Here is a 247,268-nt window from a genome sequence, read left to right on the forward strand (position 1 = left end):
GAGAGGCGGGTAAGAGAATGCTTAACATCATAGACACAGCTGAAGTATATTATTATTTTTAACGGTCTATGTTTAAAAGTGTTATTTACTATAGTATATATAGTGTTCTTTTTATTTTACAGTTAGGTAAGAAAACTATTAGTATTAAATACTTTAGTAAACTATAGTAAGCTGTCCTTAATTACTAAAGTTAGCTAACTTTATAATTTATAATAAGTTATAAATAAATAAATATATATCTCTTTTATAAAAGGCATTAAGTAGAGTATACTTTATATTCTTAACCTAGTTTAATATATTAGCTATAGGTTTTTTAAATTTATTAATAAGTTTTTAATAAATTATATTAACTATTACTATTTATAAAAGGGCTTTATTTATATTAAATAGGTATTATATATATTAAATAAGTGCACTGCTATAAAAATATATAGTTTATATTTTATAAACTATTACTTTACCTTATATAAATATAAGGTATTTAAGCCTATTAGTAAAGGAGTATATATATATATAAACTATATCTTTATTAAAGATAATTTTAATACTAGTTAAGTTAATTATATTTAGGTTAAAGTACTTAATATTTTATAAGTAAAAAGGCTAAGAGGTTATTATAAGCAGTATTACTAATTATTAATATTAAAGGCTTTATATTATATAAGCTTAAAGTATAGTAATATTTACTATTATTATAAATGCATTTAAGTTAATTCCTAGTAGGTTTTAGTTATTAAAGTTTTATTTCTTTTAGCCTAGTTTATTAACTATATTATTATTATTAATACTATTTATAAACTTAAGTTTATATAGCTAATTATTAAGGATATATATTAAGGTATTAAGGATAAAAGGGGAGCTGCTTTATAAAGGGGATAGTTAAAGAAGGGTAAAGTTTAATATTAAGGGGATAGTTAGGTTTTATATAGTATTTAAGATTAGTATTATATTAATTATAACTGCCTTTTTATTTTATTAAAAAACTTTTATAAATATTAAAGTATTATTTAAGGTAGGAGTGTTTTATAAATTAGTATTTTTAATAAAAGGGTTAGCTATATTAGCATTTTTAATAAAAGGGTTAGCTATATTAAATATATTTAGTAAGCATATAAGTATATTAATAATATATATATTAAAAAAATAAAGAATTAATAATATAAAGTTATTATTTATAGTATTTATTTTTATATTAAATATATATTTAGTATTTTTTATATATTTTAATAAAATAAAGTTAGGTATTAATTAAAAAATGCAGATATACTATTAATATATAAAGGTATTAAAGCTATAAGTGTTTTTTAGCTATATAAAAGGGTAGTTATAAATATTTATTATATTAAAGTAAAATTAGTAATAAAATTTATTAAGCATAAGCCTATTAGCTTAAAAGAGGATAGTGTTATTTAAATAGCTAGTAGTAATAAAGTTTTATAGTTAATTTATTAAGATTTAAAGCCTATTTAAGGTAATAAAGGCTATAGTATTATTATATTACTATTAGCTATTATTTATTATATAAGATTAATTTTAAAATAATTATTATCCTAGTGCCTGTTATATATATACTAATACTAGTAATTAAAAATTTATTTTATAGCTATTTAATTAGATATCTAATTGCTACTAGTTATAGCATTAGTCTAGTAATAAAGCTTGCTTCTATTACTATCTGCTGTCCCCTGTAGGACTCTATATATAGATGTGTCATGTGACACATGCTATAAGAACCGCCTAAGTCGCGATTCACGCTCGCTTAATCGTTGTTCTGCTTTGCCTTATCAACCAATGCCAATCAACAAGTCCATTTCTGTCCAGTCACTAGGCTGTCTGCTAAGAAACAGGTGACTATGACTGAGACGAATTCGCAAGCCTCGACCCTTTTCGAGCTTGTTTCTCGGGCAGATCTGGTCAGTCTTGAAGAGGTTCTAAGCCGAAAGCAAGTCGAGGTCGATGCTCGAGACACTGCTGGTCGAACGGCCCTCCATCTAGCCGTGCTTGCAGGAACAGCAGATATATGTCAGCTCCTGATCGAGCATAACGCGAGTTTGGACGCATGGACTGGGCAAGGCGAAGCGGTAGTCCATCTGGCTGCCAAGAGGGGCGATATTGATGTTTTGCGTGCAGTTATGGATGCTGTCGAGTTGAACCAACGAGCAAGCGAGGACAAAGGCAAAGCCGTTGAAAGGACGGCAGCTAGCGATAATGCCGATTCGACCATTCATGTGGATTCTCTGACTCACAAGTTTAAGCTGTCACCACTCTATATTGCAGTTGCTTTGGGTAAGATTACCTTGGAATGCTCAGGTGTGCAGGAGTTTCGCTGATGAGTACATTTAGCACATGTTGAAGTGGCAGAGATGCTATTGACGAGGTATCACGCAAACCCCAACATTGTTGTCGGCCGTGCGGACATTCACAAAGGAACACGGACTGTCCATGTGCTTGAGGCGGCGCTTCAGCATCCGCGGGTCGTCTGTCGTTCTCTTCTGAAGCTGCTGCTCGGACACGGCGCAAGTGTACTTGACACCTCATCACACACAGTAACAGAGTCTCTGTTTTTCATGATCATGAAGCGGGATGAGGACGCACTGGATATCTTCGCGGAGCTCGACGCTGAGAACTTCAAAAGTGCAATTACTAAAGGTCTTTGGATTGATTCCATGAGATGTCAGTGTGCGTTGACAGGCGTGATCAATCTCGGACTGGAAGACACTGCCTTTAAGCTGCTATTATATGGAGCACCGCCACATCTGGATTTTAAGTCTCCTCTTGAGATTCAGGCAGATTCCAGCCCATTTAGAAAGAAAAGCCTTGAGATAGCCCAGGCTGACTATTGGCAGCCAATCCTGAGCGCCGCTCTGTTCGAGATGCCACGGCTGGTGATGGAACTGCTTGATCGTGGGGTCGATCCAAATACTCAGCTGACGGAACACCAAGCTCGCTACATGTTGCATCAACGTGAATGCCGCACAGTCTTGGATATTGTCAAGTCAAAACTCATCGAGCTTCGTAGCTGGAATATCGATGATGAGAGCGTCTACTACGAGATAAGAGGGACACCAGAAGAGGCTGAGCAGCGCGTTGGGAAGCAGAATGCAGTAGCAGAGCTTATAAAGGCGTACCAAGAAGCTGAGGCGAACCTGATATCCTTGGGGGCTCAAACATCTGCTGGACTAAACTTGCAAGAACCTCTAGGACCGATCTCTCAAAAATTCCCCGAGAGAATCCAATTACATCCGCCACCTATTGAGACGAACACTCAGCCGCTACTTTCTTCGCAGGATATCGACCCAACGAAAATCCGTTCGGTGGAAAGTGGTCGCCAAGCACTGTAAGTTGTATCTCTACAGTCCGTTCGTATCGGAACGCCTGAGTTGACATGGCGCTCTTCAGGTTGGCAGCTTGCCGTGATGGCAACATTGCGTTGGTAAAAGACCTGACCTTAAGCTCATGGGGTTTTGACCAAGAGTTGTCTCCTATTGCGATATCGGACGTATCTGGGTATTCACAGGGCCCCTTTCTCCTTGCAGTCGAGAACAAACACTACGATCTAGCCCGCACTATCGTTCAAATTGCCACAATTCAGCACATCGACTTTCCGAATAATCAGCCATCTGATCTCTTCAATGAACTGGCCGACGATAACCATTCTGCGGACAGCATCAAGAAGGCCTCGTCTCAAGTCAATTCCACGGTGACCGCGAAAAGAATTGTTGCGGACAGTCACAGCTGTTTTGCTGGGGAGAAACGTAAAGACATGGATATGCTGAGGTTTTCCATCGAAATGGAATCTTCATTTCCCCGTGAGCAAAGCGACATTGAACGCCAGACACGGCATGCGTGGGCCCTTGTTGAACATGGCGACTGGCCTGAAGCCTTTGAAGAATACATCAAGGCAACTGGTGCACCGTTTCGCCATGTGGTGAGTCAAGGTAGGCTGAAGGGGAAAAGCCACCTGGACAGACTCCACCAGCTATCGCCTCTGCTTCAGTCAGCGTGGTCCGGGAACATGGACATGGTGCGCTTCTTTTTAAATCCAGATAGAGCAATGGCGGCATACAAGCGCTTTGCAGAGACAGCCGATTTCTCGAGCCGTAAAGCCGGCCCTGACGCTTCCCGAGCAGAGTTTTTGGATGCGGTAGAGAAGTGGATGGACAAGCGAAGTAAGTCCTGCTCAGGCTCTATCTCCAATGATGTATTCATCAGTGACCATTCTGTGTTAGAGAACCTTGTTCTGCATTGCGCAATACTTTCGCGAAACATTAATCTCGTCAACTTCCTAGTATCGACTCATCCGGATCTCCTCGAAGTCCAGTCGATCGATGGGTGGACGCCCCTGTTAACGGCAGCTCTACACCAAAGAATTGATGTTCTTCATCTTCTTCTAGAAGCGGGAGTTAGCCCATTTGCCACCGACTCATTCGGGCGCAATATGCTTCATCTTCTATTGCTTAGCCCAGGCCAAGGCTATATTCAGGAGCCCGAAAAGCTCTCGTCTTTCCTCCAGTCCGTGGATAGATCTGTGCTGCACCAGCTTCTGGAGCAGCGCTGTGACGAGAGCCCCGGGGGCCTGACGCCTCTCGCACGTTGGATTCATACTAGACCTGCAGCGAACGGGCTGTTCACAACTCTGCTGAATGTTTCTAATTTAGCGGTGTTGGAACGGTTAGACGGTAGAGGTCATACGCTTCTTCACGTTGTACGTCTTTTTCTCCTTGTCCACGCCACTCTTATCGTCATCTTTGCGCAGCTGGCTCATGAGGCACTCTCACCCAGGTATCATCTTCATCGATGGATCAGCTCATTCGTCCCGTTATCGAAAGGGCCCCTCATGTTATGTTCTACGAAGACATCCATGGGAAAACGCCCTTTGACCATCTAGTCGAGAAGCAGCTTCACGGATTTATAGAGCATCTGATGCCGAGCTACACCCGGAATCGCAAATGGCAAGCATCTTCCCCACTTGTTCACTGGCCTTTATTTGCCTTTGCTCCGGATTATGCTGGGCCAACGTACCCGAGAGACCCATATCAAGCATGGGAAATAAGCCGAGAGCTGGCCGAGTCCTGGGAGCCTCACCGATTCACAAGAAAGCTCGTGACAAACCAGCAGCGTGACGAAATCGCAGTGATGTATGTACAAGAGCAAGCAATATCCACGGAAACGTTGTTACTGACTCTAGAGCAGGTTGAAGAATAAAAAGATACAGAAGAATCCTAAAGGCGACCAGCATGATGTTATATCTTTGTCCGTGTATAAGCCCGGAAACTTGTGTTGGTAAGACACAAGAGTTGCTTATGGAGATTGACATATCTTGGTTATGACTTCTTTGTCTCAAAGTTCTATCATGAAGACTACCACTGTTACTCTATATGAGAATAATGGCAAGCCGAGACGTAACATGACGCCAACGCCTGCCAGTAAGTGACGCCATTGAGCTTCATACTGCAATGGAGTCAAGTCAAAGCAAAGGCACTTCCAAGCAGCCAGAGGAGACTCTGTCCATTGGCTGCCTTACAGATGAGGCTAATATACTCCAACATCATACGTGACTCAGTTGAGCATAACTAGGCTCAGCAGTCATCAAAGTCTAAAACTGGCTTCATAAGATATGCCGTGAACGACTGGGAACAATGTACTGGTGCCTTTGCTCTCACATTGTGTGAACACATTCGGAAATTGCCGTGCGCCACCCTAGATTGTGTGCTTGTTTCTATCATGTATATATAAAATGTCGCACCACTTATCTCGAAATCGTGAGGTTGTCTTGTAGCAATCACTTGGGAATGCGCAAAGTAATGATCGCCTTTTCCTCATATCAAGGTTCGTAATCTCGACCTAGCATCTCCGTTGATTGGCAGGTGATGAAGCAGTTCGCCAAAAAGGTGGTTTCACGTATCTCCAGCTCATGGCATCCGGAAGAGCTGCCCAGCCTTTGGCTGCGGAAGAGGACGGGTTCATGATCAATGACCCCAGCGCCATTCCCTTTGAGGGAGGCGCAACCCCGGAGGAGATGACGGCGGAGGACATCAAGAGCACGATCGAAGATTACGTTCGGGCTGCTCAGAATGCCATGCGAGCTGATTTCGATGGCATTGAGCTCTACGCTGCCAATGGCTACCTTCTCGACCAATTCATTTAGGATGTGAGTAACAAGCGAACCGATGAGTATGGCGGAAGTATCGAGAACAGACATCGCCTTGTCGTAGAGATTGCACAGGCCGTCTCCGATGCCGTTTGCGCAGAATGTGTTGGTATAAAGCCCAGCCCCTGGTCCGATTTTCAGGGCATGCGGATGGAAATCCCATTCCCCAGTTTACCGACCTCATCAAGCGTGTCAACGACATTGGCATCGGGCATCTGAACCTCATTGGGTCTCGCGTTTCAGGCGTTGATTACACGGATGGCACCGAGACACTGGACTGGGCGTGGGCTGTCTGGGAAAAGGCCGTTATCGCGACAGGAGGCTACCTGCCGGCGACGGCGCTTGAGCTGGTTGAAAGAAACTCGGCCAGAGATATTGTAGTCGCCTTTGGTAGGCGATATGTCCCGAACCCCGACCTGCCGTTTCGCATTACGAGAGGCCTTAAGTTGAACCCCTACGATCGGAGCACATTTTGTAAGGTGGGTGCTCCTGAGGGACTGATCGACTACCCGTTCAGCAAAGAGTATCTGGCTTTGGGCAACTGATGGAGATGAAGGGCCTCTATGAGGTAGGTAGTACCTGGATACTGGTAGCCATTGCACCTCATAAACGAGTATATAAAAGAGCCATTATCTGGTGAGATTGCCCGTGAAGAATGGCCGCTAAAAAGGGTTCGCAAGGCGAGCCAGCTGGATATACAGGTGTATAGAAACGAGCAAGTGGTATCATATGGTAGAATCAGCAAACAACAACAGTATGCAGGACATCTCGAGCCCATCAACATGCGGGCTAATCATCAAATGCGCCGAGGTATCATCCCACCTAAGCCAGAAAAAATAACAAAACGCCGTGCTCCATGCAATGCTCATATCGATCGACATGAGAATCCAACCTCACAAGCCATCCGAGACTTCGTCGCTGCACCCGGCCCTGCCAGGATAACGACCATGTCTCTGGAACTAGCTGCATCAGGAGAACCTCGACCGCAACCAAACATGACTTCGCCGCTGCCTCTGACCCTGTCAGATTAACGACCATGCCAAAGGATGATGCTGCCGCCGTCCATCAAGATGCGCTACCAGTTTGTCACACTGGTGGACTGCCCGCTGCCCCCAGCCCTGCCGGGTTAACGGGTATGTCCTCCAGCCAACTGGTGCTTGGACATTGAGTTCCCTCTGCACTTATCACCGTCTGCTGCTCTGAATATCGCATGCCCTGCCCTTTTCGTCTAGGCACCACAGCTGGCCTGCGGGGGCTCGTCGGGAGGACCGTTTGGACTGTAGAAACTTCTCCATAGCCGGTGAAGGTGTCTCCTTTTGTCGCTGGCGCCGGTTGTTTTTCTTGTCCTTGCGCCCTTGCTGCTGAGGCTCTTCCTCGCAAGATGGAAGTGAGCTGCACTTTTCGGTTCGCCGATAGGGGGTTACGCTTCTCCTTCGGCGCGGAGACGCTTTAGGAAGTGTAGGAGACGGCGTTGCGCGTGGTTTTAGTGTAGAACGTCGGGCCGGAGGGATGATCTCGTCGGCGATCGTGTGTCTAAACGCTTCGCGTTCGCCCGCATCGCCATCTGACGGCTCTGGACTGGGCATTGTGCCTTGGAGAAGCATGTCGATATACTCGTACTCGCATACGTATCCCGCCATGGCCGATTCACCCGCTATCTGGAAGGCCAGGACCTCCTGATCCATTTCCTCCGATGGCTTTGGCTCGTACGGGATGCTTGGCCATCGATCGAAAGATGACTCGCGGGAAGCTGCTGTTTCTTCGCTTGTAAAGGTCGGGACCTCTTCTTCCTCTGACACGTCTTCGATGCTCGGCCATGGCTCTGTGGATATATCAAGTGATATTGTTGTGGCATCGCTTGAACCTGCGCTCGTCCTAGGTCGTTTTGATTTCGGCCCTTCGTGGGGATTCGTCGACAGAGGTTCGCTCCTCTTGCGTTTCTCTCGTCGTGCATCTTTCGTCAGCGAGGGCTTGGAGTCGAGCATATCGTGAGGCTGGGTTAATCTGGCCCTTTTGGGCGGTGGGAGCGGGTCGCTCAATTTCCTCTTGGACATGGTGGCGCTGAGGTGATGGGCGCTGCAGTATATCTAGGTATGTGAAAAAGACAACGACAACGTGGCCGATGAGGTTTCGCGTTTGCTGGCGCCTTGAAGACGACAATTTGGAAGGCAGATGCAAGCTCTTTGTTGTGTTTTGGCGGAGGGTGGCACGGCACACCGCAGCCAATCTGGCGATCGTGCCACGTGACCTCGTGAGAGGCATCGAACATCCCTGTGCTGTCGCGCCGGAGTTGAGCACAGCATACAATCGTGGTGCAAAGCGCAATCATCCGGGCTTGCTCTGGGATCCTCGCCTCGTCGCCTCATCGAATTTCTATGAAGCAGACACTTCGCTGCCCCCCCTTTCCATCTCTCAAGCTCGACTGCCGCCCGCCTCTTGAAGCCTCTGGACGTGTCTCTAAGTGACGAATTACCGCCATCTCTACGCCAGCCTCTCCACCAGCCTCTCTCGGCTTCGTTACGAGTCAAAGACCGTGGCCGTTCTCTTCGTCCTTGTCGCGCAGACCTGCTCATGACGGATTCCACGGCCGCTTCCGATAGTGCGCCGGCCAATGCCGCCAGCAGTGTTGAGTTCGCCGTGTTTTCTGCTGTCAACGAGGCCGCCGTTCACCTGCTCGAGACCATCCAGTGCAGATCATCCCCCCCAACCCTCAAGAGCGACGAGAACGAGATTGGGTATCGGTTATCGATCAAACTTCCATGCGATGAGGCCAGACCCGAGGAGTTCAGATGGAGCATTGGAGCCGGTCCATCTCCGGCCATGATCGAAAAGCGCTTGTGCCGCCACCGTCAACCAGATATTCTACTGTGTCCGCCGGGGAGGACGCCCAGCTCTGCAGCAGTCCGCAGGTTCATCAAGGACATGCACGCCATGGTCCATTTCCATCCTCAATCCGGCGTCTTGCTGCTCAGGTCGATTTCTGGTCGACCCATCATCTACGAACAGGGTGACGTTGGTGACGAGGATCTGATACTGGATGTGATGGCGCATCAAAGCACGTGCGTCCTTAGAAGGAAGCGAAATCTTCTTCGTTTCGGCGAATACCGCTTTGCTTTGGAATTTGTCACCACAGAAGAAGACCGCGATCAAATTATAGCGCAGCTGGACAAGAATCTCTATTGCTGCTATAATGGTTCCCCACCCTCTCAACTGCTCAACTTCATGCCCACATCCCACCCTGAGACCTCCTGGAACGTTTGGCTACACCAAAGGATTCCAAATACGTCGGTAATGGCAGGCGTCCATATCATCACGGGGCAGCCAGTTGCAGTGAAGGAGCTACAAGTGAACTCTCGGACAAGAGAGCATATCCTTGATCGCCTCCAGGTCGTCTCTCAGTATTCCGGCAAATCGGAGCAGGGCGTCCTCGGCATCATCGACACTTGGTGCGGCCATGATACATCGCCCCCATGTCATTTCAGCGAAAACGAGACATCCGATCACTGCCATCAACTATTTTATTCCATGCCCCTAGCCAAATACACCTTTCTTAATATGCCTTGGGCTGAAGTTCAACCCAAAACTCGTCTCCTTTTCTTCTACCAGACTCTTGTTGGGCTCGCCGAGCTTCATCGACAGGGTATTATACATGGAAACATTCGACCGGACTCGCTGTTTGTACTGCCGAGTATCCAACCCTCACCGACGGCAGATCGCTCCGTGCCTAAAAAGGCGGTTATTTCACTTTGCATGAAACAGACGGCTACGCCAAATCCGAGCATATGTGTTGCCCCGGAGATCTGGTGCCAAGTGTCTGAGGACAGAGCAAAAGCTGACATCTGGGCGCTTGCTGCCTCTTGGCTTTCCGCTTACTTTCAGCTCCCCAGTGGCGTCAAGGTGACCAGGGAGTCTTACCATAGCCTACAAAAGAACATTGATGCTCAGACCAAGAAGCGCAATTTCAAGGGGCCATTCGCCACATTACTGCGGAAAATGCTCGCCTGGGAGCCTGCTGACCGACCAGGCGCCGAAGCATTGCTTGCAGATGTGATCTGGCAACCTGTGCTTGCGCGAGCTCAAGCAATCGAGTCGAGTAGGAAGCGAAAGCGAATGGAGAGGATACATCAGTCCTTCACGCGGCCTAGGAGAGTAAGGCTGCTATCTCCCGATCATACCTAATCACCTCTCAAACGAACCGCACCAAACTTTGCGAGACTGTACATGGCACTTTGCAACCGATATCAGCCATGCTCGACCCTTCTCACGACTGCCTTCTAGCAATTAAGCCCTCAAGGTGTCTGTAGTCCGAGTTTACTTGTCTTATGGGTTAGCGTTGCTTCTCCATTGCTTTTGGAAATAAGTTATAGCGGTCTGTAGATAAACTGTCGTTTTGCTGTTCAGCCCATACTCCCCGTCCGAGAATCGGTAGTGGCACAATGCAGCTCTGAGTTCACGCCACTGCAAGCAGGCCTTGCCCAGATTGCAGCCACGCAGATATTGCTTCTCGTGATGGCGCTGCCCGCCTGTTCAAGCCGCTCATCGGGGAGATCCCACCGGGCAGTCATTTATCGCCGGGACCACCTGTGCCATTTCTGCGTACAACATCTTTGAACAAAAGGCTTGCCTGAACTGGGCCTCACGGCTTTATCCGAAGCTGGTCCAGATGACAATTGTGGCTAGTCTGAAGGACAGCGGCACCCTCCCACCGGAATTTGAGGCGACAGTTACGCTGGTAACAGGGGCACAGGATTCGATGGCAGGTCAATAGAACGGTGTTTCCGGGAGACTATGAAACTACTTACTGAGATATATGAATCATAACATAAGAGAAACAGAGGGAAGCATCACCTCTGAGTAGGTAGATTAAGAGTACAGATTAATACCCCATCTCTCATGTGGTGTTCTTGCTACGCTCAGCCCCTGTCAATGATGATTGGAGCGACGGTCTGGCGGGGAGCCTACGCGAGCAACCTCTGGTCGTTGGTCGGGTGTGGTCTGGGCATTGTTCGATTAGGCTGGCCTCATCGTAGGTGATGGGTCTATCCATTTGGGACGGTAACTTTGATCATCAGCAAGGGGACTCGTTCTCCTTTTCCACAAGGAGCAAGCTTGTCAGATCCTGCATGCCAGGAGCCTCTCGCCGAAAACGGTCACATTATTAGATTCAAGAGATTTCAAGGACAGGTACAAGTCAGAACTTCATAATTAAGACACCTCTGCGCTACCTAATTAATATACTGTGTTGGAGAGTTCAACTCACACCAAGAGCCTCAATGTTGATGAAACGATGGGAACCCGCCAGCAGACAGCAAATTGCAATCAGCTACTTTGCAGCCAAGGTGTCGCAAGTGCCCAGAAGATGATATCAACATGCAGCTCATTAACCGCAAAATCCACAAACTCGTCCTTCGTGAAAGGCTGCCCAGTCTCTTGGTTGATCTCCTCCAAGTCCTTCTCTTGAACCGCTACAACCGCTATGGGGACTGTGCCGTGAAACTTTGGAATATAGACATACGAGTTCGCCTCCTGTCCTGGCTTGTTTGGGATCAAGTCAGGCCCACCGACTCCGACTCCGTGCTTCGCGTAATAGTTGAACGAGTCCTCGAAGCGGTTGTTGGTATTGTTCCAGCCATCAGGCCAGAAGTTGACGTACTGCACGGCATAGCTCCTTTTGAAGACCCTGGCCGCGTGCCCAGCGTTTTCCAGCTCTCCCAAAAAGTAGCCCTCGTTGGTGTAATTGTTCGCGTCTTCATCCACCGCAATCGACGTCTCTGCCAGATTGAGACCAGTAATTTTGCCATCAAAGTCCTTGGCCAATGCACTCAGAAGAGCTTGATAGCGCTGGCGGACTCTCAGGTTCCATTGCTGCGCTACCCATCCAGTAACCTCGAAGTCGGTGTCACAAGAGTCACCGTCGCAGGAAGGTGCACTTCCGTTGTTGTAGTAAGGAGTGTGCATATACTTTGGGACAGGATCGTTACCCGCGCTGAAGGTTCTATCTTGGAGCTGTATCCAAAATTTCTTGCCTTTGGCCATTACTTTGTCGTAATCATTTTTGATGACGGTAAAGTTGTAGTGACTCTCAGCTGGCTCAAGAGACCTCCAGCTATATAGGGCTTGGATTCCAACAATGTCAGGTCGATCCAGTAGGTCTAGGGACTGTTCGTCGACTTGACTACTGTATAGCCAATGTTGCAGAGTTGGAGTGTTCCATTTGGGTGGCGCAGCCAGGGCTCGGGACACAAGGGCTGTCGTAGCGAGGTAGGAAAAGTGCATCCTGACAACCTTCAGTATGTGAGGTAGCGACGGAATAAGAGGTTTTCAGTCGAGAGTGATGGCCTGGGACAGACTATTGCAGTCACAAGAGATGCTGAGGAGGTGCAATTTATAGACACGGGAATGTCGCTCCACTATCCTAATTCCTCCGCGTTCAGCTACTCATCTTCTGTAATACGAAGTTGCCGTTCGGTGAGTCCTTTAGCGCTTACCAGAGAAGGATTTTTTTCCTCTTTCCTACAGCTTCAGACCGAGGCCAAAGAGGGCTCAGCTGGCCGGTCTCGGTCCATGCTTGAATGAACATACCACATTGGGGGAAACTGTGGGGTTTCTGCAGAGGATACGAGCATCGATTTGTATCTTTAGCTCTTTATGAACTAATATTGGGGAACTTGTATCCTAAAAGGAGTGAAGAAGAGGACATGAGCACCCGAGTACGACAATCTCTGTGGTGACCAGCCATCTGAGCACAGATTTGCTGAGGGGGTTCTCGGAGACGGCACGACCTCTCGCTTTGGTGGAGTTTACCATTGGAAGTATCGGCTGATTCTTACAGCACCATTCAGTTTCCATGATGAAGCCGAGCCAATGTCACCAGTAGGTTACTAAAGGAATGAAATCAAGAAAAGAGAAGAGCGGTGGTAGTACAGTTGGTATTCTTGACCAGCATGGCGAAAAGACCAACTCGTGTTGCTGGTGGCATCCTGGTCTAGTTCCATGTCCATTGAAACTTATGCCGCCAAGGGTGGTAAGAAGACTTCTGGTTCCGAACGCCCAGGAGACGTGACGGGTCTCATGGCAGGACCTTCGAAGCTTGGCATAATAAAAACACTCCGTAGCGGCAGCTACGCATCATATTGGCTACACTACTACCAGTCTAAAACGAACGTCGATATCGATGCTGGACATATACCCATAGAGTGGAAAATTCGGCCAGCAATGGTAAAACAACAATCTCAGGACGGATAAGAATCCATCTCCCAATTGACATCTGAACACATAGCCGTTCAGGTGCGGTTGTGGGTGTCAGGACAGCATAGCTTACCGAGATAATGATTAAACAGCATTTCAGACCTTTCACTACAAATGGGCGTGGAACGTGTCATGTCCATGTCAAGCAAAAGGATTGACTATACGGCTTTTGACATATACATCAACCACTCAATCACTAACCTATCTAATACAACCACTCAACTATAGGCTAGAGTAATACACCAAGTGTGCCAGCAAGCCTGTATTGCCGTTATACTCTGTCAAACGCATCCTTGCCATGGTTGTTGCTCGACAAAGACGGTTTGTATCAACTCGAAAACCCTCAGGTGCATAACAAGGAAAGCGACTCGCAACACGGCTGGATGACCAGCAAGGCTAAGTACCTAGGTAGAGAAGGTGGTTAACATCGTCCTGAAGTAGGTACCGAGCAACAGCCAGAAAGCGCAGGGGAGACGAATCGCCCAAATCGCGTTGAAAGGCTCGAATCGAATGTCGTATTGGCTCCTAGATATAACATAATATGATTTCAGACGTCTCCTAGTTTAATCGGCACGAACGAGTCCTCCCCCCATCTACCCAAATTTCCACAACGCGAGTGTGTGTAAGTAGGTACCTAGAATTGCGATGCCATAGAGGTATCCGAGAAAGCACTAGGTCTCTAGACATCTCGAAGTCTACGATGCCGCCCCATACACGCATTTCACTACCTGCACCAGTTCGTGGGTACGAAGTGCATGCCACCACTACCTTAGGTACCCCAATGCTACCTGACCTTACTTGATATATCCTTATTGCTACTGATAAGATAGGTAGGTACGCTGTGAATCTCATACCTACTAGTTAGTACTGCCCAAATATGACTTACCTAGGTAGGTAGGTATGCTGCCTATCGGCGACTTCGTCTCCTCCAACGCGTATTCACCGTTGCCCAGCCAACACTGGGTTCCTTTCAGGAGAGTTACGCTTGCGCCTTTCCTGGGATTGCGGGGTGCTTCCTTTCAATACATCTTGACCTGAACGACCGCTTTGCGACGACCTGCCTAAGGTGTCTATTGTCAAGCGCATCGCCATGGGCTACTTCTCCGCTGTTCGCATAGCTGCCAAGGCCCAGCTTCGGAGGCAACTGGTGGTCGGACGCCATTTGTACTCCACGTCATCAGCGCCCAGGCCATCACCATCGCAATCGGGCACAAGGGTGGTCTGGGGAGTGGGCACCGTAATTGCAGCTGGAGGGGGGGTCTACTGGCTCAGCAGCAAGTTGGCCGGCGACACAAGGCTTCAAGTTCCCATCGTCAAAGCAGTTGCTTCAGAGGAAGATATCTCCGTAACGTCTCCAGTCAAAGCGCTAGATCTGGACTCTGCAAACGCAAAATTGCGGGAGCAGGCTCAGTCGTTTGTCTTTGACAGTGCAGATGGGAAGCAAGGCCGTCTTGACATCGTCCGAGTTGCCAGTAACGACCCCGTGGAAGATGAATGGTCCATGGCTGTTGGGGGCGGAATTCAAGGCGAGAGGACCTTGTATGCTGGTATCATGGATGGCCATGCGTAGGCAAGTCCCCGGGCCCGGTGAGGGATTCGATGCTGACACACGTTTGCAGTGGCTGGGCAACATCAAAGGTCCTAAAAGAAGCGCTGATTCCGTACGTGTCCACTTCGCTCGGAAAGGTATCGTCCACGAGCTCGGAGGATGTGGTCAACGCCGCGATCAAGAGGGCTTTTACAAGTCTTGATGATCGCATCATGGCAAACGCTCGAAACGCAGCAGAAGCAAGCCATGAACCGGGCTCTGCTGAGGCTATTGCTGCTTTAGCTCCGGCCTTCGCAGGTTCCTGCGCGTTGCTTACGATATACGAGCCGAAGTCATCTGTCTTGAGGACAGCTGTTACAGGCGATTCGCGAGCTGTCTTGGGATCTTGGTCTGCGGCTACTGAAGCATTCACGGCGGAAGCACTCAGCAAAGATCAGACCGGGTTTAATGAAGATGAGGTGAAGAGACTGATTGCTGAGCACCCGGGGGAGAGCAATGATATCCTCGATGCCAAGACCGGGAGACTCATGGGAATTGCTGTGACACGAGGATTTGGAGATCATCGATGGAAGTGGACCAATGAGTTCATCAAGTATCTGCAGTCCAATTTCTACGGGAGCGCCCCTCGTCCAAAGTCCAAGACACCTCCTTATATGACTGCTTCACCAGAGACAACAGTCCGGAGGGTCGAGTCTTCAGACTTTGTTATTCTCGCCTCCGATGGCTTATGGGACGTCATGTCTAACGAAGATGCGGTAACTTGCGTCTCACGCTGGCTTGCAGCTCGCCGGAAAGGAAGGCCAGAAGAGGTGGATAACACCAGACTGACTGGGCATACGCTGGATGATGAAGGATTCCTGAGCTACAAGGCTACTCCTGAGTATTTTGCTATTGAAGATCTCGACAATGCGGCTGTGTGCTTGGTCAAGAACGCTCTTGGGGGGAGGAGGAGAGGGCTCTTTTGCGGCGCAATGACCGTGACTACGCCAATGAGCCGTTATATGAGAGACGATATCACAGTGCAAGTGATATTTTTCGAAGATCCCTGAAAGTACTGTTCAGGTCGTCGCCTCAAAGATTTGATTTTACCGAGAGACACGGCAGAAAGAGCTCGTGAGCCGCAGTGACTACGAGAACAGGTCCAGGTACAGAATACGAAGCGCGTATTGATGCTGCAAAGGCTGTTGGGCGGTGTGCAACCGAGTCTTTGCTGTGTCCATGAGACTAAGCTGTGTTTATGGGGCACTACTATTTGACCATGCCCTGTCCTGAGGTAGTCTTTGTGTCTATTGCGAGAGAGTTCTATACTGTATCTGAGTGTTCGCGAGCCTCGTGCTCCATCTGATGGCTCAAGTATTCGTACTCAATAACGGCTCTTTATATAAAAGCTTGATCACAGCCGAGACGAAGTAAGGCGGTTAAATGTCTTCAATAACCAGGGAAACACGTTGGATAAGCAATAGACTGAAATAAAGGAACAATGAGTTCAGCAATTGCTCATGAACTTGAATCTAGAACAGTCAGTCTCGGCACATATCGCCTACTAAACCTTGGTCCAGACTTTGCCTTTCGCTATGTACAGTTTGGAGGCACCATAAAAGGCACTTCCAATGGCAACCATGATTCCAGTAAAGACCTGCAGTTTCCAATATCCTCCTCCGGCGGCAGTGATAAGAGCACCTCCGATCGGGCTCCCCGCCAGAGCGGCTACAGACATAGTTCCGTACATGGCACCCGATCTGAGGCCAATCTCCCGTATATCCGATATTTGTGCCACGAGTGCCGGGCTTATAGCCGTATAGGTCCCCGTGCTGAGGCCAAACATGGCCGCAAAGACCATGGCCGTCTCATGGGAATGTCCAGGTAGCCATACGCCAAAGACCAAGATGGTTGACAACAAAGACGCACAGAAAGACACGTTGTAATTTCCCACTTTGTCCGCTATATATCCCGGCAGGATGCGGCCGATGCCGCTGAAAATGAGTTAGGATCTGTTAGCTTCAACCAAAGGACACTTTATCGATCGTCCACTGTTCAATACTGGACGTTATGGTAAAAAGGTACATACCTTGCGGCATTAAACATGGCAACTAAATACCGAGACAGCTCCGTTGACATGCCTCTACTTCTCCCATATGTCACCATAAAGGTTATTGGTATGAACATCCCCATGAAGTAGAAGAATGCAGCTAGAGCCAGCAGGAGAAAGGGAGGATCTCTGAAGGTTGTGAAGAAGGCGGCGATTCCAAAGTTTTTAGGCTGCGGCCGAAGGCGTGATCGAACGGTCAAGTTAGTTATGATGAGAAGGCCGAGCATCAGAAATGCACATGCTCGCATTGTCCAGCCAAAGCCAATGGTAGGTATCAGTTGGTTCACCATAATGGGCATTACGACTCCGCCCAGGCTAGATCCACTGGCGGCGATGCCCATTGCGAGGGCACGTTTCCTTTGGAACCATGTCGTGATACAGCCGAACGAAGGATATAGGACCATAGCCGCGCCGATTGGGCTGCAAATAGATTGAGAGAGCAGAAAGTGGTAGTACTTGGATGAGATGGACGCCATCATGAGGCCAAGAACATGCACGATGCTGCCGAGTAGCAGGAGAGTTCGAGGACCATCATGATCAAATAACTGGCCAACAAAGGGTCCCTATGGCCAGGTGAGAGAGACGTAGACTTAGCAGACTGCTTCTCAAGGTCAATCTTTGCGTCCCGACATACCGCAAGGAAAATGGTGAACATGGAGACCGCTGGAATCCAAGATACCGTACTTGGTGAGAATGAGGCGAGCTGGTGTGTTTCGTAATATTCTTGGAACACGCCGACACCTTTGAGAGGTTTCTCATGTCATCATTAGCTGCAACTTGCATTGCTCGTCTAAACCTGGTGAATGACGGGGAGGCGACGTACAATTTGTCCACCCAAAGCTGACGAAGAGTCCGAAAAAGGCGCCTAAAACGACGGACCACGCCCGCAAGCCTCCGTCTGGGAACGGCTGAGAGTCACCGGGTTTCTCATCAGGATTGGGCGGCTCTGGGCGCACCTCCGTAGTAGACTCTGACATTTGATGCTTGCCATCCATTCCGCTGCTTTACCTGCTCACTTTTGGGATGTTCAAGAATGAAGGGAATATACATGGTGCAGCACGATCGGTCGCTGAGCGTTGAGTCACCTTCGACAAATGGGGGTGCTGCCTGACATTCGCGCCCTTTGAGAATACGGGAGGTCCAAATTGGTCGACCACGGCTCGTTCGTCTCCGCGGAGTTGTGCCCTGCATAAATGCGAGGGTTGCCCGGTAAATAGCTGCTCAGCTTTCTCATCCTCTCGGCGACAATTACAGGCTTTGGACCGCCCACACACCGCAGAGGATCTCCCTGCGTAGAGAGCCTCGCTATGAGCCACGCTTAATAAGTCAAGTTCATTGATCTGCTCCTCGACAAGACTCGACCGAGTAGCGGCGCACAGATACGTCTGTTTCTTTGTCTCTTACTCTTTCTTCCCTTTTTAGGGCCGAAAAGCTATTTCGAACTAGAGACGCTCTGGCGCATCGTGCAAGATGAGTGATATTCCTGAGAGGGGACGCATCATTCTATTCGCCACAATAACCGTGTTCGTCACTGCCAACCAAGCGGCCAGCCGCATTTCTGTTTCGTGACAACATCTTTCCGTCCGTTTCGGATAAGTCAAAACAAGGATTGAGATACCATGGCTATCCTCGTCTACTGAGCTCTCATGACATGCTGCAAAGATGCCTTGCCTAGTGTCGATCAGAAAGCATCATCGCAGTCTGAGTAGGAGTGGCATCTCATCGCAGCTGATCGTTTAAGCGATATATGGCTATGGAGCTGTATAGCCGCCATCTACGATGAAGTCAGCCCCAGTCGCGTAGGAAGAAGCATCGGAGGCCAAGTAGAGGTAGATGCCCTGCATCTCGACCGTCTCCGCAAAGCGCCTAACACAGTTGGATCAGCTTCTCATCTTGACAAAGGTACATACTTCGTCCCAGTTACTTACCCCATTGGAATCTTATCTTTGATCGAATTCATCGTCTCTTCAGCTACCGCCCCCGACAGGCCGGTGTTGACAAAGAGTAATCCTATTTGAACCGTAGCATATTCCTATTTGAACCGTAGTGGTCTGTGCAACAGCTAGAGAGACACCCCCAAGTGATAAGGTCCACGCCCGCACAGCAAAATACAGTATAGCACACTGGCGGTCATTACCGTTAAGGAGATATCACCAGAAGGGACAGCAGCGGCATTAGCTTTTAACTATCGCCGGCTTGCTCCTGATCTCTGCGTAGGTAGGTAGCTGGCTGCAACTTGGAACCTACAGATAACTGTAAGGAGGCCCTGCTGCTGCTACCTCTGCTGCTATTGCCTCTGCTGCTGCCTCTGCTGGTGCTGCTGGTGCTGCTGGTGCTGCTGGTGCTGCTGGTGCTGCTGGTGCTGCTGGTGCTGCTGGTGCTGCTGGTGCTGCTGGTGCTGCTGGTGCTGGTGCTGCTGCTGCTGGTGCTGCTGCTGGTGCTGCTGCTGGTGCTGGTGCTGCTGCTGCTGGTGCTGCTGCTGCTGCAGTTATTGCTTTAGCCCTAGGGTGATGACGGTTATGATAATAAAGGCAAAGGGTCTACGTATTAGAGATCGCGATACTGTCGTTTATGGTGTTGTTATGCGGGCTACAGGATATACCAGCAGCTTACACTATAAGTGGGTGTGCAGCTCTAGGACTGGTGGTGTAAGCGTAATGATTTTAGTATGGACACGGACCACTACGGTTCAAATAGGAATATGCTACGGTTCAAATAGGATTACTTTTGACAAATCCAGGGGAGACGCTGTTCACACGGGCAAACCCGAGCCATTCAATAGCAAGGGATTTGCCTGAGTTGGGTGCCAGGTTAGCACAAGAACAAACATGACTTGGACGGGAACAAGCACACTTACACAGCTGGATAACATGCGCCTTGGAGGCATTGTACGCCGCCTGGCGCCGGGGAATATTCACGATATGTCCAGACATACTTGCGGTTGCAATAAAGCTGCCGCTTGTGAAATTGGTCAACTTCGCTCCGTCGGACGTTGTGCCTTGCAGCTTCTGTCGGCGAAAGTGTCTTCCAGCGGCGCGCGCGCAGTAAACGACACCATCGGTGTTGATCTTCATTAGATTATGATATCTGCCGATATCTGCATCGATGAAAGCCTCATCTCCCCAGGAGGTGCCCGAATTGGCGACGAAGATGTCAAGGCGACCATTGAATTCGCCAATGACTTTGTCTACCGCTGCGTCGACTTCCTCATGAGATGTGACATCGACTTTGTACGCTCTACCTGTTCCATTCCGCATTAGTTCACGAAGTCTATAGCTATCATTTCTTCGATAAAGGACCACGCAAAGACTTGAGGCCGCATCACATTACATTTGACGTTGTATAGTCTCTCAATAGTTGCCGCCTTCTCGATAGCCTCGCTGTTTCTGTTGTACCAAATGGCGACATTGGCCCCGGCTTCAGCAAAGGCTCTTGCCGCCGCCAGGCCAATGCCTCCCCCCGCACCTGAGATGATTGCCGTCTTGCCGATCAGGGAGAAGAGAGACATGACTCCATTGTTCGCTGGGGGCAGTGTGTTGTTGCGTCGGAACACGCCGTGCTCAATGCCTTCGGCCATATCGAGTAGCTCCTCAATAGGTGTTGAAGTTGATTCCCTCTTGGTGGCAATGCGTCAAAGTCAACAAAGCCCGGGTGAGCTATGTCATGTTCAGCCCTTGATATAGTGTGGAGAACCACCTCATGAGCCTACTGCTCCGCTGATGATGCCGACTTCGCCTTGATGCGCGCGGTTGTCGCAGCTGCTAGCACTGAATGGTGAAGAAGCTGCCTGTTCTTCCGAGTAGCCCCCAATTAGTCCGCGCCACCCCCAAATGTTCGGCAACGTTACATAATGCTGTGCTTCAGGCAATACAATATCATTTTAACGAGAATCGGCAGGATAAAAAGAGACGTCTGAAAGAGGCCACTGTTGGCATCGAAAGGAATGTGTTAGCTCAAGTGGATGAATGAGAGATATTTCCTCGATGCGGGTATTTCATTCTGGTATAAGAATATTTAGCAAGCAATTGTCACAGTTGCGTACCTTACCTAGGCAAATATGATTCTATTCAGGGTCAAGAATTACTTGCACCTGAGATTTTGCGTCACAACTGGCAAGTTAATTCTACAAATGCTTCGACTTCGTCAAATAAAGTAACACACACAAGACAAAGCTGCCCCATCAGACCATATCAGCGTGACAAGGAATTTGCACCAAGTCCTCCATCAATATGCTACCGTAGGTATTAATATATCGGTACTCGCACGGTCATTGGGATCGTGGTCAGCCAAACCTATTACCTATATAAAGTCAAAATGATCCATAACCTCCTTCCTCCGCCATTGTCAAGGCGTATTCCTCCAATATCTCTTCCGAGCAGTAGCTGGCGGAGTGCTGCGATGCGCCGTTGTTTGAAACTATGTAAATAAATCCATCCATTGATCTACGGTTCTGGCGATAATCTCCTGTATATCCACTTCTTCGTGCGGCTCCTCAGATTGACATCCAGTGTCGTTGACCCATGATAGCTCCCAAATCAATAGTTGCTGTTCGAATTCCGTTTGGTTGTACTTGTCCGGCTCTGTCACAGTGAGATATTCGACAAACATCTGCCACCGTTTTAGATGGTATGTCTTCATCAGCCCAGACCATGCTTTCGAAGCGTAATCAATGAGTTGGCCTGAAGGCCCCCATAGAGTAATCTGATTGCGTGCTTCATACTCAAAGGAGTCCACATATGCTGGACTGGGAGCAGAAGAACGCGCTGCCGACAACCAAGTGGAAAGGCGAAAGTTTCTGTTCGAGGAGAGAACAAGGTCGAGCGAGAGGAGTAGTTTGGTCACTTGCTGGCCTTGAGCCTTCAATCGCTGGATCCGGCTTCCGGCCGTTTGATTCGAATTGTAATAGATATCGACAATGTTCTTGTAGATGGGGATAAATGCATTAGCCAGTACCTGACGCGTCCAATCAACAAGATCGTACTGGTATGCCGAGTTGTTGAAGAGCGACGTGTCTTGCAACCCAGCATGATAGAGCTGTTTCCACGCGCTTACCATAACAGCTGGATCATACGGAAGCTTAGTACCCAGAATTCCAGTAATGTCAGCCATATTGCTCGTCCTTGGGACAAGCTCAATGATGGACTTTGGCACTGATGGCATCAGAGTAAGATTGGTATTGTCGTATACGGTAGTACGAACAGTCTCCCATGCATCATGGATGAACCCCGGTCGCTGATCGCTCGAATATCGCGCAGAAGCCCAGTTGTGGAAATAGGCCTCCGTGTCGAGAGGCTCACTGCTCCAGGCCTGAGCGAGGAGAAGATCATAAACGATCTCGTTGTTCTGTTGACCCTCCATGGAGAGGCCAAATCCAGAAAGAGATGTTGACTCTTGCAGAGCCAAAATAGGGCTGTTGGTCACGTTCTGTATCTGGCCATATAAATTGATCGTGGCCCCGTAGTTCTGCAACTCGCACCATATCCAAGGTTTGCCATAATACGATTGCGCGCGCTGCCACTGTGGCATTGATTCTGACCAAATGTCCAAGATGAGCATATCGCTATCGGCGGTGACGCCGCCGAGATAGGCTTCAATACGCTCGTTCGTCCAGAAAGTTGTGTTTTGCGCAAATAGCCAAGCTTGGAAAACCCATATAGCATTGGGGTCTGCCGACTTGAGTGCTTTCCATGTGTTTGAGCTCACATTCCGGAGGTAAGCCACATCGCCTGACGGGGGTATCATCTCGTTGAACTGGTCAAGTGTGTAAAAGTTGGTAACATTCCCATATGCCTGTTTCTGCTTGGTGATGAAGCTCCGCTGCATTTGTGCAAAAAGAGGATCGACAGGGTCAAGGAAAGTGTCTTCAGTGAAGATTTCTGGAAAGCCAGCCCATTGGATACTGTGAAGTAGCCGAGCATCAGGCAGCACGCGAGGTGCTGCTCGAGGAACGAAGCCTGGAAATGCTGGCAGGATAGGTGTTATACCTAGCTCAACCATGCGTTTGACAATCTTTTTCTGCAGAGCAAATTGGTCATCAACCCATTCGAACGGCAGACTGCTGGACCACGACCCTTGTAGATTTCCAAAGTGGTTCCAAGCAAGAAAAGCAGGGCCAGTGAAAAAGTCAGCAATGTCGTCATCTGAGAAACCGGCCTCTTGAAAGACCTCGATGAGGATCTTCTCAATCCCAATCCAAGCTGGTGCCATATTGATTCCACGCAGAGCCATCCAATCCAGTTGTAGTTCCCAATCTTTCCAGGTCCAGAACGCGGCTGTATAAGAGGTAGTGACTAGAACAACCAGGAGTTATAAAAGGGCCCAACTTGATACCATTTGTGGCCCGTTCCTACCTGTGTTGAAGTCGTAACGATAAGGTACGACGCTTGATCCATTCAAGGGTAAGAACAGCTTTGGCAGAACCAGGGGTGCATCTTCGAGCTGGCTGCCGGCGTACCACCAGATGTCGACATGAACAACGTCGAAGAGGTAGGAATGAAGGCTTGTCGTGGCACACGTCAACAGTCGGCCAATTGAACACAGCGGCTTTGACAGGACAAAAGTGGTCTCACCCGTATAAAATGGAACTCAGCGATGTACCCTCTACTCGGAATTTGCCATCATGTGTAGTAGTGACAGCGTAGCTCTCCAAACCCGACTCTTTGTTTGCAGATAAGGAGAAAGTAAATGAATGTTCGTGCTGCGGTAGTCGTCTCCTTACAAGAGCTTCTATGCCGGCAGTTGAACATGTTGCAGAGGCTATAGACGCAGAAGTCGTTATAGCTGCTGCCGAGATAGTCACCAGGCCGGCAAAGGCGTTGGTGTTGAATAGCCTCATGGCTCCTAAGAGTGAACTAATGATGCTCCTAACAACGGGCTGCCATGGTAAGTTTGGTATGGGGGCTCGTTGGGTTATATGGCAGTCGTTCGTCTGGGGGTCGATGTCTTTTAAGAAAGCGAGAGTCAATCTTGAAGGAATGCAATCGTTGAGGGGTATGGTTGCATTAACGAATCCCATCTCCATACTTTCTCGCCCCCGCCGATCATCGATCTCCATGTGGTGATAAGTCATCAGAAAGCAGAATGTGCTTCGTTTCAAAATCTCCGCATAGAAAGCCCATCACCCATTGCTCGTATTTCTTAAAACTTGAATTTAACACAAGATAGCCGTGCGGGAGATTGTTTGTTAGACCCCTTGCGCACGACCTAGTCTTTGTTCAAAGTCTTTTCAAGAATATGGCACGCGATAACGCTTCAAAATGTCCTCCACTTTGCATAATCGATATATCAACTTTCCGTGGACGACGGCGCAAACAGGTTCCGAACACACCGCTGACACTGACATTGAGCGGAACTCGGTCTCGCTTCGCGCCGAGTGTTGCAGTGCCTCTCAGAACCGATCGCCTACCTACCTAAGGTACCTAGGTATTCCGCAAAGGTAAGGTACCTTACTTCCATGTGGAAGCTCCTAAAATACCCTAGAGGTATTGAGCTCCGCAATTGTTCTATGCGAAGCTTCAATCGGGCAAGAGAATCAAAGCTTGGCCGGAACGGAATACGTTTTCTGGTCAGACAGAGTTACTCACGTTGCTGGGAGACATGCCCGCCGTTAGGAATCTACAGTGGACGAACATGGACGCCGGAACCGCTATGTTTAGAGGCCCACTCACATGTACTCACGCACAATGAGCTTAACAAGGCTTCAAGTGCATACGATACAGATGCAGAACGACATATATAGCCTTCAAGGCAAAGAGATTGAAACACATCGATGAAGCGTTACTAAGCTAGTTCGACTATCCAGCTCTGTAGAAGTTCCCGAATCATGATGCTGTAAACGTGGACAAAAAATCGTGAACAGAGGAGGAGCTCAACTACCTTAGGCAGAACTGGCTAGTCCGTGTCCTTTGGCGCGTTTTGCCGTTTTGCGGAGCGGATCTCTTCTCCAGGCAGCACGAATATCACATTCTAACTCCTCCCAAACTCATCAAGACCGGCCATAACCATGGACACTATTCCATTCGTGCCAACAGACCAACAGGTCGAGGCATTTAAGGACTGGGTACAGTCGCAAGACAGAAAACCCCGTGTCTGGGATGCTCAGCGATGGTTCCAGAGCTCACAGGAAGTCGAGGGCGTCTCAGAAGCTTCCCTGAACGCAGCCCTTGAACCGCTCATTGATGAAGCAATCGAAGATGCTACCAGGGCCGTCGAAGAACGGAGCAAGGTACTCCCCATCTTTCCATACTAGCATTATTTGTATCGTTCACAGGCGAAACTTCCACATAGACCCTTGTTGTTGCTAATTGGGACATCAAATCGATCCCTACCTTATAGACACTGTCAAGCCTTCGAGTTCCTGGCTTTGGTCTCCCACTGGGCTATATGCCCCCTGAAGAAGAGCGATTCCCCGTGCTGATCGGCGTTCATGGATATGACTGGAAAGCTGCAACGCTTCTTATACGGGAAGTATGCATGCTAAAATTCATGGAGGAGCTGACCAACAAGCCACTCTGGTGGGAGAAAGTCTGGATGCCCGACACTGCCGAAAAATGGAAGCAAGAGGCTCTCCAGATGAATTGGGAAGAGTATCGCACGTTTGCGGACTTCACACCTGCCATGGCAGATGCAGTAAGTCCGATTTGCTTTTGAATAGAAGCTGCTTCACTGACAGATCAAATAATTAGTGCATACATGAGCTGCGTAAGAAGGCAGACCTCGTGAAGAAAACCGGTCTTGTCCCAATTTTTGACTATTCTTCTTGTGTCATCAAATCCGACAGTCTGATTTCGGAGAGTTTACGAGACTCGCTTCGCTCAGCAGCTGCGGTATTGGAAAACGTTCCAGATGAAGAAAAGGATTGGCATCCCGGTAGTACGCACAAAGTGCTCGATCTCGTCCACCCGTCGCTATGGCCCTTTATCTACGGTCGCACCCCCGTTCTTCTCGATACGAGAATCAATCTTGCGAATGCGCTGAGCCACTGCGGTGTCGGCACGATTCTCCCAGCACCAAAGCCCATTGAGATTGCTGGCCCCGGGAGCCACTGGTCAAGGCCGTTGGAGGACCCGGTCCCTTCTCTCTCATACAAGTTCCAGTGGTTGCCATGCGAGGTCGTTTTGGATGGTAAATCTGCCAAGATCGACAGCTACATAAACAACCTACATCCAGTTGATCACGCGAATCTATACCCGATCATTGAACAATTCATCGAGAAGTCACTGCCTGCTTGGGACCTGATCTACCGATGGCCGAAGGAGTTTGAGATCCAGCGTCTTAAAACCCGAGAAGCGCGAGCGAAATGCACAACAGAGGAGATGTGCCGACTAGCCTATGGGTGCAAGCCATGGAACCGTCCGATTGACGAAGGGGAGCCAATACGCGATGAGAATGAACCTTACACGGTGGAATATCGTAGCTCTGATCGATACAAGCGTGATATGGCGTGGCTGGTTAAGACTCACAAGCTGAACCTACCGGAGCCTGCGTTCGAAGAGGATGGCTATTATCGACTCAAATCATCGGATGTCAAATCGAGCGGCTTCTTCAATGGCGCGCCTCGTATTCAAGTCATTGTCAAGCTTGCCAACGTCCATCTGACCCCCGAAGATCCTGACTTTAAATTTGAAGCCTCGCAGGAGCTTGCTGAATGGTATACCGCTGCCGACCACAATGCCATGGGGCCCGATCCTGACCTGGATGGGTCTTCTTACCAACCAGGTACATCAGAGGCCTCTTCTTCGGAATCCGAAACCTCATCAAGCGCGGGCCGAGCCTTATCTCTGGATCTTTCCGACTATCACAGTATATATGTCGATAACGATACCACCGAATTCGAAGGCGGATCGTGGCATACGGAGGGAATGCTCAATGAGCGTATATGTGCCACGGCGCTCTTCTACTATGACTCGGAAAATATTACAGACTGCCATCTGGATTTCCGCACGCCGGCTGACCGTGAAGAGCTGGTCGTCAACCTCAACTACGAGCAGAGCGAGCATGTCTCGATCGAACGCACATTTGCTATTCCCAACGCTAATCGCGACACTCTTCAATACCTTGGAGGCGTTCTCACTACCAACAGCCCCTCCACGGGAGACGCTGATACCCGCGCCGTGTTCTTCCCAAACCTCCTTCAGCATCGGGTCTCACCCTTTCGCCTCAAGGACCCGACAAAGCCAGGCCACCGCAAAATTCTCGCCCTTTTCCTGGTCGATCCCGCGATTCCCGTCCTCTCTACAGCTAATGTAGCACCGCAGCAGCATCATTGGTGGGATCGGGAAACAGGTATTAAGCAGACCCTTGCTGCTCGTCTGCCTAATGAGCTGACGCAGCTCGTTTTGGACCATGCAAGAAACGGCCTCCCCATTGACTTGGAGGAAGCCAAGAAGATTCGGCTTGAACTCATGGATGAAAGATCCGTGAAGCAGGATAGTACGGAAGAGGAGCTATACAGGACAGACTGGAATTTCTGCGAGCACTGAGATATAACAAGCGGCTTTTACGCCCACAATTTTGTGCTGGGTCGATGCAGTTAAAAGCAATGGTAGATGCTGGCCGTCAGTTTGTATCTTCGAAGTTTTCGTCCTGGCGATTTTCCACTTCATACGAACCTTTCGGTGGCAGAAGGTATGCGATTCGGCATGAACATCTCTGTTCAGGACCATGTAGTCTTCTTTGTTAGAGCAAGGTAACTTTCATTGGCCAAGACAACATTATAACGTCTTTGGGAGCGTTTAAATTCACAAACAGGCATTGGGTCGCATTCTCTATCCATCCTATGGGCTCTTCATTGCATTTGATTATCTCAGGGATCTGCCTCACCAGGAACCCATTAAGTCACGTATCTCCCTGGTATTCGGATATGAGCAGTAGCTGAGAATGGCATGGGAAGTATCTCGGGTATATTTTGAGTACTCTAGTCATAAAGCGTCAATTAATGTAGTTCCCAGTATTCGGGCACATAGCTAGGGCATCTTTGGAAGCACCATGCGAATCCACATCAAGTGTTATTGTCTTGTTCTTTGGCCACATCCTTTACAGCAAGTGCTCGAGAAATAGCTCAAAACATGTGAACAATGTCGCTAACACTGATAACAGATAGTTTGCACTGCTTGCTCCGTGCAAAAACCGACGGCTGGCCTCGTCTACTCAGCCACAGGGCAAAAGTCGTAGTAACCGTCAACATGGTTACCCCACCACGAGGGGAAGGGAGTGGCAGGGCCACCAGCTCCAAAGACTGCAAAAGAAAGAATAAAGAGCACCGTTAGACTGGCTCCATCAAAAGCGCCGGTGACTAGGTACGAATAGTCCTTGAAGATGCGAGGGCGGTAGTTTCGGAGGTAGTACTGGGTGAAGAAACCAGAAGCAAGCTGGCTCCAGATGACGCAGGTCTGGGACTGGTTATATGGGATGTAGCCGGCGTACTGGATGAACTGGGGCAGGTTGATGTCGCGAAGGTCAAAACTTCGAATTTTGGGGACAAACTAAACGAATTGTCAGTAGGCTTGAGTAACAAGGCCATTTGGTGAACACTCACGTAAACCAAGGCGCGGTGAAGAACAACAAGTCCAGCACCAATAGCCAGTCCAATAGGCACCATTTCGTAATCAGCGCCAGACTTGTAAAGATACTTTGCCAGGGCCCAAGAAGCGGCGTTGGTGTTGTACGACTGGATCGTTGCGCCACTCCATGAAGCGTTGCCGTTGCTGTTGACAAGGAGATCACGGTTGCCATTGACGATGGAAATCATGACACCATAGTTGACAAATCCGCCGAGAACTGTGCCATAGATCTGAGTGAGGAACATGACACGGGGAGGAATCTTGACTGTGGCAATGTGTCAGTAATAAGGCTCTCTATCAGTAATCACGGACGCTGAAACACACGGTATTCTCCCATCTTGAGGTCATTGCACAAGCTGACGCAGTTGGAAATAACGTTGTGAGACCAGGCGGCAAAGTACATGTTGCCAACAGGGCGGCCAGGAAGCATCAACCCCGCCAACATCTTGGACAGATTGTTGGTGGCAATGCCGTTGCCATATCGAGAGTAGAGAATGGTACTCTATAATTCATGTCAGACCACGGGGTCGGGGCAAACATTTTCACTGAGTGGCATATTTACCAGAGGAGCAATGAAAATTCCGACAAGTAGAGCGACGACGTAAGCCCATGCGGGGAGGGTAATGTTCTCCTTGATGACAACAACGAGGCCGAGAACAAAGCTGAAGACAAGAACCGCAATGTACCACCACCAGGGGGCCTCTTTGTAGTGCTTGGCCATATGCTCATGATGGCGGTCGTCGTATCGCCCGTTCCTCGCACTCTTGTAAGACTCCTTGACATCGCCGCCCCAGAAGAGGAAACAGTGAGCAACCAGGGCACCGATCTAAGCATGTGTTAGCCGTCATTACTCATGGGAAGTGTAGGAATACGTACAGCAGCGTTGGCCATGAACATGGCATACGCGAAGCTTCCAGTCAGCTTAGGAACACCGTACTTCTGCAGAGCATTCTCGTCGAGAACGCCACCGACAAATACTTCCGACACGGGATACTTTGTACCATTTTCGGCACGGAGCTGTGTCGACATGAATGGCTGGGACTTGGAGTTCCATGAATTCGTGTAGTAGATGGCCAGCATGATAACATAGCAGGCGAGAAAGCCGGCAGCAGCATGGGCTTGCAAAGTGAGAGGGAGAGATGTATTGAAGGAGGTGATGTATTGCCAGTCAAAGGAGAAGTTGAAGAGCCCCAGCCCTTCGTTGTTGGTAGCACCGCCGAAGAGGTTGGTGAGAATGGCAGCCTTTGACCCCGTCGCATGCATGGCGGCCAAGCACGGGATGGAGATGGAGTTCAGAAAAGGGAAGATGTAGGCAGGGAAGAACTCGTAGAAGAACATGCCGACAAAGCTGTACCAGAAGAAGCGGAGGGGTTTGGAGCCCTTGATGTTCTGCCAGTGAAGCCCCTGGAGAGTTTTGACAGTGGGCAGAGTGCTCCAGTAGACCGCCTCAACGTGCCAAACGCAGATGGGGCGCAGGACACCACAAATACCGTACCCAAAGAGACCAATGGAGATGACGCTTAAGACAACGGTTGACGCACTTAAGGGCAAGTTGTAGAAGAGGTCCTGGGCAGTGAAGACTGTGATACTGGCCGTGGCGTTTGAGGCAGAGGTGGCTGTGATGGCACAGACGGCGTGCTCCTTGAGGTTCCAGGGTCCAGGGTTGATGAATGTGGCGATGGTAATCCACAGAGGTGGCTTTCCTTGGCCTCCCCTGGCTTGCCATCGAGCCTTCAGCTTGTCACCGCGAGGGAGGAATGCCGCCCAGGCGTTGCCGATGAAGTAGGCGATGAGGACGATGAAGGTTCCAGATATCGTAGCAGCAGTTGGTTTGAACTAAGAAGGCAAATACTGGTCAGCCTATGGGTTGCTTGATATACGCGTACAATGCCTCTTTGTTGAGACAGACCTGGTAGATCTGGCTCATGACGGCCTGGAAGGCAGATAGACATGTAGCCAGAAACATGCTTCGGAACGTCAAGGAAGGCTCGCCGTCATCCCGCAGCGGCAGCAAGTGTGCTGCGGCATCGGCACCCGTGATGATAATCACATCGTCGCTACCATTGTCCTTCTCATCGTAGTCGTCGTGGTCAAGGGGAGGGGCAATGCTGATCTCAGTGTCCAAGCCGCCCTTCTTCTCGGGGTCGACAGCGCTGTCAACTTGGACTTTCTCATCCGAGATCTCATGATTAGGGGTCGAGCCCTCGACTACAACCACGTCGTCCGCTGGTGAGGCCGTCATGTTGACCAAGAGCTACCTTGAGCTGATAGCAATCCACTCGGTGGGTGGTGATGAGATGCCGCGTCGAGACACACGAACACGCGCCCTCTCCCCCAGGCATCTGGCAGCGTCCGCCTCCATACTTGTATGACTTTCCATGTCCTCGCCTTGTCCTTCACCAGAGGCGATATCAAGGGTCCGTGAAGCAAGCAATGATACCGTTTTCCCGGAGTGCGATGGGGTCCTGGCCGGTGGTGTAATCCGGGTAACAGTTTATGCAATCAACAGGCTAAGTGATCTAGAATGGCACCCAAGCACCAGCCATCCATGTTTGGCCGGTACTTTTGAAGTCCACCACGAAAAGAGTACGGACTTTCCGCATGAGGCTAGTAACCATGCCAGATGCTGGAAAAGGTCCCGAGGCTAGCTCGTAGATAAGGTTGTTGCACGTTCTGTTGGACCACCAAGATCACGTTCGAGGACGCTTAGATAACGCAGTGTGACCACCGGAGTGGTGCTTTCGCCCCCAGGAAGGCGTTGTTCGAGTATCTCTAGGAATGTCCAAGAACACCACTTGCGGATATTTGCCCGCATCATCTGATTCAAACGTGCCGCTGGTCAGAAAGTAGGGCGGGAGGGCCATTCTGGGGATGCTTCCCAAAGACCTGTCGTTGGACAAACAGGTGAGCGAGCCGCTAAATCGGCATTCATGGCTTGGATACTTATTGATATTATCCTGTACGACGTATGACATCCTTTACTTTGCCAAGATCATCAATAATGTCTCGCGTGTCAGATTGGACCGGGTTCTACATGCTATCATCATTCACAATTTCACTCCAGAGAACATGCCAGTGCTCATGATGTGCCCTTGACCATTAGAACAGTGAAGTAGCTGCGTTACACTGGATATTCGTCCTCCCATTTCAGGTTCCACGGTGATACTCTGGATCGTGTCTTTGCACATGAGGACGCCAAGCTAACAGCGCAGCATTCCCGCCATTGGGTTGCATCTCTCCGCAATTGCCACACGGGCCTGGGTCTGACCCTTGCCACCTTGCCACGCCCTGCAAGAAGAGAGTCAGGCTTGTCAGGATACGATCTGACCAGCATGGCCAAGCAGTGATCTTGTCCGTGGAACTCTTGCTTCCATCTGGTATCACGACATTGGTGGGCGCTAGGGATAGTTGTCATCCCGTTCGTTGGTGCTATCGGGCCGCGGAGGACTTTTGATATCTGTTCATTCGCTCATCAAAAGATCCCGACCTTCGGGTTACTGTTGAGACGAGGCAAATCATGTGTTGAGGACCCAGGTTGATTCCAGAGGCGTTGGTTCGGATCATGGCTGCATATTTATAGAATTCGATAAGCTGCATGAAAGGTTGAGCTAGGCATGATGCTTATTGGAGTGAATGAAACACCTTATCGGACTTTGTGGACTGTTTGCAGGAAACCGCGGAAGATCTGGAAGTAGCGCCAACATAAGCATCGTCAACACATTCAGACCACATCGGGGTGGGGAGGCCGGCTCGGAAGACATACTACTTTTGGTAGGGCAGTACTCCGTCCATGTATGTACAAAGTGAAAGAAAGCTTCAGAAGGGTAATGTTCGGTTTGTAACTACTTCACGATGTCACAAGCCCCTGGGAGTTGCAACTAGTAACGGCTGTCAGCCACATCATGTGTTGGTTGAGGCACGGTCTGATGTTGACATGTGAGGACAATCTTGTTGGTTTCAAGCAAGGGGCCCAACTTCGAATTCTACCTTCTCTACATACAATAATTTCCTCTTCCAAGCAACAAGTCCAAGATCAATCGACTGTTCACGTCGCTATCGCAGCGTTGGTCTACAGTTCTTCACCAGCTTGGTAGGAGGACAGCTGACGACCTTATGGAATATACTTGCCAATTTTTGCCTACACCCTTGCAACCCGAAGGCTCACTGCTAACGTCGAATGCTGCTGTCCAGGGGTGGCAGATCCTACACTAATCCAGGTGATCCTATGGTGATTTCATTCATTTCGATTGGCTGCGGTGTCTTCATACCGCAATCGCTTGGCCTTATCGTGTAATTCCTTGGCGTACAATACTCAGATATCTGAGCTATAGGAACGGTCATAGTCTGAGACGGCCTTTGTGATGGTGTTGCCATGTCGCCTCCCCACACACAACGAGCAGGAGTTACATGTACGCCGTTCGCTAACAATAGTCATATCCAACAGTATTTCATCCTGGTTTCCTTCGATACCAGAGCAAATCGGCTACTTATGGGAGATAAGCATGATAATGAGAGGTGAGGGTCGTGCTCTGTGGCTTCATGGGCAGCAGAAGATCCCGCATACATCACGAACACTGAGCATGGGAAGCTGAACATGACCTGTATCAATCTCTACTTACCTATACTATGATGCAAATGGGGAAAGGGAAAATGGTATGCATAATGAGATTGTGAAGTAAGGATAAACATGCAAACAGAAGCGTACAGCCATTTGCTTTTTATTGAAGGGACTAATGAACTGTCGTGAGGGTTTGTATGTAATTACAAGCTAGCCTTTGATGTCAAGAGTATGGCACAAGTTCGTAGAGATCGGTTCCTGTCTCAATAGACATTTTCTGACGTGAGCAATGTCTGGTGTCAAGTTTCGCTTGGACGGGGAAATCTCCAATGGAGATATGCGTCGATAGCAAAGCGAATACCGACTTCATTGCCTTGGACTGCTTTGAGTGGCCGCGTACATGTTTCTGCATTTTGCCTTCAACACCTGGCATGTTCCTTCAACGTGGCCAATATCATCCCATGGCCAAATATCTGACCATCGTCTTTCGATTGATGCCCTAGTGATTATTTGCAACTTTGGAAGCTATCTCATGGGCATGGGCATTTGAGGGGCGAAAGTGGGAGGACGACGCCTCAACTTAGCTCTTTACAGTAACGAGCCCATGAAGGGCATGCTTGAAGCACGGTCTCAAACCTGGGGTTGCTTCGAGGTATAAATGGTACCATACAAAAAGGGGTGGCTGCATGGCGTAGATTCTGGCATTGCGTCCTTAACCAATTCTTGGCAGATCTCCTGTGTCGATGAAGGCCATAGGAGCATGAAAAGCACACATCTCTATTGTAATCTTAGATATAGATACAGAAGCTGTATATGACGCATATGTTGCTAATTGTGTTACCGGCCCAGTACCAGAATCTCTCCAGCCGGTCATGCTCAGTTCGGAGTGTTCGGCCGAACCGTCTGGTCAAGACGATCAGCGACTAGAGCCTTGAGCCTCTCTTCGGTGATGACCTCGACGCCAAGCAGTGAGTTGTCGTTGGTGTCATATGCGCTGCTGTATGCTTCACCGAAAACAGTGGCCAACAGTATGTTTCCATAAGCCTGCAAGCCGTCGCCACCAGAGGCTATTGCATCAAGCCCAGCTTTCAAGATGTCGGCTGACTTGATGTCTCTGATTGTCCACTGAATCTCGGGGTTGACATTTCTCGCAAGCTCTAGTAGCTGTCTCTGACTTAGGATTGCCTCAGAAACATAGACCACACGATTCTCAGTTTCATCTGAGTGGTCAAAGACTGCAGCAACCGCTCGAGCGAAAGTTGCTAACGATGTGACGCTGACCCTGGTATTGCCCCCATCGATGAAGGCGACGGAGTGGTTCTTGAAGTCAATGGCGGCGGGGAATGCCAAGAGGTACTCCATGAAGCAGCCTGGTGCGACAATAGAATAGGTCAAAGCGCTCGAAGCTGCCTTCTCAATGAGATAATTGCGAACGGTGGCCAAGGTAGAGTAGAATGGAAGATCCGCAACCTTTGGACTGGTAGTGCATGAACCAAACTCCGAAGGAACGAATCGATAGACCCCGGCAGTTACGGCTGCATCAATGAGAAGCCTCTGCTTTTCCGATCCTGATTTCCCAATAGTCGAAATCACCGCATCCTGGTTTTCCAGAGCTGCGGTCAGAGAATTGACCGAGTTGAAGTCAGCCTCAACAACCTTCACTTTAGCCCCATAGTCCTTGGACGCCTGAGAGCGAGTAAGAACGGTAACGTTGAAGTTGGCTTCAAGAAGCGCCTTCAGGACATGCGGTCCAATGTTACCAGAAGCCTATACAATGGGTGTGAGTGTACGCGATCGGCGGAGGGGGCTTAGATCCTGAGTTCTCACACCAGCGATAGCGACGTTCTTGATGACAGCCATGGGAATAACTGATGTTCTTGTTGAGTCCAGCTTGTATGATGTGATGAGGCAGTGATGGTTGGAAAGAGTCTGGTAGAACTCGCGACATAGGGTGACCTTTAAAATAATTCTCTTCATCCCGCTCGACCCCTATATGGGCGTTCATTCTCTTTTACAGCCTTATCCATCGTTAAGCGTGTTGATGCGCCGTAGAGCCCATCCCGCTCATCGCGCAGCCTTTTTCGATACAGGTCCGACAATAAATGGGGGAAATGTCCGCATGTGTCGGCATTTGCCCGCAGCCGTTCATTACTAATGCCTACGCATCCAAGGCAATATATTTCTTCGCGTTCGCATCTTCCGCTCAAGGTATCGTACTGTTCACTCTTGACTCGCGACACATTTGCGCACTCAGTATTACAAAATTGACTATCTCTCGCCTCATTACTGCGAATTCTTCGATGCGGTTGGGAGACACGCGGCAGAAGCCCGCATATTCCAGGAAGGCTTGTCTTCGGTGCCGTCGGTCAAAAAGGAAATGTGACAGAGTGCTTCCAAAGTGTCTCCTTTGCACCCGGTTAGTTTCCTTTCTGGAAAATGCTTCTCTAATGATAGGTAGTCATACGTTTGCGTATCCTAAGTATTGACATAATTTGACCACTCTAGCCGAAAGGATGAATGCCAGTACGAGACTATCACCCTTACGTCTTCGTCTGCCGGCCCATCAGTAGGCATCAAGCCAATCTCCCCCCTGAACGATGGTCTATCTTGTGATCATATCAGAGCCGCAGTGGTGGAACGGCTGTCGGGACTCAAGCCCAGCGATGTTGAGACGGCCTATTCCCGCAACATCCGACCGTGGTTCCCCATCATTGCAGAATCAAAACTGGTTACCCAATTGCCTAACAGCTGGGATGACAAGGCTCTCGACTTTACCTTGCTGTCTCTAAGCATTGTGCTCTTCTCTACTGCTCCAAATCCCAAAGGTTGTGGTGACGCCAACAAGTTTGGAATCATGGATCTTTACCTCTCAGTTAAGAGCTGGATTGCGTTGGTCGAGGGCCTCGGGATGAATTCCATGGAACTTGTACAAGCCAGGCTAGTCATCGTAGCCTTCGAAGTCTTTCATGGCTTCTACCCAGCAGCTTATATATCAATAGGTGCAGTTGTCAGAGCGGCAGAGACATTGAAGACAGGCAGGGACCTGGAAGCCCCCTCATACAAGCCACGCACAGAGCAAGAACGAGTAGAGGAATTGACTACGTGGGCAGCAATCAAGATTCTAGACAGGTGTGTGGCCATCAAGATATCACAGCCATCCGTGACAATTGAGGAGAAAACCATGGGCAGTTGGCTACTTCATCTAACATTGGTTTAGGTACATTGCTGCTGAGTGCGGCGAAACTCCTCCGGTCACAAGGCGCATTTACAACAAGGACCCTGATCTACCATACTCCGAACTACCATTCGCCGTCTGCCCAGTTCTTTTGTCTGCCCCCCTCTCTCCTCAACGGCAGTTCCTCAGGCTCTACGAGGCGACAAACCTGCTGGATAAAGTTCACTTGGCTTTCTATGAACCGACCCCCCGAATGTCCTTCAATCTCGAAGAGGGGGCTCTTCTGGTGAGAACCCTGTCATCACTGAAAACCGTCATACTGGAAGAAGCACAGGATGGTTCCAGGATATATTCCAGTGGCCTCCATGTCTGCAATATGTGAGTAGGATTCGGACTTGGAGACCGTGGTAGGGGTTGACGTTTCGGCAGTGGTCTTCTTCTCATCCATGGCACATGCGATAAAGCAAAGGCTTTAAATTATAACATCAAGGAGGAATGGATGACAGCAGCTCTCCCAATGACGACCGTGATTGAAGATATATACGACATGGTACATTCATTCGTTGTTGATGAGGACGACCTGGACAGGATCCCGCCGTTCGTCAATTTCTTGCTGTACAAGGCCGCAAGTATTGTGACGGTTCGACTGAGGGACCAGCTCAATTTCGAAAAGAATACTCAGATGCTGAAGTCCCTCCGGGTGTTCTTAGATCGGTTGAACACGAGATGGTTGACTGCAGGTAAGCAAATAACAGGGGCCTTCCGGTAAATTGCGCATAATTGAAAGTACTGTCTAGGTCGTTTTATAGCCCTCCTTGACGAAGATACAACTCCCCGAATTTTCAAGGCATTGGAGAGGGTATGAGTGGGAAATGTCGAAAAACGACGTTGAGAACATAGCACTTTGGTCGCATACCTCCAATGAGTCCAAGCGTCAGGGGATACTTAGATATTAGGCAAATTGGTGTGGCTGGCGAGACATTGATTCACTTCGTGAGCGGACAGCTGAGCAGCCAGTTAATGGGTGTCGTTTTGGGATCATAAGTCACGCCTTTCTGCACAGTGACCTCACATCAATGTTGCTTCATGAGTAAAAGACATTCATATCGCCGAATTCTAGGCCAAGTATCTCTGGTCTGCATTCCAAAACCATTGCAACACGTGCATTCATTTCCCAGAACGAAACATGGCGGGAAGGCATCCTTTGTTTCCATAAGCTTCTGAATAATCTTGGGGGTTCCTTAATGACCGAAACTGCGAGTTACCTATCCAGATGCCGGGCCCTCGGTTTAAAGTCCTTCTTTTAGGCAGCCGAATCGGTGTAATGATCAAGCGACACCGCCGCTTCCTTGGCATGATCGAGAAGATCATCCAAGAACTTGACGTCTTTAAAATGACTGTCAGAGTCCGTTCTCTTCACGCCGTCGGCTAATCCGTTGTTCGCCGAAAACGGGAACGTCATCGTGAGGGGCGTCATAGAAAAGCAGCTCCTGGCCGACTCAGTTGCCTTTTCTACATCGAGCTGCGACTTCAAAATTTGCTGTTCACATGCGAAATGGACGGCAACATTCGCAAGCCCGGTGCTGACCATGGAAGATGTCACCTCGAAATACCTCGATGCAATGATTGCAACGAAGAATTCCAAGAACGTGGCACTAAAAGCAGACAGACTGTGACGGTGTTGCCTCAGACCCGAGCCAACGATTACATCCAAGAACTACAAGGCGCTCTAGGTTGGCATAGGACAAGGACATTTGAAGGGATTTGAGTCTTCAATTCAGCCGCCAAGGAGCCTCGCCATTGTGTTTTCTGCACGAAGCCACCACTTGCAGGCCTCGTAAAACTGGAGATTACTTATAATAAACTTCACAGATTTGTCGTCTAGCCTATAAGTTGTCATATTACGCAGACATCGGCAATAACGAGGTGTTGTCTCATCAGTGACCGTACAATAAAACGAAGCAAGGCTAATACATGTACTTGGCAGACACGAGCTTCAGCTGTTGACTCAATGGGGGCTAGTAACCCGGAGCGATGACCAAACGGTAGCAGTGCAGTACCTAGCATCTGCTTTTCTAGTCGTTCGACCATGGTCGAAGGATGTGACGACTTGATGTTTACTCGTCTGAAACAATGTGGATCTAACAATTGCCGCCGAGCCTTGCCATGCACTGCTCCCCAACCTGTCGTTTCAGGTATAGAGGAAAGATGACAAAGATTGCTACATGATTGAAAGAAGCTTGTATTGGTGCCGTCAATGGCGATAGAGTATAAGGAAGGTGGCACTTTGGCTTGATGCTTGCTTACAGGGTGAGGCAGGATTGGGCGTCTCGAGATCCTGTCAGTTTTGCCCTACGGCTTGGACTCACAGATTGACCCACAACCTCATACCGTCCGGCTACCTGTATTTTATCTGATCAAAGTTTCCTGATTACTTGTGTCAAATAGTGACTGGTTCTCTGAGAGCACAAAAGACGCAAAGCTTGGAAATGCTCACCGCTGAACGAGTCCTGCGTGAATTGCCAATTGGAGCGGGGTGACAACCACAGAATAAGACGAAGTGTGACAAATTTGACGTGTCGGTGGGTACATCTGCAGCAAGATAAACCGATCGATTGGCCATGAAGTGCTGCGAGAGACTGGGGGGGCGAGCTTATGAGGCTGAGCTTATGCCCCCTGTCAAGCATACAGGAGGAACTGGTATTCGCAGTCTTCGTTTTGTTTGACAAGTCTTTCATCTTGACTCCTCCCTTCCACCTCGGGTCGAGGCGAGGAGCCGATGAGCGAAGGAAGAGTGAAAGATCTGCCCGCAAAACTCTCCCGTTGAACCATGGCTGACACGGATTACACCGAGCTAATTCTTGCTATTGTAGCATTGATCATTTCAATTCTAGCCTTTGTTATAGCCATCCTCCAAGCCCTCCAACAGTATTTCGCGTCAGCTACAGGATACTCTTCTTGCAGGGAGGCTGTCATAGGAAAGTGGGCGCAGTTCTCTCACAGGCGACTTCTCTGGAAAGAGTTCCGCATCGAGGTACAATTCGAAACACCCGTGTTATTCGTGGCAAAGCCAGAAAACACCAGAGGACCCCTAGGAAACGATGAAGACTTTCCCGATGAAGACAGGAAGATTATCCGCCTAGACGGCAGCCCTGCGAACCTCAAGTATACCTCGAGTACCGAAGAGTTTGACGAGCAGCAGAAGAAGAACAAGCAGCAGGCAGTGCATACGGCAGACAATGAAAACGCGTCGTGGTGCCATCTCTTGATGACCATCTATCAGATGGAGAAAGACTCGCGCGCATGGCAGAAAGAATCGCTGGGCTATCATCCTCCCTTTGACCCATCCCCCCCTCACTCCTTGGTTGTCTGCATGCAGAGGAAGAAACGCGTCTGGGACAGCATGCCTCAGGGCTTGACCAAGCCGTATGCCACAACGACTATCTCGCATCTGGTCGAAATTGCTGCCATGCTTGGAATTCACTGGAAGAATTTTGATTTGAACAACGACCGCTATCGAGCTCAGGGCAATGGCTACGTCCTATATGGCTCGTATGTCGACAACCTAGGCATCGGCTTTACCTTCCAAAAACAAGGACCCACGGTATTCCGCCAAGACCGTGTGATTCCAACCCACGATATCAAGAAGTTGTGCTTCGGACTGGTACCAACGATACTCTACCGGGAGAAACTTGTCGACGTTGATGACCACAAAGATTATGCGACTTTGCAACTCGGCGGCTACGCAGAGATTGCAGATACACTGGCGGAGTTTGGCTGCGATAACAACACGATCAACCACTTTCGGAAGACCCCCGACAGTTCCCGACATAGTCATCTATTCCCAGGTGTGTATATCCTAATAGTACAATCTTCTTTGTACAATATTGACCAGACAGCAGTTGCTTTCGAAATTCTGGGAATGGTTGGTGAGATCTTCCACATCAAAGACACGGGTTTTCGAATGCTTCCAAATCCCACCCCGTATTACTGGGAATCCAATACCTTCTCTCTTTCTACCCTGACCAGCAACATTGCCTCTCGACTGAAGGAGGCTGAAGAGGCACATAGTCTCACCAGCGAGGGCGATCATGTCTCACATCTGCTGAACTTTTACGACCAAAGTACGGAAAAGACCGAAAGGCCGCCCAACGGGTCCATCAATACTCAGACCAGCGCTACAACTCCCGCACACAGAATCGCGCACTTGCGTGCTGGTGTCGAGCTTTGTGACCGCTACTTGGATGACGTTGATATAGGAATGGTCTTTCAAGTCATCCGAGTGCATATCCAAGAAGTACTGGCAATGCTCAACGAGAAAACAAGCTCAGACGACCTTGCTGGTCCTGGACTTGCCAATGAGGGTCGGAGGTGCACCATCAGCATAAGCGATGTTGATTCGGCATCTGTTGACGAGAAGCACCGTCTTCTGACACAAATTTACTGCGAATCGATACGGAACAACGTGATACAGACTGTTTACAAGCAGCGGTCCCAATACAGTCAGAAAACAAGTGCGGAAATGGCAGACTCCGAACCCAACGTGAAGCGAGACATCAACATGATATGGTGTACCCTCATTTTTCGAATGCTGTACTGGCTACAGCTGCACAACTTTCACAAGAAGGACATTCAGATTGACAAGGGTGATGCCTACGACAGCCGAATACCTGTGTACATTCTCTGAAAACATTGCCAAAGGTTGATGGATGATGAGGATTAGGGAAGCTGTGCCGTCTAATAGGGTATACTCTGACAGACGAGGAAAGCAGCTAGTTTAGCTATAATACGCCAATTGGATTCCTTCACTTTATTCGAAAGCCATCCTCGTGTAAAATCTGGTCAAAGATGAGCACAGGTGCATGATACCGCGAGTTGGGAAGCCACTCGGCGTACCTATACAACTCAGTAATTGTACTCGTTTGGCTCCACGGTCCGCTTAATGATGATGCCCCATTGAGCAATCAACAACAAAGAGACAAAGCCGACTATTGCCAACAATAGGAGGATAATCTTGATGGAAAGAAGAAGCAGATTCTTCCAGCTTGCCCAGGTGAAAGTAAAGAACGCGTCAGACATCGTGGAATAACCTCGGCCGCCCACGGTGTAGGGCACTACTTTGCCATTAAAGGATCTGTCGAAGGGGATAATGGTGCGATCTTCAACCGGAAGAAGGGACGCTTGAATGCGCATCAGAACGACTTGGCTGGGTACAACGAGGCAGATGGAGCCGATGACGGTAACCAAGATAACGAGAGCGTATTTCGAGTACAGTGAGATGTCTCCAGTTGCTGTTTGGATATTGAAAGCGTAAATGTTGTCGGGCATGAGGAGATTGAATCGCGGCCAGTCAATGCCCAGATAAGTAGCCAGCCAATAGGGCAGCCATCGAGTCACTTCCACAGAAGCCCAGTGAACGACGACGGCTCTCCATGTTGCCTCGTAGGTGCGTCTAAACGGGGGCAAGCGTCTCCAGAATGATCGCTTACTGGGTTGAGCGATGATGAGATGCAGCCATAAAGTACTGAACTGAACCATTGCCAGCGCAGGAGGGAGTCGCACAAAGAAGCTGCCTCCCCAGCGCCAATAACGGTTGACTATGGCGACCGGAAACGCAGTCACGACTCCTTGAAGGATAGCGCAGGTGAGGCCACGGAAATTGGCCAGAAAGCCATCGGTATCGACCAACAGTCGATAGATGGCGGCTGGAGACGACGAATCGATTCGACTGGGGTTGGCAACGGAAGTGTGACGCGACTCTCGCCCATTGGTTACATGATGATCAATAATGGCATCGTGTTCCCCTCGTTTCTCGTCTTGTATGATGGCAAAGACTGGATAGACGCGAGGCAAGGTGTAGTTGAACTGTCGCACCAACTCGTTAGCTGCACGGTTTGGAAGTCATGAGTGGCGTGATGGAACAGTCAGTTACACACAATGAGGAATAGGGGAAGAAGTATGGCAAAGTCGACGAGCAGCACCACACGTGACCACCAAGGTGCCTCATAAACAAAGTGAACCTCGTCGTCGTGGTAGAGAGGCCATTGTAAAGGACTCGTATGTGCCGAGGAAGCCATGATAGTAGCTTCCTTGAATTGGCCAAGAATTAGAGAGTTTGAACAGACTACAAACGATTAATGCCTTGTCAAATCCAACGGAAAACGATTGTGGAAGAGGGACGATGGTTTTGTGGACAATGGCCTTTAAGTCGGAAACTTTGGGAGCCTTTGGGTGGGGACTTGCCGGCCATTTCCGCTTTCGAAGAGTCGATTTAGAGCCTAAATTCCACATTTGGAGAGGCGCAGCCTGTATCAAGTAAGAAACGAGTTGACGGAATACGAAGAGTCAAGGCAAGGTCATGCCATTACGTGGCCTCCACGTTCCGTGCGTCTGTCGAACGGTTGTGAACACTTGTTCTAACTGTAATGACAGCATGCAAGTGTAGCAAATGAAAGAATTAAAGGGTTTTGTCAGCATCCAAGGTACTGTCAACAAGCAAAGAGCGTCTCCTTATCGCTTGGTTCTAACTTGGTACGAAATTCCAGGGATGACCAGCTACTTTTACCTACCCACACAGAGGACAGTGATGTGATATATGTTGGCCTAGATGAGGGTACCCCCCCGTGGCCTTGACGCGCGTCTTCATGGAAGTTGATATCACATAGTGGTTCACTCGTATCCATGCATAAGCAGGCCACGTTCAGCCCCTTGAACATTTTTCAGAGAAGCACGTAGCAGCTGATACGGAGGGCTAGATATAGATTGATCTCCAAATTCGGAGTGTTAAGCTTAAATTTTGGGTTTGTGATTTCGCAATTGTGCTTGCCTTGTCGCTGTTCACAGATACTCTTCATCGCCTCCTTCGGGCATCTTTTGACATTTTCTAGGCATGATTTCATTCGACTTCGCGAGACCCAGGAATTGCAGCCATGCGTTGCGGAGGATTGGTCACAAGAAACTGAAGCAGCGGCAAGGTCGGGTACCTGATCCGTTGATGTGAGTGTACAGTACTACTACTCGTATATGTAAGCGATCAGGGGATGATAACCTTGCTGGTCGCTATGATTGGTGCAGCACATGCCAATGTTTTGCGATTGTTATCTCAAGAACATCAGCCTTGTAGTACCATGGCCAAATGCACCTCTACAGTTGTCAGCCAAGCAGGCTTGTTGGCTCCTGTTGCTGCTCCTGGAACAGAATAAATTCTTGTTCTTACGGTTCTCACATCAAGTTTGAGCACCTTGCGTCCAACCAATTACCTAGGTAGCTTGGCATAGCTTTTACTGTGTTGAGGTATTAGGAACCCGTTAGATGTAGGCTACTGATTTGCGACGTGTGAGCAAGATCAAGTACCTAGATCAAGAGTAATTACTGACGAAAGCAGATGATTGGGGAGGACACTGCGGCGGCAAATCCAATCGTTGATGCAAGTAATGTTTTTGTGCTAACTGATTCTGGATGTACGGTAGCCCTAGGTAGGCATTAGCCGCCCCGGCAATGGTTTGGCTCATATTCGTATTCCCGCAAACAGTGCCGTGTTAACATTAGGTAGTGATGAGAACACCACCATCGACTTGTGTCGCCGAAGGTACATCGGACTCAGTTCGCAGACAACACCCCGCGGGACACCATCGGTCTCAGCTCCCTGCTTGCCTCTTTGCACTATGAACGTTCCACGATATCTATGTAATGCGTTGAGTCATGGTTGATCAAAAGGCCGAACATCCACAGAGCCGCTCTTCCTCGGAGCGACAGTGCCGATGTCGCCGTTTTGCCGCTTGGAGAACATCATGATTGAACGTAATTCGCAGGGATCGGCAACCACATTCCGGACTTAGGAGTGTCCATACCACAAGGGAGAGGTGACCAAACGCTCGACGAGCTCCCTGGTCCATGTCTTAGACCCAACCCCGCAAAACCCCAAATCTCATAAAATCCGGGGTTTCGTGGAGACTTCGCGACACAATATCCTACTCTAAACACTGTTGGACGCGATGAGGCTCTTCAAGTCGAACACAGAGGCTACGCAAGAACCAGACTTAGATCTGGCTGCGGAAACAGGCCATGTCGAGAAGAATCCGCTGCCCGTTCACAATGAGGGCACTGCTCAGCCGCTCTCCATCGATCATCATCTGGAGCGGCAAGTCGTCCGTAAACTGGACATTAATCTCGTTCCGCTGGTGATGGCCCTATGTGTGTTATTCCATTTGCTACCTTACCTAGGTATTGCCACTTGCAGCTAGGTACTGACACGTTAGGCAGACCTTTTGGCCTTCCTTGATCGGTCAAATATTGGGTATGGAACACATCTAGTCATCAGGATTGCGAACACAATTTAAATTGTATAGGAACGCTCGTATTGCTGGAATGAGCGACGATCTCAACCTCATTGGAGACCGCTACGACTGGCTACTCACGATATTTTACATCCCGTACATCGTGTTCGAGTTTCTCGGCATAATGTGGAAGGTCGTGCCGCCTCACATCTGGGCTACCTTTGTCGTCTTCCTTTGGTATGAACATTACTCTTACGAAGCTGCCGTGGTCAAGATGCTGAAAGTCATGGCCTTAGGGGGCTCGTGTCCTCTCTACAGGCAGTAGTTCAATCCTGGGGAGGCGAAATGGCCCTCAGATTTATCATGGGAGCCGCCGAAGCAGCGTACGGGCCAGGAATCCCATATCTTCTCTCGTTCTTCTATCTCCGCCACGAATTGGGATTTCGATGCGGGGTCTTTCTCTCTGCTGCTCCCCTGGCAAACACCTTTGCAGGAGCTCTTGCATACGGCATAACTTCAGGACATCCCTCAATCGCAAAATGGAGAGTCTTGTTTCTCGTGGAAGGACTGCCGACCATCATCATGGCAGCCGTTGCCTTCTTCTACCTCCCGGATTCTCCAGAAAAGGCCAAGTTCTTGGATGAGGATGAGAAGAGGGGAGCAATGGCGCGAAGCGTTCGACAAGCCGGCACTTCAAGGAGGATAGGCGGAGTCGACTGGAAGGACTTCGGCAGAGGACTGATTGATATCAAGGCCTGGTTCACGGGTGTATGACGGCGACCTTCTCATCCCACCACAACGATTTCCGATATTGACTTATCGCTCTTTCGCAGCTCATGTATTTCAGCTGTAACGTCAGCTTCGCTTCTCTTCCAGTTTTTCTGCCGACGATTCTCTCAGAGATGGGCTTCTCTGATGTGGCTGCCCAGGGTTTGACAGCCCCTCCATTCTTTCTCTCTTTCCTCGTTACTCTCGTCACGCCGTACATTGCCGATCGGACTCAGCAACGCGGGCTGATGCTCATCGTGTTGACGATAATTGGTGGCGTTGGCTATGTCATCTTGGCAACGGCCGAGTCCGTCGGAGCTCGCTATTTCGGCGTCTTCATGGCAGCGGGCGGTATTTTCCCTTCCATTGCCAACATTCTTCCCTGGGTGCTGAGTAAGTTTCACACGAGGCCTCGCGTTCTCAAAAGCTTGCCGTTGCTCACCATGTTCTCTGCAGATAACCAAGGAAGCGACACTCGCCGAGGGGCGGGGATCGTTCTTCTGAATGTCATCGGGCAGTGCGGTCCTTTGCTGGGCACCCGGCTATATCCGGCGCGCGAGGGACCATTCTATGTGAAAGGTCAGTCGATCTGCGCTGCTTTCATGTTCTTCACAACTCTGCTGGTAATCGGTCTGCGAACCTTGTTGGTTTGGGAGAACAAGCAGCTGGATAAAAAGTACGGAACCATCGAGGAGCAGAAGGCGAGGCTTTCAGAGGCGGAAAGGAGAGGCGAAGAAGCCGATCCAGTTCTGGCTGTCGAGAATTACGGGCCAATGTTCAGATATGTGCTATAGATGGTATCTTCCCTGGTCACATGGGAAGAGGAGTCACACTCTACTGTGTAGCCGTATCGCTCGTGGCGGAGCCATCTCTGTGTGCTGCTCTATGGTTTGCTACATAATAGGGATTATAAAGTGTATTGCTTCGCTAAACTCTAGAAACCTCTATACGTCTTCGTGTTCACTAGTGAGTCCTTTTCAGGCGCAGAAGCTGGGACTCGCCCTCGGTGAGCCAGGCAGAGTAGGACCCAGTCACTCTGCTGGACTTGCCGGACCATATGTCGGTAAAAGTCCAGGCGGAGCCAGAGATACCAAGATCCTTCAACGACACTGTCACTTTCTGCTTTCCATACAGCTTGGTTGAAAAGCCACCATTCCCCAAGTCTGGCCCGTAGTTGACAATGAGCACATAAGCCTCGTGGTCATCCGAAGGGCCACCGATCCAGGCCTGGAGCTGCTTGGCGGCGTTGCTTCCGGTTCCGGGGTTACGAGGCTGCATGGGATACTTTGCAAAAAAGTCTGCCGCATCAATCGATTGCTTGCTGGTAGTCAGCTTGAGCCCCAGAGCATCGACCTGCTCCATATCGCCACCAATGATGAGGTTGGCGCCAGCTCCAAGCCAGTGGTTCTGAACCGTATAGCGAATAGTGTCGTTTACACCGGCGAGATGCTCGGGGTTGACCGTGAAAAGAGCATCCATATCAGGATAGATCGTGAGGGGGACATTTCTCTGCGCTTGCAAACCGATGTACTGCCTGTAGTTCTCAATCGCGCGCTGGCCGACCTGCCATGCCATCAAAGTGTTGGTGCCGTAGTTGTCGAGATCCTGATCAGTGCGCATTGACTCAGCAAGGTCGCTCCAGATAGGTAGCCAGGTTTCGTTGCGGCAAAGCTTCCACGAGATGTCGAGGCGAATTTTTCGTCCTGACTTCTTGATTGCCTTCTGGTATGCTCGAACAGCATCTGAACTGTCACACGCGAGGTTTGCGCCATTGGAAGGGGAGCCAGGCGTCAGAAAGTCCAGTTTGAGCATGTCCACGCCCCAGGAAGCCCATTGTGCGACGACGGAATCGTGCCACTGCTGGACACCATCTTTGCGGAAGTCAAAGTCACAGTTGATCTGATCGTTGTTCCCATTCAAGACATCCTTGATCTTGATGTTGGTGCCGAGGATGGTTTGGTTGTGAGCCAGACATGGCACGCCAGGGGTAATGTATACGCCGAGCTTCAAATCCCTCTTGTGTAGCCATGAAGCAAGCTCGGGGAGGTTGAATCGCGTGGTGTTGTAGATGATTCGACCATGCTGATCAACGGCGGTAGTAGCCTGCCAACCCGAATCAAGGCTGCAGAGATCGTACCCAGCCTTCTTGAACTCGGGTCGGGCAAGAACTCCACACTGAGTCTCGACGAACTTCTGGGTGTAGAACAGACCCGACTGTCCAGCAAAGGACGGCACGACCTGGGAACCGTTGACCAGAGCTTGGACGCCGTAGGTATTCCAGCCTCGGGCTGAGGACTTGAACCCGTTTCGCGTCTTGGCCGTCTTGATGACCTTGAGTGGGCCGCCGGGAGGGGTGGCATCCGGCTGTGGGTAGCACTCAGGCAGTGAAGAGTCGCGGTTCTGGATGCAAAACGGCGCCGGGTGAGTCTTGACAACGTCGGTCCTCGTGGGATCGTTTGTGTAGCAGGCATCTTCGGCAGCCGCCCAATACCACTGGTTGTCGCTATATCCCCACGTTGCAGTTGTTGAACCGCTGAGCAGACAGAGATCGCGAATGTCCTGAAAGGCAATGATGGCGTCGTTGTTCTGGCTTCCTGGCGAGGCCCCCAAGTTGGCCTGTTGTTGCATGAACAGGTTTCCCTTGCCGTCGTTGCAGTCGACTTGGCTTGCGTTGGCCTCAAACTGAGCGACGCAGTCCTGAAACGCATTGTAGCACTCCAGAGTGAAGTTGAGCGTCCCCGGAGTGTACAGATTGCCGCCGCATTGCGTTTGACCGACCACAGGACGAAGCAGAACTGCCGCTGCGAGGGGAATGAGAACTGCAGCACTGGGCGACATTGTGCTGCGATGTAACTGAACGCTTTGCGCCTTTGGCTTGTCTGCTGCTCGAATGAAGGTTCACTGCCAGTCTCACGGCACCAAAGGCCGCCTTCTTATACGCAGCCATCTGCACAGTCGAAGCCCGCCTCAGCTGATGCTCAACGTTCGACGTCAATCGGCACCTCGGCAGAGCTCAACGCTGTCGCGGCGAATTTCCCGGGGCCGGGGATCCCAACCTTGAAGCGATACACCACATGTAATATTGTACAGTCGAGGGACGGAAATTGGATATTACCCGAGGGCTATTTCGCGTCATAGTCGATTTCCTCATCCGATGGATACATCCATTATGCCGTTCTGGCCTTTTCTAACGTGGGACTGCCGTCGTTTCGAGGATCGAGCATTGCGTGTGGAGTAAGTTTCTCCGCACAAGTCATCGACATGCCTGGTCCGAAAATCTGGGGAAATCATGAGGCTGTGAACAGGTGCCGCGGACGATTGCTCGGCATGTATTTCGGTGCGCCCGTGTTGCCCATTGACTGTACCTCCCCGCATTATCTCAATAGCCCGAACCAACTCGAGGTATTGGCATGGAACGGAAAGCACCATAGTAGTCTGGCAGAAGATACCTTAGCTGTTTATATCATTGCATTGAGATGACCCTCTCGAAGAATGAAACGCAATCGGCTGTGGATGACAAGCTTGCTTACACAGTCCGATCGTTGTTTGGAGGTGCAAACGAACACATACAGCCCCTACTAGCTATGTAGGGTGTAAATAACTAGTCAAGCTCGCGCTGCAGAAGACCAGTTTCAACCCTTTGTCTGGCGACACATTTTGCGGCCCCTCATCGTGCATCAACTGATAACATTGTGATTGTTTCCCTACTGAAGCCCAGAATGGGTTACCGCTTCTTGTCAACTCCAGAAGATATTGAACGCGATTTTCATCCGTCGTGTTCCGACTCAACAGGCTGCAATTGCCGTTATACCTAATTGTGTCTCAACTAGATAGTACCTTAGGCTCGTGGTAGGACTGGTCACAAGCAGAAAATGTTCTTACGTGCACTGCATTCTGCTGGAGAAGACAGACGATTCGATACCCTACATTACTCCAAAGACAACGACAGCCTGGGTGATCACGTTGGGACCTTGAGGTGAGGTGAATGTCTCAGTTCGTCAAATTGTTCTAGCTAGCTCAGGGAGGAGGTTAATGTGCATACAGTGGGAAACATGCTGAGCTGGTAACTTCTTGAACCGCGTATACCATATGATCCTTGGCTGTTATATATGCTACCTAGAGGTGGGAAACCCAGAAGACTTTGAAATGTGTCATCCCGAGATCAACAGTATCATTGATCTAGAGGGAGATTGTTCCTCAATTGACACGGTGGGGAAAAAGTCTGGCTTCTTTCTGGTGTCATTTGATGCGCTTGCACTAAAGTTCTTTCATAAGTGCGCCGTTTCGATATGGCGCGATTCTTCCAGGAGAGCATTGTTGAATCGACTTGCGACACTCTTGCAACTGTCTTTAAAGGTGGCAGTTCAGAAGGCAGCACAACACTCTACAGATCTGGAACAATCTCGGAATCTTTCAATATTCTTTTCCGAAAAAAGCCTGAAGGACTTGATGCAGCTCTCGGAATGCAAAGCCACGCAATGAAAAAAGCTGAGGGGATTTGCTTTGACCATGTGGTTGACAATACCATCAATTCCAAGACTCTAGTGATAACAAAATGCGAAGATGTCAAGATAAAGTTGTGACGCGTATGGAAGAGACTGCATTCATGAACACTTTGACGGGCTAGGCGAGTCTTTATACTACCTTAGGCACGCGTACGCGGCGATTGGCGCGATGGTGTCATGGCGAGCACTGGCTGGGATCAGAGCCTCGCTGTATCGTGACCAAGAGACTCCAGTTGCCCCCTTTTCAAGCGATGATATTAATGAGGAAACTTCTCCAAAGAGACGATTCGGGAAAAGTAGGCATCGCAATCGGCTTAATGTCGTTGTCAAGAGACTGTCTTGGAATGTGATGAAATATTCTCGCTAGGCAGCTGACTTGCATGACTCACGACGCTACGGCCTAGCTAGAAGGTCCGAAGTGCGAAATGGAAAACTCGCAATACGATAAACGACACACTAGGAATAAAGCAGATAGCCTCGCACCGGATTTTCTCAGAAATGCCGACTGACCTTGTAGCAAGGCTGTCTATTCCGGGACCTGCCTTTACCGAAACGTCTCACCCACGTCGCTTGGATCTTGTGGCTTTGTGGCATTTGCTGTCGGTGAAGTGAAGCTGGATGATTACCCTGACACAGTCATCTACCCAGTGAATTGTTGAAGATGATGTGTTAGCCTCATGCTGCCGCATGCTGTTCCTCGTAGAAACCGGATGTGTAATGTCTAATTGCTGTGTGATATATGAAGCTTTATAGCACTAAGTGTTTGCGTGGTGCGTAGTCATATGAAGTCAGACTTTAACCATCGAGCATAGAATTGACCTTGACGTCAGTGCGGAATCAATGTAAACCTGGACGATAGGAAATGTAGTGAGGTGTTTGCTCATGAAACCGACTGGATCCAAAATAGGAGGTGGTTTGGTAGATGAGATATCACGGTACGAAAAAGTCTCGGGTCCAAAATTAGACGAGTTCTTCTCGGCACTCGATCGAACCCATATAAAAAGGAGCTCACAATTCCTTCTTAGAAACACAAACCAATCCATTCATCAACCAGCTCTTTCCAAAACCACTTATCAATCGTACAGCAACCTCATTCTTTCCATCTACCATGTCTTCTTCCAAGCCCACCCTCGTCTTTGTCCCTGGCGCTTGGCACAGTGCTGATACATGGAACAAAGTCACTGCTGAGTTGGAGCCTCGGGGCTACAAAACAGTCTGTATCACACTTCCCTCGACTCAAAATGACCCGACCAAGGGTCTGTTTGAGGATATCGATGCAGTCAGAAAGTCCATCCTCGCCGAGACCACCCAAGGCCGAGATGTCGTCGTCGTAGTCCACTCGTACGGCGGTATGCTTGGTCCCAGTGCTATCAAGGGACTGACTGAAGCGACGAGTGAGCGACCTGGACGCGTCATTGGCATTGCATTAATGGCGACTGGCTACTGTTTTACGGATCTTGGCTTCCTCGAGGGACTTGGTGCCCCGCCTCCTTTTTGGAAGGCTGACACAGAGACAGGATTTGCCACGCTTCTAGTGGATACGAGGGAGCTCTTCTACCACGATCTCCCAGAAGAAGAAGGCAAATACTGGCAGAGTCGACTGTTGCCACAGGCCTTGAAGCCACTCACAGACAAAGGAAAAGATCTAGTCTACGCCGGCTGGAAAGATGTCCCAACCAGGTACTTGATCACGACGGACGATAGGACTTTCCCCATCGAGGTGCAACTGGCCATTGCCCAGGGTGCCAAAGACCAAGGAGCGGATATTGTTGTCGAGGAGATTAAGTCGAGTCATTCTCCAATGCTCAGCAAGCCGAAGGAGACTGCCGACTTTATCGAGAGAGCTGCGGAATCTTTTGTGGGCAAGATGAAGGGGGCCTAGAGGAGGAAATCTGAGCACCGATGGATCACTGTTACTCCTTCAGAGAATACTGTATATGGACACTCTCCGCTCTTTCTGAAGCTCGAACTGAATACAAGATGGATGAGCAAGTATTCCCTCGTGCATGGAAAAAAAATCTTCGAGACCGGCCTTTGGACAGCTATGTTGAATGTAACAGCTCCTGGGGACTGAACCATTCTAATTCCGGTCTTCAATGTTCTCACATCTGTATCCCTTCTTTATCATCGCCGCTTCGCAGGCTTTATGCTCAACGTTGGCCGGCATGTCTTCTGTTGGCTGTGTAATCTATTGTTTTCTATTCAAAACATTGGATTGACGACAGTAGCTGTTCGACGGCAGTCACACTAGCGTTTACCGACTGAGGACCATGAAGGAGTCAAGTACATCTAGATATGCCTAATGAATCAACAGACGGAATCATATCCCCGGTAGCATACCTAGCTGCAATGAGAACTTGAGTACATTTGCGTAGCTACAAAACGTATCGGCTGGGAAAGTCAGTGACCAGATCCAATCTTTAGAGAGCCCGATATAGACTCACAACTTCAGATTCTCTCTGTCTGTTAGATCAAGTTGGTTATTATCAACCATACGAGTCATTGTTGTTCCGTCCCCATTTGTGGTTTCGACAATGCCGTTGTCGGCCACGAGGCTTTCAGCTTCAAGTTTGTCGCGCCGCTTATTCTCACGATGAAGGTATAGGCGAAGGGTGATTATGATAATAGATGGCAGGATAGCAGCGACCTGGAGATGATTAGCTGACATAGAACACCGGTAAATAGCGCACATACAATGAGGAGAATTATCCAGGTCGGCTTGTATCGAGGTTTCCAGCGCGGCTGAAACAGCTGAGGAGATATAATATTTCCCAGTCCGTATCCGATATGGTAGAGGGCGATGACTGCAGTCTTCTTAGTGTGTCCGGCGGAGGCATTTGCTGCCCAAACCATGACAACGGCGTATGGGACGCCAGTTGTGTACCTGAGCCATACGCCAACAATTAGACCCCAACGGTTCGACCACGGGAGCGCTATATCAAGCCTGTTAGTACTAGGTGCTTGAAAAGGAATAGGTGGTGCATAAGAGCATCGCGTAGCGGGCATCTCAAGACTGATGGGACGCATTTTGGTGATAAACTCACTTAAAAGTAGTATGCTGGATATGACAGCTGGTATATAGGCAACTAAAGATATCCACGCTCGAGACTTCTGGGGGCTTGATGAGCATCTCTTTTTTTTTCTTCCACCAACACCTGCTTGATGGGTATTGGAGACCTACCTTAGTCCAGTGTAAAGCGATGGCCGCTGCAGAGAGTGTGAAAAATGCTATGACTCCGCTTACAGTACTGAGCAATGTGGTCTGAAACACCGTGAAGCCAAATGAGTTGATAATTAGCGACGTCTGGTTGTTGATGCCATTGCCCATTTCTTGAGACCAAGCATGTAAGGCAAAAAGCCATGTTTTGGGGTCTTTGATGGCTTCAGTGAACCTGTACTGGCGTGTTAGATGACCGGAAATGGGCACAAAATGACCTTCTTACTGGTGCTTTTTGAACTGCTTCTGTTCGATGCCGGAATTATTGCCCTTGATTCGCAGAACGGCTTGCGCTCGTTCCTCAGGAGTCAAGAACTTGGCATGAAGGGGGCTGTCAGGATAGAAGAAGAATACTAAAAGGCCAAAGATGATCGTGATGACGCCGGTAATGACTGTGAACTGTGTCAGCGGCTAAGGTATATAACACAACCTGAAAGCGAGTGTATTACCCATAAGCCACTTCCACGGGTGAAATGGCCCCGTCTCGATCCATAGGACACCGTATGACAAGAAGCCAGATGTAATGGGGCTTGAGTTGCCGATAGACCACATAACAGACATCATAACGGCTTGTTCTTGATAGGTGAAAAACATGGACATGGACAGCAGAAATGCCGGTACTATGCAGGCTTCACTGAGTCCAAGAAGAAACCGAACAACGAACAAAGACGCAAAATTATTGCACGGTATGTGCAGCAGCGTAATACCACCCCTGCCAATATTGCTGAAGATTAGCCAATCGGGTCATTCATTACCACTGGAGCTGAGCCCTTGATATGGTCAATCTAGCTCTACACACCAGACGATGAGATTTCCAGCCAGCCATTTGCCAACAGGAAATCTTTGAAGAGCCCAGTTCTGCGGCAATTCTGCCACCATATAACCGAAGTAGAATATGGATGACAGCCAATTGTATTGGTTGGCGTCCAAATGTGCATCTTCCAATATTCCAAGGATTGCTGAACTACCGAGCTAGATAACAAGCATCTCGCCCGTTAAACGCTGTAGTTATATTTGGAGAGATCGTGAAAAGCTCAACGTACAGTTTGTTTATCGACATACATCAGATGGTATCCGACGCAAAGGAAAGGTAAAACCCTCCAAAGCAGCTTGTTGCGGATTCGACGAGCTTCTTCTGGCGTCGGATCGGCTACCTGGACCTTGGAGAACAGCTTGTAGCTCTCGTCGGCCGAGCGATCTGACAGCCTGGGAACATTCCATGGAGGAATATCCTCCTCCTGGGACTCGGGTCGCGAGATTGATCTTGCATTGTAGATGACTTTGGTTGCCATGGCTGCCACCTGGAAGTGATATTTTGGCGATGGTTAACCCACCATGCTTCACTTGGCACTTGCTCCTCTTCAAATTTTATTCCAGAACTGGGCGTTCCAACAAAGACATCCGATATGGCGCCATTGGCCAGACATCAATCGCCATCCCTGATAATCATGCTTCTACATTCCCCCACAAAGCAAAGATAGGCAACAGCTCGTGTCATTCGTCCGGAGTCGGTTTACTATTGGGTATTTCGTAGATGGGAAATCGTTGTTCGCAGGTTTGAGATTGATAGGAGGGATGAAGAAAGTATTTCCGGGTTGTGATATCCGGCGGAGGGGTTTTGCGTCATGGCCTTGGAGTTGACGTGCTTTGATGTGGCCTATCACAACTCTTGATATCCATTGCCATATAATCACCTAAGCCAGTTAAAGTCACACATGTTTCTGCCACTGCATTGGTAGATTAAGCCGGAAGTCAATCTCTCTCAGGCTGTCTTCATTCGCAATCATCAATGCCTAGCTAGTTACCTAGAGCATCGTGAGGTGAATCAGCCAAGCACTCATATCGGATACAGAATAACACCACAGTGGCTCTTGCACCGTCAATGAGCTATTCGACCTTTTGGGGAGGGGGGCAAGGCAACCAGGAAGCTTCAGAGATGGCTAGCAGCAAAAGGCCACTTCGAGTCTTAATTGCCGGCGCGGGCATTGCAGGCTTGGCGACGGCGATTTCACTTACACGGATCTCTGGCATACCAGACCTTGATATCCAGCTTTTTGAGCAAAGCCCCGAGCTGCGGGAAATTGGAGCCAGTATTGCGCTGAGCCCCAACGTAAGCTCTGTGAAACAGAATAAAGTCGCTTGAGGAGGGCCTCCTACCTTCATTTGCTGATGCGGGCTACAGGGTTTACGAACGCTTGAGAGGCTTGGAGTCGACTCTGCCCTAAGCGACGAGGTCGGGTTCAGAGGACCAAGCGGCATACCACACATCTACAGGTAGGGTGGGCATGATGAGATTGGAAATTATATGAACACAGTATTATATAACTAATTGATGCAACAAGACACTGGAAGACAAACCAGGTAGTCTCGGTTGACACCTTCTCTCACGTCTCCGATCGTCGCCATCAAACGACGAGATTCCATCGAGGTCACCTTCATGCTGCGTTATTAGAGCACGTCCCAAAGACTTGGATACATCTGAACAAGAAGATATCCCGCGCTGAAGCCAATGATGATGGCGTTGCTCTCTATTTTGAAGATGGGACCAGCGCTGATGGTGATGTCTTGTTTGGAGCAGATGGAATTCGATCAGTGAGCTACAGCCTTCACATAAACCCGTTTCCATTGTGCTGAGCTGACATGGTCTGCAGCAAGTCAGAGGCTCTTTCTACCCCGATTATAAGTTAAGATTCAGCGGGAAGGTGTTCGTGCGATCTACGTTTGACGCCTCTCTGGTTGAGGGCAAAGTTCCCGACTTGCCCGCCGACGCTGCTCACTGGGTAATATGCAACTTACTTCCTCACACGTGAGCTTTACTGACCATCTTCCAGTGGGGAACTAAAGATACGTTTTTCGCGTCAAGGCTTGGTAATGCTCTCTGTTCATCGTGTCACAATAGATGGCTGACTCTTGTCAGGCAAGGGTCTATACACTGTCGTCGGTGCCTACGATGATGGCCGTAGTGTCGAAGAATTGGAAAAGTCTATAACATGGGACCAAGCAGGCAATGTCCAATTCTTGAAAGAGAAATATAAGGTATGATCTTCCATGGAGCAGCGATTTCTATAGCACGTGAGAACTTATTGATTCAACAGGATTGGCATCCCGTTATTAAGAGGCTGACCGAACTGACGCCACACGCCCGCCTTTATCCCAATTACGCCGGAGATGCTCTTCCTTCGTGGGTTCCAGCTCCCCGCGTGACTCTTGTAGGTGATGCCGCGCACACACACGGAGGCAGTTTCGCCGCAGGTGGGTCGCTGGCCCTCGACGACTCTCTCGCCCTTGGACTGGCTTTTAGGCACATCTTTTCATCTGGTGCGGCCCCTGTACCATTTTCTCAGGAAAACATCAAAGCCGCATTGGGCCTGTACGATGAAACCAGAAGGCCGCATACCGCTCGCTTGTTGAGCATCGTCCATGGCCTGATCAACCGCAAATTGCCGACATTTGCCACTCCTAAAGAAGAAGATGAAGCTCTTAGGGCTAGAATGAGAAACCGACCAGATCTCCAGTGGCTATCTGAGCACGATGTGGAGGAAGCCTTTGCGCAGGTGACTGCGAAATACGAGCAGCAGAGGTCGAGCTCGTCAGAAGCGCCGAAGACACCGAGATCAGGTCATCTACCCGAAACCGCCTTGCGAGCAGCTGAAAGCAAGCTATAGAGACAACCTTGGTGAGCTCTTATTGGATCGTTATAAGTGAGAGAGTCATGACTAGGATTTATGTATCATTCATGTAAAAACTACCAGGTTGATGATAGCGCGTGGGGTAGACTACTGTCCGGTAGAGTCCTATGCAGACAATGATATGCTACATGTATGTTTTCGCTCTGCCTCTCATGCACTACGCGCTTTGATCTCCCTCCAGGCTTGCAAATTCCAACATACTGCTTCCGACCATAGGAAACAGTGCGCCACTATCGTACGCATCGAACCACAGTGTCCTCGGGGACAAGAAGCTTCCGATATCGCCGAGATCCTGAAGCGACGGGTTGCCACCATCATCTTGCTGCATCATCGTGCCTCTGTTCTGCTCTTCGTGATAATGTGCTTCATCAATCCCCCCAAAGTTCGTCTTGTTATGGACCATACCGCCGCTTGCTGTCGGCAATGGTGTTGGTTGGTTGGCAGCTGCAGACTCAGAAGCCCAGAATCCCTGCCACTGTGCCATGTGATTTCGAGAGGAGTCGTGGGTTGGATCGGCATCTCTCGCTGGCGGCTCTGCATCAACCCGACCAAAGAGCCTCGAGATCAAGTCGTTATTGTACTCCATCCTCTTCCGCTGTTGCAGCTCCAGGAACGTGTCGCATGCGCCGATCATCTTCTCCACGATACCTAAGTAACGCTTCGTGACCAGGTCGTGCACACTGAACTTTTCCAATATCTTGCACGCTTCTCCAAGTCGCTTCCTCCTGACGGGCATAGACCCTTCCAAATCACTAAAGAGACAAAGTCCAAGTATAAGCGAAGCCGCGAATGCTGAATTCACGATGAAGGGCAGCCTTTTTGGTGTCAGGTTGCTCGTTAGAAGCGGCTCTATAAGCTCAATTGTTCGTACCGCAGAGTCAACACATGCTTGAGCGAGTATATTTCGTGATGGTGACGGTGTGGACGCATGACGGGATGAAGTGGGAGGTGCGTCCATCTCTGGTGGCGATACTGAAGAAACGTAGTCGATGAGAAATGGCCGAGATAGCAGCATGATCGTCCAATAGTATGCCTCTTTGAGGTGGATTTGTCCAATATTTGGTGCCATCTCTTGATTTCTCGGTGTCCCTTTATGAGCATGTATGTCAATGCCCTCCACGCTCTGGCCACTACTGAATCTGGCGGCCCAGCTGCGATGAAGCTCGCTGATCTTCGTCAAACACTCTGTTGTGATCTTCCGTTTGGCATACACCTCGGTCAAGATGTTCTCAAATATGAAGGACAAGTCGTTCATAGCTGAATAGTGCTCTTTCGATGAAGTGTCCCGAGTCTCCAGGGTCGCCGGAGGCCTACCGAGTGAAGCACTCATAAAGAGATCCAGAGTCCTGATACCTTTCCACAAACGTTCTCGGGTCGTGTATTCGGCCGTATCATACAGCGCAGAAACATCTTCTCTGTGTAGACCCAGTGCATAAGCGCCACGCACGGCTATCCCTAAGTACATGAAGGCAGCGTTTCTGCGTGACTGGGCCAGGAGATACATGGCTATGAGAACATGGCATTGAGTGGTGGCAATGCTGGGGTCGTCCATGAGAGTAGCCAGCGTCACATATCGGCCGTAGTTGAAGTGCTTCTCCGCTGTTTCGTCGTAGTCTTCAGGACACGCCTGAGCACCAATGGCGAGTATCAAGGAATATGTGGCACTCAGCGCGTCAACAGGCTGCTGAGGAAGACGCAACCAGTTGAGGATGTTGTCGCATATAGTGGCATCGTCAAACAGCTCGAGGATGGAATGCGTAGCTTGTCGATACCACAGAACCAAAGTCCTTGCTTCATCCTCGGTTGGTTTTGGTGGCGGTGCCGTACCATTGTCGAGTATCATATTGTGGCCTTTGCTTGGACATGCCTCAACCATGTGATGGCGTAGCGGATCATTGACGAAGATGCAATCACCCACGTGCCTGCGAACAATCCGGCGGACGTTCTGAAGGAAGCTGTGGTTGGCAGAGTCGCCAATGAACATGAAGGTGCCTCTGTCATCCTTTATCAGCCTCGAGAAATGAGGGAACCGCAGTGCCATCTCATGCTGAAGGCCATGAGCTGGTCCATCGGCATCGTTTGACAGCGAACCATTCGTAGACTCGATGGTTGTAGATCGAGGGTCTGAACACTCGGACAACGGACTTGGTGGCAGAGCGGAAGCCACAGAGAAAGAGCGCCGAGGGGGCCTCAGACTGCATTCTGAGACGGCCCCCCTCTCTATGCAGCGCCGACAAGGTTGTCTTCCGTCGCAGCGCTCCTTGCGTCGTTTGCAGTTTGTGCACGCCCTGGCGCATCGCCGCCGCTCACTGTCCTTCACCTTTTTCGTAGGCATGCTGTCTCACGTGTAATGGGGTGCTGTCGGATATGGACTGGTATGAAGCCGACGCTTGGAGGTTGTCAATGGACAATTCCCGATGTCAATTTTTACAGGCGGGAACCGGGAGAGATATCCGCATAACATCAGGGTGCAGTTGTGCCCCGACGCAGATTCACCTTGATCAAGTCTCTTTTGTTTAGCGAAGTGAGCGTGACCTTGGTCTCTTGGCTGCCTTGAGACTCACCTCTAGACCTCATAGGATCATTCGGGAGTCCGCTGGGATACCGCGCGGATATCACGACAATGTCGATTACGAAGTGTCCAGTGCTAGGATGCCCTCGATGCTTACACTAAGCTGACGATGGCATTGCCACGCCAACTTGCCGATTTCCAGAAGAGACGCAGTTGTTCCAGCCATCGGGTACCGGGTCACAGTAAACAGCCCGTTACCCGATACCACGATCCTGCGACAGCTTCTCATTCGCTGCGCTAGACGAATAGAGAGAAGACTAGCGGAGCCGTTGCGGGGAATAACGCGGGGGCGCTTTACGGCAGTCTATGCGGCTATCGAAGTTGATACTGCGACAAGGGGCAAACAGCTAGGTATGTAGAGTCCTAGCGTGGGAGAGATGGTGGCGAGGATGAGAGTTTGGGGAAATTGGCCGAAGACGTTGCCTGGACGAGCCATGTGAGTTGGTAGACTATGGGAACTGGTAGATTCGTGGGAGTTGATTCGACGGATGCCCCCGAGACGTAGCCGTTACGTCGTCAATGATACACGTTTGGGGTTATCATGGGAAGTCTGTCATTACAGGTTTTTGGGGCTGTTGACTGTGCCAGACGTGCTGAGGGAGCTATTGAACACTGGTGAAGTGCATAATTCGAGAGGGGCATTACATGTCTGATCATGATCCAGATAAAATTCGGTGTACTGTAAGGAAAGTGTAAAGCCTATTCTGATGGATGTCGAATCCTTGCACTTCCTCCAAGCAAGTACATGACAATAGCAGTAGCCAGAATCGAGGTCATATGCTTTTGGTTGCCAAGCTTGCGTCGTCTCATGATAATGTGATTGCAGAGATCGCCCTACTTCTTCGTCTGGGATTGATTGCCAGAGTTGTCGCCATAGCCACCTCCAGATGCACTGCCTCGAGAGGCATTCTCATTATGAGCTGCCGCCGACTGTGCACGAGCAGAGAACCCGCTGGATGACATGTCTTTGCCTCCCTTGGCCTAACGGACGTAAATCAGTACAGGAGATAGGGAGTACGGGGGTCTCTTGCGTCGTTCATACCTGCGTGCTCTGAATGTGCGAGGCAGCACTCTTGGTCATTTCGTTCTTCGTCATCTTGGCGTTTTGGGCTACGTATGTGTTGAAACAATATGTATCTTGAAACAATATGTATCTGTGTGAGATGTGAGACTGAACGCAATCTGAGGGTATGTCTCGAGACTGACAAAGAAGGAAACAAATCAAGGGGGATCTGGACGAACTTATAGCAACTAAACAAATACATGAACGGACATTTACAGTACATTGTGCAAAAGGGTGCTACGCCATGAATCAGGGTTGGGTACACGATTTATATCAAGTTAATAAAAAAAAGAGCGGGCACCAATCGCCCAGTCCTGTGGCGGCTCACTCTCTCCTTTGTGAAACGTACGGATACGATGTTTTTTTGAGTCGTTGACAAGTAGCGAGGAGTTTGTCACCCCGAATCAGTGATACAGTCGCAAACCGAACTCCTCCTCAAGAACGATGATGAACATCATTGGGCGTTTTTAAGCTTTAAACCTGTCTGTACCCGGGATGGTTGCTGTTGAAGCGTCATAAAACCTCCGAAGAAGCGGCTTACTGCAGCAGTATCGTCCATTGGACCAACATAAGACACGTACTGATCTGGTCGAACAATAACAATGCATCCGCTATGCGGAATGCCCAAGGCCCCGTAAATATTTCCGAAGCCTTCGTGGTACGAAACGTCGTCCACAAATATCTTGTTGTAGTCCCAGCCATCAATCTCGTCAAAGTGGCGGAATACCTCTGGGAAGTCGAAGATGGTAACACTGGTTCGAGGAGCATTGTGAATGAGAAGAAGCTCAAATACTTCGTCATGCTTAGCACTCGCGGGGGTAGAGGCGCGTAAGAATGCATTCTGGTTGCCGAAATCTTGGGCCAGCCCTTCCAGCTTGCCTCGTTGCTCACTGTTGTTGACGTTTCCAGCAAAAACAATAACACGCCAACGGCCGTTGCTGGGAAGGAGTTCTTGAAGGTGCCAGGGTCGAGCATCGGCTTGGTTGAGGACTTTGTGACTTTGAATTCTCATGCCAACAGTTATGTCACCGCATAGGGACTCATCAGAGGTGACCTTGTCTGGAGAGTTCGCGACGGATACCTGTCTGCCATCCCCCTGCGCCTCGTTGCTGCCTTTCTTTGCAACAAGCAGACTGGCTCCGTAGTTTACAGCTGCGAGATATGTCAAGTCAGTACTACGGCACCTTGAGGATGGGGGGGGGGGGTCTTTCCTACCAATGCCACTGGCGAACATATGACCCTTCAAGAATGCTGCTTTGAACTCCTCCATGCTTATACCCTCTGCATCCATGACGTCTTTGGCGGGCCGGCCCGAAAAGAGCCTGGAGAATTTGTGGTCAAACGCAATGAGCTCCTGCGCAATGCCACGCCTCTCTGACTGGTATGTCTTGAGAATAGATCGCTTGGCATGGCCCTTGACAACACTGGCAACCTTCCAGCCAAGATTGAATGCTGATGTGTGTGTTAGCACCCCATGCCCTGTTCGCGGATACATAGTCTTTCAATCACTTACTATCCTGCATGCTCACATTCATTCCCTGGCCTGCTTTGGGACTGCAAACGAGTTATCAGCTCTATTCTCGTCTTCATGTTTGCAGGTACCTTACCTATGAGTGTGCACTGCATCGCCTGCGAGAAACACACGCTCATGCACTGAAAAGGACGTACCGACACGCTGGCCTATCTGGTACGCCGTCCACCAGTCCAGCTTCCGGTAGGTGATGTTGTACGGCGCCATTATCCTCTGCGCAGACTCTAGAATGACTTGGGGATTGATCTTAGATCTGTCCGCTCTCGACGAACCGTCTCCCGTCTTTTCCGTTGTCGTCAGCTGGATGTAAAGTCGAACGAGCTTATTCTCCCTCGGTATAACCATGACGCTTCCGTTGTTAGCAGAGTGAATAGCGCATCTCATTCTGATGTCTGGAAAGTCGGTAATTGGTACAATATCCAGCACGCCCCAGATATAGTCAGTCGAATCCCCCTCGAGCTTTAGGCCAAGCTGATTGCGCGTCCACGAGTGTGCTCCATCTGCACCGATGAGATACTTTGCGTGAACAACTTCCTCGCTATTCGCCTTGTCATGAAGCTTTGACAACTCAAGCAGATCTTGTGTGTCGTTGGCAAGGTTGCTGCGAAAGAGCCCATCCTGGACCATTTGGCCGTTTACAGACGTCGAAGTCTGCCTTGGAGTGGCTTCTTCTTCAGTGAGGTGTCTTAGAGTAACAGTGATTGGATATGAATCGTCATCTTCAACAAGAGATTCGTCTATCTCGAGCTTCGACGGCATCACTCCCCTCTCAACGCGAATTCCACTCGCCTCTGTGATCGCGTCGAGGAAGAATCTCTCGATTCGACCCTGGTGCAAGACAACCTGCTGGAAGCGGCTGATGCCCGGTATAGTGTCAGGGATTCGGTCGCTTCGTCTGATGACTCCATTTACGTCGGGGTTCCAAAGGCAAATCTCCAGCATGTGGTTTGCTTCGCGCCATGCTCTATGTCCAATGCCGAAGGAGTCGAGGATCTCCAGGGTACGGCATTGGAGGCCATCCGCCTGTCCGTTGAATATCTTCGTTCCTCGCTTGTCAATTATTCGGGCGTGGATGCCACATTTGGCCATCCAGGTTGCCATCATCAGCCCAGCTGGCCCACTTCCAACGATGAGAACGTCCACATTGCTTTCTGGAATGGTTGCCATTGCATTCAGGGCGTTGCTCGGTGGCTACGCAGAAAGGAGAAATGAGAATGTTGATGATGATCAGTCAATTGGAAGGGCTATGCCTTGTGTTTACAGTGATCAACCCCAGATCCTGCGCCTCCCTCCCAACCCCTCCATAATCTGTCCTTCAGCCCAACTCTCAGCCATAGCCCAGTGTTGCAGTCCACCCGATGTTCTGACATATGCTTTCAAATACTGTTGTAAGCAATATCAAGGGTTGGACAACCCAGCTTTAGACAAGAAGGCCGACATAGACCATCATTGACATCCAAACTCGTCGGACCTTGCAATAGCCATGGGAATCAGATCTGGGATTCTACCCCGCATTACCCCGCATCCGACGGTACAGATGTTTTGCCTTCGTCTTCATGGATCGTGATGATCTGGCTATGAAGTCTTGGAATCTCTTATGCTTAAAAACCATGAAATCTCTAGACATCTAGACTCTTCTCTCTAGACTCCTAAAGTGGCGAGGCAACATGGTTTGGGGGGACCCGTGGATCGTCAAATCCTTTAGCTGCAATGGCAACCCGGTTGCCGACCCCCTAGGAACGAGATTTAGCTACCCCAGGGAGACAAGGAGACAAAGAGTCACCGGGTCAAGACTTACTGTGTAATTCTGGCGCTTAAACGTACAGGGATAATTACTGCATACGACACTTACGCATAGAGCGAGCCTCAATAACGGCAAAACTATTCCGAGCGCACAGCCAAATTCACCATTCAAGCTCTGTTAGTAACATTTGACGAAGCGGTCACTTACCTGTTAGTCCGTAATCATTATCTAACCGTTGACATTAGGAAGCTTCTTGAGTCACTGCTGACGAAGTCCCTGAGAGATTCACTCACCGAAGCCAACCTCTTGATACAAATCTTCACCCAGCTAAAATGGCGGTAGAAAAGTCGGGACTTGTTCCATTACATTTCGGGGGAACAAACCCCAGAACAGGACCCTATCCAACATGAAGCATGAACCTTAGAGAAAACGAAGCGGTAAGATTCTGCGCTAACGACGACAGAACCTGGGGGCGGATCAACATGATGCTTGGAGGACTTGGAAAGACGCGTAACCGTTGGCTCATGGGACTATCTGCGGAGTAGGGGCGAAACAAGGGACGGAGAACTCCAAATGGAGCTTAGATGCCCTGTTGCCGATTGGCGACATGGCAAATATGATGCAAATGTCGAAAAATATGGCAGTGGTGTGGAAGACGGGCTCTTGGGACTTCGCGTGTTAGCTTCGAGGATAGCAAGCACACAATTGGATAAGTCAAGACTTGCATGACACGGTTGATAATCATGTTTCGGCGCCATGCTCATTGGCTGGTTCTCGACGGAAGGGTGGTATTTCTGGAAGGGATGTGACCTTGCTCTTCCTTGATGCTATAAAGAACTCCTCAGATCCGAACTATCTGCCATCCATGTCGAATCCCTCTACTCTCCTTCACACCTGATTCGCATGGTCTTCTGAGCTTGCCCATCATGGTTGAGATAACACGGGAGCGCACTCTCCAGGACATCGAAAATGAGCTCGACATCACCATTTACCCGGGCACAGAGGTGATGGTAGACGTCGGAACGCATCACTTCATCAAGTCCGGCAGTGGCGATGGAGAGGCGCGCGTTCTTGTCCCTCAACCTTCTGATGATCCTTTAGATCCCCTAAACTGGACGTACTTCTGGAAGCTCACTACTATCATTTGCGCCAGCTTTGTCTCAATTAGTCAAAACCTCGGCCCTCTCGCTAACGCTCCTCTATTCGGTTCGTCTCTCGGACGCCAATAACACCTGTCGTTTCCTTTCAAGCTAATGTCTTCAGGGCTGTACGTGGAGGAATGGAACATAAGTCTCGCAGACGCTGTGCAAACGACAGGTGAGCCTCCGACCACGATGAACGATTGGGTCAACATACGCGATCCTAATGATGAACCTCAGCCGTCACGATCCTGATCCTCGGCTTCAGTAATTTAGTTTGGATCCCAATCTCGACGTGCTTCGGTCGGAGACCCGCTCTCATCTTCAGCACACTGGTGTGCACAATCTCTTCCATCTGGAGAGTACGCGCAACAAGCTATAAGTCCTTTCTTGGGGCAGCAGCGTAAGACTTGACCACTCACGGTCCAACGTAACAATGAGCTCAACCTAACTGGACATACCTAGTCTGAATGGATTCGGTGCGGGCCCTTGCGAAAGTCTCATGCCTCAGATAATAGCCGATGTTATCTTCCTTCACGATCGCGGAAAATACCAGACATTATACTTTGCCATCTATTTTGGGTCCCTCTCGGTCAGTGATCCACGCGAACCTTGATTCAAGACACTTGCTGACAGAAACGTCAAGATTGGTCCTGTAATAGCGGGCAGCATGGCAGAGCGATTCGGATGGAGATCCTTCTGGTGGTTCAACACTGGACTACTCATCCTCACCCTCGTCCTCAACATCGCGCTACTACCGGAGACACGATTTGCCCGAAAAACACAGCCCAGGCCAACGTCTGCATCTTCTCCTTCCGTCGAGGAACCCGAGACCAAGAGCAGCTCTGTTGTCGATCACTCCGAGAATGCGTCTCAGCAGCCACAGGACCCATGGCTGTCGCGTGGACACCCTTCCGTAAAGCAATTCCGTCCATGGGGGTCATACCAGGGGAGTCTCTTGCAAGAATTATGGCTTCCGTGGTATCTTCATGCCTTTCCCATTGTCGAGTTTGCTGCCTTCGTTGTCTCCTTCTCGGCTTCTGGCTTCCTAGTAGCCAACTTGACTCAGCAGCAATACTTTGGCGCACCTCCTTACAACTTTACGACCCAAGAAGTAGGATTTACTAATTTCGCCATTTTTGCGGGCAGCATGATTGGACTGTTGACATCCGGACCATTGTCTGACTGGATTGCGAATTACTTCACCAAGCGAAACAGGGGCATTCGGGAGCCAGAGATGAGGCTAATCACCATGCTCCCTTATACCTTGGCCATGATCATTGGGCTTGTTGTGGTTGCCGTGGGCTATACCCGGCTGTGGCCTTGGAAAGTTATTGTCATCATTGGTTACACCTTGCTGGGCATGCAAGTGACGAGCCTGCCGAGTATTGCGTCGACATACGCGGTTGACAGCTACAAACCAGCCACGGGGGCCATTTTTATTGCAATCACAATGTGAGTAGACCCTCTTTTCGCTCCGAATACATTACTTTTGTGTGGCTGACCGGCAACAAAGCAACAAGAACCTATGGGGCTATGGCGTTGGCAAGTTCATCACGCCGTGGACGTTGGAGGCAGGGTATCTCGTGCCGATCATGACACTCATGGCACTGATCACATTCTTTTGCAGTTTTGGTATTCTGTTCTGGTACTGTGGAAAGTACTTTAGGGGCCTTACGAGGAATTCATTCCTGCATCAACTGGATAGCTGAGAGATACGGATAGGTCGCATGGCGAATATCAGAGCCGCAAAGAATTAATTTCATTTATGAGAACTGGCAAGCTTTGCACCCATAATTATAAACTCGCTAGGACGTTGTTTGATCTAAACATTCTCTACGAATTCTCAATGATTTGAGAAACCATTGTGAGTATCCTACCATCAACGCATCCCCTGCCGCTGAGCGCGTAGACGGTTAGAGTAAAATTGCCCCCCTGGTGCAAAGAAACTCAAAGTCAAACCTCGCAGTACCAGTGACAATTCCCATGGTGTTCTTCATCTTCGGATTATGATATGTCTCCAGAGTCTGCATGTCCTCCCGATTACAGAGCTTCAGCTGCGCTAATATTTCAGCAACCGCGGCATACAGTATACCTAGATTGCCGTCTTCAATCTTGACGGCGATCCCAACTGCGCCCTCTGCTCCAATTCCCTTCGTCTGTTCAGACTCGCGCATTCCAACGGCGTAGCAGCCATCTGCACCGACCTTGCCGATGGTAGAGCCACCAAGAGCACTCATTAAGATAGTACAGAAGCGACCCTCGCCGCCAACCATCTCGGGCATTTGAGCCATGGCATTGAAGATCTTTCCCATCAGCTGCACCCTGGGCGTGACTGGACTGCCACTGGCTACTGCGTCTGATGCCTGGGCAAATGAAGCATATACCTTGGCCAAGTGAGAAAGGGGAAATGCAGGCGCCGGCATATTGCAGCCGTCAAGCCCCCACTGAACCTCTTCCTCGCTTAACCCAGCTACTTCTTCCACGACTCTCTTGACGCTGGCCTGGATTGGATGCGTCAGGAGATGGTAATTGTCTGCGGAGGCACCAATAGCTTTGGCCCCAGCCAGCATACCCGCATGTTTGCCGGAACAATTGTTATAGACTGCCGTCGGTTCGAAGTCCCGCTTGATCCATTCGTTGTTGATCGCCGGATTTATTGAAGGATGGCCACCACACCGCAATTGGTCCTCCGTATGCTGCGACTTAGCGAGCATTCGTCGAGCCCGCTCGATATGCCGGTCCTCGCTACTATGCGAGGCACACATAAGAGCCAGATCACCATCGTCAAAAGCAAAATGCTCGAGGGCGCCAGTCTCCGCAACCGCTAGTGCTTGAACTGGTTTGGCTGCAGATCGGAGGAGTGTCACTCGCGATGGATCGCCGAGAGAGAAGAGAACCTTTCCGGCTGAGTCGACTATCGCGGCGTGGACCAGGTGTCTATTTTCGATGATGCCGTTTCTGTCAATGATAACATGGCTCTTATTCTGGGCGGGTACAGTCATATTGAGTCTCTATGCAATCAAAGTGAAGCTGTCATGACTTTTTAGACGGAGGTATGTAAGAGACATGGGCAATTTTGTAGGGAGAGTCAGGCAGCAAGTTTGGGTGAGGGACCCCACATGTTGAAAGGCGTGGCACTGACATCCAAGGGAGTGATTGACGCAATGCGTTAGATTTTTTCAGATCCCAGTCCACGCGACCTACCAACTGATTTCGAGCGGATGTAGCCTTGGCTGGGTGTGATACAGCACAATAATTGACCGCGTCCCATGTTCTCCCCAGTCTCCAACATCCTCCCTGTTTCAGGCAAAACAGCAAACGACCAGTTGGCCTTTATTCAGTGAAAGAACAATGCGAAACCACGGTAAACATTCTTTTGTCGCTAAATTGGGCCTGATACAGTTGGCGTTCGACGCAGGACTCGAGGTTCTGGTTGGCCGCCTTCCCACTTCGGTATCTAATTCCCGTCGCCTCCAGTACCATATACGCAGGCCTCACTCAGACTTGGAGAAAAGAGGGCATCAGGTCACAAAAAGGGTGTCAAATCGAACGAATCTTTTGCTCTACTTATGATGAGAGCGCAAGCTCGCAGAAGCGAGCGCTTCATTACACCACGGTTAGTTTTGCGCGGTATTGGGAAGGCGTCGAAAAGGCCCTGCATATTTGCTCTGGAAGGCCAACCCCGTTCATACATGGTGGCCATAGTTGAGGCTCTCCGTGTAGGCACACATATGCAGAGACTGTACCAGCGCGGTTGCTCGTCAGTAATATAGCTCGCATAGGTGAATTGCGCGGTTGAAACGTGATGTATCACGGCGAGCATGCGATGCCACGCCCTTTAGAGAACCAGTCTGCTTTATAGCTCTACGCTCATCCCTGATATTGTCTTCTACGCAGATCAAGTATGTTCCTCCCTCTCAACAGTACAGCACAAAATCTGAGTCAACGAGCGGCAAGTCACAGCATTCCAAGTAGCAATGACAATAGAATCGTGTCTGACAATTTTCACCACTGGGTACAGCATTGTTAGAATGAAATCATTCATTGTTACGACGCGACATTGCGCCTACAATTTTCTATACTAGGTAAATTCCCTTTGATAAACACATCGCTAAAATCCATTGTAAGTACATAGCAACCATGACATGTTAGGTATGCAGGATATCGATCATTTTAAAAGCACAATTCTATAAGGCTCCACCTTTCCGTCTGTGAACCCTTTGATCCCCCAGTATCTATCTTGAAAATTTTGGGGGGTTAAGATTCTTAAGCAGAACCGGTAGTGGAAGCAAAATGGGGAGCGTTAAGGAAGAGACCCATGAGGACACCGCCGAGGGTGCCAGCTATAGGGATGGTCATGATCCAGGAGAAGAGCAAGAGTCCGACTCGCTGGAAGTTGACTGCCTTGAGGGTGCCATTGCAGAGGCCGACGCCGACGGTGGCACCAGTGATGCACATAGAGGTAGAAACGGGCAGGGAGTACTGGGAGAAGACGAGGACAGTGATGGCGGCACCCATCTCCATAGAGCAACCACGGGAAGGAGAGTGGTAGGTAATCTTGTTACCCATGACTATAAATGGAATCAGTAATCCGAACAGATCATAGAGCTTGAGAATGTTCTTACCCTTCATGATGTTGTATCCATAGGTGCAAAGGCCGATGGAGATCATACCGGAGAGAACAGCCAGCTGCCAGACGGGCACAGGAGCCTTGGCGGCCGCAGCATTGCCAGTCTTCCAGGCAGAGTAGATAACGGCCCAGGGGCCGACAGAGTTGCCGATATCGTTGGCACCATGAGCGAATGAGGCAGTGCAGGCAGTCAGAACCTGGATAAAGGAGTAGGTGTGCTCGACCTCGTTGGGGAACTTCTCCGCGTGGGCGTAGACCCGCTTCATGCGGTCACCGTCGGGAGTGCCCTCCGTACCGGTCTGTGCAGCGTGAATGTCGTAATAGAGGCCGTAGAGGAGGCCAGCGACGATCATGGCGGGAATACGGATAGCAAGGATCTTGATGTTCTTCCACTCATAGATCTCACCAGGGCCCATGGGGTTGTCACGGAGTGTGCGCATGGCCCAGCCAATAGGGCCCCGTCTGGCGTACAGCCTGGCGTTGAACCTGTTCTGCGTCTCGGCCATGAGCTCGGAGTAGGTGGGCTTGTTGGCTTCAACAGCGGCCAGGCTCTTCTCAGCAGGAGTAGTGGTGATATCGGCATCGCCCTTCTTGAGGCCCTCGCCACTCTCGAGAGACCCATCGACTGAGTGACCGGAGGAGTGTTCGTCCCTGTGCTCTTGGACGACAGCGTAGTCGGGCACAGCGGCAGACTCAGCATCGGCGGGCGCAGGGCGATTCCACAGAAGAGGCCCGAGGAGGAACATCCACCACTTAACGGTGTAGTCCTTCTTCAGGATTTTGGCACGGGCAAATGGGACAAAGAAGATGGCGGACAGCAGGCAAACACCACCGCCAGTGCCCATTGTGACGGCTGCAATGTACCAACCGGGCTTCTTGGCCAGGCCAAGAGAAGGAGAGCCCTTGTAGACAATGGACAGCGTGCAGATGGTGCCGGCGATGAGGAAGAAGAAGGGCGAGGTGTAGACGGCCCAAGGCGCAGGGTTCTTCCGGACGTGGACGACGAAGCGGATGAGCAGGAAGATGCTGGCCGCGAACCCAGCAGCAATGGCGGGCGCCATACCCAGACCAGCGAAGATGGCGCCAAGACCCTTGCCATTGTTCCATCCCCATTGAACCTGCGAGGCTCCCACAGTAGCAACACCGACACCAGCGACAGCTGAGATGAGGGAGTATGTCGATGAAACGTGAGCGGAGTGACGGGTGCACCACATGACCCAAGAGGAAGCGGCGGCGAGGGCGCAGGTGAAGGCGAGCATCTGGACGCCGGCGTTGCCATTGAAGGCAGAGTTGGGGATGATGCCGTTCTTGATTGTTTCAGCAGTTCGTGCACCGACCGTAATGGCGCCCAGCATCTCGAATATGGTGCCGAAGATCATGGCTTGTCGGTAGGAGATGGATCTGGAGGAGACACTGGTGGCCCAGGAGTTGGCAACATCGTCTAGACGAGTCTCAGTCAGCTGTCTGATATGCAGAAGCTGGAATGCATCAAAGACTTACTGGCTCCGTTGTTGTAGGCATCCAGCATGGCAAACAGAGTGCCAATGGCAAAGATGTAGTCATATTCGTGCAGCACCATGTTGACGGATGTGCTTGCAGCAACCCCAAGCTGTAGGAAAAAGGAGATCCTGCAGATAGGGAGAAGGGAGCGGTTGAGAGAACAGCCTGGGAAGAAAGTCGACAGGTGAGTTGCACGGGGTCCTTCTTAAATACCGTTCCAGGTATGTTGGTTTTATTCCTACACCTCACAGTCCAGGTGTACAAGTATCTCACATACACGTGCGTGTGAATGGACCCTCAGGTCAAGGCCGCAAGATTCAGAGAGAACGCCAACACAGAAGCCCACTGTGCCAGAAAGTGTCCTCTTCCCAAGCCCCATCCTTATCCGCCATGGCGTGGTCGTTCCCCCGTCGTATGGTGCAGACGAAGCTGGGATATCGAGAGGCAACTAGTATGGAGCAAAAGTAATATCGTCCTTTCCCCCTTGGGACACCGACGTCGTTAATACACACCATTGGGCAATGAAAGGATCAGCCTGTGGCAACAAGTATCAACCAAAACTGAAGCAATTGTCGTCTGATGGAGAGCCGGGCAGCCAAGAAGTCGTGGGACCTTGAATAGTTCCAGGCTCGAACGCGGCCAACCCCAGGCACACCCAAGAGCATGGTAAGCCTCGCATGGCCTTGCTCCTATCACGTCGCTCAGAAAATACACGTGGGTTGGATGACGGCTCTCAGCGGTAGATCGATGCGGCCCCCAGACTTTGGCTGAAGATGGGATCCACCAGCCGAAGAGGGTCTGCTGCGGCCAAGACATGCCTGAACCGGCCATGGCGCCCGCTTGTCTTTATGTTTATTTTTAAGTGTCTCGAAGCTGGACCGACAGTGTCGCGTGAACGGCCTGAGTGATGTGATCTCTACAGATAAACTGCTTTCATTAGTGACTGTAAATAACGAAGGATGAGAAGAGAACTTGAAGATCTCTCAGTCACTTCTGATTCTCATTAACCCTCCCTTCTTTGTCTGTCATCAACAATCGAGAACCAATACTTTCAAGGGCCAGAGAGAGAACAACATAGTATGGCTATCCGCAAAGCAGCGCGTCCCTCAATCACGACAGAGCACGTGCCTGGGACCTGGATGAAGAAGCCTTCGATCGCAGGTCTTGCCAAGCCTGGCAAGACACCGAGTTAAACCGCAATAAGGTTGACGCACTCACAGACTCGGTGGATAGAGTTATCACTTAAGCTTGGCATCGGATCCAGCGCTAGCCGGCTTAGGGGAACCCTTCACTGTCCAGGGGGGAGGGTTAAGGTAGGGTGGACAGTGTCCCGTCTGTGGTAAAAGGTATCCCGTCTGTAGCAACCAAGAGTTCAAAGGTTGCAAAATAATACAATGACCACAACTGTGAGGCCTTCATACGAGTCCTCAGTAATACGACGGCCACTCTAACTATTTTTCACTGAACATTTTCAAGAGCGGACTCAAGAATCCTTGATGAAGCCTCATCCTTGGTGCCTAGTCGTCACAAACATTAGTTAACTTCGGAGGCATGAAGCCTTCTTCCTTGCAAGAATATCTGATTTCCTCGATATAACGCCGCCTTGCCATAGAACCGCTTACCCACCACTACAAGTCACTGCGTCTCCCGCCCAGTAACATAAGGTACTGAACCAGCCACTGTGCAACATTCGACACGCCACCCATGCACACGTGCGGCGCCTCGGTGTCCAAAAAATGATCAAACGTGCGATTTGCTGCTCCATCTTGCCGCATCAGGCCAGCTCTTGAATGTCGACTCGGCCGCACAGCCTCGGTGTCACTGACCTGCGTCCGGTTCCATCTCCCTGTCTTGGCGGATTAGCAGCTGAAAGTATATGGAGGAGAGGCAAACAGAAAAGCAGACCCCTTCTAGAACCTCGGGGAAAAGTGAAGGCCAAAAATTGAGGCATCCAGTTCAAACTAGTCCTTCAGATTGGCGTTATGCGTAACAAGGTATCGATCCACTCCAAGCCTCTTCAGCCACTCGTGCTAGTCAAGCCTGCACTTGTTCATGTAAGCTTATCGCAGTCGCCGGTTCATGCACGTGTCCCCCTCGTTGCAAGCTCGATGGCCATTTCCTGTGGAGAAGAGGCGTTCCCGATGAGACTCCTTTTGTTTGCTCGATGGCCGCGAGCGCCAGTGTTCAACGCCAGATTATCGCTCGATTCTCCTCCTCATGTCCGCATCTGATTCGCGTTTGCCACAGTCAGTTGGGGTTTTCACCACTCAACCGCAGCTAGAGCTATACCCTTTAACCTTTTTTTTTCTGCTTTGCTCTTTTTCCTCCCCGTAGTTATTTGGCGTTTAGGCAGATCTACGATGCAATCGACTTGCTATACATGACTTGTAACAGCTTTTTCCAAGCGAATCCTTCGGTAGAGCGCCTCGTATTGTTCCTTACTCTCTATAGGCTTGCTGTTGAGAACCGCGCGATCTTTTTGACTAAGTTTGGAGAGAAAGGACAGGATGTAAAGCACGGTAATGCTCACAATCAAGCTCAGGAGTGTTCGCAATACGACAGGAATAAGGAACGTGATATGATTCATCCCAAACGCCATCTCGGATCAGTAAGCTTCCACATATGACAAGACCGGCACACCATACGACCTTGAGACCTACCCTAGAGAAATAGATAAGTTTCTACAATTCCATGGAGGCCAACAGAGGAAAGATATGCTGTTCGAGTGTCCAAAGGCCAACATCTGGAAAGACAAAACAACCATTTGAAGTGGTTTCTCATATGTGTCTATTCTTCCGTGGTGGCGATTCCATGTCATGGAAAGCCGTCCCGTGACACAACAAGAGACATCTTCACGAGAAGAGAAGGAAATTCCCCCTCCGCTTGACTTACACCAACGCTCATGGGCATGTAACAAATATGATTACCACCGGCCACTTCTTTGAATGCTCTGCGGCTTCTATCATCAGACCGAGGCAGGAACATCGTTCCTCAGTCTTTACCTATTACTTTACCTTGGAGCTAGAGACTCCACATGAATATATGCTACGTCCGCAGCATCTTATGTCTACTTCGAGGCAAAATAATGGTATCAGTGATGCGAGAGTTCAGTCATCATTGAGTCAAAGACGTTGTGATGAGCAATATGTACTCCAATATGGTTGGTGTCAGCCAAGAAGAGGCCTAACGATCATGACGAAACGGCGCGAGTTTGCATAGAACAAGAAATCTGCTTCGCTAAGCCGACGATACGTGCCCATTGCCGAGGTAATATAACAGCTGGATAGAACGCTCGGTCACATTTCGCATGGACTTGCTGATGTGTGATTTTATGGAAATTCTGGACAGTATGATCCAGTCCAAGCGAATATAAGTGATCGCTACCAATTGCCCGCACGCTTCAAGAGACCATTAATCAGTAGACTGGAAACAGCGCCATTCAAGTCCTTATAGAACATGACATCGATTGCCTTATGGTTCTCGATGGCTATGATCCATAATTCTCCAGCGATCTCGTACCTTGATCACGACTATGTAACTACGTGCCACGCTCCTTTCTCGAGAGGCTCATTGCCCTGGGCATACCTGGGAATGATCAATTGGCAGAAAGCTTGTAACAAAGGGATAGACCTCGTCGCCATCTCATCCAAGTCAACGTAGGCTCAGTACTCCACCAGCCCGTTGTGAACGGGGCATTGCCTCCGTCTCCTGGGTTGCCAGGATCAGTAGTCTCTGGCATCGGCAAACGTGTCGGGGCATGGCAGCCTTTCGGGAAGATGTGGCGATTGCATTCAGGGCTACCTACCTAAGAATCACATGACGTAATAGGCGGCTAGAATCTTGAGCTTTTTGGAGTTTGCCTCAGTTGCTGAAGCCAGCAAACATTGATCTGTGAGTTAAAGCCTGACTTCAGGTCTTTTCTTGTGTCCATGCTGTCTACATATCCGGGCTTCCAACACCTTTTACCTAAATCGGGATGAAGTACCCTGGTCCGTGATAAGCCTTTTCTAATCAAATGCAGCTACCTATAATTAGCTGTCGACCACTGTATATGTAATCAAGGAAACGCTACTTGACCTTGGTAATGGAAGCCATATGCATAATGGCATGCGGCCATCGCGGAAAAAGTTTCCGAATAACCTAGAGCCCGATTCAGCTCAGGCTGAAATTTGGTTATTGAAGAAGTGGCATCTCACAGAGATGAAAGTGGCTGGGCGTCACAGTACGTCACAGTATACGCGAGCTACCTACCTATGCAACACAAGCGTATCAATATACTGAGCCATCAATGGCCCCAGTATCTTCAACACTGTTTCCCTCGGCCAGGCGAACAATTGCGTAGTTGAAATACTGCCTGTGGCCTGGACCTTACAAATCTACCAGCAGTTTCCTGTCTGGAAGTGTGATCAATAATCATCCACAGAACAAGTGTTGAGTAGTCGGATACATGACATATGATGAATCGACAGAGACAGGATCTTGATTCATGGATTATCATAAGGTTTGGGTATAAAGAGAAGAAACAATGCAGTCACAAACGAAACATGCCAACAAAGAATATCTTCAACTCAACCATCTTTTCAAGACCTCGACATCTTCAACTAGTTTGAACTACCGTCGAGCATCAAATTACTTCTCAAATCACTTCGCCATGTCCAAGGTTATTCTCATATTGGGCGGAGCCGGAGCCCAAAACTCCGCCGTGGCCCGAGAGCTAGCCAAGAACGAATCCTTCCAAATCAAGCTCCTTTCCCGACTTGCCAAGTCAGAGGACAATGTCGCTCTCGCAAGCAATCCTCGCATTACAGTGATCGAAGGAAATTGCTATGATGAGGACACTCTCGTCTCGGCCTTTGAAGGCGTCAACGCCGTGTTCGTAAACACCAATGGGTTTGCCATCGGCGAAAAGGCAGAGGTCTTCTGGGGTATTCGCATGTATGAGATTGCCTACTGGGCTGGCGTCGAACACTTTGTCTACAGCTCTCTGCCGTATGTGTCGAAGAAGTCTGGCTTTAACCCCAAGTACCGCGTCCCATTTGTGGACGGCAAGGCCAAGGTTGTTGGTATGTAACACAGAGACACAGTGTCTATCTTGCCCTTCTTGATACATGCTGATCAAAGACGTGGTCTAGACTATCTGAAGGCTCAGCCCACTGACAAGATGAATTGGAGTGCAATCGAAAGCGGCCCCTATCCCGAGTCTCACCTTGCCACATGGTTTCCTACGAAAGATGACAATGGTGTCTACATCTTCCGCATGCCAATCGAGGCTGAGGGCGCCATGGCAATGGTGGGACTGGCCGACTTTGCGTGGTTCACCCGCTACATGTTTGAACACCCCAAGGAGTTTGAAGCTGACCTGCTCAGCGTTGGTATCGACCACGTAAGTGGCAATGCCATTGCCTCAGCATTCACCGCCGTGACGGGAAAGGCCGCTAGATTTGAGCCGCTCCCACTCTCGGAGGTGGCCAAGACGTGGCCTGATACCAAGATTGGTCTGGCTGGATCCCCGGGCTACGATGACCCGACTCTGAAGACAATGGCTGGCCACTTTGTGCCGTGGTTCACCATTTGGCAGGAGAGCGGTGGCAACAAGGGTCTTTGGGCTAAGGACTATGAGCGATTGGATAAGATCCATCCTGGCCGCATTAGGACCATTGAGGAGTGGATGAGGTCGGTTGGCTACTCTGCTGAAGGCTACCCCAGTGCCCTTAAGACCGGCCTTTTCGGCTAAGCGGTGAGAGTAACGGCGGAAGAATACGGCTTATATAGAATATATTGCTTCTGCTTCCTGCATGACTCTTTTCAGTATTAGTGATACGATCAGTTTGATCCTGTTCCACGTCCTTTATTCTGCGATTTTGTGCCTCTTTCTCGAATATTGTTCAAACACAGCATCTCGATATTGCTTTGTTGCATTGGCAATAGTTGTTGTCCTTACTACATGACTTACATGTATCCAATTATTCTTTAGAAGGCTTGATCACTTGCCTGGAGCGCTGGAGCAGGTTGATTTCGATATCTAGACAATAACCTCTTGATTTCTAGGGTACTATTTTGAGTTATCTGTTGGGATAAGAAAAAGGGTAACATAACAGATGCATGCCCTGAGCCTCAGTCTCCCTTACTCTCATGCTTTGAAGAATGCAACCTGCTGATCAAGAAAAGCCTCGATAGAATCCTCCATAGCAGTCCATTCCATTGCGAGAAACTTGTCTGTCGCACCCATGTCAATAGTCCACGTTGGCTCTTCCTCAGCATCGAACTTGACGTTTAAAGAAGGATAATTTGCCTTGGCAAAGCTTGCAAACTGCTTCCATGTATGAAAGGGACCAGTAAGGGGCAGTTCGGTTCCAGAAGGAACAACAGCATCAATGATCCGTGCCAGAGCTCGGGATACGTCACGAACATCCACCATCAAGAACGGCGTCATAGGAGGCCCATTCGAATGGAGCGTTACCCACATAAGGTAGTTCACCCCGCTCAGTTCGTCAGCCGACTTTTGGACCAGGCTGGGCCCAAAGACTTGCGATGGATGAACGGTCACAACGTCGAACTTGGGGTTTGCTTTCTTCACCCAGTCGCGATATGCTTGGTGGGCCACGATTTTGCCAGTTTGGTACTTGAGAAGCTGCCCCGGCAAGCCCTCTGGAAAGTCCATGTTGAGATTGACGACAAATCTTTCGCCGGTGTTCGCTGCCAAAGTGTCAGATCATTGGATGCCCGAGCAATCAAGTGTTTTGGAAGGCCAACAAGCATACCCTTGATATGGAAAGGGCTACGCACGATACCGTCCAAGGGCATTAGTGACACGAACGACGAGACAATGACGACTTTTCGGATGCTGTTCTCTTGTGCGGATAACTCCAGGATTGATAAAGTCCCCCTGACTACGGGATCGACAAAGTCCCTTGTCAGGTCCGTGCCTTTGTCAACCATTGGTCCAGCTAGATGAAAAACGTAGTCGACCCCCTTCAAGGCCCCTTGAAACGTCAACAGCTGTGATATGTCTGACACAATGACCGATTCGATCCTGTCCAAGGCAGAAGGGTATAATTCTTTGATGAGCTGGGCTTTCTCTTCGCTTCTCACGGCGACACGTACGCGGTGGCCGGCTTTGAGGACATCTCCAATGAGGTATGTCCCAATGAAGCCAGAGGCACCAGTGATGAAGACAAGGTGTCCTGACATTGTGAACTGGTGTTGAAGTTGTTGACTGATGTTTACTCCGAGGAGCGTGATGAAAATGCAATCGAAGAGGGAGTTTAGCACTAAGGGCAAGCAATGCCTTTATATCCATGAGGAAGCTTCCTCTGAATCTACAGAAAGGCATAAACGTATCAATACCTCTCAGATGCGGCCCACATTGTCTATCTTCGCTTGCTTCCCCGGCATCACCGTAGAGTCGCCTCGAAACTGGGCAAGAGATTCCGTGATTCGCGTCGACGGCGGTATCTGCGTAATCTGTTACCGCACACAGCAAACAATAATTACAATGTGCAGCCCCTGACTTTAGAGTGCTATCGTAGCTGTGACAGGTTCTAGTGCACAAGGCCGGATTAGTGAACAAGTTGGGAACGTCGGAGATATTACTGCAGCAGACCCCATGTAGAGGCAAGTCTTTCCGGAGGCGCTGATCGCAGAAATATTGGAGCGCGCGATTGGTTGTTTGATTAGAAACAGGGAGAGCGGGTTTTGCGCTACAGCTGGTGAGCATTTTTGGCCAGGAACTTCGTCCGGAGTGTGAATCACCCTTGGTGACACAATTATTATCCTGGCTTACCAAACTGTCTTACTTCTGATCTTGGCGTTATTGACTGTATTGAAGGTGACGCTCAATGCGAGAGACCACCCAATGCAACTCAGATACTCAACTCTGTCCTACAGATGAGAAAAGCGCAGCATATTGTCTTTAGTTTCACGCCTCGAATGAGATGTTTTGCCGTGACTCCGAATTGCCATGAGTCATTCTATTCTAATTATTATAAGGCAGTTAATCAATCACCATGTGAAGCTCTCTTCGAAATAATCTATGTGATGATTGCCTTCTCTTAGTGCATCAACCACGGCCAGCCGCGCATCATCGGCCATCCTGGCAGGTCCGCATGCAACAACGGCCAAGTTGCCACCCTGAGCTCCGACTGCCGCCGACATGACGATGGAGTGAATGTTTGGTCGACCAATGTGTTGCTCGACCTGACTTGATACCTCACCCATGTCAAATGCATCCATTTGTGAGGATACATACAGGTGCACTGACAATCTGCCAGCAGTAAGGGCTTCCCTGGCATCCTTAGCTAGGACATGTCTTGCGAACCCGGGCTCACGGACGGCCCAGTGTAGCTCGACAGTGGGGAGAGTCTTTGCTTCGAGGCAGAGAGTGTTCAGGTATGATAGGGCAACGACGACTCCTGACCCGCCTGCGATAAACAGGACTCTTTGATACTGATGTAATCGCTGCGTATGCCCATAAGGCCCATCTACTAGGACCCTAACCGACGTCGGAGCTAATTGCTCATCAGCCAACATGTCTCTGAGGCGTCCGGAGAAGCTATCGTATGGCCGAATGAGGAATGCCATGTGCTGCTTCTTTAGTTCGGCGCCTACGCCACCATCCACAGCTTCTGAAGAATTCGTCGTTGACGCCAGAAGCGGCACTCCTTCATTTTCATCTGTGAACTCTGCCTTGTGTGGCACATCGCCCGATAGGGAGGCAATAGTGAACGGATGGCTTTCCCAGAAACGCTTGTCGTCCAAAACTGTCAGATAGAAGTAATTGCCTGATCGAGGCTTGTAGAGTGCCTTGTCCACGGGAATGCTTAATCGGATGATGTTTGCAGAATGACTATAGCTTGCCAATGCAGTGGTTGACCACTGTCCAGGGTTATAGATGATGATTCGGAGTAATCGCATTGCTCGATCGAAGACCCATATGAACGCAGGGATCCAGAACAAAATGTCGTATTCTCCGTCGAATATGGAGACGTGACTATTGCGCGGTCGTGTTAGAGTCGCGGGTAGTATCACCTTCTGTTGAACAGGGTTCCGCCTTACCCGAGCATTGTGAGGAGGATCAGGATGGACAGTCCGATATGTATGAGGAGGAACGCCTCATAGAAACGACGACGTATCCAGTAGATAGAAAAGACCAGTAGAGCACACATGGAAACAGTCGCCTATTGGTGATTGTTAGCGAGTCGGCCCACAAGTGAGGAGATTGCTTCTCATACTATCTGGCCAGCGTTCCAAAACCACATTGTGAACCACCACGCGTAGTAATTCCAACCCCCGTCTGATACATATAGATGTTAACATCGAGGATGAAAGTAACTCGTCGTGTCACAGTTGGGAATGGTCATTCTGATAACTCACTCATGAAGATGAGGATCGTGTAGAAAATGGAATGAGCAACAGCTTCAAGGGTGGAGATCCGGGCACACCAGCGGTGAAAGTTGTTGTACGTTCCAAAGTCCCAGCCGGTAAGCCAAATGGCCACGTTATTTCGCATGCCAAACAGCCAAATGAAGGGGAAGTTGGCGAAGGAAATGATGCCCGTACGATCCGCCGCGTACCGCAAGACCTGTCTGATCGGCGTGCCAAAGCTGCATCAACGACTTAGCACAAGTAGGCAATGAGTTGCGACCCAGAAGAATGGCATACTAGATGTTGTCATCGATAATTCTATACCCGTGCACACAGAACACGACATTCATGAGAAGAAAGACTGCGATGGTGAGCGTTTGGATGCGTGACGGGATAGTCGCCCACCACACATTCTGGGCGCATCTGTACCCAAACGTTGCGGGAATCGTGACATTGCGCTTGAACCAGGATCCCGTTTCTGTCCAAATTCCGCTAATGTCGAAGCTCTGGTGGCTGCGGTGCATTTGTGAGGCGGCAAGATAGGCCTTATTCCCAAGGCCTACGAAGACTACAGCGACCCAAAACACCATGACCCCAATACTGGAAGGACGTCAGCAGCCATTCGCTGAATGTGAATGAACATGGGGGGATTTACCCGTAGAGGTGGTGTAGCCTATGAGCATATTCGACAGCATCCTGCCATTTGTCAATATTGGCATCAAATGGTCAGTGACAAGGATAGAACAGATCTATATACCAAGGTCTTGAACCAGGTATTGAACCGGTCGTATGACGGTATAACCACTTCAGCCAGTGGCTTATCTGAACCAAAGGCATCCCCCTTGCCGATCCTCTTTAGTCCGGCAATCTCCTCATCGGTGTAGTTGGTTCTGAAAGTCGGAATGGGACTTCCGAAAGAGTCATAGCATGTAGCATTGTGATGTTGTATCGCCGAGTCGCAGGTCCGTGTTCCGCAGTTAAGGCTCAAACATAGATACTTGGATGACAGAGCGAGGCGGCTTTGGCACGCCTGCCTGAGAGGCAATGCCGCAGCATCGGCGTCGACAAAGCGCAACGGCTTGAGAGAGGCTTCACAGCTCCTCACACACAAGTCGGGCGAATCTTTCGGAACAGCAGCGGCTTGTCGGGCGTGAGAGACTTGAGCAAGTAGCGGTAGACATAAAGGTGCCTGTGCGAACAATCTCATGGCGGTGGCTCTCGATGCAGCATGTCGGTGCCAAGTTGGCGAGGCTTTGATGGAGTCAGTCCGCGATGATGCGTGAATTTAGCTGGTAATCGGCAAAGGCGGTATTTGGCACACATCAGCTGATCTTGCGCTTCGTCTCCCCTACGGATTGCATTAATTTGGCCCGAGCCATGATCAACTGACGGCTTATCTGATTGATAAGATCCACCGACCACGGGTCGTGCGCTGGACCTATCACATGGCTGTTCCTGGTTTACCTAACCATCGATTACATACCTAGATGGCTTATTAGGTATATAAAGACGTACATACTAGGTATGTTTTTGTGTACCTTAGGTACAGTAAGGGCTTCATCAGCCGATGTCGGTTGTTGCAGGGGCCGGAGTTCGTCTGTGTTGCTCTCCCGACATTCTTCACGTCTACAGCATGAGGTCTTGTCAATAATAAAGTACTGATCTCGCTTCGAAATCCAGTCGATTCGTTGTCAAACTCGGAAGATTTCCCACGATTTATATGCCGCCACCGCGGTATATCTTATGCTAAGAATGCTCATGCAGCGTAAACACCTGTGAGTTATGCATTACTAGAACGGGCTTTCCCTCAACAAAACCGACGGAAATGCCATTGTTCTCTTGTCAAAAGGAGACTCGCGAAAACAAGAATTTTTATTAGAGCCACCACGAAGAGCCAATATATGATACAAGCGGCTATCCGTACCGTATCCGCACCGTATCCTGATTGTAAGTTAGGATTTGACTTGGAGCAACATAATGCTTGGTATGGTGCGGCTTGAGAATATCGACCTACTACTAGTAGTTGATTTCTACTCCGTCAGCTGCCGAATTTTCAGGAAGGGGACGTGCGATTAATTGGTCAGCAGCGCAAGTCATCTGTCCGGAAGAGGCAACTTGTGATTGACCTGCAGCAACTTCATCAACACATGGACGTCCCTCTAGATCAATTCTTACAGCATAGGTTCAGCTATTAGTCCCGGGGAAAGAGTGCTACGAGCTCTTCAGAAATGAAGCATGGGCCACTTTATTGAACTTGAAGCTCACCCATCTCGTGCTGTCTGTAACACGCAGACTCCATATTCATCTATACATAGCTATCTATCCAAACAATTTTACAACCTCCCATGAATGAATACATGACATGGCACAACTTGAACGGTTCATGTTCTATCAGCACTCCGAAGCTAGCACTGCTACTGTACCGTCGGCAGGTATTCTTCCCCACGATCAGCCCCTGTCTTTATGTACCCCAGGATCACTGGGATCTAGCCTGTGTCGTGTTCAATTAGCTTCAATTAGCAAATGCTTCGCGAGGCTTCGATTTCCGAAAATGCGATGCAGATGCCCTGAGTGGTAAGGGCTTTCGGTCTCACGTACCCGTCGGGTCCAGTACAGTATTTCCCTACGGGCCGGCTAATTTCGTCCACGATGCGGTGCAGCACGATGAAGATATCCCATCTTCTCCAATTTTGTGCTTCTCTCGGGCTACTATCCTGCGATAGGGATCGCTGGTATAGACGTTTTGCGGCAACCCCGCATTGTCTAGAAACCGTGGTGTATCACGATGGTTGATGATGGAGTAGCTCAATGACAGCTATTTAAAGGGCAAGATGACCCATGGATTGAATCATGGCTCAGCAGCTCTTTCACGGTCAGAGCCTTTGCACCGAGAGCCGCGATGGTCACAATGTTGCCAGCAAGGCTCGTTGTTGTCGCGACTTGCGCCCTGGGCGTAGGGGCAAGGAAACTATGGGCAACTGAACCAGCCGATGCAGGGAACATTATCATGACGGCATATCCGCTAGGAAATGGAAAACTTGGAGGTGAGTCTGTGAACAACGCTGCCCAATCTGAAGGCAAATATCTAATTTGGTATATATAGCAATGCCGCTTGGGGTGGTAGGGGAGGATATCGTGGTACTCAACGAACATAGTCTTTGGGCCGGAGGCCCTTTCCAGAGTCCGGTAAGCCCTCAACCCTAGTACTTTCAACTGACAGCAACATTTGCTCAAAGACCTGTTCTTGACTCTGCTAGGATTACATTGGCGGCAACCCACCGGCTCCGGTCTATACGGCCCTTCCCGGCATTAGAGAGACGATTTGGAAGACTCAAATCAACAATGGTTCGTTTCACCTGTCTTGAGTCACTTCATTCTGTTCTGACGCCCATTTGCCCTCGAGCAGACATCAGTGCTCTGTATGGGGATCCTGCATACTACTATTATGGCAACTACGAGACCCTAGGCAATCTCACCGTCAACATTGCGGGAGTCAGCAAATACACATCTTATAACCGCGCGCTGGATCTTGAAACTGGCATTCACACCACCGAGTTCAAGGCAAACGGGGCCAAGTTCACCATGTGAGTACCTTACGCTGAAAGAGCGCTTTGTACTCCCGCAGAAACCCGTCACGGAAGTTGACCCAAAACAGAACTACCTTTTGCACGTTCCCCGACCAAGTCTGCGCTTACAACATCCAGTCCAGCAAGCCGCTCCCTGCTGTGACAATTGGACTGCGGGACTCTTTACGAAGCAACCCAGCGTCCAACCTGACTTGCGACGCGAATGGAGTGCATTTGAGAGGCCAAACCCAGCAGGATATTGGCATGATCTTTGATGCCCGCGCCCAACTCATCAACCGACCTAAGCGAGCGACGTGCACGTCATCTCATGGTCTCTCCGTTCCGTCGGACGGCAGAACGACTTCTCTCACTGTCGTGTACGCTGCTGGGACCAACTATGATCAGAAGAAGGGAACCAAGGCGAGCAACTACTCTTTCAAGGGCGTCGACCCAGCGCCAGCTGTTCTCTCGACGATTAAGAAGGTCTCCCAAAAGAGCTTCAATAGCATGTATAATGCGCATATAAAGGACCACAATGGTTTGTTCAGCCAATTCAGCCTGGACCTCCCAGACCCCGAGAAGTCGGCTTCCGTGCCGACGGCGACGCTGATGGAAAATTACGACTACGACCTCGGCGACCCATTTGTTGAGAATCTCCTCTTCGACTATGGAAGGTACCTTTTCATCGGCTCCTGCAGAGATGGGTCGCTGCCTCCCAATCTGCAGGGTATTTGGACGGAATCGCTCACTCCGGCCTGGAGCGCAGACTATCACGTCGATGTGAACGTCCAGATGTACGTTTGACACTTTGCGCCCCAGATCCGACTCCATTTAACCATGATATAATCTTAGGAACCACTGGCACACTGAGCAAACTGGCCTTGGAGAGATTCAGGGCCCCCTGTGGGACTTCATCATCGATACATGGGTGCCTCGAGGAACAGAAACAGCTGCATTGCTGTATGACGCCCCAGGATTTGTTGGATTCAGCAACCTCAACACATTCGGTTTCACGGGGTAAGCTGGACATATTCCGGACGAGGTTGAGCAGATTTGCTGACGAGTTGAAGCCAAATGAACGCCGCTGTGTGGTCCAACTACCCAGCCTCTGCTGCTTGGCTGAGTGAGTGAATTTGTATAGACTCTCTCTCCAGCCTGTCCGTATATTGACATCATGATTCAACAGTGCAAAACGTCTGGAACCGATACGACTACAGCCGCGATACGCACTGGTGGAAGACGGTCGGATATCCTCTCATGAAATCCATTGCCGAGTACTGGATCCACGAGATGGTGCCCGATCTGTATTCCAACGACGGCACCCTCGTCGCGGCTCCTTGCAACTCACCGGAGCACGGCTGGACGGTAAGATACTCGGTTAAAGCTCATTTTTGAGGCATGATGCTGAATTCAGGCCAGACATTCGGCTGCACACACTACCAGCAGCTCGTGTGGGAAGTTTTTGACCATGTGATCGAGGGCTGGGAAGCCTCAGGCGATAAGAACACCACGTTCCTCGAGACCGTCAAGGAGACCCAGTCGAAGCTGTCTCCAGGAATCATCATTGGCTGGTTTGGTCAAATCCAAGGTACGCATACGGCCGCGACGGCCACATATGAGATCACCTTGCTAAGTCAGACACAGAATGGAAAATTGGTTGGGATCAACCCAACGACGAGCATCGCCACCTTTCCCACCTCGTCGGCTGGTATCCCGGCTACAGCATCGGCACACACATGTGGAATAAGACCGTCACAGACGCCGTCAATGTCAGTTTGACAGCCCGAGGCAACGGCACGGCAGACTCAAACACCGGCTGGGAGAAAGTCTGGCGAGTCGCCTGCTGGGCGCAGCTCAACAACACTGACATCGCGTACACATACCTCAAATATGCCATTGACATGAACTACGCAAACAACGGCTTCTCCGTCTACACCACAGGCAGCTGGCCATACGAGCTCGCAGCGCCCTTCCAGATCGACGCCAACTTTGGATACAGCGCTGCCGTGCTGGCGATGCTCATCACCGACCTGCCAGTTCCGTCTGCGTCCAAGGCTATCCACACCGTCATCTTGGGGCCGGCCATTCCGCCAGAGTGGAAGGGCGGCTCTGTTCGGGGCATGCGTATCAGAGGCGGAGGATCCGTCGACTTTTCGTGGGACGATAATGGCTTGGTAAATAAGGCGAAGCTGCACAACCATAAGGAGGCGATTAAGATCGTCGATGTGAACGGCAAGGTCTTGATTCATCAGTGAGGGAGAGTGGCTGTGTATTCTCGGCAAATCTCGCGCAATGAGTCGGTGTTAAGAGTCCTGTAACTCGAGAGATGCACATGGGTTGCCAATACAAATGCTGCGGTTAAATCTCCCCTAGCTGTTGAATAGTCATGATTTCTCTGTCTCGCTTTGGGAATAATGAATAATGCCTTGAACGCGATTTGAAGCGTCAGTATTAGGTCTTCTCGATGGCATTGAGTGATGGCTCTTCTCGCAGCATCAATACATATAGAGTTCGATGTCCATGAATATATTCGGTGCGTAGCTATTTGGGATTCATGGACAACATCGTAATCCGAAATGTTTTTTCTGTGGACGCTGTAGTGATAGTGTAGGTAGGTAGGGTAGCTTGATGCAGCGGGGAGCATCATGCGGCTGGTTGCTGTAAGCTCACAGACGCCACGAATTTGGCTGCCTGCTCTCATTCTGTCAGTGAGCATCTCAAAGAATACCAATTGGCAATTGAGCAAGATGGTCTCGCTTCCTGTTTCCAGTCTCAGCATCTCTGACTCCCACGATACTGAAGCTTTTCAATGCATCTCCTCGCGTCGAAAGATCAATGCTCATGATATCTGATGTGAGCCCCAGCTGTTGACAACCTGTTCTCTTCACTAAACCGAACCCCCTGTCGATTTACCCCCTAACAAGCGTTGATCCCGTCTTTTCAGCGCCGGCACCCACAGCCGAGAAAGCTTTGTGCAGCCAATGAATGCATCGACATGACAGGTTGATCTCTTGCAGCCCTACCCACCGGGACACATGTCAAAGCTCTCTTGCCAGCACTTGATCTTGAGATAGAAGCTTCTCTCTTCGTGATCGTGTTTGCTTGCACTTCCATCTCTTGTGCCCTTGCCTCCTCCGTCCGTCTGCACCTTTCCCTGGGCAGCAATCTATTACGTCGAACCTACCGCCTGTTCTCGCCAGTAGCCCGGTCTTATCCCAGCATCCCGGAGCTTCGGCCCCTCATCACCTTTGCGTCCTCGGGCAGATTGTCGGACATCGCCTCGGGTGTTTTCGTCGCCGCCTGACCTCCAGTAGCACAAGACGCGGCATCCGCTGGCGCCGACAGAGGTCGGGAAGCCCTCCATTTTGGGCGCAGTAGGGTCCTTTCAGCAGATGCTTGCACGACTCCGCTGAGATGCCTCTTCACCTGGAGGTACCGCCGGTCAGAGACCCGGACCTTCGCCGGTCGCCGTCACCACCTCCATCACCGTCGCGGGCTCTCCAGACATACAACGACAAATATGTTGTGGTGTATGACTTTAGCGAAATAGGTGCATTTTCATGCGAACCTGTCCACCGATCGAGCATTGTACCGATTTGGCTAACCGGGAGATCCAGACTACTATGAAGCTGCAAAGGAATTCACTGCCTTGATACACAGCCTCGAGGCTACTGGCCTCCACGTCGAAGTGAGGCCAGGGTATGAACAGACTATTCTGCTATTTGTCAAGGCACCGAGTGCGCTCCTGGGAAACAGAGTCTACAAGCTGAGGTATGCATTGCCCGAAACGTGCATCATGAGACCTCGAATTTTTCGTCGATTAATCGCAGTAACTGATACTCGAGACTAGAGTGAGGGATTGGCTCTATGGCATCACGCAAACACGGCCACCGGGAAACAAGCATACAATTGTCGCTGCGTGGTATGAAGCTGAAGATCTCTTATCCATGGACCACCTGGTACGCTGGCCACAATCCATGGGAGGAGCGGGCATCACTCCAGGTCTCGGCGAATGGAAGAACGTCAAGGCCATCTTCCCCATGCACAATGATAAAGTAAACCAGAAGTTGCTACGAAGCTTTAGCAAGAAGCTGCTGCTAGGGATTGATGATCTCGATCAGATACGAGATCTGTTTGGCTCAAAGGTATGACGGACCTTTCAGGTTGGATGCTTGTATCGTTCGCTAATGATCTGGGATTGACTCAGGTCGCCTTCTACTTTGCTTTCGGACAGTCCTACTCAGCCTTTCTCCTCTTTCCAGCCGTTACTGGTCTCGTTTCGTGGCTATGGCTACCAAAATACTCCATCGTATACACCATCTTGACCGTAATCTGGTGCACCGTCTTCCTCGAATATTGGAAGGTCCGTGAAGTCGACCTGAGCGTACGATGGCGGGTGAGAGGAGTCAACAAAACAAAGACAAATCGACCAGAGTACAGATACGAACGAGTCATTGTGGACCAATACGGCCGGACGCTTCACTACACTCCCAAGTGGAAGCAGATTTCGCGGCAGCTCCTGCAGGTGCCATTCATGGCTATTGCGACTGTGGCGCTTGGCCTCATGATCAGTGCAGTGTTTGCTATTGAGACTCTGATATCCGACTCATACGATGGGCCAAGCAATCTGTACCTGGTGAGTCGACAAGCGGGAAAAGAAAAGAAGATAGGCAGGTGAAGAACGCCAAGCTAACGCCGCCCAGGACTATCTGCCCACCGTGCTCCTGGCCGTCATCATCCCTTACATCAGTTCATACCTGGAAACAGTCGCCAAGTGGCTTACAGACTTTGAGAACCACCGAACAGCAGACAGTCACGAAATGTCGCTCACGCAAAAGATCTTTATCCTCAGCATCATCACGAACTACCTTCCCATCCTGCTGACAGCCTTTGTCTACGTTCCATTTGGCGACCGGATTTTCCCTTGGCTCGAAGACCACATCGTTCATTTTGCCCCCAACATCGGCAATCGCTTGACTGAGAAGCCCTTTAGGCTAGATTCCGACCGTTTGCGACACGAGGTCATCGCATTGACTGTGACCGGGCAGCTGTCTAGCTTCTTTGAGGAGAATATTCTGCCCCTGATCAAGTACAAAATGAGCAGTTGGTACCGGGAGTACCGCCGCAACTACACCAAAGATACGATCCTCATATCCATGGTCACCGACGATGAAGACGAGGCGCAGTTCCTGGAGCAACGCCGCAACGAGGCCACGCTGGAGCCGTACAATGTGCAGGATGACATTGCGGAGCTGGTGCTTCAGTTTGGATACCTGGCCCTGTTTTCGTCTGCTTGGCCGCTCATCCCCCTGGGCTTCCTCATCAACAACTGGGTCGAGCTTCGGTCCGACTTTGCCAAGATTTGCATCGAGCATCAAAGGCCGCCGCCATCTCGCGCAGAAGGCATTGGGCCCTGGATCGTCTCGTTGGAAATTCTCGTGTGGCTGGGCAGCATCTCCTCTGCAGCCATTGTTCATCTGTTTAGCACTGATGGAGTGCTGAGTGGCGGCTGGTCAACGCTTCCACTGACGATTTTTGTCAGCGAGCACATTCTCCTCGCTCTTACATGGATAACGCGCGTCATCTTCCAGCGCCTCGGCTCTGAGCAACTACGTAGGGAGAGAAGCGAGCAGTATGCAAGAAGACTGAGAATCCTGGAGGAGATTGAGGAGCACAAGCGCGATGGAGAGAACATTGGCGTGCGAGAGCGAGAGCGCAGAAAGTCGCTGCTGATTGCGGGCAACGAGAGCTTCTGGACGAAGCAGTTGGAAGAGGGAGCGAGTGCGGCGGCTGGAATGAAGCTGATTTCACTGGCAAGGAAGTCGGATGGAGAGGGCAAGAAGAAGCAATAGATTGGTTCACAACTCGTCAATGGCATAGGGGTCCGGTCCTTGATATTAGCATCATCATTCATATAGACTCTTAGGCAATTAGCAAGAGGTACTACTTTTCTCAGATCTAGAGAGGCTAGATAACTTGACATATAGAAACTACATTTCTGAAAAAGGATTCCCTTCAACCTTGACTCATCTATCCCATGATGTTGTTTCTGCATTTCTGAGATTCCACCAACAATTGTCAAACGTTCCCCCTCACAACCCCACACGACACATTTTCTTCTGGGCACCAATGACATTCTTCAATCAATTCGCATCTCATAATTGCAACCATTTTTGTCCCAAGACTCCGCAGTAATTTCAAGCATCGGCTCTCATCGGCGAATCCGGCGCCCGCCGTGCTCCGCATGGAGGAAAAATCTCGTCCGCTTCTAAGCTTGAAAATTGGCTTCAAGCCGCGGCTTACTTGGACCCTTGGCCGTTAAGATGTGAACCCTCTCTCTCACAAAAACTCGAGCTTGTTTCGATCCCAATCCATTTTCCAGTCAACAAAAAGTTGTGCCAAAAAGAGTAAACAGCAAAGAATCTCAAAATGCTGCGCTGGGGCATCCTCGGAACGAGCTTCATCTCGCACACCGTCGTCAAATCCATCCTCGCCAGCCCCAACTCACGCATCACCGCCGTCTTTGGCCGTAACCAGGCCCGTCTCGACGAGTTCGCCGCAAAGTACGACATCGCCACCAAGTACCAGGACCTGGACGCTCTCCTCGACGATGCCGAGGTCGACGTCGTTTATGTCGGCCTTCCCAGCCACATGCACTCTTCGGCGGTGATTGCCGCTGCGAAGAAGGGCAAGGCGATTCTCTCGGAGAAGTCGCTGGCAACGACGATGGAGGATTCACATGCCATGATTGCGGCTGTGAAGGAGGCCAACGTCTTCTTTCTCGAGGGCCTCATGTATCTCTGCCACCCGCTGATGGAGAAGGTCGCCTCCATTGTCAAGTCTGGCATACTCGGCAACATCAAGGGCATGTCCGGCTACTATGCTGCCAACATCTGGAAGAAGGCCAACCCACTAGGCATGGGCACCATTTACAACCTGGGTTGCTATCCAGTCTCTCTTGTTCACTTTATCATGGAGACCGCATACGGATCCGGAGCATTCGAGAAGCGACAAGTCACCGGTCTGGGCAATCTTTTCAATGAAGGCAGCCTGCATGCCCGTGATGCATCTCTCAACGTCCGCTTCGACAACGGCGTCCTGACCACGATCCAGTCGACCGACAGCTTCGGCAACGACTTTTCCTTTTCTATCCAGGGCGACAAGGGTGTGCTGCGATTCAAGACGAATCCCTGGCTGCCGCTGGCGGGTGACAACATCATGGAGCTCAAGATCTATGGTGGAGCCACGGAAGAGATTGTCGTTCCGGCCCTGATGGACGCTTTTGGACACCAGGTGAAGCGCGTCGAGGATTGCATCGCACAGGGCTTGAAGGAGGCTCCCAGGCCGTCACCGAGCTGGGCGAATTCTGTCGAGATTATGAGCCTACTGACTGAGTGGGAGGCTGACATTAAGAAGCGGGCTTAGGCTGGAGCAGACATCACCTATTGGCAATTACAGCGTTTCATATATGGCATGCCTTTCATTATATATACTGTAGATAGGTAGATAACCCCTTCATTCAAATGGCAAAGCCACCAGATGACACCTGTCTCGGCTCTCCGGCAGCCTCGAACGTCCCGTTCGGCAACAGTCTCAGAGCCTGCGCAGTACTTTGCCCCGGAGCAACCCAAGTGACATTATGTCCAAGCGACTTCATATATGCTACCGTCTCATTATCGTAGGCATACTCAAACGTCGTCTGGGCGGGTACGAGCTGGTCGTGCAAACGTGGCTGGGCAAGCGCTTCAGCAGTCGTCATGTTGCCATCAAGAACGTGAATCGTGTTCTGAATGTTCGCCGTAATGATCCTGCTACCGCCCGCAGATCCAAGCGCGAGATAGAGCTTTCCGTCCGGCGTCTCGGCGATAATGGGTGAGATGGACGACAGTGGGCGCTTTCCTGGACGGATGTAGTTTGCTGGGCTGGGAATGTAGCCGAAGCTGTTGCTGAGTCCGGGGATACTGAAGTCGTTCATTTCGTTGTTCATGATAACGCCAGTTTCCGGCACAATTAGCGTTGAGCCAAAGATCAGGTTGATTGTCGTGGTCATAGAAACAGCCATTCCACTGGCATCCGCGGCGACGATATGCGACGTACCCGGAGTCTCGAGCGACTCCAGCCCCTTGGGGTCGTAGTACGCCACCTGCTCTGTTTTGAAGTCTGATATCTTGGACCGAATCTCGGCTCCAGTTGCGGGTTCTATCATCTTCTTGGAATAGTCGTCGATTCCGTCGACAAAGGACGGATCTCCGAGTTCAGTTCGTTGACCGTAGGCAAACTTGATGGCTTCGTCCAAGAGATGCGTAGTCAAATTCACTTGAGAAGGATCGTTGAATCCCTCATATCCCCCGATGGTGTTGAGAACGCTGAGCGCGACAGCACCACTTGATGGAGCACTTGTGCTGGTGACCTTGTAGCCTCGATAATTGAGATGTAAGGGCTCGCGGATGGCCACTGTGTAGTTCTTCAGGTCCTCCAGCGTCATGATTCCTCCAGCTGCTTTCAATGCACGAACAGTAGCATTAGCAATCGGGCCAGTGTAGAACGCATCAGCGCCGTGGTTGGCAATCGCCTCGAGCGTATCAGCATATCGTTTGCGAGTCATTGTCTCGCCTAGCCGGACGAGGCGTCCCTTGGGGGCAAAGTCAATGGCCCACGCTGGATCTTCTGTGAGGAAGTTGTTGGGACTCAGCCCCTTGATGGCGCTGACCAAGTCCTCATTCACTTCGAAGCCGTGTCTGGCAAGCTTGATTGAGGGCTTGATGACATGAGCCCAGGGCAAAGCGCCGTACTTGTTGTGGACATACTCGAGACCGCGAAGCTCGCCAGGAACACCACTAGAAGATGTCAGTTTCATCATACACAATACTCACGGCGAAATAACTTGCTGCGGGCCTTACCTTGCGAGACCACCATGAATGCTCAGGTCTTCATCATCGTTATACATGTCCTGAGACGCAGCAGCTGGCGCCGTCTCGCGCATGTCGACGAACTCGTACGTGCCGTCACTCTGCCTCAACAGCAAGAAGCCACCGCCGCCAATACCGCTATGATACATGCCAATGACACCCACGCAAATGACTGTGCCCACGAGGGCGTCCACGGCATTTCCTTTATCCTTGAGCATCTGGATGCCAATTTCACTGCATACTGAGCTTTGCGAAGCGACGGCTCCCTGCTTGGGGATTTGAACGCCGGGTGGACTGCATGGCGGTGTCGGTGATGCTCTGCTGTAAGGTAACACGGATAGAAGAAGTGTAAGTGGTCTTACCACTGATCTTACACGGAGCTGGGTCATGCTGGAGTATGAGGTGGAAGTGACGCCCGGAGACTTACATTCCAAGAAGCGTAGCATCCCTAGAGGAGATGGAAGCCAGGCTTATATACTACCAGCCTTCTCCGTGCAACACACCACATCGTTCAGAGCGTTTCCGAGCTGTTGGCCCGGTATCAATATCCCGAACGAACAAACTTAGCTCAATGATTGACATAGTAACCAGTAGAAGAATACGGCTAGGTCGGCCATCAGTCTTTACAGGTCGCCGACAAACGGCCCTCGACGCCTGTCAATGCCTGCGGGGATATCGAAGACAGGGGGTCAACGAAGTCTACGGATACTACGCTGGTTCTTCGAACAGACAAGAGATAATGGCAACCGTAGGCTGGAACTCAGAGAGACGACGATTTAACGAAGAGCAACAGATTATGACGTCTAGATCATCCATATGCATCGTTATCTTGGCCTTCCTGTCTAAGCTAAGGCTATTCAGATCCCGGCTGGTCGGAGGTCACGACCGATTACAGCACCAACAGCAGTTTCTGATATACTGCCACAATCCAACCCGCAGTGCCCATCATAACACAGGTTATAAAGCCTTCACAGACTCTCTGTTCAATGAACTGATTGTCAGAATTAGCTTCTGTCTACGCGATATATAGTACCAGCAACTCTTAGACACTTTCTCCGAGAGTCTCCAGCTATCGCAAGCCACACCTCAACATTGATCCCTGTTCAACTCTTCCGCATTTCGAAGTTCGCAGAGGGCGCATGTAACGGGTCATTGACTCGCAATCCCCACTACCCCTCACATTCATCTCCAGGGAATGCAAATCCGCTATACCAAAACAGCTGGTTCTTTGTCACAACCCACTCTGCCATTATCTCTATTTCTTTCCAGATTGTTGTTCCAATCGAGGAGATGCAAAGGCTTCCAAGATGCTAAAGCGACAGCACGCTTACATACCTGGTAGACATCACCTTCGGAGTTGGCCGACCCTACCCACCGGCATGATAACCAGTCCAGAAAGTGATGCCCGACGCCGAGATCGGCTATTGGTATCCAGAGACGTATTCAATTCAAGGACGATCGTCTGTATACATAATAGTACTCACGTAGATGTACTTTTCTCGTTGCAAGTCGTTCACAGCTCGGCCAACGCCGTAAGCACTCTCTTCAAGCCCTCCTGCAGATAGTCTTCCGGATGTGAAAACACGATCCGGAACCAACCAGGCTCCTCCGAACCGAATGCAGTCCCTGACGCCAGAAAGACCTTGTGCTTGAGCAATGCCGTGGCTATCGTCTTGTTCAAATCACCCGTCTCGGTGTTGGGATGAAGCTTCCTAAAAACGCTTCCCAAGTCCACCCACAGAAAGAAAGCAGCATTCACACCCGGCCGATACGTGATGCCGTTCTCCTTTGCCCACGAAGTCACCACTCTGTACTGCTCTGCCAGTCTCCTCTGGTTCTCGGCAATGTATTCTTCCACCCAGGCGTCGTCCTCCAGAATGTTTGCTGTAGCATGGTCGGCGATGGATGAGGCTGAGCTGTACAGGTTGAGAGGAATGAGCGCAGCGTGCAGCGATGGGTTGGCCTGTGAAATGAGTGCGCCCACTCTAAGGCCATTGGCCCCGAAATCCTTGGACATGCCCCAGAGAACATGGACTCGGGCCGGATCAATGATACCGGTAGGGTCGATGCTGAGACTTGAGGTGAACGATTCGACCGGGACGCCGGCGTCAACTGTGTTCTCCCAAACGGAGAGGGCGTATATCTCATCGCTGATAAAGTGCAGCTGGTATTTCTCGCAGAGTCTCAGGAGCCCAACGATCGCCTCCCTCGAATAACACCTTCCAAGTGGGTTGTGAGGATTGCAGAGCACCAATCCTGCCACCTTTGTCCCTTCAGACTCGGCCTTCTTCAGGGCCTCTTCATACTTGACAACGGCGTCTCCGCTCACGGGGTCAATGCCGTGAAACGGAACGGGAATGACTTTCGCTCCCGTGCGAGCTGTTAGATCTTCAATGAATGTCCCATAGTAAGGCTGCCCCAGCAGGAATGCTTCTCCAGGGTTGGCACACGCCCATGCAAGATGCTCAATCGCCGCGCTGCATCCATTGGTGACGATGACATGAGCAGGAATGATTGGGGTCACAGGCTTGAGATGCTTGTTAAGGAAGCGAGCCATGGCTTTCCGCAGATGCTTTGACCCTGATGCACCGTCTCCATAAGTGAATGCGTGGTTGGACAGGGCCAATTTCTCGTGAATGTGTTTTGAGAGAATATCATGCATGAGCCTGTTCTCGGCGACACCCAAGCTGACGGTTCCGGAGGGGTTTGTGTCTGGATCCCACAAGTCTTGCAGAACCTTCCATATTGTGAGTTCTTGGGCAGCTTTTTCGGATTGTTTGGCTCGTTCTGAGAGAGACATGGTGGTTGTGGTGATGATGATGATGGTGCTTCTGCTTGATTGTAAGGGTGAAGGAGGGGGGGAACTAGCGTCTAAACTGAGCGGAGAAGGCCTTCGGAGAGGTGAACAAAACAAATGTACAATGACAAGAAGGAGAGGAGGAGGAGGGTTCTTCGTTTATATGCCTCTGACCTCTATCGTGAACGACTGTCTTCAGAGGGCGCATGAAAACCCGCGCCCTTTCTCACGGCTAGTGCTGAAGACGGCCATCTTTGGCGTCATCGGGCGCCAAACCAAACCATTTGAGAGCTGCCTTGGCGGCAACTCTAGACCCAATGAGTCAGACGAATGATATCGGCATCACGTGCCGTCTCATAGCATTCAACCTCCTTTTGTTCATTGTTGATGTCGGTTTTGTTGGTTTCTAATACGTTTCTAATGCGCTGGTTGGTCAATACTTTGCAGGATTATCACATTTTGATGAATGTCGAGGGACATCAAGCAAACGCCTTGGGTGATTATACATAAAGCTACCCTATCGCTCTGGCGATCAACGAGGATTCGTCAACTGGAGTCTCCAACAATGGAAGAGGACCGTTGAAACGTATAGCTTGCACGTCATCACCCAGATTCTGGAGATGATCAAGAATTAATTTGTCTTCATTTGTAGCCTATCGTAGAGCGTTCTTCTTCTCGCTGGATCGTGATCTGGCCGGCCTTGATAACTGCAGTGTTTTCAACTACCCGGCATTTAAGTTGACTCTCCATTAGATACGGCAATCGTCGTCAACGGAGCAGCTAGGCCAACAGCAGTATACATAATCTCCGGCTCCCCGTCTCTTTGTTCAGCGGCTCACGCTATAAGTTGGTGTATGCCACCGGAGATGTGCGGAATACCTGTTGCCGTATTGGGCAAGCTGAAGAACCTCCAACTCGGCCTCGAGAAGGTCGCGACCGTTGTCTCCGAAAGCTATCAGAGGTTGGCCGAGAGAGGCGTTCTGATGAGCGTCATCTAAAATGCAGATGTGGTGTTGAAAATTCATATATAAAAGTTGCCTTTCGTTCCGACCATCTGAGACGTTCTGTGCAATCTCATCAATATACATGCGCTACGAGCAATCCCTGGATTGGAAGCAGCACGGCGTCAAGATACTAGCACCTACCAACACCGACTTATCTACACATCCTTACCTCTCCATCAATCTCCCATAATGACCAAAGTCCTTCTCCTCGGTGCTACTGGTTATGTCGGCAAGAGGCTAGTTGACACCCTTGTTCGAAGCGGCCAATACAAGGTGTACGGCATCGCTCGCTCAGAGGCCAAGGCCAAGGCATTGGCTCTCGCAGAGGTCACGCCCATCATCTGCGCTGATCCGGTCAATGATCCCGTGTCCTATATGGAGGCAGTCCGCAATAAGCACATCGATGTCATCGTTGATATTGCTGGTGCAAACCAGGAGTCGGCCAAGTTCCTTAGTCAGGCAAAGAAAATCGGTCAAGAGCGATTGAACAGCTATGCAGCCGCTGGCATCACGGGCCCTAAGTTGGGCTTCGTCTACTGCTCAGGCACCTGGGTCCACGGATCCAGCAACCAGTCGGTGAACGATCTTCACATTGCCGGTCCCAATGCCGCAACCCCTCCAAGGGCCCTTGTTGCGTGGAGAGTTGGCCTCGAGAATGCCATTCTTGGCTCCGCGGACGTTTTGGATGTCGCTGTTGTACGGCCCGCTCTGATCTACGGCCGCGAGAACACTATATGGACTCCATTCGTCTTGCCACTTCTCCAGGCAGCCCGCAGCGGCTCGTCAGAGACTGTGAACATTCCTTTGCAAGCCGATGCCAGGCCGGCTCTCATCCACGTCGACGACGTGGCCACCGGGTTCCAAAAAGTAATTGAGAAGCTTCCCTTGATCAACGGTGGCTCCGTCTATCCGGTCTTTGATCTGCTCACCAGCCAGGAGAGCATGTCTGAGATCTTTTCAGCCATGGCCTCTGTTTGGGACTTTAAGGGAGACTGTAGGCTGATTGGGCCTGGTGATGATTTGTTTGCCGAGGCTATGAGCACGAGTATGAGGGGGTCTTCATCGCGTGCGAAGCAGCTGCTTGGATGGGAACCGACCCGAACCAACGGATATGTGGCGGATATGGACGTGTATGCGGCTGCCTTTGCCTCTCAGCACTGAAGATATGGCGTCACCACACCACCATATACACCACTTGTAGGTACGAATATTACTGTATATCAAGGTTAACGCAAGTCTGTGCGTAATAAAAGGCATCTTTTGACAGTAAATATTGTGTGGAGAGTCTGACAGTGCAAACAGACGTGAGTATTCTGCCCGTTTGTGTCTTTGTGAATGTTAGCACGGCGTCTCCAGGTTTAAGAGCTGTATAACCAATGAATGGACAGCAGCGGGCTTGCTGTTCCAGACAACCCAGATGATTGATGAAATTGAAGTCTTTTGCTCCCGATCAGGGATCCATTCATTAAAAGTAAAAGGAAGTTTTTCTCATACTTCGTGATGGAATAGTAGTAGAGGGAAGTCGACTAGGTAAGTGCACGAGGGAAGAATTTCAGTCGCCGTCAGCGCCTCAACTGCTGCAACTTGAGGCCTAGCGCTGGAACGGAACGATAGCGCCGAGGTTCCTTGGCGCACAATTTCCATGGAGAGGAACCGGTGGCCGTAACGCCCCACATCCAGTTGCTCTTATCGGACATTTTCTTATCGGCCAGAAAAACTTCTGGAGCCAAACATTTTCTTCTGGTAAGAACCAGTCCACCAAGCCATTCTTCTCCTTACACCCATACCTGCTCGCCGCTCTCTCACACATACGAACCAATCGCCATCATGCGCCCTCTCACCGAAGAAGAGACGCAAGCCGTCTTCAAGAAGCTCGCCGAATACACCGGCGCATCGCTCAAGAACATCATCGCCCCCCAGGAAGATGGCGATCGCAACGTCTTCCGCCTGTCGCAGAACCGAGTCTATCTGGTCCGGCTCTCCATGGCCAATCTGGCAACGTCCATTGCCCGCGACAACCTGCTCTCTCTAGGAACCTGCTTGGGTATGCTCTGCTTTTCTCCCCAAAGACTGCGCATGAGCCGCAACTAACGTGACCTCGACTTTACAGGCAAGTTCACCAAGTCTGGCAAGTTCCGCATTCACATTACTGCCCTCCCCATCCTCGCCGAGCACGCACGACACAAGCTCTGGATCCGCCCCAACGGAGTCATGCCCTTCCTCTACGGTGGAAACATTGTCAAGGCACACGTTGGCCGATACTCTGAAGACTGCCCCGAGCACCAGGGCCTGGTTGTCTATACCATGGACGATGTCCCTCTGGGCTTCGGTGTCAGCGCTCGCAGCACCGCGGAGAGCAGGAGACTTGACCCGACCGGTGTCATGTGCTTCCGACAAGCTGATTGCGGCGAATACCTGCGTGACGAAGATACCCTGTTCCAGTCTGGCTAAAGACAATCGGTGCGACTGGTTCGACGATACAATGGCCGTTCTTTTAGGCAGCAAGATATTTCACTTTGGAGTTCAAGGGCGTTGGTGGCAATATTACTTTACAATTGGCATGGCGTTTAAAGATGGAAAATGCTGAAGAAGGGAACTTCGCCGAAGGTGGATGTGAAGACGATATGAGGGGTGCAGGGGCGCGCGGAGAGTTGGATAGTGGGATGAATGTCTGGACTGGGGCGCGGTTCATCTCAAGGTGCGTCATGCCATACACAAACACAGGACAGCTCTGTTCCTGAAAATCTCGTGGTCTTGCTCTTGGACCACCCCGGAAGCAAATCAGCTGGCACCATGTGTCATGGAGCATCAAGGCATATCTCTTCAATAAATAGCATCGCAATTTCTCTCACTACCCCCTGACATAACTGCATCATCGTGATCGTCCACAATTCAGAATTTCGTGCGTACCAGTGACGGAAAAGTCACTCGGATTTGGTTGCATTCCTGTGCTTATCCATCCAAACCCTTGCATACTCAACTACCTCTCGCAGAGAAAACAGTCGACACTCAGCTGCCCCAATCTTTGCGCGTACGACTTGGCAGTCTCTCTCAAAATCAGCCCCGAGGTCCTCGAAGTCGTCGTCAGTAATAGGCACGAGGTCTTCCACAGTCATCCACTGCCGTTGGCCATCGACCTTTATGGCGAACGAGTTGTCTACGAGGGGAGCCGGGCTCTGGAGGCGATATTCTGCAAGATGCAGAGCGGTGCATCTATCCCACCCGACCCCAATCAGCAAGACCCAAGCATCTGCAGCTTCGAGCTTGGCCAGCGGGCTCGATTCGCCAAAGCGACAATCAGGCGCATGTCCCTCTGTGATGACCTTTGCTTGAGGGCCGACTGCCGCAAAGGACGTCTGCGGATGGGCGGATCTCAACGCTCCGGGCCATTTGCGCAGCGTCTCTGGGACTACGCCGACCCTTCTGCAGATTGTCATGGCTGGATCAAACGCTGGCGTAGAGTCTCGAATGGTCTGCCACCATGATTCGGGCACCGGAGGAGCTCTCCAAGCTGCAGGATCCGAGTTTTCCCCCGTAAATGTCGGAGCAACAAGAGTGCCAGACGGACCAAGCGCGGAGAGGAGTGACTGAATGAGAGAGGGGGCGAAGCCGGGAATGAAGCCGATAGACCCCAGGGAGGAGTGCACGATCAGAGTCGGGTCGGGTGAGGGGATGCTGGATAAGAGGTGCTTGAATGAAATGGTCAGCTCCGACGGGGTGACGATGGCGGTATATTTGGAGTTGCCCGACATGATGTAGAAGAGGCACTTGGACTTTGCACACAACCTGGGTGGGAACGGCCGAGATTGAAATGGTCACAGCTGAGCCTCGATTATATGGCATGGCAAATGAGGCCCAAGTTTCAATATGGGGATTGAGTTTCACCGAATGACTCACCGGCTCCAACTTTCTCCAATTCACAAAGTTGCACGAAGGAAGATTATCAGATCAACCCGCTGCTTATGAAAAATCCTATTGCCAGCGTTCTACTCGGTCATCTCCTCTCACTTCTGGAACCCAGCCTTCATCGCCACATTGTCCTGGTTGACGTTTCCAACAGTGCCCGCGAATCCTTTTTGCCGGACCTCGTCCAGCGCTCGCTCCCTAATCTGAACTCCAGCCTCGAGATTCCCCTTCAGTCCGACCGCGATTTCCAGGATGTCTCCCACATCACCCTCAAACTTGGTGTGATCCCGAGGCGATCTCCATGCGACGTGATCATCTGGCCTGATGAGAACTGCATCACGCTCCCAGAGATCCCGTACGTGCTTCTCTGTCGGCAAATGAACCTTTTCCAGTGGAACACACAGGCGCTCCGCAGCCTTGCCGAACTCATACGCCCATTTGCCATCCTTGGAAAAGTCGACAATGGTGTATTCCTGGCCAAACAAGTCAAAGATGCTCGTCTCGCCATCAGCAAGGAAGACATGTGGCGGCCTTGCTCCGGGCCACGTTGATGGGACGTAATGGCGGAAGTTCCACTCGGGCTCCGAAGCATCGGAATCACCTACGACAACGGGCGACGCATTATATCGGTAACCCATCTCGATGCCATGGTCCTGGTTCTCGCCGTCGTTGGTAAGAAAGGAATGCGCCAGCTCCGCTTTGAATGCCTTGCCCAGCTTGCTCTGCGAGAGGATGTCGGGCCTGACCTGAGCACAGCTACTCCAGATCCTCGCCCATCTCTGCCACAGCGTGCCCGAGTGATTGATATTCCGCACCGCGACTGGCAGACGTTCCAGCTCGTACGACTTCAGAAGCAGTTCGCCGCCGTATCCGTTCAACACGGCAGCGAGCTTCCACCCGAGATCAAAGCTGTCGCCAACGGCGGTGTTCATGCCGTAGCCTCCCGTGGGAATATTCTGATGTGCTGAGTCGCCTGCGAGGAAGACGCGTCCGCTTGGGGAGATGTACCTCTCCGCGATGCAAATGTTTGGCCGCCAGGTGCTCTTGACCAGGATCTCGTCAATCTTGATAGGCCACGGCCCTGACGGGCCTCCGAGCGCGTTGTACACTGTCTCCTGGGGGTCAATCTTCTCCCAGTCGGCGTCGATCGGAATTGGAGTGTGCAGTGTCCATGTGTTGACCTCGTCCTGCGCAATAAGAAAGGCTCTATGAGCGAACCTAATGTGCTAAAACTGTCCTTGCTTGTGCAGCCTAGTGACGTCCCGCGACTTGAAGTGAACCAGCATCATTGCACCAGGACTGAGTTGACGAAGGGACAAGATGTCAGTGGGATATGCTGGCGAAGAAGCTACGGGATGACTTACACAGGTCCTCCAAGGAGGTTAATGCCGAGTGATCTGCGGACATGACTTCCAGCTCCATCGCATCCCATGACATACTTGCTCTGAACAACATGTTGTTCGCCGGTCCTTACGTCCGTGAGCGTAGACTCGACTCCATTGTCGGTCTCGGTGAGAGACTTACACTTGAGACCGAAATGCGCATTGATGAGTTTTTGAGCTTGGATTCGAGGCTTGAGCCATGCCTTGAGGACAGCCTGAGAACAGCGCTGGTAAGGCTCTCGCGGAAGCGTGCCGTTGTTCTGCGACTTGATACGCTTCCGCCAAGCATTGACGGAGTCGAGCTTCTAGGATTGGGCATGAGTCTCAGTTTCACTCGGTCGAAGTAGCAAGTCTGCTCGTCAATAACTCACCCATCTAGCTATCTCCTCTCCACCTTCTGCCAACCCGGTACTGAAGATCACGTCGAATGAGTATTCTGGGGGGACACCTAAGGTCAACAGATGAGAAGCCGCCCATGAGAGCGTAGACTTAACGCTGGAGATGCTCACCAATCTCCCGTAGCCCTTCCGAGATCCTAAGTCGGCGGAAGAGTTCCATGCTGCGACAGTTGGTCAGATCCATCTTGGGCCACTTTGTTGTGTCTAGGTTTCGTTCAACCAGCATGTTGTTGATGCCATGGCGAGCGAGCTGTAGGGAGAGAATAAGGCCAGCGGGGCCTCCGCCAACTATCAGCACTCGCGTTTCGTGGTGAAGGACCTGCACACATTGATGTTAGAACGATTCTTGTCTTGTTCGACATCGAGGACTTGCTGTTTTGCTAATCATCCTGAAAGCTGCAGAGTTGTTCTGAAGGATTGTGATAGGAACGTTGCAACCCAGTTCGATGAACAAGTCTGTGAGTCGCAACCCATATCTAATGAAGAAATGGAGTCTCTATATACCCTTCTGCTTCACATGATACAGACTGAATACACATCTCCTGCTGTTTCTTCACTTCCCGTTTCGACATCCATCAGTGTCCCACAACACAGTCTCCTTACAGAGACTTTCTTGGCCAATCGCCAATGCTCCGTACTTCCGAAGCCTTACTCACGATCCCGATCCCTGCCGTTCGCCCACGAGGACCAAATGCCCGTGCCCGCAGTCTCATCACATCGTACAAATGACTATCAGTAATGATGTGTTAATCATCGCGTAAGAGCCGTCTCTGTGCCCCCAGGAAGTGAGAAACGACCATACAAGCCTATATCTGAGACGAGCTCGCGGTTGATACCAGCAATTGTCTACTAAAACATTTACAATGCGTACATCTAGCAAAATTTTATGTTTCTGCTCGGCATGTAAATTAATGGCACGTCGATGTGTCTACTAAAGTATGGGAGAGGGTAGACAAGTAACAAACAGGGCTGCTCTTGAATATTGAACAGCAACTCAAGTGAACCTCTTCAAATATCTTCATTCCGTACACTCACACGTGTGAAGGCCAGAGACCTTTGACGGAATCAGCAAGTTACTCAAAATTACCCAAATCACTAACTCAAGGAACGCAGTCAATGCTTCATGCGCGCCCTCGGATTTGGCATGGGAATATTGTCGTCGGAATTAGCCACTTACAACTCCTGCACGTACATTCCATCTGCTTCCCGATCTGAGCACATGGTCAAGCGAACAATCCCAAGATTGCCGGAGACCGAGCTGGCCCTTGAAAACGCCGATCAAGTCGCAGAGAAGATGCAGTCTGGCAGCTGAGCCGAGACCATTCCCTTGCCCATTCAAGCCAGCAAACCTGTTTGAGCCTGGGCCGTCCAGGCGCGCCGGGAATACGCCTTTATTCGCCCGTGTATATTGTATGATCTTTCAATTGATGTGAACTTCAATATGCCTCGTTACTGGACAAATCTCCTTCGAAATTCTTCCACCTTCGGCAAATCTACAATATGCGAGCAAGACAAGCTACTGTAATGCCTGGTTGCCGGAAAGCTTGACTTAGGGGAATGCAGACGCACGATGTCGAAGAATGATACCCTGTCTCGAGTTTCCATGTGTTGCCACCTCGAGCAAAGCTCCGCTTACCAATACCTACATAAGCCTACACCAATGTGACTGTCACAATCTCATGATTGCGGTCCGTGAATCCACAATCCGCCTGCCCGCTTGACATCTCATGCATGCTAGATTGACCCAGCTAATGAAACCCTGTAAAGGGAAAGATTTCCGACTCTAGGGAGGTCCCGGGCCTAGGTGGCAGATCATGAGGATTCTCTAAATAGTCGGGGTGCAAAACTTGTTGACCACTTGCTGTTTTCTCCTTTACACATCTCCGTAAATTCCGAGGGCCGCATACTGATATGAAGTGGTGAATATCACTGGAGGGTCCAACTGCCGACTTGGCCTCGTCTTGCCCATCTCTGTTCTACTTTGCTCTCACAAAGAGAACACTTGGCCGAGAGGACGGTTCTCCTCTATGGCTGAGATGCTTCCCGGACAGCAGCAGAGAGGCCCCATGATGTCGAACGATCATCAGGATGAGATCAAAGAAACAGTACGGCCCATCTAGACGAAGACATGAGCCCAGTGAAAGCGGAGAAGAAGAGCAAGGAGAGTGAAGATATACATGTACATTCAGGTAATAATAACATACCCCAGTGAGGATCATTCTCCGTATAGCCTTGCTTGATGTCGAATCTTGCTCCATGCTCATTCCAGAGCGCAGTAGTTACTCTGCATCTTCACTTGGATACCTCTTAACTCGGCATCTTCTCTGTCAAACGGAGCGTAAGCCCACAATACATCGATCTAGATCACTCCTTAGGTTAAGCCAAGGTTCCTACCTCACTTCATGACATGATTAGGCAAGAACTTCGAATGCTTGACCTACCTGCTCATGGCACGATCGCGGATAGTTCAACAGCTGAAGATAATGCTCATTCCTTTGTATAGTACTCGCATCAATGACCGCACCTGATATCCGAGGTGAATTGTATTGATCTAGGCTGACAAGATATCCTTGTAATTCAAGTCCAGACGCAGTTCGCTTATACATTGGCACATATATGAATGATCACAAACACAACCTCATACAGAAAGCTTGAGCTGATTTTGGATGAGAAACAGTAAAGTACCACGAGAACATCAATGGAGAACAAATTGAAGCAAGTGGACTGGAGCCGTACGTCGTACTCTGGAACGCTTTGTATTGTAGCCGAGGCTGATGCCAATGATAATCGCCTGACCCCAGGTCCTGACACACAGATAGAACGCCTCATGTTCATGAACCAAGCACTCAAAATTGGAACCGATAGCTTCATCTCACGACCGTCCTTAGATTGCCTTCAGGACTAGGGCTGCCCACGGAGAATTTCCAGCAGATGGCCTCGGCGAACTTTGCGGTGGTTGCGGGCTTCAATTGGAGCGCAAGGCAGCTTCTGCGGTCCTGGTTCATGGTGTGGGCGCCTCTCGGCTCTCTTCACATCCGGCTTGTTGCAGAGAAGGGTTTGTGTAGACATACCTTTCCTACCTAGAGCTAGCGAGTGATAGAATTGTCGAGTGAACCTGGATGAACTGCGAGATGGCAGAGTGCAACTAGCAGCCGCCGTCAAGAGGTCGCTTGCGATGGGTAGGATACCCGACTGAAGTAGCTTCTGTTTGCAAACACATAGAGCGTTAAACACATCAGACGGCAAACATAGGCTCATGCAATGAATGGTCAAGCAGTGATGTCGCTCTCTCGCTCTCTCGCTCTCTCGCTCTCGTCACTGCTGTTAGCTTTAGATTTTGTCGCGTTTGTTGATCGATGGACTATTCCATGAGACGCTGCCTTCTGCGAAAGGCGGATCAGAGAGCGGCTATCCGGATCTCAAGCCCTAAAAAATTGATACTGCAAGTAGTTTCCATATAGTCTGTCAATCTGTATAGAGCCCTTCGCATTACTACTACATGGACAAAGAGATACACTTTTCCACGTAGGTAGCTATTTATAGGTAGATGCTTTCATTGCTACTTCAGGGACTCGAGAACTCCGATGCTGGGAAAATGCTGACAGCCAGACGTAGATCTGAATTATAGCTGAGCATCTCGCATCCGCTACTGCAGGTCCTGTCCAGGGGCACTGAGCCTTAGCTTCTTCACTGAAGCTGTAACGCCGCATAGCTTCATAATATCTTGATAACCTTCAGAAAACAGTAGAAAGTTGTGCATGTCACTTGTACATTGACTGTACCTTATGCAGAACAACTTGGTCATGCAAAGGCCATCAAGCATCAAGCAATGTCCACTTGTTATATCAATTTTACAAAGCTTCCCTTTCAGAGAATCAGAGATTAATTCTTCCGACGGACCTCAAAATCCCGTCTGATGAGCTCCCCTGGCCTAAAAATGCCGATCAATTAGGCTATTTGGAAGCCCGCGAAAGCTTCAGCAACAGCAACACTTTTCTCAATCCGGCTTCAGAGGCCTTGGCCAAAGAACCACTATATCAATAAAGGAAGCTCACTCAAGCTTTCCAGCACGGGAAACGAACCAGAACAGCAATCCATCACAGTTGTCGTCATCCTTGATGAAGCCCACCCCGAAATACCCGCAAACCAGGATATCGTGACCATTGTTCGGGCCCCCAGGCTGTCAGCTATGGGGTTTCCTCCACACAGCCAAGGCACTGCCTGCGGAAGCTAGACTCAGATTCGCAAGGCGTCCTTCGGAAAAGGCTTACGAGGCGCAACTGCCGCCCCATAGTGAGAATAATGGCATCTCCATAAGAGGAAGAATGGCGTCGATCGGAGCGTCTCGATTGGGTCGGGAAGACTCTCGGGAGCTATCTGCGGGGAGAGAGTATTATTCCGTGTTGCGGCGGTGATGACCAAGGCTCGACACGGCTGTGGAAACAGCTGGAGGTGAGCGGTAAGAAGCACTTGGGAGACTCCAGTCTGTGAGATCTCGTGTAAACGTCGCGACAAGATGGAGCCCTAGGCAAAGTGAGATCGTATTATCCTTAGCCATGGGTACCTCAACAAGTGCAGCCATCGACAAGTATATATATACATACCTAGTCTTGCGACATTCGACCAACAAGGTGGTTTCCCCCAATCCTCCTCATACCGCTCCCCTTTCTTGAACATGCCTCGTCTTGAGCTCCTCTCACTGGGCCTCGCCATCACCGGCGCTGCGGCAGCTCCCGCTGCTTCTGCCGCAACACCGCTCAAAGTCATCAGCTATGCCCAGACTCCGGGTGGCTTCCGAACGCCAGCCCGAGGTTGGAACAGCTTTGCCCTGCAGGCCAACCCCAACGCAGGACCCAGCTTCAAGTTCGACCAGTCACATGTCCTGACTCAATGCAGCGTCCTGGCTTCAGACGGCTTCAAGGGCAATTATGACTACTGCAGTCTCGACTCTGGCTGGTCGGTGGGCGACCATGGCGATGACAACGGTCGGCTGATCTATGATTCAAGCCTGTTCGACATCCCCTCGCTAGCCAGCTCCCTTCATGATCAAGGGCTCAAGCTGGGCGTGTATGTTGTTCCCGGGGCCTTCATCAGTGACAGAAACAAGACAATACTGGGAACCGACACCACCATCGGAGAGGTCTGCACAGGTGACGAGGGCTTGATTCGCTGCATCTTCGATTACACGAGGCCGGAAACCCAGCAGTGGCACAACTCGGTCGTTGACCTATTTGCCTCTTGGTATGTGTACTGCTATAAGTCTTTATGACCAACATAAATGTTAACTGTGTCACAGGGGCGTCGACTTTGTCAAGCTTGACTTTGTCACTCCAGGTTCGCCCGACAATGGCCAGAACCTCCCTGCAGACCAGAGCGGCTCCGTCATCGCCTGGCACAACGCCATCAAGAACAACGGCCGCCAGATGCGCCTCGACATCTCCTGGAAGCTGGACCGCACCAAGAAGTACTTTGACATCTGGAGCGCCAACGCCGACTCCATGCGGACAGACCAGGATCTCAACAATTCCGGCTCAAACGTCCTCGTCGCCTGGGGCACCGTCCAGCGTGCTATCGAAAACTACCGCCAGTGGATCGTTGCCGGCCTGCAGTTTTACGACCAGCTCACCATCTACCCTGATCTCGATAACTTAGTGTCTGGCAACCCGGAGAGCATCTCGGGCCTTAGCAATGGCCAGCGTACCACTGTCACAACGCTTTGGATTGCGGCCGGAGCGAACCTCATCATTGGCAACGACATGACCACACTGGATGACTTTGGCAAGAACCTCCTCACCAACCCTCAAGCCTTGCAAGTCGCTGCCTTTACCGCCCAATATCCCATCCAGCCTCGCAACCCCGGCTCGGGCGGCCAGGCGGCCACCCAGTTCCAGGCCTGGATCGCGGGCCCTTCTCCCTCTGGCGAAGCCGTCGTCGTGCTGGTGAATCTCGGCCCAGACAACGGGCAGGGTGGTTTCGGAACGCAAACGCGCGGCGTCCAGACCGTGTCCGCAACGTGGCAGGACCTGGGCATTTCAGGCCAGTACAACGTGCAAGACATCTGGAACAACAAGAGCTTGGGGGTCGTCAGCGATCAGGTTTCTGCTCAGCTCAACGAGGGCGACAGTGTCCTGCTGCATCTGACGCGGGCATAGAAACGCTTCAAAGGGTGTCTCAAAGAAGGATGTCATGATTTGCACATAGATCACCAGAGGACTCTGCATTGACTATCATTGAAGAGCCTCAGTCGAGATAATTTTCTCAGTTTGATAATAGGTACTTTGTGAAAATGGAGAGTCTGTGCTAGAGCCCAGTTACCTTCCCATCTCCTGGATAACCCGTTGACTCCAGTCTCCTCTGGTGATGGAACGTTCTAATGCCTCAATCCCCTTCGCAAGCGGTCTCCAAAGTACTCGAATCCTCGGGACATCCACTCGTCTGTTTGATCCAGATGCTGCTGAGCAATGCGGCCATCTTCCGCAATTCGATACTCTTGAGTAATTCGACCCTCTTGGTGAGAGTCTGTAACTCCGCAGATAGCATCCTGATCAATCTGATGGTCTTCGTTAGAGTCTCTTCGTCTACCAGGCGCTCTTAGAGGCTCTCACTCTTCGTCGTCAATTTTGGCGGGGAATAAGAATTTGGGGGCCCTCATTCGAGTCGGGCGACTTTATAAATCCCATATCAAGGACAGCGGCCTCCACTCTGGCTCTGTATACTTCTTTTCCCTCAGGGGTGTCATTTGGTCCGGTATACTTCAGCTCTATGACGCCGCTGTTGTCTGATTGCATCGAATACCTTCCGATACTTGCTGCAAGGTTGCGGAAATGGAACAAGTTGGGATCATTTACAGTGCAGTAAATCAAGAAGTCGAAAGAAGACATCGCGATGGAATTCTATTGTGCCCGATCTTCAGTAAGTGATCACAATAAGGAGCTCAAGAAGGAGATGGACTTATGGATATTATGCTCTTTTACTCACCAACAGGGTTCTACTTTGTGTCTTTTGTGTGTGGAAGACTCGAGTGCATCTGAGAGGGTTGCAGTAATCTAACAGGCAATCCAGGGAGACGGAGAGGTTTAAATAATGATTATCTTCATGTTTGATGGTTGAAAGAGCGAGCAAACTTCATTCAATCAGTGCCACATCCAAAGCTCAAGGAGCATAAGTTCCAAGACTCACTGTTGTCGCCAGCCGAGATATTTGATTGCTTGCTATACCTGATAAATTTCGAGAGACCACATCATACTTGGTTACACGGCTGAAAACGTACCTTTCTCTATACATGCACAAACTCTTGTCCTTTTTACAATGTGTATTCAGAGCTTTATGCGACGTTGCCTAAGCATCACAGGTATTTCATACATCTGATTTCATTAAGGATGACGAGGATACGATTCGAGCACCACCTGATGATTCACACTGAGATGTATTTGTCAACACCTCATTGACACCCTCATCACAGCCCTTGCCTTTCTGACTACTGACGTTATGTTGGTTACACGGGTGGCATATTCACGTAGAGCTTCGACGACTTTTCCAATTGCTTGCTTAGGTAGCATTCTGCCGAGCGAATAATGAGCAAAGCAAGAGCTTGTTCACATCTATTAATAACTACAGCTGTATAGCAGCTCCACGTATTGTGTGCAGAGCAAACAATCATGGGCCTGTCTAGAAGCAGAGCATTGCCACGAAATCTGATGTTCCCTTTCGCTGTACTCGGCGCAGAGAGTATGATGCGTTGCTTTCAAGGCGTGTATGGATGGAGGAAATGACGACGCAGGGAGCGACTCGAGCGCTTGTGGAACAAACCAAAGACAAACACCAGACGTTTGGCAATCTAGGTACCCAGGGCACTTGGAGATGACAAATAGCCAAGGTCTCAAGAATGCTGGCTTGATGAGCCTGTTGGCAAGATACCTACTATAAATAAAGAACCAGGCTGTATTTGCCGTATCGGACAGCACTCCCCCTGAGGCACGGAGCTGAGATGCCATAAGGTAATTACCCAGCAACTTGAAGATCGCAAGGTGTAACGGTAATCAGTACTCTGACATAGTACCGGCAGGTACGATAAGGCATCTAGACTCTCCAGTGACTCAGTGAACGAGGGGATTCCACGTATGTAGTATCTGTGCAGAATATACTAGAGGGTGAAGCGGTTCCCTTTGTCGATCTGCTTAATGCTAATGAGGTTAGCGTTCCGGACCGCAGCGATCACTAGAACATTCCGAGATCCAAGGATTCCGTTTGTATGCACGACGGAGGCGTGATATGCGCAGCCAGCAAGTCATCCAGGAAGTAATTCGACATCCCTGCCCTTTTCTCATAGCAATAGGCTACCATATCCTCACGTTATGGTAAGGGAAAGGAGCGAACCTTGAGTACTCAAAGAGCACATGTAGACTGAGCCATGAGAATATCGATACCTCATATGTGCTTCTCTCCATCAGCATAGTGGCCCCTAGAATCTCGCACTATATATTCGTGGCTGATCCTTCAAATCTACCAGCGAAACCCGTCTTACATGCATTTATACAAGCCATTATATGCGCGTAATCAACTTCATGCACCCATCCACAGACTCCAGAGATCCAAGATGCTCCAGCCATCAAAATCCACGACCAACTCCGCTCTTTTCCGCATCATGACAACGACTGTAGCGAACCGAACATGTACACACAGTTATCGGCGCAACTGCCGGGGAATGTCCGGGCGGGGTTAACGAGAGAAAAAGCCCCTGGAAACACAAAAGTCGTTTAGATCATTCCGAGTCAAATGGGGTGGGAACTGCACTGCTCGAGGCTTCATTGGATAGCCTCAAGTTGGCGCGCTTCGGGGTTTAGCTCGCGTAGGAATTCCAGTAAAGTCCGGCATTCAAGTTCCGAGAGCGAAGGAGTTTGGAAGGGTTACTTGGAGAAGAATAGGAGAGGCGGACAAGATATATAAGAAGGGCCAAGTCCTACTTACAAGCTCGACCAAGCTCGACAAACAACTCACTTCGGTTTGTTACAAATCTCATAACAACTTCAACAACATCCATCACCATGGTTCAGTTCCTCGGCAAAGAAGTTGGCCCTATCGGCTTTGGCCTCATGGGTAACTGCTCCCTCAAAACCACCATCATCGAATCAGCACCATCATCGAATCAGCTAACACAACGCAGGCCTCACCTGGCGGGCCGACCCTCCCCCACTGGAGCAGGCCCTCGCCGTCATGAAGGCCGCCGTCGAAAACGGCCAGACGTTGTGGAACGGCGGCGAGTTCTACGGCACGCCCGAGTACAACTCCATGACCATCATCAAGGCCTACTTCGAGAAATACCCCGAGGACGCCGACAAGGTCGTCCTGCTCATGAAGGGCGGCGTCAACACCAAGATCCTCAAGCCCGACGGATCACCCGAGGGCATCCGCCGCTCGCTGGACAACATTCTGGCGCAGCTAGGCGGTGTCAAGAAGATTGATGGCTTCTGCTGTGCCAGACGCGATCCCGAGTATCCTCTTTCGGTTACCTTTGGCGTGATTCAAAAGGAGTACATCGACACTGGCAAGGTTGGCGCAATTTACTTGTCAGAGTGCGGAGTTCACACCATCCAAGAAGCTACCAAGGTGGCCGACATTGCTGCTGCTGAAGTCGAACTCAGCATGTTTACGCCTGACATACTAAGAAACGGAATCGCCGCTGCTCTGAAGGAGCGCAACATTCCCATCATTGCATACTCGCCTCTTGGCAGGGGTGTAAGTGTCTCTTATCTGAAGCCTAGAACTGCAGTGTAAAGACTGACAATTACATGAAGCTCCTCACCGGCCAGTACAAAACCCTGCAAGACGTCAAGAAGCTCGGCTTCGTCTCGACCTACCCCCGCTTCCAACCAGCCCAGCTCGAGCACAACCTTGAGCTCGTCGAGAAAGTCGAGCAGTTTGCCCGCGAAAAGGGCTGCACCCCCGGCCAGCTCGCCATCAACTGGGTGCGCAGCATGAGTTCGGATCCGAAGCTGCCTCTCGTTGTGCCGATCCCTGGCTCTGCTACTGTAGAGCGTGTTGAGGAGAATGCAAAGCTGGTGGAGTTGACCAAGGAGGAGCTGGATACGCTGAATGGCTTGGTGAACAGCTTCGAGACTGCGGGTGGTAGATACCCGCCGCAGGCGCCGATCAACACATAGAGATTAGAGAATGAAACCAGATAGAAGCTTGCTTGCAATTTCTTGTTTGTGGACGCGTGAAAGTTTTTCCTAAGCTGAGCAACGACAATAAAGCCTGGGTACCTGACTCTTTGTTGGATGCTGCCGAGGCAGCCACTTATACAGTAAGCATTTACAGGGCCTGCGTAGGAAATAGTTTACTTGAGGCAGACCTGTATCCACGCAATACACGTATTCAAGATGCTTCAATCTTCTAATTATGAGGTCATTTAGCCTTGGGATGCGTCTAGCAGCCACGGTTTGCTTAGCAATCCTAGATGAGCGGCGATTTATCCGCCCCAGTCCGGCTCCCTACTATGCTCACCCACGGTGTAGACATTAAGGCACACATTTCAGACCATTAGCTGTATCGAGAACGATTTAATCACTGCAACTTGACTGCATCTAGGTATTTAAATAATTTTGTTTAAAGAAAGTATATCTCCCGGCTCTTATGTACATCTTTTACATGTATTGCGAGCCAGACTTGTCCGGCTCCTCGAGGCAAGACAATCTTCACCTAGGCAGGCTCCTAACCACCACTTCCGCGAGACCAATACTCTTCACCATTAGAAGGCATATATATATAATCGAGACAATTTCTGACGCGCATTCGATAAGAGTTTGCGCCGAATTGTTGCTGATAAAGCACCGAACGATCCGCACCCCCGCATCTCGTCGATGTCGTGATTGTCGTCCGCTTACATGCATAGCACATCACATCATCTACAACCATCCACTTGTCCATCTTGTACTTGTCCTTTTCTATATATAGTTGAAATCTTCACACTGATAAAGAGAAGAATACACAGTCCCTTATAACACTAATAAGACCTCGTAGAAGAGCACAAGTCTCGAATAGCACAGTAGATCTCACAGACATCACCATGTCCAACACCAGACAACTGCATCTCACAGCCTTCATGCGCCCTGTGAGTCTACACACCGGCGCATGGCGATACCCCGGCTCCTACGCCGACGCAAACTTCAACCTCGCCCACCTCAAATCCTTCATCCAGAAGCTTGAGGCCGCCAAGTTCGACGCCTTCTTCATGGCCGACCACCTCGCCGTCCTCAACATGCCCATCGAGGCCCTCCGGCGCAGCCAGACAACCACATCCTTCGAGCCCTTCACTCTACTCTCTGCCCTATCCCAAGTCACAGAGAAGATTGGCCTCGCGGCTACCGCATCGACAACATACGACGAGCCCTACCACATTGCCCGTCGCTTCGCCTCGCTGGACCACCTCAGCAACGGCCGTGCGGCCTGGAACATCGTTACGACGGCCAACCCGGACAGCGCAAAGAACTTTGGCCGCGACGAGCACATGGACCATTCGGACCGGTACAAGCGCGCCAGGGAGTTCTACGACGTCGTCACCGGCCTCTGGGATTCGTTTGCAGACGACGCCTTCATCCGGGACCAGGAGTCGGGCATCTTCCTCGACCCGGCCAAGATGCACACGCTCAACCACGTTGGCGACGAGCTCAAGGTCAAAGGGCCCCTGAACATTGCTCGTCCTGTCCAGGGATGGCCCGTTATCGTGCAAGCCGGACAGTCCGATCCGGGACGGCAGCTAGCTGGTGAGACGGCCGAAGTCGTCTTCTGCTCGCCGGCAAACATCGACGCCGCAAAGGCTCTCTATGCTGATATCAAGGGCCGGGCCGAAGCCGCTGGCCGGAAGAGGGAGCACATCAACATCCTGCCTGCCGCACTAGTCATCATCGGGGACACAATCCAAGACGCCAAGGAGAAGCGCCTCAAGTTAGACAGCCTCGTCCACTACGAGAGCTCCATCGCCAGCCTATCCATTGCTCTCGGAACGGACGCATCCAGGTTTGACCCTGACGGACCTCTTCCCACGGACCTGCCCGAGACAAACGCCAGCAAGACGGGCCGCGAGGCCGTGCTCCGGCTAGCAAGGGAAGAAGGCCTGACAGTGAGACAACTAGCACAACGCTTCGGTGGATATGCCGGCAATGCGTTTGTCGGAACGGCGCAGAGCATTGCCGACGAGTGGGAGAAGTGGCTCAAGGAGGAGGCCAGTGATGGCTTCACCGTGTGCTTTCCCTACCTGCCGCAGGGGCTGGATGATGTCGTGGAGAAGCTAGTGCCGGAGCTGCAGCGTCGGGGAATCTTCCGCAAGGACTACGAGGGAACAACGCTGAGAGAACACTTTGGCCTGCCGAGGCCGGAGAATCAATTCTTTCCCAAGGGTGAGAGCACTTAGACAGCTCTGCCGCCGAACGAGCACCCTCACATGTTAGAAGACACATGTTATAAGACGTACATGCCCGTAAGCAAACACTGTTGTATGTTCATTCATCATATGTTGTCATTTGTGTCCATGTACGGGCCAAACTGGTAGCCAGATATATACAGTGCTGCTAAACCTCAACCCCCATACTCAACTTAAGCCTTGGGCAGGATCCAAGTCGTCACCGACGAACCAGGAACGCGAGCATTCCAAGTCTGGCTCTCCGACTCCGTGCCCACCTGCACCCAGATATCGTGGTTGTACCTGTTCTGGATGACCACCGTGCGGGTGCCATCCGGGTTAATCGTGCCGACGGCCTCCATGCCCGTGTTATCAGGGAACAAGTAGCTGCCCGTACCATCGACGACAACAGCTCCCTTGGGAATATACCGACTGAACTGTCCCATCATGTAGTAGTCAATCTCCTTCTTGTAGCTGCTTCCATCCGGAGAGACGGTAACAAGACCCGTGCACTGGTGGCAGTTACCGCCTCCAGACAACGCAGGGCCGCCGCCGGTGAAGGAGCCCAGCGTCCAGGCAATGACGCCGTTGGCCCAGTTCTGCAGCGGGAACATGTTGAAGCTGGAGCTGTGGACCCAGTCGGTGGTGCCCACGGCCGTCCAGCACTCGGTCATGTACTGGTCCTTGCCGGGGAACTCGTTGTGGAACTTGGTCAGGGGCGTCCAGTTGTCGGGGTTGTTGCCGGCGTAGCAGTGCCAAGCGGCGGCCTGGACGTACTGGCTGGCCATGTTCATGACGGTCTGGGGGTACGAGTAGACGTCTGCAAATGGGTGTTAGTGCTGCTGCTTCACGGGATACGTTGACAGCATCGTCTTCTTCTCACCTTGGTTGTGATCCCAGGCCCAGATCTGCGTGCTCAAGCCCGCATTCCTCAGAGCAGGCCCAACCTTGTCCCGGATCAAGGCTCCTGACTCGTCCTGCTGGATCAGCATCGTCGGCATGTCGTCCTTGTTGTTGAGAGGCTCGTTCTGCAGCGTAATGGCATCGATATGCGCACCACCGCTCTCGTACGCCTTCAGGTACTTGACAAAGTACTGCGCGTACGCATCCTCATACGCGTGGTTGAGCTTGTTGTTGGCCGTGCCGCCGCCAATCAGCTGGCCCTTGACCTTCATCCACCCAGGAGGCGACCACGGTGATCCCAGAATAGTCAGGTTGGACTGCAGCTTCCGCATGTTGGCCAGCATGCTGATCATGGCATTCCCACGATCTCCCAGCCCAAAGCTGTTCAATCCCGTATCGACCTTGCCGCCAGCATCGTCATACGTGTACGCCGGATCGGCAGAGAGATCCGAGCTGGCGACCGTATGCCGCAGCAGGTTGAAGTTGAGGCCCGCCGGCGTCATGATCTCGTTGAGCAGCTGCGAGCGCAGGTTGGCGTTGAGCTTGTTGAAGGCGGCGACGGTGGCGTCGGTGACGGCCGCGCCGAAGCCCTTGACCGTCTGCTTCCGGCCCGTCTTCTCCTTGATGGTGAACTTCCAGTTGTCGATGCCCGGGTTGGCGGCGTTGAGGACGGGCGCCTGGATGGGCGTGAACTGGTTCCGGCCGTCGGCCGTGGAGGCGAACGAGGAGGCGGCGTTGACGCCGCCAACCGCCGCAATGGTGGTGAGGACGGAGATAAAGAGCATCTTGATGTGGTATCAGCCCTGGTGACAAGTTGGATGAGGGGGAGGGGCAGTATCAGCCTGGTGAGAAGAGAGGAATCGTCATCCCCTTATATCCATTCGTGCGGATATACTTTTATGTTTTCCGCCACCAAGTTCCCCCTGGCAGCTTCGATGTAGGTATTACCCTGGGAATTGTTACCACCTCACTTGAGACATGTTCAATAAGCTTAGACGCAAGCCTCCGCTCAGCTGCACCGCTGCACATGCTCTCGCCACACAAACAGAGGAGTCTCGAACCACGTCCAGGCACAAATCATTCACGAGCTGCCAAATCGAGACCGGGGCAGCTCAATCGGCCCTATCCCCATTGCTCCGGCTCCCGCTGCCGCTTTGGAGACTGGTCGATCCATGCCGTAAGGGGGGTAGTTTGGAGGTGACGATCGGTGAGACGTCGACAACACGGCCGCCATTCAAGCTCTTCCACGTCAAGCTCTTGCTATTGCTTTGACATGTGGTCATCATCATGCTGCTTCAATCAAATCGACTCCAGTTGTGCAGGCATAACAGCAACTAAGCTCCGATGACAAGTGATTCAAATCAGTTCCCCATCTACCATCAGAAGCTCTTCAATGAGTTCTACCAGTTGTTAATCCTCAATTACTCTCACCTTGGGAGGCAGCTTTAATGCTCCTCCAAACAATCCAAGCGATCCCCCAATACTCCCCCACAAAGAAACGGAAAACCAACGCCAAGGCAGACTCCCGGGGCGCGGCCTTGCCAAGAGTCCATCGAATCGTGACCCAGCTGCCGGTTTCAACAACTTGCCTAATCGGGCCATGGAGAGAATGGGACTCACAATGGAGAAGGGGGGGGGGGCATCATAGTTGCGATCGTTAGAGAGTAGTCTAGACGGGGCTTACAAGCACTCGTATTGAGCCATTGGTCTCTTGTTCTCATCAAGTTGTCCTGGACTTGGCAAGGCAGGAGTCATGACTGACTGACTCTGTGGAAACATTCTATGCTCTGCACTTCGTTCCCTTACCCCCCTTCGGCCGTCTACAGCTAAACTAACTCTCCTCTAAACACCACGCCACATTTACTCTCTGGTCATCATTCAGGTACCTTCAAGAAGACGTCCCGGGCCTCGGTCAACGTCAACAACTCACTCTTCTAACGAACAAAGCGGACTCATCCGCCTCACTCCCATCTCCACCCCGCTCCCTTCTCCCCCACGCGGCATCAACACACGGGGCTCCAGTCACAATGACGCCCGAACCATGACAACAGACAAGGACAACGCCATGCTCAAAGCGGAACGGAACTCGTTTCCCTTCCGGATGTGATTTTTCCGTCCACCAATCCCCATGGGCAAAAGGTCCAGCTCTAGACACACAACAGCTCAACTACTAAACCTCAAGCTAGAAGTTGCTGAGCCCCCTCCTCCCCCTTGTCCGACTAGTGCAGATTTAAGCGTCCAAACAAGCATACAACAAGCATATTCCCACCCGACTTTCTACAGTGATAAAGAAGAAAACGCATAATATGTTATGTCTAATGCAACCGTGAAATCCTCCTCCTGTTATAACCAAAACAACAGCCTACTTGCAGTAATCAATGCTAGTATGATGCCTCCAGGGGTTGTTCAATGCTACTCCACCAATCAGTATCACCAGTCCATCTCCCATCAACTCATCACCTCATCAGCACACAAAAACCCATATATAACCCTTCTCCGAGTAATATCCTCCTGACCGAACAAGCCACCATTACAACAATCAACAGGACCTTCTCTTTTCGGCCTCCCCACAACTCGCCACAACTCCACCCGTCATCGTCAGGCGCCCTGTTTGTTGTCAACAACCGCGAAATGCCGAGACTCCCCTAGTTCAGACACTTGCTCTTACGAGTACTCTAGAGTGCATGCAAGAACCTCGTGTCGATTACCAAAGCTGGAGCAGCTCAAGCCAGGGCCATTACGAGGAGTTGTGCTACTTTCTCGTAAACCAGTTCCCAAATTCATTGAGCCGAACGTTCTTCAACAACCCGTCATCGCCGACCCCTTCTCGTTTTCACCATGTATTCTACAGTCAAGCGTACGACTAACAGCTAGACAAAGACAACATTCACTTCTCGATGCATCAAAAGCTTCAAGGCTGAAGACCGAGGTTCTATTATAGAGAGCCTTTCTATTACTGGCCATCTCTTTGTAAGCAAACATAACATCGTTTCTCCGTCAGGCGGTTAATCAGCGCCCCATCGGGTGTGCAGCATGGCATGTGCAAATTACCCGACGGCCGCTTCGTCCAAACTGCCCCTTGGCTACCTACTTGTCGTATGTTTTCAAGATCCTCTGAACTGGACAGCGGCTGCGAGAGTAGCCACGTCCTCCAATGCACGGCACGGCTGCAACACCATCATCTTTCCATGTGTAAGAGTACACATCTGCTACGTCTCCCTCCTCCTCATTGTTCAAATCTGGGTCAAGAGGCCGTGGCCATTGCAGACATTCACGGCCTGTAGACTTTGAGCTCAGTGTGTTTCGTGGATCTGGAGCTCGGGAAACGGCCCGAATCCCCAGGGCACCGCCCATGAGCATGATGCACCCCGAAGAAACCAGCACCAAGACATGCCATGGCAGACAGCCCTGCGATGCTGTGCCCGGATTCGACCGGCCTGCATCCGTGTTCCGCAGAGTTGGTCAGGGTGCGGATCTGACAACTTTGCTTGCCAGCTGCAGCGTCATGGTGTGTGTACTCGAGCTCGCTCCATGCCAACTATGAAGACGTGTGGCTCAGGAAACGATGCGCCCCAGGTGCCTCAACCCTCCAACCAAGTGGAACGTTGCGCCGTGACAAGGGGCAGCCATATGACAAATATCGCTCGAGATGCATCATCGAGCTCAAGAGTGCCGCACATGGTGCCAAGCGCGGCAGTTGTTCCGGGGGGCTTTCATTGGCCAGTTGCTCTCGTGCAGCTTATAGATCATCTTATGCAAGGCTTCCCTTAGCTACTCAAGCCATATATGTGAAGCCTCGCATATTGTCGGAATTGCGTCTCGTATAGTATTTCTCAGAGAGCCGGCCCAAACAGGTCGTTGGCAGCCTCCAACTTCCTCCGTTTCGGATCCCTTGGCTCTGCATCCCCAAAGACGGCCCCGTCGCTGGGGGGTGTCGGCTTCTTGACTTTTGTCGTGGCTTGCTCGCGTCGCGCTCGTTGGAGGGCTACCAAATCTGCTCTGTCCGTGTCTCTGCACTTTTGCAGCTTCTTTCGAAGGGGCTTCAGGGACTTGACCAACTCGGGCTGCTGCTGTTAGCTTGGTGACATCAAAGACAGTGTGGTTTATCAAACTTACCGTCTCCCAGTACTCCTTCATCCGCGTTGGAGGCTCCTTTTCCAGCATGTCGCGACAGCTCTCAATCGTCTTGATAATCTTGTCTCGCATCTCGGCATGCGACGTCACATGCTGGCTCTCCTCGTCCCCAGGCTGAGCCGCGGGGATCAGTATATCCACCAGCTCCTTGTCCACCATCAGCAGAGCGGCCATCATGATCTGACTCGGGGTGTAGTGGAAGTAGGCGTCCGTCAGCAGCGGGCTGAACTTGAGAATGTCTCGAGCCATCGCGTGGGCCTTGGCCACCCTGCCCTCCTGCTCCGGCAGCTGCCTCCTGAGCTCCAGGATAGCTCCCTCCAGCGCCCTAAACGGATGCCGCACGTCGAAGGCGAACCGGATGCCCTGGCAGAGCAGGAACTCGCCGGCCAGGATCTGCTCGCTCGTCGTGTTGGGGAACATCTCGGCCAGCTTGGCCAGCCGGATGTAGTAGCCCTCCGCCTTGCATCCGAAGAAGAGCGACGTCTTGAGCAGCTCGGTCGGGGGGTATGTCATGACGGAGTTGGTGATGTAGAATCGGCGGAAGAAGACGGCGGCCGTGGATCGGATCTCGGTCGGAAGCTCGCAGAACTGCGCGGCGCGGATCAGCTCCGTGGTGAAGAACTGCACCAGCAGCGCCTCCTCGGCGGGCGTCAAGAATTCGGGCTGCGCATCGGGTGCGAACCGCGGGGAGATTTGCTGCTTGGCGAGGTCGTTGGTCTTGACGCGAAGCTCCCGCAGGCTGGTTGGCGAAAAGGACCAGAGCCGGAATTGGCTAGATTGCCGGTATCTGTCGTCCTCCGTCGTCATTGTGGCGTGCGATGACAATGAGTGCGCGAGAGGAGAGGCGAAGGAGGAATGTCTGGTACAAGGGGAAGAAGGAAGAAGAAGAGGAAGCAGCATGAAGCCAAAGATTCGAGATGTCGGCACGTGCAGTACAGTGTCAAATATACAATTCATACCGTGTGCTAGGGAGCTTTTGCTCTTGCTGAGCTCACGATGACAGGCCAAGTAAATTAAGGGCAGCTTTCGACTTCGCTATTCATGTTGACTTCAGCTCAAAAGTCCAGCCTGCAAATGCACCACTCCAGCTCTATACGCATATCAAACACAATGCTGATGACCTCCTTCCAGAGGATTCCACTCCATAACAGTCTGACCATGTCAAACAATGACGCTACCAATATGACCCATCTTTATCCAGTCAAGGAGTTGCAAAGCCAACTCCCCGTCACATCACTTCGTTGAGAGATGTTTTAAGTCCAATAAAGACAGCAACTTCCCTCGTCTCAATCCGAATCTTTTCTTTTTTCCTTTTTCATAGCTTCACAAGGTCTCGCCCATGTCCTCCGCCCGGCTCAGTATCCCGGGGTCGACATCTTCCTGGGAATAGGAGGAGGCGGAGGCTTCTTGGCCCGGTTCACGGGGGGCGGCGGTGGCTTCTTGGTCTCTGTCGCAACCTGGTTCACGTGGAAGCTGCCGTAGCTGGTGGCCGGGCTGACACTACGCTCGCCCCAGCTAGGGGTGTTATCCCCGCTGTAGATGGAGTTGTCGTCAAAGATGTCTTCGCTTCGGCTTTCGGCAACGCTGGGCGGCGGCATTCTGGAAAACGAGTTGGACGCCGCTCTCGCGCGGATCACGGGCGGGTTCCTGGTATCAAAGGTTGCTGACCTCATGATTGGCGGCCTGGTTGACGCCGGCGGAGGCGGAGGTGGAGGAGGCTCTCGGGTTGACATTGTGCGGGCGAGTCTGGCGACGGGCGGTGAGGGTGCGCCCTCGTATTCCTTATTGATGACGGTGTTTCGAACGGCCTGTCCGGCGGGCTGCGACCGGATGGACATGTTGGAGTAGATGCGCTCCAGGTCCGGCCCCTGTGAAGACGCATAGCAGGACTCTGCGCCTGCCGCCCACGACTTGCGGATGCGGCGCAGCTCGTTGGCGGCTCGTTCGTGGAATTCCAGCTCGGCATCGAGGAACGAGGTCAGGGCAGCGGTTGTGTCCTGCTCCGCCTCTCGGATGTCCTGCATGCGCTGGAAGACATCTTCGGTGCTATCATCGAACTTGGTCTTGTTGACGCGCATCTCTTCCTCGAGGCGGATGTCGTCCTTTTTCGCCTTTTGAATCTTGCCCATGGTGGCATCGTAGGCGAGTCGGCGGTTTTCGAGCTTCTTGCGAGCGGCCTTGTGGGGTGTGTAAGCAATTGACCGGAACAGTGCTACGAAAGTCGGTTCATACCTGGTATTCCTTCATCATGCCAAGGTTCTGCTCAATGTGCTGCTGCCAGGTGGCATTGGCACAGTCTAGGTAGGTGGTCTGGAGCTCGGCGAGCTGCTCGTTGGCATTGCCCATGGCAGCAAGGCGGCGACTGTACTCGGTATCGGGCAGCTCTGCCGCGTGGGCGGACATGGTGCGGCCAAGGTGAGCGAGAGGCAGGCTGCGGCTTCGGTCTTCGAGAGCGTCGCAGTGGCGGTTGAGCCATCTGGTGTAGATGCTCATTGATTTCTGAAGGCGTTCCATGCCTGTAAAGTCGGTCAGTGGAAGCCAATTGGCTGCATAGCGACAAAAACGACGTGCCTTCGTGTCGGATATCCATCTCTGCCTCGAGGACTCTGAACTCATCGGTGTGAGTCGCCTTGGCCTCGGCGCCCATCTTCTCGCCAGCCCACTGCATGGCGCGGTCGATTTTGCGTGTAAAGTTCATGATGTCGTTTGTCGATTCTGGTCCAGCTATGAGGAGATTCGCAACGACAAATGGTCAAAAAAGAGGCAAGAGTGCCACAAGCGAGGGTGAAAGAAAGAATTGGCAAGATGGAAGAAGCAAGAAAAGACGACGAGCAAGAGAAGAGAACAAGCACGTGTGCTCGAAACGGCTGATTATGGTCCTCGCCCACACGTTGTCTGTACGCAGTATGTACCAACAGCAGCGGGATCGATTGGGCGGGCCCCTGGCTAAATGCTGGCACCTATTCCAAAGACAGACAAGCCAGCGTATGGTCCAGATCCCGGTCCCAGTCCGGCGTGTCTAGTGCTTGTGCGAGAACGGAGTGTGTGGAGAGAGTCGATGGGCTCGATGGGATCGATGTTGGTGTTGGAGAAGCGAGAGGGCCAGCCCGAGTTGGGAGAGCAAACGACGGATGAAGCGAGCGAGGGGATGAAGCTGTCGGTCGAGTGCCTAACGAGAGACGGCCGGCTCGTCATAAAAAAGGCTGGAAGGCCGCAAAAGAGGTAGGCAATAGGAAAAGCAAAAGGTGAACGAACGGAATAGATAAGGTAGTCTTTGTTGAGGTGGCGGGAAAAGCACTTTTGTGTCTGGCCGCGAGGTGAGAGTGACATGACCTTCCACCTTCCTTTCTTCGTCCATCCATGGATGCTCCCCAATCGAAGGCGTCATGCCCATCTGGCCTGCGACACTCGCCCAGGGGGGTCGCCTAGCGCCGGCTTGCCCCTGTAACGGGCTCTGCGCGGGCTGCCCATTGGCCGGCGCCAGTGGTGTGGCTGCCCCGGAGCGTCGCCTCTCTCAGGGGCTTCAGTTGCATCCGTCCATCTCTTGGGGGGTCTGGTCTGGTGTCTGGGCCGCTCTGGGGCTGCCCTACAGAAGGTAGTGATCCGTACCCGCTACAAGATTGGACGAGGGTGGGCTGGGTTGGTGCGTGGGCTGGGGTCTTTGCTGGAGAACCTGAAGAGGCCCCAACCACCACGAGGGTCGAGTGGCGAGGATCGGAGAGTGTTGCGCGTCCGGTTTGTGTCGTGGGTGCTGGATACGAGTCGTGGACAAGAATACGAGCTGCTCCGTCCAAAGTATGTTGCTTGGATCCAATTCTTTGGAGTCTGTACCTAGCGGCGGATGGTCGATATTGAGACACTTTGGTCAATGTTCATCTTCAAAATCACAGAAAAACTACTCATCACAGATACATGCTCCAGATTGGATTCCTGGAAGCATCATCCGGTACGAAAATAGAACCTCGTATCTGAGATCTTCAGCGATCATCCCTCAAGTCCTCTCCACCTCGACTCCAGTCACAATGACATGCACTGACTAACTTGATTGCTTGATCGAGTTCTCTCCTTTTCTTGCTCCTCATCGGCGACACTGCCTCGACGATCTTGGCCTGGCCTGATCTACAGACGAAATGTGCTCTCTGATTGCAGTACCAGATTTGCTGCTCTGCTGACGAGCACGTTCAGGTCACCTTTCGGCGCAATCTCGCTGCCCGGCTGAAAGGACAGAGAGCAAAGTGCTTCAGGTATTACAGCAGCGACCGATGGCAACGCCGAAGTCTCATGTTGACATCCATCCAATTCCATTTGCGCAGCTGCCGCAGAGCCATGCCGTTGCCGGTACCCTTTCCGTCGCTGAGATTGACGTGGAGGCTGGACTTTTTGGACCAGGACCTCTGAAGCTCAAGACGGATACGTGCACCGGTTTGTGCGTCTGCTGCACGTCCATACTATCATGCACGTTTCCAGCTGTCGAGGTGCATCGCATCGCATCGCATCGCATCGCTGCAGGAACGGCACGATTTGACATGCACCCATCCAAATTCACATGCATACAGCTAGACTCTCCGTCACAAGCCAACTACTAGTAGTAGATGTCATCTAAACATTCTCCCATGATAATGAACCCTTTTCTAGAAGCCATTCCTTGACCCCAGTCCAGTTCCCTGCTGCAGCAGTGCCCCAAACAGGCGGGTACACCCAGAAAGGAGCATGTTTCAAGTCTCGTCCGAAACAGCCCCAAAACGTGCGACCGGGAAGCGGCATCAGGGCTTGACACTGGCTCATGGTCCATACATGTACCTTACCTCAATAAGGTACCCGCCACGACAAGTATTGGAGGTCGAACATGACTCTGGACCGTTGCGCGACGAGTCTAATATTAGCAAGCTTGACTCTTCTCTCTTCATCTTTCTGTGCAAGTCCACACCATGAAAGACATATTAGGCAAGCATGTCGATTAACAGTGTCAAAGTATGTGCTGTAGGAGCAGGTACATGTACGCGGCTCATCCGCAGCCGGTCGTACATGAGGTATGTACCTTGTTCGTGGAAGTCACCAACTGCAACCGAGTGATGCGACCAGATAAACTCAAGTGCTCTCAGTGGCGCTCATAGCCGTCGCCCACGACATCTTCACGTCGGCTTGCATTCCATCACTTCAGTTCTCCCACTGTCAAACACGCAATCAACAAGTCCTCCAGCTCCAAATTTGGCCCGCGAGGCCGCCAACTCCCTCTTCTTCTCTGCCTACCTTACCTACTACCTGCAAGTTCCCCGCATCTCTCATCCTTCGCTCCTCCATCTCGCAACTCACCACTCAGAACAGAAGCACCCTCATCACACCGGTCTGCCACACACCGCGGCAAGGCAAACATATTTCTCCCCATATTCGGACACGACCCGATATCTTTCCACACCAAACAAAGCCAGACAAACAGCATTTGTGTAGCGTTAGATTGCATGTACTCCAATCACCCCGAGCCTCGCTTCTTAGCGCAGAGACGGTCCTTTGACGCTTGTCGAGGCTTTCTTGTCCTATACCAAACTATGTGATATTTTAGGTTGCACGGAGGCATCAAGGCAGACTCGACCGCCAGCATTACAAACCTTCCAATGCTCTTACATAGATCAGTACGCATCTTGGTAGTTATATAGACCAATGGCGACGTGAAAGGCTACCTTATGTGATGTGAGGCTGTCGTTCAACTCTCTTAAAAAATCAAGCTCCTCAGCACATCTCCCTCGAGTTCCCGTTCTTTATCATCAACTCCATCAGCAACACCACCAAAATGAGCTCCCAGCACCCTCAATACCCCCCGCAGCCGCCGTACGGAAACCAGGTCCCGCAAGGCTTCCCGGGCCCGAACCCGAACCCGCCCTGGTACGGCTATGGCTCGCCGCCTCCGCTGCAGCATCAGGGCCAGCGATATCCCGGCGGTCCTCCTCCTTCCTCTCAATCTCCTCAGCCTCCGGCTGGACAATACCAGTACCCCCAAGCAGCTGGTCCGCAATACCAAGGCCATCCCGCTCCCCCGCCCGGTCAGCAGCCTCCGTATGGCCAGCAGTATCCGCAGCCGTACAGCCAGCCGCCCGGATATCCTCAGCCGGGCTACCCTCAACAGCAATACGGTGGCCCATCGCAGGTAAGATAACCCGGGTTTCATCATCATAGTCGATCACCAACTCACACGTTATCCGCAGCAGCCACCTCAGCAATGGCAACAACAACAGCAACAGCAGCAGCAGCAACAACACCAACCAAGCTACCCCCAAGCTCAACCCCCAGCCCAGCAGCCCTATTACAACGCCCCCATACACGTATACTCAACACCAGCCTCCCCCGGCTACGACCTCTCTCAGCGCAGTTCCCTTGCACGCATCGACACCTCCACAGACATTGAAGTCCTCCGCAAGGCAATGAAGGGCATGGGCTGCGATGAGCGCGCCCTCATCCGCGTCTTCGCCAGCCCGAAATACCAGCACCCCTTCGCCCTACAACAGCTCCGAAACGACTATGACGCCCGCTTTGTGCGCGACCTCAATGGCGACATCAAGGGCGAGACAAAGGGCGAGTTTGAAGACGTCCTGCTGGCGCTCCTCAGGGGCCCCCTCGCCCACGACGTCTTTACTCTCGTCAAGGCTCTCGACCGGGCGGGCACCGATGAGGAAGCCCTCATGGATGTCCTCCTGTGCCGCTCCAACGCCGACGTCAGCGCCATTGTTGCCGAGTTCAGGCACGTCACTGGCAGGAACCTGATTGACGTGATCAAGGACGACGTCGACGCCAACCTCTTCCGCCTCTACAGCATGGTCCTGTCCGCGACCCGCGCCGAAGACGCCGCACCGGTCGTCCCCGTGGACATCGAGGCCAAGGTCACCGAGCTGCAGCGGGCAACGGAGGGCACCGTCGGCGCAAACACCATTGCCGTGGCCCAGATCCTTACGAGCGCGAACGCCGCCCAGCTGCGCGCCATGAGCGACGCCTACCAGCACAAGTACCATCGCAGTCTGCAGGATGTCATTGAGCGCGAATTCAGGGGGGACATGGAAGATGCGCTGTTGCGGATCCTGACGTCTGCTGCGGGAGATGGCGGGAAGGCTGATGTGGATTGGCTGAGGGCGCCGCTGATGAAGACGATGAAGAAGCATGGCCTCTTCATCTACCGGGCTCTGCGACTGTATTGGGGGGACAAGGCGAGACTGCAAGCTGCTCAGATGGCGCATCAGCGGTATTACCACAAGATGCTGGGGACGCAGTTGAAGGAGTCGCTGAGCGGAGACTATGAGGAACTCATGATTGCGTTGATTGGGGAAAAGTAGCCATGTCACACATGTAATGATTCTATGGTGTAGGTAATGATTTGCGCGAAGTGATGGAGAATGACTTGATGCTGTGTTGACTCGAGATGCTCACATCTTTCCATGTGTGCTTAGACATCGACCTTGTTGATCTTGCCCGTCTTGACATCGTAGATGTATCCCGAAATCGGCACATCCAGAACTGCCGGATTCTTCCTCAGCAGCTCAACATCCGTCCTAACACTCTCCTGGAGATCCTTGATCGTCAGAAACGGAATGTGGCTGACGTCCTCCCCAGTGTTCTTCTTGACGGTGTCACGGAATTCCTCCTCCTTGATTATCAGCATGCCACAGTCCGTCTGTTGGTTTGCAGTTAGTTCCGGTTGCGTACGCACAAGAGTTGGGCTGCGGAAAGGGAGTTAAAAGAGGAGAAGAAAAACAAAGAAAAGAGAGATCAGGGGGGCGGGTGAAGTGGTGGGAAGGAAAAGGCATGGTTCCCATACATGATGAATCACGACGACTTCTCGCGTGCCCAGCGCCTGCTGCGAGATAATCAGGGAGCGCAAGGCCTCGGCCGCGCGGCCGCCGGCGTTGCGGTAGACGTGTGCGTGGCCCTCTTCCAGGCCGAGGAACTTGGCCGGGTCGAGACGGGCGTCCATACAAGTCAAGACGAATACCTTTCTGCAATGCCACCACAATAGTTTAGCTATCAGCACATGATGATGGAATATTAAAGATTCGGCTTTGAGGTAAAAGACTGAGTGGTGGACGAGACGCACCGGCCGGGAGGCATAGGCAAGTCAGCCTTGTCGAAGCCAGCAGCATATTGCTGGTTGGCGACTTCAAATTCGCTGGCGACAGTCATTTTCTATGGCTGTGATTGTCAAAGAGAAGGAGAACAAGAAGATGATCAAGAAGAGGAAGTAGAAGGATTGATAGAGTGCAATGCGTTGAGAAAGACCTTGATTGCTGTTAAATCTCAGATGAGAGATCGCATTTTTATATCTTCAGTCTCGACATCAAATATACCGTATCCGGGACAAGCGCATCATCTCCCAGTTGCGAACCGCACCCCCCACCGTCAATTGTTTCTCGCAGCTATCGCAACTTTAGCAAGCAAGAGCTCCTACATCATCATCGATCAAGACTGAAAAGTCGCCATCCATCCCGAATCTGTCGCCATGCGGCTTGGCTGCGGGGAAAACTCTCTTGCGCTCTATCCCGAAGCCAGTCAGACTAACACGGTCAGGGACGGCACAAGGTCGAAAAGGGGCAGTAGTCGGCGATCGAGCGGCACAATCATCAGTTCAAAGCTACAGGAGACGTTTCCTGCCAGCAAACCAGAAATTGCGACGGCCCGGAGGAGGATATGGAATTTGTCTGGCGTTGACGGCCGAGAGCCCGTGGACTGGGGCCGGCAGCATGGGGGCAGACGGGCGATATGCATGTAGACAAGGGGGCCGGATGGGGGAAAAGCAGAGAAGCGTCCAATGGCGGCGGTACGGAAGGATGAATAGCGTCAAGAGATCCATGAAGAGCTCCAGTTGCTTCCTAAGCAACTGTTTGTTCAGTCAACATGCCTGGGCTTGATGTGGATGCATATCGTGTCATGGCTATGGTTCATGTTGGCAATGTTCGCAAAGTACTGCTGTGAGGAGAATCAGTTGGCATGAAGCTGTATCGGGCCAAGACGGAACCCCTAATAGGCAAGACAATGCTGCTTCAGAATGAGTGAAAAAGGTTGGCGCAGAGGGTTTGTAAGCCGTGATCCGTGATTCTGCCTCTCGCAGAGTCTTTCCGTGGGCGCGAAGCTCGGTGTTGAACAACTCGGGGCAAATCATTGCGACGATGCAGAGAGTGACAGGGTCAATAGCCCATATATGCTGCTGCTTTCTGTCGAGTATGATCCATCTGAAGGCAATTCAGAATATCTTGTATTGTGTCGAAATTGGCCAGCAGATGCAGACCACATGATGTAAAAGATGACTGTCAGCTCTCTGGTTTTAATCCAGAAATTCGGCTCATCCCGCACCATTCTCGGCAAGTTGAGTACGAGAGGATAAGGTAGTTGGGTTGTGATGAGCTAAGCAGAGGGCTACTAATAGATGTGGCTGTGCAGTCCATTCATGCTGTTTGCCGCTCGTCACCAGCCACAGCACGAGCCGCATGACGACATCAGCGAGCATTTGGAATACAGAGCATCAGCTCACACGTCTTGTTGCTTCCAGCGGCTTCGGGGGAGTTCCCAGTGATTACAGGCAGAATTACAGTGGTTGCAGCTTAGCATGCCCCATCCATGGATCTCAGTGGACGGAGATGCCGATTTCGCTGATCAAATTCGAGCTGGATATTCCACACGTCGCTGCAGGCAATTGTCATGTCGCATATGCTTAGCAATAATATTACCCTGTGACCTTGATGGTTTTCCATCCTCGTGTATATATTTGCATCGAGTCTCTTTACTCTTGCCTATCATCTCCTTTCAACGACACAGACAAACAACACAAACAACTCAACAGCTCAACAAGACAAACTGCCTGCGGCATTCTGCGGATAATTGCGGCCCGCACTCGGAACCCCGCCACTTCCATACCAGTCCGTGCATTAGACAGCAATTGCACCATCGCCAACAGCTTCAGCTTACGAACCAATCTCTCCATCCTACATTTCCTGATCCTCCACATCTGTCTCGCCTCAACTCCCCTTGCTCAAAGACAACTCGATACTCTTTCGAAACTCCTTGAATAGAACGCAAACAAACAACTCAACAACCCTCAACCAGCAACTCTCAACTCTCAACTCTCAACCCTCCACCAAATAAACGCATCACCACCACCAAAAATGACTGGCACCATCCACCACATCGAATCCGTGGAGCAGCTCGACGCCCTCCTCGCCTCCACCACCTACGTCGCCGTCGACTTCTACGCCGACTGGTGCCCGCCCTGCAAGGCCATTGCCCCCATCTACCAGACCCTCGCCGACAAGCACTCCGTCGACAAGCACCTCGCCTTTGCAAAGGTCAACGTCGACCACGTCCAGGACGTCGCCGCCCGCTACGGCATCACCGCCATGCCCACCTTCCTCTTCTTTAAGGAGGGCCAGCAGGTCGCCGTCAACGGCAAGCCCATGATCCAGGGCGCCGATCCCAAGAGCCTGGGTGCTGCCGTCGAGAAGCTGAGCGGACTGGCGCAGAAGAGGGTCGAGGAGGCCAACGCTGCGTCTGCTTAAGCGACAACAGTTTCTGGGTGGACGATAAGCCATCTCAAACGACGATGAAGAACAAAATGTGATAGGGTTATGGAACATAGAGGGGGGATATTTATGCAAATATAGGCGCATGGGACTATGTCATGGCAATAGGCAGAGCGGCTTTCTTGCAATTTCGAATTACGGTATATAATCTTTATTCACAGGATTAACTGAGCTTGTTTTGTGAAGTCCTGAATCCCCCCGCGATACCTTGCTTAGACGTGCGTGAAATCCACAATGCCAGGCAACAGCTGTGAATCAGAATCGTAGTATATCGTCGGACGGGATGCCATACCCTATATTATCTTTTAGCTCTTTGGTAATTCCAGCTGTCATCTTCGGCACGAGTCCCTTGCCATCATGTTAAGGCTTATTGCCAGATTAGCAACAACTATTCCAACAGTGAACCAAATCAAGAGGATTTCGCTTTGGTCGATGTTTCTCGGTGTCTACGTCCCCATTCGTCTAAGTTGGGTAATGTAGTCTTCGAAGTTGTCTCATGCCCTTCATTGTATTACCCCATGTACATCCCTGGAGTAAAATGTCCGCTGTGATACTTACGGTAACAGATGGAGTATATTAGAACAGCCATTTCAACTATTCAAGTTCCAGTTTGATACTCCATCTAGATACACATTGGAACCCTAGAATGGTACATGTGGCCAAGGGAAATCGCAGAGGACTCTCTCTCCGAAATTGACCGTGAACACACAGGCTGTTGCTTAACTTCGCTCTTGATTGAGGCTGCTAGATGATGCAGTCAATGATCTCTTGAAGCCATGAAAGCGAAACGGCCATATCAAAACTTGCGTGGAGAGAATACGATGCCGCCAAGGATCCTTTCTCTGTCCTCCGACCACTTACATCTCAACCCACTCCTCTATCGTCACACGCCAAGCCCAATCACTTGCTCTCGCGCCTCTAAAAACAAAGATCATATGCCTTTCAGCAGATTCCCCCGTCAACTTCACAAGTACTACGCTCAAAGCCTCGTACGAGCAATAAGTGATCCCCTCAGCCCTGCATATATCAGCCCACAGGAATCAGCCCCCTTGCCTCACAAGCCCCAAGCCAGCCGCAGCCACGATGCTCGTTTCTTCTCGCATACCTCCAATGGCAATACACGAAGCCATGCAAGCGTTAGCCCAGGGAAATAAGCTTATCCCTTCAACAGACAAATTACGTAGTCTGTGTAACCCATGCGCATCCGCGATTCGTGACGCAATATGGCAACACATGAGCCCTGCGTCAGAGCAGCAAGGGAGCAATCCCGAGCACTCGTACGAAGTAATCCAGCCAGAGACACTTGGCATCGGCTTTACAAAAGGACTTGACCGAACACTCTGTTTCACCATTGGGATTGTATACTAATACGAGCTTCTCCCTGTTCACGTGGGGGGAGAGCTGAACGACACGTCTCCCTGCCTTGTAAAGGTCGTCGAGTAAGACGGAACATGTATCTTTCCAGTCGCATTCAGAGCACATGTAAGAGCTTTCAGCTCTGAAGTTGGGGAATCTGTGTGACACCCTCGAGGCAGTGTCGTGGAATGCTGCCTGTCTCGGATGGTCGCCGTGCGACTTGATATGCCAAATGGGCGATTCTTTCCGGCCGTTGGAAGCGGACGACCGGACTTTTATATCCTACATACAATCCTCCCATTTGATAAAGGGCGTCAACAGAAGACGTATAAGACCCTTAGTCTGCCTTTAATCTACCTCCTCCTCAATCATCCCTCCATCTTTACAAGAACAACTCTTCAAACAACCAGCCACCACTCTACACTTCAAATACCACCATCAAAATGCTCTTCCAAACCATGCTCCTCGCCCTCATCACCTCCCTGGCCCTCGCCCAATCCGAAGTCGGCCGTCCCTGCGGCTTCAAGATGGCCCCCTGCCCCTTCGACATGAAGTGCGTCCCCGACAACGCCTACTGCCCTCACCCCAGCCGCTGCCCGGGCCACTGCGAGTTCAAGAACAAGTACGACCAGTGCGGCGGCTTCACGCCCCGGCCGCACGTTTGCCGCCGGGGGTCCCGGTGCCAGGACGATCCCCGGCTGCCGCCCAACTGCGGCATGGCGTGCGATGCCCCGGGGATCTGCATTCCCGAGAATGCTCCCTTCTGTGGAGGGTTCATGGGGTTGGCTTGTCCGAAGGGATTGTACTGTTATGATGCGTTGGATGACTGTGATCCGAACAATGGAGGTGCAGACTGTGGAGGAATCTGTCTGTAGAGGAACGACTGAGTATCGGAGTACAGGGCTCCGTACTCCACACATAGGAAATCAGAACGGCTATTCATCGAAAGCGTCGAATGTAAAGAGCTGGACACAGCCCCGTCAATGTTTCTCGCCTCGCCTTGCACTGTAACTTTGGCTTTGGTCGTAGCCTCTCGGGGAAATGTAGTCTTTCTCGAAAATCACTCTCCCATGTTTTCATCCAGTGAGCTTGCATCTCGAAGCACCGCAGAGTCCAACATCTGCCGCTCTTGGTCTGGCAAAACCTCATGCGAGACGGGCCTTACTAATGGCACCCAAATTTGATATTCTTCAGTTGTCATCGGCTCTCTTATGACTTCCCGCAACAACCCATAAGAATAACCACCTCTCCCTCCATCAAACACTGTGCTTCTGTCGAGTGTAGTATTGACAAAGATGTGCGCTGCTCTTCTCCCGCTTCTATTTGACCTACAAACACTCCACGTTGTTCTCAGTGCGCCTCAAGTCCTTTGTCAGATAAGTAACCCTAGGCATGATATTGGCGTGTACTCGTCCTTTGTAACGGCAGGGACGGCTTCACCGCCATGATGTCGAAGGAAGTCTATGGTCGGTTGCTGAGTACTGTAAGGGGCAAAGGTGACAAATTGTATTTTTTGCGGATAGAGGTTCATGAACAGCTACATGTAGATTCTCGAGCAGCAGTTACAGTAACTCCGCGCCGCTGGTAGAACAGGCTGCGACTCGAATCATACATGGATATCTTTGGTAACTGTAATCTCAGACGGACAGTGATCGAGGAGAACGTCGAGATACTCCCGACCACTAAACACATCCTCTATGGGCAGTTATGATGGCCCACTCGGGTGCAATCAAATAAGCCGGATGGTTTCGGAAGAGTCTGTCAAATGACACATGGGATATTCCTTGGAGTTCATAAGAATTGCTTGCCAAGGTAGTAGGTACATGTAGGTATACGTGAGTGATGTTACTGCCGTATCTGGCGCACCAGATCCCGAATCTTCTGTCTCATATCATTCGATCGATTGTGGCACACCGCGTTCAAGACTGCCATTATGCTGGATTCTGTGGCCGACAGGGTGAAAAGAAATTCAACTGCCTCCAAGCCACATTGCGAGTTTTTTGCAGCTTCAGCAAACACTTTGTTGGTGATGACGAGACTCTCGTATTGAAGACAGCAATCCAAGACCTCTGCGGCGGCGTAGGGATTCTTTGCAGCATATGACAAAGCCTCGCCGATGCTGACTTCCTCTCGGCGGCGGCGCAGCAGCACCTCGACTGTCTTGCCATTTCTGTCGGTTTCTGCTACAGCGTTGAAGATCTCCTGGCTGACTGTGAGTTCGGGCCTCGTCAGAAGTGCCTCCATCTCGTTGCACTCGAGTGAACTTTGCGCTAGCCTTAAGAACCACTGGTCATCGATGTGCTTGTGCAAGGCGGTTGTTAAGTGTCGTATCGACTGCGGTCGCAGTGAAGGTTCCAAATGGTCCGGTTTACAGGAATAGATATACCTGAAGAGCTCATGAACAATATCGCTTTCCGGTCTCTTGTAATCAGGCACCAGGATGGCCGTGTCCCTCACATCGGAAGATATGCCCCGTAGGGCGTAAATGAGGTCTCGCGATTCGGTTGCTTCGCTACATCCAAAAGCGCCCAAGAGCGTGTAGAGACTTCGATTTGCACTCAACCACGAAGCATTTCTCCATTGAGATGGCATGATGTCAATCACAGATTGACAATGAGCATCTGGAGTAATGTCCAGGAGCAGAGGAGCAAGAGTAAACAGGCGGGCCGACATAGACTTCGTGCCGCAAGAGATGATACCGGCCTGGGCAAAAGCCGCCTCCTGCAGAATCCACACCCGGCGAAACCATGGACGGCCAAGGAGTTCCTCCAGACCTCTCTTCTCCAAGTCCTGGAAATCGGGATATAACAGCTTCAAGCATGACCGGGAAGAATCCCAAAGATGCTCCCAGCGGCCGTCGTAACGCGACCAAGTCCTACAAGCATGCTTCGTGCTTGCTTGTTGCAGCAACCGCAGAGATTCCATGAAGATATCCGTCGCGTGTGACCCCATGCCAAGACGGAAAATCACACGATCGGCTTCTTTGTAAATATCTCCCATCTGTGCGACTTGATGTCCTCTTTCCTTCAAGTTGGCTTGATTGATGCAGACTGCATCAATCCACAAGATACGGTCTTCATCCTCTTTGCGAAGATGTAGCAGCGCTTCATGGAGATTTTGAGTGATTTTCATCATATGTCCGTTGACACGAATACTCTTCGAGAGATCAGAAGAGCCCCATGTGTATGAAAGGGCTTCGTATGAGACACTGTCTTGTCGTTGGTGTAGCTCCGCTTGGAATAGCTCGCAAGATATGTCGCTGGCGACTCCATGATGCAGGCGGAGTAGCCGGATTGCAGGACTCTCCAGGTCGAGAGGCTCGTACTTGTACTCCTCCATGAGCCCATGCAACGAACGGCAGTGGTTGGACAGATGAAAGCAGGATGATCGACTCGTTATTGAGCAGTCTTGGCTGAGGAGAAAGGCAAAGTTGCGAGGGCTGAGGAGCTGAATGAAGATGCGAACAGGCGAATCACTTCAAGACCCAGAAGAGAAGTTTTGCCTTTACAAGCATGCGAGGCCTTGGGCAATATATATGTGAGCCTGGGTCATTCAGCCTTGGGGCGGCATGAGGAACACAACGGCGGCTACGCCAAGTCTCGTGAACCCAGCCGCGACGGGCTGTATTCTGGCTGACTTCGGTTGGACTAATCATGACAGAACACAACAGACCTTCATGCGAGGCGCGAGGTCGATGGCGGAGCGAGATTGATACCATTGGGTCAGGTAGAGAGAGGTGAAACCGCCGGGCGGGCTCCGGCATCGAAGGTCACACATGGGGCGAGAAACCCCGAGACCCAGGCTGGTACACAGTAAAAGCCAAGACGATAAAAAGCTATCTTGGAGGTAGCAAGAGATGACCTTTTCCATTTCAGCGAGAGCACTATTACATGGGCATACAGTGACCAATGAGGGGACCCATTACAATTGTTGGACCATTTAGTGAGAAACAAGGAATTATCGAACGTTGGTGATTCAGTTGGTCATTATGTACATGTAGGTATCTTGCACTCTATGATTGGCTCTCTATACGTTGCCGCCTTGCACAGCCTCATCCGTCCACGTACAATTCCTCCAGATCCTCCTCAGGCTGAATTAGTAGGCAGTTCCATAAGGCTTCAACTCAAAACCCTCAATTGAAGGCGGACCCTGCGGACCCTTTGTCTTGCTAAGCTCCATCCACTTGCCCAAAGCCGCGGTAAAGACCTTTTCATGATCCGGCCGGCTGAAGTCGAGAGGCTCATAGCCCTGGCCAATCAGTTTCATTCTGCATCACAGCCCAGTCAGTACGTGTACATGATATCCAAAACATCGAAACAAGTGCCCTGCGGGGGGGGGAGACTCACTGTGCAGTAGCAGCCATGTTGGTCAACATAAAGTTGCTCTCGCCAAACACCGGCTTGATGGCCCCCTCAACAACCCCATCGAGGATCTTCTGCGGCAGCTCAGGCTCGTGAGCAGCCGGTCGTCCCAAACCGATTCCGTGAACCGACTCCAGCGCCTTGACCATACCAGCCGCCGTCCGCAGGCCGCCAGTGACGTACGCCTTGGTCTTCTTCAGCTGGGGAACAATCATCTCGGCAAACTCGATGAAGAAGGCCTCCCGCTTGACGGTAGTCTCCCGCTTGTGCTCAAAGGCAAGGGCCTCGTAGGTGCCGCCGGACAGCTCGACCCAGTCGAAGCCGCTCTTCTCGAGCTCGGCGCAGAGCTCTCTGCACTCCTCGGGCGAGAAGCCGCCCTTTTGGAACTCGGCGCTGTTGAGCTTGATGGCGAGACTAAAGGACTTGTCCGGCACGCGGGCGCGGATGGCCTTTGTGATGTCAAAGATGAGCCTGGAGCGGTTCTGCAGAGGGCCGCCGTACTCGTCGTCTCTCCGGTTGGTCGACGGCGCCAGGAACTGAGCCAGGAGGTAGCCACTGCCGAGCTGTTAGTATCATATCTGTGTTGTATATAATATCTCGTCAAGTAGAATGGATACTCACTGTGCGGCGTGAAGCTGTACACCATCAAAGCCAGCCTTGTAGCAGTACTCGGCCGCGTGGGCAAAGCCATTGATGACATTCTCAAAGTCCTCCTTCTCCATCGGCCTCGGCTTGGCAAACGATCCAAAGGCCGAGCCCACAAGCTGAACGTCACTGGCAGAAATGGGGTTCGGCTGGATGTACTCCTGAACCTGTCGCCCCGGGTGGCTCAGCTGCGGGTACACAAGGGAGCCGTGGGCCTTGGCCGCGGCGGCAATCTCCTTGAACCGCTCGAACCGCTCGCCGGAGAAGGGGGCGTCCCGGGGGATGATGTGGTTGCCGGCGTTCTCGAGCTGGTCGTACTCGATCATGGTGTTGCCGAGCAGGATGACTCCGAAGCCGCCCTCGCCCCATCGCCGGTACAGCTCGACGAGCTCCTTGGGCGGGATGCCGCGCTTGGTGAGGTCCTTGGCGTCCCAGCTGGCCTGCAGCTCGGACATGGCGGCCTTGAGGAAGCGGTTCTTGGCGACCTTGCCGCTGAACTCGAACTCGAGGGGCTGGCCGAGAGGCGCAGGGTCGACCTTTTCAGACGGTTGGCTTCTGACTGACATGGTGACTGATTGTGACCGAAGGGTTGTGCTTTATGGGTATGTATATAGATAAGGTATATAGGTAAGGGACGATGCAAAAGGGGTATCGATGTTGCTGGTCTTGCTTCTTGCGGAGAGCTTCTGGACGAGGGAAACGCTGTCCTTTTATGACACTCGAGTGGTCCCAGTAAAGACTGGATACCTGTTCTCTGGACACCGAGTCAGTGGAGACGACCGATCACCAAAGAGCCACCCCCGGCCCATGTGGCCCCTGGGCACGGGCACGATCAATGCAAAATGCCGACGCCATGCTCATGCTGATGATCACACATCTCTTGATAAGCCGCAAAAAAACATGCTTCTCTGCGTTTCATGGCCGTCGAAATGTGGGTGGAGCATGAGAATGGGCTGAGAATCGGGACAAGAGCCGGGCCTAGCAAAGCGGCAGGGCTGTTGGTCCGGCTTGGAAATGGAGAAGATTCCATCTACGTCCGGCTGGAGAGCCTCGACTGCTAAGCAGCTAAAGTGACAGATAGAGTGTGGCTTGTGGATGGGAGAAGCCGTTTGGGGTTTGCAACTCCCACCGGCAGGCTCTCAATAGAGGCTTTCAAACACACTCTTGTCCAAGTCGATTTACTGTAAGCAACAGACAACTCGTCAGAGTGCGCAATGACGACTGTGTGTGTTTACGAACTTCCAGAAGCTGCATACTGTACTAGTTGGTACCCGGTTAGCCTCTGTGTGCTGCTGGGCTACCCATAGATCTATGATCAGTACTCACACACTCATACTATCTCAATGACAAGCCGCGGTGGCGATTCTTGCCCGCTGTGGGTCATAGTCTTGACGTTTGGATGGAGAGTAGTGAGAGTATCGTACTGTATGAGACCAAGAGATGCGTTTGTTGAACCTGCCTCAATCCTCTTTGCTCTGCGAGACAGAGCTACGAAGCATCATGCCATATCAAAGCACTCCAAAGCCGCTCTACCCTCAATTGCCGTCCCCCTCACACATCACCCTCCTGGTTACAGCCGAAGCAACCGGAGTTCGGAACCATCAATACGCAATATGCCGATAGGCCGGACGGAGCTGATCCGGCAGCCCGCTCTTACGGCTTCGATGCCTGTGAGGCGCAGATACGACCCTGCAGCCCGGAGGAGTGAAAGAAGTGAAGAGACCGTACTTTGACAGGCGGCAGTTGTCTTGGAAGCATTAGCATCCCACAGAGTACCACTACTAGTTAGTAGACTAGGCATGTAATGCTGAGTCTGTACTCTGCAAGCCTGACTTTAGTGATGCTAAATTTCTCGTGAAACTTCAGTTTCGGCAGGGTCACCCTGTCGTTTGTGTATTGGCCACCTATGTCTCTATCGTATTACCTGGCGGACCTACAAGCGTATCGATTGTTTCTAGTATCTCTTTTCCTCAATCGACTGACGAAACCAGCACAATTACGATCCATCCCACCCAAGCCACCGTCACCATCGAACCGCCCACTAACAGCCGTCTGTGGCTCAACTAAGCTACCCTCCACTACGGAATGACACACGATAGGTAGGGCTCATACATAGAAGCACCGCAGAACACCTCAGAAGGGGTTCGTCTGGATTATAAATCCGCCCTATCCATACCACCGGAGCGTCTCCATCCAGCCACGGAGCAAGTTTCCCGCCGGGGCAAGGCCTCGATTATCACGGCCCCCCTCCCACCTCTAAGAACAAAGTGGGTTTCCTGCTTTCAAATCGAAACCGAGCGAAGAAAAGCAGGAGAAAACCGTCCATGGACTTTTGGTTCTTGGCTCCGAGGCATTGGTGGGACTGCGTGGTGTAAGCCGTGGGTTCGGGTAGTTGTGCGTGTTTGTGGAGGATCCCTGTATAAATGGCAAGTTTCTGCGATGGTCATTGATAATGATTGTGAGATTTGTTGCACTTTGTCCAATCTATCCATTCTGCTTCATTCTGGGATTCCACCTCGTTCCCTATCACGGCTCATCAGACTCGAAATCCCTGCGACAAAAGTCATCTGAACTGCTTCAGACACACTTCTGATCAGCCAACATCTTGATCCATACACACACACACACACAAACCGACAAGGATCATCCGTCACTCTCACCATCAGCTATCAACCATCAACTCACCTCAGCCATGACGCACTTCCGCATCGACGTCGTCTCAGACATCGTCTGCCCCTGGTGCTACGTCGGCCGCAAGCAAGTCCAGCGCGCCCAGCAACTCTGGCTCCAGCGCCACCCTTCAAACTCGTCCGACACCTTCTCCGTCCGCTACGCGCCCTTCCAGCTCAACCCCGACAGCCCCCGCGGGCCCGGCCACAGCATCGACAAGCAGGGCTACTACGTCCAGCGCTTCGGCGCCGAGCGCACCGCCATGATCCAGGAGCGGCTGCGCGCCGTCGGCGAGCCCCTGGGCATCCACTTCAAGTTTGGCGGCAGGGTGGGAAACTCGCGGGACGGGCACCGGCTGATTCATCTCGGGGGCAAGCATGGCGAGGAGACGCAGCTCAAGGTCGTCGACGGACTGTTTGCGGCGTACTTTGAGAACGAAAAGGACATTACTGACTACGACGTCCTCCGGGATGTGGCCAAGGGAGCTGGGATCCCCGAGGAGGAGTTCAACAAGGCCATTGTTGAGAGCGATGAGGGAGGCGAAGAGGTTGATGCCGCTGCGGGCACGGCGCGGCTCAGGGGCATCAGCGGCGTGCCGGACTACACGATCCAGGGCAAGTATAGGCTGAGCGGTGCGCAGGATGCCACTGAGTTTGTCAAGGTCTTTGAGAGGGTCAAGGCTGAAGAACAAGCGTGAGCTAGATATTGAAGCAAAGATAGTACTATAGCTATCGTGTATAGATCGATGTAGATGAGGCTCCCATCCTAACATGCAAAACCAGGGTATTCTTCCGGAGACGCTGCTCTTAACATGCAGCCAAAACTCCAAAAATTAGGCCACAACTCAGGCTTCCCCCTTGCTGCGAAACACCACCTCGGCTCTCTTCTCCAGCACATCCTCCCACACTCGCCTCTCCGTAAAGCCAGGCATGTAAAACAGCACGCCAATCTCCTGACTCGTCCACCAACTGGCTCTATCCATGTTGCCCGAGCCCAGCACCAGATACTCGCCGTCCACCATTGTCATCTTGAAGTGGCTAAAGACGGGCTCGTCTTCAAGGCTTGCTCTAGCTTCAAGCTGTTTGTAGTATAGAATCTCTAGCTGCCCAGGAGACGTTGATTGTGCTTCTATGTCATTCCGTCGTGATCGCTTACACAACGCTTGGTACTTTTTCACAAACTTTCGGATACACCACGACGTTGTTGTCCCGGCCGTGACAAGCTGCTCAATAACCATCATGTTCCGGGCCGTGCGTACATGAACGTTGACTCCGCGAGACAGTGCGTCCAGAAGAGCGTCCATGACCGGCCATGACGTTAGGTTCGGCGTGACGATATTGATATCATGACGAGCATTGGCAAATAAGGTAAGCAGCGCAGCATTGAGCGGCGTCATGGGCGGGTTGGACTGAGAAAAGAAGGGAAAGAAGCTGAATCTCGGGTTTCTGTGATGTGGCGACGGGAGAAAGATGGTCGGAGACGGTGAAATACCGGAAAAGCAAATGCATTGAGTGGCCGAGCCATCGTCGTCGGCCTGTTTGTTGTTCATCGGCGATGAGCTTGATGTCTCGTCCACTGCGTCCATCTCTTCATCAACATCCCTTCTCCGGCCTTCATTCGTCATCTCCTGCCTCCTGACCAGCTCTACATCGTCGGTGCTCAGCGGCTTCGATGCTCCCCAGACTCTGGCATGAAAAGACAGCAGTCTATCGACAACCTCGCCCTCCAGCTCCACGCATCCCTCGAACCATCTCTCCCAACTCACGTTGCAGCTCGGAACCCACGCTTTGGACTCATCGACGATGACATACTTCGGGTGCATGACACTGATTGGCGTAAAGAAGAGGCTCTTGACCGTCATTTCGATGCCGCCCTTTCTCAGCGTCTCCTCGTCCGGCAAACCCAGGTGTGCCCATTTTGAAGGCGGATAGACGTAACCCTCTGGCGACGCCGTGTGAAATAGTTTCTGAAACAGTCCCCAAGACGAGAATCCAATGCTTATTCGCAGCGTAGGCAAAGCCTCTGATGATGTTGATCGCGCCTCAGCCAGCTTGACGAGCGTTTGGCGCAGGCCGTCGAGAGACGGGGAGGCAGCCCAGTAGCACGTCACGAAATGGACCGAGTATTTGGCTGAGGCAATAGCAGGCAGAATTGCGCGTGTAAAGATGGTGTGACCCGTGCCGACGTAGAGCAGCTTGGGCGTGCTGGTTGTCATGAGAGAGTCGATGGCTTCAGGAGTGTTGTAGCTGGGGGAGTCTCCGGAGCGCTGCTCCTGGTTGGAGAGGAGCAGATCGCGCCATGGCTTTACGAAGGACTCGGGGAATGCCAATGGTTGTGACATGAGGAGAGAGTGTGATGAGACGGACTGAGATGGATTGACAAATGTAAGAAGGATTGAGATGAGTTGAGCTGGGTTAAGGTGGGAATAGAGACAAGATGAGAGATAGAGAGTTGACTGATCCAGCAGTGGTATCGAGGATGAATGACGACTGCACAGCCACAACGTGTAACAGCGTCGCTGAAGCAAACAGCAGGTATCTGCACGTGTTGTTTCACTGCCACGTGGAAATACTACAGAGAACGTGAGGTCCAGATTGGGGGACAAAAAGGAGATGCACTCGACATTCACTGACACCAACCGACTGCACGAAAGATGACGAGAATATGTGTCAATGATTGATTGAATGAGAAAAAGGCAAAAAATAACTGTCCTCGGTGAGGCTCGAACTCACGACCTTCAGATGGCCCAAACTGATGTTTGGATCATATTGTCTAATATGAGACTGACGCGCTAGCCAACTGCGCCACGAAGACTTGTTATTGATAGGCAAGGATGGTATGACGCTTATCAAACGCTTCTCCCATCCTCGTCCCGACCTAAGCTCCAATCCTCAATGCTTGAAGCCCAAGATGGGAGTATGCTGTTTATAGCTATATACAATTTGTTCCGCCTCCAGCTGTTGAATGCCACCGCCCAAGGTTCTTAATTGAGCCCGCCCACAAGCCGGAGTTGCCATGAGCTAATGCAGGTTTGAGGCTTGACGCATGTAAGGCAACTGGATGCTCTCAGAGGCTGGTACCTAGATGTACCTAGGTAGCTTAAGCTGGGCTGCCAATACCAGAAGCGTCGAGCTGCCCGCTTAGGTGAACGATCTGATCTTTGAAGGATCCAATATCTTTGCTGAAATTATTGCAATTTTCTTCGCTTTCTGATTTCATGCCTGATACCTACTTACTACCTAGTAGTAGACGTGCAAATGTAGAGTCATTGAAGGAAGTCGCATCAGCGTGCACCCGCAGTACCACTCTCTGTCAATTACCAGACCTCTACCTACAGGTACCTGTCAGGTCCGGTCGGGTCCACGGGTGTCATCGTTCAGGGGACTCCAGCAGCCAACCTCCCTGTAGCAGCTCCGTCTAGCGCCATCGTCACGCGCCTCAGCGGGGCTCCAGCACCTGCACCCTGAATCCCGTCCACCTCCAATCAATCGCGAACCACTAATCGCAGCCTCACCTTTCCAACAACCTTTGACCCCAGCAGCTTCGACGACTCTCTGCGCCAGTTCGCAGCTTCTCTCCCATTCCCTTCCCTTTCTCCCCCTTTCCTTTATTCTCCCCCTCCTCATCAGCGCCCAAAATGCTGTCCGGCGTGCTCATCTTCAACCAAAAGGGCGAGAACCTCATCTTCCGCGCCTTTCGCAACGACTGCCGCCCTCGCCTTGCCGACGTCTTCCGCATCCAGGTCATCTCCAACGCCCAGGTGCGGTCGCCCATCCTGACGCTGGGCAGCACCACCTTCAGCCATGTCAAGCACGAGAACATCTACCTGGTGGCCATCACCAAGAGCAACGCCAATGCCGCGCTGGTCTTTGAGTTCCTCTACCGGCTGATCCAGCTGGGAAAGGGGTACTTTGGCAAGTTTGACGAGGAGGCCGTCAAGAACAACTTTGTGCTGGTCTACGAGCTGCTAGACGGTAATTGAGCGCACGCTTTTTCTTTCTCCAGTCCTTCTCTGACGCTTGTATGCACAGAAATCATCGACTTTGGATACCCGCAAAACACCGAGACCGACACGCTCAAGATGTACATCACCACCGAGGGCGTCAAGTCCGAGTCGCGCCCCGAAGACACGTCCAAGATCACAATGCAGGCCACCGGCGCGCTGTCGTGGCGCAAAGCAGACGTCAAGTACCGCAAGAACGAGGCATTTGTCGATGTCATCGAGGACGTCAACCTGCTCATGTCGGCCACCGGCGCCGTGCTGCGAGCCGACGTTACGGGCCAAATCATCATGCGCGCCTACCTCTCCGGCACACCCGAGTGCAAATTTGGCCTTAACGACCGGCTTCTGCTCGACAACGACGGGCTGCTGAGCCTCCCCAGCGGCAACAAGATGGGCACCAAGGCCACCAAGGCCGCGGCCGGCAGCGTCACGCTCGAGGACTGCCAATTCCACCAGTGCGTCAAGCTCGGCAAGTTCGACTCGGACCGCATCATCAGCTTCGTGCCGCCCGACGGCGAGTTCGAGCTGATGCGCTACCGCGCCACGGAAAACGTCAACCTGCCCTTCAAGGTGCACGCCATCGTCAACGAGGTCAGCCGCACAAAGGTCGAGTACAGCATCGGCGTCAAGGCCAACTTTGGCTCCAAGCTCTTCGCGACCAACGTCGTCATCAAGATCCCAACGCCCCTCAACACCGCCAAGATCACCGAGCGCTGCACCCAGGGCAAGGCCAAGTACGAGCCCAGCGAGAACGTCATTGTCTGGAAGATTGGCCGGTTCACCGGCCAGAGCGAATACGTCCTGACGGCCGAGGCGCTGCTGACCAGCATGACAAACCAGCGGGCGTGGAGCCGGCCGCCCTTGAGTATGAACTTTAGCCTGCTCATGTTCACCAGCTCAGGCCTGCTGGTGCGCTATCTAAAGGTGTTTGAGAAGAGCAACTACTCGAGCGTCAAATGGGTGCGGTATATGACGAGGGCAGGTTCATATGAAATAAGGTACGTCCCCCCCCCCCGGACCTCGGCCTCCCTACTATGCTAACCTTAGTTCCTCTAGATTTTGAAGCATCTGGACTGTATCACGATGGATTTTCTGGCATGTATGGCGTTGAAGGGTTACTCGGGCAAAAGCTTATAATATCATTGCATTCTAATTTCACCATCAGTATAATCACCCTCACTCTCAGCAGGGCTTCAGCATCTTCTCTCCCGCAGCCGAGGCTGTATACAAGCTCGCACATGTGCAATCTCCATGGCGGCGGCGCGACTACGGCTGGTGCAGTCTTGGCTGGCTCAACTCTGTGTGATGCCTCTACAAAGTCGGCCACTGGATCACGATGCTCTCGAGACTCTTACGCGCCGAGGTACGAGCTCATGCTGGTCTCAGCGCAGAAGGTCTGTGACACGTTGACTTTGACAGGCCCCCTTCTGTGCTGCATGCGCCTCGGATCCCTCCGCGGCTGGCTGCAGAAAATATGTCAGATCCCCCTCTTACCCGTCTACGTTGCCCAATCCGGGTTCGGCAAGTCTGCTCCTCACATCTTCTCTGCTTGACATCATCACGGACCCGGGCATCACTCAATAGCCATCGGCTAGTTGCCGTTTATTCTGACAGAGTCTGAGCATGATTCAGTCATCCTCTATTCGGTCCGAAACAGTGCTCCGTCAAGGCTCAACATCCTTTTCTTTCATTGTCCCTACCCCTGGCAGTAAATGCTCAATCCCAGCTGAATCCAGTCCGCCGAGGGACAGTTCTTTGCCACGGCAACCACGGGTCGGCCAACTCGCACGTGGTTTGGACTATACTCAGGCACTAGAAGGATGGAAGGAAGAGATAAGTTGGCAAAGCAACACGACCTTTCACCCTCCGAATCTCTTCATAAGCAGATTCGAGCCCCGCGTGTACCATCAGACGACGCCACGAATGATTCTTTCCTGTGGGTGTGACGGTGCGCCTTGGATCGGCAACCCGCGTGCTTTCCTTTCTACAACGTTACTGTGTGACTGTCACTTGGCCTCTATGTTGACCTCGAAGTCGATGTGATAGTTTCCAAGCCGGTCAAAGAACCCCTATGGCGGCATCAACCAACTCGGCTGGTATCATCTCGAAGTACCAGACAGGGGGCATCGTATGGGAGTGGCAAAGATAACCGAGAAGACAGAGCAAGGGCCAGCTCCATCTCCTCGACACAGCTCAAGCGGCGTCTGGGCACAGTCCTCCCTGCGTTACACCAGCTCATGTCCAGAGCATGTGCATTCTCCGAGACTGAGCGTGGAAGTGTCGGACCCCGGATTCACCAACGTGGAGAGCACGATATCCTACGAGCTCATGGCTGGACTGTACGCCTTATGGAGGCTTGACTTCCACCTGCCCATTCAATCCTGTCAATCTCTTGTCGTGGCGCTGAGGTTTCCAGATGTAGCCATATATCCGGACAAATCGATACACCTGAATGTCTCATACTTTCTACGCAAACTTCACACCAGCGGCGCGTTTACCCACCGCACATGGAACCTTATCTCCCCCGACAGTATCACGACGAGTCGCAGTTCTCTTCTCGTATGTGGTCCGACGGCGTCGAATTTTCCCCCTTCAAGAGCACACAGCACTGGTAGCACCTGCGATTTCCCACGAGACAGGCGTCACCGTATTTTGGTAACCCGACGACAACTACAGCTATCAGCAAGCTTCTAGAAGGATTTTCATCGTCTCCTTCTCGGACAGATATTCGTCTCCTACGAAGCCTCCGTGAATCCAACCCCCAGCCAGGACATATCCAACATTGCCTGATATGCAGCGAGCAAGCCACACGGCTCCCCGCCGCTCACTCAATGCAGCCGCGATACCTTATGCGGGCTGTGGGCTCTGAGATTATCCTCAAGCCACTCTTCTCCCCTCTGACTATCCGCCCGCTGTCTGAATATCAGGAGATCAGAAATGTCTTATTCTCTGTGCTTCCCCTCTTTCGGCGCCGAGGCAAAGTGGTCTTATTCTTGCGTCAGGCTCTGCGTCCATCGCCAGCATCCTCGGAGACATGGCTCCATGAGGACGGTGGTAAGCACATGGCAAACTCCCGCCGTCCCCGGGGGGGCCAGTCCTACAATGGCTTCGACCTCAGGCTTATGGAATGGACAAAGTGTCCCAGCTCGTAGGCGAAAGCCGGGGACAAGATGCTGACAGTTGATCGTGCAGCAGGATAAGATGAAATCGAGACATCGGCGAGAATATAAACTAGATCCTGCTCCTCGTTCGAGATGGACTGTTAGCACGAAGCATCCACAGGGACAATCATTACAGCCTTCAGCCCAACACCTGCCTGACAAGGTCAAGTTCTAGTCCTCGCTGCACGTCTCTCATCTTCTGGTGCATTCTTTGCACAGTGGACGGATCATATCGCCGCCCCTCTTCAACAACGACACGGAGCTTCGGGAGTGTATGAGATCTGAGAGGCTTTGACCTGCTGCGATAGCCCACAGTACGCTCTGCTGCCCTTTTGTCAAGCTCCGTACTGTCGACTATCAGGACAGACACTGTTTCTGGTCCTGGTCCTGGCCCTTTGCCGTAGGGTCCAACAGATCCGGTCTGGAGTGTTCAGGGTCCCAAAGGTGTACCCTTCGCCGTGCGAAGGCACAAGACGCATCTGTAAGAGGAAGACGCTGAAGACGGAGGACAAGCCCAGTCCTCGAGACAGCCGTGGTTGAACAGGACAAGACAGGACGGCAACCACCACCTTCAAGCATCTCCTCCTGGCCTCAGGGACTTTGCCCGCTCTGCTGCCTCCATATCCCCGCGGAGGCATTCCGCGAACACTCCAGCGTGCTCCTCATCAACAAGCCGCCCCTAACCGGCCTTCAGGAGACACAAAGCAGAATCAATAAAGCCACTTGTCTGTGCTGCGAGCCGTCAGGCATCTCAGCCGCGTCAACACGTCGTCGCCTGCCCAAAGCCATCCGGGCTGCGGAGCAGAAACAGGACATTGTGCCGAGACGGGTCCGTATTCGCTGTGCAACGCCGATCCCGAGCCCTCCTCGGACTCAGCTGTCTCAGCAGGTCTCGGCTCCCCTCCTTTTCCGACCTGAGATCTTGTGCCAGACCCAGATACGAAGGACGCACAACGAAAAAGGAAGAAAGGAGGGCAAGCATGTGCCAGTACTCGTTCGTCCACTACCACCACCAGCTCCCCTGCACGCACCCGGCCAGCCTGGTGCCCCGATACTCGTACTGCGCCGCGGCGGCCATCAACCCGGCGACGAACCAATACTCACCCTGTGCGGCCACCACCGTCTTCGCGTCGCCAGAAGACACGGGCGAGGATCCCTGCGCGCGGGGCAACTGCCTCATCTCGCCGGCCTGCAGGTCGGGGACGTGTCGCCTGCAGGATCTCAATGGGCGATGGGTCTGCTGCAAGTGCAAGCGCGGGGGGAACGTGTACCGGTCGTGCCATCACCGGAAGAAGGGGTGTCCGGATACCTTTTGCTATCACGACATTTGCGACAAGTGCACTCCTGATGTGTAGTCCTTTGCATCTTTCAACTTTGAGGATTTGTGGTATGTATGACTTTATGGGAAAGAGGTGGGAATTGGGGTTCTGCGCAAGCCAGGGGGGGGCTTTGTGCAAGCAGCAGGCTAGCGGCCATGAAAAGGGCCCAGACTTGGGGGCGGAAAGGGGACAAAGTCGAGCAATGTCTCAGTTGAGGACGCCACACGGATTGCCAAGAACAAGCACCAGCTACCTAGCCAGGGGACCCAAATCTGTGACGTGATGAGGGATGCCTGGTCCGTTGTCGTTCAGATCTTGTCTGCTTGCTTGTCCCTGGAATCCGCTTGGAGGTCAACTTGTATGAGTAGGTGTTGGTTTATGGTGAGGTTCTCTCTGTTTGGCGGATAATTTATTTGTTCATTATTTTTGCCTAGTGTTTGCACAATTATTGAATTGTCTTCATCTATTCTCTATTCCCTCTGACTCGATCCCGAACGTGGTCTCAATTTTTCAAGATCTACATCTGCATCAAGGCGACAGCCAGCGGCATTACTTGGACAGACTGCTCGTGACGCATCCCATGACAGAGGACTCCCATCAACTCAAACCATACCAATCCAGCCATCTACATCCCAGCCCCTCCTCCCCTCTTCTTCGAGGCGGAAGAAGCAAATCACCACACCTGAGCAAACATCCACCCACCCTTCTCCATCATCCCTGTCCATCCCAACCATCCACTCGAAGCCACTCCAGCCCCCCCCCCCCCCCCCCCCTTTACTTATCCCCCAGTCACCAAACTTTCTCATAACAATACCATATTACATACATTCATGGACATGGAGTACTATTGTACATCAAGTGGCAGAAGAGAAGAAAAACAGGGCGTACGCCCCCCCGCCCCATCCATGAACCCACGAACCGGGTTTCCAGACGCCCCCCTTTATTCGAGTTGACAGCTCAGCCAAACGCCACAAGTTTTGCATTTTTTTCAGCCCTTTTCCTTTCTAGCTACAGATGGCCGGCGAGGAAGGAAGATACTAGATGTCGTCCAGGTATGTAGCTTGTCAAAGCAGGGAGATGGCGGGACACGCACATGCCGCCGCATGAGCAGAGCAGACACAAGGCAGGATTTGTATAGAGAGGACTTGGTAAGGAGACAGGCATTTTCGCTCTCACAAAGAAGAATGGGACGCCAATGCAGCAAGTCAATTGAAAGAGAGATAAACAGACGGTGAGAAGCAACTTCTTTCCCCGTCGAAGCACTTCCATACAAATACAGGCCTATCAAACTTTATCAATACCATCGCCAGGAACCCAAGGTGTCTTATCACTTCTCATTATCACATGCTTCCTCATCTTCATACCAAGTTTGCTACCTCATGTATTCTCGGTGACTCTCCTCCACCTCATTGGCCGCCACCTATCTACCTTCTTTGTATCCTCCACGTCTTCCTTCTCTCACGTTATACTAACATGCGTATTGATAAAGTATATTCCTTCCTTGCTTCCCTCTCTTATATCATTCCCTGGTCACCGGACATCGTATCTCGACCTCTGTGATAGCCACTGCATGCACGAATCAAGCATATCCTAAGCGAACATCTCATCATCTATATTGACGTCCTTCTTCACAAATCTGCACATGACAAACCCCATTCGCCCCCAAAAAAGCTACTCTTACCGTGAAAGCACACGAATGATCCCATCCCATCCCATCCCAAAAATAGGCCCCCCCTGAAACAGAGCAAACAATTCCTACTTCTATACAACCTAGGTACCCAAGCCATAATTAAAATCCTTATCCTGAACACACGCCCCCAATAGGTCTCCATTGACGTTCACAAAATCTCATTCAACATCCAATCAGTCAAAAACAACAACCGAGCAAACCACGTTTTTCCAGCTCCCCTCTCCTCAATCTCCCCCCTCTCCATCTCGGCCAAACCCCACGTTTCTTGTTCATCTCAGTCCCTCTCTTCTCACTCCATGCAATGGCTCAACAATCCACCATCCATTCAAGAATAGAGACTGAAAACCAATATTTCCAGGGGAGTAATTCATTTGCCAGTGCAAGCGAAGCGGGTCGATGTCATGTTTCTATTATAAGCAAAGCAAAAAACAAGCTCAACAAAGCAGAGAGCTATAACCACACAGGGCAATGGAAAAAAAATCACGTCAAATGTCATTCTTGACGACTTTGTCCGGGGTTTGCTACGCGAGGAGGCGGCGTTCGGTGACATACGTGCATCATGCGCGTGGGAAAGCAAAGAAGTGTCATCCGTCATCGTCACAGTCAGATCCCCAAGTCCAGAAAAGTCACAGTAGATGGAGCAGTGAGTGAATGTCTATAAATGCCATGAGATAGAATCCCAAATAAACACGGCCCTTCTCCGTGACAAGCAGACCAAAAGCTCAACAGCTACTCACTGTCAACGAGGGCTCCAACTTTCCTCTTCCTCTCGTTTCTTCTCCAGCAGCTCCTCGCCACGATCATCAAACCATCCACACCCATCCTTCATTCTCCCATCTTCCATCCCTATACAGCAAACACTTCCCAGCAACCTCACCCTCAATCCCCCCTCCCCCCTCCTCTTCAACCAGCGTCTCCTATCCAAACCAGCCAACATGTGCCAGCTCCTGATATACGACCTCATCTGCTGCCACTCCTCCCAAAAGTGGTCGTACTGCGCAGACTCCCAGGCCAGCGGCCGCATCCCCTGCAAGCGCCAGACGTCCCGCGTCGTCTCCTACCCGACCCCGGCCGCCTTCGAGCCCGCCCCCCTCTGCCACCGGCCCGAGTGCCACTTCAACAGGCTCGACGGTGTCTGGAACTGCTGCTGGTGCGGCAAGACGCACAACACCACCGGCCGGTGCAGCGGCGCCATGATGTACTATGAGTACACGACCTGCGATCACATATGTTGTCCTTTTTGCAAGAGGGGGGATCAGGGGTTATAAGAGGGGTTGATGATGGATGGGTTGGGATATTGCACAAGTATAGCAGATGGGCAGAGATCGAATCAATCTTTGTGATAAAAATAATACTATATTGCATAAGCCGGCATCACTTTTGCCTCGAGCCATCCGTCCCTCGACTCGTGAATAACCATGGCGATTCTTGTCAAGCTGTCGACATCAGCACATCCTCAGTATCGTTACAAGCCAAGTGACGTCGATGCAAGTCCGAGTCCTGTGTCAGCCATGACATACTTCGCACGCATAATGACTCGTCACAGGATACTCGTTGACATCCTCGTCAGAAGATACACCCCAATACATCACTCCTTGTCCATTGCTGCTTCTCAGGGGGCACATTCGCAGACCACATAAGCCCCCGGCTGCCTAGATCAATCTTACATGCAGTGAGACATTACGATCTCGAGATCGAAGCACGGCAGCCCACCTGTCAAATCTGTCATGCAAAGCATCGTGAGCCCCAATAATCTCGGAGATGCGCATCATAGTTTGTGGATGTCGTGGGCCAACCAGAGGAGAGAGGGCCGCGGTCGAGAGGCAATAGTCGCAAATCTCCTCGGTGGTCTGTATCCATATCACGCATCGTACTGACTCGGACAGCACTTTTTGTCCATTATTGTGAGATGATAGAGATGGTGGCGTCCCGAGATCCAGAGATTCGGGACGGGAATCTCCCCGTTTGCGACACATGACCGGGGAAATCTCTCCTGAGGCTGGGCAGAGTCGTACAGGCGTAACATGGCTTGACCCGGAACAAGCAAATCCGGTTCCTGGTATGAGGTAGCCTTGGTCTTTCACTCCATAATCAGCTCTGCCCGCTCCGGCTAAAAGAGAGCAGGAAGCAGATCCCCATCCCTATTTGCGGTTATCGAAAACTTGTGAGAACACCAACAGGCTTTTGACTGACGAACCGCTCTCTTCACCACACAGCCTGAGCGCCCTTGGAGCAGCTTCGCACAAAGGGTTCGCCACTAGGTCGATCGTCAAGAGTCAATCTTGTCATTGTCACACACAGCATGAGTTGAAACCCCACAGCAGTCCGAAACATTGGGTCGAGGCAATCTCGAAGCACATCCCCAGGCCCGTCCGGAACCCGGGATCCCGAAGCTTGGAGCCAGATCTCGCCGCCATGAATCTTGCATATGCCTGCGAGCAGAGGTGTCACAAATGCAGATTGGTTTCACCGATGGCGCAGTCTACCAATGCTGCAACACTCGTCCAGATTGAGGCTCGTATCCGCAAACAGGCAATACCCTTGGTGGTGAGATGATCGTGGCCTCGATTTCGTCCGAAAGGATGAAATACAGCAGATGAGTGGGAGGACAGACATGACATCCAGGGCCGTCACGATGGCAATGTGATGCCTGCACTGCCTTACACTGCAGTATATCGATCCCGAGGTGTTGATCCCGGTGCGGAGATCGTATGATGGGCACAAGCCGTCGAGAGCGCCTCAGATGCTCTATAAGAGAGGCTTCTTCTGCCCCGTCAGGAGACCGAACGCCAAACTTGCCTCGCTCTCTCCTCGTCAGTTCGTCTCGCTTGCTGATGTGCCCGAGACAGACTCCTTCTCTTACAAATTTACCTGCTCTTCCTTGAGAGTCCCTCAACATGTGTCACGGACATCCTCGATATCACTCGTGCGCGCACACGTCGCTCGTCTGGTACTACTGCCCCTCAGCACACATCGACTTGGAGACGGGCTTCGAGACGCCCTGCCGCAACGTCTCTTTTGCACCAGCCCAGTCCAGCGCGCTGTCGTGCCCGCTTAAGAATTGCCAATTTGTCGACAAGGGCGGCAGCTGGATATGCTGCAAATGCAATCAGGGCCCCAACACGCAGGGCTGGTGTTCCGCTCCCATAGCAAACGTCCCGGACGACTTGGACTCGCTGCGGCTGGACGATGAACAGAGAACATGCGACCACGGATGCTGTGACGACTGCAGGAGATTCGGTACGTGGCCACTTGTTCCCGTTTCAATGCATCAGAGCTTGACTGACATTTCCTTACACCACAGGGCCGAGTCGCAGTCCCTCTCCCGAGAAGCGGGTTGTGGAGTCTCGCAAGGGGCGTTCACGCAAGTTTGGGTATGGAACGTCGTCCAGATCCCATCGGTGCGAGTCGCCATATGCCCTGATGAAAGGCCTGTCGCTTGATAAAGGTTCCGAATCTGGCGGCACGGCAGCCTCTTCGTCGTCGAGCAGTTCATACGACTACCGGTCGAAAAAGTCCAAGCCGTCCAAGAAGAGCCACAAGTCAAAGACTCGAGGCTGACAGCATCAGAGGCATAGATTTTGCCCTTTACATGACCGTGTTGGTGGCCAAGATTCTTTTGGACTTTGTATATGTATCAGTCAACAACCAGGGAGGCTCATGTGTCAAGATTGTCTGTTTATCATGGGTTGGTATACGTCGTTATTGTGTGTCTGGTCGGAATTCGCCATTGCACTCTGTATGTAAACGTTTGTATCTAGTGCATTGAAGTGGCTTTGCACCAATCATGGCCGTACTTGGTGATCAATATCTTGACGAAGGTTGACGCTTGGCAGATGTGCATCCGGGCGCAGCCTGTACGGAACTGCAAAGATACGTCAGCGGTGACCACAAGAGGTGGACGATAAGCATGAGCCCTGTCGTTGCCGATTGTTGCCCAAGCGGTTGCCTATCGGGTGTGCGTCTGAATAGGTTTCAGCATTATCCGCCAAGAAGACCCCAACTGCTAAGGTAGGAAGCTATCCCGAGGACTTGCAATGAAGCGAGTCGCGATGCCTGGGCTGTGGTTAGACGAGCCGTAGCAGACTCCGACCCTCTGCAGATCCGACGCAAGCAGCCACAGCAACAAACCGGTCCCACACGTGGAGGAACAGCCTTTGGAGGGGGAGGTGGGAGGAGCCGTCTCGAGATGTCGCGGTGACATGGAGCTAGGTGAAGACCAAACGAACCAGGACGAGAGGCTAGGTGATGGCGCCAGTGTGTTTATGCGTGCTAGCAGTAGCGCTGGGCCGATCTCAATGGGAGCTTGGGAGCTCCGTCGCCAGCCGCAGAATGGTGGTGAGCTGTAAATCTCTTGTGCTTCTCATCAGAGACAGAGATGCCCACGCGACAAAAGATCCCGTCCAGCAGTGGCTCGTCATCCCACGTCCAAACGGCCAACTGCGGTCGAGCAACAAGCAGAAAAGAGAGCATCGGCCAAGCTCAAGCCTCCCCTGGCCGAGCCACGTGCGATGGCGCAGGGATCGCTTCCCTCTTGGCCGCTGGTGCGGAATGCAAAAATGCCCTGCGCGAGTGAAGGGGTCTCGTCGTGCCGTGTCGGTCACAGATGGTGTGGCGCGCTGATTGGCTCGGCGATGGCGCTTGGGCTGAAGAGTGAGGCCTGACACAGGGCAGGGAGGCAGGGAAAACGTGGCATGGGCATGGATTGTTGATGGGCCAGATGCTTGCGTGTGTCTGCAGTGTTTGCTGCCGTGTTCGTGTTGAGTTGATTTGCGTTGAGGTTGCGGACAAGGGAGCGGCTGGGCGAGTCTCGGTGGTGCGACGGCGATGAATTAGACATGGTAGAATCATGCGCGCGGCGACGGATTGAGGCTGCTGTCATTGGTAAGTATCATCATCAATATTTGTCTGGTAGAAGTCGGTTCGAAAAGCAGTCAGGCTCACAATGGTGAAGCAAACCTGAAGATGAAGATGGCTGAGTCAAAGCAGTAAGAAATCAAAGTGGTGGTCGGACCATGCGGCTGGCACATGGCAGCTCCTTCCTTTCAGACCTAGGCCGTCATTCCAGGCCTTGGGAGGTGTTCGTTTAGGGGACATGACTGGCAGGTACCCGCTAACAGGGGCCTGTGAGAGGCACGACGGCAGACGCAAGAGGCGGAAGCGCAGCAGTGCGACAGGCGATACGATGCAGATCCAGCGGCTGTATGTAAGATGGTGAAATGGGCGACGTGTTCGCTGACCTGAAATTTTCAGGCATTCGTGATGTGATGTAGCGGATGGGCCGTTACAACAGCCATGACTCGCGGTTCGTGTTGATGGTTATCAGACCTTGGAACTCCAAGTTGATGATTGCTGATGGCAGTAACTGAGGCAGAGAGGCAGACAACTGCGTGGTCTCTGAGTACAGTAAAGACATCATTAAGATGGCTACCCATATTAAGCATCCATCCACAGGCAGACGATCCCTGCGTCTTCACTTCATCCTTCGTATGTATGCCGCTTCCCGGCCCAAGCAACAGAAAGCAACATACATGTTCTCGGTGACACGCCAGCCTGCCATATCACAAGCATTGAATGACGAACACAGAAGGACAGGGCTGTCATACCCATTCGAGCACATGTGTCTTTTACTGTACAGTGTCATCCAGTAGTACCTTGGTGATATCACGGCTAGAAGCATCCAAGCAGTCCACCACCTGTTCTAGAGTGCTTCCAGCTGCAGCCACCACATGTCAGCCATGCTCGAGGGATGAAGGCCGTCAAGGTCCCCGGTTTGCGCGGTACCTGTGCCTCGTGTACCCCGCCGTCACCCACTGCAGCTCCAGCACCCTCCCAGCACTCTCCAGCGCCTGCAGCAGCCATCAGCGTCCGCGTCCAGGGCCCCCCCAGGCCACTAACCACCCCCCCACGAGCCCCCTAGCCGCCTTAGCACCGCCGGTGCCTTTCCCACTCCGTCCCACTAACGAACCTGGTGCTACTGCATCTCCATCCGGCTCCACCATCGTCGCGCCCATCATCTCCCATCCCCATCCCTCGCCTCTTTTCCCTCTCGCTCTTCCGCCCTACCCTCGTGTTAGTATTGCGATCTTGACGTTGTTATTACTGCATTCATACGCGCTGCGATAGACGGAGTCTTCTTGCTTCTTTCCAGCCTCTCTTCAGCCATCAATTCCAGCATCCGTCGCGACGCAATCTGCCATCCTCCACTCCGAACTTCTTCCCCCCCCTTCCCTGGCCCCGACATCAAATCAAATCTCACATCCTGGGTTTGACTCGCCGCCCTCGACCATCGCCAACAGGACAGACACACAGTTGATTGTTTCTCCTCCATCTCCTCCACACCCACAGCCAATCCGAACCCGGTTCAACCTGACACCAGGCTTGCGACAACCACCAGCCGCCAGCACAGCAACAGCAGCAGCATTAGCATTGATTCCGGCTTCGCTGGCCCCCCTTGCCAATCACGCTCGACTTACTCGCTCCCTTTCTTGCTTCTCGCGCTCTGGCCTCTTCCCACTCCCTTACCCTCACCCTCACCCTCACCCTCACCCTCTGCTCGCCTTTGTCGTCTGCCTTGCAACTGGAGACAAAAACGGAGCCTTGATCTCGTGCTAGTCGCCGTTTTTTCATACCCAAGCTTCATACTATTCGCCTAGGCCAGAAACCCCTGCCTCGACGGGTTTCACATTCCCACCTGCTCTCGGCTCTTTTCCTCTCTTAAAAGCCATCAGCCCTCCGGCAAACACACACATCACCACTATGCCCGTTTCTATGGAATCTTCTCGCCCAATCATGGCTCCTTCAGTAAGTTCTGCTCTCCCCATGCTTGCGCCTGGATCCCCCATTCACGGCACGTTATCCTGCGCGATAATACCTTACGGAGAGGTGTCAGATTAGCTGCTCGCCCCCGTTCTGTCCCACGCGCAAACTTGGCTTTGCCGACTACAGCAGCTATTCACACACTCACACACACTCACACACCCTTTACTCTTCTTTTCTTCTTCCTCATCTACCACCCGCAACCTCCCAGCTAACCATGGCCCTCCAGGCTCGCACCTCATACCGCTTCAGCACCTACAGCATGGCCGCGCCGTCGGTCGCCATGTCTGTCCAAACCAACGACTCGCAGCACGCCGAAATCCGCGAGATCGCCACCGGCCTGGACCGCATGGAGAACAAGGCCCTGACCTCGCAGCGCGTCACCCTGTCCGAGGAGAAGTACGAGAAGATGAGCAAGCTGGCCCTCGGCGCCAAGCTGGAGCGCGCCCTCGACCGGCGCATGAGCGGCCAGGACGCCGTCATGCGACCCCGGAGGAAGACGACGTCCGCGGTTGAGAAGAGCTTCAGCGAGAAGGCGCAGTAGACACGGCGGCTTTGATTCGTTTGAACCTTGAGCTGCTCGATGCGTCTCGGTCCGACGCCGCGATTCTACCCTCTGCCTCGGTGCCTTGGAAAAGCAATTCTTCTCCGATCCAACCTTGCGGACGAAACAAATCTGGCGATTTTCACCACAACCCACCTTCCACCTTGGCATTTGGAAAGCAACAGGCATTCATTGCCCGAACATCTTTCTTGCGCCAAGGAGAAGGCCAGATCACCGCGACAGCCATTTCACCCCGATACGCTCATACGCTCAGATGCACATGAAAGATTCGACTTTATGTCACATATACCCCTTGCGTCAATACGATAAACCTCATCTCTCTGCCATCCACCATCTTGGTCTCATCTCATAGCTCCTTTTGTGTCTCTGTTGTCTCATTATGCGGAAAATTTCTCAGTCTTGTCGGATAGGGTCAGAGCGGTTGGGGGGGCAGTAGCTGAAAGAGGGCATGTCGCGCGTGCAGACAGTATACCACATATACAAGGTAGTCATTGGGGAGTTATCTAGTGCTGGGAAGCTACGTTTAGTTGTGTTTTGTGGCCTCTGCTGGCAAGACACGTCATGTGTAATGGAATCCATTGTTTCTGTTTTATTTCCTTTATTCCTTGTTTATACATAGCGCTAGAAAGAAACTGCATTGTCTTTGTCTCTGTCTCTGCCTTCATGATCTATTACACTGAAAGTATTTATCTAGAATGGAACTGGTTTCTACCTTATTTTTCAGTCCTTAGCTCTACCACGGCTGCCCTTGTCATATTTCATTTCCAGCTAATCATCTCCCCGGCGTTAGAAAAAAAAAAAGATCGTGGCTTGCCCACCTGTATGCAAGGGAGGATAGTCATACTATCGATCGAGAGCGTTCCCGTCGGTCGATGAGTGGGTTACGACATCTTCATCTCATCTCATTTCCCACCATTTGACAAACCAACGTCAAATTTTAGGTGTCACAGCAGCTCCGCACAACGTTTTGCATCCGTCGTGGTGGTCCGTGAGGCCATGTCTCAATTCAAGATGATGTTTGTTTCTTGCTTCCAGTGTACAATTCCTCCTCCACATAAGGAAGAAGTGAAAACATGGCACATCAGTGTGCCATTCCCACGATTAAGCCAACAAGAACAATGCGTGACACCAGTCTCCAGGATACCAATGCCCATTCACCATCTAGTGGTTTTCACTAAAGTGCCAAATCAGAATGAAAAGATACAAACTCGAATAGTACTCCCAACGCCATCCAATCAACCCATCCCTTGCTCGCGAAGCACCGTCCAACAAATCGTACATCGCACATCATCTCACTCACTCAGTGTTCGCCCTCAGGGTTCTCTTCCGAAGACCTCTGCGCCTTTGCCTTGCGCGCCCTCCCCTTACTCCTCTTCTTCTTCTTCTTCGTGATGCCCTCCGAGGCCTTGACGTCAGCGCAGCCGCTCTACGCCCGCGCCTTGTCAATCCGCTCCTCGATATCCTTCAGCAACGACACCAGGTCCGCCTCCTCGCCCTCCATCTCCAGCGCCCTCTTGACCCACTCCCGCGCCTCGTCCAGCCTGCCCATCTCCGTCAAGCACCTGCCCCTCCGCCACCACCCCTTTGCATTGCCGACCCTCCTCGCCTCCACGCTCGCCTCGGCGTCGACCGCGCCCTCGGGCCAGTTGCCCATGGCCATGTGCGACTGCGCCCGGTTGGCATACAGCATCGAGACCTCCTCCCTCACCAGCGCCGCGGGCTCCCACAGCGGCCGCTGCAGCGCCATCTCGATCCCTTGCGTGTACAGCTTGACCGCCTCCTCGTACTTTTGGCGGCGGTACTCCGTGTTGCCGCTGTCGCGCAGCTTCGACACGTTGGCCGTGCGCTTCGGGTTCACGGGGATCGGAGGCGGCGGCACCAGCGGGATCGCGCCGGGGGGCACCTCGATGTTGAGGATGGCGCGGTGCAGCGCGTTGAGCTTCTCCAGCTCGGCGGCGAGGGCGCGCGACGGCCGGCTGCCCGAGGGGAGGATGGCCTTGGACTGGGGGTCCATGTGGATGGGGAGCATGGAGAAGTGGTCGAGGTCCGACATGGTGGATGTTGTTTGTGATGGTGTCTTGTCGCGATGGTGTTTGAGGGTTTGGTGTGGGTTGTTGGGTTGTGATTTGTAACGATGGACGGTATCTCTAAAAGCAAGAGCCCAAATATGATGTCTATGATTTGCGCTGGCGAAATGAAACTGCTCGACAGTACCTAAGATGGTGCTTAGTGACGAGAGAAGTAGTAGGTTGAGAGACACCAAATGTCGAGTTAGCTGTCATGTCAGTGAGGACACCTCTCACTGCGCCAAAAGTCGATGCTTATCTTATCGACACCTGACTGTGGGGTCGCTCTCCACGGGCGCTAGACTAACGCTTGGCCTGTGTTAGACTTTTGGATCTACAGCTGCTCACCTTACCCTGGATAGAATTTCGATGACAGTAATTCGCCAGTAGCGAAGCTTGATGGGCTTGATGACGTGTTGTCGAGTGTGGAATGCCAATTTGGAGACGGTTAGGACTCGAAGCAACCGCTGTGACGTGAATCTGCAGGAGCAGCTTGTGTTGGGACCTGCGTTGAAGAGTTGACAGTCAAGCTGCCTTGGTTGATGAGAAGCAGCAAAACAACAGACACGTGATAATAGTCCACAGTCATAGCAGCCATAGGTAGGAGATGATTTTCCAATGTAGTGACAACAGCATTTCCTTACGCTCCAAGCACATCACAACTCAGCCAGCATGAAATAGACCAGTCATGAATTGTTCAAAGCATTTATCATTCCGTCTACTCCTAGTGTTGTGCAATGCTAGACACCTCTTTTGCTCAGAGAAAGGGTATGATCATCACTGCCCATCCTCTCCCACGTCCCCCAATTCCTGTCGCCGACTCACTTTTTTTGCCCCCAAATAAGCCGCGAATAGCGTCCTTGAGCGGTGTCAAGCCATCGCGAGGCCAGACGGAAAGAAGAAGCAAAAACTTTTCCCCTCCAGCTCAGTTCCAATCTTCCATTTCCCCCCACCGCGGCAGAACAAGCGCAAAGAACCACATTATAACATCGCGTCCAGTCCAACCACTGTCACCCTCACGAAACGTCCGATATCGAGGAGATCGCCTTTTTTGTCCGTGCTGATTGTTGGGGTTTCCTGTGTTGCTTTATTTTTTTCTGTGGGATGGGCCATCAAGTTCCGACTGACAAGGAGAATATTGGATCAAGGAAATGAAATGGAGAAGAAAGTTTTCCGTCCGCGCCCCAAAGAAGCCGCCGCCCTCGCCATCACTCAGCAGATCAAGTGTAATTCCTTTGTGAACCGCCGCGCCAATCTAATGAAACGCACGAGAAAAAGACAATGCGAAGTACCAGGGCGTCCCCCGCGCGGGGAGCCGAGGAATGGCCAGCTTAGTAGCCATAAGCCGCGAGGGCCTTCGCCGTCTCCTCCTTGACAGAGGCGTTCTTCTTCGCGTCGGTCAGTTGTCGCGCAGCAACCTTCTTGCGCTCGTAGTAGGCAGCGCCCTTGGCCTTCCGCCTCTCCTCCAGACTGTTGAGATTGCGTTAGACTCCATGTTTCCATCGTCGAGATCACATCAAGGTGGAATAAGACATACCGGGCAACAACGTCCTGGTACTTCCAGCCAACCTCGTGGCTGAGACGGCCAACGGTGCAGTACTTGCGGCCGGGCTGCAGTCTCAGGACACGGAGAGCCTGGGGAACGACCATCTTCTTCTTCTTGTCGTAGGGGGGAGGGACACCCTCGAAGACCTTGAGGCGCTCCAGAGCGGCGGCACCACGGGCGGTCTTGTGAGGAATCATACCACGGACGGCCTTGTAGAAGATTCTGGAGGGAGCGCGGAAGTGGAAGGGACCTGGCAATGCCGGTTAATATCTCGAGAGAGCCTCATCGGAAGCTGGAGTTGCGCAAACTCACCACCGCGGGTAGGGTTGTAACGGGTCATCTTGCGCAGGTAGGCGTGGTACTTGACTGTTGGCAGATTGTCAGTATCCTCTTCTGATGCGGAATCGAGTCGTCGTTCTGGCGATTGCTTGTCTTGGGCGGCCGCTGGGGGCTCAAGCTCGAGGGATGGCACAGGAATCGGACTCGGAGGCTGGATAGAGGGATCGACGTACGCTTAGCGCGGAAGAACTCGCCAGAGATGTTGAGAGCCTCGCAGCGGACGACAACGATCTTCTGACCGCTGAGGAGCTGCTTGGCGACAATGCTGGCAAGACGGCCAAGGAGGTGACCCTTGCCGTCAATGACAACCTGGAGAAGCAAGACCGTTAGCATCATCATCCACAAGAGGGTTGCCAGCTCCGCATGTCTTCCTCCCGTCACCGATGTCTGTGTCGTGCATCTGCCTGGGGGAAGGGAAGCGAAGAGGGCTCGCGAGAAGTAATAGCAGCATCGATTGCCGCCAGCGCAAACAGAGAAACGCAAAGTCGTGTCGATATTTCCAGTGTTCATTCCCAAGCTCTTCCTGCTGCATTGCCATCTGCGCTGGCGCCCGTCTTGCTCTCTCTGTGCGTGTGCATCCTCCTCACTCTCTTCCACTCCCCTGCCAGGGCACTCCACAGACATTCGGATCCAGGGCGAAAGGACATGTGCGGTAACGGTGCATCCAAACTGGTGAATACTCACAACCGACTCGAAGGACGACATCGTTTCGGATTCTTTTCGGGGGGTATGGAAAAGAAATAGAAAGAAGGAACGATGAAAGAAAAGAAAACACACAAATTTCCTCCGACCTCGAAGCGGCGAAAGAAATCTGGCTGGCTGTGTGTTTGCTTTGGTTTGGCTGGGTTAGTCGTTCCCTGGGAGGGTTGTGGAGGGAAGTGGTCGCGATACCAAGGAGCGGAAGAAAATCGCTGTGCCCGCTTGCCCGATTGGGCATGGGCTGGTTCCGGGGCAGGCGAGGAAGGGCTCACTGGTCGGTGGTGCTTAGGGCTGCGAGACCTAGAGGCTTTGCCGAGAATCTGCCGAGCTTATCTTTGTGGCGCGCAGTTGGATGCACGTGATGACAAAGCAAGTGCCGTTGGTGTGAATGATGCAGTGGCGAAGATAAGCAGGTACACCTGCCTAAGGTACGTACCATTGCATCATTGGGTCTTGTCGGTGCATTGTCGAGCGATGCTGGTGTAAGGTATTGCATGCGAAGGACAGAGATGGGTCATGTAGAACAAGGATCACAGAGGATTCTTAAAACAGTACCTAGATCGGCTCAAGGGTACCAGGACTTACCCGGATGATTCTCATGATATTGAAAGGACTCGCAACGGCAACTCGTCTTGAACCTCGTATTGTACCGCAGACAGCAACTCGAAGTTGTACGCCATGCATCCATCGTCAATCTATCAAAACATGCCCTTCTACTCGTATATGTCTACAGGGCATCTCCATCCCCCCGTAATATGCGACAGGAGTGGACGCATCTTGTCTAGTAGTATCATGTAGGTAAGAAACATGCAAATGCGTGCAGAAAACGGTCTATATCGCCCATGGACCCAGCTGCGCTTCGAAATCGCCGTCCCAGCTCACAATCTGCCCTTCGTCGCTTTTGTAAACCGTGCCTCCCAGTAGAAAGTCCCTGCCCAGTCTTTTCTTATGATATAGATGTTTCAACGAAGATAGAACGAGAGAAGTGATGTGCAGTGTAGTAATTGAACACGGCCCAAGTAAGATGCATAGGTTGAAGCCCCAGACCAAAAGGATCACAGTGAAAGAGGAAAAAAAAAGAAAAAAGAAAATGGGTTATGTGCCAAAGCTCATGAGGCTTTAGCAGTATCCAGACGCTTGAGAACTTCTTGAACGCGACGAACGAGGTCTTTTCGCCTCTGTCGAATCTCATCAACGCCCTCGGTCTCGACACCATCCAGTTTCAGAATGATTTGCTGCATGACAGATTCAGACAGCTTTCGGTGCTCCTCGTCTCGCTTCTTTGCATCCTTCGGGGGCGCCTCGATGTAGTCCAGGCACAGCGGCAGCCAATTGGTATGGAACTCGTCAGAGATGTCGTCCAGCTTCTTCATCGCCGCGTTGACAACGGTGGGCGAAGGCGCATTGGCAGCATCGGCGTTTGAGCCACTGTCGACGGGACTGGTGGGGGAAGCGGGCTCGTTCTTGTCCGACTTTTTCTTGCTGCTCCTCTTCTTCTTGCGGGATCGCGAGGACTTTGTGTCATTTCGAGGCTCGTCCACGATGATCATGTCGTCCTCGGATCGACCGCTGTTGTCGTCCTCAACGTCGGGAATGACGGCCATCAGCTCGCTCTTGTTCTTGACTCCGTAGTCTCGAACGGGGGCTGACGACTCCTTGAGCTGCTTGCCCTTATAAAGCAGCTTGATGCGGCGCGTCGTACGTGACGGCAGATCCATCAGGAGCCCAATGCGCTCCCGCACATCCTTGACGTATAGCTTGCCATCACCGATCGAATACGCAGGGAAGTGAGCCGGATACGTGACGCCCTTGCTCTTGATGAGGAGGATGTCGTCCTCGGGCTCTGAAGGTCCCCTGGAGCGTGGTCGGGGGTAGTAGCGGGTGTCGGTATATTCGACGCGGGGATCGTCTAGATCCTGGGCCGTGATGTAGCTAAAGTCTTCGTTTGTGACGTCGGGAACGCCGCCGGACGAGGCGCCGAAGCTCTGCTCACGGTTGAGCGACCAGCCGTACCGCGACATGGTAATGGGAAGGGCCACGAGGGCGGCAAGGCCACTGTAGACAACGGTGGGCGGGACGCCCAGGGTCCCGGAGATGAATTCGCTCGACTCCTGGAGGGCGGCGGAGAGGTTGGTGATGGTGCCGTTGAGGTAGTTGGCGATGATGTGTTGCAAGGCACCGGACGATGCCACGATGGGCTGGGAGGAATCCACCTTGGCGTCTTGGGTATCAAGGTGGCCCTGGCTGAGGACACCTTACCGGCCGGAGAAAGGGAAGAAGCGAAGGGACGACGAAGAAGAAGAAAAAGAAGTAGGAGAAGGCTGCCTGCCTGTTCTTAAGAGCAACCCTCCCTCTATCACTGGCGCTGGCGCGTGTGGTTTTTTCCTCGCAGCAGAGTGAAGAAATGATCGCGGGGTCGTGGGGGGGTGGCCAGCAAGGCTGAGCGAAACGGCTTCTGCCCCGGGGCCGGCTGGCGAATGATCTCGAGCGAGGCTTAGCTTCACGCTGGGTCGACTCGGACCAGGCGATGGAGAAGGCAGGCGAATTGCCCACAGAAAGCGGCGATCCACGGCGCCGGCCGGAGGAACGAGCGTCTGGCAGTGGTTCTCTGGGTGTCTCTGACGTGGAATCGACGTGATTGAGGCGCAGCTGGGGGTGGCCGAGGGCAGCAGCTTGTTCGTCGTTTGTCGCGGCCTGAGCCCGTTCAATGCGTCCAGACGGCGGTCGAATCACGGAGTTGGCGACTGTGGCTGGTGACGCGCAGAGGCTGGCTGAATCCGGGCAAGGCCAGGCTGTTGACTCGAGCCAGCGATGCCGACGCGGACGAGGAGGATTCGAGGGACGGATGGATGCAGAGAAACGTGTTTGGACGAGAATTATGGAGATCCGAGCGTGAGGTTGCTGGCGACTGTCTGACAGCTGGGTTTCTTCTCTCTAGCGCGGCTGGATGGCGGGTGATGGGGGAACAGGCGGGGCCGCAGGGGCCTGAAGGAGCGGGTTAGCGGGCTCAGAGCGCTGAAGCATCTCAACTGGATAAGGTACAAACATCAAATGGAACTAGACCTGTGGCTGGACCTCGGTCTTACATAGAGATGAGACCATGCAAAGCGGCGTCATTGTCCTTGTTTGTGCAATTTGACACTATAGATGAATTCAATCTTTCAGGGACAATGAAAGCATCTTTGCCCTGCAGAGCTACAAAGAGGCACATGAGACAGCCCATCGCCCTGGATACCCAACTTGTATCGACAGTTCGCAGCAGCCGAAACTGCTATCCGAATCGTCCATCTGAATCAAGGCCCGCCCCCCTTGTCTTGCCTGCCACCAACTCAATCGCAACCAAAGACACACAATTGACCCTGAACCCCATGTCCATCTAGACTCAAAGGGGTCAAAGAGGCATAGCCCTCCCCAGCTTCCCCGCGAAACAACCTCGCGATTGTGGTACTACTAGTAGTTGTAATAGCTTGTGGGCAAATAAAGCCCCTGTCACGAACTTGGTGATTCCAGTCCGCGGGCAATTACATGTAGACGCACCTCGATCTGCCGTTCATTGATTCCGTGGCACCTCGAGATAGACTGCACCAGTGACAACCAACCGGTTCTGCACATACATACCTAGTACTCAATCCAAACAGTTACTAGTGGCAGCAATGAGCCTGAAATGTGATCACTGTGTCGATCCTATAGCCTCTGCTTGGAACGGGGCTCAGACTATCGCCAAGTCTCCGGTTGCATACGGAGGTGCCACCCTCGATACAACTCCCCGTTGGTGCTCCTCCTCCGTAGTATCCAACATCTCAAGTCACCCAAATCAGGTGTGTAGGTATGAGAGGCCACGGGGCATTCAAGGGTATTTCAAAGCGTGAAGGGGTTTCCGCACCAGCACCCTTCGGGGCCCGAGATACTATTCAACGAGGCTCTGCTCAACGAGGGCTTCATCCGGACTGCTTCAGTAACTGCTATGTGCTGTGTAGCTGGCACAACTACTAGGTAGGCATCTGGTTGGCTGAACAGGCGTGCATTAGCACACATTGGTAGCAGGGACAAAGACCCCTCGTGTGCTATTGTTGCCGATTGCAGGCAAGGACCCTGGCATAGGGTTGCGATGGGATGCGCGGGAGCGGGCCGCGATTGGCAAAGGGGTCCTTTTGAAGCCTGCGTCTCCGATGGGACTGCCAGGAGACGGGAATGGCTATATAAAGAGCTCTCTGTAGCAGCTGTTGAACGAGATGTCCATCGACAAGATCTTGCAACTTACCGCTTCCGTTCAACTTGACAACCTCCAAGATGGCAGTCATCTCGAAGCCAGTAATTGACATTACGGTCTGTACCGCACAACGTCAACTTACACCAGGGGATCAAGTGACACTGACATCTTCTCCAGTCATATAAAGGCAACATCATCAACGGCCAATTCGTCCCAACAGCCAAAACCCGACACTCCATAGACCCAGCCACGGAAGAGCCTCTCCCCCCCGCCCCCCTCGCCACAAAACAAGACCTCGATGCGGCTGTCAAGCACGCCCACGAGGCCTTCAAGACATGGTCTCAAACGACATTCGACCACCGAGCCCAGCTGATGCTCCAGTACGCAGACGCCATCGAGGCCAACCGCGCGGACCTCGAAAAGCTCAACACAATGGAGTCCGGCAAGCCCCTGCTCGTGTCAAAGACGGAGTTTGACTTCACCATCCGCTGGCTCCGCACCTTCGCCACGATGCAGCTCAAGGACGAGGTGATCGAGGACGACGACGAGCGCACCGTCTACGGCACGTACCGCCCGCTGGGCGTCTGCGGCGCCATCGTGCCCTGGAACTGGCCCGTCCTGCTCGGCCTGGGCAAGATCGGGCCGGCGCTCATGACGGGCAACGCCGTCATCATGAAGCCGTCGCCGTACACGCCGTACACGGACCTCAAGCTGTGCGAGCTGAGCATGGCCATCTTCCCGCCGGGCGTCTTCCAGGCGCTGAGCGGCGACGACGCGCTGGGTCCGTGGATGACGGAGCATCCGGACATCAACCTCATTACCTTTACGGGGTCCGTCCGCACGGGCAAGCTGGTTGCTGCGAGCTGTGCCAAGACGCTGAAGAGGTGCATTCTCGAGCTGGGGGGCAACGATGCGCTCATCGTGTGCGAGGATGTCGATATCGCCAAGTGCCTGCCCAAGATTGCGACCATGACGTTTATCAACTCGGGGCAGATTTGCATGCTGGCGAAGCGCATCTATGTGCACGAAGCCATATACGACGAGTTCAGGGCGGCCCTGGTTGAGTTTACCAAGGAGCACGTCAAGACGGGAGGTGGATTCGAGCCTGGCGTGCTGGTTGGGCCGATCCAGAACAAGATGCAGTGAGTTTGAGCACCATCTCGTCTCATGGGCTCTCGAGCAGTCTCTGACCGTCTCTTTAGATTCGACCTGGTCAAGGACATGTACCGAGACGTCAAGGACTCGGGCTACCAGCTCGCCCTCGACGGCCGCATCCTCGACTCGGGCAAGGGCTACTTTGCCGAGCCCACCATCGTCGACAACCCGCCCGACGACTCCCGCATCGTCGTCGAAGAGCCCTTTGGCCCGATTGTCCCGCTGCTCAAGTGGTCCTCGGACGACGAAGTGGTCGATCGCGCCAACTCGCTCAACCACGGGCTGGGCGCGTCGGTGTGGTGCAGGGACCTGGTGCGGGCGGAGAGGCTGGCGCGGAGGCTCAGCGCGGGAAGCGTCTGGGTGAACTCGCACTTTGACGTTGCGCCGAATGTGCCGTTTGGGGGAACCAAGGAGAGCGGGATTGGGAGGGAATGGGGGTTGGAGGGGTTCAAGCAGTTTACGGACCACGTGAGCCTGTGGGTGTGGAAGAAGATTTTTGATTAAAAGGATGCCATGAGTGAGCATGAGGCTATCCATCCTTGTTGGCTTGAGCTGACAAATTACTACAGTACATCGAAATGTGCCTTGGTAAAGATTGTTGGTAACATCGCATCTCGACCGAGTTCGACCGCCAATAGCCACAGCAGCGGTAGGTATCCCAGACACAATGCCGAATTATCTGCGCACGAGCCTCGACTTGCTGGTTCTTTGATTGTATCATCTGTACTCCATACCTATTCCAGATTGAACACGACGCAGATATTCGATACTTTCTACCTATCTACAATCAAGTACCTGTAAATCCGTAAAGTGCCCAATCTGCAAGATACCTTAGGTACCTTGTTGCATCCTGTCTCCTACATGCACGAGCACACATCAAGCATCTATGACTTCTTTCGCCTTGAAATATCAAGTATAAAAGACAGGAATCAACCGTCAACCCTCCCATCCAATCACAAGCCCGCCCTGGCACCACCATCGCCCTTTGGAATCACTTCTTCTCTCTCCCATTCTGCCTAGTCCGCTTCCCGATTAGCACCCTTGATTCCATCTTGACAAATCCCTGGGCTTTGATACAAGCTCAAGCCTCCACACGCCGCCTACCTAAGCATCCATGCCATCATCTTCGTCGCCCCTCCCGTAGTTGCTGACTGATGCCAGTGGCTTGAGTTTTTCCGCAGGGCAACTTCGTCATTTTGCCCACCTGTCGCATTATCGTACCCCGACATCATACTGCCGATTACAAAAAGTTGCATCTCACTACTGTACTTGGTACATAGCGCATCAATTGGAGATATATATTACTCGCACTCCCTTTTTTCTTTTCTAGCCACTTTCGATCCATTCATTCAAACTTTCACATCCATGAACTTTATTCGATCCTTCTTCACATCTGCAGTCAGACTCAGCCCCGAAGCAAGAATGGCCAACGTTAAGGAAGTCCAGCGCATCATTGACAACAACAATGTTGGTGCGTATTGCCTCTGTCTCTCTCTCTCTCTACAATCACAACCACCCAACAACTCGACAAATCATACTAACCATCCAATGCATAGTCGTCTTCTCCAAAACCTGGTGCCCTTACTGCAAAGCCACCAAGCAGACCCTCAACGACCTCAAGGCCCAGTACGAAGTCGTCGAGCTAGACAACCGAAGTTCGTCTCCTCTCTTTTTCCTCTGCTCCCCCCTTCATATATCTCTTTGCCGGCATGCTAACTTTGGGTCAACAGACGACGGCGACGAGCTCCAAGACGCCCTCCTCGAAATCAGCGGCCAGCGCTCCGTCCCCAACATCTTCTTCGGCAAGAAGCACATTGGCGGAAACTCGGACCTGCAGGCCCTCGCCAAGAGCGGCCAGCTCAAGGCGCGGCTGGAGGAGGTTGGTGCATTTGCGTAAGCGCTCGACTGAACAATAGAACGAAGAAGAAAATATAGAAACGAGGAGTGAAGAACCATGTGGCTGATGGTCGCCATGTCTGTCCTTGCCAGAAGAGAGGGACAATCAAAGATTTAGATGGAAGAGAGGGATAAACGAGGACAAAGATAGGACTTTTGCGTGACATGAAAGAGGCGCTTGATTGTGGTTTGGCGATGCCGTCCGGTCGAATAGAGATTGTGCTTGATGGGATTTCTGAATAGATGAAGAACAAATGTTGCACCACGAGTTCTTGGACTGTGCTGAGTTGACTTATTTGATCAGCATGCGGCCACCTTTCTTCCGCTACTGGCAAGGTAGTGTACAAGATATACTGTTACATGATGGCATGCCCCTCCATATACAGGGACAACAACCGTCTATACAACCTGCGATGCAACTGTTCCCACCGGCCTCTCCACAAACTCCATGACGCCCTCAATGATGCTCTCGCGCGCCGGTTCCGAAGCCACCTTGCTGCCAGCCAGATAGTTGAGCCACAGCAGCCGCGACAGCCTCTCATCCTCCACCTTGCCCAGCAACTCCATCTTGGACTCCTTGCCCCGGCTCGAGTTGAACATGACCGTCAGCGCGCCCTTTCCGTCCCGACACAGCAGCAGCTCCTGCTTCTTCGGCACCGAGCCGCGGTTGAAGAGTGCCTTGAACTCCTTCATGGCGGCGCCAAAGGACTCGTCATTGTACGCCTGGTTGCGCTGCGACCGCGCGGCAATGGACCGGACGAAGCCGTCGCGCAGGTGGTGGAAGTCGGTGTCTCGCACGGGCACGATGCGCAGCACGCTGCGGCAGTCGGAGTCCCTCAGCAGAGCATCCCACGTCTCCTCGCCTTCTGTCGCATCCCTCAGAGCCTTGCGCAATGCGTCCTTTTCAGACGGGATCAGCGTCGTGGCGGTCGGGTTGATCTTCTTGACCAGATACTGCTGCAGCTTCGCAATGTCCTGCGTCGCCACGTAGAAGCCCACCATGTACACCTGGATGCCGATAAACGTCACCGTCCGCACGCCCAAGCCCACAAGCGTGTACTCATTGCCCTGCTTGTCCGAAATGGTCGCCGCGATCGAGTCGTCTCCCTCCGCGGAAGACAGCTTGACTTCGATATTCCTCGGGAACGCGGGCACCACGCTATTTCCCGTCGGAACAATGACCCGTCCCTCCTCGTCGTGTACCACAATCTTCCTCTTCTCCCCCGCTTCGGTCTTGAACGTCTCTTTGGGAATTGGCGGGGCGTCGCATTTCACGGCTGCCTTTTCCTTTTGCTTCTCGGCCTGTTGCGCCAAAGCCTTTTTCAGCTTCCACGCCGTGTAGATGAACGAGATAATGCCGGCCGTGGCGCCCGCGGCGAGGAAAATGGTGCGATGGCGCTCGTAGTCGCGGCGCTGCGAGTTGAGCTTGTTGAGGTCCAAGTCCTGGGAGACGCGCGAGGTGCCTTTGCCGGAGAAGAGGCTTCGGCGGAGGCACTGCTGGCAGCGGGGGGAGGACCGGAGCACCGGCCGGAGGTGCGTTGGACGGAGCATGGCGGATGTATTTGATGAGTTTAAGAGGAATTGAGAATCAATCACCGCATTGGGCTGTGGGATGGGCAGAGCGAGGCCGTACAGCTGGTTGGAGAAGCTGTAAGTGGCATGATGCTGATGCTGGTTGACAATGGGAAGACTGGATGGAATAAGTGCCCCACGTGATGTGACATCATGCAGCACATACCCAAAAACATCCGAGGCTACCCTGGAGGGCAGCCAGCTGAGTAGATTTGCTGATGAATGGAGCTTGAATCGCGCGTTGCTTGTACCTACCTAGGTACATAGTTACAGCATATTATTGATGCATGATATTGGTAGCTACCAAGAAAGCAGGCGATCTCGCAAGGTGGAAGTGAAAAATGAGGTTGTCGTGGTGGGTGGTTGTTCAAAGAGTGCCCCTCTCATACAACTAAACAACATCATGATTCTTTGTCAATGAGCTTGCCAGTTGCATACCCATAAGCCAAAGTCAATATAGAAGAAAAATAAGAACACTCATCTGAGTTTTGCACGTCTAGTAATTCTGCCTTCTCAACTGCTTGGTAATACACACCAATCGCCCAACAGGCTTTTGCCTAGGTCAACGGGGTAGCTTATCAGAAACCCTGGCCTTATGATCAGAACGCATCTATGAAAACGACACCTGTAGCCATGAAGTGCTACACATCGAAAGAAAAACCAATACTTCCCGTCTCTACGATATGATCAAAAGGGGAATGTCCCGTTCAATGTCATCCCCCAATCACCACCTTGCGTGTGTAGCAGTTCGAGCCACTCCAACAGACCCGCCAATGAGCGAGATGCACACTGCATGAACCATATCGCGCCTGCATCACGCCCGGAATCCAACAGTCATCTGCTCAATCACCACAAAGAATCTTTGAATTTGTTTCAATATCACAGGTTTCATAATCTACACCATATCCAATAGTACAAGACCCTCCATCACATATACCACCAACATTGCCCAGTTTTCGCTGGTTCTCACGGCCCGGGCCGCATCTCTTATCGATAACACGACCGCTTTACCGGGCTAGGTCATCTCAGCACGCTGATTGGCCGCCTTCTCTACCGCCAATTGCCTCCACCAAAATTATTTCCCCCCCAGCAATGCACGACATGGCTTTTACACGATTTCCAATGCGCTCACCTTCTCGCTCCTTGCCATCTTTCCTTCTCGCCTGCAAGTTCAGGCGCGATCTCTGAGCTGGTATCTTCACTCCTACTAATCAGAGATATTTCCATCTTTGTTCTTCTTCTCCTGGGCGCGAGAACGGTCGCGGGGATATCCACTCCTTTTCTGTTTGTTTGTTTGTTTGCTTCTCCGCATCGTCAGTCGTTCAGTTTGCAATGTCCACTTCGCTTCCCGGGCTTCACATCAGCAGAAAGATACCCTGGAATGAGCCAGTAGAGACATTTGTGAGTCTCTATCTCTCCTATCAATCATCACAGCAAATATCCGACTCATCTACTAACGCGCAAGACTCGTCCTGATAGCAATTTCGATTCCGTTCCCGTCACATCACAGCCATCGGCCAGGCAGCCGACAACTACCATCCCAATGTCCGCCGCTTAAAAATCCAGCCGACGCTCCTCGATCAAGTCATCAAAGCCATTCTTTGCCTTTTCCCCAAGTTTGCGCAAGCCTACTTGCGGCGATGGTTCCCTGAGTGGTACCTCCCGTCGGCCATCGTCCTCAAGTCCCAGAAGCCCGACTGGGAAGAGGAATTTGATAACGAGCTGGCAAACTACCGGAGCCTGCAGTCGCTCCAGGGAACCGTCATCCCGCGGCACTTTGGCGTTGTGCAATTTGACGGCGTGCGGAGCCACCTCATGGCCGACGTCGGCGGGGTGTGCATTCCGTACACGACGGAGACGGCCGAGGAGGCGTATGCCTATATCCGCAAGCGACTGCACGAGTCTCTTACGGCGCTTGCCTCAAGGGGCTTTGTGCAGGACGACGTGAAGCTCGACAACTTTCACGTCGTGGGCAACAGAGTCGTCGTGGTGGATTTGGAGCGCGTGGAGAGAGGCAGGAGCCTCGACGAGATGTCCAAATTTGTCGAGTCGAGCATACAGATTCTGATGCAGCAGTACCGGAATTACTTGGAGAACCTGAGAGCGAGATACCCTTGATGCCTGTTATACGACGAAAATGCTGGTTATACGACGAAAAGAATGCATATATAGAGTGGCGTTTGTTCTTCACAACGCAAGATGATGAGATATGATGACATATTGGCGATTACTACATACATATACACATATATTTCCGCTGGGTACCTACGACTCTTGCGGCCACATCTAGTTCAGCAACGTCTCTATTGGCTTGAACTGTGAGACTGTTCTCTCTCCAGAAAGTTGTGATGTAGCATGTGTAGGTAGGTATAGGTAAGGCACTGCTAGATTGACGTATACCAGGTAGTACCTAAGGTAGGTCACGCACTGCAATAGGTAGTGAGCCCAGGCCACACAAGGCAATCCCTGCCACCCCACAATCCAACTTGACACCTTCAACAGACAGCTGTTGGTTCTGCATCTCCAACTCCGTCGAAGAATATCTGCAGCAATCAACCGATCTTCACAGACACCTTCCCGACGGGTAAATACTCGGATTCGCCCAGATCAACGGCCCCAGCATCAGCACTTGCAAACCTTGGCGAATGTCGATCAACGCCCAAGGTACTTCAGATGAAGGTCACATCGGCCTCTGATTTATGGAGAAAAACCAGCATGCAGTCTCGCAGGCTTCGTTCCAACGGCGCTCCCCCGCATCTGTCCCGCTTGCTCCAATGACCTCATGCAAGGGCTGGGGCCTGGCGAGTCTCGGAGGAGCTGGAGACGATGGCATTGGTGCGCAAAAGGAGAGACAATGGAGTCGATGCTGTTGGCTGGAGCGGATGTGGAGGAAAGAAGCACAAAAGTAGGCATTTGAAGAAGCTTGAAGAAGGCTGGGGATAGACATGGCTGGTTCCGTGGTGGAACATTCTTTCCCGGCAATCCGCTGACTGGCTGGAGATGCCTGCCTATGTGATAGTCCCAATCAAAGTGTGACAAGCACGAACACGAGAGGACCCGTGTGGGAGGAGCCCGAGCAGAGATCCATCGTGCCATTGACCGACTCGAAGGGAAGGAGAGCCGCGGATCAGTAACCGGGGGACTGGGACGCATCTCAGGGCGGGTGTGACGAGGGACGAGTATAAGATGGCCGTGCCTGACGCTCACCCTCTGCTGTGAAGCTCCCAAGGCGGTGACCCTCGCAGCACAGTTGGCCCCGGACTCTGTGGTGGCCAATCTTCACGATGCTCGGCGCTCCCTCTCCTAGAAGGCTGGCGGACGTCCTCGCCGTGACCGCGGGACTGGTGGCCTCTGTTAGGGCAGCAAGTCGTGAGTCCACCATCTACAATTGCTCTCCAGCTTCTCCAGCTCCCACACTGACACCCATGGACAGCCATCTCCGTGTCTGGCAAGTCGTTTGCCCTCAACGGCGACAACGTCTCGTACCGCTTCCACGTCGACGACGACTCTAAGGACCTCATCGGCGACCACTTTGGCGGCCCTGCCACGGAAGATGGCGTCTTCCCCCCCATCATCGGCCCCATCCAGGGCTGGGTCGACCTCATCGGCCGGCAGCGGCGCGAGTTCCCCGACCTGGGCCGCGGCGACTTTCGCACGCCCGCGGTGCACATCCGGCAGGCGGCGGGCTACACGGTCAGCGACTTCCAGTACAAGTCGCACCGCGTCGTCGAGGGCAAGCCGGCGCTGCGCGGCCTGCCGTCGACGTTTGGCGACGCCGGCGATGTGTCGACTCTGGTCGTGCACATGTATGATAACTACAGCTCCGTGGCCGCCGACCTGACCTACTCCATCTTCCCCAAATACGACGCCATTGTGCGCAGCGTCAACATCACCAACATGGGCAAGGGTAACATCACCATTGAGAAGCTCGCCAGCTTGAGCGTCGATCTGCCGTATGAGGACTTTGACATGCTGGAGCTCAAGGGTGACTGGGCTCGCGAGGGAAAGCGGCTGCGTCGCAAGGTTGACTACGGCTCTCAGGGGTAAGACGTGGCTGCACGAAGGTCCTGGAGGAGCCATCTAATACTAACTTGTCATCTGTCCTCATGTAGTTTCGGGAGCACGACTGGCTATTCTTCCCATCTCCACAACCCCTTCTTCTCGCTCATCACGCCTACGACGACCGAGTCCCAAGGAGAGGCATGGGGCTTCTCCCTTGTGTACACTGGCTCCTTCTCCGTCGAGGTCGAAAAGGGTTCGCAGGGTCTCACGCGAGCCGCCATTGGCGTCAACCCCTATCAACTGTCGTGGCCGTTGGGCCCTGGCGAGACCTTCAGCAGCCCCGAGGCGGTTGCCGTCTTCTCTACCACTGGCGTTGGCGGAATGTCGCGAAAGTTCCACAACCTGTACCGCAAGCATCTGATCAAGAGCAAATTCGCGACGCAGATGCACCCCGTCTTGCTCAACAGCTGGGAGGGCCTCGGCTTCGACTACAACGACACCACCATTCTGCATCTGGCGCAGGAGTCTGCCGATCTCGGCATCAAGCTGTTTGTGCTGGATGATGGCTGGTTTGGCGTCAAGCATCCTCGAGTTAGTGACAATGCTGGCCTGGGCGACTGGGAGGCGAACCCCAAGAGGTTCCCGCAGGGCCTGCCAGACTTCATTAGCGACGTGACAAAGCTCAAGGTGGCCAACTCCTCTGATCATCTGCAGTTTGGCCTCTGGTTCGAGCCTGAAATGGTCAACCCCAACTCAACCCTATACATGGAACACCCGGACTGGGCGATTCACGCCGGGTCGTACCCTCGTACCTTGACGAGGAACCAGCTGGTGCTCAACGTCGCTCTCCCAGAGGTGCAGGATTTCATCATTGAGTCGCTGTCCAACATTCTGAGCAACGCCAGCATTTCGTACGTCAAGTGGGACAACAACCGCGGCATCCACGAGGCCCCTTACCCCGGGCTCGACTACGCCTACATGCTGGGCCTGTACCGCGTCTTTGACACGCTGTCGTCAAAGTTCCCCAATGTTCGCTGGGAGGGTTGCGCGTCTGGCGGCGGCCGCTTCGATCCCGGCGTGCTGCAGTACTTTCCTCACATCTGGACGTCTGACGACACGGATGCCGTGGAGCGCATTGCGATCCAGTTTGGCACGTCGCTCGTGTATCCGCCGTCGGCCATGGGAGCCCACGTCTCTGCCGTACCGAACGGCCAGACGCAGCGCACGACGTCGATTGCCTTCCGCGCCCACGTTGCCATGATGGGAGGTTCGTTTGGCTTCGAGCTCAACCCTGCGGAGATGCCGGAGGACGACAAGGCGCAGATCCCGGGCATCATTGCGCTGGCGGAAAAGGTGAACCCCATTGTTGTCAAGGGCGACATGTGGCGGCTGAGCCTGCCGGAGGAGTCCAACTGGCCGGCGGCGCTCTTCATCTCGCAGGACGGCAGCCAGGCGGTGCTGTTCTACTTCCAGATCCGGGCCAACATCAACAACGCGTGGCCGGTGCTGCGGCTGCAGGGCCTGGATGCGTCGGCCAAGTACAAGATTGACGGCAACCAGACGTTCTCGGGGGCGACGCTGATGAACATCGGGCTGCAGTATCAGTTCAATGGGGACTATGACAGCAAGGTGGTGTTTTTGGAGAAGCAGACATGAGCTGATTTTGTGAACCCATCACCATGACCTAGATGACCTACAGGCTTTGTTTGATGCATCGTTTCTTCAGTAGCACTTATGTATGGTAGCTTAGCATTCAGTAGTTAATACACAGCAGGCGTTTTCTGACTGCATAGTGAGCTCATGCCCGAGTTGATGCTATGTTGTGTTGAGTTGAGAAGAGTCATCATGCGGTAAGGCAAGGCACTGATGTAAGGGCCGTGAGCTTGGGCAGCGATTGAAGCATGTGATGGCGGGTACAAGGGTCCATGTACCTTACTTTGGAGACCAACAAGATCAGGCTCTGTTACCTTCCAAGGTTATGGTTGGGATTTGGCATTATCCCAAAATCATCTGCCTAATGACTTTACGAAGTTTGATAAGTGTAGCAAGAGTTAAAGACAAATTCGGTGAAAATATGGCGAAGACGCTGTAGTGGAAGAGATCATGCGCCCCAAGTGAGTGAGTGCACGTTGATTCGCTTTTGGGCTGTAGTAGGAGGTCAGGTACTTGTAGGTACTTGCACATGCGCAGGTTTGCAAGTGTGATTGGGATCAGCTGCATGCAGTGGCTTCATTTTCTTTGTGACAGATGCGGGCGTCACGTGCGGTGATATAATGAGTTGCTGAGAGTCTAGAGGTTCGGTTGATTCGCTGTGATTTTGTGGCTTAAGGGGGGAGATGAGGAGGTAGTCTGCACTCTTGTTGAGTGTAAGGTACCTAGGTCGTAGTTGAAGTTGTACCGGGTTCTGCAGATGGAGTACCAGGTAGTAGGTAGGTACGAGACTGATGTTGAATCTGGACTGATTCGAGGTAGGACATTGCTTGCGGGATGACACAGGATGGTGGAAGAGGCCTGTATCTTGACTTGGGGCATTAAAGACGCTGCTGCTCGTGATCTAGGCCGGCAACCCGCGGTGAAGCACGGTTGAGGCAGAAATTGGATGAGCCTTGGACAAAACAAGAGGAAAAGAAAGCGATGATGAGCTGCCGGCAAACTGCCTTGGTGCAATGACCTGGCGGCAGTTGTGCTACCTATAAACACTTGGAGTCATCCTTGCCTCCTTCTGGTCTTTGATCCCTGTTTGCATGATGTGGCTTTCGATATGGTTCAGCAGAGAAAGGTAGAAAAGGAGGGGAAACTCAGAGACAGGACGGGTTGAAGTGAGGGGGAAGGCTGTGATGCTATCCCATCCAGGCCGTAGTCTGTTGCCATTTGGTCCTAGTACTGCCACCTTATCTGGTAGAGGTACTTGTGGCTTTGAGGTGACCACTCGGACGATGCGTTTCGACATTTGTTTGCGACGGAATCGCCAGTCCAAGCCTTTGGTTGCGATGTTCAGCTGCTTGCAAGCCTCTCGACGCATGGAGTTCAGGTTGAGCTTATGCCGTGTTCTTAGTAAGGCGCATCAATACAGCCGATTCCAGCGTGCTTCAGGGCCCATCCAGGTTCCAGCGCTGCTCCAGCGGCTAGTGGCGCCCGCTAGCGCCCAGTTCCAGCGCCCTCCAGCGCCTGCAGGACGCCAGCGGTGGTGCTAGCCTTGGGCTCCCGCCTGCTCCGCTTTCTGCTGCTGCGCTGACCACTGCCAGGCCATCGCCAGCCTCAACAAACATCCAATGCCCTCAACTCCGTAACCCTACAACCCATCATCTGCCGCCTCTGGTCCAGACCTGCAGCCTCCCCCTTCCAGCATCCAGGCCTATTGTTTTCTCACCCCCGGTCCGGCCTCAGTCCAGCCCCAGCCTGCCAGTTTGTCTGCGCCTCTGCTGAGTCCTTCTCCTGCTTCTGTCCCGCGCCAGCTTCGGCCTCTGCCTGTGTCTGCCGCCACCACCACCTGCGCTGTGCATACTCCGTACATACATACCTGCAGCTGGCATCCGGCATCTCTTCTGTACGCAACAAGCACCCGCCCGCACAGACACAAGAGACACAGGCACGGACGGACCAGACGGCCTCCAAGTCGTCCTGCGACGGAAACACGGCCCTCGAGCGGGAATCCCAGACCGACGTCATCCAGCCTCTTCCCCCGATCCGATCACAAACCAGCTGGCTGGCCTCGCCCTGCTGATTATCCGCCCGCTGAGACATCCAGACGCAAGCCTCCCAGTCGGTGTGCCCTGCCGCCCGTCTCTCGTGCCCAAGGAAGAGCCGACAGCCCGCCTGAGGAAGAAAAAAGGCCTTTGACGAACGGGACAGGACAAGACAACCAGCCCTTTCTCCCCTCGCAAGCCCCCTTTCGAAGGGTTTCCTCATTTCCACCGTCTGCTTGCTCCGTCCCCCAAGATTCATTCCTAAAAGAACCCTCGGCACGGCAGTCCCTGTGTGTTGCACCGTTATTTTGTTTTCTTCGTCGTTTCGTTTCTGTTTCGGCCTGTTTTGTCCTTGATAAAACACGAAAACGAGAACCGCCCGGATCGATCCCTGCCGCCCCCCCGATCGACCAGCCCCAAGGTGCTGCCTCTCAACAACCCGACGAGCCAATCTAACGAGCGCCATCTGCCGGAACACTCGAGGCTCTTTGCCCCTTGCCGCCAGTCCCTCGTTCGCACGGCTTCACACTTGAGCCCAACAAGCAGCCGCCCTCTGCCCGCTCCAGCACGCACAAACACCATGGCCGCAATGCCATCTGGCGCTGGCAGCTCAGCCCGGGAGGACTCTCGGTCCTCCTCATCGACAAACTCCCCTGCGCCGGCCGACAATGAAGAGTCCGACTTCTTCCTGGGTGCCAACGACTCCCAGTCCTCGCTCGGCGTCCCCAACTTCTCAGACATGCAGGTCGTCGACGACGCCTGCTGGCCGCCCGTCAACCGGCTGCCCAACGAGATCCTCATCGGCGTCTTCTCCAAGCTGAGCTCGACGGCCGACCTATACCACTGCATGCTCGTGTCCAAGCGCTGGGCTAGGAACGCTGTCGACTTGCTGTGGCACCGGCCTGCCTGCTCCAACTGGAAGAACCACCACAGCATCTGCCAGACGCTCGGCCTCGAGCACCCCTACTTCCAGTACCGCGACTTCATCAAGCGCCTCAACCTCGCCGCCCTCGCCGACAAGGTCAACGATGGAAGCGTCATGCCCCTCGCCGTCTGCTCCAGGGTCGAGCGCCTGACGCTGACCAACTGCCGCGGCCTGACCGACACGGGCCTCATTGCCCTCGTCGAGAACAGCTCGTCTCTGCTGGCCCTGGACATTTCCAACGACAAGCACATCACCGAGCGCTCCATCAACGCCATCGCCAAGCACTGCAAGCGCCTGCAGGGCCTTAACATCTCGGGCTGCGAGAACATTTCTAACGAGAGCATGCTCACCCTAGCCCAGAACTGTAGATATATCAAGAGGGTGAGTGTTTTTCTCGATGAACTAAGCCTTTCTCCTGGAGCCCAATGCTTTGATCTATTCTCGGGCCGTCTCAAGCTAACATTTGTCCTCGCAGCTCAAACTCAACGAGTGCATTCAACTGCGCGACAACGCCGTCCTTGCCTTTGCCGAGCACTGCCCCAACATTCTCGAAATCGACCTCCATCAGTGCGTCCAGATCGGAAACGGCCCCATCACGTCTCTGCTGGCCAAGGGTAACAGCCTTCGCGAGCTCAGGCTGGCCAACTGCGAGCTGATCGACGACGACGCCTTCCTCTCCCTGCCGCCGACCCAAGTCTACGAGCACCTGCGGATACTCGACCTGACGTCCTGCAGCCGGCTGACGGACGCTGCCGTGGCCAAGATTATCGATGCCGCTCCCCGTCTGCGAAATCTGCTCCTGTCCAAGTGCCGCAACATCACGGATGCCGCCATCCACTCCATTGCCAAGCTTGGCAAGAACCTGCACTATGTCCATCTCGGCCACTGCGGCCAGATCACCGACGAGGGCGTCATCCGCCTGGTGCGGAGCTGCAACCGCATCCGCTACATTGACCTGGGATGCTGCACGCTCCTCACGGATGTGTCCGTCCGATGCCTCGCTACTCTGCCCAAGCTGAAGCGCATAGGCTTGGTCAAGTGCAGTAACATTACCGACGAGTCCGTCTTTGCGCTTGCCGAGGCAGCTTATCGTCCGCGGGTGAGGAGAGATGCCAACGGAATGTTCTTGGGCGGCGAGTACTTTGCTCCCAGCCTGGAGCGTGTTCATCTCAGCTACTGCATTAACCTGACGCTCAAGGTATGGACGATCCAGATACACTCATATATCCAATTGTAAGGGACGAGCTAACGATAGCGGCAGAGCATCATGAGGCTCCTCAACTCGTGCCCTCGTCTCACGCATCTCAGCTTGACTGGCGTGGCGGCGTTCCAACGGGACGAGTTCCAGCCCTTTTGCAGGCAAGCGCCAGCTGGTGAGTTTTTGCTACACATGCACCGCTTCTTCCTCTAGCCGACGTACTGACAGAAGCAGAGTTTACGCAGCATCAGCGGGACGTCTTCTGCGTCTTCTCTGGAAACATGGTGTCCAAGTTCCGCGACTACCTGAACACGGCGCCACAGTTCGAAAGCATCAGAGACAGCTTCTTCTCACGGCACGCTTCCCGCTTGAGGGCCACGGTGATTCGTCGATCCGGCGGACTGCCTCCCATCCAGACGACCGAGGGCGAGGCTTTCGACGACGACATGGCCTTTGACGATAACGACTTTGAGGGCCTGGACGCCAGCGAAATGGTGGTCGATGCCCAGCCCCAGAACCTGCCCTTCCATGTGCAGGTCCCGCCAGCTCCCACACAGCCCAGCAACCAGGGGCCGCCGGTGCCGCCTCCGCTGGAGCCGCCGACCATCAACTCGTCGACCAACTTTTTGTCCAGCATGCTCAACCAGCCGTTTCCGCCAGCGCCAAACGCTTCAGGAAACTTCTTTGACGAATCTGCCATAGTCGTCAGGTCATTCCCGCAGTACGCTGTCCCCTTGAGCACGGACACGATTGCCGACACTTACGCCCATGGTTTCCAACATGCCAGCATCGCCGGCTTGTCACAACCCTCCGTCTCTGGACAGGGCAATTCGGGAGCCGCCGGTCCTTCGACAGGTGCCAGCACGGTGACGATTCATCAGCCGCCAAGCACGACGCCGGACCAGCAGCAAAGCGAAACTCACTAAAGCGTTTGAAGCATTCTCTGTACACGGGCTTGCAATAGGCAGCGTCCTTGATTTGATTGATGACAGGCATATCGGATAGATGGGAGGCGGATGGTGCGGAAGAGGCCTCTTAATGGAAGCGAGGCCTCGCCCTCCGGCCCCCCTCGGTCAAATGCATATCTATTCGCGGCAACTTTGTTTTACGATGCATGGGAAATAGTGTTATATATTTATCGCAGCGCAGCCAAGGAGTTTGCATCGGCGTGCATGGTATAGGTTCACTGGGACAAAATTGGGCATGAATCGGCATTTCATCCAAGCCACCACATGCCCCAAGATGGAAGCATCGAGATCCGAGGCGATTGCGATGCTTGTTTCGAGGTATGCAGCCGCTTTTCGAAGTTGGCGGTCCGTATGGCTCTGAGACGACCACAACGATGGCTCGATGCGGGAAGACGACTGGGCGGGATTCTGTTTTTTTAAACTCGTTTCATTGTGTTTTGGTATGATTGTTGACACTGGCACTGACTTGGCCTGCCTGCACGAGAAGATTACACCAATGCTGTGATCTGTTCGCATCAGAAGCTCTGGAAGTGTCGAGTGTTTGGTATGAGAAAAGAAGGATGTTATAACATACCTACGTTATGTGACCTACTGTCTCTGGTGTAGCATCAGGTTTAGGAGGCAATTACAGAGTTGCTGCTTTTCGAAGTACTCTCTTCTCTTTTCTTTTCCAATCAGATGGGAGGCACATTAGGTATACGCATAGAGGTAGAGAAGAGATGTCTGCATTGTACTCTGCGTGGCATGTCCATACGTTCGTACGTGAACTTATAAGAGGTCCGAGTGATGTTGCAGGAATATTTTTGGTAAGGGGATGGATAGCATGGAGTGGCGATTTGGTGGGGGCAGGGTTGGGAGAGATGCTAGGATGGTAGCGTGGGCTGGAAAAGCAAAGGGATGATTGAATTATTCTTCTTGAGACTGATGTATGAGGTGTTGTTGAGGTGTTGTTGAGGTGTTGTGAGGTGTTGTGAGGTGTTGTGAGGTGTTGTGAGGTGTTGTGAGGTGTTGTGAGGTGTTGTGAGGTGTTGTGAGGTGTTGTGAGGTGTTGTGAGGTGTTGTGAGGTGTTGTGAGGTGTTGTGAGGTGTTGTGAGGTGTTGTGAGGTGTCGTGAGGTGTCGTGAGGTGTCGTGAGGTGTCGTGAGGTGTCGTGAGTTCATAAATCAGGAGACAGCGAGGTGTAGATCTTTATGGCTTATAAGATGTGAGATGGCCTTGTGAGAGAAGAGCACAGGGAGGAAAGGAGGTTATAAGAGAGCATCTGGTACTATTATTAATATTCGACAATCGTTGGTCTCTACAGGTTCAAGCCAGTAAGTGGTTTAGCATAGATATATGTAACATGGCATTGTATTATATAGACTTAATCTAGCAATTGGTATCAATAAACGGGACCCTCCCTCCAAACCGAATACACCAGTACTAAAAAACCACAATTATATACTTCCAAGCAGCTCTCCCCCTTCTCTCCTTCTCCAACACCCAAAGCAAGAAAAAGGCAAAAGACTACATCCGAAAAAGAGACTCCATCTAAACAGGCATCTTCTCGGCAGAATGCTTCTCCGCCGTCGAACTGCTACTGCTCAGCACGGCCGGCGTCGACGCAAGCGGCACGCCGTCGGTAACGTGCCTCGTCAGCTCGACGTAGTCGTACGCGAACTCGCCCAGCTGGCAGTCGTCCACACCGACCTCTTCGTCCTCGGCGCTGACGCGCAGGGACAGGCCCGGAATGAGGTTCATGAGGAAGAGGATGATGCAGGAGAGGGTAAAGGACCAGCCGAAGGCGGCGCAGATGCCGGCGATTTGGTTGCCGAGCTGGACCCAGTGGTGCTGGATCCAGCCGATGTGGGGGACGGTGCTGCCGTCGAGGGAGGCGATGGTGGAGCTGGCATTCGAACATCATGTTAGCTTGAGTGATCTTTATTTTGTGTTTGAAAAGGTTGAGAGAGAGAGAGAGAGAGAGAGTGTGTGTGTGTGTGTTTAGAAGGGATGGGGGAATGAGGGGATGGATTGGACTTACGTTCCAAAGATGCCCGTCATGATGTTGCCCGCCATACCGCCGATGCCGTGAACCGCAAAGATATCCAGCGCGTCGTCGACGCCAATGAGGAACTTGAGCTTGGTGGCAAAGTTGCAGCAGATGGAGCCCACGATGCCAATGATGAGGCCTCCCCAGGGCGTGACATAACCAGAGGCGGGCGTGATGGCGACCAGGCCGGCGATGGCGCCGGAGCAGAAGCCAATGGTGCTCCATTTCCTCTCGAGCCGGTAATCCAGCAGGACCCAAGTGACGCCGCCCACGGACGCAGCAAGGTTCGTCACGAAGCAGGCCATGACGGCGCGGATGTTCATGCCCAGCGCGGACCCGCCGTTGAAGCCGAACCAGCCGACCCAGAGGAAGACGGTGCCGACGACGACGTTTGTGACGCTGTGCGGGCGGTACGGCAGCCCGTTGTTCTTGCTGTAGCCGGTGCGCTTGCCGAGCATGATGCTGTAGGCGAGGGCGCAGGTGCCCGAGGCGATGTGAACGGGGCCGCCGCCGGCGAAGTCGTACGACGGCAGCTTGAAGAGCCAGCCGTTGCTGTTCCAGGTCCAGTAGGCGATGGGGTCGTAGACGACGGTCGACCAGATGAACATGAAGACGATGGCGGGGAGCATGCGGCCGCGGTCGGCGACGGCGCCAATGGCCAGGGCGGGACTGTTTGGGGTGTTGTGTAAGTAAGTAAGTAAAGTCTTTGTGTTCTCAGAGGAGAAAGGGGGTCAAGACGAGATGATGGAGTAGTATGCTGATGTTAGAGGAAGGACTCACGTTATGGCGGCAAACATGCCCTGGTACAGGCAAAACAGAATGTCGGGAATGTTGGACGAGCCGTTGGGCTGGGCCAGCGTCTTCATCAGGCCAAACTGCGTCAGGTCGCCCAGGAAGGCGTTGCCGGTGCGCGAAAAGGTCAGCGAGTAGCCCCAGAAGAACCACTGGAAGCTGATGACGCCGACCGAGACCATGGACAGCAGGATGAGCGACAGGGCCGACTTGCGGCGCGCGAGACCGCTGTAGAAGAAGCCCACGCCGGGGATCATGAGCAGGACGAGGGCGGCGCTGACGGTGATCCAGGCCATGTTGCCAGTCTGAGTGGTGACATGTTAGCAGGCAGTCAGTCAGGTCTTTGTCGTGAACGAGTTCAGGGGGGAACGTACGTCGTAGAAGATGTTGAGGTCGCTGACTCCGGATGAGCGGCCAGAGTCGGCCTTGCCCGTGGTGCCATTGTAGGCAACGACGCCTGGTGGTGTCGACATGATGTTGCTCTTGTTCCTCCTTTCCTGCAGTCCCAGGATCGTTCTGCTATCGATCGGCCCTTGGTGTCTTGATCGTGTAACTCTGCTCTTCGAGTCGACGGCAAACTGAGGAGGAACCCCAAGTGAGATCACAAGGCCAGTGAGGGATGGACGAGAATCCAACGCCAGGGGGGGAGGAGGTGGCTGAGATGGGAGCTGGCTTGATATATGTAGATAGTAATACCACCATGCCTTAGGCTATAGATAAAGCTGGCATGGCCATGCGCTCCGATCCTCAGCTTCATCAACCCCCCCGACTTATCCCGCATGCCTTTCAGCTCGCTTGCTGTTTAGAGTTGTGTGACTGGATCACTGCCAACCCAAATCATCCATCGGCCAGGAGACAAGCAGCCTCATCCCACGCCCAGACGTTAGTATACAAGAGCTGCCAGCCAATATCCAGCTGCATGAAGCCCAATGGGCAGTCGTCTGCCTCACTGGACAGGTACGATGCGAAGTCGGGGCAACGGGTGCGCCTCTCAGATGAGCTTATCGCCCTCGAGATGGATGGCAAGTTCATTGGTGCGGGCTGCGGTTAGTAGTGCCCAGGATTGAAGCCACAGAGATAAGTGATGCGACTCCCACAGGTTGTCCGGGGATTCGGTGCCATGTTGGGTCGATGCTTATCTGGGAGGCTTATCTCGTGCATATCAGGCCAGTATAGGACAGATGAGAGAATTGGCATGGCTGAAGCAGTTTCGTATAGATGACAGCCAGTCTTTCATTTGGCTTTCTGTAATCCACCTTGTTTGTAGAGCGCAAGATGAGGCGGTGACATGCCGTGAAGGGAGCTTTCCGTCTCTCAGCTGGCGTGGGGTTTTCCCGTTTGAAGAGTCGCCGTTGGTGAGCTTTCAAAGTGCTGTTGCGTGTCATCGTTGGCTGTCCACCTCTCTCAGATGGGGCCCCTCCCTTTCGGTTCGTCGCACCGACCCCGAGATGAGACCTGGAGACGATTTGATCGTCGACAGACTGCTCCGTAGCATTGGAGATGAGGCGTCTGCAGTGCGATGTTGCATCCCTGCACAGCTTGAGCCCCGTCTACTCCCCTGACTCCGTCATATTCGAGAACTGAGTCCGTCAAACAAGACGGAACAGCACCCTCTCTGCCGGATCGTATAGCCCAGTCTCCGTAAGGCATCAAACCGCATACCAGCCCTGCCCGATAGGCACTGCACACATCGCCCTCAGTATCAAGGTCTGCTTGGCCTTACGCAAAGCCATTTGTGCTTATCCGCCGTTGTCTGACACACCCACCCATGGCTCTTATCAGTGGCATCTGTCTTTGCACGCCACGCCTCTCGCGGAACCGATGCCCAGTCTGGCGTAGACGCTCGATGTTGGCCGCATGGCACCCCGGCCCTCTCCAGGCGATGCTGATTGGGCGACAGTCCTTATCTCTCTTGTCTCTCGAGGCCGCGCTTGTGGGGGGTCGCAACCGGGCTGGCTGTCTAGCAGTAGCGTCGTGAAGCCGTGCCTGATGCCTTTGTTCAACTTGCAGTACCATCACATGAAGGCCTGCCTGCTTCAGCTCTTCCCCGGGATATCCCCAGGTCTCCCCGTGCTTCCGGGTAAGGCGAAAACGTGGTGGCGTCTGTGGCGTCTGGCACTGACTGTTATTGGAAAAGTAGACGCACGTCGTGTCAGCCATGGGTTGGAAGATAGACAATGGAGGTGATGGTAAAGATAAACTGAGAGCTCACTTTCACATGCGCATCACACAAATCACACTATTGGCGGCTCCAGGGTTTTGACCGACCGTGCAACGTCCTCCAGATATTCATCCGGGGCCGATCTGACGGCATTCACAGGTACAATAACAGGTCAACCAGCGGGGGGCAGCAGAGGTGGTGAGAATGTCGAGGAAGACGAAAAGTATATATGCCTTCAGTTGGTGTAATCATACGCCGCAATTGCCGCACCTCCTAGCTGACGCAAAATCATGCCATCATCCTATGACACGGAACTTGTCACATCCTGAGGTTCATGTACTCCGGACTTTGTAGATTGCATCGCTTGGGTTATCATCTCCCCTGCTGCGGCAGCAGAGGTCAAGACGGAAATCCATGAGAGGGCAACTGGACGTTCTCCAACAACTTACTGGAGTGACGCCGGTGATACCAATCGAAGCGCGGAGCGTCGATCGTCTTTTGTGAGTAGAGTCCTGCAATAGGTTAAGCGGGCTGGCCTATCCTGATGCTTGAACCTTCACGGCTGAGGTGCTTCAACCTCTAGTCGGCATCAAGTGGCGGTCCAGTCCTTTGACGCCTAGACGTTCTGGTGGCACAATCCTCCGTCTATGCTGTATCTCATCATGCTATCGCTGGGAAATGCAAGTTGCTCGTCCATAGGCACGGGCGTACCCGGGAGAGGACACTGCTCATGGCCCGGTGTTGCCTCCTGAACTGCCCTGGACGTCCTCCCTCCACTGCTTCTCCAGATCCATCAGACATTTGGCGACTTCCCAGGGAGCCTCTTCTTCCAGAGCCGTCCGGTGCTCACGAGAGATCTTGTGGAGCACGTAGCGGCTCACGGTGGCCGCATCCCGTGCCTCGGGTCGCCCAATGCCGACGGCAATCCGAGCAAATGGCGATTCCGGATACTTTTTTGGTGACACCGATGCCCTCACGCTCTTGACTCCGTTGTGGCCCCGAGGACTGCGGTCCCAGGGAAGCAGCTTGACCACCCCAAAATCCTTCTCCAGCTCGTCGTGAACAATCACCAGGCTGAGTGACTCAGCGCCGTATTTCCGAACAAGCTCCTGCCATGCACTGGCCACGAAGCCTCCAGAGACGTTCATATACGTCGGAGACTGCACGAGTGTGTATTTCGGGCCCTGGGACACCATGCAGTACTGCTTGCCCAGCGTCACCTCGCGAAAGTCCGGCTGGTGGAGTACTTTTGTGAGGCCATTGAGGACGAAATGGCCGGCTGAGTGTAGGCTCTCGTACTTTGGCAGTGGATTCCCCAGGCTGATGATGAGAAATCGAGGGTTGAACATGCTTTCCGCAGGTAAGACTGCCGTGGGGGTGCTGATCCTATGCGAATTCATGGAATATCTCAAGCAAAAGAACAGAAAATCCATCGCTCACGTGAGATGCACCCGCGTGAATCAACGGAGTCGCGGAACATGATTTGCCCGGTGTGGCTGAGCTGCCACCGCTGACGTCGACGAGCCGATTGGGCGGAGCATCGTGGCTGGGCATCTGGCAGTTCGTCACTTTCCCAGCTCTCACGCCTCAGCCTCTCTGTCGCAAACTCCTGAGTCCGTCATCTGCCGCAACCCGATCCAACGAGCACCAACCAGCTGAGCAAACAGTCGACACTCCGATACTAGAAATACAAAAACAGAGGAATACAAGCCATAGTCACCAGAGACCAAAGACAGGACAGGCAACATGTCGTGGGCGGGTACGGAGCTTGCGGATGCCCCGCTGACGGACAGCAGAGAAGAGGGCGAGGGGCTGACGATGTCGCAGGATTCAAGAAGAATGTGAACCGCGCGACGACGCAGGTGATGATGAAGACGGGTATTTACGACTCTACAGTTGGGTCATACGAGAGATCCGAACCGTTGCTGACCGTGCGATGCAGGGCATGTGGAAAAGACAAACGATCGCGACTACGAGGTCGAGGAACGGTAGGAAGGGCGACAAACAAGCTGTCGGCGAGGGAGACTCTCGTGCTGACCCAACCACAGGCGGTTCAGGACGATGGAGACAGCTGCGCTACGGCTGCAAAAGGAATCAAAGGGCTATCTTGACTCTCTGAGAGGTACGCAGACGCCATGTCGCCGGGGCCGAACAATCCGAGCGCAGGACTAACATGCCGACCTCACACGAACAGCCATGACAGCTTCACAGATGAGAATCGCCGAGACGATAGATGCGTTCTACGGCGACTCGGGTGCGAAGGATGGCGTCAGCAGGAGCTACAAGCAGGCCGTGGAGGATCTCGACGCCGAAACCATCAAGGCCCTCGACGGCCCGTACCGAATGACGGTGCTCGAGCCCATTGCCCGCTTCTGCGCCTACTTCCCCGACGTCAACGAGTGCATCAAGAAGCGCTCCCACAAGCTGCTCGACTACGACGCCCTGCGCGCCAAGGTGAAGAAGCTGGTCGAGAAGCCGGACAAGGACGCCACGAAGCTGCCGCGGACGGAGAAGGAGCTGGAGATGTCCAAGGCCGTGTACGAGCAGCTGAACGAGCAGCTGACGACGGAGCTGCCGCAGTTGATTGACCTGCGCGTGCCATACTTGGATCCCAGCTTTGAGGCGCTGGTCAAGATTCAGTTGCGCTTCTGCGCGGAGGCGTATTCGCGCATGGCGCAGGTGCAGCAATATCTGGATGCGGACACGCGAGACTTGTACGCGGAGGGACATTTGGATGCAAGGGTGGAGCAGGTGCTGCAGGAGATTCGGGAGTTGAGTATCAGCGGAACGGTGTAAATTGGACGCGTCGAGGGAGGCGTGAGGAGGTGATAGCAAGCGAGGAGATGCAAATTGCGAAGCTACTGGCGTATGGATTGGTTGCTTGTTCAATTATTGTTATTTAGATATTGGTTTGCTCGGGACGGTCTATGGATAGACTAGCACTTGCTCGCTGGAAGGTCACCTTTGGTTGTTGGTAGTACCTATGTAATGAAATTCTCTTCCCTTGCGACAAGGACTACAGCACTGGAGAGCATGACTTGACTCTATCCTTCAGTGTTGTGGTTTGGAGTTGATGAGAGTTTGTCGTTGGAAATCTTGAGTCATGGAGATCCGGCATCTTCCCTCCTGGTATTTTGTTTATGGCTTGTGCCGAGTATAAGGCGTTTTCGTGGTTTGCTAATGGGCGTTTCAACTTCCCGTAGCCTCTGCTTGCCTCCCAAAGAGCTCATTGAGCGTCAACGGTCGCCCAATGGCCTGCATTGCCGGCCCTGCCTCTGGTCCCTCATTCTCCACGGTCCCAGCAGCACGCGCAATCTTCCAGCTCTCTTCGATAATGGCCCCGTTCGTTGCCCTCGTCTCCGCCTCGTCGTTGTGAATCCACAGCCCCAGCACCTTTTCCTCGGCCTCATGATCGCTCTCCACCTTGAGAATTACCAGCTCGCCCATGATCTCGACATGTCCCACCCTTGCCAGATCAACAATCACATTATCCAGGCCCCGTCGACTCAGAACAAACACACACGCTCGCGGCCGATTATGCATGTCCTCGGGCAGCGGCGTCTGGGCGCAGACAAACATGGTGCCCTCGATGCCCGACTTCTCCCAGCTCTGGGCGGCGGCGTCAAAGGTGTAGACGACGGCGTTGGCGGCGATGCTGAGGATCCTGCTGATGGAGGGCAGGTAGCGCTGCAGGACAGAGAGGTTGAGCTCCGTGTTGGTTCGGGGGGGAGGCGGTGCGTAGGTCGGGGCCATGGCGGCGACGTCGGACTCGTAGTCGGAGATGGCGGGGATGCGGTTGGACGGGTGGCGGTGGTGCCGCGATTTTCGAGGGGCCGAACGGCTCATTTTTGTGGAGGAGAGTAGAACGGAGGGGGAGAGAGTAGGTTCAGTATCTGCTGTGGTGGACGGCAGAGGGTGTGATGTGTCTGGGTGAGGATGAAGCGAGAATCAGAGGATGTGTTGGATGGTCAAGCTGAGGCCGTGATGGCGGGGATGATTGGCATAGAGCGAGGGAGGAGCAGTGGTTGATGGCAGCTATATTGAGACAGAGAATCAATTATTGCGTAGATGATGAAGACACGTAGAAATGGTGATGATGCGTAGAGAGTCGTTCCCAGAGTGTGGACGAGAACATACAAGAGGTCGGTTGACGATGTCGCTTGGTCGCAGTCAGGTTGGGGTTCCAGGTTGGCTTGACAGCTGCGAGCACTGAGAGACGGCGCCTGAAGCAGCTGTCAGCCCAGTGATTGAGCAGCGCCAACAGCGCTGGAGCTTATCGATAACGCCCCGATGCGGCAGCTGCTCTCGGCAGGGCATCCATGACGCGAAGCTCTGGATCGCCGCAGAATATGGGGAAGCTGCTCTATAATCCATCGCTTGACCGTATCTTGATTTCCTCTTCCTCGTGCTGCTCATTTGCTCTTCGCTGTCTGTTCTACAGTTACGCAGCCAGATTGCTGTCTATCTCGCAGTCTTTTCTATCAGCATTGAACAATTTGTCACAGCCTTACACCGTACGACAAATACACAGCAACTTCCTACAGTATATATGCGGCCCAACGCCCGTCTGCGTCGCATTCGACAACATCACCATTACTCGCAGCGCCACATCATGATCTAGCAGCCAAGCTGTGGTAACAAGACCAGCGATTGCGACAGCCGGCGACGCCGAAACCAACGACCTTCCACCCACTCGCTCGCGACCTTTGCAATGGAGGAGCCGGCAAAGGACCAGACGAACCAGTCCATCGGCTCGGATCCCGTCGAGGTCGGCGTCCCCCAGTCGCTGGCCCGGGCTGTCCTGTCTCGGCGCTCCGAATACCTTCGCCCGTGCGAGATTCGAGTCAAGGTGGGCACTTGGAACGTGGCGGCATGCCCTGGGACGGATAAGGACCTCGCCAGCTGGTTCGCTGAGGATGTACCGGTCGACAAGGCGCTGGCAGGGCTTGACATCTCTGGCGATGATCGTCCGCGACGCTCGACTGAGTCAGGCAATGGCGAAGGTCTCGAACCAAGGCCAACGAGCCAAGAGAGAGACAAAGGGTTTGACCTCTACGTGCTGGGACTGCAGGAAGTGGTAGACCTCAACCGGACAGGCGAGTACATGAGCCGGTTATACGTCGACAACGGGCCCATGGACAAGTGGAAGGCGGCGCTGGAGGCAGCAATTCCCCAGGGGTACCAGCTTGTTGTGGCCGAGCAGATGACGGGACTCCTGCTTCTGATCTACGCCTCCCCCACGATTGCCCCGACAATAAGCAACGTCTCTACGCAACAGGTTGGGACTGGTCTTCTCGGCTACTTTGGGAACAAGGGCGCCATAGCCACTCGCCTTGTGCTGGGAGAGACTACGAAGCTCCTGTTTGTCAACTGCCACCTCGCTAGCGGCGTAGGTCAGGCGGCTCTTGACCGGCGTTGCTGGGACGTAGGCCAGATTTTGTCCAAGGCTCAGTTCGACCCCGTGGTGATTGGAGGCGTGTCTGATGACGAAGGGGACAGAATCGGAGACGAAGACTTTGCCTTCTGGTTCGGAGACATGAACTTTCGCCTCGAAGGCTTACCAGGAGACGACATCAGACGGCTGCTGACATTGCATGCTCGCGGAGAGTACGACTTGAGCAACGACAAACCGGCGCCCATTGAAGGAGACGACGGCATCATCATCTCCCGGTCATCCGAGAGCGACGACGACACAACCACCATGTCGTCGATGCACTCCAGAGACCACAGCTTCGATCAGAGTTTCGACTCGGCGAGCTCCCTACCAGATCCCGACGACTTCCCGGAAGACCCAAGCCAAGATCCAGCCTCTCTACAAGCGACCATCGACTCGCTTCTACCACACGATCAGCTGAGACGAGTGATTGCAAAGCAGAAGCTGTTCCATGACGGCTGGAGGGAGGGACCCATAACATTTTTGCCAACATTCAAGTACGACATCGGTACGTTTGGCTTATTCGATACGAGCGAGAAGCAGAGGGCGCCTAGCTGGTGCGATCGGGTCCTCTACAGAACGCGCAAGGACAAGGAGGCGCACGACAAGAAGCTGGAGGAGCTGAGGGAGGCCAAGCTCAAGGACGAGGAGATGAGGGCGCGCGGGCTTGAGGAGGACGAGGATGTGCTCTTTAGCTACGACCCCGACACCGACGGAGAGGAGCAGCCGCCGAAACCAGCATACACCGAGGCGTATGACGAGTATGACGAATACGACGATAACGACGCTGGGCCAGCGGACGATGCTCCGGAGCAAGCCACTCTTGAATTCTACAGCTCTCAGCAGCGCATCACATCGTCAGACCACAAACCCGTCCTCTCCACGTTCACTCTGCGTTACGACGCCGTCGACCCGGAAAAGAAGGCTCGCATTCACTCAGAAATCGCATTCGAGCTGGATCGAGCCGAGAACGAGGGCCGGCCCGGCGTCACGCTGATCATCGAGGGCGGCCACGGCGCGACGGATGGAGTGGTTGACTTTGGTGAAGTGGGCTTCTACGAGACACACTCGTGCTCCATCACCATTGCCAACACCAGCAGCGCTGCTGCCAGCTTCGAGTTTCTCCACGAGACCCAGACCAGCGAGGACGACCAAGGCGCAGCAAAGTGGCTCAAGACGTCGTTCCACCGGCCTGACGAAGACGGCACGAAGAGCAAGCTCGGCTCATCGGTGACGCTGGAGCCTGGCGAGACCATTCTGGCCATTGTCGAGGCGCGAGTGTCAGAAATTTCGCATGTCCGCGCGCTGAATGACGCCAGTTCCAAGCTGGACGACGTGCTGGTGCTGCGTGTTGAAGGCGGCAAGGACCATTTTGTTCCCGTCCGCGGCACCTGGCTCCCTAGCTGCTTTGGCCGGTCGATTGACGAGCTCATCCGAGTGCCGGAGTGCGGAATTCGCAAGTTTATCAAAGCCAAGAATATTCAGGGGGCCATCACGTACGACTGGGACGTGCACTGTTCTGCGCCGCGAGAGCTCTTCAAGCTCACCGAGGTCGTTCAGACCATGGCCGAACGATGCGTAGCCGACGAGGCAATGCTCGAAGACATGACTCTGCCGCGAGACCCCGGCTGGCCGCTGGACGCCGCGACGTGGACCGTGGAAGCGGGCAGGCGGGACGAGCTCAAGGCAGCGCTCATAACAGCGCTGGACACAAACGCGCCACTGGCGGATGCCCTGCCCGTGGAGCTCTTGTCTACGCACAAGCTGGAGATGTACTCTTCCGTCTTACTCCTCTTCCTCTCGTCTCTCATTGACGGACTCGTTCCGCCGCATCTCTGGGCTAAGCTCTCCATCGAGTTACCGAATCTCAACACGTTACCGGTGACGTCGTGGCCCGACGTGAAGAATCACATACTCGACCTGCTTGCAATGTCTCCGAGCCACAACATTGCCTTTGTGTTTTTGACGGCCACCCTCTCGCGCGTGGCTGCCGAGTTGAGCCCTGCAACTGCGCCGGGGCCGACACCAGGCGCGTTGACCCGACGGCTCAGCTTCCGCCCCGGCGAGACTGAACCGGTTAGGAAGAGGAGGGCCAGAGAGAGGCGGTATGCCGAGATTGTGAGCCCGCTGCTGTTCCGATCTAGCGACGATAAGGACAAGGCGAAGAAGGACCGGCAGCGGATCGTGCTGGAGATGTTTCTCAGGAAGGACGATCGAAGCTAGACGCTCGGCAGGGAGAGGGGCGGCAGGCCATGGAGGAGGATGAAATGGCGATGATTAAAACCAGCGGTGTTTATTAGGCATAGATGAGCTGGGATGACATGCTAGCGAGTGTTTGGTGTTGTGATATGATTCGATGGATACCTCATATATAGTATAGTAGACCGGCTATTAGTATGTAGCAGTTTGTCTTATGAGCACATGATGCCCCATTGTCCTTTACTGTCAATCATTATTCGTTCGTGCGGACAATCACACTCTACACAGCCAGCATGGAGGATCATTGTAGAAAAGTCACTGGAGATTGTTGACTTCAGGGGCTGTTGTGTGACGTGGACATGTACAGCAAAGTGAATGCAACATCTCAACCACAGAGAGTCCATCATTCAGTCCATCGCATGCCCCGAGATACCGCACTGGCACAATCGATTGAAGTCGAGATACATCATGAGTGCCCTCCCGTGAGAGAGGAGGCACGTGCTCCTGCTTCCTCCTTCTCTCGCCATCTGCCGGACAGGCAACAGAGAATCAACACTCCCCAAGCACGGACACTTTTACTGTATTCAGCCATTCTATTCTTCTCCTTCTTTCTCTTCTCTTTCTCTTCTCTTTCTTCTCTTCTTCTCAGACCCCCCCTCTCCATCCTTCTCCTGGTTTGTCCTCAGCACATGATCATCTCGAGATCAACAGAACAACATCTGGATATGCCACCGCTTCGGGGCGGTCAGGCAGCCTCAACTGGCAGGCACTGCTTTCACGAGGCTGCCTCTCGGACCTTCTCCTCCACTGTAAAATAAATTTTCCTTTTCAATTTTTTTCTTTCCGAGGTTTTCTTCTCCGAGTCAGCTCCTGTTTATCCGGCGCAAATCAGCTTCTTCCTATGGTTAAACTCCTTGTCAACAATTCAAGAGTCTATCCCTTGCTTGTCAACGCCATCTCGACGCAGCCCAACACTCTACAGCGCCTCGAAAGCTATTTCCACGTGCCCCAGCAACCTAGGACAACAGAAAGACGAGGCTTGCGCACCGAAGTTTATGTCTCGAGACATCGTGGTGGCTACCTTGGCCCCGAAATAACTTGGAGTTTAACGTGCCTCAAGGCCCAACGAGCTGCTAGGTTTCTTGATGGCTGATGAATATCGGGCTTTCCCGCTGGATCGTTCAACAAGGAGCAGGCAATGGTTGCCATGAACCCCAAGGGACAAACGCCTCCGCGACAAGCCACTCATATTTCCATTGACAGACGTCCGTTTTGCTGGCCGCCCGGCAGGGCATAAATAGAGACCTCCTGCCCGTCTTCGTCTCGAGATCTCATCCTCCATACAGCTCACACACCTGGCGTCTCACCTTGCCTACACTCAGGCACTCAACACAATACCGTGAACAAGATGACGCCTCGCCGGGTTCGCGACACAGACCCCAACTCCCACCTCCGTCGGCGCATAGCGTTTGAGAAACTCTACACGCAGCTCGAGGAGTACAGACCCCATCGTGAAGAGATGTTGGAGCTTTCCCCTCCGGAGTGTCAGACATATCTGACCGGCGAGCCTCAAGAAGTCGGAAGGCCACCGGTTCAGGCCGAGATGATGTTTGAGACTGATAGGGCCGCCATGGACATCCCCCAGGCCACTATGCCGTGCCACAACCCTACAGTAAGCTTTGCCACAGCGAAGACGGCGCTCAACTCAAGGATGGCGTGCTAATGATTTGGAATAGAAGCCCAGCTCGGAAGACTGCATGGCTTTGTACGTGCCGGAGGACGAGCTTCAGATGGTCAAGTACCACAAAGCTGTCGAGCAGAGAGCGGAGTTCAAGACCCTCACGGACGAGGATCGATTCATGGTGTCGTGCCCCTCGCCACTGGAGACGTGGAAGATGGAGAAGGAGTATGCCGACTACACTACGGCCGCGTTGCTGCTCAAGGGCGACTTGAAGAACGACAAGGCCTTCCACTCCAGGCGCAACGGGCTCAGGCAGTACTTGGCCTCGCAGAACCTCACCCCAGAGCAGAGAAGGCAGGGCCTGCTCAGGTCTGGAGGCCGCGCGAGCAAACTGAGCGAGGTCATCTCCATTGACGAAGACTGGCCCCAGTAGGGCTGGGCAGATGCCGGACTTCAACGGTTGGAGGAGGCGTGGGACTTGGAGGGCAAGATGCAGACAAGGCAGCTTCTTGTTGGGGATAGGACGAGCAAGATACGATGGTGATGGAACAAGGATTGCCAGGAGTCGAATGGTGTTTTCTTGGTCACAGTTGGCTTGCACGCGGCTTAGACTCGGCTTGTGGGTGAAGGTTTGGAGCTTGGTGGCTTAGACTTGGGGCTTGGAATATCTGCTTTTGATCTGTCTTTACACGATACCCTTGTCGCTTCAACGAGATGCTTTAGGCTTTGCGGTGCTTTTACAATGGTCTTCAATAAACACATGGTTGGCTGTGAAGTTGTGTCGAGTTGCTTGGAATGTCCAGCGTGTGATGTTGATGAGAAGCAGGATCTTGGTTGCGATGCTGATATAGATGCTGATCTGTGTGATGGCAGACAGAATTGACTTGTTGTGAAATTGTGACATACTCTGTTCAGCAGGTCTTTGGAGCTGTGCTGTTTGTTTGTATTCTGTTCATTTCTCCTCGACTTGCCGTTCTATGTATAGCTTACGAATGTAGAGTCGAGGTAGGGAGTTGAATGCATAGGACTTGTAGCGTCAATGCTATGGTCTACCCAACAACACGGTTCATTACGAATTTTCATTTTCCTTCTTTGTTCTACTTTTACCTAGCTAGTCATTGATTGGAGACTCAGTGTCTAATTGTGTGAATGCCTACTTGTTTACTCCTGTGCGGTGCGCAAGACTATCGTCACGACGGCCTTGCGGGATGTTGGGGGATTTACTCGGCGATATAGCAGCCGAATAGATACATTAGAGAGGAGAAATTAAGGTGGAAGATGACTCCGCTGACGGACCATAAAGTCGAACTCCAGGAAGTCTGTTACTATTGTCTATTATCCGGATAGTAACACGTGAAGCCGGAAAGCGCATCGACACAAATTTTGTTCAGGAAGCCGCTTACAGCTCATTTGAGAGGGTTGGAGGGAGGCTATACCACTCCTTTGGAGGCGTATTACCCTGCACTTCTGCCAAACAAACAAACACCATGGCTCACCTACCTTCCTGACGGGTATTCGCTGCTACTGACTTGCCTGTATGAACATGCCGAATTTCTATTCATCTGCCTGCTTCTTAATGTACGAGAATATACCTGGGAAATGGGCATCCAGAGAGGTATCACTTGAATGTCTTTTTACAAACCAAACTGTTAGTGAGTCTAACCAATCCCAGCACCAAAACCACTGACCATGGACACAGACACACGGCACCTTTGTCCCTTTGACGTGATGGGGTCTCAACTAATGCACGATCTCAACGTGCCTTCGCAACGGGACGACCCGTATCTTGCCGTGTCTCTGTACCATCATCCCATATACTACTACTACTGCTACCAACAAGAAAACCAAGGATACTAACCCATGTCTGTACAAGTATGGAATGTGCGGCGATGGAAAACCGGCACTAAAAGGAGGAACTAACGCTTGAAGCAGGATAAAGCGCATGTCTTCAGCGGGATAAAAAAAGGGGGTTAAAAGAGGAGAAAAGAAGCGTTGGTTAGGCCATTACTAGTAGGGGGGGAGGCGTGAAAGCGGGAAGAAGCGGGAAAAGTTGCTGTTAGGGCCAACAACAGGAACGCGACACGACAATGACGACCGAAGACGGATGGATTTGACAGGATGAACAGAATGAAGAGATTTCTAAAGCAACATGTATGATTGGAGGCTGTTACAGAACCAACGCTGACACGATCTCTTATGCACATGTCACCCCAAATGGATGACGTTTGCTTCTTTGCTCCCTGCATTGCCATACATATATATATCTCACTCTATACTAATCAACCTCACATACCGTACACACATACATCACGCAATACTACATGCCCGCGACATGTTCCAAGATACTCTCCTTCAAGAAAAGCCTGGTATCTCACTCGTACCGGCTGACATGCATACGACACCCCCCCAAAGGACACAATATCACGCACTCACTCAAATCAGGTTGCCAGACAATATAAAGGCTAAAGAAGAAGAAGGCAAGGCAATCGCAAACGCAATAACAAGGCAAAAGGCAAAAGGCAAAAATACGACAGCCCTCGCATCGGAAGGAATCCTCCTGCGGGCGTCGCAAGCGCAGTCCAAACCAGATTTTGCTCCTTACCATCACCGAATCCTTACCCCCTACTTCACTCTTTGCGTCGTATCGAGGCAAGGGGTTGGCTCGGAAATGGCAATGGCATGATATGTGACGCCGTCGACTCATTGCCTGCTTTGAGAAAGTGCTTGTATCGGTACTTTGTTGAGCCTTGGCCATCTGAGTTGCTGCGACTGGTGTGCATATTTCGCCTGAACATATCAATAGTCTGATTAAGATTTGAGATTCATCGGCATTAACAATTCGGACTCGGATGCATCTTTTTTATCAAGCTTGATAGTCGCAATCTTTTCGTAAGTCGTAGAGGCAAAGGAAACATCATCAATTTAGAAAGCAATAGCCAAATCGTGTACCCAATTTATACAACCCTTCGACCCCGTAAAAGCCCCATCACCGCGTCTATATGCGATGCAAACCAATCGCTGTCCGTGCATTTCCTGCACCTGTCGTGCTCCGTTGCCTTACTCAATGTACTCCCGCTGGTACGTCGCATGCGGATGCCACTCCTCCTCAAACAGCTGCGAAACCCAGTAAAACGGATGATCCCAGTCGTAAAAGACTTGGCGTCCCTCGTACGGCCTTCCCCCGACGTCGTTGGGAGCGGGCTTGGTCACTGCGACGAGGGTCAGCACACTATCCAGCCTGTTTGTTGCTCGGAACGCCGACACTTACCATGTCCATTGTCTGCCTTGTAGCGTCTCCAGACGTCCAGTTGCCCCTGCACGGCACGATCTGTGCGAGCCTGCATCAGGAGATCAAATTCAGTCGACGACATACCAGCCAGGGGGCCTTTGTATCTCTCATCCTTCTCACTCGGATGTGGCCAGGCCTTGCAGTTGAAGTAGTGCCAGTGCTGGAGGAGGTTGTTGCAGCTTTCATGCAGGCTCTCTACAAATGCCGGGATGGAATAGCGGAGCTGGAAAATCAGAACCATTAGCCCACAGGACCGACTGAAGCAGGGCCCCAACGCTGCAATCCAGCGACCAGGAATGGAGCACATGGCGAGACTTACACTCTGGCCGAGATTGTTTCGTGCGTGACGATACCGGTCCTCGCTGATCCAGCTCGCTTCCCGGAGCAGCATGAACATGCAGGCATAGACGAGGAAGAAGTGCTGTGGCTGGTTCCGCGACATGATGGACTCCAGCTCGTTTAGCACCAGCTTACCGTACTTGCTGAGGAGCCGCGTGTGGTTGATGCTGTCGAACTGCGCCAGAATCATGCGAGGCACCGACACTTTGCCAAACAGGGGATAGGTGTCGTCTCTCGTCTCGGGCTTCATCCCCAGTAGTTCTTGGCCAAGAAGCCACGAGGATCCGGTCGAGTGGCCTATCTATGTCAGAGCTAGACCCAGCGGCACATCTGGCAATTGCCAACTTGACTTACGCATGGCAAACCAGAGGATAATCATGTGGCCCAAGAATTTGAACTCTTTCTCTTCATTTCCGGTGAGTTCGAATCTGGCCTGGACGGCTCGTTAGCATGACCCCAAACTGTAGAGCATGACTTCATCTCGCAGACGGAACGGGCCGGGCAAGTAGTATCCATCCATACCGAAAGATCTTGATAGCGCTTGATAATGTAGTCATATGTGCGCTCAAGAATGTCTCGAGGGTCCCCCTTACCACCCGCTCGCTCCAACTTCATCACGTTAACCGCGTGCTTCTTGATGTATTCCTCGAAATAGTCCGCCGTCTTTTGGATGCTGAACAAGCAATAGTGGGCTAGATCCTTCTTCTTGCGCACTCCGAGCTCGCCGTCAGGCACCATCCAGTATCTCGCAGTCACGTCTCCAGATTGCGGCTGAAATGCGACGACCTCCACCGTGATGGGCTCCTCGCATATACCCAGAGTGAATTTGATCGTACGGATGTCCTTGGGGTTGATTCGATCCGTCACGTCCCTCATCTCCGTGCCCTTCCAGCGTTTGGTGAGCTCGAGCCCTCCGCTGCGGAACAAGACGGCATCTGTAACCTTTCCGCGGTAGCACGGCATTCGATGGATCGTCTTCTTCGACGTTCTGGAAAACGTCTGGCATCCGATACAGGCTCCCATCGGGTCGTCAGGATCAGGGTCACACTACTGGAGTCAGCCAACGTGCGAGAACAGCATCCAATCCTGCACTTACCCGCATCTTTTGCATCCGACATCGTGTACAAGCCTTGATCTTTCTCGTCTCTGCCGCCTGCTTCCGTTGATCGGGGTTGAGCGGGCTTCGCCTTGGCTTGTTTGATGCCGCAGAGGATGCCGCGTCCTCCTCCGCCGTAGCTGAAGATGACTCCTGTTGTACCGCGCCTGCGGGTGAGGCATCGTGGACGTCAGGATCAGCATCGGCATCAGCATCGGCCTCAGCATCGGCATCAACATCGGCGTCGGCATCGGCGTCAGCATTGGAATCGGCATCCATAGCGTCGGCCGTGTTCTCATAGTCTGGCAGGCCGAAATCACACACGATACAGTCTTCCTGAGGCTCTTCATCGATGTCGCCTTCGTCATTTCCACTCAAGTCCGGGGGCTGCCCGTACGAGGAGCTGCCCTGGCCTTGAGCATCCAATTCGCCAATTGCTGTCCCAGAGCCGGTATGACTGGGTGAGACAGCGCTTCCCGGAGTCATAGGAACAGAAGGAACCGGAGCCGTAGGCGTTTGTGCTGGATAGCCATCTGCGGGGGCCTGTTGGTGGCTCATGGGAAACTGAGGTCCTCCACCCATGGTCGGCTGCTCGGAAGGTGGTTGGGGATATCCGGGTTGTGGTCTGTTATCTGTATAGCCTTGAGGCCTCAATCGCGGGTCATTATAAGGCAGGTACAGTAAAGGAGTCGGCACCTGAAAGGGTGACTGTCTCTCTGCGAGCTGCTCGGAACCACCTTGAACCTGGAGAACTGAACTGTAATCACCAGGGTGATAGGGATGAGAGAGAGGTGGTGGTGGTGGTGGTGGTGGTGGTGGATGAGGATGAGGATGATGATGAGGAGGGGAATGAGGATGGATATAAGGCTGAGAATGAGGATGAGGGGGAGGTTGAGGGTGAGACAGATGATGCTGATGATGGGGATGAAGAGGGATACCTGCTTCACCCGAGACCATATGTTGACTCAGGCCAAAGGCGTGTGGCTGAAATGCTTGAACGGATGGATAAGGCGTCCCGAGGTTGGCATCAGCTAGTAAGACGTTCTCCTGTCCCGGAAGACTCAATTGATGCGGTGAGACTGTGTTGAAGGGCGGCGGAAAGACGGGGCCACCCATATGAATCGACTGTAGTGGCACAGCCTGGGGAGGCGAGTTCGACAGGACAGGCGGGAAGGGAGACTGGGCGACGGCATCGCCAGGCGGGCCCAGGACAAGCCACCGGGTTTGCTGATATTGTTGGTTGTAAGTCGAGGCCGGCGGCACGGCGGTGGAGCGAGGGCTGTACGCTGTCGGAGCTTCAGCGCCAGCGATCGGCATGGCAGCGTTGCCGTGGCCAAAGACAGGCTCAGCACAGCGATCTTGGTCGCGAAAATGGCCTGATGGACCGCTGCCTGTGCTCTGCAGCTGATATTCTTGATAGGCCTGGGGTTGTGTTTGCAGACCGGCTACGGGCACATGTACCGGTACGTGGCCGGGGCCTGGTAGGACCGCCACCGCCGCCGGTGGTATTTCTCTGGTGGCAGCCAAAGCAGAACCTGGGGGCGAAGACAGTGTGCTCGCATGAGCGTGTGTATGTGTATAAGCCGCATCGGCGTGACTTGGACTGGCGAGCTGAAAAGAGCTCATGTAGTCGTCACAGCCCCGGGGCCGAGAAGCTGAGGTGTCATTATTGGAGACAGCATCGCTGTCACTGGTCCTCTTGCGCTTTGGCGGGCCGCGAGAGGACTTGTTGGAAGGGGCCTATGATGAAACCGGTCAACCGTCAACTCCCTCGCTTTCTCGTGTCTGGTCAGGCTCTCTCTAGCCTTGCCCGGTTGAGGACTCAACCCCGGCGAAACAGGAAGAGGGGGCCGGGCAGCTGCAACGGTAATGATATGAGACAGATGCCGTCCAATCCATTCGCCGTATACAGACAGCACAGAGGCAGACTGATGCTACATGCAAACGGGGGTGCTGGTGGGGGGAGCGTCTGCGAGAGAGGCACGGAAATGGGGATGAGATGTAGGGGGAAGGGTGATAAATAAGACACGAAAAAGACACACAACGCAGCATTCCAGAGCAGGACGTGAAGGAGAGAAAAAAAAACAGAGAAAGCCACGTTGACCGCGCCTCGAAAGGGCTCATCAGCAAGTCAGAAACCCCCAAACCCACACTCCAATAGCCACTACTACCCCATAGTATCACACACTCCACACGAGCATGTCCATGTTTCGTCCCCGCGACGTGCGCCGTCCGTGGCCGCAGAAGAGAGATCGAGGGGCAACGAAAGACTAAGGAAAGACATTACTTACGGAAACTCCAGGAGAGCGCACAAGTGAGCTCGCGGCGGGCGTCTCCATGGCTGCGGCAACGGACCTGCAACGCTGTGACGCTGTTCACGGGAGGGTGTGGTTGCACACGCCGAGGCCTCGAGACCGGTGAAGACAGAGACCCAGCACAGCGCAGAACCAAGACGAGACAAGGTGTGCCCTGGCTGGCGATTGTAGTGGCGACGACGAGTTTCCACCGGGAGGAGCCCCAGGAGCGCTTCCGAGGGGACGCAGAAGCGAAAGAGCGGGCACTGGGCCGGCTCGCTGCGTCGGTTTCGGGTTGTTGCCAACGGGGGTGAGAATGACGAAGGAGCTGCAAATCAGAGCGCATGAGGCGCAAGGAAGACGAGGACCAGTCTGAGATGGAGAGCCAAAAGGAGGAGCGCAGCAGATGGGTGGGAAACCGGGATGACCAGGAGGCAGTGAGCCGCAGGGGGCCCGCCGTACTTGTACAAGTGAGTACGACGGCGATGGGCCTTGCGATGGCCGCGCGAGCTGGCAAACCAGTCTATCGGGACGCAGGCGGCACCATCACACACATCTTGGCTCCAGATCCAGACCCGACCAAGCTGGCAGACGCCCGAGGCGAGGCCAGGCCATGCCGTGATGTCGCCTTGTCTCCCTTGCAGCGAGATAACGCATTGTCTTCTCTTCGCCCGCGTCGCTAGCCGGCCGAGCTGAGGTCTGCCGTTGCCTTTCCTGCCCTTTTCCTGACCCCCATCCTCGACATCCAGCCGTCGAGCCCACGGGCGTTGGAGGATTCGCTAGGATTTGCTGCGGCTGGGATGCCGCCCACCAGCTGCCGGTCTGCTGCGGATCCCAAAGCGCCTCAGGCGCAAGGAGGGCCGACCAAGGCTGGCTGACTCTGTCTGCCTGATGAGATAATACGGGTGATGCTCGAGGCTCTGGTGAAGTAGAGACAAGGCCTTGGAGTCGTGATCTGGGCAGGCGGCATATCGGAAGCAATGCCGGCCCGACCCAGTAGCATCGAGGGAAGGAGCGGCAGGTCCATCTCAGAATAGCCTCACTTCTTTGTCTCTCATTCCTACAGTTTCCCTGCTTTCTGACTGCCTACATACATACTAATCAAAGACCCGTTGTTCCAACTTGTGGTCGTGCTGCCTCGTCCGTGCCGTCACGATCCGGGCCAGGGAAGCATCGCGATTCACGGCCTGCTGTAGCCAAGACAGCCACGGCTGACTGCATGCCGCAAATCAAGCTTCCGTGACACGCTCTTCTCCGGACAAAAACGACTCTGACGATCCTCCTCTGCTCCGCTACTGCGTCTCCGAGTACGATGACTCGTACACGCATGTCTAGCGGCCGTCCAGCAGCGCTCAGACATGCAGCAAACACTCGGCTCGATACAAGTCAGCGTTACGATATCCCAAGGAGACATGTCTGGAAAGGCACAAGAAAGATCACGAGCAGCATCGCAGGTACGACCCAGAAGCACACCAGCATTATCAGCATCATCAGCACCCACCACCACCACCACCACTACCACCACTACCGCAGGCGTTGCTTCAGGCCCTTGTACGTAGTACTCACCTGTGTGCATCTGGTGCTAGGGTCTGTCATTACCTTACCGAGGGCAAAGACAGCTGTCAGTCCTCAAATGTGATAGAGTTGCACCCCGTCTTCGGACCCCATGGCTGTTCTAGACAGTCCTGACGGGGCTACCATGCAGAAAACATCTTGGCCCCCGGCCACACGGCCTCCAATGGTGGCTGCAACCTCAACCTCTGTTACCCACTCGCCCATCTCGTCACGTACAAGGACCCAATCACAGGCGGCAGCGCTTCTGCACGAGACCAAAGCCTTGCTGATGCTCGATTTGACAGGCTTCACCGGTTGACCTCCAGAGCCCCGTCCCTGCTACCAGAGCAGCCCTGAGTGGCTGCGCTCAACAGGGGGACGGGAACAAGATACATGTGCGTACAAATGTGTGTACTCGTGCTTCTGGTACATGATCGTACTCCGCGCTCCGCCAGCCATACTGGATCTGCTGGATCCCGTCGGGGTATCAGGGAGCTGAGGGGTGCCAGTAGAGCGACAGGTCGGACATGGTCTTCCAGCGTCTATCGGCTTCAGCTCTCTCCCCACCGATACCCTACCGCTTCGAGTACAATGTCAAGCGCTGTCCATGCGAGATGCGTCTGTCGTCTATGACATCTCGATCAAGCATGACAGATTACCAGTGCTTCCAAGAGAGATGGGTACAACAACCGGTTACTCTACGGACATGCCTCGTTGCGCCCGCTACAACTGCCGCCCTGCGTGGCTGTCGTTGCTTCCGACGACGCGGTCAGGAGAAGAGGAAGCAGATTGAGGACGGGATCAAGTCTTAAATATGTTGGCTGTTTTCTATATGCTGGAGAAGTCTGCTTTTTCTTTTTCAAACAAGTGAACTTGAAACGCATCAGACACGACTCCATAGAGAGTTTCTGGGCCCTTACCAGCCGAGCCCTCCGACTCGAGTGGAAGGCCCCCTACACACTCAGCTTCTTGATCGAAGTTCTTTTCTAGCACCCAGATACGTGTACCATATAATCCACATCAACGAGACATCTACTTTACACAGTGAGTCTCTCACTCGGCGTGTGCGAATACCGGCGGATGGGGCGATATATGTGTACTTTTGTGGGCTATGGATGGATGTCTCCCGTGTGTACAAGGATCCTAGCAGCAAACGGCTCATCAACAGGCAGGGTCATGGCACTACCAGCTCAAAAACAAGAGCCAAGCAAGTCTAGATTTGCGCCGGTTTGACCGGGCTAGGCCGGCCAGCAAACTCCCAGCATGCTCGACTCGACGGCCGGGATACGAAGAGGGCAGGTCGCCGCAGGAGGGAGAAAAGGCTCGTTGTGCCTAGCAGAAACCGCCGCCGCGCCGTTCTCTTGACTTTGAATCGAACGAGTATGAAGTGGCTGCAGGGACTTAGCTCATAAGATTCTGGCAAGTGTGGTTGCGGCCTCCTACGTGATCGTCTAGCTCCGCACAGCCGTGACGATGCTGGTACAAGTATGATCTCCCCATTCCCCTTCCATCTCCGTCAGTCCCCGAGTCCCTGTACTGTATGTACCGTGAACTGATCTCACCAGTGCTAGCTCGACAGCGCGCGTGGATAGTCCGGGATGTGACGAAGCACTCCCTCACTTCACTTCCCAGTCACTGGCTAAGCGCAGACGGAGTTGATCGGGCAGCTCCACCGCTCGAACTGATCCGGCATGACTCGATTTGTCACTTACCCTGCCTACTGCCTACAGATTAATAGCCCAGTTGTTGAGGGCGAGGGAAATGGTGAGTGGGAGGGCGAGCGAGGGTGAGGGCTGAGGCTAAGCGAGTCACGCCGCTGAAAGGCAGTTCCCTCACACATGCTTTGCAGCTTCACAGCTCGTCGTCCTAGTACAGAAGCTTACGTCTTATATTAGTGTCGAAAACCTGGTGTTTCATCGCAGTCGGGGAAATGCCACTCGCTTCTGGTACGGGGAGGGGCTGATGGCGATAGCTGTCTGATCACTGTCTCCCAGTCTCTGCTCTCCGCCAATGGAGGACCCCGTTTAACAGCGGCCCAACAAAAGGCAAAAGCAAAAACCTCCTCTGCTGGCAACCAAAAGAACTCAGAGTTACAATTGGGCTTATCCAATCAGCGCTTGCCCTCTTATTTCATCCATCCTCTCAACTGCTGCCGGGAGCAGCCTTGGCCTGTCACTATGCCCAAGCAAAGGAACCGCTCCCATATCATGTGCTGTATAGTGCCCTTGGAGCTCTCGTTACCCACTCTGGGCTGGTCACCCGTCCGGAGGCGTGTCGTAATTGGGTTGCTGTTGCAGAAGCTTGGTATGGTTTGAGGTTTTCTTTTCTTCCACCTCAAACGCTGAGCGGCCACACAGCGACTCCTCTTTTTGCCTCTCGCAAACGATCAGCCAGTGGTCTCCTCTGAACCATGCTCCTGCTGCCTGTCTCCGTCCCTGGACCACTGCAGATGTGCTCCCAAGGGCATTCTTGCAGTTGACAAAGTGCCCCCCCTTTTGGCCGAACAGTGCGGCTAGGAAACGGGGCCCGTTGCAACATTTTCACCACCAACTCAGCAAACAGATTGCATTTGCTTCGTGCAGCTCTTTGGGCACTCTGCGTCTACGTCGGGGATTCTCATACGTCCTCTTCCGAGTCTGATAAGCGATGTGCGTCGTGTCGTGTGCGGACAGATCATCCCTCATGGCGCGCAAACGACGAGAGATACGTTACGAAGTTGGTGGCCCACAACCCACCTCCACTTTCTCGGAAACATCGACGCATCGCGTTGTCCCTGTCGCCGTATCCGTCTTCCACCGCGTCTCTGCACCTGGTGGCAAGCTCGAGCTCGCTGGCTGGCTTGCGTTGAGCCCGAACCGCTGCCTGCTGCTTCTCCTCTCCGTCCTCGTTCGCATATAAAAGAGCCTCCGGGCCACGCGCTCATGGTTGGGGGCCCTCCAAGGACTGCAACAGCTCATCCAGCAAGAGCAATGATAATTTCAGAGACGCCAAGAGCCATGTTGTTTGACACATCTAATGCCATATCCAAAAACATGATGTCAGAGCTTCAGGTTGCCATCAAGGGCCCGCTAGCCTGGTCAGGGGCTGATTTCGAGGATGGAGAGGCGTACACCTTGCAGCTTCATGACGAGGATATTGAGGAAATCAATGCGGCACTTCAAAGCTTTAAGGGTAAGACTATCCGGAACAGACCTCACCGAGCTGAAGAATAGGCGCAACTGACATGGCTGGCAGCTCTTAGCCTCGATGGAGACGAAGTTGACCAGGACAACTTCTCCCTTCCAAAGCTTAAAGCTCGGCTTGCGCAATGTGCCGAAGCAATTCATGACCAGCGCGGCTTCTTCGTCCTCAGGGGCCTCGGAGGCTCCAAATATTCGGTCGAAGATAGCATCACAATCTACCTGGGCATCGCGAGCTACGTTGCCGATAAGCGAGGATTGCAAGATCGAAAGGGCAATGTGCTCTGTAAGCTATCCAATCACCGACGATGCGGATGTTGCCGATTCTGATATCAAAGACAGCCCACATCACCAGTTCGAAGCTCTGGAAAGTCCCGGCTGAGGAACGCCACGGCATTCACTCCAGCCAAGCCCTGGTAAGCAAGTATACAGCTTTCTTCTCTGCTGCTATTGCACCCCTATACAGAATCCATGTGACGTGGACTAATTCAAACAGCCCTACCACAATGACATGGGCTGCGATATCCTAGCTCTTCAAGTCCGTCACATGGCAGAAAAGGGGGGCTACACCTACCTGAGTTCGGTCAGCACCGCATTCAACGAGCTTCTTTCTGAAGCTCCCTGGGCGGCAAAGGCTCTGTTGGCGCCTGACTGGCCAGTGCAAATGTAAGGATTCTCTTCTCCTCGACTCTCGAATGTTGATATCGAAGCATTGGCTGAGATAAGCGCTGTCATTGATAGCTCGGGGCGTGGAGCAAAGCACTACTTAGCGCCCGCACTCGCCATCCACGACGGCAGATTGATGGCCAGCATGGATCCGAATCGATTTGGACCTCACCCTTCCAGCGGGCCAACCGATGTCCCGCCTCTGACGGCCACGCAACTGTCCGCTCTTGAAAGAATATCAAAGGCCGCCTACCGCTCGGAGCTGCGGCTCCATCTCAAGACGGGCGACTTGCTCTTTTTCAACAACTGGGCTCTACTCCACCGACGTGACTCGTACACGGACAGCGACGAGACATCCCGCCACATGGTAAGGCTGTGGCTACGCAACTCGAAGCTAGGCTGGTCGGTCCCCAACTCCATGCTTCCACCTTGGTATGCGGCTTACGGAGATAATGTGGTCCGGAACCGGCTCTATCCTTTGATTCCCATGCCCGACTACAAGGTGCCCAAATACTCGGCTGGCTCCGCTGCATTCGTCATCGAGGACAGTGATGCCTCTGAGGATGAGGATATCCTCCCTTGAAGAATCTGGAGGGATGCGAAACGCCAAAAGGGGGGATGTGATTGGGAAGCACGACGGAATGCTAGCATCCCTCTTGTTCTACGTCGAGGTCTTGGTTTCGAATCTCTTGTTTCACTCGCTCTATCTACATACAGCTGCTTTTGTCTCAGTGCCCAAAATTGAATCTTGTCTGCTTCTGGCTCGAATTTGTCCGCCATCTGTTCGCCTAATTGGCGCTGCCTCTACTGCTCGTGCCCCAGACCGTGATCGCCGCTATAGCTTCAGCGAAGCGTCACGAACTGAGCCTGCCAGGTGTGTAGAGGGGGCTAAGGGGCCCACAAAGCGGCTCTTTGTTTTCCTTCGCGTCGTTGCTCGCATCTCGTTCCTATCCACAACTGCCGCCAACAAGGTTCTTAGGCTGGAAATGCGGCGGTTAAGACGAGAGCATTCGTTGGGAGGAGGTGACTGCCAGACACGTTGCGTTGGTGAGTGAGGAACCAACACCTTCGGTGAATCCGCAGCCCCTCCCCCCCCTGGGAGTTCTTTAATGCTGCATCTCGCGCATCTTTGGACCGCAACCCGACGTCCAAGAAGCTATGTAGCTTCCCTAAACAGAATTCTTTGCAGGACTTGATTTGCGTATCTCGATGAAAGTGGTACGCCTCTCGTCAACTGTCACATTGCTGTATGTTACCATTGTCTGATCTCGAGACTGACGACTGGCACCTTTGAAAGATGTGACGTGTAGTATTATTCAGGCCCTGGCCAGGGATAAAACTAGATCTCGCCTGGTAGCGTGATGTGTGCCTACGCAGTCGCAACTCGTGGAAATTGTTGATGCCGCAAGAATGCATAGGACCACTTGGATCTTATTGGGCTTGATGAGGGATGGCTTTGACGCGTAGGTATATGACTGGTGAATGTGCGGGAGCGGCAGTCAGCCGACTGCTGCCACGTTGTTGGCCATGTCACGGCATTTGTTGGCGACTAATGCTGCCTGCTCGACATCCCTGGACGTCTTGATTGTTTCTTGTTTTCTCCTCTCGGGAGAGGAGTGGGAGTGGGAGTGGGAGTGGGAGTGGGATGGATGGATGGATGGATGGATAAAGGGAGAGGGAGGGGAGAAGAGGGGGGAGAGGGAGTGAAAGAGGAGGGTATACCCGAGACATTGTATGTATCTCCAAGGGAGGGAAATTATTACATGGGTCATCATCTTGCTCCTTGTTAGTCCGCCCACTTGGATCTTGGAGAGGATTTAAGATATCGGCATGTGGGACTATTGCCTGCATGCAAAGTCTCCATAGCCTGCATCTGTACTAGCAATCGGTGGAGGCTGTCTCGGGCCTTTTTGCAGGATTTTGGTGAGCCGACAACCTGCATCGTGGAGGAGAGACGGTAGATCTCCTTCTCCGCCGTTAGTGGACGACTCGTGCTAGGATTTCAAGGGTGTATATGCCACCTGGCATGCCTCAGAATCCTTGACGAATCGAGTTTGTGATGATACATTCACAATCATGTCGAATACTACATAGGAGAAGGGGGTGGTTCTGGCCTCCCGCGATATTGCTCCTGACGTGATGTATGCGATGCTACCCGTGGATGGTAGATTGGGTACTCATGACTCACGCAAAGAATGCAGTTTTTCATTGCTTCACTTTGTGTCCTATGCTTTTCCCAACAAAGACGGTGGTTAATATAGCCGACATGAGCTTTGGGGGGGTGTCAAGGAGAGGGGGGTTCGACTATGTGGGCTCTATCTCTTTGCCCTTCACTTGGCGGTCTCGGATGAGGAAAACGTCAATATAGGATGCAAGAACGCGGTGGTTAGGTGGGGGAACATGATGTGATGAGACCTTGACACGACGCCTCCTCTGTCTCTGATGGGCTGCCTCCTGCGAAGCCGTTGAGGACCGGAACTCGAAAGTAAGGATGATCCAAGACTGCTTCCGCGGAAGTGATGAGATTTTGGCGCCTTCAAAGAACTACTAGGAAAATGAGGGGCCACCGGAGAGAGAGAATGGAGTGGCGCCGGCTTGGAATCCAAAGTTCCCCGACTCTAGGCAGATTTTACTTGGGGCATGTCTAGCTCGTTTCTGGGCCAGTAAGTGTTTTCCCATGATCCTCTCGGCCCTGGCCGCAAATCAATGGATGTCATTGTTTGATGGGGGCCGAGGAGATGCGTGTTTATTGGACGGTATCTCTAATGGGGAGCTGGTTAGGAAGAGAATGGCTTCAGGGTTGCGGTTGGGGTGACGGATAGATTAGTGTAGCTTCTGGGAGGGTTGCTGATTGGAGCTGATGGGCTGATGATGGATGGACTGGCATACAGATACTTGCAAGAGTCATGCAATGCTTGACGATGTCGGGTTCCAATGCGGACACCAAAGCGATATGGCAGACTCTTGGGGGCCATGAACATGGAGTGGGCTGAATTGCTTGCCCAGGCATCACTCCCCGCTGCATGTAAATCAGCTAGATACTTGGAAGACGCTGCTTGGCATTCAAAGTGGGCTTTGTTCTAGTGAGAAGTGCTCTTCCGGAGGTCTAGACGCGTTGCCAACTTGTCCTGCATTTCCTCGTTGCCATTCGGTCAACTGGGGGCTCTGTGTACGAGTATCCGTGCCCAAGCCGGGAGTGGATATGCGTCGTGCATGCACTGGCATAGCTACTATGCCCAGGTAGAGCGCACAGACGGATGCCCCCGTACCCGTTAGCTTGTGGGGAGAGATGGGCATCGGAACGTGTGCATACATACTTCAGGCAGACGAGATAGGGGTCCATGTGCCCCTCGTCTATCTCATGGCCACGGCCCCCCGGACGGTAAAGACACGTTGATGGACTCCGCAGAATGGATAGAGATGCAAGCAGCTGGCGTTTAATACCGGTCAGCCGAGAGTCAATGACATGGCTATGGCGTACGATAGTGGATGTCAAAGACCCTAGGGGGTTGCTTTATACCATACCACACAGTATGCGCGAATTCACAAAACAATGTGCATGTTTGAGCTCACTTTTGAGGGGAATTACACATTAGTCGGTTTCTAAACAAGCAGCAAGTGGTTAAATCAATGTGGTATCAGAAATGAAAGGACAGACGGCGTCTTCCCTTGAACGGGACCGAGTGATACTGTGGTATCCGGATGCAGTCACCCAATGGCTCTCATGTCATCCGATCCCCCTTCTCCTCTTTCCAACAGCAATGATAGCGGCCTAGAAGGACACCCCCCTTTGACAGCACCCGCAACACGCCCCTCTTCTCGAGACAAGCCCGTAAGAAACAAAGAAAGCATGGGAGAAAACAGGCAGAGTGGATATTGCACATCCATCCACTAGCAATGACACACGCGCGTACATATGCAGAAAACGACAGGATACTATGGAGGGAGAGAACAAAAGAGACCTACATCTCGCGATCCGATTTGCCCCTAGAAGGGCAGTGCCGGAGAATATTTTCTTACTTCCCTGGCATTTAATATCTGAACCTTCTTCTCGCCAAAGCGGAGCCTTGTTTTCCCCCTGCTGACGGACGGTGGTTGGACGAGAGCGAGACCTGCCGAGACGGAAGCGAGCCGAAGAGACACGCGGCTGGACCGTTGTGGAGGCTGCTGCTGTTGTCCTGGGAGGGGGGTTGACGTTGCGATGCGTTACCCTGAGGGGCACGCTTGATTGGGGAGATCGAAGGGGATGTTTTGTCCGACGGGAGAAGAGAGATTGACGAGGTTGTCTGCCTATTACCTCTCTTCTCTCTATCTTGCGTTATTTTCGTTGGAAAAGACGAAACAAGGAAACGGAACACGGCCTTCCGAACGTTTGATTGGGCTCTTGGGTGTCAAAGCAGGTAGGTGGTTTTGGTTGAGGGAGGGGGGAGGAGGAGCAGACTGATGCACCTGTTACGCCAGGACGGCGAGTAGCGCGGCTGCGGCTGCGAGAACGCGAGTGTTTGTGTTGTGGAGGGGGGCTGCTGCTCCTGTCACGACGGGCGGGCTCTCGTTTGCTGTTGATGTTGCCGTGGGGGACTGGGTGTTTGTCTCTGTTGCCGTGGTTGTGGACGTTGACGTTGCCGTGGTCGTTGAGGGTGCTGCTGATGAAGTTGTCGATGTCGAGGCTGGTGCGCGTCCTTCGTCTTCGGACGAGGGCGGGAGGGAATACGCAGTTAGAGCAGGCGTCCACGTTATCGTCGTCACAGGTCCTCCCGACACCGAGCATTCACTTGCATACTTCGAAGGACTGCCCGACGCTGCGGCCGCACACGGATCCGAACCCGATGGAGCAGACTCCGACTCTGTCTCTGTCACCGACGTCGTCACCGTCACCGTCCCGCTGCCGCCCTCGGCCGAGCCGCCATAGTCCGTCAGAGTCGAGTAGTACGTTTCGAGGATTACACTGGTGATTGTCGTCGAGCGGGAGATTACCCACGTCGTGGTGCGAACAGATACAATGGCTGAATAGGAGGGACGGGGTGTTGCTGAGGGCTCGGCGGCGGTGGGGAGGGGATAGGGAGACCATGTCTCGTCGGAGTATGGGTCTGGCTTCGGGGTAGAGTATTCATCGTCGTCGTCGTCGTCCCAAGAGGGCGTTGCCGTGGGTGTGTCGTAGATGACGCTGGGGGGGAGGACGGCCGAGCCTCGCCATGGGGGGGCTGGGAGGATGAGGCTTGATCTGCGTTGTGTAAGAAGATTGTTAGTGTTGATGGAAGTTGATCGAGGTAGGCCTTTCGCTTCTCTCTGCTTGGCATCTTGACGAGCTGGCAGGGAACCCTTTTGTCGTTGCTGCCTTGGACACGCTCCCATAGATAGAAGATCATACCTCTTTTCGATGTCGCTTGGAACAGCATTGCCAAAGCCTGCAAGGACAAGCCCAGCAAAGAATGATTGCCAGACCATTTCTATCCTCTGTTTCTGAGTCGAGGTATCTTGAGAAGATATTTCTCAGACGAACAAGGAACAACAAGAGTGTAGTGGTATGGAGAGGTTTTTGCACATCAAGATGATATATGCTTGTATGTCTGAATGAAACGGGCCAAGCCCATCTTCAAGTAGTCCAGCGACCAAGTCATAGCATCACAGAATCACTGCCGCAAACACACAATGGTTTCCTTCTTTTTGGGTCTGCTTGCGTGTCTGGTGCGTCATGCCACGGAGTGGTGCAGTTTGTGTGATGTAGGGTCCATACAGGTCTTCCCATGTAGACTAGTATTTCAAGAGTGACTGGCTGTCTACTGCTGTGGCATTTTGTGAACATGAGAGTCACTTTGAGGGATTCATGCTGCGCATGTTTGTGTGATTAGGTGTGATATGTGAGTTGTTTTGGCCGTGTGAGGTGTGCTTTGCGACGAGACGATGCTGTGGTTGCTGGTTTGGAAGGACTATGATGTACTTCGATTCAGAAGAAGACATTGCACGATGGGAGTCAATGAATATTCGAGTTTATGCTCTCAAGATGGCTTGACTAGGTCTTCAACCCTTTGCTACAACATGGGCGACATTACTGCTCGATTCCTCTCCTGGTTCAATGTACGTTTTTCGGGCTTCCTGATAATGCATATTTGAGTTCCTACCAATTTAGAGGAGTGAAGTCTTCAAGTATGAGCAGAGAGGTCCTTGTCATCCTTGCGTAGAGCTCAAAATGGCCAGCTGCGGTCAGATCTAACTGGCATTTACAGGTCGATTGTGCGAGTATCGGACACAGGGTGCCCCATCGAGGGTCATGGGACTCCCACAGGTTTCGATATGCTTATACGTCTTTATTCTTGAGCTTCCTATCTGTGTTGCTTAGCATGTCTGACAAGCTTGATTCATGTTTCTATCCTCGGGTATTTGCTGATGAGCTCTCTTGACGCCGAGATAAATTTAGTGGAAAGGTTACACAAAACTCGCTTAGGACAGAAGCAAGCAGATCCTGTTCTCTGTGGTAAACCATCGTCTTGAAGAGGATCAAGTGCGAGCTGCATCTGTGAGCATATGCGTTGCAGTCTCACATGCAGAGCAATTCCGCCAATCACCCATTGTTGTGCTTGATGGTCTGGAGTCTTTCGTGAAGTACAAACTTCAGATGAATCTTGGGTTTGTCTTGGAACTATCCTTCATCAGGGTCTTCAGGGCGAAATCACAATGAGCTCCAAGACACGAACGTACGATCATCGCCACCACCCGCAACACTCTACCTATAATTGGCGAGAACAGAATGACTTCATCACTATGTCTCTGAAATCCTGACAAAAGGTCACTTCCTGCTCGTAAGGCTTACTCTGACGAGACGAGGCTTGGTTTGTGTCACCCACGAGCTGGAACTGATTGTCATCCCCAGTGGTGTCGACGTTCGGCGACATCCGGACTTTGTCTTTGCTGCCGTGCTGCCCAGAGCTGTGAAACGGCATGCTTGCAGGCTGGGGAGTAAACTAGTTGCCACGCAAAACATTTCGGCTGTTTACTCCAATGAGCGTTGGTTTTGGGTTGGACAGCTGGAGGGGCCTTGTGGAACAATTATGTGAAATCTGTGATTCGCGCTGGCGGCACAGGAAACACCCATGAGGGACTCGAGGGTTTATTGCTTTCGCATTTCTACAAGCCTCCTCGTCATGCTTCCGTTCTCCTCAGTTCTCCAGCAGCAAAGCCAGGTGGGAATTGACTCGATTTAGCACCATGATCCTCTCAAGGAATGTCGACCTCCTCACCCTTGATCCTGCGTTACTTGATCTTGTGAAAGCCGTAAATTTGCATGACTCTCTTTTCACCCTTAAATTGTCAGCTTCAACGGACATTATCGTTCTGACTGACACGAAGTGTATTGAGCTTCGGGTCATGTGCTAGTCATATGAGAAGGACTTGGTATAACTATTGGCATATAGTCACCATCGCCTATGGTTTATGACGAATTGAACCGCCTGTTATCTGCTACCATATATCTTGCAAATGAGAGTCTGGAAAGACGAAAGCTTACGATGAATAGAGACTGAACCACCTGATTGACAAGTAATGGATAAACTCAAACAGACATCCTACCCTGAAAAGTTGAAAGGTATTAGTCTGGTAATGAACAGGGACATGTGCCTTCCAAGCTTAGCTACAAGTTCAAGTATAATACGAGACCATCAAATGCCTCTTGGGAAAACGTGTCACTATATGAAAGCGTTGAGGCACTTGCAATACAGAGGAAGGTAGTTGGAGCAGAACTTGACATCCCTCGGACGGCCCCACTTGCCCCGGACGTGGTCCGCAGTCATCGGAGACGATCCGTCCCCTGGGGGAAAGCGGACTGCTCGAGCTAAGAGAACAGCGTATTGGCAAGAATGTGGAACGAGATTGGATCGTAGGATGGCCTTACAAGGCGCAGAGGAAACAATGCCTCCTATCTCTGTTATAGGTCCTCGTTGAAGACATATGAGGCCACTGTACGAACTCATACAAACTTTCTGAACTCTTGATTCTACAGACTCTGCTACTTCATGGCTCACAGTATCAACATCCCACAGAGCCAATCCTACCAGATCCAGCAGAGCAGAACCTCCATCACGGCAAGAAGGGACAAGAGCAATCAGAGCGAATACGACAGACAGCAGCATCATTCCCTCAGCGTCTGATCCGAAACCAACTACCAAGCGGGCAATGAACAAGGGGGCCGTGATGCCAACCCCCCCTTGCCCAATCTCGTGATTTGCAAGATCAGCTCAGGGGTGGCTTTTGTCGACGGGTCCGGCGCAAATCAGCACTTGTCCATCAACTGGAAATACGTTTGCCCCAACGGCGCTCGAGGTTCTCCTGGTTGAAAGCCAACCAACCGAGAACAGAAATTGAGCGCAGATGCGGTGAATGTTAATTATCTACCGGACGAACTGAGCAACGGCGATTGGGAATAGTAGTAGAAATGCCCCTTAGCGTTGTTCGTTGGGCATGTCTGGGCGGTTATCTTGTTGGTTTGCTGTGCGGATGCCGACTTGCGGAAGCCGTGTGGTGGGTTCAGGCTTGAGATATTGTATGTGTTGGAGTGGAATTGGTAGTGGGCATCTTTTGTCACCAGACTCAACATAATAGACTTGCTTAGATCGGAGAGTGGCACTGAGTCTCTGAGTCTTTAAGACTATAAGCGACATCTGTAGCAAGATGTCGAACCTGGCTTACCTAGGCACTCCGTAGAAACACACGTCTACTCGTATCAGAATCACTGTTCACATTAAAAGACGACAAGATGCTGCCTCGATCCATCGAAAGGCAAACATTCATCCAACATGTCCTCACTCGTAACTCGTCCTGCCAGGACAAGAGGCGGATGTTGCCGGGCCAGTGAAGCCCCAGATCTCGTCTCTCCCCCTGAGAGGAGGACTAGTAGTAATACCACGCTGCCATGTGCCAACACATCCCCCAGACCCACGAACAGCAAAGCAGAAGAAGCATAGTTGGGACATGCACTAACTTCGATTGTGGTCCATCATTCGTCACCAGTGGCATGGTCCGAGGGCCTCTTCTAGTGTCGGTCTGCTACTAGTAGTAGTGCTTTTTGTGCGACACAGTCGGTGAGGACATGACGCAGTTTGGGGGGGGCGGCACAGACCAGGAGGCGGAATTGCATGTGGTTGCTTTTGGGTGATGCTGTGCGGACGTGGGGAGGGGGACATGGGATCGGGAGAGATGTTTGATGCCGGGGCGTTGTTGGTGTTGTTGGATTCGAAATCCGGGGCAGAGGTGATGGATGGCTCACGTGAGGATGCAAGGACGCAGTTTGAAGCATCAATAGCTACTGATACATGGAGCAGTAGGTCTGAATGCTGCAAATCGGTTGCGTAGAGATGCAATACATGTGCTGCTACTACGCATCAATGTCGAGCCCCTTGCAGCCTGACCCATGCTTGAAGAGAAACAAACGGAAAGCTGCATTACACGATAGATCGTCATGCATTTCTTGGTTTCCAAACATGTTACGGAGTCCTTTTTGGTAAGCCGCGAAACAAGACAAGGCCGTGGTTGGCGCAAATCAGGTGCTTGCCGGCGACCCCCCCTTTTCTGTCTGCTGCCGTCCTCTGTAGCGGGTCCCCCTATATGCTATGCAACGTTGTCTCTGGGCCTCAGCCTTGCAGAACAAAGGCAGCCTTTTCGGTCCGACTCGAAGGAAGCCCGCAGTTTGCAGTCCTGCGGTTTAGGACGGAATACTCCAAGACACCGGCACTTGAGGCAGTAGTAGCAGAGCAGCAGAACCAGTCTTTGGAGAGAGGAGGGACGAGATGAGACAACTCACCTGAGAAAAGGGCTGGAGCTGAACTGAATCCTGCTCAGCCACGGCGCAGCCGTTAAAGGTAAGAAATGATGGACTTGGTGTAGGTTTGAGTTTGACAAGGTGTGGCGCATGTGCTGCGTCTCTGTCTGCCATTTGAACGCCTCTTTTCTCCTCTTTGGGATCTAGATCGACGAACAATGAAATTCAGCCAATGCGATCTCCTGAGGCTGAAATTCTTCCCTACGGAATGGAAGCATATTCGAAGCCATGCTAACGCTGTGAGTCTGGACCGGACTCGTCAAGCCAGCCAAGTTGCCGAGGTTAGTGTCAGGACGAGAGAGAAAAGAAATTTGATACTTTTTTGAATGTCATCAGCAGATGGTGGCACACTGTGGGCTCGAGCCTTGTCCGGAAGGGGACACAGTGGCCGGGCTGATGAGGGTTGGAGGCGTTGGTCACGCTCGAGGGAAAAGGTACGAGGACGAGTACATCCAGCCGGTGCCCGAGATTAAACGGATCGCGGCTGTCTGATCGTGAATCGTCGCAAAGAGACTGATGGACGTGACGAGTTTTGTTTGTTCCGTGGCTGCCGAGGCTGAGACATTTAGTTGTAGATGAACATTCACTTGTCCTTCACAGCCCTCTTGAAGCGGCTGCTATTTCTGTCGAGACCTGCAGCAGGGTGAGATGCCTCTGTCGATAGGACAGGCAGCTGCTGTGCCGTTTCTGCAGCCGGGAGAATGGCCTGAGTGGCTTTTCCTTTTTCTCTCACATTGTGCCGTGGTCTGCTCGTGTCTCTGGGGATGCCGTCAGCTGGCTGTGATTGGTGGACGGCGCAGACGAATCACCAGAAGGAGGGCTAGAAGGATGAGGGAGATGAGCGAAGAATTCATGGCCAAGATTACTGCCGCCGGTGATTGGTGGAGGGCTCACGAGTTTCCACCCGTCCAGGAGCAGGGAGGGACACACAAGAAGAAGAATTGGCGTCTGCGGCTTTGCTCAAATCCGGGGTACGAAATGAAGCAGCGCATTGTCGCAAGTTGGTTGGAGCTTCTCATGATGATTGACAAACGGCGTCATGCGTTGGGCCTCTCTCTGGGTAATAAGAGGTCAGCCATCATGTATGTAGTACTCGTATCTTCTCGACGCGTGCCCGCCCTGAGTCGCGTCTGTCTCGTCCTACTACCTAGAAGTAGTGTCTGTATTTTGCCTGCAAGAATACCGACAAGTCTTTGGCTGGCATGCTGCTCCAGACGGGTAAAAGGGCGCTGACTGCAGGCGCATTCCCCCCCCAGTCCCCGTCGCTCTGCTCGAGTCCCAGTCTGGTAGGTGACATGCCGTGCCCATCTCGACAACTGACAAGCCAGGAATAGCATCGGCTGTCGGACTGCCTCTCCTTGGCTTGCGCAAGGTCTGGCGATGGTCGTACCAGCCCATGCGACCGGCGTGAATCGATGGCTGCCAGTTCATCTCGAGTCGAGTCGAGCATCAGATTCGACGAGGGACCGCTGTTGGAAACCTGAATGGGCACAGAGTCAATCAGTCTGTCAGTCAGGTAAGTTGGCAAGGTATTGACCTCGACTGGCAAAGAGTACTTGTCACTGTAATTCTACCGGAAACTCGGGAAATCATGGTTGTTGCTTGGCATGATTCGCCACAGAAGTGTCGTATGAAACGAGGCGCACTAACGGAGACGAGGCGCCTCCTCCTCTTTGTTGGCGAAGCAGCCCAATTGAATCCAGGCACGTCCGGCACGGTACATAATAGAAGCCACCTTGAGAACGGAGGACTTGCACAGTGAGTAGGTACTGTATTATGTGAAGAACTCGGCTGGTACCAGTTGTCTCGTGATGCCGTCGCCATGTTGGCTCTGCTGCGACGTCTGATGGAGAGCAGCGTCTCTACTGTACATAGACACCTGCTCGACACCCCGCGGCATTGAATGGCCTCCTCCCTGCCTCCGTCGCAGCACAGGTGCCTGGTCAAAGATCAACCCGCGCAAATGCTTCGATTCGATGCGACCCTGCGGCCTGCCAGCCTGGAACCTTACGATATGCACATGTACCGGTACGCGCAGTCCCTGCTGGGCATCATGACAGGCAGCTCGTCAGACACGCAATGCCCAAAAAAGCGGCAGCCCACGGTTGAGTGCTGATTGGGTGAGACGGACGTCAGAACTGCGTACAGTACCGGTACCTGCTCCTCTCGTCACCTCACCCAAGCCTCTTTGAATGTACTCCGTGCCGCGCAATGCCATTGATGGGATTCTGGCTTCTGGCTTCAGGCTCTGGCTTCTGGCTCCTGGAGCGGCATGACCGAGAAGCGCTGTTTGCATAGCCTGGCGGTGTCGCTGCGAATTTAGCCTCGACGCTGGCAGCAGGCGTGTGAGCGAGCTTAAGTTCACACTGTCGATGGCAATTGGACGCATCAGTCATCACACAGTGCGACTATGCCCCGCTAGCCTGCTGAGCTAGACCATACGCAGTCAAGTGCCAGCCCCGGCTTCCGCCAGTTTTGTGCCACTGCTCCCCGATGCCTGCAGGCGCGCTGAAGAAAAAAAGGCAGCCAGGCAGTCGTAGCCGAGGAGCCCCAAGCAACACAGTGCAAGTCTTACGTTGCTGCGCCCACAAAAAACCCGCGCTCCTGAGAGGCACATCAGCAACATGGCAGCACAGGCGGTGATGCTGCGGTGGACGGGCCAGGCAGTTGCGCGACAGTTCCAGCGCGTCTTCCAGCAGTCTTGCAGCGCTCAGCTCGCTGCTCCGGGCCGTCGCACAGTACAGGCAGCCAGCAGCACGCACGGCTCATCTCGTCGGCGCCAGCCCGTCTCCGCCCCCGCCTAAACCCCAAGGAGCAGCACCGTCACCTCACCAGGTCTCTCCTCTCGTCTCCTCTCCAGCTGCCTCAGCCCTGGCCCCAGCCCAATTTCTGCGGTCCCGCCCCCGGGGGCTGTAGTACGTAGGTACCTACCTAGGTACCTGGTAGGTTGTGTGGTTGTGTGCAAGGTGCAAGGTTCCCATTGTCATCCATGCTCCCTCTCTTGTCTCTGGCCCTGTCCCCTGTCCCCTTCATTCCAAGCCCACTGTGCGTGTTCCGGGTTGTTTTTACGTACTGGCGCCCCCCCAAAAACTGCCTGAATCCCCATACTGGAGCCCGTCGAGTCCTTTCCCCTTCCCTTCCCTCTCCATTCTCCTCTCCCGCTGCTGACTGACCCATTTCTTTTCCTCCTCCAAACTCGTCTCTGTTCCGTCGCCAGCGAGACAATCGCGCAAAACCGCCAGCAAACGCTCCTCGATCGCCGCGTCCACGGCCTCACTCTCGCGGCGCTCGTCCAGCGTCTCTGCAACCCTCGTGAGCCCTCCCGCCCGACTCCCTGGCTCTTCGACCCCAGACTCCGCCTAATAAGCGACTCTCCCCGCGTTTTTTTTTCCTGGCCCGCATTCGAAAGGGCCGAATATCGTACATAGACATACATGCCCTCAACCAAGACCTGACCTCGAATCTTGCCGTCCGCACCCAGGCCAAGCCAGACCAAAGGCCGCCCTAAATCACCTGGCACTGCACCAGTCGCTGCACGGCGGCCGTAGAATCGACGCTTTGCTCTGCTTCCCCGCAGATCGAGAGGAAGCGATCTCGCTCGACCAACTCGTCCTGGAGGCCGGACCAATTCCCTGCTTGCCTTTGCCATAAGGACGACGTCTCCCCAGGCATCGCGCCGCTTCAGCATCTCGAATACCTCCCCCTTCCACACGCGGCTTGTCTCTCGTCTCCCGCCATCATGACATCGGCCGTCAAGCGGGCGTGCGACGCCTGTCACCGGCGCAAGGTCAAGTGCGATGGCATCAACCCGTGCCGCAACTGCTCGACCGCCCAGCTCTCATGCACCTACAATGCCATCCCCCAGAAAAAGGGCCCCAAGGGCTCGCGCGCCAAGATCATCAGCGAGCTGCGCGAGAACCAGCGCCAGACGAGCCTCGCCGCAAAGGTCCACAACCGCATCAACAGCGCCGCCGGCACGCCCCCCGACCCGAGCTCTGCGCCCACGCTCGGCATGCTGACCAGCGACATGGTCAAGGAATGCCTCAACTTCTTCTTCGACAACATGAACGCCCAGGCGCCCATCCTCGACCGCGGGCTCGTCGAGCAGCAGGTCCTCTACATGGAGCAGAACCGCGACGCCTACTGCCTGATGGCTTCCATGTGTGCCTTTGTCCTGCTGCAGCCCGGCATGGCCATGCCCTCCGGAGAGCCCTACAACCTGGAGCTGGTCCCCGGCGCCAACATTGTCGCTTCCCAGCTCCTGGCCGAAGAGGCGCTGCGAGTCCGCAAGGGATACGACTACCTGGACCAGATCACTGCCAACGCCTTGGCGACCAACTACTTCCTCTTTGGCTGCTGCTACGCCCAGGAGATGCACGAAAAGGCGTGGTTCTATCTGCGCGAGGCCACCACCATGATCCAGATGGCCGGCATGAACATGGATAGCTACTACCAGGGCTTCGATGCCGCCGAGGCAGCTCGTCTGCGCCGAATGTACTGGCTGTTCTTTGTCATTGAGAGGTTTGTAGTAGTCCTAATTGCTTCATCCTTGAGACGGTCAGCTAACCCGCCTGGAAACACAGGGCATATGCCATCCAGCGACAACGTCCCCTTAGTCTGCAGGCCACCATCGCTCTCCCCAGTCCCGCAGATGACCCCCATGACCCCTTTGCCCACCAGCTCAGCGGCTTCATTCTCCTGGTGAACCTCTTCCAGCCATTTGATGACGCCTTCACCAATGCCTGGAACAAGACCCGCAGCCACCTGTCACCCCAGTACATCAGCAAGCTCCAAAAGGAGCACAACGAGTTGATCCAGGGCTACATGTGCCGCGACCCATCGTGGGACAATGTTGCCTCCAACCAGGAGTGGCTCAAGAACACGGTGTGGCAGCTGACCAACAGGGTCGTGGGCAACAATGCCGAGCAGTCCTTTGGCTTCCAGCATCCCGTCAACATGTCGAGGGAAATGCTTATGAACATGGCCTCGCATTTCCCCGGCCAAGGCATGGAGCTCCTCAAGTCGGGGCTCATTGAGAAGCTCATCGAGTGTGCCTACTCCATGACGGAGTACCTCGGCATGCAGGCGCCTTCCCGCGACCCCTTTGCCGTGGGACCCCAGCAGTACCTGGCTCAGATCATTGCCATTGTGGCCGCCGCGAGGGGAGACGACTACCGCTTCCTGCCCCTTCTCATGAGCAAGGTCAGCGAGATCCTCCCTCGCCTGGTGGATCCCATGCTCCGCGACGCTCCCGAGGCGGTCACCATGGCCAACCTCGACATCTTTGACGGTTTCGGCAATGCCGGCATGGCCCAGCCGCCGCAGATGCCACTGATGGATGCCGACTTTGACCGCAAGTACTCCATCGAGGAGTACGACAAGAAGTTTGCCATGGACATAAATGGAGGCTTGGATCCCCACGGCAACCCGAGCTCGACGCCCGTGGCCCGCCAGCCTTCGGAGATGACCGCGTCCTTTGTCAGCTCCCCGCCGATGATGTCTCCCACGTTGGAGTATCCTCACGGCATGAACGGCTATGCCTGCACGCCCATGCCGGGCATGGTTATGAGTCCCATGGGCAACCAGTCGCATCAGCACATGGGCCAACCGTCGCCCAACCATTGTCCCGACCCCATGGGCCAACAGCACATGAACATGGTGACGCCGCCCAACATTGCATCTCCGCAGAGCATGGTATCGCCCAACCTGGCGTCGCCGCAGCACATGGGCGCCGGGCAGAATATGCGGCCAGGCATGCAATCGAACATCCACATGGGCAACATGGTCAATATGCGGCAACCGCCGCAGCGGCAGGGAAGCTTTGCGATGCCGAGCCAGCCGCAGCAGCAGCACTTTCACAACATGAATGCAATGACGGGCGAGCTCAACTTCAACACACTGCGGTAGCCTCCATGGCGCCAAGGCTCTTTGCTCGATTGTTGTATCAATACTCTACTCTCTTTTGTGTGGCCTTTTTTCTGTTCCACTTGCAAGCTTGCTTTGCTTCGATTCTCTGTCCTTAACTTCTTTTGCTTTTGGAACTTTTTTTTTCCTTTCCTACATTCCCTTTGTTCAAAGATTTTGACTCGTTTAAACCGAGATCAAACGTATGATGACGACTACTGAACAAAATGCAAAGGGGCTTTGCTAATGTTGGGGTTTGGCTTTAATGGACGGCGTTTTGGGAGGGTTAATGCAGGCATTGGGCACACGGGATTTGGACAGGATGGGGCGTTGAACCTCTTTGCTTTCCGCTTCGATTCGTTCTCTGGAGTCTTTCTTTTAATTGGGACATGTACAGCTTGGATACATGTGGTTGTGGTAGATTAAGACATTGAATGGCTTATACCTGACTCGTTTCCTGCCATGTGATGTGGTGTATTCTTCTGACGCGTCTGTCTGCACGCCCCTTGAGGCTCATGTGCAAGTTCACGATGACTTTGTATCTCGAAAAAGGACATTCGATGTGACAGTAGACATGAAGCTCTGCCAGAAGAGGAGCCGCGTCCTATTTGGTGTAGTGGACGACACCAAGTCGATGATGCCTGCCCGTGAAGCTGAACAATGTCTGGGATCCGTCCCTCTTTGCCTCGACCCTACTCTTTCTTGAACCGACCCTTGCCTTGTACATACACAATCTTCATCTCCGAGTGAGTATCAATCAATCAACCACATCATCAATGGGGGATGCCCAACGCTCATGGCAAAAGCCGCCTAAAAGGATGTGCCTCGGTGTTGAACACCCACTCATCCAGACTGACGTCGTCCCACGCCGCAAACACGAGATAAAAGTACTTGAGAGTCTCGCCCATCCAAAACGACTCCATCGAGTCCGCCATGCCGGGATCCTCGCCCATCGGGCGGGTGACGTCCCAGACGGCCGAGTTGGCCAGCCGGGTGCTCGTCGTGGCGTTGATGGCCGTGAACATGTCCCACGCGGACTCCATGAGGGACGGCTCGGCCGTGGCGCGGTAGGAGACGAAGACGCTTTCGATGGCTTCGGGGCGCAGGATGTAGCGTCTGTCGGGGATGGAGGTGAAGCCCTTGGGGAGGCGGTCGCGTGAGATGATGGCGTCTGCGTCGTCGTCGTCGGATGCCTTGTCCGCCGCGTCCTTTGCGGCGCGGGCGAGGACGCCCCTCTTCCAGGAGGCTTCGTCCCAGGCGCAGGTTGACGAGGGACAGGGCAGCATGAAGAAGGTCTCGGGCATGATGCCGCGCGGGAGGGCCTTGTAGGTCCATACGCAGCCGTCGACGAGCCTGCGCGCGGCATCGAGGTCTTGCTGTCTGCCGAAGAGCTTCCCGCCGAGGGTGAGCAGGCCGCCGAGGAAGCAGACGAGGTGCTGGCCCTGGGGCTCGAGCGTGGTCTTGACGCCCCCGTCGGCCTTGACGGTGCCGGCGACGAGGATGTCCTGGTTGGAGGGCGTCATGGGGCGGAAGAGGTTGTGCTTGAGGGCGGTGGCCATGGCGGCCTCGTACATCTCGCGGTAGACGGGCAGCTGGCCGCCTGTGAGGGCGGACATCTTGGGGAGGTACTCGTATACGCTGTCGGCCATGGCGCCGAGGGTGAAGGTGTCGCCGACGCTGTAGATTTCGTCCTGGGCGCTGACGACGAGGGGCCAGAGGCCCGGGAGGGCGGTGGCGTTTTGCTGCGCGGCCATGCCCTCGGTGATGCGCTGCACGGCGTCGAACCACTTGGGGTCGCGCGTCAGCATGGACAGGCGGGTGAACTCCATGGACAGGCTGCCAATCTCCGCGACGAGGAGGCCTGCCGGGGCGACCTGCTTCTTGCCGGCCATGGCGGCGTGGATGGCCCAGCGGGTGATGGGCATGCGGTTGGGCGTGTCGAAGGCGTGGTAGAGCATCTCGCCGACCTCGACGGCTTTGGAGAGCAGCCGTGCGTCGGCGCTGAGGTCGTACGCGGAGAGGAAGCCGCCGAGGTAGCGGATCGTCGTCTCGAAGACGTTGACCTCGTCCAGGTCCGTCTTGGTGAAGTCGATGGAGGCTGCGGCGGCGACGGCCTCGTCAAACTCGGGCTTCATGTCCATGAGGTAGAGCGTGTCGAGGGAGTCGACGAGGGTGGCGGCCCAGCCGCCAAAGGGGTTCTTCTGCCCGCCTGAGACGGGGGCGAGTTCGTCTGCTTTCCATGCGTGGCGTTTATACGAGGCCCAGCACTTGGAGAAGACGTCTTTGACGGCCGTTTGACGCTGGAGGCGCGTCTTGAGGGCTTCTGGTAATTCGGACGGCGAGGCGGCTTGGATTTTGGGGAACTTGAGGGGGGAGGTTGTGGGTAGAGGGCGGATTTGCTTGGGCGGGTAGTTTGTGGGGAGGGTGGTCCAGAAGTAGGATTCGTACTGGGGAGTGCGCCAGACGGGTGGTGGTGATGATGATGACGGAGTGGTTGATAGGGTTGATGAAGTTGAGGATGTCCAGAGGTAGAGGAGGAGGAGGGTGGTGATGAGGGCGATGCCGGCGGTGCTTCGGGGGCGGATGAGGGGCATTGTTGCGATTTTTTACGGCATGGATGCTTCTATGAGAGGTGCGGAGATGATGAGAATGATGGCGGTGATGAGATATTGAGGAATGAATTGAGTGAGTGAGTGATTGTATGAAATGAGGTGGATGAAGTCGGAAGTGTGGGGGTTGACGATGCTGATGCCCCCCCTGATGGAGGCTGCGATAGGTAAGGTATGCAGAGGTTGGAGGATTGACGTCAGTGTACATCAAACGATGGCGTTGCACAAATGGGCGCTCAAGGGGGGAAAGGCTGGCGAGGCTGATGGCTGCTGAAGATGTTACAGGCCTCTACGGTAATAGAGCAAGGCTCGCGTGAAGGAGCATGAATTGATTGGAAATTGAGGGATTTGGTGGTGCTGCTGTTGTTGTTGTTGGTTCGGGTCTCCGTACATGTACTAAAACGGCGGTGTTGAGATTGGAGGCGTTGTTCTTTGCTGTTGGGCGCCGCATTGGGAGATGAGATTGGACACATCGATAGAGCAAACCGCTTCAGGAAACGACTGCGGCTCTTGCCCTGCTCTGTTTCACGGGTAGTGCATGTATTTACTTGTCAGGGGCCGGTTCATTCGCTGCGGCTTCATGTCGTTCGGCGCCTATTTTCAGCCCCCATTTGCAGCTTCAACTTGTCCTTGCACATAGCCGCCTTGTATATCCGGATTCTATATGCGGCTGGTCTTGTATGCATCGCAATTGTAACATCTAGGGCTTTTTACTTTTCATTGTATGTAAAGTACGAGCCCAGAAGCAATCGCTTCGGTAACGTACATCTCAGAAACAAAGAGCAGCGCATGTTTGCTTCATACGATCAACATGGATTTGTTTCCCACCTGCATTCCGCCCAGACATATAGCGCAACTAACAACAACCCGCTCGACCCATGACAGCCTAAAAAAGCAACGAAACCTCCCCCCCCCCCCCCCCCCCCCCCCAGTCCCTGTCAACTGATCGTACCTAAAGACCCCTACCAATACGCTTTGCCAGGTATCAATTGGTCTGTTCCTCGTTGCTTTGTTGTTCCGCTCTTGTGGCATGGTTCCCACTTATAGTAAGACGAACCCTTGCTTTTGCGTGTGGCTCATGGAGACTGTGAGGCTCTGTTGTCAGAGGAGCAGTGTAAATGTATGGAGACTATGTCATTTCGTAGGGGATACTCCGTAGACGAGATGGAGTCGAATCCTTCTGTTATGCCTGTACAGCTGTTAGTATGACTGGAAAGCTTTGCAAAGCGGGAGCGGCTTGTGTCTACACCGATTCCCTGGGTCGAGCCTCGCGAGTGGGAGTGGCCGTGTTGGGCCATTGATCAGTTTCACCTCCTGTTCTTCTGGAACTCTTCTTCCTTCTCCTCTGATCTTTTCCCTTTCTTTTCCTTTTGTTCCTGCGTCGTTTGAATTTGATCCTGCTCGTTTGCCTGCTTGTTCCCACTCTTTGCAGTATCTGAGCTGGGCTCAGTATGCCATTACAGTCACAATCGCACACGTGGAGGACTATCATTTCATGACACGCAGAGATCGACTCGCATCTACAACCCCCAACATGGCCATCATTAGCAAATTCTTCTCTCGCCCTCTCCTCGCTCTCCTCGTCACCCAGTCCAGCGCCCTCTGCTTCTATCCCGATGGCACGCCCGCCCCCGGCGACGTCCCCTGCACCGACAGCACCGCCAACTCCGTCTGCTGCGGCACGGGATACGCATGCCTCTCCAACGGCATCTGCCAGGCCACGGGCGACGAGCTCAAGAAGCCCGGCGCGACCGAGTTTGTGCGCGGCAGCTGCACCGACAAGACGTTTCGGAGCTCCTCGTGCCCGTCTTTCTGCGGGACGCCGGGCCAGGACAATGTCGGCGGCGGAGAGGGCATGGCCAAGTGTGACAACACGAAGCAGGATCTGTATTGGTGTATCAACGCGGCGAACATTGCGCTGCAGGAGAAGGAGGATCCGTGTAGTGATCAGGATGCTGTGGTGTTCTTTCCAGGTATGTAGGGAAGGGGGATGGCATTGCTGAGGAGATGATTGTCTGGGCTGATGAGAGGGAACTCGGAATGACTGACTTTGTGATAGGAACGCCTACTGTGCTTACAACCATCAATGTTGCTCCAAAGCCTACCAGCACGAGCACGAGCACGAGCACAACCTCAACTCCAACAACCATGGCGACATCAACGTCTTCATCATCAGCATCACCCACAAGGACTGGCAGCCCAGACACGGCAACAAGCACGTCAACACCAACCTCACAAGCCGAAACCTCACCGACAACGGAGCAAAAGAAGTCATCCAACGCGGGCGTCATAGGCGGCGCAGTAGGCGGCTCCCTAGGCGGTATTGCCGTCATCGGCATTCTTGCATTCATTTTTCTGCGCAGACGGAGAGGAGGAAGCTCAAAAGCGACGGTTCACGAGATGGATTACACGCCCGTGGAGCCGAAGCCTTCGCCCTCGGTAGTTGTGGATCCGATGCAGGCGTATGGCGGAGGAGTTGTTCACGAGGTGCCTGGGTCCTATTATGCGCCTCCGAAGGAGCAGAGACAGGAGCCGCCTATGGAGTTGCCGGCTTGAGTTGCAATGGCTGGGAAGAGATGGATGGGGAGAGACGGGTGGGAGTTGTGTGTGTCACTATGATTTTACGACTTTGAAGTGTTGCTGGCTGTATATCTTGGATTATTACTTGTTCCTTAATATCGTATGAAGCTATATACCCTGCGAGCAATTCTTTTACCTTCTTTGATATCACAGATTCCTGGTGCATCTCGTGCGAGGGTGCATATTGCAACAGTAGGCCTGAACCACGCAACCTGATGCTAGTACTGGAGTTCGAAAGGGCTCCCAGCAAGTCCATGAGCCGAAGCCAAGCAGCTCCACCTTGTGATGGCTTGGAGCGGCACGCGATACCCTGGCTTGCTCGCTTAGAACGCGGTCACTGAGCAGGCTCCCCCTGCATAAGGTAGATAAGTCATTAACCGAGGTCTTCTGAAGACTTTTGGTTGAAGATTGAGCTGGCTGGGACTGGGATAAGGCTCCTGTTGCAGGGTGTATATTCAGAGGCTGGTATGACTAGGACAAATTAGTTTGGGGAAGCATGAGTGAAAAGGTCGGGGTTTTGGATCCTTTTGGTGGTCAAGTTGTCGTTGATGGCGCTTAGGACAACTCGCCAAGGGAGCCAAGAGTCTTCGTCGAGCGAGCTGCTCCACCACATGGATAATTATGGCAGCCAAGCTGGATCCTATCAGCTCACGTGGGATGCAGACGAGTTGCTCTGTTTTCTTTTGGTCTTGTATCTAGCCCTGTGCCTCCTGGGGGAAATCATACTCACGGCGAGAGAAGCTGATATTCTTGTCAGGTGATTCATGGCTGAGCGTGGGATCATACTTGAGAGGTGGTGATGGTTGAAGTGGTCTTATAGAGTGATACAGCAAACCATTGTTCATTTCCTATTCTACTTGAAACTGGGATGCGCCTGACAGGCTTGACGGCGCAACTGCAAGTGGCTCAATCATTGAAGGGGCGCGTCGTTTTGCGGACTGCAGGGTTCTCCGGCAACTGGAAGAACGTCGTGTTCCTCCATATGCCAGCACTCTACACTGTTGGTGTCGCTTTATGTCTTTATACAAGCGCAGCCACAACACGTATATTGGAAGATGGGTATGCCTTGTGTTGTAAGTGATGCTACACCAAGGCCCTTGGTATAATTGGATTCATCCTGCGATAGTTGGAGGTAAATGTGGCTGAATTTGGCTTGCAACGACTGTTTGAGTTTACTAAAGCCTTGGAGCATTAACTGAGGTCAACAGCCAACACTCCTCCATCGCCACAGACATACCCTATATATGGCTTCAGACGAGGTACTTGAGCACCCATCCATCTTCGAGTACTGTTGTATTCCTTATGCAGAGTTCGGCCTACGCAGTGAACGAACGGCTTCCTGATGTCTAGTTACTCCATTCCTCTGATCAGGTAGTAGATCAGCCACGCTGCTAATTCTTTAGCCCTGCCACTGGATCGGTTCGCCGGCGTAACGGACGAAAAGAGGCTTTGGACGGCGCTCTTCTTCGTCCATCAAGTTGCTCTTTTAGGTAGGTTCTGGAAGCATGGCGGCGGGCAAATGTGGGAATGGCGTTTTTTGTCTGAGTCGTGGTGAACTACTTACCTACACAGCGACCTCCTTTTTCTCTACTCTTTGACGTTATAGAAACACGGAAACTGAAGACCGTCACGATGCTTCGTATAGACAATTTGTAACGTTCAAGGTACTTGACAGAGCCTATGCTGAAGAACGTCTGATCCTTTGACACACATGTCAATGTCGCCCCCTCTTGCCAAAGACTTCAGCAGCTTGGGCACTAAATGCTCCTTATTGATCTTCTCAGTCAATCACATGGATATCACATCAGACAAGAGGCTATTGATGGAGATGGACTATATTGAATGACAAAGCTTCTGCTCTATGCAATTACCCGTGACCCATCCTACAACAACAACACCCAACCATTCCGTCTTAAGCAGCAACAAGAGACTATCCAGCGCACCGCAATGAAGCTAGACGATCCAGCGTCTTCACACCTCATTCGATGTCAGTTCGATGATAGACTTCGGCTTGTCGTTGTTCATCCGAACTAGGAGCGCTGCAGCAGATATACTCAACCTCGAACCTGGACAAGTACTCCTACTCCTTCGACATGCGGGAGCTGGAGAAAGCGTTCGCTTCGACAGGTGCGAAACCAGTCTTCGAGGTATTGGAAGCAATGGAAGAGGTCATGTCAGGCGAGCCGTTGGACTTGGAGTCCTTCGCATCGGCAACCCCATTAGACGTAGCGTCGGAGCTCTGCTTCTGGGCAATGCGCTCCTTGCGAGCTACAAGAGGATGAGGACTGTTTAAGTCAGCAATAGGGCTATCGCTCTTCTGGTCAGGGGACTCAAGATCGGGAGAGGTATCGCGAGAGCCAAAGGAGCTGGGCGCCCCAGAAGATGAACTGCATCCGTAAAAGGGGTCGTATTCGGACGAATGTTCAAGCGAGCTGTCATAGCCAGGGGCGCTCTCGTAGCCAGAGCAGGTGTCGTACTCGGAAGAGTCGTTGGATTCGGACGCGGACTCTTGGTTGGAGGTTTGGATGAAGTGGCGCGAGTTGATGTAGCTGTTGTCGTTTCGGCTTTGGACACGACGGCGGTGGTGGTTTTGCTTGGGGAGGCGGTTTGCTTTGGTCATTGTGGACGGTGTGGTTGGGTGTTCTGGACTGGGGCTTGATGGGGATGCTTTGGTAGGTAGTGAGTTTGTGATGTATTGGATGATTTGGTGATGGTTGATGATGGCTTCCTAGGGGAGGGCTATCGTCGGGATTTATCTACATGGAAGAGCGTGAAGCTCGCCAACGCCGGTGATGTTCGTTCAATGGTGGTTGAACACACCGAGGCATAGAGGATCATGTTCACTACTGTGTTGTCTACGGAGCAGCTCACGGGTATGTCTGAATGCAACTTGCGTTCAGGATACATGATATTCCGCATACTTTCGGGTTGAACTCACGATGCATGGTTCAAATGTCTAGGGATGGTTCAAAGAAGAGCTATACCTAATGGTGCAGTCAAAGAGTCTGGATAGCGAACAGGAAATGATAGAGTAGAGTGTGTGTACACATACGCTTCCTTTGTTCAGAATTACCTGCAGGGACTTGGTGAGATTGCAGTTACACCGACCATCCTCCTGTCCTGGAAAAGTCCAATGTAATGGTGAGCGATTTCGACGTTGGTTCAAAGAAACAACCTCAAAGAACACGGCGGCACATGATCCTGCAACTTGCCGCACATAAATTGAACAGCTCTCAGCCCCAAAATAGTAGAAGCACTGCTGCCCAATGCACCTGAATTAGACACGGATAGCTGCTTGCCTTTGCCTTTTCTGCCTTTTCTGCCTTGGCCCAGAAGAAAGGCCATGGCGCAGCTCAATGATGCGTTCAATCTGCTGCCTGTTAGGCGCCAAGTGAACTGCATGTGTGTATGTATGTAGCCGCCCAGTCTGCCTAATGTAGACAAACAATTGATCATATGCCCATCATGGAGAATGGCCCTTTCCCTACGCGTTTCCCTTCCACGCCATCTGTGTGACACCGTCAGGCTTCTCTTGTGTGACTCGGGGCTCAACGGACGATGGCAAGGCTCCCACCAGCGTCGTTGCTCCCTCGATACCCAAAGGCGTAGAGGAAGCAAGTGGAGGAGTAGCAATATTGGTTCACGCTCAGCAGCGACGGGCAAGAACAACAATAGCATGGCATTAAACTCGAAGAGTAAATACAAAGAGCAAACTGTAGGAAAGAATGACAAAAAATCAGGCAATAACGTCGTCGGCCGTAAACAGAGAAATCATGAACAAAAACCCATATGCTCCCTTCCATATCGTCGGGGATCCAGCTTCTCAAGCTATCCTGTGACTACGCCGCTGCACCCAGCCCTGCCAGGATAACGACCATGTCAAAGGATCTAGCCATGCCGTGAGCAACTGCATTGTCTGGCTACGCCGCTGCCTCCGACCCTGTCAGATTGACGACCATGCCAGAGACAATGAGATGCATCACAAACGACTACCAGTTGGCAATACTCAAAGGCTGTCCGCTGCCCCCGGCCCTGCCAGGTTAACGGATATGCCCTTGAGTCAACTGAGACTCGGAACCTGGATCCTCATCAGTAGTAGTTTACTTCTTGTTGACACTGCGCGTTGCAATGCCATCATGACCAAGATACCACAGTTCACACTTGCCACCTCGTCTAGAAGACCGTGTAGAGAGTAGAAAGCCTTCCAAGTGTTTGGCTTGAGGGCCGGAGTCTTGCTCTTTGCGGTGCCTGTGGCCGTGGTTCTTCTTCTTCTTCTTTCTCTTGTCAAGGGGTGGCATTTGCTTCTCGGAAGACTGCGGTGCGTGGCGTGCCTCGATGCCCGGGCGAGTGGCTGGAGCTTTGCCCTTGTTCAGTCGCGGGCGGGAGGAAGATGCTCCCATCCACCGAGGAGGCGGCGAAGCTGATGACGACCTTGAAGAAGGACTGTATCTTTGTGTGATGCCACTCACGCTTGCCTGTCTGGCCATAGGCTCGCGAGTGTTGGGCTTGCTGGGGCCGGCGGCCTCCTCTGGTTGAGGTGCAGGTCGAGGTGCAGGTCGAGGAATGGATATGAGATAGTGTGCTCCAGGTGCAGGTGCAGGTGCGGCGGCAGGTTGCTGGACAGCGTCTCCATTGACGGAAGAGCCTGGGCTCGGCAGGCCGTTTCTCTCCCGCTCGTCTTCCGAGTCCGTTTGAGGCCATGCAGCAAAGATAGCACGGACTTCGTTGGGAGCATTGCGAAACGCCTGCTGAAACGGAGTCGGCGGCGGTCGCGGTTTGTAGACGTGCTTTTTCCACTCGAAGTTGAGCTTGGGCGGACTCTTTCCTCGGCCCAGGGCCTCAAAGGCTTCCAAGTCGAAGTTTTCCCAGTCTATCTGGATTCGTTTCTTTTCTGGCCCGTGAGCCTGGCTCCAGTCGGCATAGTCCGCCGCCTTGCGCTTGTTGCGACGCTCGGGGCCTGGGGCACCATGAGCGCCATGAGCTTCCAAGGTTGCAGCGTTGGCAGAGGCAGGGGCAGGATCAGAAGAAGAAGAAGCAGAGGCCGAGGCCGAGGCCGAGGCAGAGGCTTTGGGAGCCGCCGAGGACAAGAGGGCTGAAGATGCGGTGCCAGCGTCGAGTGCTTGAGTATCAGGAGCATCATCGAGCGGCTCCAGCTTGGGCTTCTTGCAGGACTGGGCTTGCTCGCCATCAACAACAGACTTTCTCTTGTTCATGATGACGGTGGTATGAGGATGTGTGTTGAAAAGATAAAGACTGTTTGGCACTGGCGCTCTCTTGATCTCGTAGTGCTTTTGGCTTGGAGTAGAACTCACTGGAGGATGGAGGAAGGGAGAGTTGGGAGAGGAGCTCCCGAGGTGATTTGGCTCCCTTTTTCTTTGCTCAGATGCTGCCATCGCCGGTCGTTGCACAAAGAGCCGCCACGTGATGCTTGTCGCTGCACTTATGCAATGCTCAGCCAACAACATAGAATAACAGCCAACGAGTTCACCAACAGCTTCAACTTTCGCAACTTGTACGACGGACAAACAACATCCTGGGGCTGAATCCCAACTACCTGATAGTCTGAATAGGGGCATTGGGCGTCGCCCGTATCACCTCACGCCCCTCTGCCTAGAAGTGTTTGCACTTGTATCACTTCGTATCTCAATATAGCATATACAAGATGTCCTTTCATGACTTCATATTTCGTTCTATTTGCTTGAGGTGGCTTTGGAAGCCAAATGGCATTCGTCTACATAAGTCTTCAAGCATCTCGATGAATTCTTCGATACTTCAGCTCCTATTCTACAGTCTTCAATTACTCCAAAGACCATCGACATCATCTGTGGAAACAAGAGACAGAGACTGAAAGGTTGAAAATTTCCAACAATGACTGACGAAAACGTGTCTGATCCCGCCTCGAGCATCGTTCGTACCGGCAGCTCGATGCCCTTTGTCGTCTTCGCTGGTGCCAATGCCGCAGCGAACCACCTCCTGGAACTCGTCCGGGTGACGACATCCCCTTCGGCCCTTCAAGCGCCTGGCGATCCGGCCCTTGAAGCCCCTGGCGACCAAGCCCGCTATGTCTTACCAGTGCCCGTGTGGACCATGGAGAAAGACAGCAGCATCACTAAATGGATGATTGGCAGCGGAGCGCCTCCATCGTCCGCAGAGGATGGCCTGACTGCCGCCCAGCCGGATATTCTCCTCTGTCCGCCTGGAGCATCAGCCAGCGCTTCATCCGCTCGCCAGGACATTCACCCTCTGCACGCTGTCCTCTACTTTCATCCTCGGTCAGGTGGGCTGGTCTTTGAGAACCGATCTGGGAACTTGATCGTTTACGAGGGAGGTGGCAAGGACGGACAGGACTTGGTGCTTACCAAGTACACGACTATGCAGACGCTTCTTTGGAAGCGAGAGAACTATCTTCAGTTCGGGGAGCATCGCTTCCTCATCTCCTTCGTCTCCCAAAGCACCGATGACCAGGTTTATATCGGCCAGCAATTTGACAACATCATCGGCTGCCTCTATGGTTCCCTTGCCCCATCGACCTTGTTCAACTTCACCCCGGGGCCTGATGCCCACCTCAACTGGCACATAGCAGTACACAAGCTGTTTCCAAAGAAACGACTGGCCGCCGGAATTGATGTTCGCACGGGGCAGCCCCTTGTCGTGGAGAAGGTGTCGAAAAAGGACTCCATGGCCCGACAATATATCGTCACTCGGCTTCAAGCTATATACAGGACCGACATCGGGCCGCAAGAGGGCATCATGAAGGCCCTTGACGTCTGGTGCAACGTCGGCAGGCTATGTCACAACCTTCGCCACGAGAGAGGCGGGCCATGCCACTGTGAATATATCGAATATTCCATGCCCGTCGCTGAGCACAGCTTTCAGGACATGCCCTGGGACGAAGTGACGGCCAACGACCGCATTCATTACTTCAGGCAGACCCTGGTTGGGCTTGCCAAGTTACATGATATGGGCATCAGACACGGCAATATCTCGCCTACATCATTGCTGCTTCTCACCGAGGAAGGGTGTGAGATGCCTGATTCCGACAGGTATTCGGTCAAGAAGCTGAAGGCTGTCCTATCGGTATGCATGCAGCCGACTAAGACGGCGAAGCAGAGCTTGTGCATTGCGCCCGAGCTCCTAGCTGGGCTTTTCTTTCGATACTGGGATCTGATCACGCCTGATGAGTCTGGAGCACAGGGCACGGGCGAGAATGAGGCTGTTGCTGCCGCGGTTCCCAACGATGCTAATAGCCTGTCTCTTGGAGAGTCTGACGACCAGGCAATGGAATCATTCTGTGCATCCCTCAACGACGCGACCGCCTCGATCCCTGAACTCCCCAGCAACGACACAGCCGAGCTAGCTCAAAGGATCCTCAACGACGCCGACGCAATGCTCGGTGACGTTTCTGGTGGCAATGGATGGCAGCTAGTTGATGACATGCAATACCTCGACGGGAAAGAGGCCGATGTCTGGGCCCTGGCCATGTCGTGGCTCTCGACCCTCATCGCCCTTCCATCTGAGACCATAATCACCAGAGACATTCACAGTCGCCTCCTGGACGACCTGGACGCTCAGATCAACAGCAGTGGCACCACGAATGAGAAGATCATGGCTCTGATTATCCGCGACATGCTCTGTTGGGATCCGCAGGCTCGGCCAAGGGCAGAGGATGCCCTTCAGCATCCCGCCTGGTCCGTCATCATGATGAGGCTGGCCAACGAGGAAGACAAAAAGCGGAAGCGAGGTGGTATCAGTCGGCAGGGCAGTCAGAGTGAGTTGCGAGAAGACAAGAGGGCCAGGGTGATCTCGCTGGATGAGTGATAGGGGGGGTTGATCTGGCGATGAGCTTGGTACACGATAGGGGTGGTGGGTTTTGACGTAGTGATCTGTTGTAGAGTTGTTTTCGAGTCATGATTATTTTTGTACTTTTTTTTTTTTTTTACATGAAATACGATGCAATGTTTTGTCTTTCATAACTTGTGTTTCTTTCTCTACCTATTCGATGTGATGATGAATTCGTTAAAGTTGTGTGCGCCTAAGAACACACCATAGCCTCACTTGTCTCATAAACGGCATCCCCAATAACTGCAACACATCCCGATGCAAGTTGATGAACGGTTATGGTTCACTACAAGTAGCTCTTTACTGTTACCGCTACCGCACAAAGCACAATCACCCATCATGGCGTCGTCAAATCCCACAGACTCTCCACCGTCACTCCCTCAACCCACTTCCCCCCGGTCGTATCCTCCTGCAAAGTAAACCCAATTTCCTTCTTCTCACCCGGCCTCAACACAAACGCGTTATCGTCAAAGAAGCCCAAGACGCCCGCTGGATGGGTCAACCACGTATACAGCGACACGCCAGCCGTAGCCTCGACCGTAAATTTCTTTGTCGACTTGTTGTAAGACAACTTCAGCCTGGGGTCAGTTACTTTGGCCTGGTTGGGCCAGACGGGGAGGAAGTGATTATGATGCGTAAAAGTCGTGAGCTGCTTGTTGGACGCATTGGGGAGTTTGCCTTCGGCGGTGAGTTGGATGATGAGGACTGCGTCTCTGGGGTCTGGGATTTTGAGATTGGATGATATGTTGGTGGAGATGATCCGGGTGGTGTTGATGGCGCCGACGTGGAAATCGACAGACTTGGGCATGCCGGCGTTGTTCTCTATGGGTTTGCCCTTGAGATCGACCCAGGTGAGAGACACTTGACCAGACGCAGCCTCCCAGAGATCAGAAGTAACCCAGATCTCTAGATCGTTTGAAGTGTAGTTCCAAAACGCAGACGCAATAACGTGCTCATACGTCCTGCGAGAAACATACGGCAAGACTTTCCAGCGTCCGTCGTACTCAAGGCCGGCCCAGGTGGGAGCCTGCCATATGTCGTTGAGCTGCCAGTACAGAGATCCGAGCTGTCTCTCCGGCAAGCCGCTGCCCCGTCTGTAAAACTGAATCTCAGATTTGTACATGTCTGCCTGGAAAAGCTGCGTAGCGTGGCACCAGGAGGAAAAGTTGGCTACTGGATCGGTCTTGTCTGGAGTTGGGTAGTATCGCTCTACAGCCAGCGTCATCTCGACTTGTCCCAGAGTGCTGTTGCGAATGTTTCTCGTCAAGCCACCGGCGGGATAGTGGTGATTTCGTAGAATAACTGTTGTGGAGTTGAATGACAGATCTTCCGGATCAACAGCCTGTTTCCATGTCTGGATGCTGGGCATGCTGATGAAGCCAAACTCGTTGGCGAACCGCCCGACTGGGTACACAGAGGTGTCAAAGGACACGGCAGTATCGTAGTTGTAAAAGTCGGTGTCGCCGTAGATATGTCCGGGGGTGGTGTTGTAGTACCGCTCGACGATGGGAACAGGGAGGTCAAGATCAATCTCGAGCCAGCCATTGTTTGCACTGCAGGGGCTGTACGAGATGGAATGGCTGTTGGCGGCAATGATGTTGAACATTGTCTTGATGAAGAGATCCTCGTACTGGCCCAGGACGTACGGGTAAGTCTCTGGATCCGCGCCCTGAGCAATCGGCAGCATCAGGTTCTCAAACTCGTTGCCGCCCATCCAGCACGCCAGCGAAGCGTGGTGGTTCAGGCGACGGACATTGTACGTGATTTCTCCAGCAACGTTCTCCTTGAAGTCCGGACTGTCTGGATATAGTGTGTCGCTGAACTGGAACTCGCTCCAGAGCAACACACCGCGTTCGTCAGCGATATCGTAGATCCAGTCTGGCAGATATGTGCCTGAAGACCACACTCGAAGCATGTTGAAGTTTTGCGCCTCGACAGAGTCAAACAGCCGGTTCATCCTGTCGGACGTGACTCGCGGCCAGAATGCATCCGGGGGGATCAGATTAGCCCCTTTAGCGTAGAACTCGTGGCCGTTAATCTCAAAATGCCAGTTGTTTCCTGGGGTAATGCCGCTGGCAATTTGCGCATCCGTGATATTTCCAGAGCTGAACAAGATGGTACGAAAGCCAACGCGGCGTGAGGAGACCAGGAGAGGCGTCTTAGACCCTGGGCTGCTAACGGAGACTGTAATGTTGTACAGCTGCTGGTCGCCCATGTCTCGAGGCCACCACAGCTTGGGCTTGTGGGCATCAATGGTTACGGACCCAGTGACCGTCATGTCAGACTGCGCGATGTCCTCCAGTTTCCCGGAATACAGCACAGAGCGACCGTCCTTGGCATCGGTAATGACCACTGACATGGAAGCGTGTTCAGGCAGTGTTCCCACGAAATCGAGACTCGCGTTGACAACCCAGGGAGCAATCTGGTCAGGCGCAAAGTTGTTGAACTGGCCCTTTCGGAAGATGTCAATGGCAGTGTTGAGGGTATACAGTTCGCCTCCCTTGCTGAGCTGGACGATGCGTCCGGGCTGCCAGGGCCCTACGGGGGAGAACGCTGGGCCCCAGTCCCAGCCAAAGTCGTTTTGTTCCTTGCGAACCCATTGGCGGTTTGGGTACTCGAAGGGATAGACAACCGAGGCCGGCCAGTCTGGATGACAAAAGTGTTAAGTCACAAAGCCTCGGGGTAAATGTAGTGTATAAGGCTACTTACGCTGAACGTCGTCGCTTGCGTTGATGGCGTTGATAATACGAGGGACGCTCCCAAAGTTGATGCTGAGAACGGGATCGTCCTTACAGCTTGCGAGTAGGGAAGAGACGTCGTAGAACCATTGTCGAAACTGGTTGTCTGGCGTTCCAACGATATGGTCGCAGAACTTGACGGTTGCGTACGTATCGAGGCCATCAAACACGAGCCACGTTTCCGTGTCTGAGTGTTTGTTTCTGTTTGTTTGTTAATGTCAATTCAACTGAGCTGTTCATGCGCGCGCTTACAGTCCGCTGATGGGCTTGCTGGTATAAGTCCAGTTCTGGGCCGCGATCCATCGCAGATCAAAGTCGTTGAGACCGTGATATCTGTTTATCGCGTCAGTTCAAACAATGCTTCACGTCAAATGTCAGGAAAGGCCATCTCACGGATCATCTGTGAGTCTTTGGTTAGCAGACTTTTACTCTGATCACTCTGATTTTGTCATTGACTCACTGATCACACCAGCCGCATGAAGATCAAGATGTGCCTGTGACGGAAACTTGCCCGGCACGGTAATGTTGCCGTATTCGTTTGTCACTGTCCATTTCTGCAGGCCGAGGTCGTGAATCGATGCTTTGCCGGCATGCTCGGTAGTTGATACCGCCACGCTCGCACAAATGCCGAGTGCGGCGAGAAAAGGCCTGATGCAGCCCATGTCCGAGGTCCGATTGTTCCTCTCCTCGACGAGGGTTATCTATACTTGGAGATAGAGGTAGGATTCAGACCAAGAGGAATGGCTAGAGGGTCATAGGTCATGTATGGACTGATGTCCAGCGGCCACGGACGTGACTTGTAGGCACAGTCTCACAGTCATCCCTTCCCAATTGCGTCCCTTGCAGCTTTTATACCTACCTATCCGATATCCTCACTCATGACTGCAACCCCTCGTAAGACATCAATGAGGGGTCCGGAATAAAGCTCGGCCATAGTTGCACAGCTCGTGTCCTGTAGAGCATCGAATGGAGGCACCCTCATGCCGATCACCCAACATGCATGCAGTTGCTACGCAATGCTCGTTGTGGGCAGACAGGCCATGTAACTTTGCCTCTATTGCACAGTGAAAGATGCGAATGACTTCATCGGCGCGGAAAAGCAAGGCCTTAACCCCGGATTTCGGTGGCCATTGCCGATTCAGCCGGTACTTGGTTTGCGGCAGATGTCGTTTCCCCACGATTTCGTTGTGTCACCAATGGCGATCGTGTGTGTGTTGGGTGAGGGATAGTGGGAGGTTGTGCATGAGGCCCTTTGGGGGAAGAGACAGTTCCCCGGTCGAGCTAGGCTGGCAAGTGAAGCGCTCCAACTGGATGCGATGTTCGGAATATTGATGCCTTTGATTCATTAGGGCGTATGAGGGCAATGCAAATGATTTTCTAATGGCGTTGCATTGGATGAACGCGGACAGAGGATGGGTGAAGAGCAGGGGAGATGTGCGACTCGAGAGGGGTCACTTACCCGGTTGTTTATAATTCAAGAGTGCAACACACTAGATGGAACGACACACTGATTGCTACTCTGCGCGCAAGGAGAGGTATGAAGAAACATGATCAGCAGAGGGATGTTTGAGTGTGTTGCATCTGTTCTGTTCTCAGTACGCATGGATGCAGGCACGGGAACAAGATCAAGCTCACCTGTAAGCTTAAATCAACAAAGGTCAGCAGTCCCGGTAAGCGGACGAGCACTCTATGTGGTTGTGCAGGTTATGGCATGCTTGATGTGTTAACTAAACAGAAGGCAGCATTTCTGGACTATACAATTTCTATGCAGTGAGGTATTATATATTGGAGTCGACTACCCTAAGCCTATGAAGGAGACGTCGTAACAATGGTTCAACTATATGGGACACAACTTGCATCATCCTCCTCGATTCATATATCTAAAGCCACAATCTTGCCGCCCTCACTAAAGGTGCCATTGACAGGACTCAGCGAGCCACCCACAGTAACGACATAAAGAACATGCTTATCCTTCTTTGTGCGTCCGAAAGCCACCGAGGTATCTCCAGCAACAAGGCTTGAGTTGAGGTTTCCAGCAATAACCTCACCTTTGCCGGTTGACAAGTTCACTTTGGTGACCACGTTGGTCGGGTTCCCTGCGATATAAGCCGCGTGTGGCGTGACGGCGAAATCATCGCCGACAACGTCTGTCGCGATAGCCTCATAGCTTCCGGTGGCGTATCCCGCTTTGTTGACACGGACGCGGCCAAAGAAAGGCTTGAAGGAATTCGTATAATAGACGTAGTGGTCGAAATAGCGAATACCGTTGATGCCAATGGGAATCTCTGCGTCAGCCGCGGGCTTGAACGTCTCGTCGTCCAGAACCACCTTGTAGCTGCCGGTCCGCGTGTTTACGCTATAAATGACGCCTGCGGTTGAGTCGGCAGCGAGGATGGTGTTGGGAGTAGACGCAAGAGTGGTCATGCCGTTGAGGGACAAGGCCCCAGGGATGTCGACGACTTTGAACACCTTCGGCTGGTCCTTGTGGAAAGCAACCTGCCAGACTGCCCACGAGCCTGCAGCTGGGCCGGTCGTGATGGAGAAGTTGCCGGCGTTGAGGGTGAATACGTCTGGTGAGACTTCTGTGATGCCCAGGAGGCCGAGGTAACCCGGGAAGCGGTGGACGAGCTTTGCCGTCTTGGGGATGAATGGGTTGACTTCGTAGAGCTCTGGCCTGTCGGTGAGGGTGACGAGAAGGTTGCCATTGGACCGGATGGCAATGTTTTCAAGCATTGTTCCGTTGGCGAACTGGTAGACGAGACGAGGATCCCCATGATGCGGACCTGGATATCCGTTTCGGGGGTCGAGAACGGCACCGGTGACTGAAGCTACGAGAGCGGAAATTGCGAGGAAGATGTTTGGAAACATGATGATGTGTATACAATAGACATCAACCAGTTCATCTATTAGGTAGCCTGCAGAGTAGCCTGGAGAGAAGTATTACGAACATGAATCAAGACAAAGAGACAGTAAGTCGGCCATTGTAATATATACCAGGAATGCAGACTGAAGGAAGCGAGCTGAATGTCGAACTAGAGGAGGCAGATCCTCTCAAATCCTTACAGCTCCTACAGCAGGAATCACTCCAGCCAAGGCACCCCCCAATCCTCCTGGTGACGACATTTCACATACGTGTTCGTGTCTTGCCTGACCTTGACGGGCGAGACATGATAATCCAGACTCGAAAGCTGACGGGTATGACGAACCTGAAATGGAGTGTCGCCAATTAACACGAGGGTGCATCGCTGCGCTGGATCGTCGTTGCAGTAGTGCCCTGCAGGCTGCAACAAGTCCACCGCGAGCTTTAGACTCTGGATATTCCGGCGTTATGTTCGTTATGCTCGACGATGACATCCTATGGAAGACGCTCTTCGCACAATATAAGCCAGCGATTATATATTGCCTTACTCTTACGCTTCGCTGTATCGGTTGTACTGAGGAATGCTGCGTGGCAGTTACACACAACTTCACAATGCTTCAGCCTTGCCAGCCTCTTCGCATAGGATTGCAGTGATCGGCATGGGTGAGACGGCTCAATGAGCCGTTACTATGTTTATACATCTTACGGTCGTCTAATCCTTTCATCCTTCCTCCCTGCATAAGGAGCACAGCCTCAAGCCCAGCCGAGGGATGCTGCATCAACATGCGTCGATTCCATCAAGATATGCCTTGACAGGTATTACTGTATGTAAATGAGCGTATACCGGACATCAGCTCACATCTACCTGGGCCAGCTTATCATACATATCCCTCTTCAATGCCTCATCTGCCCAGCTCATGTCGACCGCATTCCTCGCCAGCTGCACCATCTCCTTCTTCGACAGTCCCCCATAATGATATGCCTTTTCCATGTTGCCATCAATCCAGACATTGTGCATATACACCGGATCATCGCTGTTGATACAGAATTTGACGCCCCTATCGAGCAGCTGTCGGAACTTTGGAAACAGAACCTCTGTCGCCGTTCGTCGATGATACGCGTGCGGACAGAGAGTCAGGCCAATATTTCGCTCGATCAGACCTTGTATCAGCTCCTCCCGATCGAGTGCATCAAGACCATGATCGATCCTTTCAGTCTGCACTTCATAGATGGCCTGACGGATGTGTTCGTGCGTGTCCTTTTGTCCAAAGTCACAGTGCATCGTGATGTGATGGCCATCTGCCCTGGCCCGCTCAAACGCCCTCTTGAACAACGATGGAGGCCGTTCATAGGCGTTGCTAGCAAGACCAACAGCATGAAAGAGGCCGTGTCCAGATTTGCCCCATGGCAGAGCTTTCAAATACGCAGCTTCACCATCTTCGACTGGCTCGTCACGGATGAAGCAGAAGATCCAGTTGGACCGCACGCCGTATTTGGCTGCGCCATCACGCTGAGCCCTGAGGTAGCCGTTGAGCACAGATTCAGCAGGAACACCACGGCGTGTATGTGCCTGGATGTCAAAGAATGGCTCCGCATAGCAGACCTTCATCTGCTGACACCGCGCCAGATAGTCCATGCCGAGCTCGTAAAAGTCGTCTTCCTGGAGCAGGACTTCGCAGCCCGCGAAATAGGCCTCTAGAAATGTCGGCACATCTTTAGGGCCGCCGAGTTCGGGGCGGTGGTTGTAGGTGACTTTGTACGAGTCGAGGAGTTGTTCGTATGTGTGGTACTCTTGGGACTTGAAGCGTAGCGGGATGTTGTTGCGTTGGGCGAGTTTCCAGCGGAGAGATGGTTGGAGGGTGCCTTCGATGTGGACGTGGAGTTCGGCCTTGGGGAGGGAGGCGATGAAGGGGGAGATTGTTAGTCCGTCCATGGTGAAGCAGATGCTAATATTGAGCTCACTCCATGTCCTTTGTTCTTGTTTTGACAGGCAGAGAGGAGCAGATGTATGCGGGCGTCAGATGACGGATTGTTGGCCGCTTCTGTTGAACGATGCTTATCGCCTTGATCGGGCAACTCTGCGATAGTACAGCACTGTGCGATCCCCGGAGCAGTCAAGCTCAACAACGACGATCAGGATCCAGATAACGGGTAATAGCATCTGAGGACGGGGTCCTGCGAGGAGAAGGATACACCAGCACTGATCCACAGACTTATCAGCGGTTAGAGCTGCTACTCCGCACTTGTAAGTAGGGCATGTAAGTGGCGGCGATCCGACAGTGAGCTGTGAAGATGAGGAGCTTCGCTCAAGATCCGGTGAACTTCATGCTTATATGCTTCCTATCTTCATCTATTCTGTACTATAATGACCATGTTATTGAGTCTAAAAGCCAAAGCTAGTACAGTAGTGATACCTTGTAAGAACAGAACATCGTCGCTATCTATTCTTAATTGTTTAGTTACTCTCTCCAGGATAAGGTGCTACCTTAGATAACCTATGCACCCTGGTCTAATATAACCTATACTCTACTTTTTTAAATTTTTTACTATATTAAAAAACCTTATATAACCTATACTTTCTGTAATTTAATTAGCTAAAATTTTTAAAAAGTAAAGCATAAGTTATATTAGCTTTTATACTAAAGTTAAATACCTCTTTAATATAATACTAAAGCTAAAATAAATATATCCTTTATAAAATCTTATAAGTTTATTATAAATATATTATAAATATATTTATAATAAATTTATTTTAAGCTTTTACTAGTTTTTTTTTTAATAATAATAAGTTTAAAATTCTACTTAATATTTAGCTTTTAAGGCTTTTTATTATAATAATAGTAAAAAGAAGCTATTATATAAGTAAAATATATTTACTATTTATTAATAATAAATTACTAATATATTATATAAAAATCCTAATAACTTAATAGCTTTTTAAAGCTACTTAATAAAATAAAAGCGCTAAACTATATTTTATTATTATTTAATTTAGTCTAGTTTAGTTATTATAGTTAATAAATTAATATTATTATAATAAATAAAATTATATACTTAATATATATACTTAAGTAGCTAATTATATTAAAATTAAGTATAGCTTATTTAATATTCTTAAATTAGCTTACTAAAGCTTAATAATAATAGCCTTAAAATAATATAAATATAATATATTAATAATATATTTATAATAAATTATTAATATATTATAAATTTAATACTATTTTAATATAAAAAAACCTAGTTATAAAAGTATATTATAGCTTTTAAACTTAATTTTAATAATATATTATAAATTTTATTATATAGGCATAAAGGTTTATTAATATTTTAACCCTTTATTATATAACTTTTATTATTTAATATTAAGAGACTGGCCTTATAGCTACTATAAGTAAGCATTTATATATAAATATATATACTTAAGGGAAGGAAAGGTATATTCTTTATATACCTTTTATTTATTATATACCCTAGCTAAGTATACTCTAGCTTTAAAGCAGACCTAGGCTAAATTAACTATTAGGCTATAATAGCCTAACCTATTAATAAGCTTAAGTAAAGCCTAAGCTTATAATATACCTTTCTTCTTTAGCTTAGCTTTAAATATTTCCTAGTATAAACTACTATATTTAAAAAAAATTTTACTTAATACCTTTTTATTATCCTCCTTTTTCTTTCTTAACTATTTATTATATAAGCTAGGCCTTATTTATTTTTATTCTTATACTATTCTTAAATATATTATTTATTTTTATATTTCTTATATATATATATAATTTAATAAATAATCTAGGTCTTATTATATAGTCTAGACTTATTATTAATAAATAAATTTATTTTAAATAACTATTTAATTATATTCTTTTTATAATAAATAGTGTATTTATTACTATAGTATTTTTAAGTTATATATAATTTATTTATTAAACTGCCTTTAAATTTACTTATAATAAGCCTATAGCTTATATATATATTATTTTTCTTATATTTATAAATTATATATACTATTCCTTTTTTATATTTTAATCTTTTAACTTACCTTTTTTTAATACTACTATATTATTTTTATTTAATTATTATTATACCTTTTATATTCTTAATAGTAAGTATAACCTTAGTTTTTATTAAGTATAGCTAATATTTTTATAATATTTAATAACCTTTTACTTTTTAATAATACTAATCCTTTTAGTTTTAATAAAGCTGCTAAGAATAAGTATAACTTATTTACTTTTTTTTCTTCCTTTTTTTATTATACTACTAGCTTATATATTATTAATAAAAATTTTAAAAATAAGGCAGCTGCTTTTTTTAAGTAAGTTAAGTATTTTTATTATAATTATATTAACTATATAATTTATAAGAAAAAGCTAAACTACTATTATAATTATAATTATATTTATTTTAAATATAAAAAGGCTAAGTATAAATACTAATATATTAATATTATATTTACTACTAGTATCTAGCTTTATAAAGTATAGCGCTTTATTAAAGTAGCTATATAAAATCCTTTATATATTATAAAACTAGTATAAAAAAAAAAAGTAATAAAAAAGGCTAGCAGGCTATTTTATTTAATATATTTATATTTATTATAAAAATATAATAAAGTATATATAATACTATATTATAATAGCTAATTTAAGCTTACTTTACTTTTATAAATTTTAACTTTACTAATACTAATACTAATATAAGTACTATATTAAGCCTTATACTTACTTTTCCTTTTTTTAATTATAGCAGTGCTAATAATTATATATATAATATACTTAACTAGGCTTTTTATATATATTTCCTTTTTACTCCCTTTTTATAACTTATATTAACCCTGCTTATAAATATAAGTAATATTTAATAAATATATTATTATTATATTAAAGTAGTAAAATAAATATAATTACTTTTAAAATAAGTAAAAGCGCTATTATAAAAAAAAGTAATATACTTAAGGCAGGTATATACTTTACTTATATAGTATTTATAAGCAGCTATTTAATTACTTACTTATATACCTGCCTATATACTTATTATATTCTAGTCCTTTACTTACTACGTGGTCCCCGTCACATAANNCCCC

The 247,268-nt window shown here is 52.1% G+C and overlaps 84 protein-coding genes across 84 annotated transcripts; 41 read left to right on the forward strand and 43 right to left on the reverse strand.

The window, feature by feature from the left end:
• Positions 1-1,853: 1,853 nt before the first annotated feature.
• Positions 1,854-6,696, forward strand: TRIREDRAFT_123999 (uncharacterized protein; the record flags this gene model as incomplete). Its single annotated transcript, XM_006969230.1, has 11 exons — positions 1,854-2,286; positions 2,356-3,337; positions 3,400-3,938; positions 4,047-4,169; positions 4,290-4,705; positions 4,783-5,138; positions 5,194-5,283; positions 5,347-5,426; positions 5,868-6,058; positions 6,149-6,260; positions 6,293-6,696. 11 exons carry the CDS (start codon positions 1,854-1,856, stop codon positions 6,694-6,696), a joined length of 3,726 nt encoding a protein of 1,241 aa, XP_006969292.1.
• Positions 6,697-7,335: 639 nt separating this feature from the next.
• Positions 7,336-8,205, reverse strand: TRIREDRAFT_111863 (uncharacterized protein; the record flags this gene model as incomplete). The annotated part of the gene is made up of 1 exon (XM_006969264.1): positions 7,336-8,205. The coding sequence occupies one exon, from the start codon at positions 8,203-8,205 to the stop codon at positions 7,336-7,338; it is 870 nt and encodes a 289-aa protein (XP_006969326.1).
• Positions 8,206-8,722: 517 nt separating this feature from the next.
• Positions 8,723-10,330, forward strand: TRIREDRAFT_124000 (uncharacterized protein; the record flags this gene model as incomplete). The annotated part of the gene is made up of 1 exon (XM_006969231.1): positions 8,723-10,330. One exon carries the CDS (start codon positions 8,723-8,725, stop codon positions 10,328-10,330), a length of 1,608 nt encoding a protein of 535 aa, XP_006969293.1.
• Positions 10,331-11,470: 1,140 nt separating this feature from the next.
• TRIREDRAFT_111865 (uncharacterized protein) lies at positions 11,471-12,427 on the reverse strand (the record flags this gene model as incomplete). The annotated part of the gene is made up of 1 exon (XM_006969265.1): positions 11,471-12,427. The coding sequence occupies one exon, from the start codon at positions 12,425-12,427 to the stop codon at positions 11,471-11,473; it is 957 nt and encodes a 318-aa protein (XP_006969327.1).
• Positions 12,428-14,466: 2,039 nt separating this feature from the next.
• Positions 14,467-15,997, forward strand: TRIREDRAFT_124001 (uncharacterized protein; the record flags this gene model as incomplete). The annotated part of the gene is made up of 2 exons (XM_006969232.1): positions 14,467-14,965; positions 15,019-15,997. Exons 1-2 carry the CDS (start codon positions 14,490-14,492, stop codon positions 15,995-15,997), a joined length of 1,455 nt encoding a protein of 484 aa, XP_006969294.1. The 5' UTR covers positions 14,467-14,489.
• A 494-nt stretch (positions 15,998-16,491) lies between these two features.
• Positions 16,492-18,014, reverse strand: TRIREDRAFT_69771 (uncharacterized protein; the record flags this gene model as incomplete). Its single annotated transcript, XM_006969266.1, has 4 exons — positions 16,492-16,921; positions 17,017-17,600; positions 17,672-17,778; positions 17,861-18,014. 4 exons carry the CDS (start codon positions 18,012-18,014, stop codon positions 16,492-16,494), a joined length of 1,275 nt encoding a protein of 424 aa, XP_006969328.1.
• Positions 18,015-18,788: 774 nt separating this feature from the next.
• On the reverse strand, positions 18,789-20,614 carry TRIREDRAFT_69840 (uncharacterized protein; the record flags this gene model as incomplete). The annotated part of the gene is made up of 5 exons (XM_006969267.1): positions 18,789-18,903; positions 18,966-19,047; positions 19,763-19,831; positions 19,889-20,278; positions 20,368-20,614. 5 exons carry the CDS (start codon positions 20,612-20,614, stop codon positions 18,789-18,791), a joined length of 903 nt encoding a protein of 300 aa, XP_006969329.1.
• An 839-nt stretch (positions 20,615-21,453) lies between these two features.
• On the reverse strand, positions 21,454-23,872 carry TRIREDRAFT_69700 (glycoside hydrolase family 89; the record flags this gene model as incomplete). Its single annotated transcript, XM_006969268.1, has 3 exons — positions 21,454-23,327; positions 23,388-23,536; positions 23,607-23,872. The coding sequence occupies 3 exons, from the start codon at positions 23,870-23,872 to the stop codon at positions 21,454-21,456; spliced, it is 2,289 nt and encodes a 762-aa protein (XP_006969330.1).
• Positions 23,873-25,374: 1,502 nt separating this feature from the next.
• Positions 25,375-27,518, forward strand: TRIREDRAFT_69841 (uncharacterized protein; the record flags this gene model as incomplete). The annotated part of the gene is made up of 3 exons (XM_006969233.1): positions 25,375-25,665; positions 25,722-26,686; positions 26,840-27,518. Coding segments are annotated over 3 exons (1,935 nt in total), but the record flags the coding sequence as incomplete, so codon positions are not given.
• Positions 27,519-28,181: 663 nt separating this feature from the next.
• On the reverse strand, positions 28,182-30,902 carry TRIREDRAFT_124002 (peptide transporter; the record flags this gene model as incomplete). Its single annotated transcript, XM_006969269.1, has 6 exons — positions 30,508-30,902; positions 29,475-30,434; positions 29,161-29,424; positions 28,923-29,100; positions 28,574-28,863; positions 28,182-28,520 (listed from the first exon to the last, which is right to left on the reverse strand). The coding sequence occupies exons 1-6, from the start codon at positions 30,838-30,840 to the stop codon at positions 28,182-28,184; spliced, it is 2,364 nt and encodes a 787-aa protein (XP_006969331.1). The 5' UTR covers positions 30,841-30,902.
• A 3,130-nt stretch (positions 30,903-34,032) lies between these two features.
• Positions 34,033-35,016, reverse strand: TRIREDRAFT_69805 (uncharacterized protein; the record flags this gene model as incomplete). Its single annotated transcript, XM_006969270.1, has 2 exons — positions 34,033-34,923; positions 34,984-35,016. The coding sequence occupies 2 exons, from the start codon at positions 35,014-35,016 to the stop codon at positions 34,033-34,035; spliced, it is 924 nt and encodes a 307-aa protein (XP_006969332.1).
• Positions 35,017-35,267: 251 nt separating this feature from the next.
• On the forward strand, positions 35,268-37,196 carry TRIREDRAFT_111873 (uncharacterized protein; the record flags this gene model as incomplete). The annotated part of the gene is made up of 5 exons (XM_006969234.1): positions 35,268-35,572; positions 35,662-36,285; positions 36,374-36,709; positions 36,761-37,071; positions 37,141-37,196. The coding sequence occupies 5 exons, from the start codon at positions 35,268-35,270 to the stop codon at positions 37,194-37,196; spliced, it is 1,632 nt and encodes a 543-aa protein (XP_006969296.1).
• Positions 37,197-39,161: 1,965 nt separating this feature from the next.
• Positions 39,162-41,018, forward strand: TRIREDRAFT_111874 (uncharacterized protein; the record flags this gene model as incomplete). Its single annotated transcript, XM_006969235.1, has 2 exons — positions 39,162-40,164; positions 40,198-41,018. 2 exons carry the CDS (start codon positions 39,162-39,164, stop codon positions 41,016-41,018), a joined length of 1,824 nt encoding a protein of 607 aa, XP_006969297.1.
• Positions 41,019-41,236: 218 nt separating this feature from the next.
• On the reverse strand, positions 41,237-42,408 carry TRIREDRAFT_111875 (uncharacterized protein; the record flags this gene model as incomplete). The annotated part of the gene is made up of 2 exons (XM_006969271.1): positions 41,237-42,196; positions 42,268-42,408. 2 exons carry the CDS (start codon positions 42,406-42,408, stop codon positions 41,237-41,239), a joined length of 1,101 nt encoding a protein of 366 aa, XP_006969333.1.
• Positions 42,409-44,325: 1,917 nt separating this feature from the next.
• On the forward strand, positions 44,326-46,169 carry TRIREDRAFT_69834 (uncharacterized protein; the record flags this gene model as incomplete). Its single annotated transcript, XM_006969236.1, has 6 exons — positions 44,326-44,524; positions 44,594-44,627; positions 44,680-44,844; positions 44,904-45,375; positions 45,441-45,768; positions 45,832-46,169. 6 exons carry the CDS (start codon positions 44,326-44,328, stop codon positions 46,167-46,169), a joined length of 1,536 nt encoding a protein of 511 aa, XP_006969298.1.
• Positions 46,170-46,277: 108 nt separating this feature from the next.
• Positions 46,278-48,255, reverse strand: TRIREDRAFT_72704 (glycoside hydrolase family 27). Its single transcript, XM_006969272.1, has one exon. It carries the CDS (start codon positions 48,211-48,213, stop codon positions 46,339-46,341), a length of 1,875 nt encoding a protein of 624 aa, XP_006969334.1. The 5' UTR covers positions 48,214-48,255; the 3' UTR covers positions 46,278-46,338.
• Positions 48,256-50,988: 2,733 nt separating this feature from the next.
• Positions 50,989-51,762, forward strand: TRIREDRAFT_69742 (uncharacterized protein; the record flags this gene model as incomplete). The annotated part of the gene is made up of 1 exon (XM_006969237.1): positions 50,989-51,762. One exon carries the CDS (start codon positions 50,989-50,991, stop codon positions 51,760-51,762), a length of 774 nt encoding a protein of 257 aa, XP_006969299.1.
• Positions 51,763-52,320: 558 nt separating this feature from the next.
• Positions 52,321-54,389, reverse strand: TRIREDRAFT_69712 (uncharacterized protein; the record flags this gene model as incomplete). Its single annotated transcript, XM_006969273.1, has 8 exons — positions 52,321-52,527; positions 52,575-52,813; positions 52,925-52,991; positions 53,062-53,272; positions 53,324-53,489; positions 53,547-53,809; positions 53,897-54,069; positions 54,141-54,389. 8 exons carry the CDS (start codon positions 54,387-54,389, stop codon positions 52,321-52,323), a joined length of 1,575 nt encoding a protein of 524 aa, XP_006969335.1.
• Positions 54,390-55,033: 644 nt separating this feature from the next.
• Positions 55,034-56,762, forward strand: TRIREDRAFT_111881 (uncharacterized protein; the record flags this gene model as incomplete). Its single annotated transcript, XM_006969238.1, has 7 exons — positions 55,034-55,207; positions 55,280-55,371; positions 55,440-55,689; positions 55,749-55,877; positions 55,929-55,965; positions 56,015-56,133; positions 56,193-56,762. 7 exons carry the CDS (start codon positions 55,034-55,036, stop codon positions 56,760-56,762), a joined length of 1,371 nt encoding a protein of 456 aa, XP_006969300.1.
• A 553-nt stretch (positions 56,763-57,315) lies between these two features.
• TRIREDRAFT_69695 (uncharacterized protein) lies at positions 57,316-59,121 on the reverse strand (the record flags this gene model as incomplete). The annotated part of the gene is made up of 2 exons (XM_006969274.1): positions 57,316-58,450; positions 58,526-59,121. Coding segments are annotated over 2 exons (1,731 nt in total), but the record flags the coding sequence as incomplete, so codon positions are not given.
• Positions 59,122-60,192: 1,071 nt separating this feature from the next.
• TRIREDRAFT_111884 (uncharacterized protein) lies at positions 60,193-60,454 on the reverse strand (the record flags this gene model as incomplete). Its single annotated transcript, XM_006969275.1, has 2 exons — positions 60,193-60,339; positions 60,401-60,454. 2 exons carry the CDS (start codon positions 60,452-60,454, stop codon positions 60,193-60,195), a joined length of 201 nt encoding a protein of 66 aa, XP_006969337.1.
• Positions 60,455-60,875: 421 nt separating this feature from the next.
• On the reverse strand, positions 60,876-63,119 carry TRIREDRAFT_69751 (glycoside hydrolase family 16; the record flags this gene model as incomplete). The annotated part of the gene is made up of 4 exons (XM_006969276.1): positions 60,876-61,573; positions 61,637-61,873; positions 61,935-61,975; positions 62,029-63,119. The coding sequence occupies 4 exons, from the start codon at positions 63,117-63,119 to the stop codon at positions 60,876-60,878; spliced, it is 2,067 nt and encodes a 688-aa protein (XP_006969338.1).
• A 1,503-nt stretch (positions 63,120-64,622) lies between these two features.
• TRIREDRAFT_111887 (uncharacterized protein) lies at positions 64,623-65,090 on the forward strand (the record flags this gene model as incomplete). The annotated part of the gene is made up of 2 exons (XM_006969239.1): positions 64,623-64,902; positions 64,960-65,090. The coding sequence occupies 2 exons, from the start codon at positions 64,623-64,625 to the stop codon at positions 65,088-65,090; spliced, it is 411 nt and encodes a 136-aa protein (XP_006969301.1).
• A 247-nt stretch (positions 65,091-65,337) lies between these two features.
• TRIREDRAFT_111888 (uncharacterized protein) lies at positions 65,338-66,547 on the forward strand (the record flags this gene model as incomplete). The annotated part of the gene is made up of 3 exons (XM_006969240.1): positions 65,338-65,427; positions 65,482-66,290; positions 66,352-66,547. 3 exons carry the CDS (start codon positions 65,338-65,340, stop codon positions 66,545-66,547), a joined length of 1,095 nt encoding a protein of 364 aa, XP_006969302.1.
• A 204-nt stretch (positions 66,548-66,751) lies between these two features.
• Positions 66,752-67,840, reverse strand: TRIREDRAFT_69755 (uncharacterized protein; the record flags this gene model as incomplete). Its single annotated transcript, XM_006969277.1, has 1 exon — positions 66,752-67,840. One exon carries the CDS (start codon positions 67,838-67,840, stop codon positions 66,752-66,754), a length of 1,089 nt encoding a protein of 362 aa, XP_006969339.1.
• A 1,264-nt stretch (positions 67,841-69,104) lies between these two features.
• Positions 69,105-71,047, reverse strand: TRIREDRAFT_111890 (uncharacterized protein; the record flags this gene model as incomplete). The annotated part of the gene is made up of 3 exons (XM_006969278.1): positions 69,105-69,409; positions 69,464-70,909; positions 70,969-71,047. The coding sequence occupies 3 exons, from the start codon at positions 71,045-71,047 to the stop codon at positions 69,105-69,107; spliced, it is 1,830 nt and encodes a 609-aa protein (XP_006969340.1).
• Positions 71,048-75,619: 4,572 nt separating this feature from the next.
• Positions 75,620-76,702, forward strand: TRIREDRAFT_111891 (uncharacterized protein; the record flags this gene model as incomplete). The annotated part of the gene is made up of 2 exons (XM_006969241.1): positions 75,620-76,031; positions 76,101-76,702. The coding sequence occupies 2 exons, from the start codon at positions 75,620-75,622 to the stop codon at positions 76,700-76,702; spliced, it is 1,014 nt and encodes a 337-aa protein (XP_006969303.1).
• Positions 76,703-77,098: 396 nt separating this feature from the next.
• Positions 77,099-78,159, reverse strand: TRIREDRAFT_69688 (uncharacterized protein; the record flags this gene model as incomplete). The annotated part of the gene is made up of 2 exons (XM_006969279.1): positions 77,099-77,664; positions 77,730-78,159. The coding sequence occupies 2 exons, from the start codon at positions 78,157-78,159 to the stop codon at positions 77,099-77,101; spliced, it is 996 nt and encodes a 331-aa protein (XP_006969341.1).
• Positions 78,160-78,969: 810 nt separating this feature from the next.
• On the reverse strand, positions 78,970-81,538 carry TRIREDRAFT_111893 (uncharacterized protein; the record flags this gene model as incomplete). Its single annotated transcript, XM_006969280.1, has 7 exons — positions 78,970-79,957; positions 80,023-80,144; positions 80,199-80,260; positions 80,341-80,570; positions 80,629-80,931; positions 80,987-81,027; positions 81,089-81,538. The coding sequence occupies 7 exons, from the start codon at positions 81,536-81,538 to the stop codon at positions 78,970-78,972; spliced, it is 2,196 nt and encodes a 731-aa protein (XP_006969342.1).
• Positions 81,539-83,338: 1,800 nt separating this feature from the next.
• TRIREDRAFT_5807 (glycoside hydrolase family 95) lies at positions 83,339-86,152 on the forward strand (the record flags this gene model as incomplete). The annotated part of the gene is made up of 10 exons (XM_006969222.1): positions 83,339-83,375; positions 83,435-83,517; positions 83,589-83,676; positions 83,738-83,915; positions 83,987-84,691; positions 84,750-84,914; positions 84,968-85,020; positions 85,084-85,262; positions 85,317-85,485; positions 85,542-86,152. 10 exons carry the CDS (start codon positions 83,339-83,341, stop codon positions 86,150-86,152), a joined length of 2,268 nt encoding a protein of 755 aa, XP_006969284.1.
• A 911-nt stretch (positions 86,153-87,063) lies between these two features.
• On the forward strand, positions 87,064-89,749 carry TRIREDRAFT_82068 (uncharacterized protein; the record flags this gene model as incomplete). The annotated part of the gene is made up of 5 exons (XM_006969242.1): positions 87,064-87,447; positions 87,515-87,668; positions 87,748-88,042; positions 88,105-88,533; positions 88,601-89,749. The coding sequence occupies exons 1-5, from the start codon at positions 87,312-87,314 to the stop codon at positions 89,747-89,749; spliced, it is 2,163 nt and encodes a 720-aa protein (XP_006969304.1). The 5' UTR covers positions 87,064-87,311.
• A 577-nt stretch (positions 89,750-90,326) lies between these two features.
• TRIREDRAFT_111897 (uncharacterized protein) lies at positions 90,327-91,322 on the forward strand (the record flags this gene model as incomplete). Its single annotated transcript, XM_006969243.1, has 1 exon — positions 90,327-91,322. One exon carries the CDS (start codon positions 90,327-90,329, stop codon positions 91,320-91,322), a length of 996 nt encoding a protein of 331 aa, XP_006969305.1.
• Positions 91,323-91,416: 94 nt separating this feature from the next.
• On the reverse strand, positions 91,417-92,955 carry TRIREDRAFT_69811 (Gamma-glutamyltranspeptidase-like protein; the record flags this gene model as incomplete). The annotated part of the gene is made up of 3 exons (XM_006969281.1): positions 91,417-91,963; positions 91,991-92,765; positions 92,808-92,955. 3 exons carry the CDS (start codon positions 92,953-92,955, stop codon positions 91,417-91,419), a joined length of 1,470 nt encoding a protein of 489 aa, XP_006969343.1.
• A 1,364-nt stretch (positions 92,956-94,319) lies between these two features.
• TRIREDRAFT_69823 (uncharacterized protein) lies at positions 94,320-95,606 on the reverse strand (the record flags this gene model as incomplete). Its single annotated transcript, XM_006969282.1, has 1 exon — positions 94,320-95,606. One exon carries the CDS (start codon positions 95,604-95,606, stop codon positions 94,320-94,322), a length of 1,287 nt encoding a protein of 428 aa, XP_006969344.1.
• A 1,190-nt stretch (positions 95,607-96,796) lies between these two features.
• TRIREDRAFT_111901 (uncharacterized protein) lies at positions 96,797-97,768 on the forward strand (the record flags this gene model as incomplete). The annotated part of the gene is made up of 1 exon (XM_006969244.1): positions 96,797-97,768. One exon carries the CDS (start codon positions 96,797-96,799, stop codon positions 97,766-97,768), a length of 972 nt encoding a protein of 323 aa, XP_006969306.1.
• Positions 97,769-98,434: 666 nt separating this feature from the next.
• On the forward strand, positions 98,435-99,058 carry TRIREDRAFT_69838 (uncharacterized protein; the record flags this gene model as incomplete). The annotated part of the gene is made up of 2 exons (XM_006969245.1): positions 98,435-98,651; positions 98,718-99,058. The coding sequence occupies 2 exons, from the start codon at positions 98,435-98,437 to the stop codon at positions 99,056-99,058; spliced, it is 558 nt and encodes a 185-aa protein (XP_006969307.1).
• A 473-nt stretch (positions 99,059-99,531) lies between these two features.
• Positions 99,532-100,359, reverse strand: TRIREDRAFT_69816 (uncharacterized protein; the record flags this gene model as incomplete). Its single annotated transcript, XM_006969283.1, has 1 exon — positions 99,532-100,359. The coding sequence occupies one exon, from the start codon at positions 100,357-100,359 to the stop codon at positions 99,532-99,534; it is 828 nt and encodes a 275-aa protein (XP_006969345.1).
• Positions 100,360-100,611: 252 nt separating this feature from the next.
• On the reverse strand, positions 100,612-103,514 carry TRIREDRAFT_111904 (uncharacterized protein; the record flags this gene model as incomplete). Its single annotated transcript, XM_006969284.1, has 8 exons — positions 100,612-101,719; positions 101,878-102,200; positions 102,267-102,343; positions 102,405-102,612; positions 102,950-103,022; positions 103,096-103,139; positions 103,329-103,347; positions 103,471-103,514. 8 exons carry the CDS (start codon positions 103,512-103,514, stop codon positions 100,612-100,614), a joined length of 1,896 nt encoding a protein of 631 aa, XP_006969346.1.
• Positions 103,515-107,046: 3,532 nt separating this feature from the next.
• Positions 107,047-108,439, forward strand: TRIREDRAFT_27259 (glycoside hydrolase family 27; the record flags this gene model as incomplete). The annotated part of the gene is made up of 2 exons (XM_006969227.1): positions 107,047-107,534; positions 107,590-108,439. Coding segments are annotated over 2 exons (1,338 nt in total), but the record flags the coding sequence as incomplete, so codon positions are not given.
• A 2,898-nt stretch (positions 108,440-111,337) lies between these two features.
• TRIREDRAFT_5812 (uncharacterized protein) lies at positions 111,338-112,453 on the forward strand (the record flags this gene model as incomplete). The annotated part of the gene is made up of 3 exons (XM_006969223.1): positions 111,338-111,389; positions 111,457-112,028; positions 112,088-112,453. 3 exons carry the CDS (start codon positions 111,338-111,340, stop codon positions 112,451-112,453), a joined length of 990 nt encoding a protein of 329 aa, XP_006969285.1.
• A 905-nt stretch (positions 112,454-113,358) lies between these two features.
• Positions 113,359-114,702, forward strand: TRIREDRAFT_69696 (uncharacterized protein; the record flags this gene model as incomplete). The annotated part of the gene is made up of 1 exon (XM_006969246.1): positions 113,359-114,702. One exon carries the CDS (start codon positions 113,359-113,361, stop codon positions 114,700-114,702), a length of 1,344 nt encoding a protein of 447 aa, XP_006969308.1.
• A 182-nt stretch (positions 114,703-114,884) lies between these two features.
• TRIREDRAFT_69736 (glycoside hydrolase family 30) lies at positions 114,885-116,378 on the reverse strand (the record flags this gene model as incomplete). Its single annotated transcript, XM_006969285.1, has 2 exons — positions 114,885-115,510; positions 115,574-116,378. 2 exons carry the CDS (start codon positions 116,376-116,378, stop codon positions 114,885-114,887), a joined length of 1,431 nt encoding a protein of 476 aa, XP_006969347.1.
• A 3,048-nt stretch (positions 116,379-119,426) lies between these two features.
• Positions 119,427-120,534, reverse strand: TRIREDRAFT_69793 (uncharacterized protein; the record flags this gene model as incomplete). The annotated part of the gene is made up of 2 exons (XM_006969286.1): positions 119,427-119,657; positions 119,710-120,534. The coding sequence occupies 2 exons, from the start codon at positions 120,532-120,534 to the stop codon at positions 119,427-119,429; spliced, it is 1,056 nt and encodes a 351-aa protein (XP_006969348.1).
• Positions 120,535-121,186: 652 nt separating this feature from the next.
• Positions 121,187-122,514, reverse strand: TRIREDRAFT_52334 (uncharacterized protein; the record flags this gene model as incomplete). The annotated part of the gene is made up of 3 exons (XM_006969287.1): positions 122,299-122,514; positions 121,960-122,243; positions 121,187-121,904 (listed from the first exon to the last, which is right to left on the reverse strand). Coding segments are annotated over exons 1-3 (1,128 nt in total), but the record flags the coding sequence as incomplete, so codon positions are not given.
• Positions 122,515-125,572: 3,058 nt separating this feature from the next.
• On the forward strand, positions 125,573-127,040 carry TRIREDRAFT_29619 (calpactin I heavy chain, calcium ion binding-like protein; the record flags this gene model as incomplete). The annotated part of the gene is made up of 2 exons (XM_006969229.1): positions 125,573-125,855; positions 126,001-127,040. Coding segments are annotated over 2 exons (1,323 nt in total), but the record flags the coding sequence as incomplete, so codon positions are not given.
• Positions 127,041-127,156: 116 nt separating this feature from the next.
• On the reverse strand, positions 127,157-127,890 carry TRIREDRAFT_111912 (uncharacterized protein; the record flags this gene model as incomplete). Its single annotated transcript, XM_006969288.1, has 3 exons — positions 127,157-127,384; positions 127,529-127,706; positions 127,805-127,890. 3 exons carry the CDS (start codon positions 127,888-127,890, stop codon positions 127,157-127,159), a joined length of 492 nt encoding a protein of 163 aa, XP_006969350.1.
• Positions 127,891-129,573: 1,683 nt separating this feature from the next.
• Positions 129,574-130,292, forward strand: TRIREDRAFT_52337 (uncharacterized protein). The gene has a single exon (XM_006969247.1). It carries the CDS (start codon positions 129,867-129,869, stop codon positions 130,254-130,256), a length of 390 nt encoding a protein of 129 aa, XP_006969309.1. The 5' UTR covers positions 129,574-129,866; the 3' UTR covers positions 130,257-130,292.
• A 1,787-nt stretch (positions 130,293-132,079) lies between these two features.
• Positions 132,080-132,511, forward strand: TRIREDRAFT_111915 (uncharacterized protein; the record flags this gene model as incomplete). Its single annotated transcript, XM_006969248.1, has 1 exon — positions 132,080-132,511. One exon carries the CDS (start codon positions 132,080-132,082, stop codon positions 132,509-132,511), a length of 432 nt encoding a protein of 143 aa, XP_006969310.1.
• A 970-nt stretch (positions 132,512-133,481) lies between these two features.
• TRIREDRAFT_124007 (uncharacterized protein) lies at positions 133,482-135,726 on the reverse strand (the record flags this gene model as incomplete). The annotated part of the gene is made up of 3 exons (XM_006969289.1): positions 135,704-135,726; positions 135,309-135,519; positions 133,482-135,083 (listed from the first exon to the last, which is right to left on the reverse strand). Exons 2-3 carry the CDS (start codon positions 135,504-135,506, stop codon positions 133,482-133,484), a joined length of 1,800 nt encoding a protein of 599 aa, XP_006969351.1. The 5' UTR covers positions 135,507-135,519; positions 135,704-135,726.
• Positions 135,727-135,731: 5 nt separating this feature from the next.
• On the reverse strand, positions 135,732-137,208 carry TRIREDRAFT_69769 (uncharacterized protein; the record flags this gene model as incomplete). The annotated part of the gene is made up of 3 exons (XM_006969290.1): positions 135,732-135,903; positions 135,983-136,552; positions 136,619-137,208. The coding sequence occupies 3 exons, from the start codon at positions 137,206-137,208 to the stop codon at positions 135,732-135,734; spliced, it is 1,332 nt and encodes a 443-aa protein (XP_006969352.1).
• A 2,126-nt stretch (positions 137,209-139,334) lies between these two features.
• On the forward strand, positions 139,335-140,009 carry TRIREDRAFT_5818 (uncharacterized protein; the record flags this gene model as incomplete). The annotated part of the gene is made up of 1 exon (XM_006969224.1): positions 139,335-140,009. The coding sequence occupies one exon, from the start codon at positions 139,335-139,337 to the stop codon at positions 140,007-140,009; it is 675 nt and encodes a 224-aa protein (XP_006969286.1).
• A 414-nt stretch (positions 140,010-140,423) lies between these two features.
• TRIREDRAFT_82074 (uncharacterized protein) lies at positions 140,424-141,696 on the reverse strand (the record flags this gene model as incomplete). Its single annotated transcript, XM_006969291.1, has 2 exons — positions 140,952-141,696; positions 140,424-140,879 (listed from the first exon to the last, which is right to left on the reverse strand). Coding segments are annotated over exons 1-2 (1,158 nt in total), but the record flags the coding sequence as incomplete, so codon positions are not given.
• A 1,253-nt stretch (positions 141,697-142,949) lies between these two features.
• TRIREDRAFT_111922 (adaptor protein complex AP-2, medium chain) lies at positions 142,950-144,356 on the forward strand (the record flags this gene model as incomplete). Its single annotated transcript, XM_006969249.1, has 2 exons — positions 142,950-143,286; positions 143,344-144,356. 2 exons carry the CDS (start codon positions 142,950-142,952, stop codon positions 144,354-144,356), a joined length of 1,350 nt encoding a protein of 449 aa, XP_006969311.1.
• A 3,100-nt stretch (positions 144,357-147,456) lies between these two features.
• On the forward strand, positions 147,457-147,831 carry TRIREDRAFT_69825 (uncharacterized protein; the record flags this gene model as incomplete). The annotated part of the gene is made up of 1 exon (XM_006969250.1): positions 147,457-147,831. The coding sequence occupies one exon, from the start codon at positions 147,457-147,459 to the stop codon at positions 147,829-147,831; it is 375 nt and encodes a 124-aa protein (XP_006969312.1).
• Positions 147,832-150,420: 2,589 nt separating this feature from the next.
• TRIREDRAFT_111923 (uncharacterized protein) lies at positions 150,421-150,753 on the forward strand (the record flags this gene model as incomplete). The annotated part of the gene is made up of 1 exon (XM_006969251.1): positions 150,421-150,753. The coding sequence occupies one exon, from the start codon at positions 150,421-150,423 to the stop codon at positions 150,751-150,753; it is 333 nt and encodes a 110-aa protein (XP_006969313.1).
• A 1,629-nt stretch (positions 150,754-152,382) lies between these two features.
• TRIREDRAFT_69777 (uncharacterized protein) lies at positions 152,383-153,046 on the forward strand (the record flags this gene model as incomplete). The annotated part of the gene is made up of 2 exons (XM_006969252.1): positions 152,383-152,725; positions 152,790-153,046. 2 exons carry the CDS (start codon positions 152,383-152,385, stop codon positions 153,044-153,046), a joined length of 600 nt encoding a protein of 199 aa, XP_006969314.1.
• Positions 153,047-156,521: 3,475 nt separating this feature from the next.
• TRIREDRAFT_69727 (uncharacterized protein) lies at positions 156,522-156,848 on the forward strand (the record flags this gene model as incomplete). The annotated part of the gene is made up of 1 exon (XM_006969253.1): positions 156,522-156,848. One exon carries the CDS (start codon positions 156,522-156,524, stop codon positions 156,846-156,848), a length of 327 nt encoding a protein of 108 aa, XP_006969315.1.
• Positions 156,849-158,295: 1,447 nt separating this feature from the next.
• Positions 158,296-158,922, reverse strand: TRIREDRAFT_111927 (translocation protein SEC72; the record flags this gene model as incomplete). Its single annotated transcript, XM_006969292.1, has 1 exon — positions 158,296-158,922. One exon carries the CDS (start codon positions 158,920-158,922, stop codon positions 158,296-158,298), a length of 627 nt encoding a protein of 208 aa, XP_006969354.1.
• Positions 158,923-159,682: 760 nt separating this feature from the next.
• rpl16 (ribosomal protein L16, L13 family) lies at positions 159,683-161,680 on the reverse strand. Its single transcript, XM_006969293.1, has 5 exons — positions 161,505-161,680; positions 160,994-161,129; positions 160,794-160,847; positions 160,473-160,731; positions 159,683-160,405 (listed from the first exon to the last, which is right to left on the reverse strand). The coding sequence occupies exons 1-5, from the start codon at positions 161,523-161,525 to the stop codon at positions 160,267-160,269; spliced, it is 609 nt and encodes a 202-aa protein (XP_006969355.1). The 5' UTR covers positions 161,526-161,680; the 3' UTR covers positions 159,683-160,266.
• Positions 161,681-162,228: 548 nt separating this feature from the next.
• TRIREDRAFT_52349 (uncharacterized protein) lies at positions 162,229-163,807 on the reverse strand. Its single transcript, XM_006969294.1, has one exon. The coding sequence runs from the start codon at positions 163,538-163,540 to the stop codon at positions 162,629-162,631; it is 912 nt and encodes a 303-aa protein (XP_006969356.1). The 5' UTR covers positions 163,541-163,807; the 3' UTR covers positions 162,229-162,628.
• Positions 163,808-165,751: 1,944 nt separating this feature from the next.
• On the forward strand, positions 165,752-167,388 carry TRIREDRAFT_111932 (aldehyde dehydrogenase; the record flags this gene model as incomplete). Its single annotated transcript, XM_006969254.1, has 3 exons — positions 165,752-165,830; positions 165,917-166,871; positions 166,932-167,388. 3 exons carry the CDS (start codon positions 165,752-165,754, stop codon positions 167,386-167,388), a joined length of 1,491 nt encoding a protein of 496 aa, XP_006969316.1.
• An 877-nt stretch (positions 167,389-168,265) lies between these two features.
• TRIREDRAFT_82085 (uncharacterized protein) lies at positions 168,266-169,009 on the forward strand. Its single transcript, XM_006969255.1, has 3 exons — positions 168,266-168,355; positions 168,441-168,539; positions 168,615-169,009. The coding sequence occupies exons 1-3, from the start codon at positions 168,307-168,309 to the stop codon at positions 168,779-168,781; spliced, it is 315 nt and encodes a 104-aa protein (XP_006969317.1). The 5' UTR covers positions 168,266-168,306; the 3' UTR covers positions 168,782-169,009.
• An 80-nt stretch (positions 169,010-169,089) lies between these two features.
• Positions 169,090-170,346, reverse strand: TRIREDRAFT_82087 (uncharacterized protein). The gene has a single exon (XM_006969295.1). It carries the CDS (start codon positions 170,329-170,331, stop codon positions 169,180-169,182), a length of 1,152 nt encoding a protein of 383 aa, XP_006969357.1. The 5' UTR covers positions 170,332-170,346; the 3' UTR covers positions 169,090-169,179.
• A 1,338-nt stretch (positions 170,347-171,684) lies between these two features.
• Positions 171,685-172,470, forward strand: TRIREDRAFT_111937 (uncharacterized protein; the record flags this gene model as incomplete). Its single annotated transcript, XM_006969256.1, has 2 exons — positions 171,685-171,753; positions 171,832-172,470. The coding sequence occupies 2 exons, from the start codon at positions 171,685-171,687 to the stop codon at positions 172,468-172,470; spliced, it is 708 nt and encodes a 235-aa protein (XP_006969318.1).
• A 1,127-nt stretch (positions 172,471-173,597) lies between these two features.
• Positions 173,598-176,142, forward strand: TRIREDRAFT_124016 (glycoside hydrolase family 36). Its single transcript, XM_006969257.1, has 3 exons — positions 173,598-173,721; positions 173,786-174,395; positions 174,465-176,142. Exons 1-3 carry the CDS (start codon positions 173,637-173,639, stop codon positions 176,008-176,010), a joined length of 2,241 nt encoding a protein of 746 aa, XP_006969319.1. The 5' UTR covers positions 173,598-173,636; the 3' UTR covers positions 176,011-176,142.
• Positions 176,143-178,674: 2,532 nt separating this feature from the next.
• TRIREDRAFT_27384 (uncharacterized protein) lies at positions 178,675-180,483 on the forward strand (the record flags this gene model as incomplete). Its single annotated transcript, XM_006969228.1, has 4 exons — positions 178,675-179,346; positions 179,441-180,163; positions 180,227-180,338; positions 180,395-180,483. Coding segments are annotated over 4 exons (1,596 nt in total), but the record flags the coding sequence as incomplete, so codon positions are not given.
• A 1,981-nt stretch (positions 180,484-182,464) lies between these two features.
• TRIREDRAFT_82095 (ammonium permease) lies at positions 182,465-184,425 on the reverse strand (the record flags this gene model as incomplete). The annotated part of the gene is made up of 4 exons (XM_006969296.1): positions 182,465-183,016; positions 183,152-183,829; positions 183,941-184,257; positions 184,327-184,425. 4 exons carry the CDS (start codon positions 184,423-184,425, stop codon positions 182,662-182,664), a joined length of 1,449 nt encoding a protein of 482 aa, XP_006969358.1. The 3' UTR covers positions 182,465-182,661.
• Positions 184,426-186,841: 2,416 nt separating this feature from the next.
• TRIREDRAFT_69757 (uncharacterized protein) lies at positions 186,842-187,462 on the reverse strand (the record flags this gene model as incomplete). Its single annotated transcript, XM_006969297.1, has 1 exon — positions 186,842-187,462. One exon carries the CDS (start codon positions 187,460-187,462, stop codon positions 186,842-186,844), a length of 621 nt encoding a protein of 206 aa, XP_006969359.1.
• A 397-nt stretch (positions 187,463-187,859) lies between these two features.
• TRIREDRAFT_23363 (uncharacterized protein) lies at positions 187,860-189,088 on the forward strand (the record flags this gene model as incomplete). Its single annotated transcript, XM_006969226.1, has 5 exons — positions 187,860-187,872; positions 187,941-187,991; positions 188,056-188,101; positions 188,162-188,235; positions 188,308-189,088. The coding sequence occupies 5 exons, from the start codon at positions 187,860-187,862 to the stop codon at positions 188,907-188,909; spliced, it is 786 nt and encodes a 261-aa protein (XP_006969288.1). The 3' UTR covers positions 188,910-189,088.
• A 214-nt stretch (positions 189,089-189,302) lies between these two features.
• On the reverse strand, positions 189,303-189,959 carry TRIREDRAFT_69686 (uncharacterized protein; the record flags this gene model as incomplete). Its single annotated transcript, XM_006969298.1, has 1 exon — positions 189,303-189,959. One exon carries the CDS (start codon positions 189,957-189,959, stop codon positions 189,303-189,305), a length of 657 nt encoding a protein of 218 aa, XP_006969360.1.
• Positions 189,960-190,549: 590 nt separating this feature from the next.
• Positions 190,550-193,770, forward strand: TRIREDRAFT_82100 (phosphatidylinositol polyphosphate phosphatase; the record flags this gene model as incomplete). The annotated part of the gene is made up of 1 exon (XM_006969258.1): positions 190,550-193,770. The coding sequence occupies exon 1, from the start codon at positions 190,825-190,827 to the stop codon at positions 193,768-193,770; it is 2,946 nt and encodes a 981-aa protein (XP_006969320.1). The 5' UTR covers positions 190,550-190,824.
• Positions 193,771-195,154: 1,384 nt separating this feature from the next.
• Positions 195,155-195,860, forward strand: TRIREDRAFT_111948 (uncharacterized protein; the record flags this gene model as incomplete). The annotated part of the gene is made up of 2 exons (XM_006969259.1): positions 195,155-195,418; positions 195,483-195,860. The coding sequence occupies 2 exons, from the start codon at positions 195,155-195,157 to the stop codon at positions 195,858-195,860; spliced, it is 642 nt and encodes a 213-aa protein (XP_006969321.1).
• A 2,507-nt stretch (positions 195,861-198,367) lies between these two features.
• TRIREDRAFT_124022 (Hypothetical protein) lies at positions 198,368-202,490 on the reverse strand (the record flags this gene model as incomplete). The annotated part of the gene is made up of 8 exons (XM_006969299.1): positions 198,368-198,636; positions 198,696-198,755; positions 198,801-198,876; positions 199,036-199,352; positions 199,410-199,488; positions 199,578-200,102; positions 200,152-201,891; positions 202,443-202,490. The coding sequence occupies 8 exons, from the start codon at positions 202,488-202,490 to the stop codon at positions 198,485-198,487; spliced, it is 2,997 nt and encodes a 998-aa protein (XP_006969361.1). The 3' UTR covers positions 198,368-198,484.
• A 4,544-nt stretch (positions 202,491-207,034) lies between these two features.
• On the forward strand, positions 207,035-208,427 carry TRIREDRAFT_69791 (uncharacterized protein; the record flags this gene model as incomplete). The annotated part of the gene is made up of 4 exons (XM_006969260.1): positions 207,035-207,170; positions 207,234-207,464; positions 207,718-207,844; positions 207,920-208,427. 4 exons carry the CDS (start codon positions 207,035-207,037, stop codon positions 208,425-208,427), a joined length of 1,002 nt encoding a protein of 333 aa, XP_006969322.1.
• A 3,869-nt stretch (positions 208,428-212,296) lies between these two features.
• On the reverse strand, positions 212,297-213,289 carry TRIREDRAFT_111951 (uncharacterized protein; the record flags this gene model as incomplete). Its single annotated transcript, XM_006969300.1, has 2 exons — positions 212,297-213,065; positions 213,213-213,289. The coding sequence occupies 2 exons, from the start codon at positions 213,287-213,289 to the stop codon at positions 212,297-212,299; spliced, it is 846 nt and encodes a 281-aa protein (XP_006969362.1).
• A 7,567-nt stretch (positions 213,290-220,856) lies between these two features.
• On the forward strand, positions 220,857-224,019 carry TRIREDRAFT_52368 (uncharacterized protein). The gene is made up of 2 exons (XM_006969261.1): positions 220,857-222,173; positions 222,236-224,019. The coding sequence occupies exons 1-2, from the start codon at positions 221,392-221,394 to the stop codon at positions 223,557-223,559; spliced, it is 2,106 nt and encodes a 701-aa protein (XP_006969323.1). The 5' UTR covers positions 220,857-221,391; the 3' UTR covers positions 223,560-224,019.
• A 331-nt stretch (positions 224,020-224,350) lies between these two features.
• Positions 224,351-226,956, reverse strand: TRIREDRAFT_111953 (glycoside hydrolase family 47; the record flags this gene model as incomplete). The annotated part of the gene is made up of 3 exons (XM_006969301.1): positions 224,351-226,003; positions 226,557-226,561; positions 226,932-226,956. 3 exons carry the CDS (start codon positions 226,954-226,956, stop codon positions 224,351-224,353), a joined length of 1,683 nt encoding a protein of 560 aa, XP_006969363.1.
• A 743-nt stretch (positions 226,957-227,699) lies between these two features.
• Positions 227,700-228,721, forward strand: TRIREDRAFT_111955 (uncharacterized protein; the record flags this gene model as incomplete). The annotated part of the gene is made up of 2 exons (XM_006969262.1): positions 227,700-228,138; positions 228,225-228,721. 2 exons carry the CDS (start codon positions 227,700-227,702, stop codon positions 228,719-228,721), a joined length of 936 nt encoding a protein of 311 aa, XP_006969324.1.
• A 2,104-nt stretch (positions 228,722-230,825) lies between these two features.
• Positions 230,826-231,365, reverse strand: TRIREDRAFT_111956 (uncharacterized protein; the record flags this gene model as incomplete). Its single annotated transcript, XM_006969302.1, has 1 exon — positions 230,826-231,365. The coding sequence occupies one exon, from the start codon at positions 231,363-231,365 to the stop codon at positions 230,826-230,828; it is 540 nt and encodes a 179-aa protein (XP_006969364.1).
• A 1,535-nt stretch (positions 231,366-232,900) lies between these two features.
• On the reverse strand, positions 232,901-233,958 carry TRIREDRAFT_111957 (uncharacterized protein; the record flags this gene model as incomplete). Its single annotated transcript, XM_006969303.1, has 2 exons — positions 232,901-232,918; positions 233,215-233,958. 2 exons carry the CDS (start codon positions 233,956-233,958, stop codon positions 232,901-232,903), a joined length of 762 nt encoding a protein of 253 aa, XP_006969365.1.
• A 655-nt stretch (positions 233,959-234,613) lies between these two features.
• Positions 234,614-236,781, forward strand: TRIREDRAFT_111958 (uncharacterized protein; the record flags this gene model as incomplete). The annotated part of the gene is made up of 2 exons (XM_006969263.1): positions 234,614-236,513; positions 236,768-236,781. 2 exons carry the CDS (start codon positions 234,614-234,616, stop codon positions 236,779-236,781), a joined length of 1,914 nt encoding a protein of 637 aa, XP_006969325.1.
• Positions 236,782-236,921: 140 nt separating this feature from the next.
• On the reverse strand, positions 236,922-240,566 carry TRIREDRAFT_5836 (glycoside hydrolase family 2; the record flags this gene model as incomplete). Its single annotated transcript, XM_006969225.1, has 7 exons — positions 236,922-239,230; positions 239,294-239,523; positions 239,575-239,592; positions 239,679-239,682; positions 239,783-239,876; positions 240,115-240,118; positions 240,517-240,566. The coding sequence occupies 7 exons, from the start codon at positions 240,564-240,566 to the stop codon at positions 236,922-236,924; spliced, it is 2,709 nt and encodes a 902-aa protein (XP_006969287.1).
• A 628-nt stretch (positions 240,567-241,194) lies between these two features.
• TRIREDRAFT_69692 (quinoprotein amine dehydrogenase beta chain-like protein) lies at positions 241,195-242,190 on the reverse strand (the record flags this gene model as incomplete). The annotated part of the gene is made up of 1 exon (XM_006969304.1): positions 241,195-242,190. One exon carries the CDS (start codon positions 242,188-242,190, stop codon positions 241,195-241,197), a length of 996 nt encoding a protein of 331 aa, XP_006969366.1.
• Positions 242,191-243,032: 842 nt separating this feature from the next.
• On the reverse strand, positions 243,033-244,115 carry TRIREDRAFT_69753 (uncharacterized protein; the record flags this gene model as incomplete). Its single annotated transcript, XM_006969305.1, has 1 exon — positions 243,033-244,115. One exon carries the CDS (start codon positions 244,113-244,115, stop codon positions 243,033-243,035), a length of 1,083 nt encoding a protein of 360 aa, XP_006969367.1.
• Positions 244,116-247,268: the final 3,153 nt, after the last annotated feature.

Source organism: Trichoderma reesei (assembly GCF_000167675.1).
Source record: "Trichoderma reesei QM6a unplaced genomic scaffold TRIREscaffold_30, whole genome shotgun sequence".
NCBI lineage: Eukaryota > Fungi > Ascomycota > Sordariomycetes > Hypocreales > Hypocreaceae > Trichoderma > Trichoderma reesei.

What these genes read in the sequence shown, in the direction of transcription:
- TRIREDRAFT_72704 (XM_006969272.1), bottom strand. Translation starts at nt 48,213, where the DNA reads ATGTCGCCCAGTGCTGCAGTTCTCATTCCCCTCGCAGCGGCAGTTCTG.
- TRIREDRAFT_52368 (XM_006969261.1), top strand. Translation starts at nt 221,392, where the DNA reads ATGACATCGGCCGTCAAGCGGGCGTGCGACGCCTGTCACCGGCGCAAG. An exon ending in CTGTTCTTTGTCATTGAGAG is followed by an intron (nt 222,174 to 222,235) that starts GTTTGTAGTAGT and finishes CTGGAAACACAG; the next exon opens with GGCATATGCCATCCAGCGAC.
- TRIREDRAFT_124016 (XM_006969257.1), top strand. Translation starts at nt 173,637, where the DNA reads ATGCTCGGCGCTCCCTCTCCTAGAAGGCTGGCGGACGTCCTCGCCGTG. An exon ending in CTCTGTTAGGGCAGCAAGTC is followed by an intron (nt 173,722 to 173,785) that starts GTGAGTCCACCA and finishes ACCCATGGACAG; the next exon opens with CCATCTCCGTGTCTGGCAAG. An exon ending in GTTGACTACGGCTCTCAGGG is followed by an intron (nt 174,396 to 174,464) that starts GTAAGACGTGGC and finishes GTCCTCATGTAG; the next exon opens with TTTCGGGAGCACGACTGGCT.
- TRIREDRAFT_52349 (XM_006969294.1), bottom strand. Translation starts at nt 163,540, where the DNA reads ATGTCGCGGTACGGCTGGTCGCTCAACCGTGAGCAGAGCTTCGGCGCC.
- TRIREDRAFT_52337 (XM_006969247.1), top strand. Translation starts at nt 129,867, where the DNA reads ATGACTGGCACCATCCACCACATCGAATCCGTGGAGCAGCTCGACGCC.
- rpl16 (XM_006969293.1), bottom strand. Translation starts at nt 161,525, where the DNA reads ATGTCGTCCTTCGAGTCGGTT. An exon ending in CGAGTTCTTCCGCGCTAAGC is followed by an intron (nt 160,848 to 160,993) that starts GTACGTCGATCC and finishes ATCTGCCAACAG; the next exon opens with TCAAGTACCACGCCTACCTG. An exon ending in TTACAACCCTACCCGCGGTG is followed by an intron (nt 160,732 to 160,793) that starts GTGAGTTTGCGC and finishes CGGCATTGCCAG; the next exon opens with GTCCCTTCCACTTCCGCGCT.
- TRIREDRAFT_82085 (XM_006969255.1), top strand. Translation starts at nt 168,307, where the DNA reads ATGGCCAACGTTAAGGAAGTCCAGCGCATCATTGACAACAACAATGTT. An exon ending in CATTGACAACAACAATGTTG is followed by an intron (nt 168,356 to 168,440) that starts GTGCGTATTGCC and finishes TCCAATGCATAG; the next exon opens with TCGTCTTCTCCAAAACCTGG. An exon ending in CGTCGAGCTAGACAACCGAA is followed by an intron (nt 168,540 to 168,614) that starts GTTCGTCTCCTC and finishes TTGGGTCAACAG; the next exon opens with ACGACGGCGACGAGCTCCAA.
- TRIREDRAFT_82087 (XM_006969295.1), bottom strand. Translation starts at nt 170,331, where the DNA reads ATGCTCCGTCCAACGCACCTCCGGCCGGTGCTCCGGTCCTCCCCCCGC.